A 243,793-nucleotide genomic window follows, 5' to 3' on the forward strand; every position below is an offset into this window, starting at 1 on the left:
AGCTCAAAAAATGAATTGAATCTTATTTATTCATTTATTGTACATACATTAGGGCTGACTGCCCAGCTATCTTTTCACATTTAACTGACTGACTTGACTGTTATTTACATGCAATATACAGCCCACATAAAAATTTCCATTTTCCATTTAATATTTGACCCATGTTCTACCGTCGGCTTGACTGACCGCAATATGTGTGCTATAATCAATCCTTTAATGATCAGCTTTAGTAAATTCGGAGAATTTTTTTAGCCAGGCTCTCCCATTATAACATACATTATACTTTAATTGGATAAATAATGAGATTTGTTATAGAACCCCGTTTGCACAGGCTTGAATCCCTATTGATCGATTTTTTTCTTTTACAAATCCATCCATATATGTACATATATAATATTTTCTTTTTCATTTAACTCGTTTCTCGTATCATTTTGACAAATGTTCGTGTTGATATGGCTGTCAATAAAATTATTTTTTTTTTAAACATATATGTATATTACGTTATAAATTGCTATATGTACAAATATAATAAATTCGTATGCTTTTTTTTGGTATTTGTTTGTGTATGCTGTGTCAAATGGTACATCGTACATGGAGAATTTATTATACAAGATAAATTGTATAGTTCGTTCAAAACGAAATGAGACCGTATATGCAAGAGAAAAGATGTTTTTGTATGCAAAAACATATGTACACAAATCTATTCTCTCTCTTGAACTGTCTTATTTCGTGTTGAAAGCCCTTTAAAACCTCAAAATGATGTAGGGTACCTAGAGCCTATAATAATGTAAGTAGGCTGAAGAATGGTTATAAATCTGGTTTTTTTTCGAATCAACTAAAAATAAAGTTTTTGTGGAAAAAGTAAAAATTTTGATTTAGTTTTACAATCTGTTTACAAGCTGACCATTATCATTGATAATTGGTAAAAAAATTGTTGTAACTCATTGTTTCAGTAAGTTTTTAATCTACCGCCCTAGTGCGGGACTGAATTCATTATCACACTAGCGCGGTATTGAACTATTTTTCCCACGCATGCTTCTTTTCTCACGGGCATAGATAAATAACTATTTTGCTCTTGGAACTAAGAAATTAATCACCGTGTAATTTTTACAATCTATTCATCCATTCACACAAGTAAGTATAAAAATAACAAATATTTTTTTAAAACATTTGTTTTATGTCATCTTATGTAACGCGGCAAACAGAAAAGAAAATGGGTATACGAAATGAATGATTATAAAAACGTTCTACTTCTAGATTCTATTCTATTCTAGATTCATTCTAGACAGGAGCAAGTAACCGAATTTTTATTCTATAACTTATTATAAATGGAATGTTGAATATTTTTGTGTATATATGTGAATATGTGAAATGTGTGACGTAACCGTGGTTTATAATAGATTTTCAATTTAAAACGGTTTTATTTTTCATGTCATAGAAAAAGAAAAGTGAAAATAGATAAATGGAAATCTTTTACTGGAAATATTTTTCTTACAAATGTTTGTTCTATAAAGATCTATGAGAAATGTTTGCTCTAAACTTATTACTAAAGTATTTACGGACGTTCTCAAAGAAATACGTTTCCTTAGGATCATCTTCTAATCGTGTGTATGCAATATTTTATATGGTTTAATTGACAACAAAATATTGAGATTTGTATAAACATGAAATTTGTTTTTTTACACATTTCACTGTAACTATTTTATTAAAAATATAGTTTTATGTTATCTGAGATTCCTCCTTAACAAAACTACTTCGACTAGCTATGATGAAAAACCCTGTACAATATATAAAAAATGATTCAAGATCTTCTATTGAATACGAAACTAAATACTTTTAGCTTTCATTTTTTTTAAGTTCGAGTGATAAAAATTGTATATTGGAACCCCCGCTTTTTACTGCCAACTTATCAGCCCACATTTTATTATAATTCACACCAATTAATTTATTATGTAAATTATTAAAAATTAATCACAAAGAAAATAACAATACATAATCATAATAAAATGAATTGAAGTTTAAAACGCAATCTTCAACCAAATAAATTTAGTTGAAATAATTTCCTTGTAAATTTCTACATAAATAAATTATTAATATTATTATTAATTGATGAATACACACAACAACATAATTAAAATACTTATAAACAAATAAACAAGCAAACAATATTTATGTTTAAACAAATAGGCAGATATAAATTACATATTTATTGTAAAATTAATATGATAATATAAACAACAAGATGGAATCGTTTTTAAAATAAACAATACCTCATATTTTAAATAATTTGATTGAGCGTTTTAGTACAGTAAAAGATGTTACAAAAACCGACTAAATAAAGGAAAATGAAAGAAATCACTTTCATTTTACTAAAACCTCATGAAATGTGTTGCTTAGGTATCAAATATCATAAACAAGACATGAGTTAGTGGTGCAAATGTTTCTATTTGTTAATAAATAAATTTTTAATTCAATAAAACGATCAATGTTAAAGTTCACTGAAAAAATTAGTAAATAGGCAACTTGTAAAGGTTAAAAATTTGTCAAATAATCGAAAACTATTATACATGTATAACGTATACGTAATTCAAGTTGCCTATTTATTATGTTATAAGTCACTTTAAAAACAGTTTTCATTTTGCCAAAAAACAAAGTTTAAAATTTTATTAATCAAGCTATTCTTTAGTTATTTGCTCACATTTTCTCATGATGACACGGAAAATATAACTCGGTAGAACTAAAAGTAAATTTTACTGAAGATATTCATAAAAAAGCCTTGTTTTTCTTCTTGAATTTAGTTGATACTTCATTCCCATGCGGTTTTTTATTTTCAAAATATGAGTCTTTTTGGTAAACGATGATCCTACTAACATTTGCTCATTACTAGTTAAATAATTAGAAATGTTATGTTTTTTGGGCAACTCTTTGTTTAATGATACGGAATTTTAATTTTTGTACAGTTTTGTACTTCAAAGAAAATTGCCTGGAAGAAAAAAACGGCCTAATAATTAATGCGTACATATTACAACAAAAAACTTTGATGCTTTATTGAGGTTTGTAAAAAGTTTATTCAGAAAGTTTTCACATAAATGTGAGAGACAGAGAATAACAAGAAAATTGTTTATAGAAAAAGAAGGAACTATACAATAACTGAACATAAAAAAGTTGTGGAATATTTAGAATAAGAGAGCTGGCAACATAACGAAAAAGTTGATTTGAGTGATGACGTGACGAAAAATTGTCTTAAAAAATTAAAATTTTTGTAATGAAGATCGGTATATGAGCATAAAAAAATATTCTAAACAACTTTTTCTAATATTTTTTTTCGATATCTCTAACCATCTCTGGCATTAGACAAAATTTGAAGAATTTTTTCAATTTGTAGTAGGCTGAGTTTAAGGTTCATATTTCTGTGTGACCGTGCAAATTTTCAAATCGATATTCCTTTAAATGACGTAAGTGTGAGGGTGTCCTCATCTTAAATGCGATACGCTGTATAATAATTACATAGATTACTATTGTATTTATCAATATTACGTCACCAAAATGGCTGACAGCGATTTGATAGAATAAAAAAGGTTTAAAATTTAATGTAATTTTTTGAAAAAAAAAAAAACGTGTTTATTTGTTGCTAAAACAAGGCGATCTTATTATAATCAAAATGGAATACACTTATTTTGGAAAATATATAAATAATAAATTATCGATAAATAAATTATCGCTTACCTAAAAAACCAGGTATGGCTCCTAATGGCATTACAAACAAACTGACCAATAAATCCGCAATAGCCAATGATAATAAAAAATAATTGGTAACATTCTGTAATCGACGATCCAAACAAACAGCCAAACAAACTAAAATATTCCCCAAACCACCAGCAATTATAAACACAACCACAAATAAAAAACTCCAATCATATTTTGGTACAAAATCACCACTAAAATTCTTTGTTAAAACATCACTAACATTATTACTATTTAAATCAAAATCACTGTGATTTATATAAGTTCTTTGGTCGTCATTTTGAAAGAATTCATAGGAACACATAAGACTGGTTGTTGATATACTTGGTAATGTACTTGTTTGATTAATTTGTGACGTAGTATTATCCGTTGATGACGTATTACATTCAATAATAACACTAGTATTATGATTTTGGCCATTATCACATAAATATTTTGGTAATTTGATCCAAAATTCATCTAAGATTAAATTAAATACCGTATTTATTAAATTTATCATACACTGTGATTCACAACTATAGCAGTTATATAAACCGTTGTTCTCGTTCGGTTGTTGTAAACAATTAAAGATATTTATATTTGTGATGTTTTCTATTGTTGTACAATCGTAACCTATTGTTGAATTGCTGCATGTTGATATATCTAGTAATGGATTGCATATAGATGTAACAGGGGATGTATTTAAAGTTCGATTGAATAAACTATTTTCGAAGAGTATTTGTTGAGTTGTTAATATTGTTTCATATAACTCCATTACACTTTACACGTCTCCCACTTGCACATACACACACACTCGCACACACACAATTAGGTGGTGAGTGTCTAATTACATGGCCAGTGGGTGGCTAATTACATTGTTTTGTGAGGTTATTTTTTTTTTTTTGTGTGTGCGCTGTTTATCGTATTTTTCTTTGTTGTTAATTTCACATAATTAGCTCTAATTGTTGTGTTGAATTGCAGTCGTTATAGTAAAAGTCATTGTAGAAGAAGTTAATTTCCACTTTATGTGTATGAGGTTCTTTTGTAAGTGGAAATCTCTGGAACAGAAAAGAAAATATGTTAGAGGAAAATTATATTTTGTAACATTTTAAGAATTCCTTATCTAAGTTTTTAAAAAAAACGTCAAAAGCATCTAACCTTCTTGGTATCTACGAACCGAGACCAAATTACAATCGCCGAAAACGAATAATGCAAGCGATACCATCGCCAAAACCAATACCAAGATCAAGATAACTATGGTCTTGATCTTCGTCTCGAGCATCACTTGTTAAAAGAGAAACTGGTCTGCCGTCGTGCGTAAAATATGAGAGAAATATAGATTAATAAAATTTCATGGAAGACATACACTAACGAGATAGCAGAAAGTATGAACCCTTAGGTTAGGTAAGGTTAGAATCGCTGTCCTACAGTGGGGCACACTTTAACTATAGGGTCTGTTGTGATTTCGAAAAAGGGTTGGATCATCCCCGGCCACTAATCCATGAACCATTGGAGCTATTTAAGAATTGCAGGAATGCTTTGACGTCAACGGACTTCAGGTTGGAGAGATCGTCAAAAAAGGCTAACTTAAGTGAGCCCACCTCCTCGTTGCAGGAGCTAAGCAATGGCAGATTAGATGAGACATCGTTTCTTCCTGATCCTCACTGTAACAGCTTGTCAGTCCCAAACGTCCAGCTTGCCTGACGTCTTGAATAGTAGAAGCCCTTAGAAGTGATATAAGATCTTCGAAACGCCTACAATTGTACTCGGACCTTGTAGTACCACAAGTACGTTCCTCCTTCCCTCTAAGATTGGCCCTTTTAAAGATATCTTCTTTGAGGAGCAACTTGTTGTTCGCAAAAAGGACTCTCGGATATCTATTGATGCTTGTGTCCGGAAGCATGGTGGCATTTCTAGCAAACCCGCTGGCTTCACTATTTCCAGGAATGTCCCTGTGTCCCGGTACCAGCTCGTTTAAAGACGTTCGGCAGTCTAATGATACCTTTGGGGATGAACCCATAAACAGCGAATCTTTCTGAGAAATATTATTACTGTAATCGTTTTGACATTTGAAAAAAATACCTATTCAGTACAACGAATAGACAAAGACCTGCATAAAGCATTCAAAGTAACACTAGGCTCGGGAGAAACGAAAATTTTAATAGAAAAAACTTAACACTTAAAATAATACAAAATCAAAAAAAACTGAATTTTTTCCTCAAAAACGGTGCGTTCGACTTGGTAAAAATATTTACGAAAGAATAAATTATTTTAATGATTCAATAAGACAAGAAGTAAACATTTCTAAGAAAACTATTTCTAGAAGTAAAGTGCATGAGAGAAAATGAACAACAATTTCTTCTCAAAATTCTCAGAATTATTTACTATATATCATACTTTGACATAAAAAAATTATCTAAGTAACTTTTTCTAATAATTTTTTCGACATCTCTAACCATCTTTGATGCTAAGCAAAATATTAAGAATGGGTTATATGTGTCAATTTGTAGTAGGTTCAGCTGAAAGATCTGATAAAGTTCATTTAAGTATCTTAAAAAGTGTCACCTATCACCCTGTACAAACTTTCCTATAATTAACGAAAATATGAGGGTGTCTTTATCTTGAATGCAAAACTACATAAATCGCCTGACTTCATCTAAAATACTGAGGAAAAATACCATCGCATGATCAAAATTTTTCAGGCCTGTCTCTTGGTTAACTACGAAAAATTCTAAACGTTTTTTTCTTCTTCTTCATAATAGATCTTTGCATGCTTTCTTGCGTGTGTAATTAATTTAAGAAAACCTTACTGTTTGTACTTAACTTAATAAATTTAAATTAATAATTAAAAATGTAAACTGTTAGATTTGAATTTTAATTAAAATTTATCTCATCATTTATATTAAAGAAAAAAAAATTAAAAATTATATGTAATATATATTATTTTGTGCATAGGACTGACTGACTACTATACAGGCTGTCCCGAAATCATCGTTATTAAAATCCACAGAATATTCCTTGCAAAATTCTAAGACATGTCGGTTAAAGAATGTTTATGCAAAATTTATAAGTTGATTGGGCCAAGGAATCACGTTGTCCCATACCATTTTTGCTCTCGTTTATCACCCTTTTAGGCGTAGAATTTCGAAGAAACTTAAAAACACACACTCAAAAGTCATAGAAAGAACACATTCTCCAGGTTTCAGGACTCTAAGATCAGCGTTTTAGACTGTGCGTTGATCAGTCATTCATACGCCATTCATTCAGGACAAAGCATTTTATATGAATAGATAATGAAAAATATAACGTCACTCGATTATTAAGGAAAATTGGTTCTTCGGTTTCTTTCTCTTTTGAAAATTTTTAAAAACTGTATGTAACTTTCAAATTTTTTATGACAAAATAAAAACAGTTTTCTTATAAAACAAATATTTGACCTTCCCATTCACAAGATAACAAATCAATTCAAGATATCTAAAAGATGGATCTTTTTTCTATGTTTTTAATTATCCGTAAAGATTTTTTCCATTATCGATTAAATTGGTCCTCTCGGTATGTCAAATATTTTTATACTTCACTATGATGTTACTTATGCTTTTATTATAGCTACTGGTTGGACGCTGACTATATGTATGGATTCATAAATTAAGACCATTTTAATTAATTTAAAAAAATATTATTAATTTTCTTATATCGTATGCTTTTTTAGGGTTCCTTACCCAAACGGTAGCCAACGGAACTCTATAACTAAGCAGGCTGGACCTCATAAATGGCAATAGTTACACAACTAACTATTCCCGCTATAACAAAATATAAAATGGTAAATTCCAAAATGGCAAAAAAATTCGATCTTTGTATATTTCAATAATTACATATAGCTTACTTGTTACACATGCTTGTAGTGTATGTTGCATAGATTAATATATGTATTATGGTCAGGTTAATAATTACGTACGTTGGTACGGAACCCTGCAAGTGCGTGTCAGACTTTATTTACATGCTTGACCGATTTAATTTACATATAACATCTTGTACCAGTTACAACGACCAAAATGATATACTTTTGGGGTGTGCATCTCTTGAAATTTCATATAAAATTAATTTACGCTTAATAATTTATAAAATATTTATTTTTCTTCATTGTTTAGCCGAAAATACGAACTTTCTTTCAAACCTGGTCTCGTAATATACTATGAAAACATTTTCGAAAACAAGCCTTTATTTATTAAATTTAATTCTAATATTTTTAACCAGAAACGAACATTTTTTAAAGTCTAGTTTATTATATCTTTTAATACATTTCCTTGCAGCGCTTCCACCATATTTTTATTTTTATGTTTTTCAATATTTGTTACCAATTTGAAATAGTTCATGTTTTTTCAATTCTTATTAATTAAGATTAACTAGACAAGCTATTTGTCTTTATAGATTACACCATTTTATCATAAAAAAACATCAATAATAATCGAAAGACTTTAACGTTTAAATTTGTATACAAAATTTAGTAAACAAACATGAAAAATAAATTAGCAAACAGTTTTAAGTAGCAATGGGAAATTTGAACGTTTTTTGCTGCATCAATTAACATGCCCATAAAGCGAGGATTAAAAAAATTACTTTTTGTATAACAATTTGTACGTTCTTTAACAAAAGCTTGGTGTTTAAAAAAAACTTTTTTGACGCAATATTTTATCATTAAGGTTTCATTGTTTTAAGAAAATTATTAACTTGTTGTGTTTTTGTAAAAATCAAGTTTAAATGCAACAAAAGTTTTTGAAAATCATTGAACTGAAATGAAATCATTAATCTCTTTTATTTCAAAAGCTTTCTCTCCATCGCATAATATGTTTTAACCCATCCAACCAAAAAATGTTTAAACTGGGATAAATGTACATTGTTTTATAAAAGAAAAAAAACACATTGGATTCAAGTGTGTATTAAACTACGCACTTTAGTAGCATTCCGTATAGTTTGATGGTTTGCGTTCAATTGATTCGGTGGAAACACAGCTCGATGGTAGGATAGTGGTATGTAATAACAGAATTTACGAAAGATCAAGACACCTTATTGTTCACCCCGCCAACTTGCTTTATTGATCCATTGGGCGATATGACTCTTAAACAATAGCCTTAAAAAGGAGTTCCTAAACCTTAAGGCTTGTAATTATAGTGGATCCAAAACTTTTGATTTAACTTTTTTCATTTCAAAACTGCTAAAATATTATAAAATGGGCTCAGGGCTTGAGTTAGCGATATAGCAGTCTCTTCGAAGTTTTTTGAGCAGTATCGCGGAAAGATAAAACATGACTTATTACTGCAGGCAAACCGGACTGCACCAAAGCGATATTGTTACTTTTGAAACGTATATTTAGAAACAAAGGCTGATTCGCATGGTTATTTGTGTATCGATAACTGCAAGATTATGCTAGGAATCGATGTTTTTATCCTCTTTCGCGACCTTAAGCCGAAGGTCGCGAAATCACCAAATAAAAGGTTAATACTCCATTTAGTCTTTGCTTTCTCAAAACTATTGCATCAGACGGTGTAAACATTTCCTAACCACTTAAAATAAGCTGTTTTCCAATAAAATCGTAATAAGAAAATCATTTCTATACTTTTGAGCTATTTTGTTGTACTTATGGACTAATATAACACAAACATTAACGATTTAAAGAAACCTCGGACACAAAATCAGGTCTGATTAATTAGTGTGTGGCATCGTCTCTTAACCGGAGGAACATCACCTACTTTCTAGTTATTATCGCATATGGAACCCCGGAACTCAAACTTGAAACATAACCAAGAACACTCTCAAATTATTTTTGAAACAAAAATCAAATCGGTTCATTTGTTTAGAAGCGACCATGTCACAAACAGACACGCAGACACAAATGCACAGACACTTTAAACTAAAACACCCCTCTTTGCTAGTCGGGTCGATTTAAAATACATATCTGAATCATCATTGCAAATAAATGAAATGAAAACGAAAAATTGCAGTTCTTAGAAAGTTTAAAACTTCAACAGATCGTTAGCATAAGAAATAATAAAAGTTTCTACGGAATCGTAAAAATAAATACAGAATATCCGTGGGTTTTTTTTTCTTTATCTCATGAATACTGTTGCATGATGATATGAGATTTAATTTATAGATACAAATTGTTGAACGAAAAAAGAAATAAATTTTCAAGCACGAAATTAGACCATTTTCAAATACAACAAAAAAAGTTTTTTTCCTCTGTTTATTCATTAAAATCAATAATCACAAAAAATATTATAAATGAAGAAAAATTTAATTTAAGTTATGATTCGGTTGAAAATCGATCGACATGTTTTTTTATGATAATAGTGAATGAGTTATTTATTTCATTTTTTTTTTTATCATTTGAACGTTATTCGAATGTAGATATTTAATAAAGTTATTTTTACCTTCTTACAGAATGTACAAGGTTTTTCTTTCCAACATTCATATTTTAGATAAATATTTACAAAATTCAACCCGTCAGCACCCTCGTCAAGCATTCGGTAACCTTTCAGCGAGTGATGAGATATTTTCTCACGCGCTCTGCACATTTATATAAAATTACTTTTTAACCGACTTCAAACCAAAAAAAAGGAGGTTCTCAATTCGACTGTTTTTTTTTTTTTTTTTTATGTTTGTTACCTCAGAACTTTTGACTGGGTGAACCGATTTTGATGATTCTTTATCTAATTGAAAGCTGGTGCTTCTCGTGTGGTCCCATTTCATTTTGGTCAAGATCTTACAACGGCATCCATGAGAAAACCAAAAAAGACTTAAATTTGCATTCATTATGCACGACAAGAGGACGAATAACGCAATATCACGTCAACCGATTTCGATGATTCTTTATCTATTTGAAAGCTGGTGCTTCCCGTGTGGTCCCATTTCATTTTGGTCTAGTTCTGACAACGCCATCCAAGAGAAAACCATAAAAGTCTTAAATTTGCATTCAATATGTACGACAAGAGGACGAATAACTCAATCTCACGTCAACCGATTTCGATGATTCCTTATCTATTTGAAAGCTGGTGCTTCCCGTGTGGTCTCATTTCATTTTGGTGTAGTTCTGACAACGCCATCCAAGAGAAAACCATAAAAGTCTTTAATTTGCATTCATTATGTACGACAAGAGGACGAATAACTCAATATCACGTCAACCGACTTCGATGATTCTTTTTTAGTGAAAAATAAGTTAGTGTACTTCAGATTCACTAAAAATCACGAAAAAAAAAACTTTTAACAAAAAGAAAACCGACTTCAAAAGAAAATCTTTTCCAAACAAATTAATATGCACTAAAAATTAAAAAAATAACGATAATATAATGCAGTTAAAATTATTGTTTTTTTTTTTTTTGGAGTCGGTGTCAGTCAAGCTAATGTAGCAAATTGTTCTGTCAGAGCTGTTTCCTTGGCTGACACCGACTCCAAAAAAAAACAATAATTTTAACTGCATTATATTATCGTTATTTTTTTTACTATTTAGTGCATATTAATTTGTTTGGAAAAGATTTTCTTTTGAAGTCGGTTTTCTTTTTGTTAAAAGTTTTTTTTTAATGTATTATTAATGTATTAGCTAATTAAAAACAATTGAAGTACGTGATTATTGAATTATGTTTGAGAGTGAAAATATTAGAGCAGAAAAATAGTCTAAATAATTAAATTCATTTTAACTAATTTCATCATATTTCTATCACATGTTTTTTAATTTACTGAGTACGACTTATATTTAACTATCGAAAGTACAGTTTTACCCTCGTGATGAAATAAATTCTCAAACTATATGAAAATAGAGAAAGTTTCAACCACGTATGAGTCAAATACTCATAACGCGAGTGCTGACGAGTTAAACTAAAATTTGTTTTTCATGACGGATACTTTATTTATAAAAATTTTTACTATAGAGGATGTTAAAGAAAGTACGTTTAGGGATATTTTTGATTCTTGAAATAAAAATAAGTAAAAAACGACTAAATATATTTATATATTATAGACTTTATATATCTAGTTTCAATTCGAAGAAATTCTTATTACAGAACTTTGTTGAAATAACGATTCGTAGAAATTTTTTATGATGCTGCTTTTGATTTATGCTTTGCATAAGAGTAGTTTTTTTGAACTTTAGCTAGGCATCCATACAACACTGATCATGGGCAGTATTTCCGAGTGTCCATAGTCCGACAATCCTCAATCAAAGTTTATGCTTTTTTGAAATTGAACCTTATCGCCTTTTATAAAAATTTGTAAAGAATTTAATCGAGAGTGTTTTTAGCTATGTTTAGAAAAAATCTACTAAGCCATTGGAAGACCAGCTTTTTTTCCAGTTGCTATGGGGTACGGAATTCTAAACTCGCTCTTGAAACTTACAACTTGATCAAATTACATTTTGAACCAAAAAAAACAAAATTCGCTACTTTTTCCTTTACCAAAATTTTGTTTTTCGTATTAATAATTCTTAAGAAAGTTAAATATTTTAGAGTTAAAAACTTGTGACTGATACTCGGGATGTGAAAAAATAATTTACATACGCAGCTTTTAATACAAATACTGATTTACTAAATAAAATAATTAGTTTGTGAAAATTAAATGAAATAAATTTTACTGTCAACATTAACTATGTAAAGTTTGAATGAGTATAAAATTATTCGATGAAAAACCTCGCTGAATACTCAAAAATACCCCATTTCAATGCATTTTTCGTTTTCTAAAGTTAGCTGTTAGATCTCTTTATACATTTTATGAGTAGCCTGTTCCAGCCCTTTTTATTATTTCTGGACATGTCTGAAGAAAAACATGATCCTTATGGAAAAAGATTGTCTTTCTTTCAATCATTTTATCATTCACATGCATTTGTTGTATTGCAAAATGAGCTTAGTTCAATCGGCTTATGATAACTGCTTTAAAATTCAATTGCAATAATTTAACCAGAACAAACATTCGAGCATACAAACATTGCCAGTTAAATAAAAGCTTGTAAAATTGTATCAATCAAACACACAAATAAACATAATTCAAATAAAATATATTTAGAGTATTTATTAAATCTATTTACATAATATAATAACAAACCAAATTATTTTCAGCATTCGCATTAAATTTAAAATAATTATATTTTAAACAAATATATTACTTAAATTTTATTCAAATAACAGTTTGATACCACCATTTCATGTATTCAACGAATGAAGGAACAACGCAACTAAGTCAAACTGCCTGTCTATATGCGTTCATTTTTATACCATGTATATATGAAATATATCAAGGTATAGGAAGTTGGATCCTAAGTTTGTTACGCTTAAAAATATTGATGCTACGAGCAAAATTTTATTGTATGTATTAATTAAATCACCCAATTAGTCCAATTCCGATTGTCTGTCTGGCGGCACGATAAATTAAAAACAAAAAGAGATCAGAATGTAAAAAGTGAAGTTGATTTCGTCAATGAGCAACATAGATCAATTGGATCTTATAGGACCCGCCTTGTAAACTTGTTAGAACAAATATAGTATATATACATGTTTTGTATATATGTATGTGTTTGTTTGTTAGTATGTCTGCTGAGGAAGTGAGAAGAAAGATGCTCTGATTACTTTGGGTGTAAGAGTGGCTACCTTTCTTTTCTTATATGACGTAAAAATAAACGATTGCGTATTCAACACTTCCTTTAAATGGTATTTCAACAATTAACTCAGCCAATTGTTTGTTTTCATTATCATTTAAATTATAGGGAAAAGTTTGGTGAAATAATTTTTAAACAGCTCCAGATACAGGGCTAAAATTATCATGAGTTCAATGTGACTTTAGTATCAATCGTTTAAGGACCCTCTCAGAAAATCACCCTCTCAGACACCCCATGGAAGAATGGTGCCGATGTAAGGCTTAGTTTTTTCCTTAAAAATAACGATTGTCCTTGCAATTCCCCTTTTGGAAGGGTTTGTCAAGACGATTATTATCAAACTCCACTATGACTTTTAAAAATAATAGATTAAATCACTTTGTTATCACAATAAACGTAATGGAACACAGTGATAGTTATCATTGATAATAATCTCGATAATTATCATTATATTTAAACTTTCATAAATACCAAGTAATAGTTATTTATTAATAATTCTACAATTTTAATCAGGAACTATGAAATTTTTATCAATAATAATAAAAAAAATGCCTATTATGTTAATCGTGTCATTACACAATTTTTATAGTTCTATCATTTTAAATGAATTTCTCTGTAAATATTACATAAATCTACGTCTATAACGTATATAATATGTCACTAAACGTAATAAGTATGTAAACATACAGTAATTTATTTTTAATTAAAAAGTGATTCAATATACAGGGATTTCAAAAAGTAGGCATATCAGAACAGCCGAATAATTCGAGAAATATTAATTGTATTAAATTATCAAATGAAACAAGTGAAAACAAACAATTGACTAAGTTAATTGTTGAAATACCATGTATAAAAAGTGTTGATTACGGAATCGTTTGTTTTTTCACGTCATGTAAGTGAAGAGAGATAGCCAGTCATACATACATGTCACACACACATGACTGATATTCCCATATGTAATACATACTATGCAATATTTGAATCTAATTTGCGCCCTTACGAGTAAACAGTGATGTTTTCGAAAAAGTGTTTCTGAAAAAAGTTGTTTATTTTTTTATAAGGAACATTTCTTATATTTAATCTTTTGTTCTATCTCTAACGGTTTACAAGATGGGTCCTATGGACTCGAGTCTTATTTGACCTATGTTGCTCGTTTACGAACTCGACCTTACTTTTTATGTCCTGAGCACGATGTAAAAATTTCAACTTGATATCATTTTTCGCTTTTGAGTTTTTGTGATGACAGACGGACAAACAGACAGAGACGCGGGCAACCGGAAATGGACTAATTAGGTGATTTTCTGAACACCTATACCAAAATTTTATTCATAGCATCAATATTTTTAAGCGTTACAAACTTGGGACTAAATTTATTATACCTTGATATATTTCATATACATGGTATAGTAAAAGTACTCATGAATTCGACTTATGTCGTAGCGTATTCGTCTTCCAAAAAAATGTCTTCAGTTTTTCGTTATTTCAAAGGAATAATCTCCAATATAACCAATGGTTCGTTTGTAGCTTAATTGATTAAAGCGCTCAACTAGTTTAAATATGTTAATGATTTGATAAGCCGCTAAGATATTTATTTGTGGTAGGTAGTTAATACAACTAAAAGTGAAGAAACGAATTTAATATGATTGATCATTCCGGTCGGACGATGGTGATTTTCCTAGCTTAAGATTAATTTTAAAACTAGTTGAAAGATACTGATTAGAGTCCAGTCCAATAACTCCGATCTCCGATAGAAATACCTTAATAGCTACGAGAATTAATCTAAATAAACCATTTCGGGCTTAAAACTTGTCCAATCGACAAGTTTCGCCATTTAGGGTTTTGAAGAGGGTGTACGGGTGATCCAACACACCCTGCTGTATGTATATACTATATCACATAGCATATTACATGTAAATATTTAATTTAACATTTATGTTTAGTCACAACAAGTTATTTATACAATCATTGGATATAAGTATTTATTATATTGCTATCATAAATAACATTATTATATAACACATACAGTATGAGTCTATAACACAAAAAGGCAACCCATCGAACACCTCAAAATGATAAATTGAAAATGACTTAAAAACATGTAATAAACCTAGTAAAAAATTTGTTAAATTCTTTTAATTTTTGAATTAACTAAAACAAGTGAAAACAAACAATTGACTGAGTTAATTGTTGAAAAACTCTGTATAGAAAGTATTGAATATCAGTGCATTTTTTTTTTAAATTAGAAGAGTTTAATAAAACACAGTTATGGCGGCCTTTCAGTTAGTTTTATTTCGAGTATCGTGATATTTATTTCAATAATTGACAGATATATTAAGAAAAATTTTCAGCAAGATACGAAACTTTACTAGACTATTGACCGGTTAAGAATTTTAAATGTAAATTTATGAGTGAATATTATGAATGTATTATAAAATATTTTTAGAATACGCTATAGTTGCCTGTTGTCAAATTTGCGATATTACTCATAAAAATGTAAAACTAGACTTGATAGCATGACAAAATTTGAAAATGAAATTAAAATTGATTAAAAAACAAAGAAGTTATAAGCATTCAAAGATTGTTGCCCATCTCCTTTTAGCAAAACAAAGTTTTATTGTATTTTATACGTATCTCTATGGTGATATCGGACAATGAAGTCACTAACTTATACCTGCCTCTTTGTTTATGTAGGAATTTTCAACGTTCATATTTTGCGGACTTCTAAAGGTTTTTCAAAAACCAACTTCATTTTTTGGCCCGTGCTGTGAGAATTCTTCACCTGAAGCGTAGAGAAATCATTTTGTTATATGTATATGTATCTTTATATTTTTGTATGTCTGTGAACGTATTTTCTAAATTATTATATCATATTTTATTCAAAATATATATATTTTATTGCTGAGTTCTCAACATAATTAAAATTATACTCTACACTAGCTTACCCTCTTTTAAAATAATTTATTTTGATATCATTATTATTATACCTTACTTTACCAATATTATATGTATTGTAATTGTACAATGTGTTTCATACCATATGAAAGGAGCTTTCAATCTTGGATTTTAATTGTATCTTAAAAAGACAAAAAAATATTCAGCGCATTTAGGTGTGAGATATAGATATTGTTGCTATAATATCACCGAAAATAATTTGACATATCGAATTTTCGGTCATATATTGTAAACTACTCATCCGATAGCCAAATTTTTGTCTTTTTTTGGGTCAAAATTACCTTTTTCTTTAATTTCAGTTTCGCATGATATCGTTTTCTAACAGGTATGCTTTAAGAAAATTCTATGAAATTGAGAAAATTTTTTTGTTTCCAATTTCGATAAACCTGAGCACATAAGGTAATTTTGACCCAAAAAACATAAAAATCGTGCTCTTTTCGAGATTGGTTGTGAAGTTTCCAAGAAATCGTCAAATGAACCCAATTATGAATATCATCGATGATAGTAAAGATTCGTTTCTGTGTCTTTCTAGCAAAACAAAATTTAGCATGGAGCTACGACAAACATGGTATGTGAGGTCAAATACTATGTCCGAACTGCCTGTCAAATATCTGTCTAATTAGTAGTTTAAAATGCTTATATCATGCATATTTTTTGGCCGATTGAAGTTTTATTTTCACTTTTTTAATTTTTCATGCTAAAAAAAAAAAAAAAAATCAATATTTCCTTTTGGCTGTTTATAACTGGACAGTTAAATGGTGTCCACATTAGAAATCTTTTGCCATAGTTTCAAATCATAAAATAGATATATACAAGAACAAAGGCGAGCACTATAAAAGATAAATCTATGTACCTATAATGATGCTCACTGTAAAATATTCCCATATAAATGATGAGAAACCACTCATTTATTCAAATATTACTCACAAATATCTACTACAGAATGTTTCAAATTACATTTCAGGTACAATCATTCAGCACGGCGAATCCATACTTCTTTGGCATCAGGGCGATTCCTGTAAGAAATTAGGAATGCTTTCAGTTTAACAAGAATGGAATTGACCGTTTGTTTAGATTACGAAAAAATAGATTCCCTTCTGACGAATATTTAGACTCATACAGAAGTGAATTGTACAAGTGGCAAAGTTATACAATTTATTTCTGTGCTGTGACCATATGCTGCTATGTATCTATTGAAGTTTCTTCTTTACTTTACTTCTTAAGTCGCAACAAAATTAATTGAATTAAAAGTTGTGATGGGCTGGTTTAGTGCGTGGTAAATGCATGAAGGAGGTGTACTCAGCCTCTGAAATTGAGTAGCTAACAAATAAAATCGTCAGCGGAAAGTTAGTAAAACACTTATATGGTATCACAATGAGCTCTATAGCCTAAGTGTGCCCTTCGTGGACAGCCAATATAACCTTACTTAACCTAACCTACTTCTTAAAATAAATTTTACCTCCCAACATTTTTTCTTCGTTTGAGCCACAGAATACGAAATTAAAATAGTGCCGAGCAACTTTTAATGTACCCGGTACACCTATCAGCGTATATATATATATATATATATATATATATATATAGGTATAGGAGAAAAGAGAATAACTTTCATTTATCAGTGAAAACTGTGGGTAGTTTGAAATATTATTTATTCAATGTAAGTTGTTATCATTTATAAATCTATTTTATTTTACATCTTCATGCTAAATAACTTTACATGAGACACGTTCTTTCTATACCCTAGTGTATACACTATTTACACTGGGTGTAGGTAGATTAAAATCAGTCAAGCGCGTGTTGGACTCCCACACGAAGGTTTCCGTTCCATCGTACAAGTTAAAACACTATGTATATACTTTTATTAAAAACAAAACCCAAGATAGGTAATTAGGTGCCATTCCTTAATTATGTAAGAGTCCCGAGCAGGAGGGGGTTAAAAATCTCTACATTTCCTTGGAAAATCGAAAAAATCATCCTTACATAATGAACCTCTATTAAGGTCGTTCCCAAATAAGTGATGAAATTATTTGAGATCTCCGTTTCAAATTTTGAGGATGGAATCTATTAAAATTTGGGAAAATTCAAATTAAGATTTCAATTTTTCGATTTATACCATAGGTCTCAAAATATCGATGTCAAAAGATTTATAGAAAATTACTTTTAAAGTAAATAACATACAAATGCTTTTTTGTAATTTTCTTTGAAAGAAAATATTTGTCATGTTTTTAACTAATATTAGTTTTCCAAATTAATTCTAAGAAAGTTTCCCTTGTGACCAAAGAAAACACCCTTGGTTATAAGGAATTTTAATTTTCAGCTGTCTAACTATTGCGATTCATGAGAGCCTCCTGATGGACAGGAGGACAAACAGCGGAGTCTTAAAAATATGGTGCCGTTGGTTACCCTTCGGATACAAAAAATAGGCTTATAACACTAATATAGCACTATTATTTTGTAATTAAATATAGTGTACTACACAGATGCATAAAGAACAAAGTTCTGCTGAAATAGGTACAATGTTATAAAAAATATAGTTTATTTTTTATATTCATATCATTTTCTTCAATTATCATTCAGACTGAAAAGATGTCGCACAAAAGCATGCTTTTAAAATCTATTGATTGCTGCCCATCATCACCTCACTTTGAGAATAAGCTCTCAGTAAGCATACCTACCAGGAAGCACTGGAATGCGTATTATTTTTATAAACGGATCCAAAATTGAACGCAAAATGGGCTATTAGGTTCCTTTCTGCGAGCCCAACCTAACGATTATTATTCCGATCACTATTACCGTATTACTCTACTATCGAGTGGTCGGTATAAACGAAATACCTGAAAGGATTAGATTTGGCATTAAACGTAGAACAATATTGCTATCATGACAATTGGCGATAAAATATCTTTGCTTGGTCTATCTATTTTTATTGGCAAAACACTGCCGATCCTCTATGAACCAGTTCTAGACACGATAGTATGTAGACTTCATACAGATTCCAGGCCATAGGAAATTCTTCTAGGGAATTTTGAAGCCGATGAGGGTGCTAAAAATGTTTCAAAGTGTCTGTAAAACTTTTTGAAAACATTGGCGAACTGCAATCTAATCCTAAATGAAATTGTCTTAAGTCCAGATTAGATGAGAAGAAAATCGTTCTTTTGTCGGCGGGATAGATGGCTGCTGAACATGGTCGAGGCAGTGGCCTTACTATAAGCAACTGTTTAAGGCACTGCTCATTTCATGCTTTGAAAAAACTGACAATATGTAACCGTTTCTCTGAGCTAAAAAACTTCCTAGACCTAAAATATGTCAAAGTTTAATATCTTCTGCTGTTACACAACAACTTCAAATGATTTAAGTACCAAATATTTGTTTTAGGCCGTTCTTTTATTCATGTATCACAATGGAACTTATAGCCTTTAGTATTTCCACCCTGCCTGCCGCTGCAATTCACTCGAACGTCACGTTCTGATTTTGGAACATTATCCAAGTAGAATTTTATAAATATAAAAACTCCACTCCATAACAAATTTTATCTCTCTATGTTATGTATACGTTTTATAGTAAAAGGCCTAAACTAATACTCCTCTAGTCCCAATGCGATATATGAATGAGTTGTTGCTATTAAGTTGAACAACAACAGAATGTTTCAACGTCAGTTGATAACATTTCAAGCATAAATAATTAAAATATTGTTCAATATCCATATTTTGTTATTTAAATTTATTCATTTCAAAAATGTTTTATCATCCACGTGTTCTAAAACAGATTTTTTTTCCATGGTGCACATTTCTCTATTCCAGGAACAGCTACTCCTGGAAATAAAAAATGCACTTGCTTGTGTTTACTTGTAATGAAAAATTGAAGTGTACAACGATAACAATCTCTTGTACGGGCAAACTTTGACTTGTATGAAAAGTACACAACTTTGAAACAAAAGTAAGTTTGGTTTCAAAATAAAAATATGGACATTTAGTTCATTAGTCTTGCTCCAAGCTTGAAAAGAAACATGAAAACTGTGGCTTGGTTCATTTCAATTGTTATGAACCTTTGGCGAGGATTAGAGCTTAGAATTGAGTGAAGCTTCGACGACGACAGGAGCATACTGGTCCATATCTTCTGTAATTGGGCTAAAAAACATATTCTAGCACGGGTATTTTTTAAAACATGGCACAAATTTTGTTATTCTAAGAGTTTGTGAAATCTTCAACAAAATGGGTTTACATTGACATTAGAAAATGTATAAATCAACAAATACAAAGACTTTAAACGAAATTTAAAAAAATTTTGCTCAACTCTCAGTGAAAGTGTTTAAAAAAATTACGAAAATTTACTATATTATATTTATAGTCGAGTAAACAAGCGGGAAATGATTCATTTGAAAATTGGAGGAATTTTACAGCTCCCCTCTCGCTAATGAACCCTAACAAGAAATAGTCTAGAAAATGAATGCCCCCGGGATTAGCTCTTGGTGTTTTTTTTAACCATTATTGCGAATCTGGGATCTAAATTTTACAATATAACTCCAGTACAAACTAGAGCCTGAAAAAATGATATTTTGGCCACGAATTCCGATTTGAAATATGGTAATCCTGAATTTATACCACGAATTCGTGGTCAGCAACCATAAAACCCCCTTGAATCTTATCCAGAAACAAAATATTAATTTTATAGTCTCACTTTTGTAAGGGTGTTTTGGGGAGTTGAAACTGAATTTGCAAATGAATGCACATCTTGGTAGTAAAGAATTTTCATAAAGCTTTAAGGAAACGTTAGAAAAAAAAAGTTTAAAAATGGTGCAGTCTGGCAATTTTAAAACATTTTTCGGATTATTAACTCGACTAGTAGTATATTTAAAGTAATTTTTATCTTTAATGAAACATCTGGCAGGAAAATCTTCCACACACAAAAAATTCTTATATTTCTATATATTTTTATTTCTACGTTTGAAATAACATCGAAACTTTACGATAATGTAGGCTTATTTAATACGTAGATTTATTCTCACATATACTACAAGTGATTCAAAAGTATTTAACCGGAAATAGTTTTAAAAAATAGTTAATCGGAAGTAATTAGTACGATTAATGAATAAATGAAAACATCAATAAATAAATAACATTAATTTCAAAATTTCAAAAAAAAAACTCCCAATTCAAACGAAAACCGTTTAAAAAAAGACTGTTCTTAGTTACTGAACTTTCTCTCTAGCTCAATTAAGAGAGACTGTAAATATGAGCAAAGCTTTTCAAACATCGAAAAAGCTTCTTTTAATCTGGAAATTAGGTTTTCTGCAAGAAGTCTACTAACATTGAGACCATCCTGTATATAACAAATTTTTTCAATATTTAATAAGAAAACTTTTTTTAAATACAAGTTTTTTTTGTCGATTGGTTTGTTTTCTTTATTAAAAAAAAAATATTCCACAAAGAAATACGATCAAGTTAAATTTGTCCCTACATTTAATATCAAATTTATTAAAATAATTTTTCTTAGAAATATTCAATTTAATATATCTTTGTTGCATGCTGTTTTCGAACATCAACAAAAACACGTGTGGTACAGAAAATGGTAATTTTTTTCGAAGATATTTTTAATAAATCAAAAACCAATTAAAATGATGACATAAAAATTCACCAACAAATATTCTGCGTTGTAAAATTATATTTCTCATTGACAAATTGTATGGATATGTTGCAGATAGATTGCCGAATCAGTGGTTTTACATAACAATTCCGTTATGCATAACAACGTTCAGTTAAATTGCCATTGCATAATGTTTAACAAAACTTACTCCCCAAGTTTAGATGTAATGCAGAATGACTTACCTGCAATCACAAAAGCGACCGAAAAAAAATTAATTAATTATTTTTGCAAATGCATTAAACTATAATAAAGAACAATTACATAGAAAACATTTTTAGGTTATAAGACCTACAATGTAAAACAACTAATTCGGCAATCTATCTGTGAAAGATATATAATTTGCGCAAATATAATACTATATGGAAAGGTAGTTTGAACAGATTCGAATAAGTTTCCTTTTAAACTCCTCTTGAAAATGGATTTTTAAATAATCGATTTTTTTGACGACCTAACACATTCTAACCAAACAAATAACATGCCGAAAACCTCTGTTTAGGTTCAATAAAGATAATATTATTTAAAAAAAAATTATCTCTGGCGGCGATTTGAAGAAAACAGTAGCTTCGTTAATAGTTCTGACGTCAATAGCTAAAATTTTTATTAATTGTTTTGATGATTTAATAATGAAACCCTTCTGATGGTTAATAAAGCCCTGATATTGATATCAAATTGATTTACTATTTGAATAATTGTTATTAACTAGATAATTATCCATACACATAGTTTGAAATAATATATCATCAAAATATTACAGTGACGGATTTCTTTAACTGGAGAAGTTACCGTATTCCTTCAGGAAATTTTCTAGTATGTATACTTTGATAATCGATTACACCGATATTGACATAGAGATATCCACAAAAAATTCTTACTAATAATCACGATAATTTGTCACTTTTGGCAAATTTTTATTCCATGTATATATGAAATATACATAGTATATTAAGTTTAGTCCCAAGTTTGTAACGCTTAAAAATAATGATGCTAGGAAATAAATTTTGTCATAGGTGTTCATAAAATCACCTAATTAGTCCTTTTCCGGTTGTCCGTCCGTCCGTCCGTCCGTCTGTGGACACGATAACTCAAAAACGAAAAAAGATATCGAGCTGAAATTTTTACAGCGTACCAGGACGTAAAAAGTGAGGTCAAGTTCGTAATTGAGCATCATAGGTCAATTGGGTCTTGGGTCCGTAGGACCCATCTTGTAAACCGTTAGCGATAGAACAAAAGTTTAAATGTAAAAAATGTTCCTTATCAAAAATTAAACAACTTTTGTTTGAAACATTTTTTCGTAAACATCACTGTTTACCCGTGAGGGCGCCAATTAGGCGGAAATTTTATAATATGTACTATACTTGATTATCAGTTATGTATGTGTCACATGTATGTATGTGTTATGTGATAAAGAAATCAACACTGACTATACATTGTATTTCAACAATTAACTCAGTCAATTGTTTGTTTTCACTTGTTATCTGATCATTTCACGCTGTTTTAAAGGTGCTCGCACATGTCAGAGACGGTTGCTGACGACGTGCGCATTTTAGAAGTGAATCAAGTTTTCGCGCTTACCTCCACCACTTAATATTTTGTAAGTGAACGTATGTCGGAAACTATCCTTATACGTGAATCTTTTTTTCTTCTTCGTGTATTTTTGCCTATGATTGAACTTTGAACCTCTATTTACTCAAAAAATTGAATTATAAAGCTTTGTGAATACTTCTGATTTAATCATCGACAAAACCAATATTTTCAATAACCTCCAGGAGCTCAATAACCTTCATCAGAGCTTTTATGAATTGATTGTATTTTATGCAGTTAAAAATTTGTATCTTTGAGCAGAGATATTTTAAAGTAGCGAGATGATATCAGCAATTAAATTGTATTAATTTTTTTTTTCAGCTTTGCTTCCACCACAAGCTCTTACTTAATTACAGATAATATTCTAAACTGTTAGATGATGAAACTGCCAAAAGTTAACTCTCTGATTTGCGTGCTCAAAAAGTATTCTCTTTGACTGAATATTTTCTAACAAATACGCCACTGTCATCAAAATAATTTGAAATTAATACCCGTAAAAATATTATAATTTATTCATACCAACAAAAAGTAATCATTCATAACTTTTTTTTAAAATCATAAATTTTGTATTTTTAACCGACGAAAACGAGGAAGGTTCTCGATTCAACCCGAATTTCTCAGAGTAATTCGATTTCGATAATTCTATTTTATATGGATAAGGTATACTTCGAAGCTGGTAGTATATAAATTTGAACAAAAAATTCCGTCCTTATGAATTTGCTAAATTTGCATCTGTGAACCAACCTTAGTGTATGCTTAACGAATTCTCCGTCAATAGGGACCGATTTAAAAAAAAATAATTTGTTAAGTGGTCCCAAAATTGTTTCATCAAAATCTGTTCTGTAGTTTTTGAGATACGGATAAAAAATAATATTAATATTTGGAAATTATGGATTGCGGTCTACTTTAAAATTATATTTTACTTTTTCGTCGGTTCTAATTTTTGCTAAAACTTTTTTTTATAAATTTTTAGATAGATATTATAATATTATTCAACAAATAATTATTTCATGAGTAAATAATCGTAATGTAATTAAAATGTAATTTTTTAAAAAATTAAACAACTTTTTTAATAGTAGTAGGTAGTCCATAGCTACAGGCCTGTGTAAATCTAGAGATAGCTTCCTTTTTTTTAATATAGTTGACTGGCTATTTTGAAAACAAGTCATAATTAAAAATTAATTGCAACAGGGCTTGTCTATGTATATCGTGGGGGTATCATCATGATATAGGGTTAAAACGTTTGGTATTTCACCTATTTTATTTGTTTATGACGTCAATTGAATGAGCAAGAGTAGTAGGTAGTAGTAATACGAAAAAAAATTGGTTATAAGACGCCTTGGATATAACCGTTTTCCCATATTCAACGCCAAAGTTGTTATTCGTCACCGAATTTTTGTATGTTGTATTACATTATCAACTTCCCAGTATTGAAAGCATATCTTTACGTTTCATGGTTAGGACAAGGCATAACACTAATTTGGAGAGCAAGAATGTGGGTGTGTGGGGTGTTGATGGATGCGTATTAACGACAATATGATTCGAAAAGAATTTCATAATATTCGATCAAGCCGTTTCGAGTTGGGTGAGTTTTTTCTATAATTTCATCCTGATCGATATCGAGGGGGTGAAAAATTGATATCGACTTCGATGAGGTGTCGAGCGAAGCGTATTAACGGCTAATTGATCCGAAAAGAAGTTAATAATATTCGATTCGATAGTCGTTTCTAGTCTTTTCGCGTTTCTAGTCTTTTCTGAAAAGTTATTCGTGTGGACCTCAAGGGTCGCACTAGACTCTATTCACGACTTATTATTATTATTGATATTAATTTCATAATTGTCGATGAAAAGTATTTGATTGATTAGTTTTAATTTTTAAATAATCATTTGATAATGTTCACATTATATTTATGGAGGTATAAATATCATAATAATTATCGAGATTATTTACCAATGTTAATTATAAACGAATCGTGGTTTGATGTAATAGAATAGTTTAAAAATTCATATCTGATATTCAATTACATATAACTCTCTATTGTGTAATATACATAATTTATCAAACTAAAAGCCTATTTTATCGCTCACTTTACGGATCCACTTCGAAGGGTAAAGCCTGGAATAGGTATAAATTTTCGTATATTTTGTGAGGCTTATATATCAAGAAATTCGTTTCTAAGCATTTGCAATTTTTTCATCAAGTTTACCTAAAAGAATTCTGTGAACAAAACTTTCTAGCGTCTACTATACTCTAGGACTAGAACATTCGATGATAGATAAAATTATGTGCTAATCGATAGGCATCAAGGTTACAAGCAGGAAAAAGCCCATTTTCTGCCTTTATAAGTATTAGAATTATGAGCATTAGATCGCGAGGTCCACGAAAAGTTATTGGGATAAAGATGGTGAATGGTCAAATAAAATTAACGAAAACTAAATGACGATCCATTTAAGCTTAATCTCAATATCCTTTTCAGTACCTGCGATGAGCTACAACCAAGGAAGGAGTGATATTCTTGATATATTTTTTTTAGCTCAATGACAATAATTTTCGGTTTAAATTGTGGTATATGGATATTCTCACAATGCCTTCATGCCAGTGATTCAGAAAATAAATTCCTTGTATTGATAGTAAAAAAAGTTCCACCCGAAGGGGTTGAGGGTCATAGTAAAGGTTACGGAAGGCTACATGGAAGGAGAGAGGCTGGGATTGAGCGACGTAGTTTTAAGCAAGTTTATAACGAAAAATAGCAGAAACAATTCAGCAAGTATTGGGGAAAAACATATACGATCTTTTAAGTGGAAATACATTAAATGACAGACCTTATATCTACATATCGTGATCGCATATCTTTTTTTTTTATGTACCGCATGATTTAGAAATAAAAAGGTGTATAATCCTGGGGCAAAATTAACACTCATTTTAACTTCTTCATAGCTTTCACTCTCACATCATGTTGAATAAAAAATATTATTTAAAATACCAGTTTTTTACCTTCGTATGACATATATCATGAAGATGATTTTTCTTCCTTGAATTCATGAAATCAAATTCTTTGCCACTCCCCAGTTTACGCTGGGGTAATTAATGGCTCCTAAATGAATGTCTGACGCAGTTTAGTTAACAAGAAATATATGAACCTAATGGTAAAACTGCAAACCCAGTAAAATTTAAAGCGTGGGGTGCTTTATACATGTATTCTTTAAATAAGCTAATTTCAAAAATATTGACCACCCCACGCTTTGAATTTTGCAATAATATTAAAATTATTATCCACTTTTTAGTGCAAAAAAGCGTGCTTTTTAGTTTTCTTAAATTTATTTAGGGACATAGTAAACGATTGCAAAACCAGCTAACGATCAAAATTTGACAGACCTGGCTCTGTTAGTTAATCTGAAAATTAAACCACTTAATTTTAACTATAAAATACACCATTACCAAGCAATTATATCAGATTGTCAGTATCAAATCGTTACATGGATATTATGTATTTTCTGCTCGAATGACTGGTGTAAATCGATTTTCTTCATCAACAATTTTAAAGAACATGACATTTACATAATATAATGTCTCCATTCGCCTACATCTTCAATAGTTTGTTCTTTTACTAAGTCTTATACACTATTTACACTAACAAATAATGTAGAAAAGAATGGTCTTATAAAATCTGAAATAACACTATTATTTTCTACTTAAACTTAGTGTGTTGTACTAAGACAAAAAGAACAAAACGAGCTCATGAAATCACAAGTAGCAAATTATTATGCAAGACAGTCATTTGAGTGTTTCACTTTTTAAGAACCTTTTTTTTTCATCATCATTCTTTATAACATAGCAAAAAATTTAAATTAAAATATTAAATGATCATCAACGCTTCACTGCTATTCACATTATGTTATGTAATAATTAGAAAAATCGAGATATTTATAGAAAGGAAAAACGACACAATTTTTGGATGAAAAAAAATACATAAAATTTATGCGAATTTTGGAGAACAATTTTCGTTCGAATTTGTAAATAGTGATTTTTTTTAGAATCCCTAAAAAAAAAAATAGAGGCCACTCCGATAGTTCTCATTGAAGTTTACCTCGAAAAATAACGATTTAAGGAATTGACTCTTTTAGGTGTCAGGATTGTCAAGGTGTCAAAAGTCTTATGAATATATCCAATGCTCGGTCCCTTTTCGAATTAAAGTTAAATAACCTAATGCCTATTTATCAACCGCTTTCAGTTTTGTACTGGCATAAATGGCGCTAAAATCTATAAATAAAATAAACTAAGTTTAAGTTAATATCCGGAAAAACGTTTGTAAAGTTACCGTATCCGTTCTAATCAATACACAAAGAAAATACATTCCTTCAGTTTTCTAATGAATACCAAACATTGAATGAAGTAACTAATTGTTATTCTCAGAATTAGAGAGTGTATAGGTCGTTATTGTAACTCGAATAATGTTTGGTTTATAGAAATAGTGTATTTTTTATATCACATTTTTTTCCAACGGAATAAAATTAGAATTCAATATTTATTATGTAAAAACTAAAAAGTATAATTATTGATTTCTGATTGGAACAGAAATGAAAAACATTAAGTTTCTTTTTTGATTCTTAATTTTGCTACCGAAACTCGTTTCTTGATACCTTGTTTTACCCCTATTTAGACTTTGCTGCTTTACATAAAAAATTTACATAAAATTAAAACCTTTTTTAACCCCCAATATAAAAGAGTTGTGTTATTAATCCTCGACTAAAAAGAGGGTGTTATAAGATTAACATATCTGTGTGTCTGTCTGTGGCATATTGACGTTTAAAGCCAATAAAAACGTCGAAAAAAATGGTTACCCCTCCTGGGAATCCCTATCAAATTTTTTAATCTGCTCTCGCTTTTGTATCATCGATCTGGATACTAAGCAATCCTACTTACCAAATTTTGTTCTGGGGTCATGAAACTGATTAAGAACACCTTTCCCAAACAAAAAAAAAAAAAAAAAAAAAAAAAAACGAAAATTGAAAATTGAAAATTGAAAATTGAAAATTGAAAAATGCCAGGTATAACATTTCAGACTACGCTTCTCACGATGGCGCCTTTAGATCCAAAATGATGATAAATTTCAACCCAAATGAAAATCTTTATAAAAAGGAAAAATGGTGTTTAGATTTCTTTATGCGCACCATTAAAAAAAATACAGAGAGTGGATCGGTAAAAAAAAGTGACATCACTGTGTTTCACTTCAAAAACACCTGGGAAATGAATATAAAAAATCAACTATATATTTAGTAAATGGAGAATGTTGATAGAAATTCTATTCTAGGTTGGTAGTAGTAGTATATTGTAGCAGTAGAGGTAATCATTATTTACACAGTTGTAATACAAAAACATATAATTACATATTAATGTAATTTAATTCTATTAACATAACATAACTTTCTAACAATAAGTGTGTAACTACATTTAGGTAAAACGTAAAACTAATAACATTATTACGATTACATATTATTATTTATTCTCAAATAAATATTAGTCTGGTCAAATAATCATAGAAAAACAACCCGTTAATTATTATGAAAGGACTGAAATATTTTTTAAAAGCCAAAATTTGAAAATTTTTGATATTTTCTATTTAAGGATGTATGGATTTAAGGAATTCTGAAAATTTTAGGGGGTGGAGGAGTTTGCCCGATTAATTAAATAAATAAATGGCTTCAAAAGTAGGCATATTCAACATTGGTCTTATGGTAAAACGGTAGATAGATGTTTATGTTTTGACACAAATTAAAAAATATATTTTTTTTCAATTTTGATGGTGACCTATGTCATAACTTGATAATAAAAGGCGAAAAGTAAGAATAAAAGTTTTCTATATCTGGAGTATTTTTCAAGCAATCGAAAATTGAAAATATTATTGAAGGTATTTCGAACGATAGACTGGTCAATCTACATTTTTTAAGTCAAAGCCAAGATACAGCAAATCAATACATGTAAAAAGTGTTAAATTTTCCGTAGAATTCAATGCAATATTTTTTTACACTTTTAAAGTACCGGATCACATTCAAAATGGCCGCCAAAGTTGATCGAAAACAGTTTTTTTAGGATTTTTTAAAAAATTCGCTTTGTATCAAAAAAAGTTTCGAACAAAAAATGCGTAACTTTTTATTTCGAATCGATCTAGCTCAGTTAGATGTCAAAAAATTATCAAATAAAAAAATTATTGAAAAAAAACTGTTAAAAATTGCATTTTTTTAAAACGCCCATATCTCTTTGAAAGAAATATATTTTTAAGCGGCCCTTTGTGAAAAGTTAGTCCTTAATATGCCCAAGAAGAGCATTTTTGCAAATTTGAAAAATATTGAAAAGTTTGGGCAATGAAAAGTTTGGGCAAAAATCGCTTTTATCGACAAAAATTTGTTTTTAAAAACATTCAATAGCTCATATACGCGTGCTTTTTTATGAACGTTTCTGTGCTTAAAATCTTCTTCAATAGTTCCTGGCTATGTGCGAGTATTGCGCGCTCAATTAGTTGATCGGTAATATGCGAAATATCGGTCGAAAAATCTGTTGTGAAACATTGTGAAAAACTATATTAATTATTTCTTCTGGTTTTTTATCTGGAATATTTTCTTCTAGCTGGTATTAAAACTATAAGTGAAGTTTTAGTATGCTAGTGGTTATATTTAAAGTGAAATCGTAGTATGCGCAACTATTATAGAAACCATAGGAAACTGGTTCTATTATTGTTATTTATTATGAATTTACATATTCTTTTACTTAATAATAAAATGTCAGATCAGCCGGAGCAATCAAGTCATATCTGCCTCATATGTGACAAAACTAATGAAGAGGGAGCGGGGTTGACTGTAAAAGTTAAAGCGTTGAATAAACTGATTGATTCCAGTAAAAAGCGGCAGGACAAGAAGTACTATAAGTTTCGGATGTACAAATCACTAGTGATACACAAGAACTGCCAGCTAATGTATAATCATGAACGATATATTAAAGCGGCTCAAGCGGCTTCAGCGAATGAAAAAGAGAAAGAAGAAAACGATAACGATAAAGCTGCATCTTTTAATTTTTCGTGTCATTGCTTCTTTTGCGAAAATTTGTTTTCTCATGACAGAAAAAGTACTTATCGTATTATTTCCAGCAAGGTCGTTCTTAATAATATTTTAAATGAAGTGGAATCTCGGCCAAAAAATAATTTAAATAATAATTTAAAAAAACGATTATTGGTTGCTGTAAGCAAAAATGATCTGGACATTTGCTTTTTTTTCAATGCTTTTTATCGTTATAAATCATCTAATCTTTCAGATAATATGTCTGATTGCGTAGTATTTATCATCAATTATATACTGAACAACGCGTGTGATTCGCAACTTTCTTTAAACGACATATTGGATCAATACGACGGAGAAGTACCACGCACTTTAAGTATGCAAACCAAGATTCAAACACAATTAGAGGAGCATTTCGGAGATGATATAATTTTTTATCGTATACCAAATGATATTGTAATTTGTTTTCGAAATTATCGAGATGAAGTATTACATGAAAGTTATGAGAAAAATAAAAAAAATAAAAATAAAGATGAAGAACGTCTGAAAATCGTTCTGCAGGCTGCAAATATTATTCTGCAGGATGTACGGTCGAAGAAATACGAAACTTCTACATATAAATCTCCAAGTATTTTTTTAGAAAATATAGAAGCTGACATTCCGGAGACGTTGAAAATATTATTAGATATTTTAATTTTATCGTACAAAAGTAATAATGATATACAGCCGGAAAAGTGGAGCAACCGTGTCTTGACAGTGGCTCAAATTTTAATATCTAGCATGCGTCCTCGATCTTTTTTATCACCGTTACTACTGGGTTTATCTTCTATGATCCATAAAAAGCACGCATCTAAAAACTTGATTAACGCGTTAGCGCATTTAGGCCTTATCGCATCTTATAGTGAAACGCTGCTGTTCGAAGCTTCGATTGTTAATAATCCAGAAAAATTTTCAATCACTGGTGACTCGTTTATTCAATTCAGTTTTGACAATGCCGATCACAGTGTAAACACACTGGACGGTCACAATACATTCCACTCGATGGGGGGTATAATGATGATTACGCCAGCAGATGCTTTCTGCTCGGAGTTTCATGTAAAAAGATTGAAGAAAATACCCTCGGCGTCAGAGATAGGAAAATTTGGGTTTATAGATATTCAACATTTTGGAAAAAAAAAAGTCATAGTGGACTGAACAATGTTATTGTTGAAAATTTAAGCATCAGCGACAATTTAGAGATCGTACGTCTTCGGATATTTTATGGATATACGGTAAAAATAAACGCCCAGAAGCCATGCCGGGTTGGAACGGCTTCATGCAAACACTTAATAATTCCGAAGACAATTATTCAACATCTAAAATCATTCCCCTTCCTTTTGTAAATGCACCTCCAAGTGATTACGACACGATTTTCACTGCTTTAATTGAAGCAAGTTCAATATCGAAGGCTCGCGGTCAAGAAATATGTGTCGTCACTTTTGACCAGCTTTTATATTATAAGGCAAAAGACATTGTAACGTCAATCGATCCTGCAAATGATCCGTTTAACTTAAATTCTATTTTCGTGAGGCTTGGTGGGTTCCACATGTTGATGAGTTTCTTAGGATCGATTGGATCAATAATGGAATGCAGCGGACGGAAAGAAGCATTTGTTACTATTTATGCCGAAAAGTCAGCTGAAAAGGCGCTTACTGGTCACGCTTTTTCAAGAGCAGTTCGTGGGCATATTCTTGTTCAATCAGCCCTCGCTAATGTTATTTTATCGTACATCCATGTTGATGCTAATGACGCAGTAATTTTAGAAAATTTGTGGAAACAGTTAGATACTGAAACCTTTGATAACGATGTACCAAGAAACGAAGTGTGTACACGTTTAACCCAAAAATTTAACGAGCAATTGGAAACAATAAACAAATTTGGACCTACTGCTCATTCAGTACTTCAAACTAGTTAACATTTTTAAGCGCTTTATAGAAGCAGAGCGATGTGGTAATTAGTGTGGGAGTTACACTTACGATGTCTTCGCGAAATGATTCCTTATTTTCACGCTTTAGGCCATTATCTGTATGCAAAATCAAGCCATCTTTATTTACAAGATTGTCTGGAATTGAAGGAACGATTAAATACTGTAGAATACAATAAATTTTGTAAAAATGGATGTTTCACAATTCGTCGCAGTGATAGATTTTGGTCGGGTATTTGGTCTGACATGACCATAGAGCAGGTTTTCATGAGATCTATGCCATGTAGTGGTAGGCTAACTCATGGAAGAGGCGTTACTGAGAGCGTTTTGGCGAAGTGGATTTTTTCTAGTATTATTAAGTATCTAATGAAGTCGAAAAGTTCTGCAATATAACGTATTCAACTTCAGAGCAGCTTAAAAATACTAGTAATGCTAGAATTAAGCGAGATGCAGTAGACTTGGGTAAACTGGAATCATTTTTTTCAGCATATGATCCGTTTCCTAACACTGTTTTTATTTCGTCCATCTACTCTGGCATAGTTGGCGACCATTCCATCAACTGTCACGAAGCACTCGAAGTGGGAACAAAGTTGATAAAAAATACTATTGGCAAATCTACTAAAAGCAGTAAAAAAAAACCAAGTACAAACGCTTCTTTCTATTCATTCATACGTAAAGGTTCACGATACAAGAGTACCAATTAATCCTTTACTGGTAGTTCAAAGGATCACGTTAAATATTCAATCAAAGGATGATATGAAAAAATATTTAAAATATAAACTTTCCCCATTTTCTCTTTCGCTGTTTGACGAATCAGGTTTGAGGAAAACCCAGAAATCAACATTTTATGACAGCTTTAGAAGCGTAGAAATTCCTATAAATAATCCAAATACAGTAAACGTTATTGATGGAGGTTTTTTTCTTCATAAAGTTGTTTGGGCATCCAACAAAACTGTGCTAGAAATTTTGAAATTATATATTACCTACGCGCAAAATCATTTTTGTGAAAAATCAGTTTTCGTTTTTGATGGTTATCCGGATGATGCTCGTACAAAGTCAGTAGAACGTATGCGTAGACAACTTAAAAAAACCCGCTATTAAAATAGAATTTGACTTAAACACCATAATTATGTATCCGAAAGAAAAATTCCTTTGTAATGAAAAAAAAAAAATTATATTTATGTTATGTACAGAGTTAAATAAACTTTTTTACGAAAATTGCTGTTGAAGATGCCGATAGACTGATACTAACAACTGCCATGCAATTACAAAAGGAAGAGGGAATTGTAAAAATATATGGCCAAGACACAGATTTATTAGTATTATTAACACAGCTAGCGCCATCGAATACCAAAATATTGTTTTGTAAAGCGGGAAAAGAAAAAGGAAACGAACAAATGTATGACTGTAACAGTTTCAAATTTCCACGTTTAAAACAATACGTTGGATTACTTTATATCATATCCGGCTGCGACACAACATCCTCTTTATTTAAACAAGGAAAAAACAAAATTTGTAAAGTATTTGACAAACGACGGCTTCCAAATTTTCAAGCTTTTTATACGAAAAATACCACACAGAAAGTTATTGCTGAAGTCGGATGCAAAATACTTAAAATTTTGTACTCCAAAAAATTCACCGGTACTCTGAGTGATTTAAGATTTGAACAGTTTAAAAGTTCAACATTTAGGTCAGCATTTAACTTGGCGAATCTTCCACCTACTGAGGGTGCTGCAGCTCAACACTCGTACCGTAATTATTTGCAATTGCAAGCATGCCTTGGAAACCCACTTGACCCAGAGCAATGGGGTTGGAAAATTGATGGCACCAATCTTCTCCCAAATTGTGGCTCTGATCAAATGATACCAACAGAAATTATCAAAATAATAGCGTGCAGATGTGGATGTAAAACCAAAACTTGCAGTTGCAGAAAGCACGGATTAAAATGTTCAAGTATGTGCTTGGTATGTGAAAAAGAAAGCTGTTCAAATCTTGAAGAAATGCCGGTTGTCACAGATATTCTCGACGATGAAGTAGACTTTTTGCCCAAACTTTTCAATATTTTTCAAATTTGCAAAAATGCTCTTCTTGGGCATATTAAGGACTTTTCACAAAGGGCCGCTTAAAAATATATTTCTTTCAAAGAGATATGGGCGTTTTAAAAAAATGCAATTTTTAACAGTTTTTTTTCAATAATTTTTTTATTTGATAATTTTTTGACATCTAACTGAGCTAGATCGATTCGAAATAAAAAGTTACGCATTTTTTGTTCGAAACTTTTTTTGATACAAAGCGTTTTTTTTAAAAAAACCTAAAAAAACTGTTTTCGATCAACTTTGGCGGCCATTTTGAATGTGATCCGGTACTTTAAAAGTGTAAAAAATATTGCATTGAATTCTACGTAAAATTTCACACTTTTTACATGTATTGATTTGCTGTATCTCGGTTACAAAAATTTAACATTGTGCTCAAAATAGATAGACTAGACTATCTTTCACGATATATTCCAAAGAGGTAGTTTGTAGTAACGACACAAATTGGAAGTATTGACCGGGTTTGTTAGCTATCATAAAGTTGCCGATTTTAGCACATAAAGGATGAAAAACCATACTATTGAGAAGACATTTTTAACATTTTTAGTTCGCATTTTTCCTATAGAAAGTAACTTTGTAAACAAAACTAAATTTATGTAAATAAACAAACGACGGATGCACTGAACAAAGTTAGTTCCCTGCCAGCTATCAATTCATTAATTATGGGTGTATTCAAAAATTTTCAATAAAAACAATTTTTTTGTCAAAAGATTGAATCAACACCCATCTCTTAAAATCGTGTTTTATCCAAAATTTTCGTTTTTTGTTTTTACAGGAATTGATTCAGTATTTATATTTAAAAAGCTTCTGAACCAATTTAATAACATTGCTACTATTTTCGCCTGCATAAATATTACCTGATTATTTATTTAGCTAATTAATTATACATATTATTGAAATTATTATTGATAAAACGTGACGCCACGCGTATTTGTATAGAATAATTTTCAATAGTTCATTAATTAATGACTAACCTTATTTACATCTGTAATACGCATTATCCTTTTGCAAAAATAGTAGATCTAAATTGAATTTTCAAACTTTAGTTTCAAAAAAAAAAAAATGATAGTCAGTCATGGGGACTTTCGACGGAAGTGAAAACTTAAAACTTTAAAACTTTTTTAATTTTTAAATTAATTATAGTATAAATAATTAAAATTTCATAATAGGGTATTCTACTATCTTTGAAAAAGTACTTCAAAATGTTGATTTTGCTTATAAAAAGCCACCAAAAATTTACTTCGGAAAAATACACAAGCTTTATTGCCCAAAACTTAAATTAAACTTTAAACCTTTTTTAAACTGTCAAAAACGCTGGTATTCAATTTGGTGACGCAATATCGGTATCATTATACGAAATAATACAGATAAGTTTGACAGATATATTCATAGGCAACTAATTATAATAAATATAAATATTGATTATCTATGGATATATTATACCCAGCTATCTACACTGATGGTCTATGGTTCATACCGATATGACATCACAGCAAGGCTTGCCTGCGTTTTAGGTCACGTGATATACAGTTTAAAAATTACGATTTTTAATTTTAATATTATAAAAGAAAAAAGTGCTTTTATGACTCGAAATCAGAATATTATCTATTATTTATAGTATATTTTTACATAAATTTTAACTTTTTTCAAATTTCATAATTTATTTTTCACTAGCGAAAGTACCCTATTTATAAATTGAAATTATTAACGTGTGTATAACAAACTATTAAAAATAATAACCAGAGAGAAAATTCGTAGAAATATTTTCTATTTATAAATTTCATTAAATTGTATTTTCGAAAAATAAAACTTTGTTTTCTCGTGTTCATAATATTCCTAGAATTTTTAAGGAACACATATGAAACTGCACGGAGAACAAAATTATAGATAACACAAAGTTTTCTATAAATTATCGAACTTATGTTTTCGAGAATATTTGGCTTCTTGTTGAAAATAATAATATTTCTAGAATTTGCAAAGTACAGGATAGAATAGAGCAGGTTGTGATTTTGAAAAAGATGTGAATTAAAATCCCATCTTTTTTTCCAAATCATATCTAACCAACTTAAAGCAGTTCTGTAAAAGTTGCGAAAATTGTTGATTTTAAAATCATTTTAAGGTAATTTTTCTTAAGTACGATCCCCCGAACGGTCTAAGGCGTTTGTCTTTGTCTGTTTGTCCATTTAGACTTAGGTTGCGGGTTCGAATCCAGGCAGCAGCAGTGTGAACAATTTATAATTAATGGGAGTGCAGAATTGATCATATTGTCGTCGCTTGGATAAGAACGAAGTAACCGACTCCACCCACATCAAAATGTAATTGTTAATATGTTTGTAATTAAATAAATAAAGATTAACAAATAATGACGTGGGTGGCCTCTGTTATAGGCGTATATGTCAGAGAAACGGGGGTTAAACCCCATTGTTATTATTATTATGTACGATCCCAAAAAAATCACATTTTCTTAGGATCATCTTTAAAGTGTGTATATGCACTATCATTAATACCAAGCAGGTAAATTTTTTAATACACCTGGCGGTGTTAAATTTATACATTTGAGCTATTAAATTTTACGTTTTTATTTATCAATCCCATATTGAAGTGTTTTTAAACTTTTGGAAAACTAATATTCATTAATTAAAAACATGACAAATATTTTCCTAAAAATTATAACAAGCGGTCCTTTTGAAGCGGAATGAATGGAAATTGTGTGTTATTTCTTCTAAAAGTGATTTTCCTTTAAGTCCGTAGACATTAATATTTCAAAAACTATGGTATATATCGAAAAATTTTACAATTAATTCTAGTTTACAATTAATAAGTTCTAACAGAACACACCCTCCAAAACGAAAACATAAGTTAAATATTTTCATATATAGTGCAATAAATAAGCCGGAAAATGTGGAAAAGTGGTGGAACAGCTCCGATTTCAAAAATTTTTTGTGTACGTATTCCTTAGACCTCTAGGAACATTCAGCCGCACTAACCTTGGCATTTGAAAAAAAACTGAGAAAGTTAGGGTTTTCCCATCCCCGAAACTCTCCAAATAGTAACAGTGAAAACAAATCAATATTTCAACTCAAAAGCGTCTTCCGAGGGTTTTTGAGGTCGTTGATCATGAATTCAAGGTTAAAAAGCAACTGAATATGGTTGCAACCCCAATAAAACTACCCTTAAAGTGATAGAGACAAAAACTTTATTAAATTCAAAATTTTGCCTCAGAAATCGTGTCTCGTGAAGCTTTTAGGTTCCGTGTTCACAAATTTAAGGTCAAAAAGCAATTGAGGATTGTTTCAACCCCATTAAAACTACCCCTAGAAGTGTCAATGAAAAAATAAATTTGAAAAGTCTGAATTTCACCTCAGAAATTGTCTCTCTCTGGTTTTAGAATTCATTGATAATGAATTTGAGGGCAAGAAGCAACTGAATGTAGTCCCAAGCCACCCCTAAAGGCCACCCCTAGAGGTGACAGAGAAAAAATTTAAAATTGTTCCTCGAAACAATTCAAAAAGTAACTTGGATGGTTGCAACCCCATTAAAACTACCCCTAGAAATGTCAATGATAAATTAATTTTGAAAATACTGAATTTCACCACAGAAATTGTCTCTCTGCGGTTTTAGGAGTCGCTGATCATGAATTTGAGGCCAAAAAATAACTAAATGTCACAGCATCCTTATTAAAACCTCCCCTAGAAGTGACAGAGATAAAATTTTAAATTTGAATTCTCTCCTCGAATATCGTCTTTGGGTAATTTTGGGGGCGCTGATTACGAATCCAAGGTCAAAAAGTAGCTGAAGAGGGTTGCAACCCCAAAAACTTCCCCCAGATGTAAAAATGATAAACATTAAAAAAATTCAAAATTTTCAAAATTTTTTAATCATTCACACTTCTAGGGGTAGTTTTAATAGGGTTGCAACCATCCAAGTTACTTTTTGACCTTGAATTCGTGATCAGCGATGCCAAAAACCCCCCGAAAGACCATATTTGATTAAAAATTTAAAATTTTATCTCTGTATCTTCTAGGGGTGGCTTTTAGGGGTGGCTTGGAACTACATTCAGTTGCTTCTTACTCTCAAATTCATTATCAACGACTTCAAAAACCGCAGAAAGATAATTTCTGAGGTCAAATTCAAAATTTTCAAAATTTTTTAATTATTGGCACTTCTAGGGGTAGTTTTAATGGGGTTGCAACCATTTTCAGTTGTTTTTAAACCTTGAATTTATGATCAGCGACCTCGAAAACCCTCGGAAGACGATTTTTGAGGTGAAATATTGATTTGTTTTCACTGTTACAATTTGGGGATGGGAAAACTACCCTAACTTTCTCAGTTTTTTTTCTTATGCCAAGGTTAGCGGCTGAATGTTCCTAGAGGTCTAAGGAATACGTACACAAAAAATTTTTGAAATCGGAGCTGTTCCAGCACTTTTCCACATTTGATGGTAATTTCCGGCTTATTTACTGTAGTAATAGTCATTTTTTGGGAACCTTTTACCAGTATATATTGGCAGACATTTTTCATGCTAGATATTATTCTAATAATAAAAATTTGCTTTACTATCCCGCATAGAACTTTATTTAACGCAATCGCTCTTAAGTGCGAGACGTACTTAATTCATACCTAACTTTAGTAAGAACGGCAATTTTCAAAATTCAGCCGTCTTAAAATAAACTGTGCCAACTTTCGTACCATAAAAAATGGTTACAAAATTTTGTGTCATTGCCACCCAGTCTATAAACAAGATAGGTAAACAAAGTATTTGTCATAAGTGCCTTTTCGTAGAAATAGAATAGAACTAGAAAATGATATATATCGCTTACCCGTATAAAAACTACTACAAAGTGATAATGATAGAAATGCATCCTAGAATATCTTTAAAGTATTGTAAGGTATCCAACATTATTGCATAAGCACAAAAAAAATACAATTCGTAAACAGCAGAGCAACAATTCTAAGGTTATATTTCCCCCATTAGCAAAGGAATATTTTAAACCTTTAAAATTGGCAAAGTTCTAACCACCTGGGAAAAACATCGTATTTCGACACACATAAATGGGTAAGTGACTAGGAAATAGTGGCGTAGCTATCAAAGTGCTAGACGGTGTAATTCATCAGGGTCCCCAAGGTCAGGGGAGCCTCGGACCTTGACCATCAAACCTCGTATTGAACTAGCTAATATTCTCCAATATTCTCCAACCTTCGGAATGTAATAAAATAGATAGCAAAATGACTTTAATCATGGTAACTCATATCAAAAATACTGAGGAATTCCCAAAATGTGTCTGTTGTAAGTAGTGGGCGATTCCCAGACCACTACTCCATGAACCATTTGGAGCTGTTTAAGAACAGCAGGAGAGTTTTGACATCAACGGACTTTAGGTCGAAGAGATCGTCAGTAAGAGAGGCTTGGTCAAGTAAGTCCTTCTCCTCATGACAAGAGGTGGGTCTCCTGTGACAGCTCCTGTAGTAGTCTTGATACACTGCCAGGTCCAAGCGTGCCTGCCACCCAACCAGTGCCTTATAATAGCCACAACAACTTTGCGAACAGAGGCCCTAGGAAGTGATATAAGATCTTCGGAACGCCTGCGATTGTACTCAGATCATATCTGTTTTGTAGTACCTCAAGGACGTTCCTCCCTCCATCTAAGATTGACCCTTTTTAAGATATATTCTTTGAGGAGCAAATTGCAGTTCGCAAATGGAACTCCCGGATATTTATAGCTTCATGATACACTTCCACTTCTCCCTGGTAATCTTCTGCAGGTCAACAGGTGCATAAGTCTATATTTTCGTATGAAAATATAACTAAAAAACTGTTTGTTTATTCGTTTGTTTGTTATTTTCCCTCAGTAAACCACACCAACAAGAAACTGCTTTAGATTCTTAATGTTCAGTCAACCAATAGCAAGCCAAGTTAGGTATCAACACATTATTATATGATAATAATGTTGTGTGGAATTTCTATTTAGATGTATGCGGTTTTTTATTTTACTTAAAACAAGAAAAAACAACAAATTTGATGTAAGATGCTCACATGCCATCTATATAAACACAGATAGTATCAGTTAAATCGCATCGGGTGGTTTTCTAATACCTCGTGGTTTTAATACGAAATCTGACGATTATACCATTATCATGTTTTTAGACTATTTTTATCTACAATTTATGAAAATTCACTCAAAAATCCGATTGGAGAAATGATTTTAAAAATATTTCGATTTTGAAGTTCTGCGAATTCGAAATTACGGATTCGAGAATGATATACAAGTTTAATTTTAAGAACTTGTAATTTTGCAATAATTTGGACCAGTATTTCGTTTTTCTTGGACGTAAATTAGCTTGGAAAACGATTTTCAATAAATTCCACGATAAAAAGTTGTTGTTGATTTTTTAATGGTATCGATTGAAAAAATCGACAAAATTCGAGAAAATATTTTTCCCTCCAATTATAAAGAAAATAATATTTTTAGATTGTTTTTATACTCATGCATGCTATGAAAATCCACTTAAAAATTCAATTGGAGCAATGGTTTTAAAATATTTAAATTTTTCAATTCAAGTTCTCGGATTAAAAACTAAGGATTCAAGAATGATTTACAAGTTTAATCTTAAGAACTTCTAATTTGGCATTAATTTGGACCACTTTTTCGTTCTTGGGTGTAAATGAGCCTGGAAAATGATTTTGAAAAAATTACTGATGAATGATGAAAAAAAATTTTTCTCTGCTTACAATATTTCGATGCTTATTCGTTCTTCGATGGGTACGGGTATGGGTATGGAGGTTAGCGGGCCATGCTCGAGCATCGGGCCTCGAAGCAACCAATGGTTCAGAGCACCTAGTCAAATAGACCCTTGTACTCTATCCCCGCTACGCTTTTCAGTGGCTATTATAACCAACTGATGTACTGAAACCCAGGATTTGCATAGCGCTGAGTTTCCTAATTTCTTCTGGTTCGACTATGGCCGGACCAAACCATTTCCTTCGCTGCTGTATGAGCGCCGGGCAGTAACAGAGAAAGTGGATCGATGTTTCTTCTGAATTTTCTCCGCATCTGTCACACGCGGGAGATTGTCTTTTTCCAATCTGATGTTGGAACTTGTTCGGGTTCTCATGCCCTGTGAGTAACTCTACGATGACTCTAATATCAGCTCTGTTTAGTTTCAAGATCTCCTCGGCTCTGTTACCGAGCGAGTTTCCTTCACCCATCAGGCTTTTGGCGATTCGCCCTCCCTCGTAGCTGGTTCATGCCTTTAATTGTTGGTTTTTCAGATTATATCCTAATCTGTTAAGACCTTCTTGGTATGGCATCCTCGCAAGCTTTTCTTGAGTGAGACCCATGGTGGTTCCCATTTTGGCCAGCTTGTCTGCTCTCTCATTACCGTTCCAACCAGAGTGTCCGGTGATGCAGGTAATATTGACTTCATTGTGCCTTGCCAGGTTGTTTAGACTGTTTCTAGTCTCCTTGATGACACTGTACAGTTTGATAGCGCTTTGAGTGCTGCTTGACTGTCTGTGCAGATACTAATCACATCATCCTTCAAATTGGCCAATTGGAGGTGGTCAGCACATCTCATGATGGTTACCAGCTCTGCCTGGAATACAGTATTGTAACTGTCCAACTTGATGGATGTGTCATTAGCCCTTCTTGGGCCGCAAAAACCCGCGCCAACACCCTCTGCGGTTTTGGAGCCGTCTGTGAACCAAATTTGGCCATGTCTTGGTCCTCCGCTGACCTTCCAGTCCTCTCTCGTTGGAAGGCATATCTTCGTTCTTCGATACAAAGTGAATATTATTTCAAAATTCACCCAAATCAGTATTCGCAGCATCCCTTTGCCTGTTAATGGAGGTCCAAAATCTAATTTAAAATATCCCATATATTATGCAAACATACATATATATAACATTGTTTAACATATCATATTTCGCTTGACACCCACAAAAGCATAACGACTTATATAGCCTTAAGAAATAAGTTGAATGTTAAGTTTTTTATGTATAATAAAAATTGACACCGTAAAAAGTAAAGTCAGTCTCACCGTACGAGTCACGTTGTATTGTCATTATTAAAAAATATTATTATTATTATTATTATGCAAATAGCCTTGACATAAATATAAATTTGTTTTTTTTATGTTAAATCATTTTCAATAAGTTATTGTTTTACTAAACATTTTATTTTTTTCTCTTGTCCTTTTTTGTCTATTTTCTTTTATATATGTAAGATAAACAACATTTCAAGTATAAGTCGTTGGGTTATATAAGAAAAAAATAATTTTTAAGTATCGACGACAATCAATAATTACACTTTGAAGTCAACGCTAAACATTTTAACTAAACTATAATTCATTTGCTTCGACTTCAAATCTGCTCACTAAGAAATTTGCTTTTTAACAACAACAAAATTTTGTTTTATAGTTTTTAGTGTGCTTAGAATCCATCTTCGTGAGTATCCTTTTAAACAAATACAAATTTCAAAACCGAACTACAATTGGCTAAGAAATCAGCGGGGATACAATCATCATTCTATATTTTTAACCCCCAAAAAAGGGGTGTTATAAGTTTGACCGCTGTGTGTGTCTCTGTCTGTGTGTCGTCTGTGGCATCGTAACGCCTAAACGGATGAACCAATTTGGAATTTTTTTGATATATTTGAAAGGAAATTTAATGGAGAGTGTTCTTAGCTGTGTTCCAAGTGCGAGTTCAAAGTAGGGGATGATCCTCAAAATCGGTTCAGTTTCTAAAAAACTCAAAGGAAAAAGGTAATTTAATGGCGAGAGTTCTTAGATACGTTTCAAGTGCAAGCTTAGAGTCCCATACCCGAAAAATTTCTCGGAAATTTTTTAAATTTTATAAGTTTCACTTGTTTAAATCGTAGGCGCGAAATTTTCTATGGTACCAATTTAGAAGACTATCCGATCCAATGAAATATCGAAATCGTAAATAAAAAATATAATGCGTATAAATTACTATTTCGAGTATTCGTTATTTTATCTAGAAATAGAAATTACCATTTCGATCTTATATAGAACGGCATTACTATTTTGATCTTATATAGGAGGCACACTTTGATTCGTTTTTGGGCCTACGGATATTTTGTCAATCGTTACTTTGAGATCGCCTTGCATTTTTAGATTATTTTTAACATATTTGTGTAAAAAAATTGCTTATAATTAAAAAGCTTTTTTGGAAGAAGCCTTAATGAAGAAAATTTTCCAGGTTCTGTTATAATACGGGTGCTGCAAATAGATTAATAATATTAAAACTACAATTTTATGTTGAAAAACTACTCTTTTCAGAATTCCAATACCAAATGTTTATTTTATTTAGGCTACACTTGATACCATAACATATATCATTTACAGGTATTATTTATTCCTCGAAATATTCCCTCAAATTATCAAAAACAAATGAAAAAATAATAAAACAGAAGCCTTATAGAAAGGAAATCTATAGTCAAGTTATTTTATTGACAAGACTCATATCTGCCATTACCATTTTTTGTTTATTTTCAATACTAGATAAACATACATCTACAGAAAATACTAGGTTTTTAATAATTACAAAAAAAATAATGAGATTTCTAGGGGGTATATTTTGAATGAAGTACAAGTTACACTAATGAGATGCAGTTTGTATTTTTCGTGCATTATAATTAAATTTTTCTCATTCATTTGTTTCTACTACCCCTTTTTCAATATTAAGAAATCACTAATGACGTCAAGCAGTCAATACGGCACTCATAAGGTTTAAATCTTTATTAAATTATTGATGCATTTTTATTTCTGCTTTGTTTCGTTCATTTCTTAGATCTTCCATAAGACAGATAAGCAAAAACGCACATGGCTATTAACTTGGCAAAATATTCAATGTTATTCATTGTTAGTTAATAGTCATGTGATTTTTTGATAAGATGCCTGACAAAGACTGAAAAAATGATCAAACCGTTGCATCACAGAGAAAGAAGAAAAAGCAAAAGCCATTCTTAATCACGCGTTTAAGTGTGCGTAGATGGCAAGAAACAGATCCAAACAGATTAAAATATAAAATATATAAAATTATATTAAATATATTAATAACAAATGAAAACAAACAATTGATTGAGGTAATTGTTGAAATACCATGCATAGTCAGTGTTGATTTCTTTATCACATTACACATACAAACATGTGACACATACATAACTGATAATCAAGTATAGTACATATTATAAAATTTCCGCCCAATTGGCGCCCTCACGGGTAAACAGTGATGTTTACGAAAAAATGTTTCAAACAACGGTTTACAAGATGGGTCCTACGGACCCAAGACCCAATTGACCTATGATGCTCATTTACGAACTTGACCTCACTTTTTACGTCGTGAGTACGCTGTATCTTTCTTAGCTCGATATCTTTTTTCGTTTTTGAGTTATCGTGTCCACAGACGGACGGACGGACAGCCGGAAATGGACTAATTAGGTGATTTTATGAACACCTATGACAAAATTTTTTTCCTAGCATCATTATTTTTAAGCGTTACAAACTTTGGACTAAACTTAATATACTATGTATATTTCATATATACATGGTATAAAAAGAACAAGAACTGTCGTGGGGCATGCTGTAGGAACTATGTTCCTTTCGTATCTTTGTACATTATAAATGTAGCGCTTACTTTTTTTAATTATAAGATATATTTCTGAAAATTGAAGGTATTAATTTCAGAAGTCAAATACTTGTTTTATTCTTTTAAGAATTTAATTTTTTTTTACTTCTACTTTTTATTGTATGCTTTTGATTTAGTAGTTCCTCAATTGTACGTACATTACATTTGATTTGATCAGGATATTTAAAGTGGCATAACATAAAATTTCCTTGTTCTTACTTTCAATTATCTCTATTATCTTTAATTTCTGTTAACTCACTTTCACAACTCATTTTTTTTTTTAATGAAAAAATATAAAATTATTATAAGAAATACAAATAGACGAATTATAAAAATAATTTTATAAATTTTCAAAATTAATGGCAAGTTGAATCAATTGAAAAATTTTCCTGTGTGACCTAGGTGAAAATAGTCGTTTTTTTCTAAAATTTTTGTTTTTTGTTTTTTTTTTTTTGTTTTACCTCCCAACCCACAAACAAATCATCTACAGCCAAAGGCTACCTCCTAACCCACAGACAAAGGCTGTTCACGAAAAATACACTTAGACTGTAGAGCCCATTCTGATACCATGTATGTATTTTACCACCTTTTCCTCTGATAATTTCATTTATCAGGTCCTCAATTTTTTTCAGAGGATGAGTGCATTTCTTTCATGCATATACCATGCACTACACCAGCCCATCACAACTATTAATTAAAATAATTTTTATTGTGAAGACGGAAATCGAACCCGCTACCCCAGGCATTCCGCGAATGTAATGGGTCAAAATTTCGTATTCCGGTGATAAAATATCTACACGGAAAGTGTCAATAATTATGCATATAAAGCATTAATTTAATTTAACATCTTCTTGTGTTCACATCCCAGATATATTAATTTTCATAAAATAAACTTACTTACTACTCGTCAGTGGTATAAAATTAAAATTTTCAGAAATAATCCAACCACCATTAAATTTGAATTGACGTATAATAAAACCTATATATTACACCATTGATAAGAGGTTTTCAAGAACGGTCTTCGAGTTTATTACGTACGTATGTAAAGTTTTCCCTAGTCTGTCCCAAATAAACTTGACCTATTGTTTTATAATACTATAATTTAGTTAATGTGGTTTTATCCATGTCACAAACAACAGAGTAAGTGGTTTTAATTCTATTGTGAATTTTACATACAACAATATGTATATTCGATTGTGGAAGTAGTGTTAAAAACCGTTTTGTACATGAGGTCTAGCATTTTTTGAACTTTGAACAAAAAGTAAAATATTTATGTGGATATTGTCCTTAGATAATCTAACAACACTGAGCAAAGTCAGTATTGGGAGAAAGCTACTTTCTCTAAGCTCTGAGGCCGGCAAGTTTGAGAAGAAGTCGTCAAAGAAAGGCTGAAATGAGTCAATCTCGTCATATCAAGAGATTAACAGTGCCAGAGAAGATTCTTCTTCCCCCTTATGACAGCTCCTGCAATAATTGCAGCGTGACTGTCGCCAAGTCAGTGTTGACTGCCATGCCTGCATTAATTTTGCTTTTAGAAGCCCTTTGAAGTGAAGTCAAATCTTCGGAACCCCAACTGTGCTCCTGCCATATCTTTCTTGCATTACCACAAATTTGTTTCTCTAGTTAATTTGACTGATATGACCTTAGTCTTAGACTGCATCCAAATCAACCCCCTCCATCCACTTCCCGTGGAGTATCCTCACCCAACATACTCTCGCCGAAGTGAAGCACCCACCATGACACTCTCGGCTTCTTACTTCGCGAGTATGTCATGTTATATTGCTGACATCGAAGTGGCAACATGCAAAAACTACTGTAAGAGCTGTCTGTGCATTATAACAAAAATTTGAAACGAGTAACACAAGTAATAACAAGAATATGGAGATGATACTCGTCTGTACTCGTCTGCCTGGTGTTGTCTTTGACTGGAATACATAAAGCCGCTTTGTGAGCGAAGTCAGGCAACATTTGGCGAGGACAAGCCACACACCACAAATATCACCTTCATAATCTCATTCCTCGCCCGACTAGTGCTACTTCATGAGAGTGTGGAAGAGGCTTAATGTTTAAAATTTCTCTAGAATAATTATAAGTACCCAGCTTTGAAGTATACAACAACCATTTATTGTAACTAACGCATTGTATGTGTGTCATGAAATTGGTAGCATGTCGAATCATTTCCCAAAACAAAATGTCCCAATGTGTTTAAGGGATAAATAATATAATAATAATGTGTAGTAATAAATAAAAATTTTTTTTTAAAAATATGGGAATTAGGAAGCTGGAGGCATCATGAACGCTTGTCACGTAAAAAACATAGTATATTACATTGAGGAATGTCGTATACAAATTCTGGTTATATACATAAATTTAACATGTCACCCAGAAAAACTGTGTATGTGGCAGGATGTACGGTGGAAAGTGTTATAAACATGAGGGCCTATTATTAAAGTCTATATACAAAAGTCTATTGTACAAAATAATCTAATACTTTACATATAAACGAACACATAAAAAAAAAATAACGCCAAACAAATTTTTGTAAATAATATAATATGTCCTTCTCATTCAGGGAGTTTGAGAAAAATTAGGTAATTTTTCATCGCATATTTTTTTAAAGAATTTTAACTTTATTTTTTTAAATATTCATGAAAACAGTTAACACTTTAATAATAAAGGCTGATTCAAACGTTAAAAAATAAAAGTATATTCTGATCAAATTTAACCCAGTTCTTCGGGTTTCTTTAATAGTCAATTTAAATCCTAAACAGTAAGAGATAGAATAACACTTTCAATTAGAATGTTGATCCCCATAAAAGACAAACATTTTTGATTAACTTTCGGAGAAAATGTTACTTAAAAATTTGTCATTATGCATTTAATCGAAAGAAAATATTATTTAATTTTTCCGATAAATGTGGATCAAAGTCACGGGCTCAAGCGAATGTCCTCTATTGCCCCTTGGCAACTCTTGACTAAAATGTTTTCTCTCGACTAAATGCAACAATGACATATTTTTTAAATCGCATTTCCTCCGAAAGCTGACGATTTTCGGAAAAATGGTTTAAGGATGTATGAGCATGGTAGTGGGGGCACAAATTTAAAAATAGATATTTTCAATTTTGATGATAAATTTATATTATTACTTGACGATATAAGACGAAAAGTAAGAATAAAATTTTTCGATATCCTGCTTAATTTTCAAAATATCGAAAATTGAAAATTTTGTTTAATTATTTAGCTTTCGATATTTCGAAAACCAAGACACATATCGAAAAATTTTATTCTTATTTTTCGTCTACATTCATGAAGTTATAACAAAATTCATCATCAAAGTTGAAAATAAGATAAAGATAATTTCAACCCTTAATCTACCCTGCTCTTACATCCCTTATATGGACGGTGACACTTAGTTTTTTTCTTTTCTAATTCATTGCTAATATGTTTACTTTCTATTAAAAAGTTTTTTTTTAAATTTATTTTCGTTCATTCCAAATGAAAATTATCAAAAACTTCCAAAATATGTCGTTTTTTGAGATTCCTCCATAAGATCCAATGTATTTTATATCGATTTTTAATGACTTTTTTCTTAAAAGTTTGCACGGATACTTAAGCTGAAATTTTAACCACATATTCCTTGAGTAAAATACTACCTACAAACAAATTTTGAGCCTTTAAATCAAACTTTCTAATTTAAAGTGTTATTACTAATTTAAATTGACTATGAAAGAAACCGGAAGAACTGGGTCAAATCTGGAAATGCAATAAATGAGAAAATATTATTCTGGGAATATGAGAAAAAAAATTGAAAATAAAAATTCGATAAATATGCACTAGGTACTGTATAAAAACTCAATCACATAAAACAAATAAATATTCTTATTTTGAAACTATGTAAAGCTCATTTCAAAATATACACAAATATTCTATATTTTTATACAATTTAAAGAAAACAATACACAAGACAGTTATTTATTCATTTTTATACCGAGTGCTCAATTTAAAAAATATGAATATAGCCTAAATTACCTAAATATACAACGTGTTCTGTTATTGACTGCAGAAACCTAGCTTCCGAAAATAAGCTCATCAAGAGCAACAAAAAAATATTTTCCAAATTTGGATCTGAGGCCTAATTTGGGAGATACGGGTATGACAAAAAAATGGATACATTTGTATATTCACTGACTATCATTCGATAACCAATAGTCAATGATAATCAGTATATATTAGTAAATTTGATTTTTCTGCAGTCAATAACAGAACACGTTGTATAATTATTGGAAATGAAAAAATCACTGTCCTGGTCTCACCGTTAAAGAAAGAAATGTGAAATTTTTGAAAATAAATTACTTTAATTATAGGTAAGCATATTTAAAAATTGATTTTTAGAAATTAAACCTCCAAAGGTTTAATAATTTGACATTTACTATAGTATTTACATGTAAACAATTGAAAATGAGTCATTAACCGTTTTTAATGCCAAAACTATCCACTCGAAGCACTGGCATCGGTTTGATTGCCCCTACCATGAAAACGCACCCAACGAATAACAAAAATGGCAGAAACCTTTGATCAATTTTAAAGAAAAAAATTAAATCTTGTTTCTATTTTATAAATGGTTGCAAACTTGGAATCATTCTGGGAAGGGGGCGGGAAAAACGTATTAGTTTATATAGACAATATTCTAGTAAAAACATAATTGTCTAATTTACATAAAATAAACCAATTAAAATAAACAGTCTGTATATGTTTATAGCAATTTCCTGCCAGAAAAATATTATATATATACCATGTGTGTTTGTACCATCTAGGCATATACATCATCCGTTTAGTAATGCATCTAAGCGAGAGGTATTATATACATGTGTTGTAAACCTACAGATACGATACAACAGATCTTCTGTTGCATGCATGCAGAGAGTGGGAGTTTTGATGAACTTACTAGTTATCTGTAACTAAAAAAACTCCCACGCGTCTTCCAACTAATGTTCAATACATGTATATAATACTTCTCGCTTAGATGCATTACTAAACGGATGTATTCTGTCATACTACAGATATGTATATGCCTAGATGGTACAAACACACATGGTATATACAAATTATTTTAGAAAATAATTTGCTTGCAGGTAAAATATATGCATATATCTATCTATCTCATGCCATCATCCATGCATGGAAATAAATGCTACTGTACTAAATTTTAGTAATAAAAATTGTTAATAGTTTATATACCCGGTGTATATGGAATTATGTTTTAACATTTAAAATTCTTAATAATTAGTTTTTCGAACTCGCACAATACTTCTCTGGTTTTAAGTAACATTTTCAAACAATTAATATTTAAGTTAAAGTGTCCAAAAACCCACTTGTTTACAGAACTAAATCAAAATTTTAATCTTGCTAAATAGATAAACAAAAAATAATTTATAAATATGCTGCTGTGTGTGATACACATCGTCTAAGTCTTATATACAATTACAAGTTTGATGTGACAAAAAGTGTACGTATATCGATTGTTAAAAATGTTCCGGAACAGCAGCCAAACTCAATAATTTTAGCAACAAAAGTTGTACGGTTAAAGAATTTGTATAAACTTTGACATTGAGGGGGACCTTGACTTTAAAGATCACTAAAAAGTGAAATTTAACTCTTATATGATGATAGAAAGAGAAAAATATTAAATTAGGGAGTTATTTCTCGTAATATACCGATAACTTTTGTTCGAATCAATTTTTCGAGAAGAATGATTTTGTAGAACTCTAAAGTATAGTTTCGATTGTTTTGCATTTGATTTTCAACATTTCAGAAGTGCAGTCTAGTCTTTGTGTAATGTTTTATTGGCTTTTTATACTCTTCCATTCGACACTCTCTTTTGTTTGACAAAATGTGGGGACCTTTAGGTTCAGTGTAAATCAAGCCGACTCCAAAGCTTCGCATCTAACAGTGATATAATTTTTAGTAGTAGACAGCCAAAAATAAACAATGGGTACCTATTTGAATAAGTGATATAAAAGAACCAGTTTCCGTTCGTATTTGTTTTATTTTTAAAACCAAAAAATAATTTGTACTTTGTACAAAATAACTACGTTGTAATTTGTTTTTTATATGCATATCATTCCAAAAATTCGATTGGCATTTTTCCCAATCTCTATTTTTGCAATGATTATATGTAACAAACAGTTATCGATCCGTGTCTTTACTATAACACACAACAACGTTAATAAGCAATAAAAAAAACTTTTAACAAAAAGAAAACCGATTTCAAAAGAAAATCTTTTCCAAAACAAATGAATATGCACTAAAAAGTAAAAAAATAATGATAATATAATGTAGTAAAAATTATTGTTTTTTTTTGGAGTCGGTGTCAGCCAAGGAAACAACTCTGACAGAACAGTTTGCTACATTAGCTTGGCTGAAACCGACTCCAAAAAAAACAATAATTTTTACTACATTATATTATCATTATTTTTTTACTTTTTAGTGCATATTCATTTGTTTTGGAAAAGATTTTCTTTTGAAGTCGGTTTTCTTTTTGTTCAAAGTTTTTTTTATTTCGTGATTTTTAGTGAATCTGAAGTACACTAACTAATTTTTCACTAAAAAAGAATCATCGAAATCGGTTGACGTGATATTGAGTTATTCCTCCTCTTGTCGTGCATAATGAATGCAAATTTAAGACTTTTATGGTTTTCTCATGGATGGCGTTGTCAGAACTAGACCAAAATAAAATGGGACCACACAGGAAGCACCAGCTTTCAAATAGATAACGAATCATTGAAATCGGTTGACGTGATATTGAGTTATTCGTCCTCTTGTCGTGCATAATGAATGCAAATTTAAGTCTTTTATGGTTTTCTCATGGATGTCGTTGTCAAAACTAGATTAAAATGAAATGGGACCACACGAGAAGTACGAGCTTTCAAATGGATAAAGAATCATCAAAATCGGTTCACCCAGTCAAAAGTTCTGAGGTAACAAACATAAAAAAAAAAAAAAAAATACAGTCGAATTGAGAACCTCCTTTTTTTTGGTTTGAAGTCGGTTAAAAAAAAAAAGATTGTCTAGAAATCTAGACAGTGGTGTCAAAAGCAACGAAAACTTACTTGTCTAAAACTTTTCGAGAACGTAGATATGTGCTTTGTGACCGACTTTAGAAGCATATATAAAAATGTTTGCCATAGACCAAAAAATCTTGACAAGTTTGTTTCATATATAAAGATTATGCTCGCAGTCAATCAGGGGGATTGTCGACGTAAGTGAAAACTTAAAACTTTAGACTAGCTGTGTTTTTATTAATTGTCGAATTAATCGTATAGTATGTGTGTGTAAGAAAAAACTATTATAAATAATAAAAAAAACACGACATCTATGAACAATTATCAGACATTTCTAAAGATCAGATCCACTTAGTTAATAGTTAAGTCTACAGCTTTATTTATTATTACATAGGTGTCGTTTTTTCGATTGAAAAAAGTTGTAGTTTCCTTGGTGTTATATCTGTAGCTATATTCATAGCATATTGATGACTCGAAACCATAAAATTTTACCTTACAAAATATTATTTATTAAACATATATTTCATATCGTCCAACGCGCCTGTAGAAATTTTAACTTCAATAAAATTCGTTCTAAAATATAAAATTTCCCCTTAATTTTATAAAACACACCTTCGATGTTAAATATTTTTCGATTGTCGGTGTAAACAAAAAGATTTATAAAAAATAAACTACAAACATAAAGTTTACCTTCTAAAACTATAATAGAATAATTCGATTTATGAGATGCAGTATCTCTAGAGATTTCAAGATATATGTCTATTCTTGTTTCAGATTATATTCTAATAGAGCTATTATCCTTATAATAGAGATCATATTTTATTTTTATTTTTGCAATCTTGAATGCTTTGTCAGTTCCTTAATACTTCCTTTATGCATCTTTGATTTCAAATATGTCCATTTTTTTGTAGCAATTTTAAAACAGTATTTCAAAAAAAACTGACAACTTTTTTTTTGTTTCTTCGGGGAAAAATGTGACACAAAGAAGACAAATAAACAAAAAAGGTATAGCCCGTCGCATAGCATGAAAAAATATACCGATTTGACGGTAGCCCGATGCAGGCAAAGGAGATCATTTATTTGGTCGTTTAGGGAGAATTTTGTAAATTTATTTTGACATATATAACGTATATTCAAATTGTTCCTTTTACTGTTTGGCAGAAATTTGGACCGTTTTTTTTTTTCTTAATAATACTATAAAATGTATCTTAGAATGATATTTTTCTGGTAGAAAAAAATACTCCGAGAATGCTTCCAAATCGAAAACACTCCCAAAAAAGCCATAGATTGTACGAACATCATTGTTCGCTTCCCTGGCCTGCATTATTTTAACATGGTAACATAATCGTATCAAGTCAATACAATTATTTTCCCATGTGACGAACTAATATATATAAATACATATTTTATTTGCTTAATTCTAGGTCACGAAACCCTTTAATATCTTATAGATAAAAGTCGATGACATGATAAGGCTCAAACATCACATACAGAGGGTAACGTGCCAAATTTTCAAAGCAATTTATCATTTTCATCATAAATAAATATCTATTGATAATAATACATATTCAAGAAAGATTCTGGTTAGGGGAAAACACAAATATAATCATATTTTCTTTTGATATTTCGAGAATATTTGCGTTGAATGGCAGATTTTTTAAATGATTTTAGTATTCACTAGCAATTTACAAAACTAAATTCGTGAAATATAGACAGTCAGCAAAAACCCTCTTGAAATAAAACAAAGAAGTCCTTCCGGACTAAATATAATATTGACGGCCCCTCCGAATGCATTCGATAAGATAGCCTCCGAGAAGTCTTTCTAAATGTAAATTAGTCATAATACATTGATTATATAAGAAAACCCTGGTTGAACAAATGGCCATAAATTTTATGGCCACCCTTTTTACAGAAATATTTAATTGATGCTTTACAATGATGTTCATAGACGAAATGCGCATTGAAATGTTAAAAAAAATATTTTAATTTAATTTATTTTCTTATTTATTTATCTTTATAAATTATAGCTCATGTGTTATACTGAGGTATGAGCTATATTATTGTACAGTTTTATCAAATCCAAACACCCCTGATTTTTATCGAGACTCTACTGTATCCCTTTATTCTTGAATCCATCACACGCTTACATTCTTTTCTTTTCCAGGAAATATAATAATAATTTACAATACAAAACATACCGCATCTACATCAGATTTATTGTTTGATACCAGTTTATACATTTATCCAATATTATTATTCCACGAAAAACATTTTCCACCTTTTTGTGTGCCACCTTACATCATTTCACCTTTTCTACCTTTTAGCAATGTGAAAGAAAGGATAATTATTGTAAGGTATTACATATATACATACAAGAAACAACAAAATAAAGTATGCTTGTCTAACGTTTGACACGACACACATAAATCAAACAATGTAACCGCATTCTCTGAAGAAGACGAAAAAAATAAATCTGAAACGAAAATCTGAAAATCAGCCGATATTCATTCATCTCGTTTTTATTTTATATGGTAGGGTAAGATGTAAGTACCTAAATTCAAATGTATCGTGGATCATTCTATAGTTTATCTTATATACTATTCTTCTAACCTGCTTTTTCCTGTCCATGCGATATCATCATTATTCCTTTATTAAATTTCATGATTTATCCCGCAATTTCGAGCGGACTCCTGACGTAAAATAGGCTCACGACCTTAAAATGTACCGCTTAGGAAAAGAAACATACTATAGATATAATTTTAACATTTAATTTTGTTCATTACATAATTTTTATATCATATCTGTAATACAATTGCCTATAAATTAAAATCAAGTAAATTATTATTCATATTATATTATTTCCCTAGCCCGTTTTTAGTCATGGGTACTATACTGCGGAATTCTGGTCAGCATATATTTTTATTAACTGGGCAGCATTTGTATTGAAATGAGGATATTATATTAGCATGCAAGTAGGCTGAAGATTGTCTATATGGTTTTATTATCGAATAAATCAAAAATTTGATCATTATTTATTATTTTATAAATCATACCCAACCTAAATCATTAGGAAATGGTGAGTAAGTTGTTATAACATTTTCCAGTTTAACGTTATATTTTGAGGAGGTAAAGTTTCAAAAATTCAAAGTCATATACCTTGTATCTAACATTATAATTTATTCATTTTTATAATTATATTCTTGTTATTCTGGATTACAATGGATATGTAAGCGGAAAATTAGTGGGAAGAAGGTATTATTCACCCTGAGTCATAAAAAATACCAGTTGAAGCTGTGGTGGGACACTCAGAGTAACGAACGCCTGTAAGGGAAACGTCAAAGGTTTTCAATGTTTCAGTTTCAAAATATTCCATGTTGATATTCCCTAGAGTGAATTGCAACATTGGTGGGAGCGATCCATAGTATATTCGAATGTGATTCATGGTAAATTATGATAGTTCCATGGTTCACATTTATCGATAGTTGTTTAATATTTGAATTCTCAAAAGAATACTGTTTTGAGGCATAACAGTGATATAAAGGAAGATTATTTCTTGTGATATTTTATTTCATGATTTTAATAAACATATATAAATATAAATTTTGATTTTAGGTACTATACCTTCCCCTACACATCTTTTCAAAAGGTATATACGTATGATCTTTAAATATACAGTTTGATGAAAGAAAAAAGGTTTCAAACCATAAAATATTATACCGCGTAGGTGTTTTATCATTTTCGGGGATTTTTGTGGTTTCTGATATGTTTTTAGTTACAATAAAAACTATGAAAATGGTAGTTTCTACTATAGTCTAGTCGCCCAATAACATACATGGTCATTGATAAATGCACCTCCAATTGCCTTTGCCAATTTGCAAATTCATTCCCAACATTGCATACTACACCCCATTGTAATTTTTATGTCTAGTTTTTTGTCAGCAACTATACATATGGAAAGTTTGACCCTCGAAACAGTTAAAAAAACACTTGGCTGATTTTTTTCAGGAAGCTTTTGGTTGGGGTGTTTCATGTTTTTGTTGATTTTCGTTCGATGTCAAATAAAATAATAATAATAAATGCATTCCACATGCCATGTTTTATAGTGGTTGACAAAAAATAAAGAAAAAACCATTTTCAGTATCAAAATAATTATGGGATTTAACCTCCATTATTCTGGCATATGCCCTATAACAGAGGCTACCCACATCATTATTTGTTAATCTTTATTTATTTAACTATATCCGTAAATACAATTACATTTTATGATGTGGGTGAAATCGGTTACTTCGTTCTTATCCAAGCGACGACAATTTTTAATTGTTTACACTGTCGTTGCCTGGATTCGAACGTGCAATCTCTCCATCAGTATCCAGACGGTCAAAGACTAACGCCTTAGACCGCTCGACCACTGAGCCGGTTTTCCGTATCAACTGCTGTACTAAGGCAAAATGATGCAAACTTTCTTCAAAATCCCTTATTTCATCCCGTTAAAGAATGAATTTTCATTAAAAAACAAGTGAAAACAAATAATTGACTGAGTTAATTGTTGAAATACCATGCATAGACAGTGGTGATTTCTTTATCACATTACACATACAAACATGTGACACATACATAAATGATCTTCAAGTATAGTACATATTATAAAATTTTCTCCTAATTGGCGCCCTCACGGTAAACAGTGATGTTTACGAAAAAATGTTTCAAACAAAAGTTGTTTAATTTTTGATAAGAAACATTTTTTACATTTAAACTTTTGTTCTATCTCTAACGGTTTACAAAATGGGTCCTACGGACCCAAGACCCAATTGACCTATGATGCTCATTTACGAACTTGACGATATCTTTTTTCGTTTTTGAGTTATCGTGGACGGACGGACGGACGGACGGACAACCAGGAATGGACTAATTAATTGATTTTATGAACACCAATGACAAAATTTTTTTCCTAGCATCATTATTTTTAAGCGTTACAAATTTGGGACTTAACTTAATATACTATGTATATTTCATATATACATGGTATAATACTATGTATATTTCATATATACATGGTATAATGATACAGCAAACCTTAATCTCAAACAATGAGCAAACATATCAATTTTTACATTTCAAAAATGACAAAGTTTTACATAAACTTTCACCTACTATTTTACCCTGTTAAGAATGAAATTTTGGAAATTATTAATACAGTGATAAACATTTTTTTTTTTTTAATTATGGGCTCATACATCATTTTTTACATTTCAACTTCAAAATTGACAAAATTCATATAAACTTTCGACAATCATTTTAACCCCTAAGGGGATTAATTTCTGAAAATACCTTCTTAGTGCTCACTTACGTCATTAAAGGAACGTTTGTGCAAAATTTCATGATCCTAGACCCAGCGGTTACAGATGCGGGTTGATCGATCAGTCAGTAAATAAGCCAGTCTGCCACTCAGTTTCTTCTGTATATGTATAGAATACTTTTATATACACAGCCTATAGGTACACCACCAAATCCTTTATTTATCCATCCAACCATGTTATACAGCCTACAGATAGGCTCTCACTTACATAATGAATAATGGATTAAAATGTAAATTTCGATGGAATAAAAGAGGAAAAAAAAGGAAAAATTAAAATTCACTTTTATTTACATTTGTGAAAACGAAAAACATGGTACAAAAAGGTGTGTGGTTTTGGTACAAGTCGGTAAAACCTTTAAGAGAGTTTATATGAGAGAGTATATGTATTATATAATCTTTACCGCATCAAGATCAAGTGACTGACATTATACACCTAATATTTATCCACACTTCCTCTACTTATTTTAAGGTTGTTCGATCATAATACCTGGGAATATAGAAATTCGTTTGTCATCGTTATTAAATATGTTTTAAATCACATTTTTGTGAATCATTAAGCTAAAGTTTGATGCAAACTTAAAAATTAAATTAATAATCCACAATTTTAACCATTAGTCTAATTAAAAAGCTTATAAAAACACACAGTTATTCCAAAGTTTAAAGTTTTCACTTACGTCGACATGACTTCTTCTTGTTATATCATGCATATATGTAATATGCAAGGTATACTAAGTTTAGTCCCAAGTTTAGAACGCTTAAAATATTGATGCCACGAACAAAATTTTGATATAGGTGTTCATAAAACCACCCAATTAGTCGATTTTCGGCTGTCCGTCCGTCCATCCGTCTGTCTGTCAACTCGATAACTCAAAAACGAAAAAATATATCAAGCTGAAATTTTTACAGCGTACTCAGGACGTAAAAAGTGAATTCGAGTTCGTAAATGAGCAACATAGGTCAATTGGATCTTGGATCCGTAGGATCTTGTAAACCGTTAGAGATAGAACAAAAGCTTAAATATTAAGAATTATCCTTATCAAAAAAATAACTTTTGTTTGAAACATTTTTTCGTAAACATCACTGTTTACCTATGAAGGCGCAAATAAGGCGTAAATTGTATAGTATGTATTATATGGGAATATCAATTATGTGATAGAGTAATCAACACTGTCTTCATGGTATTTCAACAATTAACTCAGTCAATTATTTGTTTTCACTTGTTTTTTTTTGTGTTTATCTTTTTAACACGACAGGCAAGAACCGTTTTATTTTTGCCAAATATTCGTCTTAAAGAATTAAGGTATTGTTGAATTTACACAGCTTTCAGTGGAGAACGTGATCGAACTTCCTTATACGTTCAAGAAAAAAAATTTCTATTTAAAAAGGCAGACAAGAGGAAAAAAACCCTTAAAGTATTCAAAAATTATACAATAAATCAATCGATCAATTTCCTTTGGTTTGTCTTCTCTGCTTTCGTAGCTTTTTCGTAGTCGCATTCATTCACACTCAAACATTCATTTCGATGGTGTGAGGGTCGTAGATATTTGTGACAAATCAAAAAGTTAAAAAAAAATACACTGTCAAGTTGGGTTAAGTGAAGCCATTATTGTTTTTTATTAACGTTTTTTAACCTCTGGCTGTTCATTCAACGTGCAAAGAGGAAAGAAAAAAAAGGTTTTTTGAATTCAATACGTCTTATTCAATATTTTTTTATTAATATCCAGAAAAAGCATTTTCTTGTAGATATCAGTTCCGCAACTCCATCAAAGTCTTTACCAATCGTCGAATAATACAAACGATGGTGGGAGCGCTGTGCACAATTATCTTATCAAACTTTTTTTAAGATATTTCTAACGATATGATATTTAAAGTAGTGGAAATAACATTAAAGCTCTAAAAAAATGTGTCAAGCAAAAGTTGTTTATTTTTTTATAACGAACATTTTTTACATTTAAACTTCTCTCTACATTTACACTTTAACAGTTTACAAGATGGGTCTTACGAACCCAAAATCCAATTGACCTATGTTGCTCAATTACGAACTCGATCTCACTTTTTACGTCCTTAGCCCGCTACAAAAATTTCAGCTTGATATCTCTTTTTGTTTTTGAGTTATCTTGTTGACAGACGGGCAGACAGACAAACAGACAGACAGACAGACAAACAGACAAACAGATAGACAAACAGACAGACAACCAGAAACGGGCAAATTTGTTCGTAGCATTCAAACTTGAGACTAAACTAATATCTTGATATATTTCATATATACGAAAACTGACCGTTTCTTACGTACGAAAAAATATAAAATTACACAGAAAACGGTAGCTTCAACAAAGTCTCGTTCATTAATAACGAGATGGCGGTGCCATCGAATGCGGACCAATACCGTAACGCTTACATTGACTATGCGCATCTATGCGTAAATAGTGACATTGATAATGACATTGTTTCACCGCGAAATTCAAATTTGAATCTTATTTATTTCAGGTACCTTAGTTGAAATGGATTCCAATAACGCTTAAATGTCTGATATTCCTCAAATTTCAGACTTAATACTCTCTCTAAATTCCCTATATTTCATCCCGTACCTATTTCAATATAAATAAACAAATCAATCAAAAAAATTAATTTTTCTTGTTTTTCTGGATTTATTAATATCGTTTATTTAATTTTCACTCATGCATCATCTACTCCTGATCTGATCGTGATCATGCCTAAATGAATACAAATATATTTCAATGAATTACATTTAAACAAAATAATATTACAGTACAGATATAAAGACAATCAATAACATATAAAATTTTCATGATACACACAAACTTGCGTAAACTGAGAGAAATTCTATTTTAGAATTATATTTGTATAATAAGTTTGCAGTTAAATTTTTGGTCTAAGATTTGGCTTATTGTAAAATATTTAGCTTAGTAGTATTAATGACATGAAAGCTTAGGAACGTAATGTCAAGAAAAAGTAGATTTAAAGGTGACTGGTTTTGGATAATTTATTTTACAATAACAGGTAAAGAAAAAGTACGCCTGACACTAGAAAAGGCATTTTAAAACTATTTTAAACAATTTTCATGTTCTTTTTACCCGACTGCTAGACACAAAAGAGTGGTAATTTGTTTATCAGTCTATGTATGTATATGGCAAGCTAGAGACCAAACACGTGGGCCGTTTCAATGATTTTTACTTCAATTGATTTGCCTTGATCTTGCAAGGGTCACTGTAGGTATGGCAATAATGAAAATTCAATATATCGACCACCAGACGTCATAATGTCCAAAAGGAAAAAATGAAAGTTAACGAACTTTGTTAAGGGGGGTCGCTTTTGGAAGTAAAAAGTGTAAAGTAAAATAAATTACTTAAAATAATCAAAAAACCCGACTTCGTTAACTAAAAACTGAAAAAAACAAAACAAGTCCAGCAGTTTACATTACTACTTAAGCAAAAGACCTATTAAAATCTAGACTGGCTCAAATTCTCCCAATGATGGGTCTCGATTGTTACAGTCGCTATGAAAGCTATTGTAATAAAAAATGTAACTTTAAGTTGCCAGACCGAAATAAGGTTGCTTTATGAACGTACATCCAACCTTAATTAACGCATTTGTTCTCAGATTCAAAACCTAATACATCCCGTCCTTCAATTCAGTAAGGAAAGAAATATCCAAAATATTTTGTCTTAAAATTCACTCTCCAAAACTGTCATACCAATATAGAAGCACCTAAAAAAAAAAAAATTATAATTATCGCAGACAAGTCTAGGTAATAAATTCCTTACTAGCTAGAATCGCTGGATATTTGAAGAAAGAAATTTTCAATTTTTAACCAATAGCTTATTTGCGTGAAGCGAATTGGACATTCTCTAATAATTGTCATTTGGTGGTAATTTTAACCCTATATAATATGGATGTATTGTATCATTTTAATTAAACATACAATTTTGTTAAGTGTTTTACAAATAAAATACCAATCGTTCACCGAAGTAGACATAGTCATAGAGGAGTCATCCCACAGTATCATCAAACCGCTTTGAATCGATGTTATATATTATAGATAGAAAATACTTCATTTGGACAAGAAAATTGTTAGAAATGTAGATTTTGTGATTTCGACTAAAATACTGATATTTATAAAATTTTAAACCTTTTTTGCTATCGCAAAAACTGTGTCAGCAATTTTGGTGACGTAATATTGGTAAAAACAACAGTCGTGTATGTAATTATTGTATGTATAAATAGAGTTGATGGTAACATAATCTACAATTACTATGAAAGCCATCAACAAATTAGTAATTAATGCATATTAATTTTGGATATATGCTCGTGTTTTAGGTTACGTTATAGCAGGATAAAAATTACGACTTTTCATTTTAATATAATAAAACAATAATTTGCTTTTATGACTCTAAATCAAAATATTTAAGTTCTTTTTTATATAAATTTTAATTTTTATCAAATTTCATAATTCTCTTTTCACTATCGAAAGTATCCTATTGCACACACAAAATAGGGATCATTTTAATCAATATAAAAGGGATCATTTTACCTGTAACTAAATATTTGAATATCGTCATTAAAACTTCTCTTAAAATTCATTATACGCCTATCAAAATGTGTTATAATATTATTAAGAGTTAACAGAAGCCAAAAGTAAAATAACTAGCCGGCAAAAACTAACACACACACGCAAATTTTACGTTGAAATTTGCCTTATCATAGATCAACTTTTATTTTTTGCTCCGAAACACCAAATACCTTTTACATCACCATAAGCCTTTCTTCAATGATTTATTTGATCACAAGGAAGCCACCATATAAACTCATACTACCGTTTTGAACAGACAAAAATCGGTCTAGACAAGGCCTACTAATTAGAAATTTTACAATTTTCTTGTACACTTTCATTCGTATATTTATATATTATATGTAATTTGATTTATATGTCTTTCTATAACCATGATGTTTTTAATACGTTAATTTCTATTATGAAGAGAATGAGTTGGTCCATAGATATTATTTTATACAGAACGTCCCACAAAAACCTACATTCTAAGAACGTATTCCTTGAGTATCTATTTTATATAAATAATAGGATATTTTACTATGTTTCAAAAAGTATTTCAAAATGTTGCTTTTCCTAATAAAAAGCCACAAAAAAATATATTACAGCAAAATAAACACGCTTTCTTGCCATAAAATTAAATTAAATTTTAAACCTTTTTTATTCTGTCTAAAACTCTGTTAGTAATTTTGCTAAAAACAATGTAATTGACGTAATATTGGTAAAAACAATAAAAACATAATTACATATGTTAAAAATTGTATATGTATAAATAAAGTTGATGGTAACATAGATCACATGATATACTGATTGAAAATAACGATTTTTAATTTTAATATAATAAAACAATAATGTGCTTTTATGACTCAAAATCAGAATATCTAAGTATAAGTCTACATAAATTTTAATTTTTATCAAATTTCATAATTTATTTTTCACTACCGAGAGTATCCTATTTAATTTCTAACTGTATTTAATTGATTTTTAATAAATTTACAAGTTTTTCGAAGAATTTCACGAACATGTATAATTCTCCTACCTCACACCACATTTTTGATCGTCTATTGGGAAAATCATTTTACCATGTCTCAAACTGAGTTTCGGCAGGCATTAAATAATTAGACAGATATTAATAAATCACAGTAATTTACAAAATATTGTTAAAATGTGTGAATCCAATAAAAAATTTTCTGTTTTTTACGATTTTTGCCTACTGGAGGGTACCATATTGACTACTTGACATCATAAGTGGTTTTCCCAATAGTTGAAAACGTCTCGATATTTAACAGTACTTTGAGGGTATTTGAATATCGAAAAAGACGTACTAGATATATTTACTTTGAAGTTTAATATTACTCGTAGTTCTGTAATAGGCATGTTACTAAATTTTTGTTATCACTTCAGGTGAAGAAGTTGGTTTTTGAAAATCTTTATAAGTACGTAAAATATGAACGCTTAAAATTTCGAATGAAACAAAGAGGAAGATATAGCTTAGTAACGTCATTATCCGATATCACCATATAGATACATATAAAACTTTGTTTTGCTTTAAAGGAGATGGCCAACAATCTTTGAATGCTTATAACTTCTTCGTTTTCTAATCAATTTCAATTTTACTTTCAAATTTTGTCATGGTATCAAGTTTAGTTTAATATTTTTATGCATAATATGACAAATTCGACATCAGGCAACTACCGTATCGTCGAGCTTCGGGAAAAAAAGTGTAAGAGGCATTTTTGGCTTGAAATTACCCCAGAAATACGCCCTAAAGTAAAGACCTTTATTCGCAGGATACCCTGTATATACAAAAATATATCATAAATAATATTTACAAGGACATTTCTAACGTCACAACAATATATATAATATTGTCCTTCGTTCAGGACAGGACACAATATTCAATTCAGAATATTAGTGTTGTTAAGGGATTTATTTTTTAAAGGATACATAATAAATACACACACATTTCATATCCATTGCAGTGTTACCAATTATAATGGATTTTCGCGCTTTACCTACACTTTCTCCCGTCTACATGGTTCGTACTTACATTAATCCTGATTTTATTACGATGTCATGTTAATACTATTTTTCCTTCGTGTATTTAAGGATGAGATATGGACCATAAAAAAAATATTGACCTGTGTAATGTTAGTTTACTTCATGCGGCTTATATGTCACACAAAGGAATTCAATTTTGAATGCGTGAATAACTTTTTATAAAATGTAGAAATATCCTTTTTGAGTATTCCTGATTTTATCCACACTAGTATAAACGTACTAGCAGTTTCGCTCCCGCTTCGCTGGGCAAAACTTCACAAGTCCCTTGTTCTTATTCATTCCTAATATTTTTCATTATTACAAAGGTTTAAGTTATTGATCCGAAACCCTGATTTTTTGAAAATAAAACACGGCCCTGTGTTACTCGCCGATAATGTAGTTCTCTATGGGTGAAAGTATTTTTAAAACGGTCCAGTAGTTTTTGCATTTATCCATTACAAACAAAAAAATCGTTTCTCTTTATATAATTAGTGTAGACAAGAAATTTTTGATTGAAACTTTTGAAAATTGACGAAAATTAAAAGTTTTTTTGGGAAAATTTTTTCGATTTATACTATAGTTTTTGAAACATTGATGTCTAAAGATTTTAAAGATTTCTTAACACAAATGCCATTAATTTCATCACTTTAAATGAATTTATGGAAAAACGAGTGCCGCTTGTTATAGTTGTCATTATAGGAAAATTATTGCCATGGTACTGATGAATATTAGTTTTCCAAGTGTATCTTTTGAACATTAGCCTTGTTACATAATAAAGTATTCCTAACACTTCAAAATAGGATTTATACAATTTAAACATCTAAAATCTAAATTAACAGCTAAATTTAACATCGTGAGAGGTATTAAAAAATTTACCTTATTTAAAATCATGACTTTTTGGGAACGTCCCTAAGCTTAGTAAAGTCTGGCTTTGGTTGAGTGTCACGTTTGGTTTAAGTTTTGTTTAGATGTTTTGTATCAACTGAAGTTTGATATAAATAAGTAAATTTTCAAAGTTTACCATTCAATATTCATGAATTTCTAATTTTTAAGAGCAAATTTTTCATTCTGTTGATATTGTAGGACAACTGTGGTAACAGCAACAACCTTCGACTATGAATACACTTTGTATTCATATCTTTCTTAATTACTTTGTCGCTATGGTTAGTCAACCATACTCTAGGACTTTCTTAAAAACAAATGTAATTTTGAAATACTATAGAATTGTCTAGAATCCGAGACAATTCTAAAAAGAAAAAAACATATCGTTTGATATTACTCAAACAGAGATAGAAAACATATACAAGTTAAATATATGCAATAGATTACACGTGAATGTTCTAGAATTTGCTAGACTCTACGGTAATAATTGACTGTAACTATATAAACGACGCACAGCGTGCGATACAGTCAGATAACAATACAGACTCTTCAAGTTAATTACAGTACAATATATAAGTTCATTTTAATCAAGTTAACAATCAAAATTAGTGCAAGCTCTTGTGAATCAATTATTGTAGTGAAATATGTTAAACGTCAATAAAACAAATAGTTGTTTTTTTTTTTGTGATATAAATTGTTCACTACAATATAATTCAAAATAATACATAAATAGCACAATTTCACAAACAAATGTACATCAAATTCTATAAAATATTTCTTTAAAATTTCATAATTAAATATCACTACACGTATAAGGTGTACCAAATTCAAGGCACTTCTTTATTGAGCTTAAAGCCTAAAATATAAACATTTTATAATTTAAATATCATAATTCATAATTAATGCAAAAAAATAAGCTCAAAAATATATTTATTTTATGTATAGCCGAAATTGAGACTAAAATACACATTTTTTATTCAAACGCTTATATAGCGAAAACAGCGAGATTAGGCAAAAAATGTCAAAAGCCAAAAAGTACTAGAATGGTCCAAAATCTTATATCATATGGTTTTGAAAAAAAAAATTTTATCAAAACCACAAATATTCTTTATTTTTGTCAATAATTAATTTTCGGCAAAAGTTCCAAAAGGGTGAAATAAGGTAAAGAAGGGTAGAAAGAGGCCTAGAATTGTCAAAAACATCCAATAGCTATTTTAAATGTTAAATAAATAAAAGTTTGTGTCCGGAAATAAGGTACTGTCCAACTTTATGGAACATGCATGGTTGCATTATTCTTACTTTTTTCAGATTAATCCAATTTTATTTGCCTATAATTTTAGGCCACTTTATACAAAAGTACATCAGGTATATCACAACAATGTATATGTTAATAAAATGTGTATTAACAATGTATTTATTTATATGAGTCGATGATTATAGCAACACAAAAAAAGTATTACGTATATACTTATATGTATAGGGTTTTCCATTTAAAATGACAGAACTTTTAACTTAAATAATTTATGATATCCAATTTTTTTTTTTTTTTTTTTTTTGAGATAGTTATTTATAGCATTTTGTTTGATATATGATACCTTAGCAACGCGGTATAATTAATATTGAAAATAATGAGAGTCAATTTGAGCTGCTTAAGTGCTTACCGTATACCACCTAATTTTCAATGGCTTATATTATCCCGCCAGCACTTTCGTTAGGAACATTTTCTCCCGCTCGATAAGTTTTCAAGCCTGTTCATATACTTCCTTTAGTTCACGGATATTCGGTTTTGGATGGTGTAAATCGTTGAAATTTATCTGTCAAAATTATTGCACTGTCATAATATTTAATAATTTTAATGGTAATAATGGTGATAATAATTAATAATTATTATTATTTAATTTTATAATAAGTTTAGTAAATGCAAATGACGTTGTTGCAAAGTACCTTTTTATACCATGTATATATGAAATATACATAGTATATTAAGTTTAGTCCAAAGTTTGTAACGCCTAAAAATATTCATGCTACGAAAAAAAATTTTGGTATAGGTGTTCATAGAATCACCTAATTAGTCCATTTCCGGTTGTCCGTCCGTCTGTGGACACGATAACTCAAAAACGAAAAGAGATATCAAGATGAAATTTTTATAGCGTACTCAGGACCTAAAAACTGAGGTTAAGTTCGTAAATGAGCAATATGGGTCAATTGGGTCTTGGGTCCGTAGGACCCATCTTGTAAACCGTTAGAGATAGAACAAAAGTTTATATGTAAAAAATGTTCTTTATAAAAAAATAAACAACTTTTGTTTGAAACATTTTTTTGTAAACATCACTGTTTACCCACGAGAGCACTTATTAGGTGCAAATTTTATAGTATGCATTAAAATATCAGTGTGTGTGTAACTATTTAAAAGTGGATATATTTTTTTATTAACGTGACGTCAAAAAACAAACGATTGCTTCATCAACACTGTCTATACATGGTATTTCAACAATTAACTCAGTCAATTGTTTGTTTTCACTTGTTTTATTATTTATTTATATTATAATTTTTGTTGAAAGCATTCTTACTGGTACATAATACAAAGCTATATAAATAAAATTCGAGCAAGGGATGAAAATAAAATCTTAGAATCTAATTATAACTTAAATTATAAATATTTTCATCCACCCAATACCTCTTCATACCTTGAGCTAGATATACCAATTGATAAAAAAAGAGTCATTTTCCAGATGCGCGTTATAAATAAGAACCATATCAGAATATGCACAAGAGGTATAGTTTATAGATGGGATTCAGAATTGAAATGTGGGATGTGCAATTTGGATGAATTTGATACCTTAGATCATTTTCTGCATAGATGTCCAATTCTAAAATCTTTAAGGGATCAATACATTTCAAAATACAGAAAACATACAAATGTAATAAATATAACAGCATCTTTGCTTGATAACCTCAGCATCTCCAAAATAAATGATATTTATTTCTATACTATCAACGCGCTTAAATTGAGAAGTTTTGTTTTGTCTGAGTAGAAAACACTTTCGATCCGCCTATAAACTGTATCTTCAGAATATTTTAATGCATTTATATACATTATATGATTATTAATTGTTACTGTTGTTTACTGTTATTATTTAAATTGGTATTATTATTGTTATCCACTCATTTTTGCTCTCAGTCTTAGAATCGTAATCCCACATTATTAGCGATTTTTTTTATTGTTATTATTATTGTTATTATTACTGAAGCTATTTTTCTTATTGTTATTGTTATTATAATTGTTATTATTATCGTTATTATTATTGTTATTATTCTTGTTCTTGTTTTCTTTTACATCTGTTATTGTTATTGTTATTGCTATTGTTATTGTTATTATCATTATTATTACTATTGTTCTTATCAGTATTATTATTATTACTATTGTTAATTGCTCTTTTCTCTCTTCTTTCTCTGTTTTGTGTACCAATCACCTGTAATAACCATGGGTTTAAATACAGTATTATTATTATTATTATATTATTATTTATTACTGGTACATAACCTATAATTCTATTTATTTTCTATATATAATCGTCTATTTCAATATGCAATAAATTCAATAAAAATTTGAAGTATAATTAATGAATATGGATCATGATTATTTTGATTTTTTATCTGAAATTATTCACTTATTCAAAGTCGTACTCAGTAAATTCAGAACGCGTGAGTAATTCTCTCATCACGGGACTGAATATTACCGAAAGGTTGACGGGATTTCAATAAATAACCAAACAAGATTCAAACCGCGTCACAAAGCATGAGGTTTGATTGAGTATTTTTGAAAGTAAGCAACAGTTGTATCAATGACCAACCGAAACATGTATTTTTTGCATACGTCTCTTCCAACGAAATAAAATTTTCATATCATATCGAAAATTATATCATTTCAAATGAAAAACCCATCATATATAGTAGTTCATATATTCATCAGTATTCTTTATAGACCAGTGCCGAAGCATTCAAAGATAGTAGAAAATGAAAAAAAAATTACAGTAGGATGAAACCCATTAGAAAAGCAGGGGAATATGATAAAAATGAGAGGAAACATAAATTACGGTCGATCCGAGTTCGGGAAGTGGGAGGGGGTGAGCTTTTAAGGGTAAAAAATGGTTTATCTTGATTTCCGGCAAAACTACAAGTCCTATGGAAAAAAGTTAAATGGCAAAGTTGTAGGCAATAAAAAGATCTACAACTTTTGTATTTGCAATTTTTTCACATAACCTCAAAATTTAGGTGAAAAATTCAAAAAACTAAGTTTTTGGTTTTTTATTTATATCTTTTTCAAAAAAAATTTTTTTTCTACGAAATTTTGTGAAAACTTACCTTATTATGTCCCAAATACACTGTAATTTATTTGATTAAAAATATTTATTTTTTCGCTTCATTTTAACTTAATATCAAAAAAGCACCCTAATTTTCAATCGAAAATTCTGACGTCAAAATATCAGCTTTTTTCAAAAAGTTTGGGGGCTTTTTGTTCCTTGAAATATCTACTTTTTGATGGTGTAAAAAAAAATATACATTACTATAGGAAATATTCTTAGAAAATGCAAAAAATTGAAAAAACAAATTCGAAAATTTTTTTTTAATTACTATGTACAATTTCATCAAAAAATGTGATTGCTGCAATTTTTTTTAGTTAAAAAGTTTATTTATTTTACTCGAATAACATTCATGTCATAGAAAATCTCATACAAAATAAATATACATGTAAATCGTACTATTGAATTTAGAAACTTAATTCTGATTACGTTATTCATTAAATTTTTTTTTAAAAACGTTAAATTTGTTATTTATAAATACCTTATCTGAAATTCTAATCAGTTATTCATTAGTTTTTGTCTCGTTGGAGGCATTTCTTCATCGTCAGATTCGACAAATCTTTCCAACTCTAGTTGATCGTCGAAATCTTCAAGACCATCATCTTCGTCTCCAATGTTATTTCCAGTCTGCATTGGTTCTTCATCCATAATTTCCTCTGAATCATTTACTTCCTCGTAGATTCTTTCTTCCATATTGGAGCAATTTTCAGAACCATGACAATTAGTGCATAAATTTGTGCATTTTAAACCAAGTTTTCGGCAGCCACATTTTAAACTGTTACATCCAGTTTCACAGCTGCAGCAAATAGTTTTGAGCAATACTTCCGGAATTAAATCCTTTTCTGTAAATTTGGGCATAATGCCACACTGATGTTGCTTCCAGCCCCAATCTGTTGCTGTCAATTCGTTACCCAACCAAGTTTGAAGCTGATAATATGCTCTGTAATAATGTTGTTCTGCTGCTCCTTCTGTGGGTGGGAGGTTTGCCAAAATGAAGAATGATTTAATTTTTGCCAATTGATATTTTTGAAACCTTAATTGATTCAGTGTTATTTTTTCTTTTTTACATTTATAAATAGATTTGATTAATTGTAATCCATTTTTTTTATATTTTCTTTATTTTCATCTTTTTTGTAAAAAACATTGGCCAAATTTGACAAATTTTTCGCGTCTAATATAGAATTAACGATACTTTTCTTTCCTTTTCCGGCAATTATCTTGAAACAGCAATAAATAGGCATCTACAAATATTATTTAAAGAAGATTCTACAACTTTTTCAAAATATTGTAGATGTCTTATTAAATATTAACTTTATTAACTTTTTTGTTTGTTAATTATAGAAGTATATTTTAATTTGCAATTTTTTCGTTTATCAATAAAACATGAAATCTTACGTTTTTTGAGTAATTAAAGTGTAAATTTTAATAAATACCTCAAAATTGTACATAATGATTTTTAAAAAATTTTCGAATTTGTTTTTTCAATTTTTTGCATTTTCTAAGAATATTTCCTATAGTAATGTATATTTTTTTTTACACCATCAAAAAGTAGATATTTCAAGGAACAAAAAGCCCCCAAACTTTTTGAAAAAAGCTGATATTTTGACGTCAGAATTTTCGATTGAAAATTAGGGTGCTTTTTTGATATTAAGTTAAAATGAAGCGAAAAAATAAATATTTTTAATCAAATAAATTACAGTGTATTTGGGACATAATAAGGTAAGTTTTCACAAAATTTCGTAGAAAAAAAATTTTTTTTGAAAAAGATATAAATAAAAAACCAAAAACTTAGTTTTTTGAATTTTTCACCTAAATTTTGAGGTTATGTGAAAAAATTGCAAATACAAAAGTTGTAGATCTTTTTATTGCCTACAACTTTGCCATTTAACTTTTTTCCATAGGACTTGTAGTTTTGCCGGAAATCAAGATAAACCATTTTTTACCCTTAAAAGCTCACCCCCTCCCACTTCCCGAACTCGGATCGACCGTAATTTATGTTTCCTCTCATTTTTATCATATTCCCCTGCTTTTCTAATGGGTTTCATCCTACTGTAATTTTGTTTGGTTTCAAAAATTATCTACCCTGGTCTATTAGTGAAAAACTTATTTAATTTAAAGTTTTCCGTAATTTTAAAAGCTAAGATTTTTAATACTATAAAATTTTGTATAAGATATTTATCTCATATCTTAGTTAGTTAGTTAGATACAGTATCTCATGTACTTATTCTTATACAGTGTGTCAATTAAATTGGCACCATATGAAAAACTTTTTAAATATTTTTTGAATGAAAAAAAGTTTATTCTTCATAAAAAGAGTCTTATATGGTCTTGAACTCAATATGAAATATTCAGATATTATTGTTTTGCATTCGTATACGAAGTTTGTCGAAGTTTGTTCGTATCGATGTTTATTTTGCTCAAGGATAAAGTAACTTAAAAGTACAAAATTTTAAATTTTTTCAAAATAAAGAATATTTTTGTATTTGTTTGATCAGTTTTAGATAAAAAGGTACTCTTCTGATTTTTGCTATAGACTCTCAATTTTCGAATTAAAAAAATTTTTTTGTTTTCCATCTCTGAGGGAATTTTCTTAGCTAACGTAGCTCCTGCTAAGTATTTACAGAGATTTAACTTTTAACTGAATGAAAAAATCCATACTTGCTTGAAGCTCGCTGCCCGGCACATTTTTTATTCCACTCTCACATTTAAAACTTTAAAAAAAATTAATTTTTAATCACGATATATTCTTAACTGTTATTTTATACAATGTATAAATTAATTAAATTGTTTAAGGTCTAATAAAAATGATTTTGATTTTCCGAAATATTTTAAAGTCCGAAATGAAAATGATTTTCTTCGTAACATCAAAAAGAATAAAAATTCAAAAAACTAACTTTAAAAATAATTATAATTTTTTCAGTCTTTTATTAAAAAAAAAGATTATCTAGTTTTTTTTAATAAATTCTATTCAAAGTTTGTTCGTATTGAAAAAAAATTTTTACAAAATTGGAATTTTATTCGTAAAATAAATTTCGTGTAAGTGAAAAATAGGTGCCTACTTTTTTGCTTTTGAAATAAAAATTTTTAATTTAATAAAAAATGATTTTTTCATCAATAAGAGTATGTTTATAGACACAAGCGAATGTCCTCGATTCTATTATTCTGAGAAAATAATAATAATTATAAGTAAACAACTGATCATTGGACCTTAGCAAACAAACCACACCCATTGTCACATAGTTTGTTTGTTTACGTACAATAATTTAATGTTTTTGCAAAATAATATAATCCAACCAAATCATGTTATAATTTTTAAAAATCCCTACCTTAGTTGAATATTATTTAAAAAAAATTTACTAATATCTTCTGATTATCATTGGCTACTGGTTATCGAATGATAGTCAGTGAATAATCAAATTTATCAATTTTTGTCATACCTGTAGCTCCCAAATTAAGGCTCCGATCCAAATTTGAAAAAGAGTTTTTTTGTTTCTCTTGATGAGCTTATTTTGAAAAGTTAGGTTTCTGCAGTTAATAACAGAACACGTTGTATATGTGTAATGTGATAGAGTAATCAATACTGTCTATAATGGTATTTCAACAATTAACTCAGTCAATTATTTGTTTTCATTTGAATGTTTTGGTTTTTAACAAGGAACAGTCAAGAACTATTTTACTGTTTCCAAAAATTGTTTAAAAAGTAAGGTTAGTTTGTTTTTAAACAAAATCTCTATGTGTAGGTACTTTTGTATGACATGAAATTGATTGAAATGTTTTAAGGGTTATAAAATTCCTATGAATAACTAATAGATTTATTTTACACTTGTTGAAATAATTTCATTTGATTATATTACATTTCATTACAATACATGATCGAACTAACACAACTCACTTCACTCCTATCAAATAGATTTTCACTGTTAAATTTATAATAGTGTAACAAATATTATTATTTATTATAGCTTAGAATAAATCGGTGCATGACTTTTGGAAAATATTATTTCAAAAATTTTTATTTCTGTAAAAGAGGGTTAATCATTTTAATTTATTATGGCTAGTAGGCAAAAACTCTAGAGTTTGATGGGGGACATCAAATTGGACAGTTCGCCAGATTGATTTAGTAGTCAATTTAGATAGTAAAAGGTAAAAAAACAAAACTTAGTTTCTTTTATTTAAAATATTTTTTCCAAAATCGATAGCTTTCGGAAGACAGATGACTTGAAAATATATCCTTATTGTATTTAATTGAAGGGAAACACGATAGCTACAGAAAAAAGCTTTACCCTCAAGTTGTCAAAGGCAATAGAAGACATTCGCCTATGTCCATGACTTTGACATGAAATTTTTTCAAGGTCATTTGACCTATGAATTACATTAATTATATTAATAGAAACATAAAAATTAAATACTAATAAATAAAGCAGAATTCTATACTTAGTTATGGCACGCCATTTTACTATTTAATAGGCTAATTTTTATCGAGAAAAAAATTAATAAATTTTTTTTTTTTTTAATCAGAAATTTTATATTTTATATTTTATATTTTGTAAAATAAATCTTAGTAAAAGAGAGATTGATATAAGATAAGATGAGAAAAGAGAATTAAAATTATGATGATAACATAATAAAAATGTATTATCATTATGTATCATCATAATAATAATGTATTATTATTATGATGATACATAATAATAATACATTTTTATTATGTTATCATCATAATAAAAATGTATTATTATTATGATGATACATAAAAAATGTATGCGTCAGTCCAAAACTAACAGCGTCATTGACAATAACTGAGAATAAAAACAATATTAAAAAATTTTTAATATTAATTTAATAGACATATACATATATATATATATATATATATTACATATACATAAACATTCTACATTAAGAAAAGAACTATAGATGAACGACTGAAATTGAAGTTTTTTGTCCATTCATTTTCATTTATCAAAAAATAATTTTAAATTACAATTACAAAAAAAAATATTTCCATAAATAAAGCAACACTAGTTACAACGACTTTCTCTGATGAACTGAGACTTACTTGCTCTTCTACGTACGTAAGATTGTACAAGTCTAAACTAGTCCTAAATTTTATATAAATAAATAACATCAATACTGCTTGACTCATATACAGAACATATATTGATATATATGTATATATAATTTTTTCCGCCTCTCTCACTCTGCTAGAGTAAATGGTAATAAGAAAGAGACAAGGAGTTTAACAGTTTTGTTAGCTCGACGAGTTAACTCTCATGACAAAACGCTAGTGTCCCATAAAAAGTTTCACTTTAATAATAAATCAGTTAATTTTATTTGAATTAGATTAAACAAATACTACAATCTTACTTCTATCTTTTTACATTCAAATATTACTACGGTTGTAATAAAAATACTACATATGGTTACACTGACAGAATACCTAATAGAACATCATTTGTATATACGTATCTGTGGCACGCTGTTTTACTATTTAATGACTTGGCAAGCCGTTTTACTATTTAATGATTGAATTAAAATTATGTACATAATAAAAATGATTGAATTAAAATTATGTACATAATAAAAATGTTATAATTAAAATTATGTACATAATAGAAATGTTATAATTAAAATTATGTACATAATAAAAATGATTGAATTAAAAATATGTACATAATAAAAATGATTGAATTAAAATTATGGACATAATAAAAATGATTGAATTAAAATTATGTACATAATGAAAATGATGATTATTATGATGATAACATAATAATAATGTATTATTATTACTATAATTTTTTTTTGGACATTAAATAGTAAAATGGCGTGCCATACTTAATTGCACTAGCAAAGACAGTAAACATAAATTGACTGAAACGGTGAATTGAAAGCTTCAACAACAATAACATGCATCCGTAAGAGCAGGTATATGGCGGATTACAAAACAGTGGGGGGGGGGGGGGTGAACTTGAGTTAACTCAAGTGGGCTATTGGCCTTTGAGAGTGGTTATGTAACTACACAAAAAAACAATTCTCAATGCAAAACAAAGGAGATGAGTTTTCTGACTTTTGACCAGAAATTCCGAATGTTCCAATAGCGATCGTGAGCGTCAACACATACTGGACTATTCATCGCTAATATAATATCATTTCTATGAAAATTGTATTAAACTTTTGGACTATTTGGTTTGAAATGTGCTGCAATATGTTTTCTAATTTAAATATATTATGGTTCAATGAATTTTGGGTTAATTACCTTACTTATTATCATTACACCCATACTGAAAGTATCTATTTCTATCGTAGATTCTTATACATTAAAATTCTAGGAATATCTAATACAATTTAAACAAACTATCAATTCAATTCTACTAAAGTCAGTATTTTTGGGAAAATTTTTAAATTCTAATATAAATGTAAATTGAACGATATTTATAATGAAATGAAGATTTTATTATAAAATGGACATTTTTTCTATACATTTCAATTTGTATAAAAACCACATTTTATTTTATACAGTATATTCGAAACGAGAAGTTTTTGTACAAAATTTTTGGCAATACCTCAAAAAGTACTATTCTAATCGTTAAATGAATATGATTTTTGTATTTTTTGGGTCAAAATTGCCCTAAATGTATTAAGTTTCATCGATTCCGAAACAAAAAAATTTTCTTGATTTTTTCGATTTTATCAAAGGGTAACCCCTTAAAAAAATTTGAAAAAATTGGAAAAAAATTTTTGTCTCCGATTTGGATAAAAATTATTTAGTGTATTTGATTATTGGAAGCATAGTTTTTGAAATATCGTCAAAAATCCCAGAATTTTTGGACTTATCGCAAACAATATCCATCCAATCGTCAAATGAATTTTGTATTTTTTGGGTCAAAATTACTCTATATACTAAGTTTCATCGAATTCCGAAACAAAAAAATTTTATTGATTTTTTCGATTTTATCAAAGGGTACCCCATTAAAAAAATTGAAAAAATTGGGAAAAATTTTTTGTCTGCGATTTGGGAAAAAAATATTTTTTAGGGTCGAAAATAGGGTTTATTTGATTATTGGAAGCATAGTTTTTGAAATATCGTCCAAAATCCCAGAATTTTTGGTCTTACCAAAAATTACCCTATGTAAAAATCCCAATAAAAACTCCAATAGTCCTTATATCGTTTTAATGTTGATCGAACATAACAATGCAATTTTTGAAAGAAATATCATTAGTAAGGCATGGGTTAGTGGTGAAAATATTTCCGTTTGTTATTAAACAATAAATTGTTAAGGTATTTCCAGCATGGTATTTGCAGTTTCTATGTTAAAGCAATGGTACAATTTTTTTTTCGACAGAATTTAACGAAAAATTAAATTTAAGAATTTAATAATGCTTACTATTAATTCCCAAAGTTTCAGAAATTTTGACCGTTAAAAATGGGAAATAATTATGCCAACGTCCCAATTTCGATCAATTTACGTCAAAATTAATATCTCGAAAGTGAAAATTAATTTCTAAATTTTTTTTTTAGAATTGTATTGTATAAACATTTTTTTCTACTTTTTCTTCAATATATAATAATATCATAAAAAATAGTTGGAGAGACCGGACATTTTACATGCTTTAAATGGGACATGACCCTCAAAATCGCGAACTTTGTCTTTAAATATCTCGCGATCTAAACGGTCAAAAATTATGAAATTTTAGGAATTCATAAATAAAGCTATTATAAACCCGAGAAAAAAAATTCGGCCAAATCTGTCGAAAAGTGATTTCATGCTGGTACTACCTTAATTGAATGAAACGATCAATGTTAAAGTTGACTACAAAATTAATAAATATTCAACTTGAATTACGTATACATTGTACATGTATATTAGTTTTCGATTATTTGACAAACACTTAATATTTACGTCATACTAGTTGCCTATTTACTAATTTTTTATGTGAACTTTAACTTTGATCGTTTCTCATAACCAGTAACTCATGCCTTACTAATTATATTTGACACTTAAGAAACACATTCCATGAGATTTTAGCAAAATGTGAGCGGTTTCTTTAATTTTCCTTTATTAGACGATTTTTATAACATCTTTTACTGTACTATTTACAGTACACTCTAAATTTTTAAGAAATGCATAGGGATTAATTGTGATAATGCACAAGAAGCTGAAATTGCAGAAGACAAAATACAAGATGATGATATCGACATCACATTTGATAACATTATCGAGAAAATGTAAGTGTACCACCATTATTCCAAATATTTATTGTATTGTCTTATATCCTCACATAATAAACGTAAAATATCCTTTTTCATTAAGTAAAACAATAATGTGTTCAATAAAATGCGAACGAAAACAATATTTGTACACTAATAATGAAATGCGAAAAAGTCAGGTTGAAATGGTTATATCTCAGTCAATTTTGACCCAAAAAAATTTTCAGGAAATTTAATCAACATTTTTTGACTGTAGCAAAGCCTATACCTATGCCGGCCTGTATCAAAATAAAGGTTTTTACAAGTATTCAGCTTATTCCGTTAGATTCCGTGGTGAAATCCGAAGATAATTGTAGAAGTTTCTTACTTTTTATACCATGTATATGAAATGAAATATATCAAGGTATATTCAGTTTAGTCCCAAGTTTGTAACGCTTGAAAATATAAATGCTACCAACAAAATTTTGGTACAGGTGTTCATTAAATCACCTAATTAGTTCGTTTTCGGTTGTCTGTCCGTCTGTCTATCAACACGATAATTCAAAAACGAAAGGAGATATAAAATTGAAAATTTTATTGCGTGCTTAGTACGTAAAAAGTAAGGTTGATTTCGTTAATGAGCAACATAGGTCAATTGGGTCTTGTAAACCGTTAGGGATAGAACAAAAGTTTAAATGTAAAAAATGTTCCTTATAAAAAAATAAACAACTTTTGTTTGGAACTTTTTTTTTTGTATACATCACTGTTAACCCGCGAGGGCGCACAATAGGTGCAAATTTTTTAGTATTATATGGGTATATCAGTTACATGTGTGTGGCTATCTAAGAGTTGATATCTTTCTTTATTTTCATGAAGGAAATAAACAAACGCTTGGGTCATCAACACTGTCTATACATGGAATTTCAACAATTAACTCAGTCAATTGTTTGTTTTCACTTATTAATCTATAGAAGATGGGGGACAACATTATCGAAAATGTTTGAAAGCATAAAATTAATTAGAAGTCAAATCATTTCATAACTGTACCTGTTATTTAGAAAACCATAGGAACCGGATATAAGAAAAACAGTAATTTCGACATGAATATTAAATTTTATTAATTTTTTTAGATATTTAATAACAAAAAATGTAATATTCTAGAGATTTCTAACAGGATGACAAAGTAACAAATAAACGCAGAACAGAACAAAGAAATCTTTCATTAATTAAAATATTAATCATAATTAATTTTTGATGAATATAAAAATACCTTGACTTTTGGGTATTACATTGTGTACATATGATGATTTTTTTTTTTCATACATAAGAATCTTTTTGTACATCAATGCACGAAATAATTGCGTAATAATAAGGCAAAATGTCCGTAAACACACTTTTGAATGAAATAAAACTTTGAGTAAATGTAAAGAACAACTGTCCCCTTAAAAATTGCTAAATTCAACATTTGTTTACCTGTCAATTAAAAAGAATATTCACTATCAAAGTGGAAACTTTTTGCTTCGATTAAACTTTTCTACAAATTTTTTTCAAAAACAAACTTAAAAACAGCTAAATTAATTTTCCCAAATAAAACACGTTTAAGGCTCGAAATAAACGAAATTTCACTTTACTTATTTTTACTTATTACAAAAATTTCATTCAATGTTAATCGAGACATTCTCAAAATTGCCAACAATAAACCTTCTCTTGTATTTTAAATATCGAGATATTATCGATTGATAATATCTATCGATGATAAATATCGAGATATTATTTCGTTATCGAATCCAAAAACTACTCAGCAATTTTCTTCTGAGAACTATATTCGCTATAACAGCCATAGCCACAAGTCTTCTTCCAGTTACGGCAGGACACACTTAGTTTATGCTCTTTAGTTTATTTAATGCTCTTGGGAATTGGAGTGCTTTGACAACAAAAGACTTCCATTTACTAATAGTAAGGATTGGACAGTGACAAAGAAGATGAGACATGTACTGCTAGGACCGCCTAGCCAGTGTCCTGTAATAGCCACAACGACTTGGCTTATAGAAGCCCTTTGAAGCAACATATCGATCCCAGGAACGCTACTATTGTTCTCAGATCAAATCTGTCTTGCAGTATCACAAGTTCCTTCCTCCATCTAAAACTGGCCTTTCAGCAGCTTGCAAATCACAAACGAAACTCCCGAATGCCTATTGTCTTCGGCTTCCCAATTCCCTGGAATTCATTCAGAGCTCATTTAAGGACGTCCGACACCCCTTCGCTACCTTTGAGAGTAAATGCAATGTTGCGCGATATGGATATTGGTGATTTCACTTGATTGGTGGTTTTTAGTATAATTTTTTGCACTAAGAAATTCGATTATTTTTGAACGACCTCTCATACTATATATTACATTAATTGCCACGTTTATTTGTAACCGCATTTACAACACGGCGTCGCCTAAATACCACTATCTTTACATGGAGGTCTTGCAAGAGCGCCATACAATTTTTTTTTTTTTTTTGTAATATTAATTAACATGATATGAAAACTTAGTAGCAAAAATTATTATGATGAATAAAAAAAATTAAAAAAAACAAGAAAAAAATTTATTAAAAGTTGTCATAAATCATTTATTTTTATTATTACACAGTCGAGAAGAAACTAACAAAAATATAATATGATAATTAATCATTTTGTGTTATTTAGTAGTACCATGTTTGATTTAGTTGGTCATAATCTATGTGTCAGTCAGTCACTAGTCAAGTGTAGTCAACAGTCATCACTAGGCACTAGTCACGAGTCACTATTCAGTAGTCACTCATTCAGAACATAGACATACCATACAGAATTATTTTTTAGGTAGTTAATAAATTTTATAATACATAATACTTTTAAAATATCACACACTTCCAAACATTTATTTATAGACCAAGCGTAGATGGTCAAAACAAAATTATAACTTATAGACTGAGGAAATTGATCAACATTTCATTATATTAAATTTTTTGTGACAAATATCGGTGCCAGACCTCCCCATTCTTGAAATCTATTGCAGGTAGGTTAAATTTGGTGACAAATTTGAAAATTATGTCCCAAATTTAGTGGGTTTACATACTTGGATTAGCAAAATTGGATATAATTTCGATGTGATAGAGCAAAATGCAATTTTTTGTATTTTTATGACGTCATTAAGTACAAAAATCTGTTTTTCTTATAGCACAGGCAGATTTTATCCAATTTGAATGGAATTTTTTTTGAAACCCACTAATTTTTGATCGAACTTTTCATCTACGTTCTTAGTTTTTCGATACCATTCACCTTTATGCTTATTATCAAGACCTGGTCCCCTCAATCTTGAAACTGAATAAAGCTAGGTTAAATTTGATCACAAATTTGAAAATTGTGTCCCAAATTTAGTAGGATTACATACTTGGTTTATCAAAATTGGACATAATTTGGATATGATAGAGAAAAATTCAATTTTTGTATTTCTATGACGTCATGAAGTACAAAAATATATTTTTCTTATAGCACAGGCAAATTTTATCGTATTTGAATGGAATTTTTTTTAAAACCCACTAATTTGGAGTCAAACCTTTCATCTTTGTTTTTAGTTTTTCGATATCATTCATTTTTTTTTTAATTTTTAATGCTTTCGTGAATTTTTTACTACAATTTCATTCACATCGATTCGTGCATTTTGTAAGACAGAGCTCAATCTCATAACCTCTTTGCATAAAACTTTAATAATATCCTTTATGAATAAGATAGATGAGAGAAAGTTTTAGGTATTCCTTGTAAGTTAGTTATTATTATTAATATTATATTCGAAAATTAATTGCTAAGCTATCATAACTTCATAGTTCAATCTTTTGTCTATTGATGCTATTATAATAATCTGTAATTATATATAAAATTAACTTTGATATTACGTATACGTTGCAGAAACCTTGTCAAAAGTCTGTTGATAAAGAAAGTTTAACTACATTTTTATTTTATTACTGGAGTGATACCCACCTGCTTCGCTGGGTTTAAAAGTAAAGATTGATAAAGATTGCTCTCACTTATCTCCTTTCTAACACTCGAAAAAAAGATTGTTTTACACAGGTAAAATATATGTATGGTTTTCTATTTTTTTAAATGTATAATAGTCGTAATTATTCATTGAGTTATATCAGAAAAGATGGCCGTGAAATATTTTATATTGACTATTTTTTAAAAAATCTGTAATTTATGGTAATGTCAAATTAATAATTATTGGTTGGGTTGGGTTGGGTTGGGTTGCTATGCATGGTATTTCAACAATTAACTCAGTCAATTGTTTGTTTTCACTTTTTTTTTATTAATATATCTTTATAAATTAAATCTCAAGTGTTATTCTGAAGTATAAGCTATATTGCTGTACAGTTTCATTAAAAACCATTCGCTAGTTTTAGCGTGAAAGCGTAACAAACAAACAAACATGCTTACTTTCGCATTTATAATATAATAGAGATATTCTTCGCCGCGTATCTTGTATGTATGCATGTATGTATATTTGGTTCAAATTGGCTTAAATATATATATATAAACCATCCTCAAAGCAGGTTTTATGTCTTGTAAAAATTTAAGCTTAATCAATGCAGAACTTTTTGAGTCCATGAGCAATACACAAACGAACTTAGTATTTTTTTATGTTTAGATAGATTTTTGCAGTATTCATTCAGCTTCTACGCCTTGCCTAGTTTTATTACACCTCATCTGTTATGTTTGTTACAATATGAATCATAACAAATAGTTTCATGTTGAATTATCTCAATCCATTTACAATCTATAAAAATGTCTATTTTTAATTTATGTGTCTTCTACTAGATACAAAAAAAAAATTCATCATAAAGAAAAAATATTTGGCGTGATGTCTCAATAAATATTAGAGATAAAGAATTCGAATAAATCGAAAAGGTTAGACATTGTAATTTTTTGAAAATTACACATTATCAATTATCAAACCAAAAGTCGCTTCAATCCGCCTGTCTGTCCCTAATCCCTATGTATGCTTAGATCTTTAAAACTACGCAACGGATTTTTGATGCGGTTTTTTTAAGTAGATAGAATGGTACAAAAAAGGTTTAAGTAGAATGCATGCATAATATAATAAAGTAAGGGGTAAAAAATAAAAAAGGGGTTGAAAGGGATGTGTTTCAAAATTTTGTGCATTGATTTAGCTCAAATATTAACAAGATATACAACCAGCTTCACGGATTGTTATTATCTATTTTTAACCTACGGGAATGGAAAGGTGTGGAGCGAGAAAGTGGGGATGACTAATCGAATATTTTCAAATTCAAATATACAAGTGGGATATCAAATAAAAGAGAATGGAGTGTACACTACAAAGCTGAAACCCTTACGCAAGGGGACATGGGAGGAGAAATGAAAGTGGAGATGTTGCCCAGAAAAACGGGTAGTTCATAGATAGAAACATCAAAATCCAAAAAAAATCTGAGAAAATCTGAAAATAGTATTGTTTAAAATAAAATTTATTTTTTCGTTAAGTTGCCTTTAGTTACTGCGTTCATAATAGTAATAGGAGGATTTTGTTATATCACCTGAATGCGTATTTTAACATGAAACATCTGGCGATATTTTTATTTTAGATATATTTAATTTGCTCTAATCAGAGTTATTTTAATTTTGGATTAATCTCTTGATTAGCGATTCCATTTAATTGCAATATGCATGAAAATTATCTGTAACAGATTAATATTGATTAATTTATTTTAGGCTAAGTAAATGTTTTAATTAATCCATCAAATTTCGAATGATGCAATTATTTTTTAAAATACATCTTGTCAAACAGCACCGATTTCAAGAATTCTTTTTTCTATGTGTTTCTTAGACTTTTAGAAACATTTATTACTATACTAACCTCTGCGTTTGTTTGAAAATTTTGGTATTTTCTGATCACGAGCCCGGGGCCCAATTTCAGTAGTACTACTTTTGCACCTTGCAAGATTCGTCCTATTTTTTTTTACAGTTGAAATATATCCAATACGAAATATTAAGAAATATTTATATTTCAAATTACGCCCCAAAAAATGTTAACAGCCAAAAAAGTACAAATAACGAACACATCGCACAATAGTACGATAAACGGACCTAGAATTTATTGATTCTTACGAAAAGTTTGTTTGCTGGGTGTATTGACTTGCAGTTTTTTGCATTGGCTTCAGAAAATTATCCTAAAAAAAGTCTATATGATTTAAACGGAACTTTTTAACCCCCGGGCCATTGGGGTGAAGGCGGTAAAGTAAATCAGATAGACTAAAATAGCTTTTAGAAAATTTTGAAAAGGTCCAAATGCTAAAGAAACCCAAAATTTAAGACATTTTTATACCATGTATATATGAAATATACATAGTATATTAAGTTTAGTCCAAAGTTTGTAACGCTTAAAAATAATGATGCTAGGAAAAAAATTTTGTCATAGGTGTTCATAAAATCACCTAATTAGTCCATTTCCGGTTGTCCGTCCGTCCGTCCGTCTGTGGACACGATAACTCAAAAACGAAAAAAGATATCGAGCTGAAATTTTTACAGCGTACTCAGGACGTAAAAAGTGAGGTCAAGTTCGTAAATGAGCATCATAGGTCAATTAGGTCTTGTAAATCTTGTAAACCGTTAGAGATGGAACAAAAGTTTATATGTAAAAAATATTCCTTATCAAAAATTAAACAACTTTTGTTTGAAACATTTTTTCGTTAACATCACTAATTACCCATGAGGGCGCCAATTAGGAGGAAATTTTATAATATGTACTATACTTGATTATCAGTTATGTATGTGTCACATGTTTGTATGTGTAATGTGATAAAGAAATCAACACTGACTATGCATGGTATTTCAACAATTAACTCAGTCAATTGTTTGTTTTCACTTGTTATTAATAAACTTCTTTCTGCATCACGTTATAATTTTTATTACCTAATACATAGATTCTATGACAGCGGGGTGCTAATTTTTGAAAGTACCTTTTTAACGAATTAAAATTAAACAACTTAAAAAATAAAAACACAAAATTAACAAAATTATAAGTAGACAAATAAAAAACACAAAATGTCGCCAGATGTTTCGTGTTATAATTTCATTAGGTGTATAGTTATATTAAATAAAGTAAATTATGATTATTATTCATAAATAGTTTTGTATTGCTTACAAAATACAAATAATTATTATTTTTGTACCTACAAATGAATTAAGTCAGGAGCCAGGTATAGAATTTGGTAGTTATTTTAGAACGGCTTTGAGGAACTGTCAAGATGGTCTTTTTTTCTCTACGAAAATTATCATGTACGATAAATTTTCTTTCAGTGGACCGGGAAAATTGTACGGCAATCATAAAAAAATAATATTATATAAAAAATTAGCTTCTGCGTGTTTTTTTCATACTCGAAATCCCGAAGCTTGTGTTTGGGCAGGAAATACTTGAAATTAACTTAAAGAAGATATGCAAATCATATAAATATCAAATAGTTTCGTTTAGTATTCATAAATGGTCCCATATGTATTGAATCATAATTATAATTAAAATTACGCTTAGTTTCGTTAACTATTCATAGATAATATGTATTGGATCATAGCTCCGGAAATAGTTTGATTAAATATGCATAGATGTCGTTAAACCTATCTTATATATAAAAATTTAGCTTCTATTCTATGTGTTTTAGCCACAAAACTCAAAAAGGAGTAGTTGAATTGACTAGAACTGCTAGACTATTTATACCATGTATATATGAAATATACATAGTATATTAAGTTTAGTCCCAAGTTTGTAACGCTTAAAAATAATGATGCTAGGAAAAAAATTTTGTCATAGGTGTTCATAAAATCACCTAATTAGTCCATTTCCGGTTGCCCGTCCGTCCGTCTGTGGACACGTAACTCAAAAACGAAAAAAGATATCGAGCTGAAATTTTTACAGCGTACTCAGGACGTAAAAAGTGAGGTCAAGTTCGTAAATGAGCATCATAGGTCAATTGGGTCTTGGGTCCGTAGGACCCATCTTGTAAAGCGTTAGGGATAGAACAAAAGTTTAAATGTAAAAAATATTCCTTCAAAATCAAAATCAAAAATAAAACAACTTTTGTTTGAAACATTTTTTGCGGAAATTTTATAATATGTACTATACTTGATTATCAGTTATGTATGTGTCACATGTTTGTATGTGTAATGTGATAAAGAAATCAACACTGACTGTGCATGGTATTTCAACAATTAACTCAGTCAATTGTTTGTTTTCACTTGTTTTATTATGACTTCCCTAATAATTATTATCAGACAAAGCCATAGCGAAACGCGGCCAGGTTCAGCTAGTAAATGAATATTCATTGAGGTCAAATAAGACTATGATTTCGTCCGACAGTCGAAGAATGAATCTATCGGAACCATTGTTTTTGAATTTTGTCCTTATTTGAATATCGACCTTAATGCTGCCGCCATAAATTAATAAATCCTTCGGGAGTTCTGAAATGATTGTCAAATACTCCGCCGGATCCTTGACTTAAAAAAAGAAACACTCAAACAAATAATGTATGTACGAGACTAGAGATATCCAATTATTGTCATTGAAAAATTTATTAAATTACATTTTAACTAGAAAAAGCCTTCAAATTTCAAACACTTGAGAAAATATTACAAAAAAAAAATAGATACAACACTTAAAATTTCAAAAGATATTTTATGAGATTATCTAAAGTGATATACAGAGTGATTCAAGAGTTGTCATCCTGATATTTTGAAAACACGGAATAGAAAATCATGTAACGCGAAAATACGAATCGATTTATTTTTAGAAGATAATTGAAGAGTAGGAAAAACAAATACGTTGCATTTTGGCCCCCTGTTTGACCATGAAAACGTTCCCGTATAAAAAAATTTACACTGTATGTTCATTCCTCCCAAAATTGAACCAATACGTGTCTTCACGTTTTTTTATTTTCCATCCCGAAATAAGAAGGCGTATCTATGTTGTGCATACTTTAGAAATTTTTTCCTTTGACAATCTGAAGTCGAAAAAGTCTCGTCCATTTTGATCTAATCAAAATGGTTATATTTTTCTACCGGCTTCGACTCAAGAAGAGCTTTGAATCCTTTTAAAAAATTGGTAGTAGTTTCTTGAATTAAGTTGTAAGATCACATGAAACGACCGCTAAGTAAATGCATTTACTTCATTGAAGTAATTTTTTTAATGTTTATCGCGGTATTAAAACCGAAAAACGACCAAAAGCTCGAAATTTAAAAGGACACCTCCGATTTTTGCGAGACCGGGAGCAAACTGTTCGTGTGAGAGTCTAGAAAAAAGTCAAACTGTTTGTTGGAGAGTTCGGTAGAATGCTGAAAAATCATGAAAATAAACTATTGAATCTAATATTTTGAACTATTCTTAGTCAAAAATATATAATCATTTGGCCATCTAATCAAATATTTGATCATAACCACTCGATAATAGAACTTGTTCATGACAAAGCTTTAACCTAAAAAAGTTTAAAACTTCGACATCTCAAAAACGGATATTGGGTTTTAATCATAATGAGATAATAATCGTTATTTTTATCAGTATCAAATTTTCATAAAAGTAATGAATTTTTAGGAAACAGCGCGGTTTAGGAAAAAATTTCAAGGCACAAAAAATACTGAGAATAGTTTTAAATTTGTCATCCAACATTAGCAACTTGTAAGCGCGTACATTTAAAGACCATCACTTTCTGACCAAACTGACTTCTTTCTACACCCTCATACATACAGTTTCATAAAAATCGAAGGTATACTTTTAAATTCCGACCTCAAAAGTCTTATTTCCTCAACTATGCGTACAACCTACAAAATATAATAATATTAAAAACACCGGTTTCCGAACAAACTTCTTAATATTAGGCTGACCCCCTAATAAATCACAATTAAACCACATATTCATATGGTAAGAATTAATCAAAAACAATTAACATATATTTACCAAAACTTTTTTTTGGAAAAAGAAAAGACCAAAAATTATTACCTTAAAATTCAATCCAAAACTTTTATTTAAAACAAATAGTGTATTAAATCCAAAAATTCACTTAATCCAAAAAAAAAAATATCACTATATTTTTCCACAAGAAAAAATAAATAAATTTTAACACACTTAAAAAATTCACTTAATTAAATCGCTTTTCCCCAAAATATTTCCACACACATTAAAAGTATCAAATTTTCCAATACACACGCACTTTTTATCATATACGAAAAAGAACAATTTGAAAATTCGTCTCCAAAAAGAAAATCAGGAACACACAAGTAGCGATAATTTTCGCACACGGATAAAATCGTTTTAAGCCCGAATATTGTTATCACATAATTATAAAAAAAAAGACAAAACAACACACAGTGTGAGTGACACTTCACTAGTTTTTATTCTCCGTGTGTGATAGCGTGAGTTGAAGAATTTAGAGTGTACGGACGTTTGAGAGTATGTGATAGTAGAAGCGCGTAACAATTCACCAGTAAATATATTATAATCTCTGACATCAAGTTTTGTGCTTGTGTGCTCCAAACACTCACTCACAGATACGAGCGAGTACCGATAGTATATTTTAGTAAATAAATGTATTTTCATGAGTGTACAGAATTTTCATCTCGCGCTATCAACTGTTTATTTCGGTTTTTTGTACACATGCGCTTCAATTTTCAAAAAAGTTTTCACAACAATGTAGTAAAATCGACATATACAATAATGAACTTGATACTTGACACAATATGTTGATTTTATTATAGTGTTTCAATAATAAATTTTCTTCGATTTGAATGCACTTAAAGACGTTTTCTAAAAATCACGTTTTCTTAGGATCATCTTTAAATCCTGCATTCTCATTAAAGTTTGCGTTTGTGTACCCTGTATGTATGTAATATATATCAAGGTATACTAAGTTTAGTCCCAAGTTTGTAACGCATAAAAATATTGATGCTACGAACAAAATTTTGGTATAGGTGTTCATAAAATCACAAAATTAGTCCATTTTTGGTTGTCCGTCTGTCCGTCTGTGGACACGATAACTCAAAAAAGAAAAGAGACATCAAACTGAAATTTTTATTGCGTGCTCACGACGTTAAAGGTGAGGCTAAGTTCATAAATGAGCAGCATAGGTCAATTGTGTCTTGAGTCCGTTGGACCCATCTTGTAAACCGTTAGAGATAGAACAAAAGTTAAAGTAAAAAATGTTCCTTATAAAAAAATAAACAACTTTTGTTTGAAACATTTTTTCGTAAACGTCACTGTTTATCCGTGAGGGCGCAAATTAGTACAAAACTTGGATGTCCATTTTCTCCAAAACTATAAAATATAGAGAGTTGAAAACTTGCAGGTAGCTTCAACGAGTGTTCTTGTGAAACATTCTGGAAAAACGGAAACAAATTCTTGAAAATTTTTGAAAGTCAGAAAATTAGTTTTTTAAACTCTATTAATTTATATTCTTAATGCAAGCTTTATTATTCAACGCTTTCTATACAGAGTAACTCAACAAATAACTCAGTCAATTGTTTGTTTTCACTTGTAAAAATGCATATTTAAAGTGATGAAATGAATGGCAATTGTGTGTTATTTCTTCTTTAAGCGATTTTCTCTTAATGGCATCTCTTAAAGCAACTCATTCAAAAACTATGGTATATATCGAAAAATTTCTTCTCTTCGTAATTTTCCTTTAATTTTCCCAAGTTTTAACAGAATCCACTCTCAAAATTTGATACGTAAGTCTCAAATATTTTCATACACTCGTAAATATATTTTTTGAAAAAAAATCTGACGGATTGTTTTCAGATAACAAAAAATTGGAATTTTAACATGTTGTGAAAATGTTGAATGAACGCATATATTTTCGATAGTGTTGCTCCACCTTCTATAGATTAAAAATCTTTATTAGATTAAAAATTAATATCTATACATCTTTTGTAAAACATTGATATCGATTCCCTGTACCGTACGGTTTGAAGAGAAATTATTTGTCAATGTAAGCGTTTTTACCAAAAGAAAAGAACAGTTATAGCTACCAAAAAATGCTGACTTATTTCTTTTCATAAAATTGTTAACTTTTAGTAACAATTATCCATTTCTCTTTTCTTAAAATTATCATAACTTTAAGTGAAAATTAGAAATTCTTAAATTTTTCATATGAAAAACAATTTTTTTTTCATAAAAGTTTTACTAAAAGATTTTCGACTATTTAATTTTTTTCTAAATATTTTAAACAATTTATTCATACTTGATTTTAAGCTTTTTCTATAACAACATTTTAACAATAATAGAACCGTCTGCTTCTTTCTAGATAACGTTATATTGTTTCTTGATTAAACTTTCTCGTGTTTTTGTTTTTTTCGTAAAAACTTTTATTTTTATACTTTGTAAATTATCATCAACCTTGACTTTCATTTTATCGAAAAATAAAATCGTTTATAGTCCGAGAGATTTATCAAAATACCTTGAATTTCGACTTATCTACGTTAGAAATTTAGAATTTAAAAACTGGTATGTTGCTTCGATTTGTTGGTCTTGAGGTCCTACTTTCATACCAACTCAAACAGATCATATTAAATTTGATAACAGGGTGAAATTCAATTAAAAAACAAAAAAAGCAATAGTAATCTCGGGGCACCAAATTGCCTAATTTAGTTTTGCGTAGGTTTTCTGGGAAACTATGAATTATTGAAGGTTGCCAATAGTGTATGCTGCTTTGAATTTTATTGTTATACTAGCTGTGAACTACCCGCTTTGCTGGGCAACATCCCCACTTGCACCCCTCCCTCCACATTTCCTTGCGTGGGATAACAGTTTTGTAATGTACACGTCATGCTCTTTTATTTGATACCCCACTTAGGTATATTTGTAAATATTCGATAATTCCTTCCCACTTTCTCGCTACACCTTTCTACCCTCCGAAGGTTAAAAGTAGATAAAAACAATAGATCTTTGAAGCTGGTTGTATATCGTGTCAATATTTGAGCTTAATCGATGCACAACTTTTTTAGTTTTTAAAGCATATCCCTTTCAACCCCTATTTCAACCCCTTACTCTACTATAATATGGATGTATTATACATAAAAACCTTCCTCTTGAATCACTCTATCTATTAAAAAAACTATTACCGCACTCTATTATTACCGCATCAAAATCCGTTGCGTAGTTTCAAAGATTTAAGCGTACAAAGGGACATAGGGACATAGGGACAGAAAAAGCGACTTTGTTTTATAATATGTAGTGATTTCATATCAATCACGTATGACAATCATAAGTTAGTCAAAGAAGGTGATTTTCCCATATTGAATAACCGGAGTTTTTCCGAAATTATTAAATATGTAAGATTGAAAATTAGTGAAGAGTTACGAATAGAAGTTTTCTTAATTGTATTCTTCTATTAGTATTAGGGGGTGAAAGAGCTCTTTCGTTCAAAATTGGTTTAAGAACGCGTAGATTAAAGGGATTCCCTCGCGTGATGAGTTCAAAAAATCGATTCTTTGTCGTTTTTGCATAAATTGATTCCTTAAAATGTGTAGAATATGTTCAGATAAGTACTTGAAACTTTAAACGCAAGTTTTCTCAAAACAGTGTTTTTTAAATTTGTCTATAACTCGAGAAATATTAAACCCATTCACTTGAAAAAGGACTCACCCTATGTAAACGCAAGATGAACTAGTATCATTCAAAAGATCCGAGTATTTCTATTTTTTTTCATAACAAAATAAAAAGAAATCATGAATTTAAAATTTTTAACTTCCTGCTAAGAAAATAGGGAAGTTATTGTTTTCACCCCGTTTTGCCAAAATCGAGTTTTCATCAGATCTCGACGTTTTAAGGTGTCAGGAAGCTTCCCTGACTACTTCCGCGAGGGTGTCTGTATGGCTGTATGTATGTATGAGTTGTATGAGTGTGTGTGTGTGTGTGTGTGTGTGTGTGTGTGTGTGTGTGTGTGTGTGTGTGTGTGTGTGTGTGTGTGTGTGTGTGTGTGTGTGTGTGTGTGGATATGTGTAAACCTCTCATAACTTTTGAACGGCTTGATCGCGGTTGGTGCCATTCGAAAGGGCTTGACCAAATTTTTGAGGCCTATTTGGACCGATTCGAACCGATAGATTTCGAGAAATCTCAAAAAAACTGCAAAAAAAAAAATTTTTTTTAAGTGGTTTTTTTTGAATAACTTGTAAACGGCTGTATCCATCAATTCCAAAAACTAATCAGCTCTCAACATCAAAAAACCACGTCGATCACCACCAGCCCGGTCAAAATCGGTTGATTCGTTCGTGAGTAATCGTTGACGAATGAAAACCCAAAAAAGCGTTTTTTCGGTATAACCTCAAAATTGTTTGTTCTATCAATTGAAACTTAAAGATTCTTCATGAAGCTTCAAAAACTGCGTCGAATGTCACCAACCGCGATTTCCCTCTATTTCCATTTATTCCCTCTATTTCCAATACTCCGTTCAAAAATTTTAGTATGATTGTAAAAATTTAATCAGATTTTAGTCTAAGATCACATCTAATTACAATAAAATGCGAGTGGATATAACATCAGAATAGATAAAATTTTTTACACGTTATGAGTCAATACTTAGCGGGAAGTTACAGGGATGACCTGCAGGGTCAACCGTTTTCCAAATTTTTTTTTTCAGCAATCTGCCAAATGTCCAGATCAAAATACCTTTTTTTTTTTCTTTCAAATAAATCGAACAGTAAAAGTCGTGGAGGATGTTACCGTCCTTTTTTTCGACACACATGTCTTCAGAGTTCTACAACATTCCGTTTTAATGAAGATTTATATTTGAAATTTGTTTTACATAATTTTAAATTAATAATAAATAAATGATACCTCAAAGTTTTATCTTTTTATTGTTCATAAAAAAAAATTCCCAAAAAATGCTTAAAAAACATTTCTTATAGTGAACAAAAAATTCGCGTTTAAACGGAAGAAAACGATAACTAGATTAATTTGTGGATATCTTTTTTGGAATTTTGGCATATAATTATTTTGGGTGAAAAGCAAAATCATGCGGAAAAATGTGTAAATTATTAGATATTTGTGTGATTAATTACTGTGAAAGAAGGAAAAAATATTCTTTAATGAATTTTACATATATGAATGTATAAATCTTCGATCAGAAGTCCCAAATTTGATTCCCAAACATCCAAGGCCAAAAAAAATTCTTTAGGAAAGAGAAGATTTTAGATTCTAAGAAAATGGGGATAGAAATTGTTGAAAAAACAGAACCTTAATTCAAATTTTAAACTTATAGTCTTTCAAGAGTTAGCGTGTGATTGTAATTTGTCAATCGAAAACCTTTTTAATATTAACTTACTGTTTGAAAAAATTTTCATATTTCTTGGACTAATTTTTCTTAATATCAGTTTTCTTTTTATAAACGAACGTATAATCAATGACAGTGGCAACAACATTTAAAATATACCTATAGTAATTTTTTTTTATCGCATACATACATAGAATGTGGGAGAGAAGATGACATATTTTCGCCCACCAATTCATAAGATTAATGAGAAAATGATGAAATTATAAATCGTATGTGAAATTATGAAACGATGGCATTAGTAGAATAGGTATACTAGCGTTCAATACATACACTCATTCATAGAGGATATAAGTCAGTCTACCAAATCGAAACCAACTCGAAAATATATAGTTTTTACTTAAAAGTATGTACGTTAACAAAATATAATGGATATCGAGAATGAGATTCGGAATATTGATCATACATGAGGTCATAGTTCAGAGTCATTAGTAATGACTAGTGTGTTTGTACCTACCTACAAGGTGTTTGGGAAACTGTTAAGGTAGTACGAGCACCAAGGCAAGTTTAAACTTGTGGTTAAAAATTTATAATTTCATGAATGTAGTCGAAAAATAAGAGTAAATTGTTTTTTATCTGCCTTGGTTTTCGAAATATGGAAAGCTAAGTAATTAAAAAAAAATTTAAAATTTCGATGTTTTGAAAATTACTCCAGATATCCAAAATTTTTCATCTTATATTATCAAGTTGTAACACAGTGCTGGATTACCCATTAGGCCGGACTAGGCCATGGCCTAGGGCCCCCGACGGGCAGGGGCCCCCACGAAAATCTGATATGATTATTTTTGAACAAAAATTTTCAATTTCAAGTTTTTTTTTTTCAAATTTCGAAAAAAAAAAATTGTTTTCCTTCATTGGGTGTGTTTTTGTTCGGCTTGCGAATTTTTTGTCCGGAGAATCTGAATTCTCTAATTATATTGTTCGTTTGATTTCGTTTATAACCTTGGAATGATATGAATAGGCTGTACGAATGCTATGAATACACAAATAACGATTAATTTTACAATTATTCAAAAAAGGGGGGCCCCAAAATTTTATTGGCCTAGGGCCCTCGATGGGCTTAATCCGGTACTGTTGTAACATAATTCACCATCAAAATTGAAAAAATATTTATTTTTTAAATTTGTGTTGCCACTAATTTCAAAGACACCTTATTTAACAAAACTATCAAGTACTCTCACAAGAACTATGTTCTCACCTACAAATTAAAAAAGCAAATATTTTTATGTAAATGTTAGTTTTATCATCCAGCACTAAAAATAATATAATATGAAATATTTTAGTTTTGTAAATTTGTAAGCATAATTATCAGAATACTTAATTGTGCTTGCAAACATACAAATCCCATTATTTTATTGATATAGTGATGATTAGGGTCTAAGTTTGTATTCGCGGCAAACATAACTCAGGTAACTAAATATTTTGGGAAACAAACTATTTGGTTACCTGATCATTGACAATACCGAAATTTTTAACTAAATTCGAAAATTGGCGGTTCTTTAACCAATAATTTCTACCAAAATTTTATCATCCTGTTTTAAACAGAAAAATAAAAAATAAATAAAAAAAATTTCAGCTTGATGTCTGTCGTTTTTGAATTATCGTGTTGACCGATGGGCGGACAGATGTACCGGAAAACCAAAATTTGTTTGTGTCATTATTTCATACATACTTATAGGCCAAAAGGTAGGTATAAAAATTAATGGCATAAAATTACCTCTCAAATAAAACTAATTTCATTGATATAAAATTATTTTTCTTTTTAACCGCCGAACCAAAAAAGGGGTGTTATAAGTGTGACCGCTATGTGTGTCTGTCTGTGGCATCGTAGCGCCTAAACGGATTAACCGATATGGATTTTTTTGTTGCTTTTGAAAGGTAATTTAATGGGGAGTGTTCTCCGTTATGTTTCAAGTTCGAGTTTATGGTTGCATACCCGGAACAACTAAAAAATCTGGTCAAAATCGGTTCAGTTTGTAGAAGGCTCTAAGGAAAAACGTAATTTAATGGAGATTGTTCTTAGATACGTTTCAAGTGCAATTTTAGGGTTCCGTACCCGAAAAATTTATTGTCATTTTTTTCAATTTTGTAAATTTCACTTGTCTTACTATAATTTATAGTTGTGAAGTGGTAATATCTGACTGAACAACCCTGTATTTACTATAAGATCACCTTAATAAGATTTTAATAATTTATATACCTTATGTTATCTCTATATATTATAAAAGCGACAGTAAGCATGTTTGTTTGTTTGTTTGTTACACTTTCACGCTTAAACTAGCGAATGGTTTTTAATGAAACTGTACAGCAATATAGCTGATATATCAGAATAACACATGAACTATAATTTATAAAGATATATTAAAAGAAAAATTAGAAAAATAAAAAAATTTAACTTAATTTGGCATGTGAAATTACCATAAATTACAGATTTTTGAAAAATAGTCAATATAAAATATTTCAAGGCCATCTTCTCTGATATACTCAATGAATAATTACTATCATACATTTAAAAAAATAATATATTTTACCTGTGTAAAACAATCCCCACTATTATTTCGAGTGTTATAGAAAAGGGTAAGTGGGAGCAATCTATATCAATCTTTACTTTTAAACCCAGCGAAGCGGGTGGGTATCACTCTAGTCTTTAAATAATACAAATAAATACTATTTACTATAATAAGTAAACACAATCTCAATATTCAATGTGTTTGTCTGACACTTTTTTTTTACCCATACAGCAGTCAACGAGAGAGGTAAACCCTTGTCTAGTTAGAAGAAATAAATTCGAATAATAATAGACGTTTTTTTTTTTTCGTTGAATTTTATTTACACAGACAAAATCAGATTAACTTTATTTAACTAATAGAAAATCGAAATTAATAAAGTTTTCACTTTGTAAATGTGTAGAAAAGTTTATACTGTTTATATATAGGGTTTCGTTCCAAAGTAGAAAATATAAAATGAGTACCGTACGGAGGGAGGCACGTGGGGACACCCTTACTAAATTATTTTATAATCTGCGAGTCTCTTGTTTTTCCTGACAGCTATTATTTTCCAACAGAAAATACCCTAAAATTCTTATCAATTTTGTAAAGCCTGTCTATCAGCAAGATTTTTTAGTCCCCGACTAAAATAAGAGACGTTATAAGTTTAACGTGTTTATGTTTCTGTGTGTGTGTCTGTGGTATCGTAGCTCCTAAATGGACGAAACTATTTTTATTTTTTGTTTGTTTCAAAGTTAATTTGATCGAGGCAAATCTAAGCTATATTTCAAGTGCGATGATCTTCAAACGATTTCAAGATGATCTTCAGACGACTGATTAAAAATTCAAAATCGGTTCATCCGTTTAGAAGCTACAATGCCACAAACGAATCGACCAAACCTGTTTTTATGTCGGGGGTTTCTTTAAATTTTTAACTTAATATTATTTAATTTGAAAAAAATTAGCGGCCCCTTGTGTCTTTTTTAACTTAACATATGCTCAAAACAAAAGTTGTTTAATTTTTGATAAAGAACATTTTTTACATTTAAACTTTTGTTCTATCTCTAACGGTTTACAAGATGGGTCCTACGGACCCAAGACCCAATTGACCTATGATGCTCATTTACGAACTTGACCTCACTTTTTACGTCCTGAGTACGCTGTAAAAATTTCAGCTCGATATCTTTTTTCGCTTTTGAGTTATCGTGTCCACAGACGGACGGACGGACAACCGTAAATGGACTAATTAGGTGATTTTATGAACACCTATAACAAAATTTTTTCATAGCATCATTATTTTTAAGCGTTACAAACTTGGGACTAAACTTAATATACTATGTATATTTCATATATGCATGGTATAAAAATCTATCTGTTACCAGGTATGAGCTGGACTGAGCTTTTCAGTGAGTCTGAAAGCCTAGATGAAGTTTAATTTCTGCGTAAGATGTGCACATATAGACCGACCATTTTTTTGCTTGAAGCCATTTTTATCAATAAAGCTTATTTTTCTAGTTTCTTAGATTTTTATTTTTTTACAAATTTTCAAATAGTTCTATCGACAGCTACTTATCCATAATAGACTATTGTTTTAATTTAATCACTTGCGATTTAATTTTTTATATTTCATTTACTTTAATAATTTTTAAATATTTTTTATTTTAATTAGAAATACGTGTTATACGATAGATAATATAGCATGAAAATTTTATTTGCAAAGGTTAAATGCATGAAAACATGAATAACATTAATTTGGTCATGTTTATACCAATTAAAAAATAACAAGATTATAAGAAAATAACTTAAAACTACGTAAAACTCATATTACCCTTTAAAAATTGCTAGCTTATGGGGTATCGCATACGTATTCATTGGGTTTTGTCATACATAATTAAACGTATGTTTAAATATTTCTATTTAAAAAAATTTGTCTTAATTTTAAGATCAGCAATTTGTGGCTGCTTCTTTCACTCTGTACCTAAATCTTTTATTTATACGTATGATATAAAAAATTTCAATATTACACTCTTTGTAATATAAGAAAAACAAGTGAAAACAAACAATTGACTGAGTTAAATGTTGAAATACCATGTATAGACAGTGTTGATTACTCTGTAATATTACACATCCATGCATGTCACACATACATAACTAATATAACTGATATTCCTATATTAATACATACTATACAATTTACGCCTAATTTGCTCCCTCACGGTTAAACAGTGATGTTTACGAAAAAATTTATTAAAAAAATTAAAAAAAAGTTGTTTTGTTTTTTATAAGGAAAATTTTTTACATTTAAACTTTTGTTCTATCTCTAACGGTTTACAAGATAAATCCTACGGACTGACAAGACCCAACTGACCTATGTTGCTCATTTACGAACTTGACTTCACTTTTTACGTCATGAGTACACTGTAAAAATGTCAGCTTGATATCTTTTTTCGTTTTTGTGTTATCGTGTCCACAGACGTACGGACGGACGGACGGACAATCGAAAATAGACTAATTAGGTGATTTTATGAACACCTATACCAAAATTTTGTTCGTAGCATCAATATTTTTAAGCGTTACAATCTTGGGACTAAACTTAATATACCTTGCATATTACATATATGCATGGTATATAAAAAGTTATATAATCGTCATTAAAATTCGTAATATGTAAATGTGTTTTAATTAACATGGTATTGTCAAACATTCATTCGTTATATATTTCTTTAATTGATTTTATTTTAATCTATTTGAATTTTTATTTTACGTAAGTCATAATCATTCAACCTCAACTTTACAAATTCAAAACTAAAAGTGAATAATATGTAATCAAAGTTAAATTGTTCTTTAAAAGTTTTTACAATTGTTTATACAGGTTTTTGTATACATTATGTAAATATATGGCGTATTTTTACATAATTGAAATTATGTAATCACTATAGATACTAAAATTTTAATCGTATAAAGATTTATGTTAACGGTTTGCTTTGATATTTTGTTTTACAACCTACAGCAACGGAAAATTCTCTGTAGACGTGAGTTTTTCTCAAAATTTGCTATGCATTTTTTTCTAAATTTAATTTTTAACGATATGCGAACACCAGGGCAATTTTAGATAAAAGGCTAGATTTTTTCATATGAAGTTAGACTAAGTCTAAATCAATTGTGAAAATTTGAGTGTGGCTGCCCGGTTATCTAAATAAATAAATGACTTCAAAAGTTGGCATATTTAACATTGGTTTTATGGTAAAACGATAGATTGATTATATGTTTTCATAGATTTCTCCAAAACAATCCAATTTAAAAAAAATATTTTTTCCATATCTAGAGTAATAGAGAATAAGAATAAAATTTTTCGATATCTAGAGTAATTTTCAAAATATCGAAAATTGAAAATTTTGTCTAATTAATTAGCTTTCGATATTTCAAAAACTAAATATAAAATTGCTTTGGTGCTCGTACTTAAACCTTAAACGACTAAACAATATCAAAACAAACAGGTCTGAACGAGCGAATAGATAAGCGTACTGAGTGGAATATTCTCCTGTGAATGTGAGTGTATATTCGCTTCGTGCATGTGTTTTATTTCAGGAAGTTATCATAGTAACGACACACTACTTTATTTATGTTATTTTATGGATGGAAATATAAGTCTATGGATTGTATATATGGTTTACATTGAAAATGTAATACTATATTCTAACCAATTTAAATAAGTAATTATTTATGTTAATTTAAAAAATATTATTTATGTTATTTCGTCTAAATTTTTTTTTTTTTTTCTTGAATACTTTGAATTTGATGAATTTTTAGCACGTAGCGATCGTTCTCCTTCTTTATAACCTCCATGAGGTATAGTGATAAATTAATGATAAGGTATCTGCTATTGACTCCGTGTATAGTCTTGGTAGGGAGAATCAGACCGACACCAACGCTTTCAGTGGATAATATTGGTGAAAAGGAAGCTGTTATGACTGTCAAGACATTTAGTAAAAAAAATTAGTCATAACAGCTTCCTTTGTCACCAATATTATCCACTGAAAGCGTTGGCATCGGTCTGATTCTCCCTACCAAGACTATACACGGAGTCAATAGCAGATACCTTATCATTAATTTATCACTATACCTCATGGAGGTTATAAAGAAGGAGAACGATCGCTACGTGCTAAAGCATTAGCGCATCTGTCCTTGAAAATTTGTAGAATTTATTGTTCATTTTTCAGTCACCAGCCGCGCTGTCGTCGGTAAGTAGTATCTGCGAAGTTAGCTGTTTATGAGTACAAGTAGATGAAGTTAGTACCATTCAAATTTATAAAGTAGTGTAGATAAATTTATAAAGTAGAATAGATAATTTATTATTTATTTATTTGTAAATAATAATAATAATAATTAATAATAATTTCATTATTTGCTTTTTTTCCTTTAAATGATATTATATACACGTATATTAAACGTTGATAGATCATTTGAAATTAGCGCACAACAGCCTGCTTTTAATGAGACAACTTAGCGATCCCAGCGCCTCACTTATTTTGTCCATATTTTGGGGACAATATTTTCTATAGCGATCGTTCTCCTTCTTTATAACATCCATGCTATACCTTATCATTTATTATAACTGGTTACGATTTGATATCAAAATTTCACCATTTTGCAAATGTACGTAAAAACATTAATTTCATAACGTCAATCAATTTTGAAAACAAAGTTTTTTTTTGTAAATCCACAATGGTCAATTATTAGAATCGAACTCTATAATAGAATATAGTTTATCCATAAATGAATATATAATTCCTTCATCCTTGTATTATATTAGAATAATGGGTTTTTTCCTCTTCGGTTTAATATTTTACTACAATAAACCACTTCTCTCTCACTATATCTGTATATGGGGTCCATTCACAATAGTTAGTTTTGTGTATATGAGTATGTGAAGAGAAACATAAAGGTTCCTAGACTGGTATGATTTCAGGAACAAGCAGGAAATGACCACGTGGAAATTTTGGACCTATCCCTTTCATATACTTAAATATATTATATAGGGTGGGTCATTTTAATCTATAATAGCTAATAGCTCGAAAAAATAACTTGTAGAGTTTGATTGGGGCCTGAACTAAAATTGTAGAGTTTGGTGGGGGCTATCATGTTCTGACATCAGATTGGACCTAGTTCTCCGGGTTTCTTTAATACTCTATTTAGATTCTAAACGGTTAAAGATAGAATAACACTTTAAATTAGAAAGTTGATCTTCATAAGAAAAAACAATCAGTTTTTTATAAAACATTTTTTTTAAAAAGTTAGCTTTCGTAGGGAATACTACTTAAAAATATGTCATTATTGCTTTTAATCTAAAGAAAATACCCTTAAAGTTTGTCGATAATTGTTGGTCAAAGTCATGGACACAGGCGAATATTTTCTATTGCCTTTAACAACTTTTGGATAAAGCATTTGTCCGTAGTTAGCGTGTTTTATTTCGATTAAATGCAATAATGAAATATTTTTAAGTTGCATTTCCTCATAAAGCTGACGATTTTCGAAAAAATGGTTTTGATGAATATTGGCAAAGCGGATGCTCAATAAAAATTTGGCAGGCAATACTCCAAGCGTGGGTCATTGCATAACATTATTATGCTTGAAATAAAATCAGCGGCGATAGAGTCATAAGCCATAAGCACTAAATCTGAAGATCGGTGTAGTTAACTATATTGACTTACCTGTTCATACCATTGGTAACTACACCGATCTGTTAACCAATCGAAATTGGTGTCAGAAGAAAGATAATATAATTACGAAAACAATAATAGAAGCTTACCTGTAAAATACCGTTATACAAAAAATTATTCAAATTAATTTAATTAAAAATAACCATGAACCCTTTTCGATAGAAAAACTATAATAGGAGTGTTTATCGATCAATAAAATTGCATAAAAAATGTGTCTCATCTAGTTTTCGAATAGATGAAGATCAACCTAATACCATCCCTTCGACTAAATCATTTTGGCAATATGTATCGTTTTTGAGAAATTCGCTACTTTCGAGATAGAACAAAATTTTTCACATCTTTGCTCTTTTATAATTTATTTTAAATATTTTTTTTTAATTTTTGTAACTTTATGGAAAAAATATTGTGAAAAAAAACGTGTTTCTGGGTTTAAATTTTTACTTATGTTTCCTGATTACAATCCAATTAGAAACTTTTACAATTTTTGCATTCTCCTTTTAGAAACCACCAAAGAAATTGGCAACTATTACTGATTCGATATTTGAGAGATCAACTTTAAAGTGTGAATTGAGCTTTATAGTCGCATAACATTTTCATTATATTATGTATATTAATAAAATATAATTTAATGTTTCTTGTTTGAGCTTTTAAACCTAGAGACGATGTATTTACTTTGCAGTTTCAAATCCTCTGCACCAAGTTATGTGGCATTCTGCCAATCATAACAGCTTTAAGATGGAGTCAATTAACTTTTTAACGAATGTTCCTTATACTGTCTATTCATAATATCGCATTTAAATAAGTTGTTTGACCATTTTCTACGCTAAATCTTACCAACAACGACGAAATACTATGGATTTTAAATATTTCTGGTTTAAACGCTTCCTTTCGAAATCTTTAACTAGAAGAGAATGTTCTTTTTGTACAATCGTGTACACTATTTACACTAAATAAGTAGAAAAAAATTTTTCTTATATAATTAATTTTATCGATATGGGAAGCAATAAAAATTTTTCGATTTTTTGCAATTTTCTTAAGGGGTACCCCCAGAGACAATAAATTATAATATAGATGGGAAAGTTGAACAGTTTTTACCATGTAAGCTCCAAAAACTTATCACTCGATTCAAGAGATGTCACTAAAGTAGATTCAAGCTCTTAACTTAAATATTATAGGCAATGAATATTACAAAAACGTTTTATGTATCACATAAACTTTCTTAATTTCTACAAACATAAAAATATATCCATAGAAACCATTTGATCGTAGTTACCTGGTCATACTTGACAGACTTGAATACAAAAACTATTCTGAAATAGTGTCAGTTATTATTATAAAATATTTATTATAAATATTAAAATTAAAAGATGGTTTTTCATTGTTGTGTGAAAGCTGGTGGAAAAATGCAAAACGATATTAGTTTACATATGATTCCTAAGAATTCTGAGGTAAGTAAAAAAATTATTAACTTGGGAAGAAATCTTCTTGAAAGACTTAATTTTACAGCGATTTAAAAAATGGACGATAGCGATTGGTCGAACGGGCATCGAATATTCTAAACGAGAAAACTATCGTGTCTGCGATTTACATTTCGCCAACGAAGTTTCAAGAGGGAAATTTCGAACTAAGTTAAAGGCTAATGCTTTTCCTAGCCTGCACTTAAGTAGTAAGTTAAAATCTTTATGTAATAAATGTGCTTAATTTACTATTGTAAGTAGGTCTTACAGATAACCCACGAATGTTTATTTATTTTAGGTTCACAATTTATACATGCAGAGACGGTAAACATAAATTGAAACAAAGCTGCATCAAAACGACCTGGTGAGTGAATTTAAGGTATACCGAATTTAATTGTTATGCACTTATAATTAACAATTATAATTTAGGCTAAAAGTAAATATAACAATATAGTTATAAGAATAAAAATAAAAACTAATTAAATATTCATTAATGAATTTTTTAATTTGTTATGTTTACTGTATTAATTGCCATTAAACACAAGTTTATTTTCTTAAAAGTTTGAAAAATGTAGCTTTTATTAGCGTTTATTTTAAAGGCGAGCTTTTGATAGCGAAACATCCAAATATTTATGATTTTCTATGAGAAGGCATGTTTTGTGTCCATTTACAATATGTTTGGATTCAATTATATTTTATTAAATCACAAAAAATGGAATTATTATTGAAATTTAAGAGCTTTTGTACTTTTTCACTATTTGATACCTAAAATCATATTATTATGTATATAGACCATGAGTTTTTTAATTGTTGTTCCAAAAAATTTTTTAATAAATTTTTATTGTAAACGATATGGCAAATTTAAATGAAATCAATTTTTTGGATCACCTATTGCGTCTACCAGTCGAAAGATTGTGGCTTTAAATATTGAAGAGGAACAAATCAGCGAATCAACCGCAGTTGCATTACCACCATGAACAGAAGATGCTGCTTCAGATAATGAACATACCTTAATTGAAATTAGGACATATTAAAAAAAAAATTTTTGTTGCGGCCAAACACACATTTTCGAAAATTATATTCAAAATGCTTCGAGATAATGCATTCGTATTTATCTCAGTTTGCGTATTTGCAAAATCTAAAACTGTTAATTACAACACGGATGCAAACATTTTTATACCATGCATATATGAAATATACATAGTATATTAAGTTTAGTCCCAAGTTTGTAACGCTTAAAAATATTGATGCTAGGAAAAAAATTTTGTCATAGGTGTTCATAAAATCACCTAATTAGTCCATTTCCGGTTGTCTGTCCGTCCGTCCGTCCGTCTGTGGTCACGATAACTCAAAAACGAAAAAAGATATCGAGCTGAAATTTTACAGCGTACTCAGGACGTAAAAAGTGAGGTCAAGTTCGTAAATGAGCATCATAGGTCAATTGGGTCTTGGGTCCGTAGGACCCATCTTATAAACCGTTAGAGATAGAACAAAAGTTTAAATATGTTCCTTATCAAAAAAATGTTCCTTATCAAAAATTAAACAACTTTTGTTTGAAACATTTTTTCGTAAACATCACTGTTTACCCGTGAGGGCGCCAATTAGGCGGAAATTTTATAATATGTGTACAAACTATACACTAAATGTCGGTCGGTAATGCAGAAACCTATAAAGTCATTTACATATGTACTATACTTTATTAGTTATGTATGTGTCACATGTTTGTATGTGTTATGTGATAAAGAAATCAACACTGACTATGCATGGTATTTCAACAATTAACTCAGTCAATTGTTTGTTTTCACTTGTTTAGTTTTAATTTTAGTTGTAAGAATCACAATTTAAAATTTTTATTACATATTTAAAAAAATTAGATATAAAAGTATAAATAATAATAAAAGATTAGTTGTTTAATAAATTTATTTTACAATTTAAAAGCGTTTTTTTCCTTTAAAATGTTTAATTATTTTTTTGTTTAACTGTTTTCAAGTACATGATTTGGAAAAAAGGATATTTGATAGCATTTCAAATAAAAATGTGATACCAAAACATGTTCTAAAACAGTAAACCAAAAAAAAATGTAAAAATTTAAATTGTATTTAGAATTTGGCATTGAGTATTTTAAAAAAGGCGGTCAATTGATTGAAGCGCATCTCGTGAATCGAGTGAGAACTAAATCTCAAGTTTCCTTGGTGATGATAGAGATGCCTATCTATAGTATAATATCAATATTTATTATCTATGGGTACCCCTTAGAAAAAATCGAAAAAACCAGGAAAAATTTTTTGTTTCCGATTTCGATAAAACTCTGTACATAAGGCAATTTTGACCCAAAAAATACAAAAATCGGTTTTTGTTTTTATTGGATGCATAGTTTTTGAGAAAATCGCACTATGTGTCCAATTTTGGATTATATCTCAAAAGCCACGCATCCAATCGTTCTTTAATTCTTTAAAATTTTAATTCTTTTGTAATTAAACATTACAATAAAGAACTTCAAATAATTCTCAATTAGAACTACTTGTGGCATCTGTATATTAAAAAACAAATAATTAAAACATAACTGCATTCGCTACCGAATGAGATTGTTATATAATTTGACTATAGAGACCATTACTTGTATCCGTAAAGAGCGCCTATAGAACCTATAAAAAGGTTCCTGTATAATTTAACGATTAGTAGTGCCATCTCTTATTTAAGATTACAGAAATGGTAAAAAACTAACTAATTATGTGTATTATTTTATTATTATTTTCTTAAAAAAATGTTTAATTTTTTAATCTTTTGTATTATACTTATTTATAATTAAACATTTTTATCAAGAAGAATATTTTATTTTTTTAAATTAATTACATATTTTGAAATTAGCACTGTAATATAGTTTTATTTTTTATTTGCAGTTGGTAAAATAATACCAACATAATTACTGTAAACTGTCTACTCATCGCAGTCTGAAAATGACTGCCCGGGTAGGTAATGGTGAATTGGTGAATCTAAAATAAAATTGAATTTATTCGTTTTATATTAGACAAACCACAAAAAAAAACTTGAGACGATATTTAATTTTAAGATTTAGTTTATAAGCATTAACTGTTTAAAATAACAAAAATACTAATTAAATTTGCTTTATTTACAAATTAGAACACCAGAACAATGTCCCAGTGTTGTTTCACTTTTAGCAGAAAGTTACAATCCCCATGTACGTTATGGAGCAGCAATGGCTTTGGGTATTGCCTGTGCAGGTACTGGGCAACGAGAAGCTATTGCACTTTTGGAGCCTATGGTTAAATTTGATCCAGTGAATTTTGTACGACAAGGTGCCCTCATAGCGTCAGCTATGATTTTGATTCAACAAACTGATCAAACATGTCCGAAGGTATCATTCTTTAGAACGTTATATGCTCAAGTCATTAGTAACAAACATGAAGATGTGATTGCGAAATATGGAGCAATTCTTGCACAAGGAATTATTGATGCAGGTAAAAGTTAATTTTTTTTTATTTAATTCACAAGAAACAATTAATGTTACGTCATTAGCTGAATAAACTCATTTTACGAAGCAAAAAATTCGATCTAAAATCTGCTGTCTAGGTCGTGACGTTGTTTCCATTAAAGTAGCATGGTATATTATTAATTACAATATTTGGATTTTTTTCAGGTGGTCGAAATGTTACGTTATCCTTACAATCCCGAACTGGACACACAAATATGTTGGCTGTTGTAGGAACATTAGTATTTACTCAATATTGGTATTGGTTCCCGTTAGCACATTGTCTTGCGTTAGCATTTACTCCAACATGTTTAATTGCTCTTAATAAGCAATTAAAGGTATGCATTTTTTTTTTTTGTAAATTAATTAATCTAGTTATCCTTTCTCAGAAATTTCGAAAAAGACGAATTTAAAATTTTTTAATTCCAAGTATCGTCGAAAATTTCTCTAGAATATAGGGCTTCCCTCAGATTTACGAACGTATATCATAAAAATAATCTACGAATCATTAAATTAACCTGAGTTTTGTACTTTTTAGGTCGAAATTACCCTCTAGATACCAAGTTTTGTCAAATTTGGGAACAAAAATGGAAATGGATGAGATTTTTTCTATATTTGTTAAGGGGAGTGGGGTACGCATCCCTTAAAAAAATTTGGTATCCAATTTGGTTAAAACTTTGTATCTTAAGTAACTTTGATCCAAAAAATAAGAAAATCTGCTTTATTTTCCGACAGGATTACAAGTTTCTTTTGATATCATCCAAACCCTAAACCATTTCTAGGGTTGATTTCAGGGAATTTTTTAGAAAATATTTGTTCAATGATCAAACGAATTCGGTTTTTTGAGTTTTAATTACTCTCAAAAACTTTTTTAGTCTAGGATATAACTCAATTCTTAGGTCCTTAGGGTATAGTACTCAAAAGTATGATCGTTTGTCAATTACAGTTTTCGTGGTATCGCCTGAAATTCTATGAGAACAAATACAAAAATGAAGTTTTTCCGATAAATTCTACTAATTCTACTAAAATAATATTATTTCTAATTTAGATGCCAAAAGTTGAACTCCGATCAAATTCCAAACCAAGTTTATACGCTTATCCAGCCCCATTAGAAGAAAAGAAACGTGAAGAACGTGAAAAAGTAACTACAGCTGTACTAAGTATTGCGGCACGTGCACGAAAACGCGATTCGGCTCAAACTAGTCGAAATTTAGCAGCCACTTCAGCTATTGCCTCAACCGCATCAACTCCAAACGTTTCATCTACAGCAACCACACCCGCTGCAACAACCGCTAATATTTTAGAAAAAATGGAAATCGTAAGTAATACTATTTTGTATCCAAAAAGTATGTCTACAAATATCGAATTTCAGGATGAAGAACCGGCGAAAGAAGATAAAGAAAAGGATAAAAAGAGTACCGAAGAGAAGAAACCTATCGAAAAGAAATTATCAACAGAAGATGTTTCAACGACTAAAAAAGAACAAGAACCTACGTTTGAAATTTTAAATAATCCAGCCCGTTGTTTACGTCAGCAATTGAAAAATGTTAGTCTAGTTGATGGATCCAGTTATTCACCAATGAAAGATGTATCGATTGGTGGAATTATTATGATGCATCATTTACGGTCTGATGAAGAACAATTAGTCGAACCCGTTGCTGGTAAGTTACAAACAATTTCTTAATCCAAATTGTCTACGTAAGGATACGAAAATGTTGGGGAAATTATTCCCTATTTTAATTATTCCTCAGCTAAATTTTCCTTTAAAAAAGCTTTTTTGGAAAAAATAATCCGAGTACAAGTTGTTTACTTGAAGGTATTTTGAAAAGACCTCGAATTTTACTGAGATTGGAAGAATAGACCTTTTTCACATTTTTTTTTTCTTTTTTTTAAATGAAAGTAAATGTCTTGATAAATGGGCTAATTTTTCCCCCCGATTTTTTTGAAGCCATATGACCGAGTAAACAGACAATGAAAATCATTAAAATTGGCGAAAACGATCCGGAAACACACTATGTTACACGAATGTCGGTTGGACGTCATTTAAAATTGATAATAATGATATATTAATACAACTGTTGACACTGTTTTATTGTCATTGCTTGTCGGATTGACATCACAGATCACGTGTGCGGTGGAGCCAAAAAAAATCGTTTTAAATTATTTCAAATATTGTGACTTTTTTACAATTTTTTTCATAGTGTTTTTATTGTCAAAAATGCGTAATTTTCGAGTTACAGGCTCTACTCGACCTCTCGACCTATATTTTCATAAAAATTAACAAAAAGCATTTCTTTTTTTTCATGAAAAATGATAGCGATGACATCTTATCCTTAAAATCTCAAAGGCAGTCTTAGTTTACGCAGTTTTCACGTGACGAATATTTTTAATACTTGAAGTGATCTTAAGATGTACTTTTATTTACAGCATTTGGACCAAAAACTGATGATGAAAAAGAACCTGAAGCTCCCGAGCCATTCGAATGGTCTGAAGAATAAAATTTTTATTATAATTATTTATAAATAAAATTGACTAACATAATAATTTACTGATAGATTTAATTAATCATATTTTATCAATAAAATTTTTCCATTTTTTTTCTGTTCATCAATTTATATTAAAATAAATGTCGACAATTTATAAGTTTTTGTTTGTTTAAAATAAAACAAATTTGTATAGTTTGTTTTTTTTATCCCAATTTCATTCCATGGTGGCTTTCATTTTTTTTAAATGGTTTGTCATGGAAAAAAGCGAAAAAACCTGGAAATTTGTAATATTTTGATAATAAACATACATTAGTCCAATCGATGCTTTATAATTTGCTTACTGGCTTGGATCTGAAAACATCCATTTTGTTATTTATTCCAGTTTCAAACCCAGGACTGTCTTTGCCTGAATGCATTCTTGGGAGAACGAATACATATGCAAATATAGGAAGAGCGCAGTAAAGGGGGATTTGCGAAGACTAAAAAAATCAAGTACTAGCCTAATATATGAAGGCGGTCAATATAGTTAAAAAGGCAGCCTTGTTTAGTTGCACAAAATGTCGACGAATACGAAGAAAAAACATTTATTTCGTATACACGGTTTGTCGTGGGAAAAAGCGTCAAAATCCACAAGGTCTTTGCTACAAAATTTAGCTAGAATTGGAAGAGAAAATTGTATTTTTATGAAAATAAGATGAGCTTCTCCATTTTGTTTTGCATATTGCATTACAGTTCATTTTTGTGATTTTTCTTTCTTTTTTGAAAAACCGGCCAAAACGTTCTAATAACTTCATTAAATATGAACTTGGCTCAATAGTTCTTTGTACCTAGATACAAATTATCTAGCTATTGGAAATAAAATTTGTAAATCTCATTTTTTTAATCAATTTTTACATTATAAAAGCACGTATTTCGACTAGGATGTAGCCATCATCAGTATGAATTGAGTTAAGCTTAATTAAGATCTCGATTTCTATACTCTTATATTGTCTCCAAAGAAATATGGTCATATGGTACTCGCCGTTAATTTTATAAGTTTAAACAGGATATTTAAAGAACTAACTCGGTTAGAATTTTTAACCGACTTCAAACAAAAAACGGAGGAGGTTATCAATTCGATTGTATTTTTTATTTTAATGTTGGTTACCTCAGAGCTTTTGACTGGGTGAACCGATTTTGATGATTCTTTACCTATTTGAAAGCTGGTGCTTCCCGTGTGGTCCCATTCCATTTTGGTCCAGTTCTGAGAACGGCATCCATGAGAAAACCATAAAAGTCTTAAATTTGCATTAAGTATGCACGACAAGAGGACGAATAACTTAATATCAAGCCAACCGATTTCGATGTTTTTTTTTTTAGTGACAAATTAGTTAGTGTACTTCAGATTTACTAAAAATCACAAAATAAAAAAAACTTTTACCAAAAAGAAAACCGACTTCAAAAGAAAAACTTTTCCAAAATAAATTAATATGCACTAAAAAATAAAAAAATAACCATAATATAATGCAGTCAAATTATTGTTATTTTTGGAGTCGGTGTCAGCCAAGCTAATGTAGCAAACTGTTCTGTCAGTTTTTTCCAAAGTCTCCAAAAATAACAATAATTTTAACTACATTATATTATCGTTATTTTTTTATTTTTTAGTGCATATTAATTTATTTTGGAAAAGTTTTTCTTTTGAAGTCGGTTTTCTTTTTGGTAAAAGTTTTTTTTATCATAAATGAAATGTAAGATTGAGTAAATTTAACCGTTAACGTCTATGGTTTTACGTCACTTTGACAGTTTGAGGTTATTAAGTTAATTTACAATTCATCAACGTATACAAAATTGACTACCTTGACAAAATTATCTGATTATTATCAAAGAAATCATGTACTAGGGACATGTTTCGAAACTCACCCAAAACGTCAAACCATAACGACAACCTTCTTAAAGAGTTAACAAAATTAAAACAGGAAGAGATTGAATTAGATAAACAAATTAAACGTCTACAGGATGGTAATAACATGTAAGTTATATTCGCATAAAATGATTTTCTTAATAGTAGGAATTTACTAATAAGAAGTCATTTTGAATTATAGAGGTACAAAGGAACATCGTATGAATGCCTTACATGAATATAACGATATAAAAGACGCAACACAAGTTGTATTAGGAGCTCTAGCTACTCTTGAAGGAGTTACGGTTACAGAAATTCATAACCGATTCGATCTACCATTATACGATAAAGATGGATGAGGAAAAAAAGTATGTTATTTTAAATTATTTGTTTGTAGTTATTTATAAAACCATAACGAAGTTTATTTGCAAAATTAAAGAAGGCACGAATAGTATTCAAAATTTTATGAAACTGCATTTTCCGGTTTTCTGGTTTTAAATTGTCCTAAATATCTTAATCAAAATACTTGACGATTTTATCAATATCCTATAGTGCCAACAAGTTCAATATCTCCTTTTTTTTTTGTAAACCACCGAAAAGTTCTTAACATACGACTAAAAATCCAGGATTTTAAATATGTTTTCAGGCGATTCCATAAAATTTATGCGACAAATCGTCAAATTAATCTTCTTTTTGGGGTCATTTCAAACTCCTTTAATCTAATTGCGGAATTTTATCAAATTCTGAAACAAAAAGTTTCGTATGATTTTTTAAATTTTTTTAGAGGCAATTTCGCTAAAATTCATTACTCAAGGTAATTTTGCCTCAAACAATACAAAAATTGAGTTTATTTGCTGAAAAGACGCTTAGTTTCTGATATATCGTCCAAAATTCCACAGAAAGAGCGGTTTTTCTAATCGATTTTCAGAAAATTTCTGAAATAATATTTAACTTGTAGAAATGTACTAGATTTTCGTGACTATTCTCATTTTTTTGGATTAAATACCAAAATACCGTGTATAGGTAAAATCGTAAAACATTTAATTTTCAATTTGTAATCCTAAAAACACAATCATTTTACCAATTAACATAATTCATTTAATTTTTTGTGGATTGTTGAGATATTATCGAAATAAAGAGGGAACTTTGAAGAAACGTCTCGTTTGTGGAATCATTTTCTTAATATCGACTAGAAAGAAAGCTTTATAATAATGAACAATTTTATTTTATTTGGCTTTTGTATGGCTTATATTATTGCATAAATAAGAATGATTTAATTAACGTATTTTTAGAAAATAAAATCGATAAATAGATACATAACATTGATATCACTTGATTGTTATCAATCGAATAGTAACTTGTTGTTTTAATAAAATTAAATATTGTTTATCAGGTCAGGTAAATATAAACAAATATAATTATTTCAAGTGTATGTTGCTATGAATCACAAGTGTACTTTCATTCAAAACAAATAAAAATGATAAGTACACAAAATTATGAAATAAATTATACATTAAGACTAAAAAAAACATGCTTTATTGCACCAAAAAGTGGATAATAATTTTAATTATAATGTAAAATTCAAAGCGTGGGGTGCTCTCTACATTCATTCTTTAAATTAGCTGATAGGTATCGATTTCTCCACGCTTTGAATTTTACATTGTAATTAAAATTATTATCTACTTTTTATTGCAACCATGTTTTTTAGTATATTTTCTTAATTTTTAGTCTCGCTAAGTTAAAAATTGTAAACTCTCGTAAAATAGTATTGCCTTGGATGGTTTTTAGACTGACCACCTTGCGCATGAGTAGCGAGTACCCTAAAAACAAGACCATGCCCTCCGTGACAATAATATTAATAATATTACAAAATAATATTTACTAAAGTAATAAAGATAAGATTATTCCTCGTGATTCAAATTTTTAAGTTAAACGGAAAATTAGAAGTAGGTTAAAATTGACCTCGAAGATTTTATTACATTGTTAGTTACAACTGAAGTTAATATAAGCATGTTAAGGTATTTCCAAATTATTATTAAGTTGTCAAGAGCTTCACGAAATTCGCAATTACCATTGAATTACCATTTAATAAAAATTTAGTCTTATCGTAAAATTTTCCCAAACAAATAAAGAACTTCTTGTGTACATAACAAAAGAGATTGTAGTATTTAATTATCAGAATTTTCCAAAATTTCATAAACACTTGAAAATCAAAATTGATTTGCTATCAATATCATTAATGAATAATAAATACCCTGTGATATTACACGAACAATCAATGTATTAAGAATATAAGGCACATTTTAGGAAATTTATTCTCTTTTGTGAAATCAGAAAATTTAAAATTATCCTTAATAGTACACTTAATAAGTCGGAAAAGTGGTGGAATTCCACCCCCAAAGCACTAGAAATAGTAACAGTAGAGTTTCCCAATTCCCAAGGGTTTTCGAGATCGCTGGCCTTGAATTTGAGGTTAAAAAGCAACTGAATATGATTGCAACCCCATTAAAACTACCCGTAGAAGTATCGATGATAAAAAAAATTAAGAAAAGCCTGAATTTCACCTCAGAAATTGTTTTTCGGAACCCCGCATCAAATTAAGCCACGTTGCTATTTTAGGTCGTGCTGCTATTTGGAAAAAAAACTTAGCAGTTTAGCAACTAAGCTTTCATGTATATCTCGAGATATCGACTTTCGATATTAATAACATTTTTTGCCGCCAATTTTTACAATTTGATGCTGGAACCCTAATTTGACGCTAAAAGCCAGCATCAATCGTCATTATACGATTGCATCCTAAGTGCCTATGTATAACATGAATTATAACGTTTTCACACGCTATATAATTTTTATCAGTCATTTAAAAGTTAATCAGTCGGAATTTATCATGTACAATCAATATAATAATAAATAAATAATCAATTCAATTGTCTATGATATTGTTATTATTTATTTTCTTAATATGTATGCAATTAATTAAAAATATAACTACATTCATAATTATTGCTATGTTAAAACGAGTTTTGATTTATCTATATTAACTAATTAGTTTAAAAAACAAACAAATATTTAGTATTAAAAAAAATTTAATAAATAAAGGCTGGTTTCTATTATTGCTTTTTTAACAATAACTTAACTCAGACTCCAATCCAGACAAATTTGAGTTGATCCATAGATATTATAGTACTTGCTACTTCCCCTATTCGCCCCAGCAAACGCTCTCGTCGAAAATAGGAGATTGTACTGACGTCAACTTATACAATATTATACATAGAGAACGCGAGGGTTCTGCTAGGCAGTAAAGGGATGCGATATGACGCATAAGACAAATACACAGGGAACTATAACAAAATAATAAATTTGTGTTATTGTCAGTTATGCTAAAAACAATTTCAAAGTCAAATCATCGTAATTATTTACCTGTTCGATAAAAAAATTATTAAAAACAATTGGGTGCTTAATATTACTCATAAATAAATATTATTATAATATAGAACATATGTAGAATAAATAAATATGTAGATTTAAAAAATATTTCAACTATATCTTCCAACAGTTCTAGGATCTTAATTAGTCTTTATCCTACCCTAAACTAGTTAGCGCCAAATATTAATATTTGAAAAAAATTATATATCAAACAATTGTTCCTGAAATGCTCCTTCAGAATATACAATTGCTCCACTTAAATAATGAATAATTAATTAGTTTTACATACATATTAGTTATAAAAAAGCACTCTGTATACTATATTACTATCATAATTTTAATCGTTTTTATAATTGAAATACTTTTCTATACCTTAACTGTACATATTCTAATTTTATGTTTATTTATGTGTAATATTAAGATAACTAATCAGATGCGGATCCAGCCCTTTAAAAAGGTTGTGGGGACAGGCTTCCGAAAATCGATCATGTAATATTTCCTGTACCAGAGTCGGTATTCATTTATAACAACAGTTGATTCACTATCGTTAATGAATATGTGGTACATCTGGATCACTTTTTTCACTGCCTCGATATCGATATCCTAGTCCCTGACACTAATATTTGGTTTACGAAGAAAAATTCCCAACCAAAATAGTTCGAGTACGTCCGAGTCCAAAGCGTTAATAACGGAATATAATAGGCGTAAATTGATTTCTGAAAGTACTTTTCTGCCGATTTCACCTGATAATTGGAAATGTTCGTTTGTCTTGAAACTGTACGTGGGGATTTTAATGTAACATCCAAATGTTTTGTTTGCTTTGTCGCCTCTGAAAATAATTGCTTAAATACTTTTTTATTAAGGCATTGGATATAGTATCATCATCCTATCGACCCCCATACACCGTGAAAGTGTGTTGTCACAAATTTATTAGGGTTGTGGGCATGCCCATCGTGCCCATATGAGTGGTTCCGCGCTTGTACCTAATTGTTTTTAATAATTTTTTATCGAACAAGTAAATAGTTACGAAAATCTGACATTGAAATTGTTTTTAAAATAATTGACAATAACAGAAATGTATTATTCTTTTTGGACAAAAAATAAGTATATAAGGAGCAAATTTTGTAGCATTATCATAGTTTGAAAATGGATACATAATCTGAAACATGTCATATATATAATTAAGTGGAAAAAGAAATAAAGAAAAATTGAAATTAAAGATTTATTTATTATATTCAGTGCAAGAAACAAAATTTGAAGATTCGAACTTCATGTTGAAAATTTTTCGAGATATCGAAATAATAATTAAAAATAGAGTTCTATTATTATATCATGTAAGCTAACAAGGTTTTTTTTTAAACTCAACACCGGCTTGAGTCCACTCCGTTAATTTTTTTAATTTGTAACAAAATGCATTCGATTATGTAGTTACTATCAGTAAATTAATTAAAAAAGTTAATTTTTATAATTATTCAAGGTTGGCATATTAATATCTTACCTGTCCATTAATTTTAATAGAATTTGAAATGTTTTAAACTTGAACGATGACCGGCGTTGCAAAATTGTATTCAATATTTTGAAAAATAAAGCGAATAAGTTAGCTTAACTTATTGGATTATCTACAGATACAGATTAAAGAGAATTTTAGGTGTTAAATTTCTAAAGAATTAAAATTTAGCCTAAGCAAGTTAATAGTTTTTATTCGAGAAATTTGTTTATGTCTTTCAGGCCTCTCATCTTACTTGGCCATTTATTGACAGAACTCTTATAAAGTACTTCTAAAATGTAGAAATTTATTCTTTAGAAAGTTTCCTTAGCAAAAGTTGCTTCCTAAACAAAATTTTGCTGTTTGGAAAAATCTAAAACGAATTTTTCGATATATAAGCTACGTAAAAAACTTGGCAGTTTTTCCTCATGTGCTAGTCAAAACTAATATAATGCCCACCCCAGGGCCGGATTTAAATTTCTGCCGCCCTGGGGCACTGAAGAAAATGCCGCCCTATGACTGAAATTTTATTTTAATAGTTTTGATATCTTATTTTTTAAGAATTAGAATAACTAATTAATTGCAGAAAAAAGAACCGCTTCATAACGAGCTGACTATCTGGTTGCAGAAAAAGATTTTAACGCAATTCTTTTTTCAGTATGAAACTGTAAGACTTCCCAGCGATGCGTCGATGCAGTAAAAAAGTTGTATAAAGTTTGTACTGTATGAAAGAATGAAGCAGCTTCTGGGGCGCATTCTACTGCGTGAACTCCAACTAAATTCATAGAATGAGCAGCACAAGGAGCATGTTTTGCAAGATATAATTTCATGAATTCTTGCCTGTAAGCCCGAATAAATCCCTGATACATTATTCGCGTTATCATATGACTGACTTTGACAATCTGAGAGATCAAGATCAAAAAACTCAATAAACATGAGAAAAAAAATTTTTTTTAATTCTTCAAAAAAAACTATATTTATCAATTCCAGAAAAAAAAACCAAATTTTATTTTTCAAACCTTTATGGAAATAAATTAATTTTATTTTAATAGTTTTCACTTAAATTTAATATATTATAATATACAAAATTTTAATTTGATACATAATGCAATTATATTTCTTGAAAGATCAAATGTTTATTTAAAAGAATTAATTATTTATATATTGTATAGAAAATGTTTTCTCACTTTACAAATTTTGCCGCCCTAGAAAATTTGCCGCCCTGGGCGCTAGCCCCGACTGCCCCTAGTGTAAATCCAGCACTGGCCCACCCCCAACCAACACAGAAGTGGGAAAGTAGTATTGAGTTATAAGATTCTTGCATAATTTAAACTTAATATTTATTAATTTATTTCCTAAACATAAGTTGTTATATGTCCCATAAAAAAGCTTTGGTGATTAGTCTAATCTGATAATTTGTCTCGATTTATCGTAGTCAGGGAATATTAAAACCATTTCGATCGTTACCTAGTCATTGCTCAAAATTAATTGCCATTACACAATACCCAGGAATTACTCATAAGTTTCTTCCTGTTTCGCAAATTACTGCTGTCTTTTAGCTTTTTAGTTTTTTAGAAAAATTTGTTATTACGGGCATTAAATAACACGCTTAAAATTGTATTTTTTTGAATTTGTAAACTTATAGGTTGTAACTTCAAAAATAATTCGAACTTTGCTTTACAAATTTTGGAGTGTATTTAAGGATATACGAACACCAAGGGAATTTTAAATAAAGATCTTGATTTTTTTTTTAATATGAAGTTGGACTAAGTCTAAATCCATTCTGAAAATTTTAGGGGAGGTTTTAGAGGAAATAAATAAATGACTTCAGAAGTAGAACAGTGGTTTTATGATAAAACAAGTGAAAACAAACAATTGACTGAGTTAATTGTTGAAATACCATGCATAGTCAGTGTTGATTTCTTTATTACCTTACACATACAAACATGTGACACATACATAACTTAATAATCAAGTATAGTACATATTATAAAATTTCCGCCTAATTGGCGCCCTCACGGGTAAACAGTGATGTTTACGAAAAAATGTTTCAAACAAAAGTTGTTTAATTTTTGATAAGGAACATTTTTTACATTTAAACTTTTGTTCTATCTCTAACGGTTTATAAGATGGGTCCCACGGACCCAAGACCCAATTGACCTATGATGCTCATTTACGAACTTGACCTCACTTTTTACGTACTGAGTACGCTGTAAAATCATTCAGCTCGATATCTTTTTTCGTTTTTGAGTTATCGTGTCCACAGACGGACGGACGGACGGACGGACAACCGGAAATGGACTAATTAGGTGATTTTATGAACACCTATGACAAAATTTTTTTCCTAGCATCATTATTTTTAAGCGTTACAAACTTGGGACTAAACTTAATATACTATGTATATTTCATATAGGCATGGTATAACTAGATGGACGATATGTTTTCATACATTTCTCAAAAACCAGTCAGTGGAATTTAAAAAAAAAAAAACTATTTAAATTAAAGTTAAAACCTTAAAAAATTATAGAAACCAAAAAAAACATCTTGTTCGATTAATTAAGGATGTATGAGCATGGTAGTGGGGTTACAAATTTAAAAAATATATATTTTCAATTTTGATATGGTGAATTATGTTATAACTTGACAATATAAGACGAAAAGTAAGAATAAATTTTTTCGACATCTGGAGTAATTTTCAAAATATCGAAAATTGAAAATTTTGTTTAATTATTTAGCTTTCAATATTTCGAAAATCAAGGCAGATATCGAAAAATTGTATTCTTATTTTTCGTTAATTCTTAATTAATGAAGTTATAACAAAATTCATCATCATAGTTGAAAAGGTAAAAGTAATTTCAACTCTAAATTTAAAATTGCCTTGGTGCTCGTACTACCTTAAAAAAATCGATTATAATTTTTTTAACTGAAAAGACTCGTTAAAAGAATGCAACCCATTTGTATCATATGAATTAATCTTTATACAGGCAGACTATTTAATATGATTTTACTGTAGTCGGTACATGCAACTTAAAATTATATATAAGTACAAACTTACAGATAAAACTTTGTTCATTTTATCCAAAAAAGTACAGTTAGAATGTTTTAGTTTAGTATAGTGAGTCTTGTTTCTTTGTACATTAGCACTCACTCTCTTTATTCAAAAGGACGTTAATTCTAAGAAATGTAAACCATTTTAAAATTAATATACTATTTAAAAAATAATTTAAATTTTTATTTTAAAAAATTATACTTGATAATTAACTATGATAATATTATAACAGAGGTCAAAATAGTTATTATTTTATAATTTATAATTTAAAAAAAATATTTTAAAATTCCTTTTTTGAAATTTTTAAGTGGGGGAGTTTTATAAATTGTTTTAAATTTATTACCAGTTTGAAATTCTAATAAATAAGGTAAATGCATTTTTGTTACTTTCCATTTTAAAGGCTGTTTTACATGATACAATTTATTTTTGTTCAACTGTATTTTAAATGAATAAACAACTTTTGTTTACAATCATTTTTCAATTTAGATAGATTTTTGGTAATTGATTCCAATTTTTGGTACGGTGGCTATTTTTTTTTAGGATTTTTATAGTTTTTGTTTTTTTACTAAATTAACTGTCTTATTTATGGACAAAAATTTTTGAGACTTACATTTTGATATATATTTACCATCAATTTTTATAAGAATTTTTATTAATTTTAAGTTGAGACATGCTTAGTTATTGAAATAAATACCACGATACTTGATTAAAATTTTAAATTAATAAATTTTTATTTAAAAAATACAAACAGATTTACATGTCGGTAAATATTGATATTTCAAAATCAACGTAATCGTCGTCATTAGCTAAATTTATTCGTATAACACATTAAAGAATTTTTTTAATGTGCTGTATGTAGAATTTAGCTACTGACGATGGTTACGTTACAATCAAAATATCGATGTTTAGCGACATGTAAGTCTATTGTAAGTTTTTTTAAATAAAATTTCTTAATGTATTTACCTCAATTTTTACTTTAAAGTGATGAAAAACGAAAAAAAAAAGGTTTTAGCCTAGTAGCCGAGTTTGTTAAGGCGTCTTAACTTGCTTTGACTACTGGCTGAGAAGTTGCGGGTTCGAATCCAGGCAACGGCAGTGTGAGCAAGAAAAAAAATTTATGGGACGACAAATTGACCACATTGTTGTCGCTTGGATAAGAACGAAGTAACCGACTCCACCCACATGATAAAATTAATTGTATACTCGAATGTAGTTTAAGAAATAAAAAAAGATTAAAAATAATGACGTGGGTGGCCTCCGTTTCCTAGAAGTGGTCTGAGAAACGGAGGTTAAACCCCATTATTATTATAATTATTACATAATATTTTACGTATTACGTACTCAAAAAATTATGAGTTATTACGTTGGTAGACACAGCGTTTAAAAAATTTATAACAAAATTGATTCAATATTTTATTTATTATGTATATTTATATGAATTTTTTGATGATCACGCATAATGGATAAACAGAGTATAATATTGTGTATCAGACCTGTTAGATCTATAAACAATTCATTTTGACCCCACAAGGGTCACTGAACATAGTATGATTGAAAACAAAAAATATATATGACGGGCTTCATATATTGTGTTCCACTATGTTTCATAATTTTATTTTCAAAATATATTATTTGCACTTAAAACTGGTTTATTAAAACCGTTATTATAGAGGACAACCTTCTGACACCGCTGAGATAAATATATTTATTGGATTTTCACAGCTAATATCGTAATAGCAGAAAAATAACCGCGGTTTTTAAAAATTGGTTTTTGAATTGTTAAGGATGTATGAGCATGGTAGTGGGGGCACAAATTTAAAAATAGATATTTTCAATTTTGATGATAAATTTATATTATTACTTGATGATATAAGACGAAAAGTAAGAATAAAATTTTTCGATATCTGGCTTAATTTTCAAAATATCGAAAATTGAAAATTTTGTTTAAGGTAGTACCAGCATGAAATCACTTTTCGACAGATTTGGCCGAATTTTTTTTCTCGGGTTTATAATAGCTTTATTTATGAATTCCTAAAATTTCATAATTTTTGACCGTTTAGATCGCGAGATATTTAAAGACAAAGTTCGCGATTTTGAGGGTCATGTCCCATTTAAAGCATGTAAAATGTCCGGTCTCTCCAACTATTTTTTATGATATTATTATATATTGAAGAAAAAGTAGAAAAAAATGTTTATGCAATACAATTCTAAAAAAAAAATTTAGAAATTAATTTTCACTTTCGAGATATTAATTTTGACGTAAATTGATCGAAATGGGGACGTTGGCATAATTATTTCCCATTTTAAACGGTCAAAATTTCTGAAACTTTGGGAATTAATAGTAAGCATTATTAAATTCTTAAATTTAATTTTTCGTTAAATTCTGTCGAAAAAAAAATTGTACCATTGCTTTAACATAGAAACTGCAAATACCATGCTGGAACATCCTTAATTATTTAGCTTTCGATATTTCGAAAACCAAGACACATATCGAAAAATTTTATTCTTATTTTTCGTCTACATTCATGAAGTTATAACAAAATTCAACATCAAAGTTGAAAATAAGATAAAAATAATTTCAACCCTTAATCTACCCTGCTCTTACATCCCTTATATGGACGGTGACACTTAGTTTTTTTTCTTTTCTAATTCATTGCTAATATGTTTACTTTCTATTAAAAAGTTTTTTTTAAATTTGTTTTCATTCATTCCAAATGAAAATTATCAAAAACTTCCAAAATATGTCGTTTTTTGAGATTCCTCCAAAGAGCCAATGTATTTTATATCGATTTTTAATGATTTTTTTCTTAAAAATTTGCACGGATACCTAAGCTGAAATTTTAACCACATATTCTTTGAGTAAAAGACTACCTACAAACAAATTTTGAGCCTTTATATCAAACATTGTTGTCATGCTCATACATCCTTAAGGATATTTTCAAACCAAAAATTTGTTACGTTTGTCGACTAGATTCTCGTATAAAATTTAGGAAATATTTATTGGCTTATCTAGGGATTTTTTCTGGAGCGGGTAGCCGATTTGTGACATCCAAAATATTCTCAGTGCGTATGGAAAAATAATCTTTGGTATACCTAATCTTTTTTCAATTATATAACCTTTGGCATTTACTTTTCTTGATATTTTATAATATTTAATTTTAAAAACATTTCTTTTCTATATACTTGTATTTCATAGTTTCTGCTGAAAAAAAATGAACTATATTTTTATTTTTAAATTTCGATTTTTCTATGGTTTGATCCAAATCCCGCTGTGTTCGTTATTCGTGATTAAATAAAATTAATTCGTGACTTTTATACAAATATTCAGTTTACAACAGCAATAATATTTACAAATTTGTATTTGACATTATCTTCCTTAACGTAAGTTCGTGTTTTCATCCAGAAAAATGAAAGCGAAAATTTTGTGATATCTAGTGGAGTATATGCAAAAAAAAAAACCCATTTTGAAATTTTCACAGAATCCATGTGGAATCGATTCCACTATATTGGGAAAAAATATAGAAAAGAAAGCTTTAAAAGGCACAAATTTGGAACTTCCAAGCTAATAGTATGGTATTTGAATTTTAGGGGGAACTAAGTTAAACCATTTTTAACAATTGAAAATTAAGGCTTAGAATCCAGCAATCTGTAATTACTCTTCAGAACTTTATAAAAGATTTTCAAAGATGATTTTAATATTTTGAAAAGCTCAAAAATTTAATTTATTTGCATTAATTTTCAGCTTTGAAAGTAACCTTTCAGGAGTTTTTCCAAACATTAAACTGTTAATAACTCAAAAACGGTGAACTTTAGGAAAAAATCACATGGAGCCTTTCTTGACGTAGGGTAGCTTTATTTGGTTCAAAAATTGACATTTGACTGTTTCTGTGAAGGAAAGGGGGATTTTTGGTAACGTCCGGAGTATTAATCTATAAGCTTCTGAACCAGAATCAATTGACAAAAAACAGTCCTCGATTTTTGCACACTCAACTCTATCTAGCGCCTGCTCTAATAAGTATACTACTCTATTTAATATAAAAAATAATGTCAGTCAAATAGTAGCGTCTGGAGCTTCTGTGTTTCCGTTTATTCGTTCGACGTAATTTTCTATGACTTCGAAAGTTCCGGATTATTATTTTGGCCATAACTTGGCGGATGTTACCTTTTATGTACTCCAACGTTGAACGTTTATTGATATAGACGCGACTTTTAAGAAAACTTCACAAAAACAAATTTAATGGCGTATTCTTGCCTTTCTTTATAAAAAATCTCCAAAATTATTGGCCTGGCCGCTTAATGTCATATTCACACGATTTGTTTATTTACCCATTTCATTTGTTAATTTTTTTAATTTAATTTTTATTTATTAATAATATATTACACGTATATCCATATTCAAATATTTAACGATAAAAATAATGAAAATGTCGGTCAAAAAAATTATTTGCACAATCAAAATACTTTTTAGGTTTTGTATTAAACATATCTATTTTATGTTGATATGTTTATTAATATTTTTAACAGTTTGCTTGGCCAGGTGTGAATAATTTTCTTAGTTTTTGTGAAATTTGTTTCGAAATGAGTTTATTATATTTTATGGTGTATTATAGTCTAATCCTAGAAAAATGGAGGTAAATTAATTTTTCCAAAAGTTAGAAATGAAGTAGGGAAAGATAATCGTGCGCGAGATCAGTGTCGGATTAAGCTAACGGCGAGCCTGTGGCAAATTCTATTAACGTGTGTATGTTTTTTCCTTTTTTTCTTTTCTTTTCGATCTTCGTAAATCTACGTGGGCCCCGCAACGGAGAGGCCATTTGATCAGAAATTTGTTTTTTTCCCATTTTTTTTAAATTTTAGTCTTCATAAATCTATCTGAAGCCCTCAATTACGCATGGTCTGTAGTATTTACTACTCTGCCTACATGGCTAATTCGTCACTGGTGTATTTGAATCGTCTGCGATAATTAATCCAACAAGGAAAAAAAATTAGACTTTTTTAAGTAATTAGCAAAAAATACTTTACATTCCTTAGACATAACACATTCCTCGTAACTAAAATGGAATATCTTTAGAATTTTTGAAATTAGGTTGTTTTTTTCAAAAGATTATACCTAGGTAATATATCAATAATTATTCACATAATCGCTAAATAAAGGCGATTTGCAAGTAACTTCATCTATAGCTCTTGTGAAACATTTTTAGAAATAGAAAATATTTTCAAAAATTTTCGGAAACAAAATAAATGGCTGCCGGAAGGCCTTCATAATTGTGTTGGTTTTTTAAACTCTTCTAATTTATAAAAAATAATGCAAGGACTGATATTCAACACTTTCTATACAGGGTATTTCAACAATTAACTCAGTCAATTGTTTGTTTTCACTTGTTTAAATTAAACTTGTGGTGCCTATAGTCGCTCCACTATCCTGGTGCAAAAGGAACACTACTGACATCTTATTTTTGGCTGATATTTGGAGTTGAATCTCGTTATGTAGTCTCCATGATTAATTGTACGAGTTTTTCATCACATTTTAATAGATTGATTGTCAGCTCGTAAAAAATTGATTACGTTTTTCTGTTACGAGCTGACAGTTTATAAAAAACTATATATTTTTATTTAATGAACACATCTCAAAGGAAAAAATTTTCTTACTTTTGGGTTCCTTGGAAATGAATATGGAAATTATGTGAAAGTTGGTTGGTTGATAATGTTTCTATTCATACATAAATATTAAACATTTCTTTTCACCTACATTATCGACAAAGATTTCTGTTTAATTAAATTAAGTTAAACTTGTTTAACTCACTCGCAGATGGCGAGATTATAGTTTGTAATATACTTTAAATGTCCTGAAAATGGTAGACTCCCGCAACCATGTAGGTATAAGGAGCAATATGTAATTATACCATGTATATATGAAATATACATAGTATATTAAGTTTCGTCCCAAGTTTGTAACGCTTAAAAATATTGATGCTACGAAAAAAATTTTGGTATAGGTGTTCATAGAATCACCTAATTAATCCATTTCCGGTTGTCCGTCCGTCCGTCCGTCTGTGGACACGATAACTCAAAAACGAAAAAAGATATCGAGCTGAAATTTTTACAGCGTACTCAGGACGTAAAAATTGAGGTCAAGTTCGTAAATGAGCATCATAGGTCAATTGGGTCTTGGGCCCGTGGGACCCATCTTGTAAAACGTTAGAGATAGAACAAAAGTTTAAATGTAAAAAATGTTCCTTATAAAAAAATACAAAACTTTTGTTTGAAACATTTTTTTGTAAACATCACTGTTTACCCACGAGGACGTTAAATAGGTGCAAATTTTATAGTATGTATTAATATAGGAATATCAGTTGTGTGTGTGTATTTAAAAGTGAATATCTTTTGTTATTTACGTGACGTCAAAAAACCAACGATTGCGCATCAACACTATGTATTATAGTACCTATGTATTAATATGGGATTATCAGTTATATATGTGTGACATGTATGTTTGTGTAATGTGACAGAGTAATCAACACTGTCTATACATGGTATTTCAACAATTAACTCAGTCAATTGTTTGTTTTCACTTGTTTGTATATAAAATTGGTTGAAGTATGAATATGATTGCATTATTGAAATATGATATGGGAGCCTTCACACACGTGTGTAGTTTTTTTATGGAATTTACACTAATTAATAATACGTTCCATGATTATTAAAATAATTAATTTTTGCAAATAAGTATATGTTACAGACACCGGTCAAAACTTAACTGGCAAAATCAGTCAAAAATACTATTGTCGAAGCCTGTGATCAAAGGTACTTTTGGCTGAAAAACAGTCAAAAATACTTTTTCCCAATGAAGCTAGTCAAAAGTGATTTTGACTAACTGATTTTTGCTTACTTTTACTTCAATTATTTTAACTTCAATTAAAGTTATTAATCATTGAAAAAATTATAAATTATATTAAAAATTGTCTGTTTTCGTTATTTCACAGTCATTTTTTTCATTGTACCAAACTTTTGTAATAAATAATTCCGCCATATTAAATAAATAAATAGTTTTATTTTCATTCTAAACAATTAAAAGTTAATTTGACTGAGTTTCTAGCATTACAACTCCGGTTAAAACAACTGGGTACAAAAAAACAACTCAATATAAAAACATGAACGCAATCACAGAGTTAACCAAAAAGTAAAAAAAGCCCGCAACCCCATGCTAACTCGATCCCAATAAAGGCATGGTCAACTCGTGAATCAGTGAGTGAACTAAATCACAGGATGAACGCAAGGGTAAAAAAATCCGCAGACTCGTGTTAACTCAACCCCATTAAAGGCACCTTATTGTTTTTATATCGAGTTGTTTTGGCCGGATTTGTTTTGCCACTGGGTTTTTTTTTACCAGAGTTATAATGACCGAGTTGTTTTGACCAGAGTTTTGAAATATCGAGTTATTCATGACGGTTCCCCTGTAGTAATTAAATTTAGTTTTGACCAGAAGCGTCAGTCAAAAAAACTTATGGCCGCAAATTTACTATTGACCAACCTGTGCAGTCAAAAGAACTTTTGCCTGTTTTTTTCTACAGTTAAAAATACTTTTGACTGTGACATATATAGTAAAACAATCCAGCTCACTTTGTACGAAAGAGAATAGTGAATTTGAATTGAAGTTCTTTATTTTTATGTTTTGGAGTCACCACATTCAAATTCGATGTCAAATTTAAAGTAAATTTTCATTGTTTTTCTCAACAAATTTTAGAAATTATTTTTAGTTTGAACATTTTTCCTTAAGTACTGTTAGTCTCATGTTGTTAGAATTACTGGGCACTCTCAATGGAAAACTCTTTATATTAAGTTCACAAAGCTAACAATATATATTTCTGTTTGCCTTAGAAAAATGGCGCTTGTCAACAGCGCTTTACCCACTTTATACCAACATTACACAACTGGAGGAATTGTCACAGGCTTAAATGCAGATACTCCACAATTCACCTTAAATAATCGAAATATTACAATCTTCAGTGGTGCAATGCATTATTTTCGTGTACCACGAAAATATTGGCGTGATCGTCTACGTAAAATGCGTGCTGCTGGCTTAAATGCTGTTGAAACGTAAGAAATTATTCAATAAAATTTCAAAAATTGTTTGTGTTACAAAATTTAAAAAAAAAAACTTTATTAAAGGTATGTGCCATGGAATTTACATGAACCTGAACCGGGGAAATATGATTTTGGAGAGGGTGGAACAGATTTTGAAGATTTTCTGCATGTGCAAGAGTATTTGAAAATTGCACAAGAGGAAGATTTATTAGCTATTGTTCGACCTGGTCCATTTATTTGCGCTGAATGGGAATTCGGTGGACTTCCTAGGTAAAATTTTACTTCAATATTATTTATCCAAGAATTTTTAAAAACTCCCCTCATTCGTTTTGTGTTTTTTGCAGTTGGCTCTTACGTGAAAAGGATATTAAAGTGCGGACTTCTGATTCAAAATTTATGGCCCATGTGACTCGCTTTTTCAATGTTTTAATACCTTTGTTAGCTGCATTACAATTTTCAAAAGGTGGTCCAATTATTGCTGTTCAAGTAAGTTTATACGTACCATTTTAGATCAGAAGATCAGAAAAAGTACCAAAAATTATAATACTAGATTTTATTTTCATTTTCGATTTAAAATATTCCAATAGTTATACTAAATAAAACCCAAAAATATATCTTGGACATATCGTAGTTCTTAGAGTTCCATACCCAAAGGGTAACAAACAGTACCCTATTACTAAGATTCCACTGTTTGTACGTCTGTCATCGTACTTTATCTCATAAACCGCAATTGAAGACAGATGAAATTTTGACGAGAGTATGTATTATTAATGTCGCTAGCAAAAAATAATAGAAAGATTAGAAAAATTATAAATTAATAATGAAAACTAGGAAAAATTAAATTATATGAGCAGTTTTTAGTTTTTTATAATAATAGAGTATAATAGGCGGGGAGCCGGTAACACTGAAAGTCCCGTCATAGCGGAATCAAAAAATATTTATTTAAATAAATAGAACGTAAGTATAGGAATAAATTAAGCTCGGTATGCGTGGATTCCTATTGCCGAAACGATGTGAAAAAAAAAATTATTTAAAAAATGGAAAAATGTTTTACCGTCATCGCGGATATTAATTTTTTTTTATGCATTCGACAGTAAATTTTATTAGCTTTTAGAAAAAAATCACGCAAACCACTTTTTCTTGCCGGAAAAATCCCGCATACCATCTTGAAGTGCATAAACTATATTAGCATCTACTCCAAAATGTACGATGTTCAATACATTTATTTTGGAGTAAATGATGGGACAGAATAGCTTGTACCTTCTAAAATGCCCAAAGACAACCCTACCTAAACTAGAGAAAAGTAATAAATATATAGATAGAAACCATGGAGACTATATAGTCTATTCTCTATAAACTATATTATGTATGTAAAAAAACATTCATCAACAAGAATAATTTTACAAGAAACATAATTATTATTGATGTAATATACGAGATCATAATAATTATGTAACAACGGTAATTCGACAAAAAGCATTTACTCCAAAATAAATGTATTGAACATCGTACATTTTGGAGTAGATGCTAATATAGTTTATGCACTTCAAGATGGTATGCGGGATTTTTCCGGCAGTTTTTGAGCGCGCATACCAAGCTATTTTTAAAAATTACATAAAAATGAATAAAATAAAAAAAATAAAAAAAGTTTCCGGCATGATGGAGAAATTTTAGCCCTCATCACACACTTCAAATAGGTATGCCAGACTCTTCCGGCAAGAAAAAGTGGTTTGCGTGATTTTTTTCTAAAAGCTAATAAAATTTACTGTAGAATGCATAAAAAAAAATTAATATCCGCGATGACGGTAAAACATTTTTCCATTTTTTAAATAATTTTTTTTTTTTTTCACATCGTTTCGGCAATAGGAATCCACGCATACCGAGCTTACTTTATTCCTATACTTACGTTCTATTTATTTAAATAAACATTTTTTGATTCCGTATGACGGGACTTTCAGTGTTACCGGCTCCTGTACTATAATATTAGAGTATATGCATTACAATAATAGTATTTGTGGATAATCATAGAGGGCAATAATAGTTGTTGTATTTTTTAATTAATAATGATAGTTTGGTGTATAATCATAGATGGCGGCTTTATGCGCGAGTAAGACTCGCACTTGACTAAATTATTTTATTAGTACCTTTCCTCATTATTTCATTACATATTTTGCGAGGATTTTTCTGCTTCTGATTTTTTCACACGTAAATTGTCTTTAAAGGTTGAAAACGAATATGGAAGTACGGGAAGTAATGATAAACCTTATTTACGTCAATTGAAAAATTTATTACAAGATAACGGTATCGTAGAATTACTGGTAACATCTGATGGTCCGTTTAGTGCTGAAATCGGAACGTTACCAGGAGGTAAAAGTTATTAAATAATTAAATTATTTAATTTTTATTTTTAATCATATATATTTTATTTAGAGGTGCTACAAACAATTAATTTTAATGGGAATGCTGTTAAAAGTTTGGATAATTTACGTAAAATACAACCGAATAGACCTCTTATGACAATGGAATATTGGACTGGTTGGTTTGATCATTGGAGCGAGAGTCATCATACAGTATCCACAAAAAGTAATTATTGCAATCTATTTAAGGTTGACCGGACAGAACACTGAAATTTTGCAATGTACTATAAATTTTTTTGTAACAGAAATTAAAACCGTTGCTTTTTTAAGTTGACATATGCTTGAAACTCGAAAAAGAACTTTTATCTATAAAAATGCTTCAAGCAAAAAAGGGTGTGTAACCGCGAGACCTAGGTTTTCAAGCTCACTCTACTCCATAACTGGTAATCGACAGATGAACACTTTAAATTAGAAAGTTGTTATTGGTTAAAAAAATAACATTTTTTGTTCGAAACATTTTTCCGCAAACCTTACAGTTTAATATCCGACCAACCTTAATTTTAATTAAAAATATTAAACCAGGAATTTCTGATTCTAGATTTTAGACAAGTTTATCTTGATATTATTTCGTATCCAGCATCTGTAAGTATGTATATGTTCCATGGTGGCACTAGTTTTGGATTTCTGAACGGTGCGAATATGGAAGGTGGTCAAACTGATAACGGTGGACTTCAACCAGATACGACCAGTTATGGTAATTATTTTCTTTATAATAGATGTATTTTATGCGTTGTTTTACGTTGAATGCTGGGTTCCAGTTTTTTGGTGAACAAGAAATCACTCTCAGCATTTATAACTCGGTTTTTACTGCATTTACATAAATAAAACTAAAATTTATCTCTTTCACTTAACTACTAAAGGCACCCCTTTTCAGTAGTTAGTTCCAGTTTAGGCTAGCAGATGGCTTAACCTGGTACTTATCATTTAGACGGCCAATAAAAATATTCAAATTCAAATCAAGTAAACCCCGCCAACTGACGATAATAATTCGTACTAATTAAAACCCATGGATCCATTTTCAGTAGTTTCAGCTTAGACTCCCACGTCACTTAACATTAATCAATCTTAACTTTTTTGAGCTTTTGAGCCATCAACTATTGTCAAAAGTCCATACCAATTGATTTTACCAGAAATATTTTTTTCGGCATTTACTGCACTTTTAAATTAACTTTTTTTTTTAGATTATGATGCTCCATTAACAGAATCTGGCGATTATACCGAAAAGTATGAGGTAGTTGTTGAACTTGTGGGTCAATATAATCCTGAAAAAACACTTTTACCAGATCGTCCATCCGAAACACCAAAAATTGTGTATAATAGTTTAGAAATCATCGATGTTTTGGAATTCTCAACAGTTTTAAGTAAGGTGAGTATCTCATATGGACCCAAGAGCACACTGTTCCTGATAAAAACCCAGTAAACACTTTTATCAACCGCCAAACGAATGGCGTCTGCATTTTGTGAAAATTCGCATTTGGGGGTGCTGATATCAAATTTTAAATTCCTCAAAATTTAAAGTGGGAGGGTATGTGAAGTACGCTGTACTATTTTTAGCGTTACGAAGTTGAGACTAAAATTATAACAGTTTTATGTTATGTACAAAAGTGATCGGTCTGAATTTTCTGTTTTTTGTCTCAAATTTAATTCTTGCAATCGTGAAAAATCACTTTTATACTTTTATTTTGTTTGTAGATTGATGGCATTCCCAGCAAAAATGTAGTTTCTATGGAAGAGTTACCGATAAATAATAATTCGGGACAAAGTTATGGATATATTGTTTATCAGAAAAAGAATTTAAATATAAGAGCAAATTCAGTTTTGAAAATTCAAGGTCGTGTTTGCGATACGTTAATTGTTTTAATCAATGGACAACGAATCACCGAACCACTGCTTAAAGCTGATCAATTAAAAGGATTTGGTTATTGGAAAAAAAAGTATTGAAATTTATTTATTCCTCAGTTAGGTTAGGCTAAAGTGATTATCCTGGGGTGGAACACACTTAGACCAAAGGGTCCGTTGTGATATCGAATAAGGGTTGATCCATCTCCGGATACTACTCCACAGTGGCATTTGGAGCTGTTTAAGAACTGCAGGATTGCTTTGACGTTAAGGTCGAATAGATCGTCAAAGAAAGACTCATTCAAGTCAACCCATCTGCTCATGGCAAGAGCTGGCCAGTGACAGAGAAGACGATACAGTGTTTCTTCCTGGTCCTTCCTCACTGTGACTGCCCTTGCAATAGTCGTGGTACATTATCAAGCAAAGGCGATCTGCGTGTGTCCCACTTAGTCATTGTCCTATAAATCGCCACAACAATTTTGCTTATAGGGACCCTTTGAAGTGATATAATATCTTCGGAAGACCTACGATTGTACTCCGACTATATCTGTCTTCTGATATAGAAGTGCGTTCCTCCCTCCATCTAAGGTTGGCTTTTTTAAAATATCCTCATTCAGACGGTTCTTCGAATATTTCGTGGAAAACTGTTTTTGTCTCATGTCGTTAGAAATACTTACCTTAACCAAATTTTTTCACATTTTTATGGGTATTAAAAATAATGTTTTTTCAGAGATGGTGAATTAAATTTAGGTTCACAAGACTACGAAAATGCCACATTAGAATTAATTGTAGAAAATTGGGGACGAAATAATTTTGGTGGATTAAATCAATTCAACCAGAAAAAAGGATTGTGGCAAGGGGATGTATTATTAAATAATTCAACATTGGAAAATTGGACCATTTATCCTTTGGAATTCCGATCAAGTTGGACAAACTCGTAAATATGTTGTTTTTTTTTTAAATTATTAAAATTTTAATTCCATATTTCAATATTTTTTTTGTCTGTTTATTTAGTTTATCTTCTTCGAGTTCATGGAAACGTTTCTCTGATTACAAGCAATCTAAAAATGAGAAATCAGGTCCAATTTTATTAAAAACAATTCTCAAAATTGATAATCCTGTTGCTGATACGTTTATTGATTTACGTGATTGGGTGAAAGGAATTGTTGTTGTAAATGGTTTTGTGTTGGGTCGTTACAGTATTATAGGGCCACAATATTTCTTATATTTACCTGCTCCATTGTTAAAATCTGGCGATAATGAGGTTCGTTTTTTTAAATTGTTTGTTAAATTTTCTCACCCAAACACGAAAGGGAAAAAGCATGTTCACAATCTAGTTCACAGAGGGTTTTAACCAAAGAAGATTCAAAACCTTTGTCAACTTGAACCAAAATAGATCTCACTATTAACAGATTTGTTCACGGATCTCAGTTAACTCAAAGAACGTCTTCGAAAACTGGATCTAGTAACCGACTGCTGCAAATCAAATTCAAACGTTCGACTTGTTGCTCTATTACAAAGAGTGTTCGAAACATAAGCAAGTCAAAATTGCTGTCACTGTAGAAATAAATTGCCGACATATAAAAGAAACAAAATTCGGGACGACTTCTAGAGGTGTCAATTCGAAAGCTTTATGAGTGTTTTACTATCGTGTTTGGGTTCCGGTGTGTTACTTTCTACGAGAAATCGAGACGTTTTTTTATTGAATTCATTTGTTAATTATAATTTTTCTTCTTTTTCAGATTATTATTTTCGAACATTTTACGCCAAGTTCGAAATTATCGTTTAGTAAGTCCCAGATATTTAACAAGAAAAAGTGATACTCCACAAAAAGATAAATACTTTTGCCATTCCTAGTTTTTTTTAAGTATTTTAAAATTCCTATTCGACGTTGAATTGTTATGCAAAGTTTGCCTTTTAGTATCAGCCATAATTTACTTTGCCAGGTTAAGCATTGTAATTTCGATATCCAGGGTTGAATTGTTATGCAAAGTTTGTCTTAATTTGCCAAGTTAAGCATTGTAATTTCGATATCCAGGAATTTATTATAAATAGTACTTTGATGTAAGGATGACTTATACTAAAAGGACGGACTCTTAGCAAATCAATGTCCATCATTGAAGGTGTGTCCTTTCGAAAGACACGCCTTGCGGGGAGTTCATTATTAGTTTTAATAAAGAATTTGAGTTTTTTTTTAAATATTGTAAATATTTATTAAAATTTAATAAAATATATTTCCTTACATTATTTGTATAAATTACTGAGAAAGAAGCCTGTTTTTTCCCCTTGATAACTAATTTACATTTCGAAGTAGAAGTATATTTTCTGTTGGTATATTTAAAATAGTTGAGAGATTTGATAAAAATACACAATTTCGTTGTTTCATCAGCTTGGCGGATTCGGTTGTAAAAATGATAATTGCGTTTTTATTTTGAGTGCTTTAAAAAAAAGTATTAAAAAATGCAGCTGCTCACACTCGTTCTGAAGTTGAAGACACGGCCACAAAATTTCCAGCCATTGTTACAGTATAACTGACCGTTAATAGGTCGAATTACGTAATTATTAAAAAGATGATCGTGGTTATAGCGACTGTCATTGAGGCATTACCGCAAATGGGTCCTTAGACCAGACGCTATTTTAAGCAGATGAAGCTATAGGATTCTGTCGAGGGAATACGCCACGTAAAAAGCTCACAGCTTCTCCTCCGGGATATTTCACAGGATTGATGGATTCAATTTTTCGGAACCAAACATTTTAAACCTGACACTCTGGATTCTAAACCTGGACGTTTCATCATCCTCCATATAGGTCCTACAAAGGAGATCATCAGAGATCCTCATTTTATGAAAATGGTAGTTTAATCGACATTGTTCGTCAAGAGTCTCACTACCCTTCGCAACTTTGCTGTAGTGAGTTGCAGGCAAGCACATTCGAATGGCCTAGCTGTGGTTATACACAGTTTGGGCTGTCCCATGCTCAAAGTAACCGTACTCAAGATGGACTTGTCGTAGCCATTCCTTGATTCGGTAATTTACGGAATCTAATATGTTACACTATGATGGTATTCGTGAATGGCAGAAGGAAAATATGACCAGGGGCCATACTGTATCAAATAACTCGGAAATTTTGTGTCAATATCTCCGAGTCTATTATGGTTCATGGTAAAACCAATTAAAATTACCTTCTATTAACGGAAAAAATTTCTTGAAAATTTGCATAAAAATTATTTGCTTTCTTATAATTTTCTAAATATTCATGTACAGATTGAATCCAAAAAATTGTGGATTGTCTACTTGGCCATAGAAACGAATTTAACAGTGCTTTCAATAATTTATTTACCAAATCGTAATTTAAGGATTTACTCTCCTCACAATACAAGGTGATTGTTAACCTTTGATTAATTAATCTTTCTGGGAGTACGATTGATTCCAGAAAACAATACTGTATCAAAGAAATGTATGGAGATTATTTAATTAATTAATTAGAAAACAATGAGATGAAGTTTTGAAAGCATTCTAATTCCGATCATTTTTTATCAATGGAACTTTTGTAAAATGTTTTTAAACCATCTTAAGGTCACTAAACAGAATATTTTTACAAAACCTCGATTCGTAATTTAAAATAAAAAGAAGGTTATCAGAAATGAACTGTTCGAAAACTCCAACCACAATAATTTTAAGTGCAGTGTGCATACTTCAGGGCTTAAACTTAATTTTTCCAAAATATTTTCAAATAAATATTCGTATTGTAATTCTTCAACATTTTTGCAATTATTTACTTGATCTTTATATTTATTTATTGTTTGATGTTTTATTCTTCGTTTTTTAGTTTCAATTGGTTCTTCTTCTTTTACCGTTAATAATTTGTTGCTTTTAATTGACTCATTTGAATTGTTTTTATTTATGCCCAACTTTTGAATTATACCATTCAAATTATTTAAAGTATTTTGAAAAAACATTTATAGGAAATCTTGACAGTATATAAATATTCGGGTATGAAAGTATGAAACTAGATCAAATAAAAATAGTAGGCTTTAGTTTTTGGGCTAATGTCTGACCGAAAGACGCTCGTTTGATAACCTATCACTGTCGGATCTACTTTTTTTGTCCTCATTTCTATGATTTCAGAGCAGTGCCAGGTTAAGCAAGCGCGCGACCCGTAGCAAATTTATCGATGAGCCCTTGAAATTCTGTTAATAAAATATTTTTTTTTAGTAGTCTTGAATCTACCGTCACTCTTTACCTCTTAGTAAGCGAGTATTTCACCAATATTTATTACCCTTCGTTAATCTCTCTTATATCGGCGAGTCCTCTAATTGAGTACACAGAACCTGCAGCATTTGCTACTCTTGCTATATGGCTAATCCGCTTCTGTTTCAGAGGATAGCTGTTATTATAAAATTTTAGTTAGCTGCTCCAGTCCATTGTAGATGTCCTGAAGACCAAGATCAAATTTTAGGTCAGAATTAGATGTCCTCGACAATTCCTCGTACTCAACAATTTTTGCTTGAGCCAATTTATTATAGCTGGTGTTTTTTAAAAGATTTTGGGATGTATCCATTAAAATGATTCAAAGGGTGGATAGAATGGATAAAAACTAAACATGTATCACACAAGATATTGTTATAGCGTATTTGGTTTTTGCCAAAATCGAGCGTTCCCGAATACCCACGATGTTATTTCGAACGTATCATATTATTTACATTGTTGACAATTATTGTATGTTCGTAATGATATCGTGAGTATTCGGGAACACTCGATGTTGCCAACAATGAGCATCTGACAAAAATCGAATGCGTATGTGCTGCAAGTGAAAAATTTACGGTGGAATGTTTAATGATAACAATATCAATAGATTCTCGTATAAAATATTTTATTTATAAATTAAAATTAATTACGACTAATTAGTAACAATATATAAAAATAGATCATTTAAAGATTTATATCTATTAACGCATCATCCTCTCGAATACCCTCCGATAATGATCGACGATCATGTTCGATAACTTCCAGTAAAGTATTTTCGAAAACTTCTTCAAACCTGCAAATAGAAAATTAAAAATTTTTTATTATTGTAATGTTCAGATATCGAATTCAAACTAACATTGAGGGTGCCTTATTTTAATCTCCTCAGCTAAATTTTCCTTCAACAAAGAGTTTTAGTAGAAAATAAATCGAGTAATAAATGTTCTGCTTAAAATTCAGCTGCTCGTTTAAAATTCAACTCATATCCTTAAATAATTTTTACATTCCTTTTCTACCGAATTGATTAGATTTTCGAAAAAAGTGTTTTTAAAGAAGGTGTTTGTATAAGGATGAATTCTTGTTGACTTCGAGTTGAGACATAGTTATTGAAATAAATACTTTTTTTTTTTTTTTTGTCTGATGTGATGTATCTGTCAGTGTGAGTCGGTTTTCTATAAATATCAAAATCGAATTTGTTTTTATGACGAGAAATTAATAGGTCTAAAAATGGTAAAGTACCATTCGACTCAAATTCGGTTGTGTAATTTATATTTTCGTGTTCACCGTTGATGTGTTCCATAAATTCCGATATATTTAATTTGGAACTGTCATAAACGGCGAAAACATCGTCTACGTATCGATACCAAATTTTTGGAAAATTATTATTATATTTGTCCTTCAATTTAATTTCTAAATGGCTCATGAATAAATTAGCTAGAAAAATATTTAATAATTTAATTTAAAAAATAGTATTTATTTCAATAACTAAGATGTTTGTAATTTTTTAACGAATAACGTTTTAATTTAAAATTAAATCAAGATCGAGGTCTTTATATTCTGCAGATCTGTAAATATAAAATCCAAAAAATTTTTAATGATTGTTATATTCAGATATCGAATTAAAATTAAAATTAAGGGTTCCATTTTAATCATCCCATCACTAATTTCCCTTCAACAAAGTATTTTGGGAAAAAATAAATCGAATAATAAATGTTTGAAGTCGGATATTTTACGAAGAACTCGGATTCGACCTTGACTTTCGGAATCGTTTAAAATTTAACTCAAGTTCTTACATGATTTTTACATTCCTTTTCTACCGAATTCATTAGGTTTACGAAAAAAGTGTTCCAGAAGAAGATGTTTATAATTTTATAAAGAACAACTTTTATTTTGGTAATTTTTTCCGAAAATGGTTTGTTGGAGAAAATTTTAGGTGGGGAAATTAAGATGGAACATCGAGTATCATTCAGAAGTGGATGAAGGTTCAAATGGGATATGAACGAATTTATCGCTTGGAAAAAGAAAATGCAATTTCAATTTAGGATTGGTTATCCTTCAAAAGTAACCCTTAACTAATAAGTAATCGTTTGGTGTTTTGTTCCTTTATCCGCGTGTGATGTTATTAATACATACCGTTCATGAATATCAAAATCACTATAATAAATCGCTTGTCGAAGTAATTCCGGTTTCGTAGTACGATGTTTATTACCAGATAACACAAAATGTAAAATTCCTAATATTAATAATTGAATTCCAACCAAATAAGATAACCATAATTTGTATGGATAGATTAATGGTAACAGAGCTAATGGCACATATATTATGGTTTTTTTCCACGATGATACCCAAAGGACTTTATACCAACATCGTATGCCCAAACCATTCTCATCAACATCTCTGAAAAATAAAGTTTTAGATATTAAGTCTGAAAGCATGCGTTGGCAAAAACAAACAATTTGCTTATTCGAGATTCGAAGTTAATTGAATTCTTAGTTGGGTTAGTCTTCGTGGGACGAAACCAGCTGGAACGATGCCAATTGCGATATCTGACGAAAGCATAACCTACCCCCACCCTCGAAGGACTCTTACTCTTTGAACTATTTAGAAATGACGTCCACCGATTTTAACTTCAAAGGTCGCCAAAGCATTGTTAATCTAAGTATGTTAATTTTCTCATAGCAAGAGCCGGGCAGTTACAGAGATAGGATGAGTTATCCTGCAGTAGTCATGATGCACTGCTGAGCCTAAAGGGTCAGAATCTCTGCCTTCCAGCCAGTGTCCTTTAATAGCAGCTATTAAGTCGCGTATAAAGACCTATGGAAGCGAGCCCTGGTGGAAAAAATATTTGAAGAAAGAATAAGACATTCTGAAAAAGTCTTAGAAACTTTGAATTTCTCTACGTTCTCGGACTAGTCTAATTCAGAGTTATTCAGAGTTCTTAATACTTTTTTAAAGTTTCTAAGACTTTTTCAGAGTTTCCTAAGACTTATTAAGACTTATTATTTTTTCAAATATTTTTTCCACCAGGGAGTTAATAATTTCAGAACGCTACCGATCGTCCTCTGGCCGCATCTGTCTTGTAACGCCGCAACAGGATTTCTTGTTAAGCTCAATTTGAGTATCAAAATTACAGAAAGAAAAATTTCGAGCAAATAAAAATTAAAATCTTAAAAATAAAATTGCTATCGCGAAATTTACTATCGATGTACTTTTTGGCTCTCAGATATATCCTTGGAAGAGGTAAAAAAATCCTTAGGTAGTGCAAAGCATTAATTAATAGATTGAATAAATTTAGAAAAAAAAAATGTTTTTCAAGTTGAAGAAAAAATTAATTAAGGAAAAATCTAGAGGTGTTCTTTTTTTTATGTGCGCCTATCCGATAAATAAATCTTGTTTATTATTATTTTTTTGTATAAATTCAAGATGATGGTAATTAAATAAAATTAATTGTAAATATTTCAAAAACAATGTAATTAAATTAAAAAATCAAGTTCATTTTAAGAGGTCAAATAATCACGTAAATATTTCTGTTTGATTGTAGTAAAATTGTAAATATAGTATTTACATAATATATTAATATTTCAAATCAAATAATAATATTTTCATATGGGGCTGCAGAAAATGGAACAGGTTGTGAAGAATTTGGAAAGATATGTCTAAGATGACGAAATTTGTGGCGGCTTTTTTTGAAGGAGCCCAAAGGAGTGTTTCGGATCGTAGTTTAGTGTTAATTCATATTGCCTTGTGAGCCCACGATATCTTTTGCTGTCTCTTGGCGGGACTATTGACTCCTATTAACTCAAAAGTTATAGAGCGAGGAAAAAGACACGATTGCCAGATATTATGTTGCCGATTTTGGGATTTGCTCAAAATTCACAAGAATTCAAAAAATTTTGGAGAAAAATTTTTTGCTTTATTTTGAGAAATTTGTGGTTCTTACAATTTTTCGCCAAAATTTTAAATAGTCTAAAATAGGCTCGACAACCATACTTAATTAATTGGCAAGATTTCGAGAATTTTCAGAATAGGTATATATTTTCACGCGACTTTGAGGCGATAGCTTTCGGTCATTCACCGAATATTATAAATAGTCGAACATAATATTTATTATTTGTTACATTATTATAAAATGATGTCTAATAAACCGAATCAACCTAAGCTCATACTCACTCTGTTAGTACCTACTACGATTAATTGCATAATCTTAAAGTTACCTATTAATTATGAATTTGTTTTAATATTGTGAATCATTTTAATTTGTATGCGTGTGAATTAGCAATAAAATAATTATGAATTGATAATTAATAAGAAACAAATATTATATAACTTTGTTTATTATTTTTGATGTTATTTTTTTGTATTTGTTTAATCCATTAAAAAAATTGTATTCTTAATTTTATTCTTAAAACCTTGATTATAAACACGATATATTATCCAAACACACTGATTCTGTGAACTCCAATCAAATGAAGAATATACACAATTGTTACAAGGAATTCGTAGGAAATGTATTAGCTTATAGCATGGCATGTAGTAGCGCTAAAATTCGAAATACTATTGTTCAAGCAGAAGTCTCAAACTCTATCAAGAAGCTTCATTTTCGTGAATGTATCTTTTGCCCTGGCTTCGTAATCCAGTTTTAGTCTTCGTAGTAATCCATTTTCTGTTCTTTTATCGGGAATGGGCGTCCTCGTCAAAAACACTCAGGCAGGCGTAAGTGCGCGGAGTCCGTAGCAATTGCTAATTTTGCTAAGTGGATAATACGGTAAAATTTGTCCTTTTGATTTGTCAAGCTTTAGATGAGCCTTAAGCGACCATACTTTTCTAAGTCCTCTCGGTATATTCGTGACCAAATTTTATACATGGTACTAGCATCATACAAGCTCGCTTCGCTGGGCTTAAACTAAGACCACCGAGTTATAGCCTTCACCTACCTTGCTGTCATTTATCTCCCTTCCATAACACTCGAAATAAGAATAGGGATTGCTTTAAAAGTAATTTTTTTTTAATGTATAATTTTAAAAGTAATTTAAAAAAAATGTAAAATAGTCATAATGTATTGAGTAAATCAGAAAACCCTGGTTGGTATCTCGTTCACTCTTTTTACATTAATCTTTAATTTATGGTTTACAATGATATTCATAGATTTATTAAAATATATCTGTATAAATTGTAGCTCATGTGTTATTTTGATGCATGAGCTATATTATTGTAAAGTCTCATTCAAATCCAATCAGTAGTTTTTGTGCAAAAGTGTAATAAACAAACAAGTATGAGGAAGTATTCTTTATTCAAAGCCCCCAAAAAATAATAATTTTGCAATCGCTTGGTAGAAAAGTTTTCGGAACTCATATGTCAGAACATCTTAGATTAAATGTAATTAAAGCCCCTTCCTGTTTTTGTGGTGAATATTTCTAATAGTTTTCGGAATTAAAGCGCCATTACATACTAGATTATAATTGTGTTTATTATTAGTTTCAAATGCTATTTGTGTATATTTCGGAAAATCGCATGCATAGAAACTTACTTGTTGAATAAAAATAAACGTAAAAACAAAGTAATTGCCCATACAATTTCTAAAAAAAATATTCCCAATGCGGCAAATCTAAATCAAATTTATTTATATAGAAAATTTCCCAAAAAAAATAAAAATAAAAAATAACTCGCAAAAAATTGCACTCACATGAAAAAAATACCTAATAAATGTTTATGCACTGCATGTTCGACGCCAACACCTAATAGCACTTTAAAAACAAAATTCACTGTAAGTTTCAAAATTTCCAAAAAAAAAAACACACTCAAAACCTACCGACGGACGTTGCTACACCCCAAAATCGTGTTATCGGTATTAAAATATTCCATAATCGTTCATATCGAATTGTGGGCGATTGATTATATCCAAATGCTGTTAAACGATACATTTTTGTGTTTAATAAAAATTTCTTTTACTTAAAATTTAGTGTCCCAATTTTTTTCAATCATAATTCTTTTTTTTTTAGTTTATTTTTACCAATTTTTTTTTGTGAATATTATTTTAATGTAAACATATATTAACGTGATATGAAAAAGAATTTCGTTGGCAATTTGCCGTTTAATAACGTTTGTTTATTACCAAATGCTAAATAAGAATTAATCAAAGTCCAAAGCTCCAAAGTCGAAAACACTTTTCATTCATTTTATTTTCAAATAGTCTTTAAATGTGTCAAAGATGTTTTTTTATTTTAATATTATTGTAACGATTCAGTGACAATTAAATATCTTTTTATTTTTACTATTTTGAATTAATTTACGATTGTTGAGTTAAAATATATCAGTCGACATTGAAACGAGTTATTTTTGTATTTTATTTTTTGTATAGCTGTTGGTCTGACATATATGAAATGAAGGTTGCATATGTGACACATTTTAACGAGAAACATTGTTAACTAGTTCGATCTAAAATCTTTCAAAACTCAATCTGCCAAAAATATATTTCTTCTCGCTCCAAGAACATTTTGAACATTTTCTTTATTCTTTAGAAATCTTATTTCAAGAAAATAAGATAGATATTCTGTGTATTTTTTTAAATAAAATAAAATGGATCGAATAAAGAGTACAAAATTCATTTTAAAATAAATATGCCGTTTATTTAACTAATAAAATAAAATACATTTAATTACTTTTTCTTTACAATATGATTAAAAAACTTTACATTAATGTCAAAAAATAAAATTATAGATTCTTTTCAAGTTCTTTTTCGAATTTATTTTTATATTCATCTTTTGGATCATATTTTGCTGTTAATGGTTTGAAACAATCAGCATTTTTATGTTCTCTCAAATGTTTCAATACTCTTGGTGTTTCTTTCCTTTGTTTTTCTGAACATTTGGAACAGCCAGTTTGTAACGCGTCAATTAGATTTTCTATAAAAAAAAAAAAACAATCGAGATTATAAAATTTATTTAGATATATTTCTAAAGTAATTTATTCTCAAAAGTCAGACTTGTCGAAAAAGTCCCACCGGAGTTGTATAAAATTTCGCCCTATTAGCTCAGTTGGTTAAGGCGTAACCAATTCCGTCCGCAGTATGCTTAGGGTAGCGGGTTCGATTCTCGCCGTCGCAACAAAGTTAATTTAATTAATAGTTGTGATGGGCTGGTGTAGTGCATGGTATATGCATGATGAAGGTGTACTCAGCCTCTGAAATTTAGGAGCTGATGAATGAAATTATCAGCGGAAAGGTGGTAAAACACATTTATGGTATCACAATGGGCTCTATAGCCTAAGTGTGTCCTTCGTGGACAGCCAATAAAACCTTACCTAACCTAACCTATATAAAATTTGGGCGTTTATATCCCCCCCCCCCCTGATTGATTGATTAATTTTAAATATCGAGGTTAAACAGTTCTTAATTTTTAAGAAATTAAGAGATTCAGACTGTTCTTCGTCCATATAAAATTCAAAAAATATCAAGACACCGAATCTCTGGAACACTGGATACAATGCACCAATTTCCCTATGGAATAGTCTCACAATTGGGAAACTGGGAATAATAAAAAACAAAAATATATATCATACTTACTTTTTAATTCTTTACCCTCTGGTGTACATCTTCCCAAATCCAAAAGACATTTGCAATAATTATCCAATAACCGTGAACTATTTAAAATTTCATCCAAATTGATATTATCATATTTGGTTGTATATTTAGAATTTGCTGGTTCTGGGGCACCATAAACACTATGGGCAATAGCCACAAATAAAAATACAGCCACTAATAATGTGAACTTCATTGTTGTAAGTAGTTAAGCACTTTGTAACACTTTTGATAACGATAAACAATTTTTCTATGGATTAAAATATTTTGCAGAAATGCTTTTATACATAATTTCTAGATGTGTATGCATAAATTAAAAGTTAAGTTATTTGCTAATAACGCATAATTCATAGATGCATAATCTATGCTAATTAATAAGCATTAATACTTAAATAAATGGAATTACGTAAATTTAGAAGCTAGCCATTCGAATCGATCTTTGTTTTCTTATCGAAGGGCATCTATTTTATATTGATCTACAATAAAATTTATGCTTCTGTAATTAACATTTTTCTAATTCTATCTATGGAAGTTATTGAAACGACCGAATTCAAACTTCTAAAACTTGCAATAGGGCATATGATGGTTTTCCCGTTTTTTGGCTTCGCTTACAAGTAGACCGTGGGATAGAAAAGGTGCTTTGTTAAATTATTAATACATACTTGAAGCTTCGTGAGTAGTATCCTTTTAGCGAGTCTACAAAACGCGAGTCTACGACTTTTTTCGAAAGTGTTGCGTTTTCAAATGAGTATGATAACAGCAAAAGGAAGTTACTCACGAAGCTTCAAGTATGTATTAATTATTTTACAAAACGCGTTTTCTGTTCCACGGTCTAAATAAAATTGCTTATAGATTACATTTTAATTTTTCGTTTCTTTGACGATCTTTCCGATCTGAAGATCACACTTGCTGTTCTTAAACAGCTCCAAATTCATGGAGTGTCCGGGGATGGGTCAACCCACATTTCGATATCATAATGGACCCTATGGTTTCGTCTCTATTTAACCTATAGCTTAACCTAACTCTCCATGATATCTACACAGAAAAAAAGGAATTTTTGGCTCAAGAAATATTTGAATGAAATTTTTTTATGATCTTAAATTCTTGTTCTCCTTTTAAGATTCTTGGAGCCAAGAATACTATCTTTTCTGTGTAGAGTCCCACATATTCTAAAGATGATTATTTATGTTTTTATTAATATTTTTACTCGCCCAAATCGAAATAAATATATCGAAGCCTTTTTCACAAGTAAGTCTAAGCAAAACGTTGATTTAATATTTCGCTAATTATTCACACTTTTTTGTGAACATAATGAGTAAGACCAGGTTTGCTCCTTTAAAGCCTATTTGGACTTTTGCTAAATTATCGAAGTAATCATATTCATTATGAATAGACTCATACCAAAGCAAAGCTTACAAATTGTAAAAATTTTGAAATTGAATTAAATTTGAGTTGAATTTTTTGAAATCATTGTTAAAATTTCATGTAATGGACCTATTAATTGGCCTAAAGATGAATTTCTTTCTCGATATGTAAAGTACCTTGTCTACGCCGACAAACCATCGACGGTTTATTTTGATTTGGAATACAACATTCGGCGAGTTACTTGCGAAATACGACTCTTTTCATTCGACTGTCTGAGAAAAAAAAAACAATGATTTTAGAATGTTGACCGATACAAGTAGGCCCGTTTTTTGTGGTTTAAACTTCTTGATACTTGATGATAATTGATAATGTAAATAATTGGATTCTTCGATTTTCTAATAAATTCATTTTATTTTCGCTGAAGTACCTACTCTTTCAAGAGTAATTAGTTATTCATAAAAAAATATAATCTTGATTAATCATAAAATTACAAAAACTACTATGGAAGTTTATGTGATGTATTCGATTAGTTTTCGTGTGTGTATAGGTGAAAAATATATTACATTATAAATGTAAATTTTTTTCTTTTATTTTACAATTATGGAAATTAGTAAATAAACAATTTGCAAAGTATGAATTCAATCTCCCTTGAAATACAAAGATTCCATTATATTTTCCATTATACGATTGTTTTTTATTGGTAAAATATTTGATAATGAAATTGTTTTTCAATAAAATTTTTCCATCTGTTAATAACATTATTTAGTTTCATTCCACAGCGGCTATGCATAACCTTAGCGAATTTGTTTAAGTGTTGCAAAAGTGTAACAACATTTATAAAGTTACTTTTGAAAATATTACGCTTGAAAAAAAAGTGAGTAGATTTTATTATTATCCCATATACATATGAAATATTATATCAAGGTATACTAAGTTTAGTCCCAATTTTGTAACGCTTAAAAATATTTATGCTACGAACGAAATTTTGGTATAGGTTTACATAAAACCCATTTTCGATAGTTCGCTTGAATGTTTGTCCGTCCGCCCGTCTGTCAACATGTTAACTCAAAAACGAAAAGAGATATCAAGCTGAAATTCTTATAGCGTGCTAAGGACATTCCTTATAAGCTTCTTTCTGTTCCTTAATAAAGAGCCATTCATAAATCACGGCACACCAATTTTACGATTTTTACAATCGAAATTTTTTATACAAATAAATGATATTGATCAAATCGCTACAAACCCTTTAGTTTTCGAGTAAAAAATTCGTAAAATTTGAAAAAACGCAGATTTTACGATCTGTATCCCCTAAAGAGTGTATGCGAAAAATATCACATTTTTATTTGTATTGTAAAAATTTTTGGCGTAATTTTTCGAACCTTTCTGTTAATTTGACTTTATTTCGAGTCGAATGGTGAAAAGCCAACCTTTTTACATCTATAGAACAGAAAATCATTACGTGGTTTTTACACCACAAAATTTTATACATATTAAAAATCTGATTTTTTCATATTCTTTTTGAGGGATAAAAATCCTTTTTGAGGGATTTTTGAGGGAAAACTGGAGGGTTTAGTTATTTAATGTCTAGTCATTAGTTTAGTCATTTTTTGTTCTTAGACAATAAATTTTGAAAAGATCTCTTAATAAAGTAAATTTTAGATTAAGTAGAAAGCTAGAATCTTTATTTCTAAAACAAACTTGGTATTTTACATCGATATATTATTCTAGTATATAACATGGCAGCTATTTTTTCCTATTTTTTAGCATTTTGTACGCATTTTGTTTCATATTCATTGTTTGGAGCATATTGCGCATAAATTTCTTGTAATTTTGCAGGTTTGTTTTCTTTTAAATGTTTATGAAGTTTAGCCAAACCAGTCTTTTGATATTCGGAACATTTGGCGCAGCATGTTGCAAGTGATTCTTTAAAATGCTCTTAAAAATAAAAAGAAAAAATTAGTACAGAGATATATTCTGAAATTAATTATTTAAGGTAGAATGTCCGTAAATTCACTTTTTTACATAATTCAATAAAATTTTGAGTAGATATTAAGGTAGTACGAGCGCCAAGGCAAGTTTAGTTTTGTGGTTGAAATTATTTGTACCTTATTTTCATCTTTGATGATAAATTTTGTTATAACTTCATGAACGTTGATGAAAAATAAGAATAAAATTTTTCGATTTTTGCCATGGTTTTCGAAATATCGAGAGTTAAATAATTAAACAAAATTTTAAATAGGTATATTGAGAACTACTTCGGATATCGAAAAATTTTATTATTTTACCTTGTATCCCCACTACTCGTGAGAATCATGTAGAAAAAGGTGCTCCTATATGTAAAAGTAAGTGTAAGCACCATGGCGTCATTTTTGCATGGTGCAGGTGAGAATATGAATGCCACACACCTTGGTGTCTCACCCCTGCATTAGCAAGTATGTACAGCGTTGCTTAATACTAACTCTGCATAAGTATTCAAAGAAAATTACATAAATACCGTACAGAAATAAATCCGCATTTTCGGTACCGGAAATTTTTGCTTTCTTGTCAATTTCCGACGCCCTACGTGATTTATTTCTGTACGGCATAACTCACTTCGAATATCTATGCCGAGTTAGTATCCAGCAAAACCGTACTTATAGGTACGGCAGCTACAGGGGTGAGACACCAAGGTATGTGACATTCTGGTTCTTGTTCTCACCGGTACTCACCTGTACCGTGCTTACGACATGTACTGGCGCCATGGTGCTAAAATTTATTTTTAATTATAAGAGCATCTTTTTCAACATGTTTCCTGATAGGTCATTTCCTCCGAAAAATTTAAGCACGGACTTGTAGTTTAATAGTGAAAGCCAGTTGAGAAACAAATCATTTATTATTACTCTTGTTATTTTTATTTTATTATTTCTGGTGGCGTTACGAAAGCGATGTGTTGACGTCACTGCCGTTTGAATTTATAGTTTAGAAAAACCTTTTTCAATTGTAAAATATACATGAAAAATCAATTTAAAAACTTTTCTATTCCAATTAATTTAATGGTAATTAAATAACATGAAATAGATTGTATTTCAATTGATTGGATTAAATTAATTAAATAAATTAATTGATTAATAACACAAGTTTTAATACATACTTTTGATTTCTTCAGCATCTCTGGTACATTTTCCTTGTCCAAGAAGACAAGCAAGGTAATTATTGAACAATCGATCATTTTTAATAAGTTCATCGATATCAACGGTATCGTATTTGGTTGTATAATGGTCGTCTGGTTTTGGTACAGCGTAGACAATGGTAGCTAAAGCTACTACTACAAAAATTGTTGCGTATTTCATTTTGATTGTTGATAATGATTAATTTGTAAATTGATGACTGATTTGACTGAAGATGTTTAATTTTTGGCCCTTTATATACTTAATAATTAATTACCAAAATTTAATTTTTATGGTAATGTTATGCATACAATACACTTCCCTAAATCGGTAAAAAACTTATTGAGAAAACATTTATGCAGTAAAGATGTATTATTATTTGAAATTAACCTTCGAAAATAATATTACAAGATTTTTTTTGTGGACAAACCTACTACAAAATATTAAATTATTTTATTTTATTCAAAATTATTTTTCTATAAAAAAAACTCTGTAAAAGAAATCAATTTAACAAATTAAAAAAACCGACTGCGTTAAATAAAAACTGAAGAGAAACAATCGAATCCAATAGTTTTTATGCTTGTAATAGGACGGGGTCCATTAAAATCTAGGTCGAATCAAATCTTTCCAATATTGTACTCCGACTATGAAAGTGTATGTTTTTTTCTTTTCAGTTTTGATTTAAGGATGTACGAGCGCCAGGATAATTTTGGATAAAAGACTTGATATTTTTTTTATTGAAGTCTAAATCAATTCAAAAAATTTTAGGGGATGGGGGTGATTAATAAATAGGCAACTTGAATTACGTATACTTTATACATGTATAATAGTTTTCGATTATTTGACAAACACTTAACATTTACGTCATAAAAGTTGCCTATTTACTAATTTTTTAAGTGAACTTTAAAATTGATCGTTTTATTGAAGTAAAAATTTATTGTTGATTAACAAATAGAAACATTTGCACAACTAACTAATGCCTTACTAATGATATTTGACACCTAAGAAACACATTCCATGAGGTTTTAGCAAATTTGGAGCGGTTTCTTGCATTTTCTTGCAAAATATGTTAGAATAAAATTTTACACCACCCAACATACTATACATTATTCAAAAAGAAATACCACATTCCGTGTACACGCGTATTAATCAAAAGACTAACAAAATTTAAAAAACTTCCATTGTAGACGAATGGCCGGTTCTTATAAACTTCTCATGATAACGACCGAAGCAAAATTTTAGGGATGTAACACGTAAGTTATGACATCAGAAATTTTTATAGATAATAGGTATTTTTATAATGATAGGTATCTTTCCTGAAAAATGGATTTTTTGGCTGCGATGTGAAGGCCAAGAATGTGCTATATTTGCGCCTTCCTGCCATGGAACTTCAAAAGAAGTTCTTATTCTTTATTTCAAGGGAGAGCATGAAAAAAAAAGCTTTTATTTAGTACGAATTTAAATCAAAGTATCGTATATTTAAATTAACACAAAAAATTTATTTAGAAACATAAAAGAGTTACATTTAAAAAAACATATATTTAAGCTTCAGCGATGTTAAATTTTCCTTTACATTTTTCTTCGTATTCACCTTTTGGGTCGAATTTTTCTCTAAGATCTTTAAGTAAATCAGCTTTGTTTTCTACAAGATATTTGTACACTTTTTTGATAGTTTCTTTTTGTTTATCGGTACATTTTTCACAGCAGTTGTCCATAGCTTCTTTGGCGTGTTCTGAAAAAAATATAGAATTAAATTTTGCATTTAGAATCGAAGAATATATTTAAAACTAAAATATTTATTTTTCATAAAAAGTAAGCTTCTACAGTCTCGTGAAATTTAGAAGGCGGGGTAAAATATCTTTATTTGAAGAGAATAAAACTTTTCAAATCTAAATCACTATTCGCTTAGCAAAATCGACAATGCAGCCCTTGTAAAAGCGTTTAAGAACTTGGCTACATCCTAAGGACCTTCCCAAAAAAATAAGTGTATGATAGATAATATTTGAGACCTTCGTTTCAAATTTTGAGGGTGGTTGGAAAGGAGCATTAAAAAATTTACCTGCTTATAAAGGGCATTAATAAGAATGGTGACACACGATTTAAAGATGATCCTAAGAAAACGTGATTTTTTGGGAATATCCTTAAAAAAAATTTAAGTAGATCGTTTTCACGAAACTATAATGTATACAGTCCAGGCCCATACCCCGGATTTATTCAGGGGGGGGGGAGTGTTCAATTTTTTGTCCATTATGTGCCACATTCAGCATCATACAGGCCTTTGTATTAGTCATCTGCCTCATTCAGCCTTTCAACCGACCAAAAATTATTTTACTTCTTTACATTTTTTTAAATAACGTTCTTTTTTTGCATGTGCAAAAAACTTATCTTTCCAAGTCAATTAGAGCGGAAACGGGTAAAACCGCAAAATATTGAAAATTCAGCTTTTTGCATTATTCAACGATGTTTAACTTCCACAAAGACAATAATTTGAATAAATTAAATTTTCGACCATACGAGTAAGTTATGGGCTCGTTTACAAATGGGTAAAATTATCCAAGATTATTATTTTTACGTATAAAAATGTCCCCGGATGTAGATTTTTGCATTTGAGGATTCGATGAGTTCGATTAATATTTGTCGAAATTTGCTCAAGTAACAACTGAAATTATTTTGGAGAAAATTTGATATCGCTTAACTTTGACGACGCCGTTTGATTTTAAGATATGATATCGAACCAAATGTTTCTTTTGTTGAGTAAAAAGCTTTCCAAATATAATCAATTTTTCACAACACAAAACCCCGAAATATAGAAACTGTACTCACTTTTTAATTCTTCACCATCAGGAGTACATTTTCCACTGCCATCAACACAAGCAATATAATTTTTTAATAATCGATCATTTTCCAGAATTTTATCAATATCGATATTATCATATTTACTGGTATATTTATCATCATCAGCTAAACTCACAGTCGTACAAGCCACAATCACAAACACAGCAAGAATAAAAGATTTCATTTTCGTTTTCGATTTAATAACTTATGTTGATTCACTAATATAATTCACACTTAATGAAATCAATATTTGACTTCCCTATTTATATTCAAAAAATCTTAATTAATTGATTATTTGATTCTTAATAATGACGTTTGCAAATTGATTAATTTTGCAAGAAACAGTAGATTTCCATTTTTTTCTTGCTTATTTATTTCTTGTCAATCAGCTTAATAACAAAAATAGTTTTATGGGTTTTCTACATGCAAATAAAGTATTAATGATTTTGCGGTAATTAAACGAATCAATTGTGGTAAAAAAAAAACAATACCAATTTGAGAGAGACTTATTTATTATATGTTTATTATTTCATTTCCTAGAATATTACAAAGGTATTCAAAATTGTCCTAAAGCAGTGTGTGTGGATTGATTTTATTAACTTTCTGAAACGAAGGTCTTGTTTTCAGTCCGAAAAGCCAAATCAGAAATTTTATAATATAGTTTACGTTTTAAGGTAGTTGTCTTGCTATATGGGCATCGTGTCGTCTCTAATTCGAGATAAACTTAATTAAAAGTTGGATCATTAACACGGAGAGGTGTTTTTATAAAGAACCAATAGACTAAGAATAGGTTCCCAAAAAATAAGTGTATGAAAATATTTGATACTTATTATTTTAGTCGTTTCAAATTTTGAGGGTGTAATTCTGTTAGAACTGGGTAAAATTAAACGAAGAGTAAATTTTTTCGATATATACCATAGTTTTGGAAATATTGATGTCTAGAGATTTAGAGAAAATCACTTATAGAAGAAATAACACACAAATGCCATTCATTTCATCACTTAAATCACTTTAAATGTATTTTATGGAAAAACAAGTGCTGATTGTTACAATTTTCTTTATAGGAAAATATTTGTCATGCTTTTAAGGACATTAATGAATGTATATAGACGATTTAAAGATGATCCTAAGAAAACGTGATTTTTTGAATTAAGAATGTAGGTACAACTGCCATCTCTTAGATTGGGTCCTGCACCTTGTATAAATAAGTCGAAATTTACTCAAACTTTCCCTCATTTTAGACAAAAGTCCAGCTTTCTTCGAGGTAGAACCAATAAAATGGATTACTTACCTTTACTTGTCATTAAACTACAATCCAAATTGCTATCGGTATTAATTTAATATATATAAATGTTTTCAGAAGCTCTGAACTTGGTTATCCTCTAATAATTAAGTGTCATTCGAAGAAAAGAAGAATCTGATAACCAAGAAAAATTCTAATATGAATCCAACTGGTGAAAATGGAAATGAATGCGGAAAAATAACTAGTTGTGTAAATTATTTTTAAACTGCCCACATTTAATATATAAAACATAATAATTTAAAAAATATATTTATTTTATTAAATAAACTTTTATTTTTTAATTTGAATTTGTAAGGACATTCTTAACCCACTTTTTCTTTCTCCCTTTCAAGTTCCATCTGAATAGATTCGCACTCGAAATTGCCGATCAAATGAGAAATTCTAAGCCGTGAGAGACCATAATGAAGCGAAATTCGTATGATTCATTTTGTCTGGTTTTCATTGAGGATTGATAAAGGTAAGTTTGATTATAGAGAAAACTGAAATTTTAGCCGTGGTTCAAATTTCGAATTTTTTAGAAATCGAGTTTTATTGATTTTCATGATTTTTAAAGCATAGGTAAATGGTAAGTGCAAAAATAGTCCGAAATATAGATCGAAAATTTTAAAGGACCAGTTAGGGTCTGAAGTGTTTAGCCCTTCAGATTAAAAACCTCATGTTTCTATAGAAATTTCGCTATCTCATAGACGAAAATAATCGTAGAAATTTCACTTCATCCCGTTACCTCTGAGCAGCTCATTTGTTTATATAGTTTATGCAAAATTTGTTTATAGTTTATACACAACAACAAGCCTCCGGTTAACTTTTGGGCAAAAAATTTATCTAACAAAGTAGCTTGAGATACGTTTTAAATAAGCTTGCATGTGAGTAAAAAAAACCCACAAATGGAATTAGAAGAAAATTGTAATTTTTTTATAATCGACTCGCAGCAAAAGTTTTGAAGGCCACATAAAAGATCTATTTAAACATTAGAATAGCAAAAAATTAGTTTGTTTAATTTATTTACTGTCAAAAATCGTATAAATGTACTTTGAACTTACTTTTAAGTTAATTATTCTAATTAAAATAGTAAAAACTAATAGACTCGGAGATACTGACAGAATATTTCAAGTCATATATTACAGTAAGGGTTCCCCTAGTAGGTCAATATATTTTCGAAGGACAATGATGATTCCAACGTTGATCGCCGGGAAATAAGGAATAAAAAGTAGCAAGTTAAAAGAATACCATAATTTTATATGTTACTGACAATTTTTTTTGTAAACCATCATGGCAATTTTCTACGCCGGTAACAAATATGCTGCTTTTACGGCGTTATGGTATATATTTAACAGAAGTGAAAATTTAAAACTTTGAACTAACTACATTTTTTGAATTTTTTAATTAATTGTAGTATGAATAATTAAAATTTCTTCATTTATATGCTTCAATACAATTATAGAAAGATACTTAATTTTTTTTCTTTTACGCCATATAGATCATCTATCCAGAGATCAGTGGATTTGATTCATCCAGAGATCAGTGAAGTATTTTCTCAATCAATAATAGAAATACATTTTATATTTAAAATAAAATATTTATTTTTAACAAAGCATTCTTTACAATTAAAATTTTATTTAAACAAAAACAGTTTTTTGTCCTCAAATCTTTTCGATGTTTTATTCACATATTTTGTAATGATTCATTTTTTAACATTTAAGGGAATTGTTTTCTACATTCTGGTTCATATGCACCAGTTGGATCGTATATTTTTCGAAGACGATCTAATGCATCTGGTGATGTTTTTGCCAATTGTTTGTATACATTACGAAAAATATCTTTTTGTTTTGGATTACATTTTGCACAGCATGTTGCTACAACTTCACCCAATATATCTGTAAAATGAAAAAAAAAGAACAGTTTTTAGACTTTGTAACACATACCCCTTAGAAATATTTTACCGTGTTTTCTTTCGTCATTCGCAAAATAGAAAGAAGTTATTGAGTTTCTTAGAGGTCCTAAGTGTACCCCGAAACATGATTTTTTACCATTTGTGTAAAGATATACTTACTTTTTATTTGTTCTCCTTCTGGCGTACATGGCCCAGTATTATCGAGACATGAAATATAACTATTAAATAGATCAGCATTTTTAAGACCTTCATCGATATTCAAACCAGTTGATGGATATCCATCTTGTGCGTAAACAATGGCAGCTAATGCAACAATCACAATTAACAATTTCATTGTAATAAAATTTAGAATATTGTTGTAGAAAAAACGAATTAACTGTTAATTAACACTTTTTGAGTTATACATAATTATTTTTGAAAAATTTCTTTATATACTCACTAATTTGAATTTATAATTTTTATTTGAATTTATTTATGGAATTTACTTACATTTGCATTATTCCTGGGTAAATAGGAAGAATACAAATTTTTTTTATAAATTCGTCTTAGGTGGTTAACTCAAGGAACTGAATTTATGAAAACTACAGAACTCGATTAAATTGACTGAGATTAGAAACAAAGAAGGCTGCCAAGAATCAGCCGGCATCCTCTGAGCCGGTCAAGAAACTATTTGTTAGCGGAAAGTCGTTGGTAGAAAAGTGTCAATGTACACATACCCTTAAGGAGAGTACTAAGAAAATAACTCAATAATTGAAGGATAGTCTGTTAATTGGTATATCGAAATAAATTTCAACAAAATATTGATAAGTTTTTGTATACAAAATGATATTTTGCTACAAATATTACGAGCAAACTACCTTAATGATTTGATTTAATATGTAAGTATCATGTTACACGAATTTATTGTTTGATCCTGTTCAATTGCGTTTCTTGCCTGATGTTGAATTTGCGTTATTACGCATAAAAATGTAAAACTAGACTTGATACCATGACAAAATTTGAAAGTGTAATTGAATTTGATTGAAAACGAAGAAGTTATAAGCATTCAAAGATTATTGCCCAACTCCTTTTAGCAAAACGAAGTTTTATATGTTATCTCTATGGTAATATCGAGCAATGACGTCACTTACCTATATCTTCTTTTTTTGTTTAATTAGGAATATTTAATGATCATATTTTGCCTACTTCTAAAGATTTTCAAAAATTAACTTCACTTTTCTGTCCGTGCAATGAGAATGCTTCACCTGAAGTTATAAAAAAAATTTAGGCAACATCCCCATTAGGTCACCTTTTAATTCGTTTAAATTTCCATACCAAAAAAAAAATAATTGTTTTTTTTTTTAAATGTCTAAAATATAATCAGATATAATCTTTATACAGGGAAGCTTACAAAATTTGATAGAAAGTGTTAAATAGACCTCCCTATATTTATTACTATTTGGGGGGGTTTCTGTCATGGGCAATCAGCTTTCTAGTTGTAGCTGTACCTTTCTTCGACCGTATTTATTTACAAAGTTTCCAAGATTAAAGTGATTATTTCAATTTTAATATTTTGATATACTCAGAGAGTGTATCATATGATTATGATACACTCTAAGACTATTGCATTTGAACATTACAAGTTGCCTACACATCAAATACAGATAAGAGGAATTCAGTATGGATGGCATTCTGTGGACAAATTGGTTTTATTTTTGAATAAGATTGTATTTAATCGGTAAAACGGTTAAAAAATTATTCAGTTTTTAAGAAACAGTTTATTAAAGAAAATAAAGTTGGTACAATTTAATAGATTTTTGTAATTTTTACATTTCTGTTCAAGTTCGTTCACTTGTTGAATCGTTCAATTCAGCAAGTAATTCTGGTTTGATGGCTTCTAAATGTTTGTAAATTTTCCTTTTCTAGCGATTTCATAAAAAATCCTTGTTTTTTGTAAGTGGGGACATGAAAAATTATTTTCCTAGCTCTTGTTTCCATTATTTTCTTGCTTCGTCTAAGAATAATTTTCCATATCAAATTTCGCATATAAATACATATTTCGTCCGTAAAAGAGAGTCATCTTTCGAAGTGATTAGAAAAGTGGAGTACAATTTTGTAATTACTCGAAACGATATCGATCGAGCAACAGTTAGAAACCTCGTGTTTCTTTATATAATCGTAGGAATTTCACTTCATTATGGGCTATTTAATTTCCACCCCCTTGAATCCGCTCATATTCAAACTTTTACATGTTCGTATTAAAATGGATTGATTGTCTAACCCCCTTGACCTATGGACAGCTTATCAAAATTTGTTTATACATATAACCAAGCCTTATGTAATCTTTTTAACATAAAATTTATCTAACAACGTAATTTTGGAGCGCGTGATTCATTTTAAATAAACTAGCATGTGAAAAAAAAATGGAATTAGATAACTATTGAAATTACTTTAATTAATTAAATTCAACTCGCAGCAAAAATTTTGAAGGTCAGGTATACGATTTATTTAAACATTAGATTTATGCAAAAAAAAAAAGTTTGTTTGATTTATTTACTGTCAAAAATCGTACTAATTTATTTTGGACTACTTTTGAACTAATTATTTTTATGAAAATAAACAATCTTATAGACTAGGAGATACTGATTTAAAATTTCAAATCATATGTTAGGGTAAAGGTTACCGTAATACGTCAAATTATGCAATAATTAGAAGGAAAATAATGATCACAAAAAAATAAAAAATAACTATGTGTCTCAGGCTATTATACCATGTATATGAAATATACATAGTATATTAAGATTAGTCCCAAGTTTGTAACGCTTAAAAATATTGATGCTACGGAAAAAATTTTGGTATAGATGTTCATAGAATCACCTAATTAATCCATTTCCATCTGTCTGTCTGTCTGCCGTCTGTCGTCTGTCCGTCTGTCATCACGATTACTCAAAAGCGAAAAGAGATATCAAACTGAAATTTTTATAGTGTGTTTAGGACGTAAAAAGTGAAGTCGAGCTCGTAAATGAGCAACATAGGTCAATTGAATCTTTTTGTCCGTAGGACCCATATTGTAAAACGCAAGAGATAGAATAAATGTTTAAATATAAAAAATGTTCCTTATAAAAAAATAAGCAACTTTTGTTTGAAACATCTTCTTGTACATATTACTGTTTACCCACGAGGGCGCTAATTAGGTGCAAATTTTATAGTATTTATTAATATGGGAATATCAGTTATGTGTGTGTGGCTATTTATGAGTGGGTATCTTTCTTTATTTACGTGACGTCAAAAAACAAACGATTGCGTCATCAACACTGTCTATACATGGTATTTCAACAATTTACTACAGTCAATTGTTTGTTTTCACTTGTTTTTTTTTGTTATCCAGTCATTTTTCATTTAAAATTCAAAAAAAACATCAAAGGAAACTTAAAACTTTGGAGTAAAATTTCATAATTTGAAAATTAAAATTATTAACATACTAGCTAAGCCCGGTCACGTTTCGCTGTGGATTTGTCTGATATCAATTATTAGGGTAGTAAATAAAACAGTCTTGGAGCACATTTGACATTTTTATAACTTTCAGCCCTTTTTTCAGTTATTTTGAAATATTCGTTCCCGTGATAACTTTGCAATGCCAAATAAATAAAACCCTCTTGGGTATAAATGTAACGACCTGTCAAAGTTTTAAGTCAATCCATCGACTACTTTCAAATTTTTGCGGCCATAAAGATACTGGAGCTAAATGGTTATAAAAGATTAGTATAAATAATTAAAAGGCGACAACACACAATGTTCTTAATCGGCCTCCCATTCAAGTAGCGACTGTGTCTGTACCAGTGAATCAGTGATTTCAACATGACTGTGTCTCCAAGTCTATCAATATAATTATAGATACAAATACATTATAAAAAGTGAAATTAATGTTGTTTGTAAAGCTTCTCAAGTGTTTCAAACAAACACCACACGCTTCGAAGGATCGCATCCATAAATTTCCTGGTCCATGATTTTACATCTCTCTTTTAACAGAAATCAGGTCTCATCGATTCGTTTGTGGTGTCGTAACTTCTAAACAGATAAAGCAATCAGCTTTTTGTTTGTTTGAGAGGTAATTTGATCGATAATGTTCTTATCAATGTTTCATGAAAATCTGCTCAGCCGTTTGAAAATCATCACCTCTTTTCTAGTTGTTATTGGGGTACGGAGTCCTAAATTTACACTTGAAACATAGCTAAGAACATTTTCGATCAAATTACCTTTCTAACAACAAAAATTAAAATCGGTTAATTCATTTAGGAGCTACGTTGCATCAGACAGACACACAGATACACACACACGTTAAACTTATAATACCCCTCTTTGTTAGTCGGGGGTTATAAATAATCCAATAACGTGTGAGTCAAGGAAATCAACTTTCTCTCCGTATGCTTTTGGGTTAGAACTGTATTTCTTATTAAATTAAAATTTAAATGAGCGTTTGTATTTTGTTAAAATATACATCCCTTTCAAGACCCTCAATGACAATATATTTAGCTAAATTTATTAAAAAATTATCATTTTTTAATCTCCCGACAATCAATCATTATCTTTAATCTTGTCATGGAATCATTCACCAAGCTTAACGATTCCTGAATGTCGAACGCCACTAAATAGATATCCACTCCAGCTCTTATAGAAGTTACAGAAGTGTCTGCATATATTGACGTCTCTTATTCTTCAATTATTGAGTTACTATCCCAGCACTCTTCTTAAGAGTATGTGAACACTGACACTTCAGACGATTTTTCCCTAATATATAGACCGTTAGCCAACTCAGAGGAGGCCGGCGGACTCTTGACAGCCTCCTATCTTTCCTATTAGTCCATTGAAATGTTACAATTTTAGGGCGGAACTGAACATTTTTGGGGAGGACGCGATTTTATTTGTGGGACATGTAGGGGAGGTCAATACAACCTTAACCCCAAGTTTGTGGGGTTGACGCCCTTGTCCCCCGCCCGCCATCTTGAAAAAAGGGGTGGAAACATATTTTGCTGTATCTCGTAAAATATTGATTTCTCAAAAAATTTGCAAAGACATAATTTGTAGCAAATTGTCGTGGCTACAATTTTGTCTATGTGACTTTTTGCGATAAACTTAAAATTTAAAAAGTTATGAGCAAAAAAGTAACAAAATCAAAAATTTCTTTTTTGGCTTAATAACTTTTTTTCTTGTCATTTTATCATAAATTTAGGTGAGAGCAATATTATAGAGAATACGTTTATGAACAGTTTTCCGCAAATTTTATTAATTTTTGTTAATTTTTAACGTAGTTACAGCGCTCCAATATCTCCGACTTAATCATATTATCAATCAGTAATTAAAATAGAATAGCTAGCTATCCCATTCTACTCTTCTTCGATGGTCCAGGTTGTCGTTCAGATTCTCCAAGTTGTGGCTTAGATTCTCCAGGCTGTGGCTCAGATTGTAATTCAACATCGAATGTGAAGGTTTGAGGAATGACAGGAGTTAAAGTTGGAGTCATCGTTGGTAATTCTTCTTCAAATTCATTTTCTTCCATTAATTTTGTTACTTCCATAATGTTGGTACAGGTTTCTCCAGAGCAATAGAGGCACACTGTGGAGCACTTCGAACTTTGGATTGGCATCCAAATGTTTCCATGCTTTTTCCAGCCCCGATATTCAGGATTATTGTATTTTCCAAGCCATGATTGGACCTGGTGATTCACTCGGAGACTGTGGAAACGGGCTACATCCTGTGTTGGCGGAAGCGATGATAAACTGAATGAAATTTTTGCTACTGTTTTGGAGAATCGTTTGTATCACAACTATATGTAGCACAACTAAAAGAATAGCATGAGGAAGAAGAAACAGCTTATTAAATATGTTATTAAAAAACGAGAGTAAGGTAAACATGTTGTTTTGGCCGAGTTATCATGCGCATTGATAAACTCGGTCAACTTTGGAGCGCTGTAACTACGTTAAAAATTAACAAAAATTAATAAAATTTGCGGAAAAATATTCATAAACGTATTCTCTATAATATTGCTCTCATCTAAATTTATGATAAAATGACAAGAAAAAAAGTTATTAAGCAAAAAAAGAAATTTTTGATTTTGTTACTTTTTTGCTCATAACTTTTTAAATTTTAAGTTTATCGCAAAAAGTCACATAGACAAAATTGTAGCCACGACAATTTGCTACAAATTATGTCTTTGCAAATTTTTTGAGAAATCAATATTTTACGAGATACAGCAAAATATGTTTCCACCACTTTTTTCAAGATGGCGGGCGGGGGACAAGGGCGCCAACCCCACAAACTTGGGGTTAAGGTTGTATTGACCTCCCCTACATGTCCCACAAATAAAATCGCGTCCTCCCAAAAATGTTCAGTCAATGTAACATTTCAATGGACTATATGTCAATCAATTTAATCGATTGTCCGTAGTTTTCATAAATTCGGCTCCCTGAGTGAACCACCTTAAATGAATTTATAAAAAAATATTGTATTCTTCCTTTTTACCCGGGAGTAATGTAAATGTAAGTAAATTCCATAAATAAATTCAAATAAAAAATTAGAAATTCTAATTTGTCAGTATATAAAGACATTTTTCAAAAATAATTGTGTATAACTCAAAAAGTCTTAATTAACAGTTAATTCCTTTTTTTTTTTACAACAATATTCTAAATTTTATTACAATGAAGTTGTTAATTGTGATTGTTGCATTAGCTACCATTGTTTACGCTCAAGATGGATATCCATCAACTGGTTTGAATATTGATGAAGCTATTAAAAATGCTGATATATTTAAAAATTATATTTCATGTCTCGATAATACTGGACCATGTACGCCAGAAGGTGAACAAATCAAAAGTAAGTATATCTAGATATACAAAAGGTAAAAAATCATGTTTCGGGGTACAATTACGACTACTAAGAATCTCAATAACTTTTCTACTTTGCGAATGAGGATAGAAAATTTGGTAAAATAGTTTGTTTTATTTTTAATTTTACGGATTTTTTATTTTTGCATATTTATTACGGGCGTTACATAGAAAAGTTGAACATGCAAAACCAATGCAAATTCCCTCTAATATCTTTAAGGCCTAACCTTGTGAAAAGAAAATTTAAACTCAAGAAATGTCCGTAACTATTTGATCGAAAAAATAGTTAAAAACTAACGAATTTAGTTTGGGGCATTTTTTTGTAACTGCGATTTGTCACTTTCAGTTCGAAAAGCAAGAATCGATATTCATCTCAAGGTAAATAGCCTATACTGGAAGTTCACTGCTTATTTATCACATGATTCTAAATTTTTGAAAATACAGTTTCTACTTTTTATGTATCTCTAACACACTCAATTAAAAATATTTCAAAAATTTTAAATCGATCTGAGACTTATTATAACGGCCAAAATTTTTGTTTGTTTTTGTTTTGCAGATCTAATGGGTGAAGTTGTAGCGACATGCTGTGAAAAATGTAGTCAAAAACAAAAAAATGATTTTCGTAAAGTATATCAACAGTTGGCAAAAACATCACCAGATGCATTAGATCGTCTTCGAAAATTATACGATCCAAATGGTGCATATGAACCAGAATGTAAAAAACAATTATCTTAAATGTAAAAAATATGAATGAAAAGATAGATTTGAGAACAAGAAAACTATTTTTGTTTAAATAAAATTTTAATTGTAAAGAATGCTTTGTAAAAAATAAATATTTTATTTTTAATATAAAATGTATTTGTTTTATTGATCGGAAAAATACTTCATCAAATCCCAAGCAAATTATTCCATAATTCTTGATCCCGGTAGGTATCAACGAGAGAAGTTAATAAGTTGCTATTTTTCGAGTTACTCTAAGCAAGAGTTTAATTTGCTGATTGAGTTTTTTTTGGAAATTTTACTATTTTATCGTAGAGTGTCACCTCTTTCCGAATAAACCACTGCGAAAATGAATTAAAATCGTCCGTTTGACACTACTCTTTGACTTTGACATTTCTGTATCCATTTTTAAAAATCCCGTGCCAGGCTTCGAGAAATTTCTTGATCTTTTAAAGAGTGGTATCATACCATCTAGTGGGTCATATTTTACCCTCCTTATTATAACCTACATTAAGAAGGTATTTTTATACTCGTTATTCTGACATGGCCAATATTTCGTTAGGGTAAAAACCGAAACAGTTCTCTTAAAAGTCTAGCCGTAGACGCACGTATATGCCCCTTCCCCCTCTTTTTTATTGATACATTCTTATACTAAATGTATATTTAAAACAAGTGAAAACAAACAATTGACTGAGTTAATTGTTGAAATACCATGCATAGGCAGTATTGATTACTCTATCATAAAACATACATAAATTTCGATTTTTGCCCCAATTTCCTAGATCAGTTTTTTATATTTTATAAATACGTATTTAGACTACCAAGTAGCCATCATAAGTAAAAACAAGTGAAAACAAACAATTGACTGAGTTAATTGTTGAAATACCATGCATAGTCAGTGTTGATTTCTTTATCACATTACACATACAAACATGTGACCAATATAGTATAGAACATGACCATAACCAATAAAGTATAGAACATATGTAAATGACTTTATAGGTTTCTGCATTACCGACCGACATTTAGTGTATAGTTTGTACACATATTATAAAATTTCCGCCTAATTGGCGCCCTCGCGGGTAAACAGTGATGTTTACGAAAAAATGTTTCAAACAAAGTTGTTTAATTTTTGATAAGGAACATTTTTTACATTTAAACTTTTGTTCTATCTCTAACGGTTTATAAGATGGGGCCTAAGGGCCCAAGACCCAATTGACCTATGATGCTCATTTACGAACTTGACCTCACTTTTTACGTCCTGAGTACGCTGTAAAAATTTCAGCTCGATATCTTTTTTCGTTTTTGAGTTATCGTGTCCACAGACGGACGGACGGACGGACGGACAACCGGAAATGGACTAATTAGGTGATTCTATGAACACATATACCAACATTTTTTTCGTAGCATCAATATTTTTAAGCGTTACAAACTTGGGACTAAACTTAATATACTATGTATATTTCATATATGCATGGTATAATTAGCTAGTCGTGATTACTCTTATTATGAATGTTGCTCTTTGCTAATTTTGTGGCGGACTGCACTTGGTAGTCGAAATACGTAATTATAAAATATAAAAAACTGATCTAGGAAATTGGGGCGAAAATCGAAATTTATTTCGAAATATCCTAGAGTTCTCATTTATTATCTTCGATAATATTTATACATACATACATGTCACACATACATATCTGATATTCCCACATAATACATACTATAAAATTTACGCCTAATTTATGCCCTCATGAGTAAACAGTGATGTTTACGAAAAAATGTGTCAAACAAAAGTTTTTACCTTTGAACTTTTGTTCTATATCTAACGGTTTACAAGATGGGTCCTAAGGACCCAGGGCCCTGGGCCCAATTGACCTATGTTGCTCATTTACGAACTCGACCTCACTTTTTACGTAGTGAGTACGCTATAAAAATTTCAGCTTGATATCTCTTTTCGTTTTTGAGTTATCGTGTTGACAGACAGACGGACAAACGGACAGACAACCGGAAATGGACTAATTAGGTGATTATAGGAACACTATACCAATATTTTTTTTGAAGCATCAATATTTTTAAGCGTTACAAACTTGGGACTAAACTTAGTATACCATAGTATATTTCATATACATGGTATAATGGGACTAAACTTGGTATACCTTGCATATTACATATATACATAGTATAATAATAAAGATTATTATTTATTTGTTTATTTAATACGTCTTATTAGCAAAAGCGAAATTTTTGAAAAGGTTGGTGTTTGAGTTAAGAAGCCATTTAGTCTTACCACTTTTTAAGAGACCATGAAATTTTTCCATGAGATCTCCCACGAAATTTTTATCTAAGGGTAGTGTCAGAAAACTCAATCAGTAAATAAAAAGTCTTGCGCAGAGGAATTTGAAAAAGTACAACTTATTTACTACTCTCGTCGATACCCACCGGGATCAAGGATTGTGTCCTATTAAAAATGTCACCCGCGTAAACGAGCAATGATTTGCTTGGGATTTTATGAAGTATTTTTCCAATCAATAAAACAAATACAGTTTATGTTTAAAATAAAATATTTATTTTTAACAAAACATAATTTACAATTAAAAATTTTTTCTGTACACTCGAATGAAATAAAAATGCACAAGTGAAAATTGATTTTTAATATTCGTATTTTGATATTTCATATTAATTTATGAAATATCAGTGTTTTGTGTTCTCAAATGCATCTTTTCAAAGTTTTATTAATATAGATTTTGGGAAGGCTATGAAGTAAAGATTCATTTTTTTTTTAAATTTAAGTGTACATAAAAATTTCATTTACAATCAAAGTAAAATTTATTTTTGACTAGCAGCATATTGTTTTCTACATTCTGGTTCATATACACCAGTTGGATCGTATAATTTTCGAAGACGATCTAATCCATCTGGTAAAGCTGTTGCCAAATGTCGGTATACTTTACTAAATTCCTCTTTTTGTTTTGGATTACATTTTGCACAGCATGTTGCTACAGCTTCACCTATGTTTTCTGAAAAAAAATAATACAAAAATTTTTCTTATGAGTACTCTGATTTGAAAACCCTTCGCGTTTTAACAAATTCCAAATCTTAGAACGATTTGGAATTTTTTTTAATTAAAAAAAAACTTATTTTAGACCAGGAGAGTCCAATAGATGTTTTTCTATGAATATTAAGGTTGATCGGTTTTGAGGGATAAGTCGTTATAAAATAATCCTCATTTTTATAGAAATTAAAAATATTAATCTGTGAATTAATTTTTTTAAATTTAATCGGATTTATGTAATTGTTGAATAACTAAAAATAATAAATAAGCGTGTTTTGTATTTTTCAAGTGTGACGGTCGAAAGTTTTCGTGAATTTTTTTATCTTTTGTCGTGGAATTCAACATTTGATATTCAGAACATGTTAAAATTTCCACTTTACTAACATGAAAACCATTTGTCAATTATTTTAAACGTAGCAATTAATAACATATCAAAAATTCAGATTTTTATCGATAGATTGCCTTAATGTTCGATCAACCTTAACTTTTCTAGAAAACGTCTGTAATAAATATTCAAAAATAGAAAACTTTTACTGAAATCAAAAATGCAATCGGAAATAAAATCAAATTTTTGACCGCGTATAAAATAAAATTTTTTAAAGTGGTAATTCCGAGTTACAAAGAAAATGTCCCAAACAAAAGTCGTTAGTTTATAACTATTTTTGCGTTCAAAAACGAATATGTATTGTGTTTAAAATTTCTTTCCACGAGTTAGGGCTTAAAGATATTTGAGGGAATATCAATGGGTTTTGCATGTTCAACTTTTCTATGCTACGTCCGTAAAAATAGAAAATCCGTAAAACTGGAAATAAAATAAATTATTTTACCGAATTTTCTTTCCTCATTTAAAAAATAGAAAAGTTATTGAGTATTTTTCATTTTAGAGGTACTAAATTGTAAGTACCCCGAAACATGTATTTTTACCACTTGTATATTAGATATACTTACTTTTGATTTGTTCACCTTCTGGCGAACATGGTCTAGTATTATCAAGACATGAAATATAATTTTTAAATAGATCAAGATTTTTAATAGCTTCATCGATATTCAAACCAGTTGATGGATATCCATCTTGAGCGTAAACAATGGTAGCTAATGCAACAATCACAATTAACAATTTCATTGTGATAAAATTAATAATTTATATTTTTTTGCAAAAAAAAAAGAAGCTAATTAACTATTAATTAACACATCGGAGTGTATAAACAATTATTTTGTTAAAACATCTTTTATATACTGAAAAATTAGAATTTATAATTTTTTAATTAAATTATCTAATTAAATAACTTACATTTCCATTATTCTTAGGTAAAATGGAAGAATACAAAATTTTTTTTATAAATTCATTTAAGGTAGTTTCACTTAGCGAGCTGAATTTATGAAAACTACGCACACTTAAGATTCAGGTCTAGATACTGAACCGGCTAACGGAATATATGCTAGCGAAAAATCGTTTTAAGAAAAGTTTCAATGTACCTAAATATATCCGAAAAGGGTCTTTTGAGTTAAAAAAAAATTGATTTTTATATAAATTTTTGATAAAAAGAAAACGGTGTTTGGAAGTGAAAACTTCTAAAGGCGTGTTAGAAGATTTTTGGTAAGGTAAAATCCTATAGATTCGCGTCATAAATGCTATATCATCATCACCATCATCAAGATATTTTTGTTAAGTATTTGAATATCTATACTCATAATATTTCGAGGTACAGTGGCCTAGTGGCAAAGTGGAATCCGATACTGGAAGCAAGCGTTAAGAATCTTAAAACTTTTTTTCTCTAAAATCATAAATTATTTCATTTATCACGTATTTACAACAAATCTATTTATAGTTAAAAGTTTTCAATTTTGTCGGCAATCCTCATTATGAGAGAATTTTGAGTAATTTTGACATTTGGGATGCAAAAAGATTTTAAACCCGTAAATATTCTGGCGGAATCCTCTTTCCTAATTTGTTCAGATTCGTATATTGGTTTATTCTTTAACAAAAACAAAACCCAGCGATTGATAGTAAACTATTTTATTCTTATACAAAAAGATATTTCGTTCCGTTGATTACTCGCAAACTACCTTAATGGTTTTTAAATGCAAGTACCATTGTACACGAATTTACTGTTTGACCCTGTTTAATTCCGTTTCTTGCATGCAAGATAATTATTCGGAAGGTTAATTTACTTAAAATGACAAATTGCATCCATATCCTGTATATCTTGTAATATGACCTATTTTGCAAAAAAACTTTAAGTGAAATAAGCACCGAGTAGAAAGTATAAAAATAAGAATAAACTTAAAAATTGAAACAAAGTTTTTTCCTGAATCATCTGTGGATAAAAGTCTCAATTTCTCGATTATTCCAATATTGAACGACACAATTTTTCAATAATATACCGAAAATTAGGTAAATTTTTTGTACGTTTAAATTTCCGTATCAAAAATTTTGAGTTGAATGCCACTGTGCACCAAGACTTAATTCCAACTCGTTGCCCCAATTAGGAGGGAGATTTAATACCTCAAAATTGAAATAAATTCGAAAATTGAAATATATTCTGCTTCTTTAATACGAAAATGGCCATATCTTTGAACTAATTTTCGGCCTCCCTAAAATTTTTCGCCTTCCCTTCAATTCGGGGGAAATACTCATCTCTAAAATTTTTCCAAAATTCAAGATTTTTATGAAGGGGAGCTTACGAACTTTGGTAGAAAATAGCATTGCCAAATATCTGGTCATTTTACCCGATGAATCCATGTCAAACTAGCCTCCCCATATTTATTCCTATTTGGAGGCTTTATATCCCTCTAATTGGGGTTGCAATATCCAACATTGGTGAAAAAGGCAAATAAAACGATTTAGTTATGACTTTTGTTGATAAATATAACTGGTCTTAATACCTCAATGTAATCTTCTTGCACGATATTTATTCATACTCTATGACTAAGTTACACTCTAAGACTATTACATTTCAATATAACAAGTTGCCTACACAATAATATAATACTAAATAATTACAGATAATTGGAATTCAATATGGATTGCATTTTGTTGACAAATTGGCCTTATTTTCGAATAAAATTGTATTTAATTGGGAAAAAAATTACTAAGAAAATTATTTAGTTTTAAAGAAACAGTTTATTAAAGAAAATAAAGTTGGTACATTTCAATAGATATTTGTTTAGATATCATAAATCATTTAATTTCCTTCAAATTGTGATTTACATTTCTGTTCATGTTCGCCAGTTGGATCGTATTGTTGTTTAAGTTCAGCAAGTAATTCTGGTTTGTTGGTTTCTAAATGTTTGTAAATTTTTCGGAAAATCTCCTTTTGTTTATCGGTACATTTTGCACAACAATTATCAAGAGCTTCTTTGCTGTGTTCTGGAAAATAAAAATTAAATTTTTAATTTAGAAATTTCATTTTAGAAAATCTGCTTTTTTTTATCTACAGCAAAAATTTGTAAACCGTACAGTTTTGGCAAACACGGACTGAAAAGTCTTTATCCAAAATTGTTTTTTCGTATAATAGTTTCTGTGAAATCTAGACACTCTTTGAAAAAAATTTTTCCAATAAATCCAATAAAAGTGGTTTGTTTTTCTATAAGATTAATTGAATGAACAAACGCAGAAAATCTTTTTATACCATGTGTATGAAATATACTAAGGTTAGTCCCAAGATTGTAACGCTTAAAAATATTGATGCTGCGAACAAAATTCTAGTACAGGTGTTCATAAAATCACCTACTTAGTCCATTTCCGATTGTCTGTCTGTCTGTCTGTCCGTCTGTCATCACGATTACTCAATAACGAAAAGAGATATCAAGCTGAAATTTTTATGGCGTGCTTAGGACGTAAAAAGTGAGGTTGAGTTCGTAAATGAGCAACATAGGTCAATTGGGTCTTGGGCCCGTAGGATCCATCTTGTAAACCGTTAGGGATAGAACAAAAGTTTAAATATAAAAAATGTTCCTTATAAATTAATAAACAACTTTTGTATTAAACTTTTTTTCGTAAACATCACTGTTTCGCAAAAAAAAGAGCGCAAATTGTATAGTATGTATTATATGGGAATATCAGTTATATATGTGGGACATGTATGTATTTGTAATGTGACAGAGTAATCAACACTGTCTATATATGGTATTTCAACAATTAACTCAGTTAATTGTTTGTTTTCACTTGCTTCGATTAAATTTATTGTATAATCTTATGTTCCAAGCTTATGTTAACTTAAAGAAGACACCTTGTATAGTTACCTCTTGAAAGTTATCAGTGAAATTATCGCAAAAAAGAAATCTTTGTACTCACTTTTTAATTCTTCACCGTCTGGAGTACATTTTCCTTTTCCAGCAACACAATCCATATAATTCTTCAATAAACGGTCGTTTTTAAGAATAGAATCAACGTCGATATTATCGAATTTACTAGAATATTTTTCTTCATCAGCATAAACCACAATTGCAGCCAAAGCCACAATTACAAACACAGCAAGTGTTATAGATTTCATTTTTGGATTATTATTTTTGATTCACTTACGAAACAATTGAAATGTTTTTGATACCATCCAATATTTGGTAACCATATTTATACCCCTAAAAATCTTAAAATATAATTAGATATAATTTGATGACGCTCGTGTTATTATTATTTTTAGCGGAATATTTTTTTATATGGGCAATTTTTAGTTAGATATTTGTTATTATATTTTTTTTATATAATAATTTAACAATAATAAACTTTTGTAATTGATCTTTATAATAATCAAAATTAGGGTGAAATAGTTTAAAGAGCCTGAAATTAGAAAACGGAAACAAAAGACCTCGCACAAATTAGATGTAATATGCATTTCTGTCAAATTTTTTCAAATTTTGGGATATGATAGTTTAGGTCATTCTTAAGAAAAGTCACAAGTAATGAAAATGATAGGATTTCATGATATATAAATTAAAGTTTGAAAATGTACTTATTTGTATAATTTATGCCTATGTGTGTATAGGCAAATACATATACGTATAACTACATGCATACGTGTGTTTTTTAATTTAAGGGTGTGGTTTTTTAATTCTGTGTTTTTTTGAAGAATATGTTACGAAATTCAAAGAAGAAGCAGTTTTATATGTTCAGTGGATCAATAATATATAGTGTTAAGATCAATATTTTCAGCTACATATATACGTACATGATTTTTGACAATTAAATTACAATAATTTTTTATACAAATAAGTACATTTTCCAACTTTAATTTAGCGATAACTTGAAATCCTGCCATTTTCATGACTTGTGACCACGTGAACTTTCATTCAGAATGACTTAAAGTATCATTTTCCAAAATTTGAAAAAGTTTGACCGAAATACAGATTACATCTAATTTGTGCGAGGTAGTTTAACGGGAAACAAAAATTACAAACTGAAAAAACGTCAGTATATCGTATTTTGAAGGTTGTTAGTCCCTAATTTAAAGTCGACTATAAATTCGAATTCTACTTTACCTAAGGAGTCTTTTTAGTTCAAAAGCTCAGGTGAGGAATTCTTACTGAACGTGCTGAAAAGTGAAGTTAGTTTTTAAAAACCTTTACAAGTATGCAAGACATGAACGTTTGAAATTCCTAATTAAATAAAAGGAAGATATCCACTAGTGACGTCATACGTGAGTATCGTCATAAAGATTATATATAAAACTTTGTTTTGCTAAAAGCAGATGGACAACCTTTAAATGCAATCTTTGATTGCTTATAACGTCTTCGTTTTTAATCAATTTTAATTTCAATGTCAAATTTTGTCATGATATCAAGTCTAGTTTTACATTTTTATGGGTAAATAGGTCAATTCGCTATAAGAATTATCCCTTATTTTTGTATTATTTAATTTGTTTAGAATAAATACACTCGAAAAATGATAAATTAAAATATATTTCAGCGCGTTGCTTAACGCGCGTAATAACACTCATTACATTCTAAAAACAGCAAATTGAGTAACATGAAAAAGCTAACACGGAATTTTTTGTTTTATTATATGGTCCAAGAATCGCTATCCAATTTTAGATAGGTACCTGAGTATATTAAATACAATTTTAGGCGTGTTTTCTTCGAAATATGGTTTTACAAAACATTTGTCACGATTCTGAAAAAAAATTTGACATATAGACTTAAATCTTTGTGCAACTTGTGGAAAATAACTAGAATCAGTCCCCAAATATTCAAAATCTGTCAAAAAAATAAATTATTTTATTGCCAAAATATCGATTTTTGGTTTAAAAAACTGAAAAAAGGATTAAAATGCCATATGAAGCGAAAACATCAGCTTTGGTTGAATAATAAACTTTCGTGTAAGTTCATTGCAACGTTTTATATTAGAAGAATATTTTTTTGTGATCAATATATTTTTTTTTTTTTTGGACAGTGATTGGTTTCTTAGTAATCATTAATATTCGTATGTACTAATAATTATTGGTTTACTCAAACAATTGTTTTCAAGAATAGAGCATAAATTAATGGAATAATTTGGACTTAAGTCAAGTGCAAATATATTGACGATTTCTTAATTTCAATGTAAAAATAATTAAAAAAAATTCCTAATTACCCATAAAATTTTATTACTTAAAATATTACAAAATATGTTTTTGCAAAAATTACTCTAAAAATATATACTCAATGAATGAAAAAAGTAATTTTATTGCCACAATGCATTGCTAATAGTTATAAATTTGGTGATACATCCCACTTGGGCGAAGGTAGATTTTCTCATATTACCACTGTTAATATAGAAATAGTTACAAAACAAATTTGAAAAAGAAAAACAATTCTCATTCTTGAACCTGAGTTTTTACGCCGTGAGCATGCTATAAAAATTTCAGCTTGATATATCTTTTCGTTTTAAAGTTATCGTGTTTACGAACAGTCGGACAGCATACCGGAAATGAACTAAATAGGTGATTTTATAAACATCTATACCAAAATTTTGTTCGTAGCATTAATATTTGGAAGCGTTACAAACATGGGACTTAACTTGGTATACCATGATATTTTTCATATATACATGGTATTAAAATGAAAATGCCGTACTGCATAAACCATAAATTCAGAAGATGGAAACAAATGTAGTTATGAATCTGAAATCCTTGAAATATAACGAGCAGTCGAACACTTTCAGGCATTTTTTTAGTTTCTAGAACTTATAAACTTCCACTTACTAATAACATATAAAACGTATGTAGAAAAGTATAAAAACATAAAATTTTTAAAATTTAATAAATTATCTTGGGCTTTAACTCCCTAAAATTGAGAAAAATGGTTAATTAAGTTTTATTGAATTTTCATTGAATTCCGAGCATCTCTGAAAAAATTTAAAAAGAAAATTTACGTTTCAAAAAGAATGTCGAATAAAACACTTATAAACACCAAAAATCCTAAAAATCACATCGAATAATGTTTCTATAAGAATAAAATCTTCTAATAAAAGCTTTTTCGAGAAAAATTACAAAAACTTAAAAACTAATTTTTAATTGATTTATATTTCTTAAATGTGTTTCTTGCGGGTTAACATAAATCAAAATTAAGGTCTTAAAATGACGACGTTTTAGGCATAAACTATTTTTCTACCTCGAAACTATATTTGAAGTGTTTATTGGTTAAGAAGTAATTTAAAACTAAAATATTTCTAAAATTCATTATGGTCTAGCAAAGCACGCATTTTCATAATTTGATACATCCGTATACTAAGGTATATTAAAGTTAAATTTAATTAAAATGACTCAAATTTTAATTAAATTTTAATAAATTAACATTAATCGCTTGAACTTTGAATTTTAACTTTATATTTTATAGTCCAAGAACCGAGGAATTCTTCATCATAATATGTGTATTTTTAACGAATAAATCTTTATGTTTTTAAGTATTCTAAAGTTGAAAAATTGATTTTTTCTTATGAAGATGTATTAATGAGTTTCTCTGGAAAATCTTAATCCAAAAACTAATTTCAATTTGTAACGGAAAAACGGCAAAAAAACTTGGACTTGGAATAACAAAAAATTTCGCCGTTTTAGAAGCTGTAACTATAGTAGCGATCACAAGTTTTGTATTATTTTTTTTTTAATTTCTAAGTTGTAATTCTGTAAGAATGTTTCTAATCCCCAATAAAAAAATTCCGAATTATTAATGCGAAATCAATTGGAAAGAATCTAAATTCAATGAGATCTTTTTGATTGAAACGCGAAATTTCTTATTCATTAATAGAGCTTTTTTATTAGGGATATAAACTACAATACTCTTCCTGAAAAAGAAAGAAAATTGTGCCACCCTTGAGGGTTTTCTCGGCTTTTTTGAAAAAGGACAGATATTAAACTTCTATAACACGAACAATTTCCATTTTCCTTACAAAATCAGGTGCTTATTTCAATTATTTTGCATTTTAAAATTCTAACGCTTTTCATTTTTCGATAGTAGTTTCGATTTTATGGGAATAGGTACCTAGTTTTTGGACCAAGCCTAGAAAGTAAAAAATTAAAAATTTGATCTAAAAATGTCATAAATTCAACAGTATTTTGTATTTAGCCAATAAAATCTATGATAATTCCACGTCCAAAAGGAGCAGCTACTTTTTTATGCCTGGGTATATGCCCATGATAGATTTTATCGTAGAATTCATTTAGTTTTTTAGACTGAGGAAGTTTTGTTTTATAATTGCTTCTCGTACTATTTTACTAATTTTATTCTATTTCAATAATTAAAAAAGAATTTTGGAGAATTATGTTAAAAAATGGAAGTATTTAATTAAATCATTCGCACATAGTTAACAATTAAGTATATAAAGATCCTTAAAAATTAGATTTCGTTAGTTCCAACTTGAAATCTTTTATTTACAGTTCGTGAATTTACAATAATTGTTAGAAATCAAAATGAAATACTCAGTAGTGTTTGTTTTTGTAGCATTAGCTACCATTGTTTACGCATTGCCAAAACCTGATACGTATTCAACAAAATACGATAATATCGATCTTGATTCAATTTTAAACAATGATCGTTTATTGGAGAATTATATTGCATGTATTGAAGGATCTGGAAAATGTACAGCGGAAGGTGAAGAATTAAAAAGTATGTATTTTAATTTGAGAATTTATTATATCAATTAATTTCTAACTATTAGAACTATTACCAGAACGACGCAACGCTAGTTAATTAAGCCAATATAGTAAACCAATATTCCATGGTACACAACTTTGGTTACCTATATTTCTTCTAGCTTAGAGGGATAAAGTGGGGCAAAAAAGAAGAAGGATGAATTGCAAAACAGTCATGCAATTATAATTTATATTGCTTAAAGGGCATAAATAATTACTTTAAAAATTTTGCTTAAAATGGTTTGAAAACCAGCAATTTTTGTAGCGCGCGTTTTGGGAACGCGCACTAGTAAAAGCAGTGAATGCAATCGCTCTCAGATGTTAGGCGTACATCATCTCCACCTAATTTCAATAAGAAAAGAAATATTCAAAATCCAGCCATATCAAAACCAGCTTTTTTTTTGCATATTATTTTTTTGCATACTATTTGCATATAGATTTGTTCATAATTTTTTTTTATTTCAGAAAATTTTAAAGATGGACTAGAAACTTGCTGTTCTAAATGTTCAGAAAAACAAAAGGAAGGAGCCGAAAAAGTTATTAAACATTTTGAAACGAAGAGAGCAGATAAATTGAAGGAATTGAAAGCAAAATATGATCCAAGTGGAGAATATGAAAAGAAATGTAAACAATAAATTGATTAAAAAATATATATAGACAATTATTTTCCTATTTTCCAGTTTTGTTAAAATTGGGTGTTTTGTACAAAACATTTATTTTGAAAAATAAAATTTTATTATTGTTAAGCTAAAATTATAATTTTATTTTTGATATCCAATACTATTATCCAATAATTGAGCAGTTTAGAGACAAAATGGGTTATATTCATAAAATTTTGCATTTTATAACAAAATATAAAAATACCGTAAAAGAGATGACGAAAAGAGAATTTAAAATTAAAATCAACCAAGAAATAAGGATGATACATTTTAAACTACTAATCAGACAGAGAGATCGGACATAGTACTTGTCGTCATATCCTATATGTTTGCCATAACAACTCCATGATAAATTCTGTTTTGCTAAAAAGAGTTACAAACAAATCTTTGAGGGCCAATAAAATCCGATTCTTCCGATACTCGAAATTTAATTGTATATTAAGAAATTTTATTAAAAAATATACAACAGACTTACATTTCGCAAAATCTTGCTATTTCGATTGCAACGCAACTATCGTCAGTAGCTAAATTTATTCATATAACACATTACAAACATTTTTTACAAGGTTATAAGTAAATATGTAAAACATTATCATGAAATTACAGTAAAACTTATATAAATAAAATACTAAAATTATCACAAAATTGAAAAAAGTTTTCGATTATTTATTATTTAACACTTAACATTTACGTTATACAAGTTGCCTATTTACTAATTTTTTAAGTGAACTTCAAGGTTGATTATTTGATTGAATTAAAAATTTATTGTTGATTAACAAATAGAAACATTTGCACTACTAACAACAAATGCCTTACTAATGATATTTGAACCTAAGAAACACATTCCATGAGGTTTTAGCAAAATGCGAGCGGTTTTCATTTTAGTTTATTAGCCGATTTTTGTAACATCTTTTACTGTACAATTGATGTACATGTATCACGACTACTGCAGAAGCTGTCACAGTGGTGACGAGGAGGAGACAATGTCTCATCTTCTCTGTCACTGCCCAGCTCTTGTCATGAGGAGATGGACTTACTTGAGCCAGAATCTCTTTGACGACCTCTCCGACCTAAAGTCAGTCGACGTAAAAGCTGTTCTTAAACAGCTCCAAATGCTTCATGGAGTAGTGGCCGGAGATGGGCCAACCCATTTACAGTATCACAACGGCCCCTATGGTCTAAGTGTGTGCCACCCCAGGGCAGCCACTCTAACCTAACCTAACCTAAACTACTGTACAATTTCAACAGATGCCTGTTTTATCAATTCACAGACACGTATAGGATCTTTATCCCAGTTGAGAATCTTATAGCCCGCCTTGTGGATTAAAATGCTTTGGTAAGCATCTAAGCTATTTGTGATGCTTAACAGATCTAACTAACTTCGCAGGTAGAATTTTGTGTTTCGTACTTAAAACATGGTCAGTAATGCAAGATTTTTCGATTCGATGATTCTTGGCATCGCTTTTATGTTCCTCTTTGATAATTCATTCTTATATCTTCAAGCTGTTAAATATTACAAAAATTGTTTGTTTGAAATTGATTACTTCAATAAAAGAATGCCAAGAGAAATTTTAATGCCTTGAAAAAATTAGATGATAAATCCCAGTTAGGTGAATATCAGGCCTGGATTTACATATTGGGCCACATGCGGGTACATGTGAACTTGATCTTTGGGTAAATGTGAATTTGATATTATCTAACATAATAAATGAGATAGATCTCTAGGATATTTCGAAAAAAATGCAGTGTTTAATGGTTATGAAATAACTCTACACAAAAACAATTCTTGCATTCATTATGCGCTAGTAAAACACGGATTTTCATAATTTGATACATCCGTATATACCAAAATATAATTAGATTTAATTAAAATCATACAAATTTTAATAAAATTCTAATTAATTAACATTTATTTGATTTTATCGCTTGAACTTTGAATTTTAACTTTATGTTCTTATAGTCCAAGAACCTAGGAATTTTTTATCATTAAACCTTAATGTCACTAAGTAGTTCCAAAGCTTGGAACGAGTTCTAAAGTTATGAAAAATTGATATTTTCAGAGAAGATGTTTTAATGAGTTAACTCGAAAATCTTAATCCAAAAATTAATTTCAGTTTATGAAGGATAGGTAGGTACTGATAAGTCTTCCTAAATAGCAAACAAAATTCACCGTTTTAGAAACTGAAAATATGGTAGCGGCTACAAGTTTTCATGCGTTTTTTTCAACTTCTGCGTTATATTATATTTCATAGGTGGAAATTTTGTAAGAATTTTTCTAATCTCTACGAAAAAAGTTGAATTTATTAATAGGAAATCAATCGTAATGAATAGGGATTAAATACGATTCCGATTGATTAAATCGGAAATATCTTATCCATGAATCGAACTTTTTTATTAGTGATATAAACAATAATACTATTCCTGAAAGAGGGAGGAAATTGTTGTGCTACCCTTAAAATTTTTTTCTACCTTTTTGAAAATCTTTAAAACTACTTTAGATACAGACATGGCAGGCGATGCTTTCTATTATCGTTTTTGCGTTTTTTGAGGACTAAGAATTATGTGATCGTTTAACTCTTTTGCACTTTAAATCCATATTTCTACCATTGTTCGATGGTAGATTCTATGAGAATATCGTATACCTACAGTTTTTGGATCAAGGGAGGTCATATTGGAATCATTGGCCTAGAGAGTGGCAAATCTGAAATTTTTGATATGAAAATTTAATGGTAAGGTATTCAACAGTATTTTGGCTTAAAGTCTATGACAATTCGACGCCCAGAAAGGGCAGCTATCTTACCCTGCCTGGATATGCTCATGACAGCTAATAAAGAATTCATTTAGTACTGATTCTTGTTTTAATTTTAGTGTTATCAACCAGAAGTTTTGTTTTATAATTGCTTCTCGTACTATAATTGTATTCTATTGCAATAATTTTTTTTAAAAATTTGGGGAAATTGTTAAAAAAGGAAGTATTTAATTAATTAATTAATACGCACATAATTAACAATTAAGTATATAAAGATCCTTAAAAATTAGATTTCGTTAGTTCCAACTTGAAATCTTTTATTTACAATTCGTGAATTTACAATAATTGTTAGAAATCAAAATGAAATACTCTGTAGTGTTTGTTTTTGTAGCATTAGCTACCATTGTTTACGCATTGCCAAAACCTGATACGTATTCAACAAAATACGATAATATCGATCTTGATTCAATTTTAAACAATGATCGTTTATTGGAGAATTATATTGCATGTATTGAAGGATCTGGAAAATGTACAGCGGAAGGTGAAGAATTAAAAAGTATGTATTTTAGAATTTATTAAAGCAATTAATTTCTAATAACTATTAGAACTATGCCCGAAACGACGCGACGCTAGTTTATTAAGCCATCCTGCAGGATGGTAATCCAATTTTCCATGCATTCCTTGATTTACTACCTCAGAAGGATTAAGTGGTTTAAAAATAAATTTGCCACGTTTCGTTAATTGTTTCTCAACTTCTTCTGGCAATCTACTAAGGAACAATTATATTAAATCTTTTCTTAAAATGAATCTACCACAAAAAAAAAATTCTAATTCTAGTTCAACAGGACCATCAATAAATTTAATATTAGTAAATTTATTATTAATTGTACAAATTGCATTATTAACATTAGAATCAGCGGTAGCTATTATTCAATCCTATGTATTTGCTGTATTCATCTTAAGATCAACTTTTTCGTGGAATTGCCAGCTTTTATTGGTAGCATATTATTTTTGATAGATTTAATCAGAATTTTGTTTTCTTTCAGAAAATTTCAAAGATGGGCTAGAAACTTGCTGTTCTAAATGCTCAGAAAAACAAAAGGAAGGAGCCGAAAAAGTACTTAAACATTTGGAAACTAAGAAAGCAGATAAATTGAAGGAATTGAAAGCAAAATATGATCCAAGTGGAGAATATGAAAAGAAATGTAAACAATAACTTAATTGAAAAATATATATGTTATAGACAAATTGCTTTCCTATTTTCTAGTTTTAATAAAACTGGGTGTTGTACAAAACATTTATTTTGAAAAATAAAATTTTATGATTGTTATGCTAAAAATTTGTTTAATATTGTTTGTGGTCCAATCCTGTTCCCAAAAATTAAGTACCTATGGTCTTTTATACGATTGCTTAACAATAACTTTTCCTTTTGAGAATGTAAAGAGAAACTTATGACATAAAATAAGAGCAATTTCGAGGCAAAAAATCTTTGAATTTTTGTTAATTTGAAGAATACCCTATTCGATGTATCCAACATCCTTTGAATTAAAAAAACAATTATCTCTATATGGTTATATACAGCGAGTCCAAGTATGTCGACACCGTATGGAAATCTTTTTTATTATTTGTTTTATGAAAAAAAGTTATTCTTGACAAAAAATTCTTCATGGTCTAGAATACAATACGGTCATTCCATACAAAAGTGTACCATGCAAGGAAAAACATTTTTACTGTTTTCAGTGGTAAAAATACTTTAGTATATGGTGCCAACACTGTGGTACTTTAAGCTTTCAGTATCTTAATGTTAAGTTTTCATTAAAATTCCATTTCTTCTGTTTACAACAACGTTAAAATTTTAAATAATTTAAACTTTATAAGTGACTTTTTGAATCCTATTAATTTTACTTAAAAAGAGGCATTTTTACACATTTTTATATCTTTAAAATGGTTTTGAAGTTCCTATCTTGTACCCTGTAATATTTATTTTTTAACCGACTTCAAACAAAACAGGAGGAGGTTATCAATTCGACTGTATTTTTTTTTTTATGTTTGTTACCTCAGAACTTTTGACTGGGTAAACCGATTTTGATAATTCTTTATCTATTTGAAAGCTAGTGATTCCCGTGTGGTCCCATTTCATTTTGGTCGAATTCTGATAACGTTATTCATGAGAAAATCATAAAAGTCTTAAATTTTCATTATGTATGCACGACAAGAGGATGAATAATTCAATATCACGTCAAACGATTTCGATGATTCTTTGTTTAGTAATAAATTAGTTAGTGCACTTCAGATTCACTAAAAATCACAAAATAAAAAAAAACTTTTAACAAAAAGAAAACCGACTTCAAAAGAAAAATTTTTCCAAAACAAATTAAAATGCACTAAAAAGTAAAAAAATAACGATAATATAATTTAGTTAAAATTATTGTTATTTTTGGAGTCGGTGTCAGCCAAGCTTATGTTGCAAACTGTTCTGTCAGAGTTGTTTCCTTGGCTGACATCGACTCCAAAAGTAACAATAATTTTAACTACATTATATTATCGTTATTTTTTTACTTTTTAGTGCATTTTAATTTGTTTTGGAAAAATTTTTCTTTTGAAGTCGGTTTTCTTTTTGTTAAAAGTATTTTTTTAAGGTTTCTTTTACAATTCAACTCAAAATATAAGTATTTTGTATTCCAAAGTGACGGTAGTGTCAGCCATGCTTTGTTTTGTACAGTCAGTATTACTATTTGTTTTTCTAATAAATTTGATTCTTAAATACTAATGGTACTTTATTTTACCATTTTCCAATTACTCTAATTTAATGTTATTTACAAAGACAGACACAATGCCACAGACAGACACAGAAACAAACAAATACACACGTTAAACACATAATTTCTTTCTTTGGTTGAGCCGAGGTTTAAGAATAGAAATATTTAAGCCTAAATTAGGATAAAAAATTGAATAATCATAACGCAAAATTACTTTAGGGAAAAAAATAAACTTTTATTTCTGTAAAATTTAGTAATTGACAATTACAGGTACATTTTAGTGTAATGAAGTTGAAAATAAAAACAAAAATTAAAATATAGAAAAATTTGAGCTGCTATTCAAAAAATTGTTATTAAGTATTACATTTTACAATCCATGTTTTTCTCTGCATTCTTTTTCTTTGGTACCTTCTGGATCATGTTTAGCTTTAAGTTCCTTTAATTTTTCTGGTTTTTCCTTTTCCAAATGAGCCCATACTTTTTTAACTCCTTCCTTTTGTTTGTCAGAACATTTTTCACAGCAGTTATTAAGAGCATCTCCAAAATGTTCTATAAAATTTACAAATTCACAATAACAAAAAAATACTCAAAAAAATTAAGAGAAAATTTCAATACATACTTTTTAATTCTTCGCCTTCTGGTGTACATTTTCCGGATCCTTCAACACATGCAATATAATTGTCCACTAAACGAGGATTGCTGAGGATTTCATCAATATTGATATTATCGTATTTCGTTGGATATGTTTCACCATCTGGTCGTGGCACTGCGTAAACAATGGTAGCTAATGCTACAAACACAAACACTACTGCGTATTTCATTTTGATTGTTGTTGTTAATTGATTGTTGTAAATACTTTGTAAGATTCACTATGGAAATACAATTGCAAACCCATCCTTATATATTCAAAATTGAAGAATAAGATGACGTAAATCAATAACTAATTTGTATCTATGGTTTTGTTATGTTTTTTTTTTGTTTATTTTTTTTTTGTAATCTTAGATTTTATTTGGAAGAAATATTAGATAATTGGTTGCTCGTAATAAGTATGTAGAAGTGTTTCAAATTATATCTTTGCGTATTCACTATAATTTGACCTTAAATAATATTTTTAAGGAAGTTTTTTTTGAATGAAATTCGATTATTAAAATCATAAACTGAGCGTGACCATATTAGTTAAATTATCTTTTTGAGATCTTTATGGTTAATATCTACGTCGATCATGTATTTTCATGATTCGTTAATTTTCAAACTTGGAAGGAAAAAAACATAAGTTTTGTAAATTTTAGGAGCATATTTTCATGTTTTCACATTCATTTCGATACATGGAAAAGTCTGAGATGAGCCCTAGGTATTTCTATTAAGAATTGAAAGTAAAAATTTATATTTATACCGCTGCGTACAGGAATGTGCAAAAGGGAATGTAACAAGAGGTCTTATTGACAAATGTCATCATTCTTTGTCTAATTGTTTTCATTTATTCCAGATACGTTTATAAAGGGCGTCTTAATACTCTTAACGCAAGATTTGAATGTTTACGCATTTGCGTGGTAAAGTGTTTACAATGAAAAAAAGCAAAGAAAGCGTGACAGCTGACAGTATAGGGTTTCTTAAAATTGAGGATTTGGCGAAAAAACGCGCCTTCACTGTTGGGCAAGGCTACAACTCGTGATTTTCGTATAAATTATACTTGAAATTGTGGTTTTTCTTCATAAAAAGTAAAAAGATAAATTTAAACAAAAAACCCAGATACATTAAACCCAGACTGGTAACAGACTGTCCACATCGTGGGGTAAATATTATTGGTTTTTCTTCCTAGAGTTTTTTGAGGTGTGAGGTTCCTGATAACAAGTCTGCGATCAATCACGCCTTGAGGGAAAAAATTCAGGTCTCCATCACCACTATTCCGTTATATTTATGCATAATGGTAAAAGAAAAATTCGAAAAAAAAAACTTTTATGTGCCATCAAGATTTTTGCATTTTACCTGATATACAATAAATTTTACTGGACATGCTAGTCGACTATACATAACCATGTACTGCAAAATTTATGAATTAATCAAAACATTGCAGCTTTAATTTATGAAATATACTTTGTTCTATATCTACATATCAACGTTAATTTTCTAAAATCGCTCCCGATAAATAATTTGAAGTGTTAACTGGTGAGGTTTTAAAGAGGTACTCAAACAATCACGATTTATTAATGGCCTTTATAAGAAGATAAATTTTTTAATATCCCTTACGGTTTCCAAACATTCTCATTTAAAGAAAATTATAATGCGCGGCACTCGTTTTTCATGATAATATGATGATTTTACCAATAGTAATTTCATCGTGCTGCCCAATAAAGCTGAAATTTCCATATTTGGCTGGTATTATAAATCACACATTTTATCATAAAATACTTATCAGTAACAAAAATTATGATACATCATATATAGAACTTGTCTAATTTAAGCTAAAAATTCGGTTACTCTTAATGGAAAACCGTTCAATTTATATCTTGAGAGAGGATCTTTTTTGTGCGAAAAAAATATTCACTGCTGAAACATTACTTCGCATTTAGGTGGAAATCAATTTTTTTGTCCATATTAAGGGGCAAATTTTTCGAAAACGTGACGTACTGAAGCAATTTTTCGCTCACATTCGTTTTCAGCCCGACAAAATCTTTCAAAACTCATGCTTCTGGGACAAAATTTGGGTTGACTTGTTAATTCATTGGAATTATAAGCAAATATATATCGGCTTTAAGAACCTACACAAGTAAAAACACTTTTTTTTAAACGTTTATATTTTTACACATACATACTTTTTTAGTTAGACAAAAAAAGAACGTAATACTCTAATAAATTTTATTTCGAGTCTCAGGCGCGGATCTAGAAATTTTTTTCGGGGGGGGGGGGGTCGTAGGATTTTTTTCATTTTAGTTTTTCAATAAAATAACAAAAAAACCAAATAAACAAAGAAAACTGAATTTCTCCAATGAATCAAAAACAAAATCAGAATACTCGCATGCAAAAATTCGTCTAATTTGTTTTTCTTTTCTTCTGTTTTTGGTTTTTTTTTTTGTTTTTCGGTTTGTAAAATATTGATTCAGCTCTTTTTTTTGAAATGCGGGTTGTTTTGGGGGGGGGGTTATGACCCCTGTGACCCTACCCCTCTTAGATCCGCCCCTGAATGAGTCTTATTAACTTTATTTTGGACCTTATTAACTGATATATCGGTTATATTAACCAATCGTCATTGGAATTTGACGAATAGTTGCAATAACGACTCAAATATGTACATTATTTTATTATAAAAGTGTACATATCGCTTATAACGATAATCGCTTTTAACGACAAACAGGGCCGGATTTAAATTTCTGCCGCCCTGGGGCACTGAAGAAAATGCCCGCCCTGACTGAACTGTCTATGACTGAAATTTTATTTTAATAGTTTTGATATCTTATTTTTTAAGAATTAGAATAACTAATTAATTGCAGAAAAAAGAACCGCTTCATAACGAGCTGACTATCTGGTTGCAGATAAAGATTTTAACGCAATTCTTTTTTCAGTATGAAACTGTAAGACTTCCCAGCGATGCTCGATGCAGTAAAAAAGTTGTATAAAGTTTGTACTGTATGAAAGAATGAAGCAGCTTCTGGGGCGTATTCTACTGCGTGAACTCCAACTAAATGCATAGAATGAGCAGCACAAGGAGCATGTTCTGCAAGATATAATTTCATGAGTTCTTTCCTGTAAGCCCGAATAAATCCCTGATACATTATTCGCGTTATCATATGACTGACTTTGACAATCTGAGAGATCAAGATCAAAAAACTCAAGAACAGATAATACAGAAACTAGCAAATCTTCAACTTTATATCCAGAGTTCTCAATAAACATGAGAAAAAAAATTTTTTTAATTCTTCAAAAAAAAAAACTATATTTATCAATTCCAGAAAAAAAAATTTCGAATTTTATTTTTTCAAACCTTTATGGAAATAAATTAATTTTATTTTAATAGTTTTCACTTAAATTTAATATATTATAATATACAAAATTTTAATTTGATACATAATGCAATTATATTTCTTGAAAGATCAAATGTTTATTTAAAAGAATTAGTTATTTATATATTGATATTGATAGAAAATGTTTTCTCACTTTCCAAATTTTGCCGCCCTAGAAAATTTGCCGCCCTGGGCGCTAGCCCCGACTGCCCCTAGTGTAAATCCAGCACTGACGACAAAGCTTGTTTAAAAGCATGATAAATATTTTCCTATAAAAAAATTATAACTTGCGGTTCTCGTTTTTCCATAAAATACATTTAAAGTGATGAAATAAATGGCATTTGTGTGTTACTTCTTCTATACTGGTTTTTGCCAAATCATTGGGCATCAATATTTCAATAACATTGGTATACATCGAAAAATTTGACTTAAATTTTCATCTAATTTTTCCAAATTCGAATAGAATTTACCTTCAAAGTTTGGAATATAAGTCTAAAATATTTTCGTACACTCATTTTTTTGCGAACGGCCTTAAGCTTTTATCAATTTCTTTCTTCATTTTCGTCTTTGGTGAAGTTCTAAAATCTTCGAAAAAGTATTATATCAGAAACTCATCAAGGTTTCACATCATTTTGGAGCAAAACCATGTAACTAAAATGGTAGATTTTGATGCGAATTTTAGCTAATAGTTCGGCCATTATTCAGAGTATGAAAATGTAAATCTTTGCCCATGAAATTTTGATTATTTTCTTGTTATATGAATGGCGATTTCTTGTTATTTTATATCAAGAAATTTTCTGGAAATTTTAATTAAATAAGTTCAAGAAAAAATTGTTTTTCACAAAAAATAAATCTTTATTGTTAGTTTAAAAATTGACAATTTTAGGAACAGATTTTATTTATTAACAGTTAAAACCAAAAAATTTTGAAACAAATTTGAGCTGATTAAATATTTCTGCCATAGAGGAACATTCATTTACAATCCATGTTTTTCTCTGCATTCTTTTTCTTTGGTACCTTCTGGATCATGTTTAGCTTTAAGTTCTTTTAATTTTTCTGGTTTTTCCTTTTCCAAATGGGCCCATACTTTCTTTACTCCTTCCTTTTGTTTGTCAGAACATTTTTCACAGCAATTATTAAGTGCATCTCCAAAATGTTCTATAAAATTTACAAATTCACAATAACAAAAAAATACTCCAAAAAATTAAGAGAAAATTTCAATACATACTTTTTAATTCTTCGCCTTCTGGTGTACATTTTCCGGATCCTTCAACACATGCAATATAATTGTCCACTAAACGAGGATTGCTGAGGATTTCATCAATATTGATGTTATCGTATTTCGTTGGATACGTTTCACCGTCTGGTCGTGGCACTGCGTAAACAATGGTAGCTAATGCTACAAACACAAACACTACTGCGTATTTCATTTTGATTGTTGTTGTTATTGATTGTTGTAAATACTTTGTAAGATTCACTATGGAAATACAATTGCAAACCCATCCTTATATATTCAAAATTAGAGAATTAGATGACGTAAGTCAATGTCTAATTTGTATCTATGAAACGTTTTGTTATGATTTTTTTTGTTTAACTTTTTTTATAATATAGATATGATTATATTTGGAAAAAGAATTAGATAATTGGTTGCTCGTAATAAGTATGTAGAAGTGTTTCAAATTATATCTTTGCGTATTCACTATAATTTGACCTTATTTTAAATAATATTTTTAAGGAAGTTTTTTTTTGAATGAATCTTCGATTATTAAAATTTTAAACCAAGCGTTACCATTATATGAGCGATAAGATGCAATCGTATGCTAAGGATTGCATCTCTTCATCATACAAGAAGTATTTTTTCTTTATTTCTATAACATGATGACTATAACAAGATTATAAGTATCGCTATCATGGTGGTATGCAGTTTTAAACTTACAAGATAAATGTTATGTTATTATTTCATAATTTTGCATCGATTTTGACACAAACAAAAATCTGATATCTACATCATACTGGCTTTCTTGTACGCTTATAAATATGTTAAAATGAGTTCAGATAAAATGAATTTGAATATCGTAATCGAAATATTGAAATACATAGGAATCGAAAATTTTCTATATCGCTACATGAATAAAATTTAACTCTTTAGTACACCCGCCATCCGTTCGGTAATCATTAGTCCTGTGATGAATACGAGTTTGAATAAGTGAATAGTTTAAAAACAAAATAATCATAATCATTCATATTAATTAAAAATTCTGTAAATATCTATTGAATAATTTTGATGATTATGGCTCTAAAAAGAGGTTACGAATGGATTCCTACTCTAGAATCACCTTCACTGATCAGAAACAAAACAGTGAAGCAAAATTTTAATGTAATTTCGTCAAAAAAAGTACACATGTTTTGCTAAGAAAAAATATAACCAAAACAAAAAAAATTACTAAAACAACCCGGTATAAAAACAACTCTCGTTAAGTTTACTACTGCGTTCATTCATGGACTGGACATGCATTAAATGGGGTCGAGTTGGCACGGGTCTGCAGGTTTTTAGCTTTATAGTTAGCCTTGTGATTGCGTTCATTCATTGATCCACGAGGAAGTCGTTTTTGTAATGACTTTTTGAATGGTTGTTTCTGTGTCGAGTTGTTTTTACCGGATTAGTAATGTCCGAGTAATTTTGGTATGTAATAAAACGCATATACCATTATATACACAGAAAATTTGGATCATTGTGCTCATTGAGACTTCATCAAAAATTTATCAAGAAGTTGTTCGATCCGATCTTTATTCATATATACTTACCAGCAATAATAGAATTACCAATCAAATATGGCCTGATTTATTTTACCCCAAATCATGGAATCCTCGATGAATGGAATATGACTCGTGGCTAACAAATTTTTAGCAAATTTTCGAAGGAAACTAAGCGCAAAGTACAAAATTTTGAATTTTTTTTGTTAAATAAAAAATACTTTTGTATTTTTTGAACAGCTTTAAGCAAAAAAGCACTCCTTTGTTTTTTTCTCTAGTCGCTTAGTTTTCTTTAATAAAAATTCTTGAAAAATTAAAAATTCGATTTTAAGAAAAGTGTGTAATTTTTTCAATCTCTGAGGGAATTCGCTTCGCTAACGCCGCTCCTGCGCTACGATTTTTTTTTTTTTATTTCAAGAAATTTTGATTAAGGAAGTTTAATAAAAAGTAGTTTTGTTCAGAAAAAAATCTTTATTTTTATTAGTATTTAAAAATTGACAATTTTAGGAACATATTTTATAACAGTTAAAACAAAATAATATTGAACTAAATTTGAGCTGGTTATGCAATTCTTCCATAGAAAAACCTTCCTTTACCAACCTTTACCAGTTTTTTCTCTGCATTCTTTTTCTTTTTTACCTTCTGGATCGTATTTGGCTTTAAGTTCTTTTAATTTTTCTGGTTTTTCCTTTGCCAAATAATCGAACACTTTCTTGACTCCTTCCTTTTGTTTGTCAGTACATTTTTCACAGCAAGTTTCCATTGCTTCATTCCAACGTTCTTTAAAATAAACAAATTGCTTGTTCATTAAAACTTCCAAATATAATTATTATTATTATATCCTGTATATCAAAAAATGTGAAATATATATCAAAGTAAGAGCCTAAATGGGCGAGCGGTCTAAAGTTTGCCTTTGGCTGTTTGTCCATTTAGACAAAGGGTGCGGGTTCGAATCCGGGCAGCGACATTGTGAACAATTTATAAATAATGGGAGTGCAGAATTGATCACATTGTCGTCGCTTGGATAAGAACGAAGTAACCGACTCCACCCACATCAAAATGAAATTGTAAATATGTATGTAATTAAATAAATAAAGATTAACAAATAATGATGTGGGTGGCCCCTGTTATAGGCGTATATGTCAGAGAAACGGAGGTTAAACCCCATTATTATTATTATATATCAAAGTATACTAATTTAAGTCCCAAGTTTGTAACGCTTTGAAATATTGCAATACAAACAAAATTTTGGTATTGGTGTTCATAAAATCATCTAAGTAGTTCATTTCCGTTTGTTCGTCTGTACGTCTGCCTGTCACACGATAACTCAAAAACGAAACGAAACATCAACTTGAAATCAGGACGTAAAAAGTGAGGCTGAATGAGCATTATAAAGGTCAATTGGGTATTGGGATTGAACAAAAGTTTAAATATAAAAAATAAAATAAAAAATAAACAACTTTTGTTTAAAACATTTTTTCGTAAACATAATTGTTTACCTGAGAGGGCGCAAATTAAGACAAAACTTTGGTGTCCATATTTCAGCAAAACTATAAAAGACAGGGAGTTCAAAATTTGCTGGTAGCCTAAAGTAGTGTTCTTGCGAAAGATTATCGAAACCCAACAAAAAAATTCTAGAAAATACATTCGAAAATTTTCGAACTTTTCGAAAACATGCATGCGCTGACATTCAACATTTTCCATACATTTCAACACTTATCCGAGTAAAAAATTATAATTTCAATACATACTTTTTAATTCTTCACCTTCTGGTGTACATTTTCCAGTTCCATCAGCACATGAAAAATAACTACCCAATAAACGATCGTTTTCTAAAATTTCATCGATATCGATATTGTCCCATTTGGATGGATATTTCTCTTCGTCTGGTCGTGGCGCAGCGTAAACAATGGTAGCTAAAGCTACAAACACAAGCACTACAGCGAATTTCATTTTATATTTTTGTTATTGATTATTGTTAATATTTCGTGAGATTCACTTTGGAAATACAACATTTCCAATGCATCTTTATATATTAAAATTTGGTAATTATATGACGTATGTACCTAAATCAATATTTAATTAGTTTCTGTTAATTTTTTTGTATTTTTAATTAAGATTTACTTGGAAACAATTAGGTAGGTGATTGATTGACACATTTAAGGACGTTCATTCACCACCCGGTCTTGATATGTGTGTTCATAGAGATACAGTGTGTAAATTTTAAATAATTTTAAAAGAAAATTGAACTTCTGTTAAAAAGGGATCCCGAAATCTTAGAAGGGAAAATGGATTTCTGTGAAACTTTTGAGTAGTAACCCAAAATGTTCTTTGGATCATTTTGATCAAAAGCTCTCCCGGCCACACAAATTTTTAACGAGTAGTTTTCGAGCTGCGGCCGATAAAGCTACTAATATATTATAAATTTAGTATATGACTAGTAAAATGGCTTTCTGTGAAACTTTTTAAAACGGTCCTCAAAATGTTCTTCTGAGCGTTCTGATCAAAAACTTTCGCGGCCACAAAATTTTTTAACTGGAAGTTTTCGATCTACTAGTGATCAAAGCTACACATCCCTACATATTATAAATGTGAAAGTAGTAATGTTTGTTTGTTTGTTTGCTTGCTTGTTACGCTTTCAAGCAAAAACTAGCCATGGATTTGAATGAAACTGTACAACAATATAGCTTATACATCAGAATAACACATGAGCTATAATTTATAGATATATTTAAAAAAAAAATAAAATTTATGCTGACATTTTACTACTTCATCTATGATAATCATTTTAAACCATAAAAAAAAATTTCTGTACAGATTTATAATAGTAAATTTCAAACAAATCATGGCCTTCTTTTCTGATATCACTCAATGAATTACGATTATTTTACACTTTAAAAAATTGAAAATTGTACAAATATTTTAGCTGTGCAAAACAATTCCTTCGAGTGCTATGGAAGGAAAATAAGTGAGATCAAGAGAGGTGGAAGCTATAAAGCTTTAAAGTGGGTTAGAAAAAGTTTAACAGAAAGCCATTTTTCTATCCATTATTGCGGGGCCCTTTAAATAATTATTAACTGGTAAAAGTTTCAAGTATAATTATCGACATAATTTTTGAGAAACATGGATTTATATTATATTTATAAAGTTAAAATTCAACGAAATTAAGTCGATAACAGTATTTTTTTTCTTAAATCATTCAAAATTATTTAAACTTTTATTTATATTTGTTTTTATTTGCCAATAAACAAGTTTTATGAATAAACGTCCTTAAAGAAAACAAAAAATTTTAATACTCTTTTTACAGAATTTTTTTTTAAAACCTCTTAAATGTATCTAGAATTCTTAATTAACAGTTATTACGACACACGATGTGTTATTAAAATTTTTACTTCGAGTGTTTTCGAAAAATTTTTTGAAACTGTAAATAACTTTCAAATTTTTATAAAAAAATAAAAACAGCTTTGTTTTAATACTTTTTTATACGATATCTTTCTGGCTGAATTTCCTAGATCAACATTTGAATTATATAAAAATCGAAATTTATTTTTTCTCCGGGATGATCTCTTTTTTTTTTAAAAAAAAACAAGTTAAAAGAAACAATTGACTGAGTTAATTGTTGAAATATATACAGTTTTGATTACGGAATCGTTTGTTTTTTACATCATGTAAATAAAGAAAGATAGCCACTTTTAGATAGCCACACAGAACTGATATTCCTATATAATACATATACTATATAATTTGGGCCTGATTTCCGCCTTCAAGGTTACACAGTGATGTTTACGAAAAAATGTTTTTTTTTAAGAATCATTTTTTATATCTAAACTTTTGTCATATCTCTAACGTTTACGAGGTCCAGTTGACCTATGTTGCTCATTTGCGAACTCGGCCTAACTTTTTACGTCCTGAGCACGCTATAAAAATTTCAGTTTAATGTATTTTTCGCTTTTGAGTTATCGTTAATATTTTTAAGCGTTACAAACTTGGAACTAAACTTAGTAATATACCTTGATATACTTCATAATGTAAGCCTGTAAGCACTGATATTCAACACTTTCTATATATATAGAGTAATTAAACAATTTTCTCAGTTAATTGCTTGTTTTCAGAAAATTTTGATTCGGGATAGGAAAAAAAGTAGTTTTTTGAAGAAAAATAAATCTTTATTATAAGTAATATTTAAAAATAGACAATTTTAAGTACATGTTAGAAAAATTAAAATAAAAAAATATTGAAATAAACTTGAACAGTTTATGTAATTCTGCCATAGAAGAACTCTCCTTTACCAATCACCAACCAAGTTTTTTTTTGCATTCTTCTTCTTTGGTTCCTTCTGGATCATATTTTTCTTTGAGTTCTTTAAATTTTTCTGGTTTTTCGTTTTTGAAATGATTCCATACTTTCTTGACTCCTTCCTTTTGTTTGTCAGAACATTTTTCACAGCAAGTATTCAATGCCTCTTTCATATTTTCTATAAAATTAACAAACCGATTTTAATTAAAGCTTACCAAATGTATAAATATTATCGAAGATAATAAATGAGAACTCTAGGATATTTCGAAATAAATTTCGATTTTTGAGAATTAGCTAGTCGTGATTACTCTTATTATGAATGTTACTCTTTGCTATTTTGGTGGCGGACTACACCCGTTCTGATTGAGGAGCTGATAAATGAAATTATCAGCGGAAAGGTGGTAAAACATATATATGGTATGGACTCTATTGCCTAAGTGTGTCCTTTGTGGACAGCCAATATAACTTAACCTAACCTAGCTTTCGATATTTCGAAAACCAAAGGTAGATATCGAAAAAATTTATTCTTATTTTTCGTCTACATGCATAGGTTATATCAAAATTTATTATTCAAGTTGAAAATAAGGTACAAATAATTTCAACTACAAGTCCAAACTTAACGCTCGTACTTACTAACTTCAAAAATATAATATAATTTCAATACATACTTTTTAATTCTTCCCCTTCTGGTGTACATTTTCCATTGTCAAAAACACATGCCATATAATTGTCCATTAAACGAGGATTGTTCAGGATTTTATCAAGATTGATATTATCCCATTTCGTTGTATATGTTTCACCATCTGGTCGTGGCACTGCGTAAACAATGGTAGCTAATGCTACAAACACAAACACTACTGCGAATTTCATTTCGATTGTTATTATTGAATGTTACAAAGTTTGAAAAGTTCACAATGAAAATGCAATTGCACATCCATCTTTATATATCAAAAATTTAACAAATTAAATGACGTAAATCAATATTTAATTTGTGTCTATTAAAAATTTTGCTACGATTTTTTACCAAAAATTTTTTTTTTTTTTAATTAAGGTGATCTAACAGACGGTATAAGGTCAATCTTCACCCACCAGATAAACAGATGAGACATAAATTTCAATTTTTGTTCCAATTTCCTAGATCAATTTTTTGTAATATATAAGTACGTATTTCGACTAATAAGTAGTCATCATCCGTATGAATTAGTTCATCGTAATTATTGTGCAAGTTTCTCGTTGCTAATTTGGTGGCGGACTGCACATCGATAGTTTTATGTACCTGTAGATGTCGATCAATGTAGATGAAAGCATGTACATTTGAAATCTGGATAATGAAACAATGAACTTGGATAAGGTAACCTATTCCAAATTCGGTTTTAATAATAATTGCAAAATTAAGGTTGAATTTCTGGAATTAGTAATGGATTTTCGAAGTAAAAGATTATTTACTTTCACTAATTTATTTATAGTTTTTAATTTAAATTTGATTTTGTGGGTGATACAAATATTCGAATATCATTGGCCCATAAAGATCATGCTCATTGGTCAAGCACTACGTCACCTGAACGAAACTGATTGGTCGACGTCACTGACATCACAATTTGACAGATATTTAGAACCATAGAATACATAGATAACGTGAGAGATATGCTAGCCTGTAAGTGGATGCGATATGATGAATGAGAGAGAAGACTGCCAATTAGTTCCTACGTGTCCTGGTCATAGTCCTATGTCATAATCATATGATGCATAGAGAGAAAATTTAAAAAAAAATTGGTTATAATTAATTTTATTAAAAATATCCATGAACACTTTTCGAAAGAAAAACTACGATAGGAGTGTTCAAAATTTCCTAAAAAATATGTCTCATCTGGTTATCAAATGGGTGAAGATCGACCTTCTACCGTCTATTGTACTAAAACTTACCTGACAATAATTAGGTAGTGCAATAATTTTTTTGTAATAATCTTATGCAAAAGTATTTAAATTACATCTTACACCCATGATTCAAAACTTGTTTCTATTTAAATGTAACAAAAAAGTTTAATATTGTTTTTATTTGGAAAATTTTTTAATAGAATTGGACTATTACCGTCTGAAACTGAGCGTGACCATTTTAGTAAAATTATCTTTTAAAGATATTAAACGTATCGACGTCATAACTTAAATTTTACGCTTCGATTCAATGACGATCTATTTTTTTTAAATAAATAAATTTTATTCTACAAAGTTAATTTATGGGAAAAAAAAGCTTCGGTTTGACATCTTAACTCCTCGTTCGGCTTATAATATGGCTTTTGACTTCCAAAATTGGTTGTTTATGGCGTTTTGGTACCAAAACGAATGTATTACCAAAAAAAATTAAAATATTGTGAGTCAATTAATGTGTATTGTATACTGTGTAAATTTAAAGTCGATTCTCTGAACGGCTTACGATAAATTAATTATTAAAAACAGCCTTTTTTTGCGAGGTGATATATGAAGAATTCAAAATAATTGTTGGTTTTTTAGTCAAGAAGTGTTTTTAAAAATATTACCAATTACATGAAGAACTTTTATCAATAATATTTCAAAAGTTTTAAGCTTTGTTATCATTCCTAAATAATGAACTGTGCATAAAAATGAAAAACTTTTTTAGGGGAAACTTTGATAGTTCATTTCTCATAAACCGTTCAGAGAATCGATATGAAATTTTCACAAAAGACGTATAAAAAGATGATTTATTGATATCATTTTCATTTTTACAGCATCTAAATACCTTAAAGAGTTGAAATGCAAATGATAACAAAAAATTTTAAATTTTATTATTATCAATGACTCAACCTTGTATAGGTCTTTGTGGGAAAAATGTCCACTGTGGTCTTTTTTTTTTTTTTGTCAATTTAACGTCCAGAAAATGTGAAAGGTTATTTTTAATATGTTTTTTAACGTTTCATTTATAATTCTGTGAATAATTTTCCACGCATTTCCCATAACCATAGTCATCTCTAAAGACCTTGTATGTATTATGTGAATTATGCTATGACTTTAACTGTTAAAAAATTTAGGGAAGTCTAATTAAAATGCACGCATGCAAAATATTAGCATTTAAATTGCTTAATTAGTAGCCATATAAAAAGGAATTTAAATTTTGTATTTTTATAGTCAAATTTTAATATTCCTAAATAACATTTACTATTGTTTAGAACAATAATCCAACACAAAATGAAACTTTCTGTAGTATTTGTGATTGTTGCATTCGCCACCATTGTTTACGCTGCACCACAAAGTGGATATTCAACGAAATTCGATAGTATTGATCTGGAAGCGATTATTGCCAATGATCGTTTAGTCGATAGTTACGTGGCATGTTTGCTAGAAAGAGGAAAATGTACAGCCGAAGGTGAAGAATTAAAAAGTAAGTATTCGAATTAAAATTTTTCATTGGATCTGTTGAAGCTCTTCATAAAAAAATCATCATACAACGTTATATCGAAGCGGAACACTAAGCAAGATAATTCGATAATTCTGGTTTTTGAAAAATAGCCTTATTTATGAATACGGGCCAATATTTACGCTTTGACCATATCGCAAACCATTTAAATTTAAAGAAATCTTTAAATTTAGATCTCTTCGAGAACTTGTTTAATCGGTCCATTGTCTGTATTTAATATTTTAAATTTTTGGAAATAGAATCATTTGAAATGAGCATAAAATTAAAATTTCAGAAAAATTTCAATTCAAGCTAATATTTGATGTTAATTTTCTTTTTTTTTTTTCAAAATTTTATTTCAGAAAACATGAAAGATGCTGTCGAGACATGCTGTTCTAAATGTTCGGACAAACAGAAGAAAGGAACTCGAATAGCTTTCAGCCATTTAGAAAAGAATAAACCTGAAAAATTATCAGAACTTAGAGCTAAATTCGATCCAACTGGTGAATACGAAAAAGAATGCAGAAAGAAATTGACAGCTTAAACTGAAGAATTAGATGAAAAATTTTTAGGAATATGTGAAATATTAAATTTTTTTGAAATAAAAATTATTCTTTTATAAAAAATTATTCTCTCATTTTATTCAAGCTTTCCGATTTTATTCAACCTTTCAAACCTTTATTTCCCTTTTCGAGTTCAGATACTTAAACAACTACAGATAAATTAAAATAGAAATTCATACATTGAAAATAATCATACTCTATTTTCTCATTTTCGGTGGATCCTTGTTGATTATAGCTTTTTTTCTGTTGATTATAGTTAGATAGTCCAGAAAATGAATGGTGTTAAAGTGGAAAAAATATAAAAGCAAGAGTAATTAGAACAATGATTCTTCCGTGAGAAATTAATACTAGAATCTATATCTCGCGCTTGTAAATAAAATGTTACGAATGAAGCGGTAAACTACCCCCGAGCCAAAACATGCTAATCATTATTATTTATGTACATGATATTGTGCTAAAAATCCCTCCACCCGTAAAAGAAGACGATTTTAGAAATTAAGAAATTATCTTCTTTATCGTCAAGCCCAATTTTTCCCCACAATGGGCTAAACTGATGTTGCATCGAGATGTTACATATGAGAATTGAGATTTACAAGTCGAGAAAAATCAATCAGTTAGCCAAAATATATTATTACATATCGGGAAGTAATTCAAAATTTTAAAAGATTTCTTTAAGCACTTTTAAATCTTCAGCACAATAAAACCTTTTAGAATAAACTTCAAATATTAAGCCTTCGTTCTAAAAAGGCTTAGCTCAACTTTTAAAACATAATTTCTATACTAGCCCTCTCCAGTCCGATTCGCTAGGCATAAGACTATAGGGTATCGAGTGTTAGTTCTTGTTCAAAATTTATATTTATTACAGACATATATGTATACAGGATGCCTTGGGACTCGATGGACAAAGCTTAAGACCGTATTCTTTGGACAATTTTAAGTCGAAAGTGCCTATATACTTTTGCTCAAGATTCAATAGTTAAGGAGTTTTGGGCACTATTTAATTAAATCAATAAATTAAAGACATTATTGAGTAAAGCAGTGTAATTAATAAAAATTTTTCATCGTATAATACTAGAGGGACTGTTTTCGACTATGCGTAGGTTTTTCGTCGGAAAGTTCTTGCATTACGTTATTGGGACGTTCTGCATTAGATTTAGACAAAATACCTTTCTCTGCCAAATGACAAAGCAGAATGAGAACCCTTGTTTATTATGAATTCTTTGATCAGAAAACCGCCACTGATATTCTATGTATTTCCTTGCACTGACGCGCTTTCATTTCCGTCACAATATCCGTAAATAAAGTGAATATCGGTATATTCTTTTATTTGCAAACGTGGTCAATAAATTAATCTTAAAATAACAAACTAAAAATTTAAAAACAAATTTACATATAACGACATCTATGAAAACTAAACGAGCCTATTGATACAGTTATGATCCCAACACATGCAGTGCCATCTATGAATACTAAATGAAACTATTTTATGATCTGGATAAACTTTAATGAACTATTTCACACCTTCTCGACGTTTTATTTTCGAGATAAAAATAAGCTTACATCCTTTCTCAAGGTCTTATGTATTTCTATACTTACCGAAGTCCATAAAAATTGGTTCAGCGGTTAAGGCATTAAAGCGATGTATAATATAAGTTAGGATTAGGATTAGGATAACCATAAATTAATTATTTTATAATTTTTAATTAAATTTAAGTTTTTATTTTTCAAAAAATATAATTTTACAATTCAAAAATATAGTAATATATAATAAACATAAGCATCTCATTGTTTTTTACATGCTTTTTCGTATTCACCAGTTGGATCAAATTTCGCTTTAAGTTCTGCCAATTTTTCTGGCTTGTTTTTTTCTAAATGATTGATTACTTTTTTGGATCCTTCCTTTTGTTTTTCAGAACATTTAGCACAGCATGTTTCAATACCATCTTTAAAATATTCTGAAATAATAAAAATTTTAAGATAAAACCACTTGAGATGAAAATTAAGATAATCAAATTCAGATTTCAACTCAAATACATACTTTTTAATTCTTCACCTTCAGCTGTACATTTTCCACTTCCTTCGACACATGTTATGTAAGAATCCAATAATCGATCATTGGTAAGAATCGAATCTAAATCAATATTATCGTATTTTGTTGAATATCCTTCTTGTGGTGCAGCGTAAACCATGCAAGCTAATGCTACAAACACAAATACTACAGAAAATTTCATTTTGACTAGAAATAATTGTTGATGGATCAATGGTAAATGTTATTAAAAGATATTTGAGCTTGACTATAGAAATCAAAAATTTAATCAGTCTTTATATACCTAAAAATTAAACAATTGGAATTTTTATAGCATGCCTGAATTTTAATTAAACTTTACTACTTTATTTAAAATTAATTGAAATTGCGTGTGTTTGAATTTAAAAGGTCAATTTATTAAGCTTATATAATCCTACTTTCACCCTTCGCAAAAAATCATCATTCGTCAGTTTAAATAAATTTCACGAAATCTCTTTAAAATTCGGCCATGCTAGTAAAATTTACTTAATTTATTTTAAAGGTATATAAAGACCGTTTAAATTTTATATTTCTATAGTCAAGCTCAAATATCTTTTAATAACATTTACCATTGTAGCATTCGCTTGCATGGTTTACGCTGCACCTCAAGAAGGATATTCAACTAAATATGATAATATCGATTTAGAATCGATTCTTACAAATGATCGATTATTGGATTCTTACATAACATGTGTCGAAGGAACTGGAAAATGTACAGCTGAAGGTGAAGAATTAAAAAGTAAGTAATATCGAAATCTGAATTTATTTGTCTTAATATTCAGCTAAACTAGTTTCATGTTAATATTTTTATTTTTTCAGAATATTTTAAAGATGGTATTGAAACATGCTGCGCCAAATGTTCTGAAAAACAAAAGGAAGGATCCCAAAAAGTAATCAATCATTTAGAAAAGAACAAGCCAGAAAAATTGGCAGTACTTAAAGCGAAATTTGATCCAACTGGTGAATACGAAAAAGTATGCAAAAAACAATGAGATGCTTCAACTTTCGTATAATTTATATTCCTGAATTGTACATAAATTGGTATTATATTTTGAGGAATAAACTTCATATGCTGGTTTTTAAAAAAATGAGTCCTTAATTTCAGTAAATTGTTCCCTTATTAGTATTTTTGATCTGTCAACTGCTTTTATCAATGAATATTGCAGTTACGCTGGAACTTATTATACCATGTATATATGAAATATACATAGTATATTAAGTTTAGTCCCAAGTTTGTAACGCTTACAAATAATGATGCTAAGAAAAAAATTTTGTCATAGGTATAAAATCACCTAATTAATCCATTTCCGGTTGTCCGTCCGTCCGTCCGTCCGTCCGTCTGTGGACACGATAACTCAAAAACGAAAAAAGATATCGAGCTGAAATTTTTACAGCGTACTCAGGACGTAAAAAGTGAGGTCAAGTTCGTAAATGAGCATCATAGGTCAATTGGATCTTGGGTCCGTAGAGAAACCGTTAGAGATAGAACAAAAGTTTAAATGTAAAAAATGTTCCTTATCAAAAATTAAACAACTTTTGTTTGAAACATTTTTTCGTAAACATCACTGTTTACCCGTGAGGGCGCCAATTAGGCGGAAATTTTATAATATGTACTATACTTGATTAACAGTTATGTATGTGTCACATGTTTGTATGTGTAATGTGATAAAGAAATCAACACTGACTATGCATGGTATTTCAACAATTAACTCAGTCAATTGTTTGTTTTCACTTGTTTTAGGTTAATTAAAGGTCATTCATAAACAGCACAAAACTAATGCACTGTGCACAAACAAACGTCTTCATATTTTTATAAATTTTTGTACTAAAAGCTTTGCAAAATAGGCACCATATTGGGGTCCGTGGCTAGTCGATGTCACTGTTTTTAATGGATTTTCTTGAGATACTTGCCAGTAACTTATGTATTGAAAAACGTTTCCACAAAAATTAAATGATGATAGATTTTAAAAATCAGCGTTATTTGAACTTTTCCGAGAAAAGTGGGATTATTATACCTGTTATAAAAAACTGAAAATTTATTATAGAACAAGTGAAAACAAACAATTGACTGAGTTAATTGTTGAAATACCATGCATAGTCAGTGTTGATTTCTTTATCACATTACACATACAAACATGTGACACATGCATAACTGATAATCAAGTATAGTGCATATTATAAAATTTCCGCCTAATTGGCGCCCTCACGGGTAAACATTGATGTTTACGAGAAAATGTTTCAAACAAAAGTTGTTTAATTTTTGATAAGGAACATTTTTTACATTTAAACTTTTGTTCTCTAACGGTTTACAAGATGGGTCCTACGGACCCAAGACCCAATAGACCTATGATACTCATTTACGACCTTGACCTCACTTTTTACGTCCTGAGTACGCTGTAAAAATTTCAGCTCGATATCTTTTTTCGTTTTTGAGTTATCGTGTCCACAGACGGACGGACGGACAACCGGAAGTGGACTAATTAGGTGATTCTATGAACACCTATGACAAAATTTTTTTCGTAGCATCATTATTTTTAAGCGTTACAAACTTGGGACTAAACTTAATATACTATGTATATTTCATATATACATGGTATAATTACGATAATTCGTTGAAAGTGGGTTTCAGCAGGTGTTGAATAAAAACACGAATACAAAGAAACCTTTGTAATGATTGAACTGTTTAATAAACAAGTGAAAATAAATAATTGACTGAGTTAATTATTGAGATACCCTATATAAACAAGGGAAATTTTCGGGTACGGAACCCAAAACTTGCACTTCAAACATATCTAAGAACGCTTTCAATTAAATTTACCTTTTTTCTTAGAACCTTTTTCAAACTGAACTGATTTTGAGAATCATTGCCTATTTTATAATTGTTCCGGGTACGGAACCCTAAGCTCGCAATTGAAACATAACTAAAAACACTCTCCATTAAATTACCTTTTAACCGAAACAAAAAAAAAACATTTATGTCAAAAAGAATGGTGGCCGTCATTTCGAAATATCGAAAAATTTTCTTTATTTTGCCCCCTTCAATATGCCGCCTCGCGCTACCGCGTTTTCAGAACTATCATCGTTAACGTGTGGTAGACATGTGTTTTTAGCCCAAAAAATTTTGTTTAACTCTCGATATGTTGTATGTTTTTACCATAAATAATAAAGTTTTTAATAAATCAAAATCGATTTTTTGTTTAAAAACTAAAAAAAAAAAAAAAATTAATAAAAAAAACGAATTTTTACAGGAAAATAAATTTTTATTTAAGATTAACTCGAATTTTTTTTAACAATAGAAAAGGTACATTTTAGAATTGAACACTAAATCAATTTATTATCGACAGTTAAATTTTTGTAGTTAAATTTTTTAAGCTTTAATTTTGTCTTTGCATTCTTTTTCCTTGGTACCTTCTGGATCATATTTGGCTTTGAGTTCTTTTAATTTGTCTGGTTTTTCTTTTTCCAAATGGGCGAATACTTTCTTGACTCCTTCCTTTTGTTTGTCTGAACATTTTGAACAGCACGTTTCAAGAGCGTCTCCAAAATGTTCTGCAAAATTAAAAAAAAATTATTTTATTTACAAATTTAAAACATCAAATTAATTAAGGTTGATCGGACATTAAAGCAATTTATAGATAAAATCTGAATTCATATGTTATTAATCTAACTCATATCAAATTATTTTTTAAAAAAATTTTACGAAGTGTTTTCATGAAATTAATCATAAAATTGGATTAAAAAGTAAAAACTTCAACTTTTATAAATGAAATGTCTTACATAACGTTAAAATTTATAAAATATAGTTTGACCAAGGGTTTTGTAAATATCTTAATTTTAAAAGATAAAAAATTCACGATAATTTCCGGCGGTCAAAAGACAATTATTTATTATTTGCAGTAATTAAATAAATACATAAATTCGATCACAAGTGATGTTAGATGCTATTCACTACATTCAAACAAATTAAATAAATTATTGTATCTTAAAAAAAACGTCAATTATAATCGAAAGACTTCGATATTTAAAATTAGTAAACAAACATTAATAATTCACAAACAAAGCAAATAAAACATGCGTTGAATTGAATAAATTACACATTGAGCCTACAGCAGCACGTAGGACTCAGTGGGTTAAGGAATTTGGCTGGAATCCAAGAGACCCGGATTCCAGTCCTGGTAGATGTGTATTTTTTTCAAATTCCTTTGAGAATTGAAATTGTATCATAAAAAAAAAACGTCGTACTCAGTAAATTAAAAATAACTTGTGATAGAAATATGGTGAAATTAGTTAAAATGAATTTAATTATTTAGATTATTTCTCTGCTCTAATATTTTCACTCGTGCATTAAAAAATAAATTATTAAAAAATAAATTTATATAAAATTATGTAGAGGTTATGATTTACAAAGTTAAAGTATATTTAACGCGCGAAATATTTGATGCATATGCAGAGCGCGTGAGCAAATCACGCAACTGAACGGTTCACGCGAGTACTGAAAGGTTAATAAAGCGTCGGACATAAATAAACGGATATTTTAGGCTAAAAATTTGGGAGGAACAATTTGTCAAATACATACTTTTTAATTCTTCACCTTCCGCGGTACATTTTCCAGCACCTTCAATACAATCAATATAATTTTGTAATAATCGTTCATTCGATAGAATTGAATCAATATCGATACTATCGTATTTCGTTGGATATTTATCTTCGTCTGGCTTAGGTAAAGCGTAAACAATGGTAGCTAATGCTACAAACACAAACACTACTGCGTATTTCATTTTTTTTTTTAGATTGTTGCAACAAAATTTGTATAAATAATCAGTAACAAAGGTTCTTTTACTTTATGGCAATATCGATTTGTTTCCGTGTTTATATAGTCCAAATTGTATAAATCTGAATGATGACGTTTTTTCTTAAAGAGTATATAATTGACGTTTTATTATGGTTTTTTTTTTCTCTAAGGTTTTTTCTTTTTTTGTGATTAATAGATATTTTTAATTAGAATTGATCATGAAAAAAAGAATTAGGTTGTTTTATGATTATTTATGATTAATTAATGTTTGTGTATCTGGTATGTAATCAGCGCACACATGCATTGCTTACCTATATATTTAAATTTGAAACTGTATAGGTGGTAATATAATTCCGTGTTTAATCAAAGAGCTGTTAGAACAAATAAGATAAAAACTAACTCGACCCGTGAGGCATACCGCTCCCGTAGTAACCGTAACCCGTGGCTAAAAACAACAAACAACAAATTTCGGAGAAAAGAGGTGACCAAAATAAAAGGACCTTAAATTAATATATTAGGAGAACATGTTTAGGAGAGCATCTGTAAAAGGTAATATGTTTGCCTAATAAACTTATGATTTAGATTTCGTTAAATCATATTATTTTGTTCAAATTTGTCAGTCAAGCTTGTTTTTTCCTAAGGGTGAAACTTCTGGACCATGAGTACATTTTTTGTCAAACCTAGACATAATAAGCTTAAGAATGAGACGTGAATCAGGGATAAAGAATAAGGAACATAACAGTAGGACAGGATAAAAATCTACTAGAGTAATGAAATATAAGCAATATCATTTATGCTCTGGAGGCATTTATTTACCTAGAATTTAATTCTAGTTTTTTATTTTTTATGTACAAAAAACTTCTGATAAATTTGATAAAAAATAACGCAATAAAGGCTCAAAACAAGGCTCGAATAGCCTAATTGGTAGGGCGCTTGGCATGAATCAAAGAAGTCCTGGTTCGAGTGTATTTTTTTCAATTCTCTTTAATCAAAATTTTTTTATTGGACTTTTACTCAAAGAATATGTGATTAAAAATTCAGTGAAAATCGATATAAAATACATTGCTCTAATGGAGAAATCTTAAAAAACGTCATAATTTAAAAGTTATTGATAATTTTCATTTGGAATGAATGAGAACATAGAAAAAACTTTTATAGAAAGGAAACATATTATCTCTTTGATGATGAATTTTATTATAACTTTATGAATATAGAGGAAAAATAAGAATAAAATTTTTCGATATCTGCCTTGGTTTTCGAAATATCGAAAGCTGAATAATTAAAGAAAATTTTCAATTTGCAATATTTCGAAAATTACGCCAGATATCGAAAAATTTTATTCTTATTTTTCGTCTTATATCATCCAGGTATAATATGATCTGCATAGTGTCGAAACTAGATACTTTTTCGATTAATTCTCATGTTTTCGAGTCAAACTTTGGGTGAAAAACCTAACATATTTGGTTTATATAATGGATTTTTTTTCACATCTATAAATTCCTAAGCCTATAAGAGAGTATTATTATTAGGTTTAAGTCATGTGAGCTCTTGGTCTATTTTTTAATGTGCATAAGCTTAAAAAATTTCCTAAACTGATATTGAAAGGGAAATTTTATTCAAAGAAACTACGTCATCATGATAATCTAATAAAATTTAAGATTAATGTATATATTCACCTAGTGGAACTAAATATCGAGTGGAACTCTCAATGATAGAACTTTATTACCCCAAACTAAACTAATATTTCCTCTTTAAAAAAAAAGATAATTTCAAAAGATTAAAATTTTATTTCTCAAAATAATTATTATTTTACAATTGAAGAAAATTTAAACTGATAATTGTTTTCTGCATGCTTTTTCGTATTCACCAGTTGGATCAAATTTAGCTTTGATTTCTGCCAATTTTTCAGGTTTATTCATTTTTAAGTCGCTGATTATCTTTTTCGATCCTTTCTTTTGTTTATCAGAACATTTACTGCAGCAAGTTTCAATACCATCTTTAAAATATTCTGAAATAATAAAAACGTTAATATCAAAATAGTTTTTCTTAATAGGGCCAATTCATATGTTACTGACACTACATTTGACCCACTTAATTTTGCCTCACATTATGAATAGGTTTTTTCATCATGTCATAAGCGCAAGTGTAGAGTTTATTTTTTCGTACTGACAGCAATAAGTAGGACTAAGATAGAAGATATTTGTTATTCATTTTATCACATTGGCTATAAATCATTTAGTACGAAACAAATGTGAATCGTGATTTTAAAATGAAAAGCCCTATACTATTACGTCAACGGTTTTATTTGTAGTACCCATAGTTTTACGATTCTACATTATTTAACTCTCTACAGTTAAAGAATGCGATCATAAAACTTTATGATACATGATTTCTTAAACAAAATGCAAATGTGACTGACACTACATGAATGAGGAAGTTACGTTCGAGAATGTTTTTAAACTTCTAATATCTTCATCTATGCAGGATTTGTGATTTTAAATTGTATCTGGGGCTAATTACATAAAACAAGCTATTGGAAATTGTAAAATAAAGAACCTTGGTATTTTTAAAACTTGGCTGACGCTATCGTCACTTTTAATCGAAAAACAATTGTATTTTGATTTGCATTTGAAAAGAAACCTTAGAAAATAATATTACAGGTCAAGAGAATTTCAATATTAATAATAGATTTCAAAATTTACTAAAATGCTATTTTTGAGTACAATTAATAAGAATCAAAAATAAAATTTTAAATAATTGTAATTTTAATGTTCTTATAAACATAAAAAAAGAAAATTCAATGAAAAATTAACTATCACGAAGAAAAACTATTAATTAGGTTATAACAGTGTTGGCACCATACTAAAGTATTTTTACCATCAAAAACGGTTAAAAATTTTCCATTCATGGTACACTTTTACATGGACTCACTCAACTTACTTACTTTTTAATTCTACACCTTCTGGAGTACATTTTCCATTTCCTAGCAAACATGTAATGTAAGCATCCAATAATCGATTATTATTAAGAATCGAATCCAAATCAATATTATCGTATTTTGTTGAATATCCTTCTTGTGGTGAAGCATAAATACTGGTAGCTAATGCTACAATCGCAACTACTAGCGCAAATTTCATTTTGACGCAAAATAAATTGTTACAAACAATGGTAAATCTGAAGAATATTTAATTTTTTACTAAAGAAATACAAATTTCAATGGTTCTTTATATACCTGAAAAAATTTTAATTTTGGTAGCATGTCTGTATTTTAATGAGACTTCTCGAAGGATTCAGAAACTTGCTCTATTTTATTTAATCAAAAATATTATATGATATATCTAACAATAAGTAATTTTCTAGGACACTGTGATGTTGACCTCTTACATAAATGAATTTAAAATGTTAATTGTTATTAAAATTTCGAATACATTCTGGGGGAAGTCAATTTAAAATGCAAACATGCCATTAAAATTTGTATTAAATGTTAAGATCTCCATACACGATTAAGCGTTAAGATCTCCATACACGATCTCCATACAGCTTGTATAAAGTCATACATTGGTTCATCATGGTCCATATACGATAACTATTTAAAACATACATAAGTTTAAAAGGGAATATCGATGATTTTTGAAGTGAAAAGTAATAATTAGCACGAAAAACGAAAAATATGACTCAAAATTAGTGGGATACGATTAAAATTTGGCCAAATTATTAAACAAATTGATTCTTTGAACTTTATGACGTCATAAAAATAAAAAAACTTGATTTTGTTCTACCACACGCAAATTTTATCCAATTTTGATCAAGCAAGTATGTAATCCCACTAATTTGGAGTCATACTTTTCAAAAATTTGGCCAAATTTAACGTATCTTCAATAAATTTTGAAAATGCAGTTCCATGGTTTCCACTTTTGATATAAGGACTAATATAAACGAATAATTAACACAAAAAATAAAAAATATGACTCAAATTATCCAAATAATTATTTTTTGAACTTTATGACGTCATAAAAATACAAAAATTTGAATTTGCATACCACACACAAATTTTATCCAATTTTGACCAATCAAGCACGTAATCCCACTTATTTTGGATCATACTTTTCAAATATTTGTTCAAATTCTCAAATCTTCAATAAATTTCGAAAATGCAATATCGTGGTGTCCACATTTGATATAATGGTTAATATAAACTAATCACTTTTGGTTATACCTGTAAAAATTGTGACTCAAGACCATCATATATTACTTATTTTTACTTTATGGTAAAAAGTATACGACATTTTGATGCTCTATCCTATGTATTCTTTTCGAAAAAAAATGCCTGATAAATTTTTTGAACCTAAATCAGACAGCTATCCAACTGTTGAATATGAAAAATCCTTTTGAAAACAATTTGTAGCTTAAGTTTTGATATTAAGCTAGATTAGGTTAGGTTATATTTTCTGTCCATGAAGGACACACATAGGCTATTGAGCCCATTGTGATACCATATATGTGTTTTACCACTATTTCGCTGATAATTTCATTTCTGCAGCTCCTCAATTTCAGAGGCTGAGTGCACCTCTATGCATATACCATGCACCATGTACTACACCAGCCCATCACAACTATTAATTAAATTAATTTTGTTGCGACAACGGCAATTGAACTCGCTACCCTAAGCATACCGCGGACGGAATTGGTTACGCCTTAACCAACTGAGCCAGTGGAGCGACAAGTTTTGATATTGCTTGTATAAAATGATTTATTTATAGAAATAAAAGTTTATTTTTATGAAAATAATAATTATTTATTTCATTAATCATAGTTGTTAATTTATTCATATAAATTATTAATTATTAATTCAAGAAAAAATTTTATCATCTTATCATATAAATTGTTATGAACGTTCGATTTCTGATGCGCCGTCCGATTTTAAAGTAAATATCTTATACATAAATGTAACCATTCCTGTTTCTTCCATTAATTCTCTATATGACAGAATATTCTTGATCTAAATTATAGATCAGAAACGATGGCGAAATTATGGAAACCAAAGAATTTTTTATAGATTGAAAACGGTTCTTTAAAAAATGAATCGAGATCAAAAGTAAACAAATACTTTCCACATTTTCTTAACTGAAAAGACAAAGTTTTGGATGCGAACAAACTTCTATTGAATCAGATGCAGGAATGATGTATTAGCGCCGAAAGCGAATATGAATAATAGTTCTATCATGCATATCTGACTTCCATTTACCACAGATGATGGAATTATCACAGTAGGTATAATGAAATAGTCGAAAATTTGGTACAGTGCGAATTGAGGCAGTTTTCGTTCCCTAGGAATGGCTCTGAAACAAAACAGCGGCAGAAAATCTAAGCAGGACTGGATCTGAGCAGGGCATGTGAATTTGACCTTAAATATGATGAAAATTTTGAAGATGTTGAAAAACCAAAGTATTAAACTACAAGTGTAAATGTAGATAAAATCGATAATGTACAGAAACACTAAAAGCTAAATTGTTGAAGAAGAAAGAAGCAAAAAAAAAAATTTCATCAAAAGCAAACAGTTTAATATTGATTCTTCAACGGGTTTCATATAATCGATTTAAAATGATTTTTTTTTTAATTTTCTTCTAAGAAATCATAGTGGAATGTTTATTGACAATCAATAACAACAATTTGAAAAGGTTATAATATTTTAAGATAAAAATAATTTTCTAATAATTTTTCCATAATTGAATAAAAAATTCATCAATTTCTACGAAATCTCTTTGTTTTTTGACAAAATATTAGTTTAAAAGTTTTAAAAAAAGCCATGATATACAAAATTACGTCTACAACTTTTGTTTGAAACTTTATTTAAAATTAACGAATAAATTGATAATTACGGTATAATGTCCGTTATATTTAAGTTCATAAAACCATTCATATATACTTACAATATTTGTGACAACATTTGTGTAACTGTACATAATACTTATACATAATATATGTATACATATACAAATTATACTCACACAGCTGCATATTTATACATTGTTTTTTGTGTTTTTTGTTTTTAACAAGACGGGCAAGGAAGGCTAGAACCGATTTCTTGGTACGTAAAAATTCGTCCTAAATTACAGTACACGGTATGAAATGTATGGCGTTTATTACAATGCTGGTATGGTATAAGGATAGATATTACTATCTATGTTAGAATAAGTAAGATTAAAGTATTGAATAGGGCCATCCACCAGAAGTATTGTGGGACAAACTTTTTAAGTTTTTTTCTCAAAACTTTTACAGGAGTAAGTTTACAGAGATTACTAGGTAGAGTAATGAAGGCATGTTTCGTCATTGTCGTTCCTGACAAATGTCTGAGGCCAATGATCCAGGATTAACATCCATTTAAAAAAATAAATACACTTTATAACAAAAAAACAAATTTTTATTTTTAGTAGTTCGTATTCAGAATTTATTTTCTTCTAATTTATAAATTATATTTTGCTCTACATTCTTTATCTTTCTCACCACTTGGATCGAATTTTTCTCGTAATTCTTTAAGTTTATCTGGTTTGTTCTTTTCCAAAAATACAAATACTTTTTTTACTGCTTCTTTTTGTTTTTTTGAGCATTTGGAACAACAGGTTTGAACAGCATCCATAAAATGTTCTGAAAAAAAGTTAATCAATTTTTTTATCATGTCGTTAAGTTCTTGCAAGGTAAACTAAATTTTCAGCATGTCTGAAAAATTCCCAAAATGATAATTCTGCAATTACTGCCAAGCAAGTTAATAAAAAAATTAGATTTTTTTGATAATTTGTTGATATTTAGTCATTCTTTGACCTGAGGGGGTTCATTTTGGTCGCTAACCCCCTCAATTGTCAGCGGCGGTCCATCAATTTTCAAAAACAAACAGATATAGGCCCGTTTCTATTTTTAATACAAATTCGAAAAAATATCATAAATAGAACAAAAAAAAAACCTCTAATCCCGCCGTTTTCGAGAAAAAAATTTGTCAATTTCAAAACTTGCTCATAATTAGACAACGGATAAAGAATACCAAAATATGTATTTTTGAATGATCTTCAACTTTTCGATTTAATCAGCGAAAATCAATAGTTTTCGAAAAAAGCATTTCTTTTCAAATTTTTTCAAAAAACTCATTTTGGGGCAAATTTTTGTACAAGTTTTTTGAATTTTTCATTTTGATAACATTACGAATCCATTCCCATTGGCCACGAAGTGTGTACCTCAAAAAAGTTGCCCTAAAAACTGCGCGTCTGAACTATTTAAGTAATTTTATGTTGTTGCCATAAATAATCTAAGAAGCCAAAAAGTTTTCAGCGATGATCCCAGCATCGAATCGAATAAAGTTACGTGACCGACTTATGATTACATTAAAGACCCACTTTGATACAATTTTTTTTACTTAATAAAAATTTGAAATTGCAATACATACTTTTTAATTCATCACCTTCCGTTGTACACTTTCCAGAACCTTCAACACACGCAATATAATTATTCAATAATCGATCATTATTCAATATTGAATCGATATCGATATTATCATATTTCGTTGTATACATATCTTGAGCGTTAACAATGGTAACAAATACCACAGCTATAAACACTAATGCGAATTTCATTTTGAATTGCAATTATTAAATTACTGTCACAAACTGTAAAAGCCTTTTTAAAAATCACTACAGAAAATAAAATTTTTGTCTTTATATAATAAACCTTTGTGGTAACTCGCCACAAAGCCTCCATATACAGAATACACTTTCATTTTCTTCCCCACAATAGTAGCTAGTTTGGGAGCCAGTGATGTAAAAGCAAATAACAGAAATATGATAACCTTGCATTTATAGCCTATATACATTTATAACCTACTCAAAAAACAAGCCGTGGATAGAGTCTGCTGCGACCCTTGAGTTAACTTCCTGGTTAAGTTAACTTGAATAACTTCCCAGTATAATAAAAAGTTATAAAAAATTTAAAAAAAACACAAACTCGACTCGATCGAATGCTATAAAATAATTTTTAGATCATATTGTCTTTAATACATACTTCTTCTCCAAATTAGTGTTAATGCCTTGTCCTTACCACGAAACGTAAAGATATGGTGAAATTTTCGACTTCGAAAAGCGGGCCCATTACAATAACCTAATAGGTAGTGAAAGTTTTAACTTTCAAAGAGTTTGTGTTTTTTTTAAATTTTTTATAACTTTTTATTATACTGGGAAGTTATTCAAGTTAACTTAACCAGGAAGTTAACTCAAGGGTTTATAGCCATTCACGTTTGATTCGAAAAACAACGATTTTACGATAGTTTAAAGCTGTTTGTAAACGGTAACCCAAGCGAGCTACTTTTAAGTAAGCCTTCTCGAAATTATTGTCGACTAAAAACCTTCCAGTTCATGGTTCTCTGTTAGATCGAAAACAGTATCACAGAAAAAAACATTTTTTTAAAGGGGGGCGTCCATAAACTACCTGAATCAATTACGTACTCTTTGGAAACACTTCATTACTCCATGTAACCTATCGTAGCCTGTAGTATGACCTCCCCTCTCTTCTCGGTTCTTCTTCCAATTGGTATTTTTCCAGTTGTCAAATTTAGTTTGAGGTTGTCTCTATATAGAGGTAAACAACTCAGAAAACATGATAATGTCAAAGAATTTTTCTGATTTAATTAGTGATTTTCTTGAATATTGAATCACCTGATTACCTGAATATAATATGATAATGGATAATTTTAAATTAGAGCCGTAAGTAATTTTCCACCACTTAGACAGGGAGATCCACGTAACGCAAAATGACAAGGAAACGCAACATCCTTTCAAAAATACTATGATTCAACAAGAGTCATATACATGAATACTTGTACTTTTTTTATTTACCCGCCTTATCGGAAATCGGCATTTTTGTTTTTCAAATGCTTATTTCCTGAATGAAACTTTTTGTCACGTGTTTATAGGACCCTAGGATAGGATACTTAGTTTTCTGCTTTTGTGTCAAAAGTGAAATTTCGATTGAAAAATGATTTTTGGAATACGTGGTAGAATTTATGCAATCTGATATCGGATTCATATTCAGCGATCAAAAATACCTACTAGGTGACAATTTTAATCCAAAATATGCCTTTCAAAAAAATTTGGGTATCATACGCCCCCTGCTGGAGTCCTATGCTCCCTTCTGACTAGGTTAAGTTGGCTGAATGTTCGTTGGGGTCCTACAAACACGTTACAAAAAGTGTCAAATCGGTGCTTTTTTCCCACTTTTCCTGTGCATTCCGGCTTATAAGTTGTACTATTTTAGAAGTGGGATTAAAAAGATGAACACATTTTCATGGAACATTCTGTACCTTCCCTCAGGTTTTATTGATAATTAAAAAAAATTCCTTTATTACATAAATCTGTCTTAATAAATCTTGCATATTATATTTAAAAACAAGTTAAAAATTCCCAGAAATTCTGAATTATAACGTTCATACATTGTTTACATGTAACCGCATAGTTCATTGGAAAATTAAATTTTTTCTTGGAAACTTTTATAGGTTATTTGTTTGTGTTTATATGGACAATACAAAGATCAACACACCATTTCGTGGGTTTTTTTTTCTGTAGAAGGTAATTAAACTTTTTTTTTTCATCAATATTTATTTTAATACTTTCAAAATTTCAAGGCTTAATATTCTGTAGATGTAATTAAATCGTCAAAATTACAATTTTTTAACACTTAACGTATTTGCAAAGTTTGTCTCACTTTACGCCATCGTGAAACATCTCTTGTTTATGTGTTTAGCTTTGGTAATAAATTTTAAATGTTTTCTTTTGATTAAATACCTAATACACGCAACCGACATAGCTTACTTGTTAACATTTCTTATTCAATAAAATCTGTATACTATGATGGGAAAAAGTTACCCCCAAATTACTTTTAAAACAGTTAAAGATTAGAAAAAAACAGGTCAAGTGCGAGACGGGCTCCTAGACGAATAGTTCCGTACCATCATACAATCGTAATTTACATGGCATTCATTTTGACACTCTATTGACAGGTATGGTGGTTTATGAAATACAGCCCGCTGACAGATCCTTCGGGTACGTAGCCCTAAACAATTATTAAAACTGACTAATTTTAGATTATCGTATGCCCGCGGAAAAAAATCATAGAGAATTTTTTCATAGTCCTTGGTAATCATCGCAATAAATATTTTCAAATAGGCCATGACATGAACTCATATACATTTCAGTTTCTTTTCTAGAACCGTTCAAAACTAATTTCAGGGTTTTTGAACTTTTTCCCAGCACTGTACTGTTACTCGAACGAAAATTTGTACTGTTACTCGAACATACTTCATTTTTTGATTGAAAAATCCAATCTGACTTCAAATTTTTCAGTCACAAACCTTTGTCCAAGTAGAAATCTTCTATTTTAATAATATCAGTTTCATTGGGGGTAAATAAGAAATTTTCTTTAAAATGGTTTTATTCTACGAATATTAGTTTTTTGGATTAATATGTTCTTCTGATCGTTGCGGCCTTTCAATTGTATCACACTGAGTTTACAACAACCTATTCCATGAAATATCTCGGAACACATCGAACACCTGAAATGAGTGATTACACATGATATTTATAAACGGTTTTCCATTAAGAATGATAGAAATCTATACTTTAACATTAAGTTGTGTATGAGCAGCTTGTATGCTGTAAGCCCAAATAACAATCGCAACTTCTCTTGGCAGGGCTCAATACTTGCAATATTGAACAAGGCAAGAAAATTGTTAATCTTTTGTTTCCAAGTGCGTGTTCAGATTGAGCTACTTACCGTGTATGTCCTGTTTTTTATATACTCATACTATGGAGGGTAAAGGTAAGGAGAGCCATCTTGGTGTATCGAGTCTACTGCTGAGGAAAAGTGTAAAATTTAAAAGAAGTACTCAAAATAATAAGATTAGGATAGAGAACTAAACAAGACACACTCTTCTACATAAGCGCCTTTCTGGTCAATTATAGAACTGTAATTTTATGTTTTCAGCTAGATTCTTTTTTACACTGCCCTCTATTTAAGATGGCCCTTCTTGTAGAGCTTATATATTATCGTCAATAGAATTCGACTATTAATCGTTTAGTAAGAAATTTTAAATCAACTGGTTCAATGAATAATCAAACCACACGCGAACGTCATTGAAGCGAATTTAATTTAATTTTAAAGTTCTATCCTTCTCAATGGAAAACAAATTAATATATCGAGGAGAATTCGGAGCGCCTCAAGCTTTTATAAATATTCATGTATGAGTGACCATTATTTGCCACTTTTTACTAAAATATAATAAAACTTAAAAAAACGTAAGCATATCAAATATGGTGGAAGCGATGTGAAAATATCATACCATTGCATTATCGCGAGAACCAAGTAAGTGAAATATTGATTCCACAATAGGGGATAACCCGTATGTCGAATTGACCATATTACCTATAAATATGTACAACTAAACTTGATTCCATGACAAAATTTGAAAGTGAAATTAAAATTGATTAACAAACGAAGCAATCTAAGATTGCATTCAAAAGTTGCCCATCTTCTTTTACCAAAGTTTTATGTGTAATCTTTATGACGATACCCACGTATGACGTCACTAGTCGATATCTCCCTCTTTGAATAATTAGGAATTTTAAACGTTCGTAAAGATTTTTAAAAACAACTTCACTTTTCTGCACGTCCAGTGAGAATTCTTCACCTGTAGTGATAAAAAAAATTTTGTCCGATCCCTTATTCGAGGACATACAAATGAAGTTTCCATTTATTTTAGTTTCTATTCGAGGACATACAAATAAAATCTTCTAAAACGAAGGAAGAAGGTCATGGCCAACGATAGATTATGTACTCCAATCTCTAAATTCGTGCCTTTTTCGATGAAAGATATTTTATAGTTACAAAGAATAAAAATGTTTATATAATTTAAATTAAAATTTATTAAACTTAAATCTTTTTACACTTTTTATAACTTAAACTAAATTATTATAAATTAATTGTTTTTTAAGCTTTAAGTTTTTCTTTACATTCTTTTTCATGTACACCTTCTGGGTCATGTTCAGACTTCAATTGTTTTAATACATCGGGTTTCTTTTCTTCTAAATGTTTGAATACCTTCTTAACACCATCCTTTTGTTTGTCGGAGCATTTTTCGCAACAGTTTTGGATGGCATCTTTCAAATGACCTGTATTAAATCAAATAAATGAAACAAAATTAATACAAATTTCAAAATAAGACAATTCTACTATTAGCGAATTTTCTGAATCCTAGCTCGTAAATATTTTAGTGGAAATTAGTATCACGACTCCTTAAGAACCGATTTTAATGTAGGACAGTGAAAAAAATACGAGAAGTGAAATCTAGCGATCGAAAGATCCCGTTAAGTTTTTGGTTCGTAACCTATCGTGGGCACCTTTCACTTTTTAGTGTTTTTAGAAATGTCTGTGCATAACTTGTATACTTGTGTGCTGTCGATAAAGCATCTATTGTTTGAAACTGGCAATAACCTGGCGGACACAGCACACACTGTAGTTGTTATCCATCAATACAGAATGACCACATAGCTGCACATTAACCGACATCGTACGTCTTCGGGTTACCATATATATGAACTATGCTACGTAGTACATATAACAGACAAAGCATCTATTGTTTGAAACTAACAATAATCTGATGGACACAGCACACTATACAACACTTAAGGAATAAATTTCAGTCGTGCGTCGGATCTGTCATACTCAACTTTTTCCCCAGGAAATTAAAAATTATTCTGATGATATTACAAAAGGCAATCTAGAATGGGCTATATGCATATAAAATCGGTCCGCTCATTTTAATCTATCCCCGCCAATATTTCTCCAATTCATGCCCATCACTGATCCACAATTTTAAATATACTGGTTATAAAATAGTAAAAATTTTTCCGGAGTTATTTTTCGAATCGAAGACATTCAACAAAAAATGGATTGTAACAATTCGGACGTATTTATCTCACAATATGTCTGTTTAAATTTCTGATCATGCTTAGTACAAAAAAGCAAAAAAAAATTTTTCGAAAATCGGTCATATGCTCCAAATAAATCTTATGAACAATTACCATATTTTGCATTTATTTTCTGAGTAAATGGCCTTTGAAGGAGAAAATTTCTTAGTGAGGTATTCAGTTATCACCATAAATTATCTTAATAGTAGCGTCCGACCGAAGTTTCGACTTCGATTACGAATTTGGATAGTTTCCGCTACAATTGTTTTCTACCCAAAAATATTCAGATACTATACTAAATTATTTTTCCTAATTAAAATGAAGTTATGTCCGTAGAACCATATAAAATTTCGGGAAATAATATAAACTTTAAGAAAGGTCGAATATTCGATTCCGGATTCGGCTCAAAATGTCGTTTTTGACGAACACAAAATAAAAGTCACATTATTTTGGCGATTTCACCGTTGAATATTTATAGTATAGAATAAGAATTTTTTAAAATTAGTATATCATTTTCGGCATAAAACACCGAAAGTTAAAGTTTTCCCCAAAAAATTCGCCAAGAAATAAGTTTTAAAAGACACTTACGTTTTAATTCATCTCCTTCTGCTGTACATTTTCCTTTGCCCTCAATACAATCGATATAGTTATTCAATAATCGATCATTTGAGAGAATTGAATCGACATCAACATTATCGTATTTGGTTGGATATTTTTCTCCGTCTGGTCGTGGAACGGCATAAACAATTGTAGCTAATGCTACAACAGCGAAAATAACTCCGTATTTCATGATTGTTAAATTTGTTTATTATAGAAGATATTTATCACAAATCAAAAGTTTTACTATAAATATTTAATTTCTGTAGCGGCTTTTTATATTAAAATAAACCATATATTGTATGACGCTTATTTTTTACACTTACGACAATTTTTTCATAGCTTTATAAGCATAAATCATTTTTACTTAACAAAAAAAAAGAGGTGGTCTTTTCTGTGTAATTTCATTCAACTGGAGATAAATAAACGCACGGTTAATTAACATTAAGGCAATATGATCACGGTAAGAACTATAAGAATATTGATCTTAAATATCAAAAAAACTGAATAAAAATATATTAGAAAAAATTTATTGTTGACTTCGAGTTGAAACATAGTTATTGAAACAAATACCACGAGACTCGAAATAAAATTTGTATATTCAGAAATTATATTTAAAAAGTATAACTAAAAAAACATACATGCATTTCGATTGCAACGACGCAATCATCGTCAGTAGCTAAATTTATTCTTATAACACATTAAAAACAGTGCAATTGCGGGCCATGTTTTAAATACGGAACACAAAATTCTTCCGATCATGTTAGTTAAACCTGTTAAATTTCACAATAGTTTAGATGCTTACCAAGGCATTTTAATCAACAAGGCGGACAAGACTCTCGACCGTGGTAAAGGTCCTATATAATTCGAATAAGATAAAATTTCTTAGGTAGGTTAATAAAATGCAAATTCAAAAAAGAAATTTTCAAAGTTGTATTCCTCGAATTATCTTTTATTATCGATCTCGAAAAGTTTGGTAATCTTCGAAAATTTCTTTCGATGAATGTTATTGTGTAGATGCTTTTGAAAGAAATGCGACTTTTGAAAAGAGACTAGAGAAATCTTACAGTTTAGTCTTGTAATTAATAATAGAATTTTTATTCAAAATTCTATTAGTTTATTACAACCCTGTTCCAAAAACTTTGATTTCCTAATCCAGTAACTGAATTCAATTATCTGGCAGTGAAAAGTAGTCCCAACATAGTGCAAGTGAGAAATTCTGATTATAAATTTAAAAAAGTAGATCGTGTAAATTTTGAAAGTGTTGCTTTGCAATCGAGCTACAAAAGTCGTTCTTTCCGGATTTAAATACGACCGGGAAGTCCGTTCTTTCGGATAGGGGACACAGAAAAATCGTTTTTCATTTTTTTGATAGATGCACAGAATGTAGCTAAACGAATTCGAATTCATTATCTGCACCATTTATCTCTATTTTGAAGGGATATTTCAGTTTTCTAACAATTAATATTCGGTTTGAGCCAATAATTTTTACGAAGATTAAAAGTTTGCAAAATCAATTGGTGATTAGTACCTATACAAATAAATCACCTATGTACGTATACACTTATGTATCTCTATTCGGTGCCGTGAGAGTGCTGCCATACAAACTTCTCGCCTTTAACACTTCTATATGATTGTAAATGAATCATATATATTTTTTTAAGTAATATTTTAATGATTATTATCAGTTTATAATGGACATTTCCAGTTTTCAATTGTCTTAAAGCCAGCTTTATTTTTTATGAAAGCCAGTTCGGGAATTTATCTGAATAATTCCATTGTGTATATCTTTTATCCAACGAATTACACCATGAAATTATTTTAATTTGAATACGCGTGAGTATTGATCCTCCTTTATCATTCCATAGAAACATTATTCTTGCTAAAAACAAATTGTGCTTAAATCTTCTAGAAAAATAACGCATAAAACATCTAAAATCTAAAAAAAAATTGGAGAGCCGATTATCTTCCCTTTTTAATAAAGTGCAAATATTCAAATTTAAGGATTTATGAACGTATATGATCAAGAAATTTCAGAAAGAAATATATTTTTTCAATTCTGACAGTGAATTATGTTGACGATAAAAAAAGAAAAGTCAGAATGAAATTTTTCGATATCTGGCATAATTTTCAAAATATTGAAAATTAATAATTTTCTTTAACTATTCAGCTTTCGATATTTCGAAAACAAAGGCAGATATTGAATAATTTCATTCTTTTTTTTTCTACATTCACGAAGTTATAATAAAGTTCATCATCAATGTTGAAAATAATTTCATTCAAAACTTCTTATTTTTCGTCTACATTCATATAGTTAATAACAAAATTCATCAACAAAGTTGAAAATAAGATAAAAATAATTTCAACCCTAAATCTATCCTGCTCTTACATCCCTTATATAAATGGAGTACATCCCTTATATATGTTTACGTTCTATAAACAAGTTTTTTTACATTTACATTTGTTTTCATTCGTTCCAAGTGAAAATTATCAAAAACTTTATATGTCATTTTTACAGATTTCTCCATAATAGCAAAATGTATTTTATATCGATTTTCAATGATTTTTTTCTTCAAAATTTGCATGGATACCTAAGTTAAAATTTTAATCACATATTCTTTAAGTAAAAGTTTACCTTATCAAAAAATTTGAGCCATCAAATCAAACATTGTTGTCATGCTCATATATCCATAAGCTGCTGGATCAATTAAAGGCTTGCCGGGACCGTAACTTAAGAAATTTAACTCTCTTAAAAACGCCCTTGCTCAGTGTTATCGAACTAGCCAATAACTTCACCTGAGCAAATTTTTAGCAATGAAGCTGGTTATACCAAAAAGACCTTTGAAGTTTAAAATTTCAGAAAATATGATGCCAGCTATATTTTTATATCTGATTCTATCGTGGAAACCACTTTAATATATTCAGGTTTTTGAACTATAAAACACCTATTATTAAATTATTATAACATATTGAACTAGTAATACTAACTCTGAATATATTAATATTTGGGTATTCGCACCATGCGTGAGTTTTATTGGAGGCATTTCCATGGTAACGATACACTACTTTAATTATAGAATTGTATGGACTGTATTTATGACTAATATTGAAAATTTAAAATTTTGTCACACAAATTTAAATAGATAATTATGATAATTTACATTTGAAAAATAATATTTGTGCAATTTGATTTCTTATTTTCACAATTTTTAATGCATTAAGTTTAATTAATTAGTGTTTTTCAATAATTTTAATTTGACATTTTCTATAACATTAAGATGTCATAACATTAGTCATAACAGCGTCCTTTAACGCCAAAATTTTTCACTAGAAGCGCTAGCATCGATTTTATTGCCCCTACCATGACTACGCACACAACGAATGGGGAAAAAAGTGTTATTTATTTACCAAGGAAGAAAAAAAGTGTTCTCATAATGATTAATGTTTTTCGTTCTTATGTTGAACTTGAAAATTTTGTAATGTAATTTTATTTTGCTATCTTTCAACCTCATAAATTGAGAGAGATATATTATTTTATTTTAAAATTATAATTTTGCAAATGACATATGTTCAAAATAAATGTAGTATGTCTACAACTAAAACTTACAAAATTTAAAAAACCCACGAAAAATTGCTGTTTTTTCCTTGAATTCTTGAGTTGTGAGGAACACTCTCGATCGGGTCATCTTACAAACAAAAATAACCCGATCAAAATCGTTTCATCCGTTTAGGAGCTACGATACCACAGATAGACACACAGATACAAAGATACACACGTCAAACTCATACCCCTCTTTTTGTGTCGAGGGTTAAAAAACAACCAGAAAAAATACTACACGAATGGTTTTTTTGAAATTCCAAATTCTAGAGAGAATAAATAAAACTGGAAATTAATCGTCCAATTTAATTAAAAATAATTTTTCGATACAAAATTTGGTGTAGTATACATTTTTGTCAAATTTAACTTCTTTAAGCGCTTCTTTTGACCCAGTCCTTGTTTAAACTAGTACTGCAAAACGCAAGCTAGATTCATAATTGAAGCGCTTTAAATGCTCCTTCAGTTCTTATCTAAAACTTCTGCCCTTTTCACAAAAACATCCGTTTTAGTTAACAAATTTTTCCAATTTTTCCATTTGAATTATTTTACATAACTTAAATTTCACGAGACACGAAATATTGGAAAACAATTTTTAAATTTTTTTTTTTCGTTTCATTTCTTGAATCTACCTTTTTCGATTTGAAATTTAGGTTCAAACCTAGGAAACATGGATTACTTAGGATTTTTCGAATAATACTAAAAAATTTATTTAAATTAACATAATATTTATTAGAAATTATCACTTTTATACAAATTATTTTTGGAACTTTTTTTTTGTTGGTATAACTTAAATCTAAATAATTTTTATTTAATTATTTAAAAAATTTTTACATCAGGATACTTTTCACGGCAAAGTTTTTCATATTCGCCAGTTGGATCATGTTCTTCTTGTAATTGTTTCATAACTTCAGGTTTCTTTTCACTGAAAACTTTGAATACTTTCATAACGCCTTCCTTTTGCTTATCGGAACATTTTTCACAACAATTTTGGATAGCATCTTTCAAATGTACTGTTTCAAAACAAACAGAAATTAAAAAAATTAATATACTTCAATAAAAAAAATTAACTTGCTTTTCAATATAAAATATAAGCCCCTTTTATCATATTATAATATTTTTTAACCCGTCAGCACTCACGTCAACCGTGAGCAAAAAATTAATTTAAATAATTCATTTTTAACTAATTTCATCATATTTCGATCACACTTTTTTTTAATTTACTGAGTGCGACTTATATTAAACTAACAAAAATATAAGAACAGACCCAAAAATTTCTGGAATTAATATTATTTGCTTCCACCTTTAATCTTGTGACTAGAGAAATTCTCACAATTTTTGAAGGACTCGAAAAAACATATATTTAAAAAAACTGTAGATAGATTGGAAAACCATTTGAAAAATTAAATTTATTTAATTTTTAAACCAAGCATGAGCAAAATGCTCATAACGCGGGTGCTGGCAAAGCAAATATGGAGGTATTATGATTATTAAAAAAAACTTTTTAAAACAAAGCTTTAAAAAAACTTTTTAACAAAGTTAACAAACTGATGAAGTTCTATAATAACACATAGCCTTTTTTCAATTTTATGTCCGTTTTCTTGGAGATTTCAAAACTTTTAGGTGCAATTGTTCCTCTAAAAGTTGACTTTTACACTTTTTTATGTTGCAATTTTTCGAGGAAGGCAAAAATTTACAGGTAGTCGGGGAACTACAGCAATATCAACATTGGAAAACGATAATTTTACAAGCATAAGGTCTTATATAAATCAAAAACCTGAAACGGGATATCATGAATCTCGAAATAATCCATTAGCACTTGTGTCAATCGTACGGTAATCTTTAGTCGCTTGATGAAAGATTTGCTGAGCAAGAAATCTCAAATATTTCGCGCATTAAATAGTCTTTAGCTTTGTAAATCATAACCTCTACATAATTTTATATAAATTCGTTTTAACTAATTTCACCATATTTCTATCAGAAGTTTTTTTTTAATTTTTTGAGTACAACTAATATTAAACTAACGAAAGTACACGAACAGGTGTGAAGTTTTCAATTTCTGAAAATTTAATATTTTTTTGCTTACACCTTTACTCTCGTGTTGAGAGAAATTCTCACAACTTCTGAAGTACTAGAAATGAAAAAAAATTTTAAAAACTGAATAGAAAATTCATAAACGAAAATAGATAAAATTACATGAAGATAGGAAAAATTTCAACCACATATACCATTTGTAACAACGCGTGGGTGCTGACGCGTTAAAACACGGTCAAAAGTTCTAATAATTTCTTTAATTTTATTGATCAAATTTTCGAAACCCATGCACGAACCGCGATATTCAAAGCTGCCAGGAGCCAGAAAGAATATTGTAAAAATGCAAAAATTTCTAAAGATCTATGCAATCTTCGATAATTTTAAATATATTGAAAATGTTAAAAATTGATTAGCTCAGGAAAACTTACATTTTAATTCATCACCTTCCGTTGTACATTTTCCTTTGTTTTGAATACAATCAATATAGTTCTTCAATAATCGTTCATTCGATAGAATTGAATCGATATCAATATTATCGTATTTCGTTGTATATTTATCATCGTCTGGCTTAGGTAAAGCGTAAACAATGGTAGCTAATGCTACAATAGCGAAGACAACCGCGTATTTCATGATGATTGTTGAATTGTTATAAAAATCACTTAGAACGAAAGACGAATTACTTATTATAATTAAACGGATTTCTAATCAACTTTATATACCCCTTGGAAGAAGTGCGTTTGTACAAAGTTTTTATGACGTTTAATTTTAACGTAATAATTTTCTTTCAGTGTTTTTCTTTCATAGTGAAGTCAACGAAGCGTAAAATCATTCACAATTGTAAAATCTCAATAACAGCATAAATTTTAATGATTTAACAAAAAAAAATGCAATAACATTATACATGAATGACTATTGCTAAAATTTGAATGCACTCAATTTAAAATCTCAAAAATTATTCGGAGCGCTTCAAGCTTTTACGAATTAACAATAAAGGTCTTAAAAACTGCTAAAATTCATGGTATTTAGACGTTAAAAAAGAGATTTTCAACCCTGTAGCCCAATTTGGAGAGTCTGTGGAAGAGACATATGCTTTGAAAACCTTTTGCTCAAATTCCAGTTCATTTTAACTCTTTTGAACTACGAAAGGCCTATTCCCAAAAGCTAGGTAGTTGATACCTTAAAAAAAACATTGATACTTGATACTAATTCAATCTATATACAGATATTCTACCCAGCCCTCCTCCACAGCTCAATTTGGAGAGGCTGTAAAATTGAACTATGTCTTAAAAACCACGAAAATTCATGATATTGCGACATGAAAAGTAAAAGGGGGTTGGGAAGCTAACAACCCTAAAAGTCCATTTCTTGGTACTAACAAACCTACCTACAGATTTTCAATCCTCTCAAAGTGGTGTATATCGACACCCCTTAGGGTCGGTTCCAAGACGAAAAGTGTCTACGATAGCGAACATAAGAATTAAGGGTTCATAAGAATAGAAAGAGGTCAACGGTGCTATATGGATACAGTACCGCCTAATTGAGAGCCCCTCATACCCAGCAACAAAATATTAGGTTTAAAATATTTTAAGGGCGCACTATTAATTCAAGATTACTAAAAAAACATAAAAAGATCGCCGAATAATACATTTTACTACGAATCCCTCGCTGTCATAATTCGGGATTTCTCGGTAAGGAGTCTATCTTAAGCATAAAAATTGGCCAATGGTTCTCAAGACAAGAAAAATTGAAACCCACTGCTCTAACTCAATGTGGAGAACTGCGGAAGCAAATCATTAAAAATCACGAAAAACCATGATATTTTGGCATAAAAAGAGGAAATATGGGCTGAGAAACACCCTCAAAAGGTTCTTTCCTAACACTGTCAACTAATATAAGGATTTTGAATTCCGTAGCTCAATTTGGAGCAGAAAAAAGCGGAAATCCTCTCACTGGAGTTGCTCATCTCCAATCAAACTCCGTTTTAAATAAATCGATAACAACTTCTTGATAAACGACCCTTCATTTGAACTAAAAGGAAACTTTTCCGGCTCGGTTGAAACTTTTCTTTTTACTTTTTATACCATGTATATATGAAATATACATAGTATATTAAGTTTAGTCCAAAGTTTGTAACGTTTAAAAATAATGATGCTAGGAAAAAAATTTTGTCATAGGTGTTCATAAAATCACCTAATTAGTCCATTTCCGGTTGTCCGTCCGTCCGTCTGTGGACACGATAACTCAAAAACGAAAAAAGATATCGAGCTGAAATTTTTACAGCGTACTCAGGACGTAAAAAGTGAGGTCAAGTTCGTAAATGAGCATCATACGTCAATTGGGTCTTGAGTCCGTAGGACCCATCTTGTAAACCGTTAGAGATAGAACAAAAGTTTAAATGTAAAAAATGTTCCTTATTAAAAATTTAAACAACATTTGTTTGAAACATTTTTTCGTAAACATCACTGTTTACCCGTGAGGGCGCCAATTAGGCGGAAATTTTATAATATGTAGTATACTTGATTATCAGTTATGTATGTGTCACATGTTTGTATGTGTAATGTGATAAAGAAATCAACACTGACTATGCATGGTATTTCAACAATTAACTCAGTCAATTGTTTGTTTTCACTTGTTTAAATCATATTTAAATCGATTGAATCTTTTTGTTTCGCAGTGAAAACTTTTTTATTGACTCTACTATCACGTTAAGTAACTCAGTTTTCTTGCAAAAAAAAAAAAAAATGTCAGAAATAGGGATAAATTAAGAAAATAATGTAATTACTAATACACGGTACATCGATTCGCTGTACATATACATACACGCAGACAAATTACACAAAAATAACATGTTTTTTTTAAAGCTAAATGGAAAAGTTAATTTCAATTTGACCTTCGCATTGATTGAAAGAGAATATATTTACAAGGAAATCATAACATAAATTATTTATTATTATAAAATACTAAAATATTACTACAACTCTATAAAAGTGATATTAAAATTTGAATAACTATAAAATAAAATAAACATACCTCGTAATGTAAATAATAAACTAATAATATTTATACTTATTTAAAGAAGTTATCTCATCAAATTATGGTTTAAGTTTCATGACCTATTGTCTAAATCATTTATTTTTATACCCTGTATATATGAAATATACCAGGTGTCCTATTTTAAACAATCCAACTGAAAATTTCTTCATCGGCCGGCTATTGGAAAAAATGTTTCAAGTAAAAGGTCTTCTACTTGAAGAGGGATACCTCGCAAAAGCTGTAAATTTAACCTTGACTTACAATACTCTTTAAAATTATTTCATGCTCTGAACTGATAAGAGATAGAGGAAAACTTTAAATAAAAAAGTTGTTCTTAATAAAATAACACACATAATAACAACTTTTGTTGGAAATATTTTTTCGTGAACGTCATAAATACGATAGAAAAAGAAAGTAAAAACCGGTCGTTTTCTTTTTTTTTTGGAAATAGTAAGAGAAACTTCAAATAACAGAGTCCATCATTTTTGCAATAGGTTTCCGCCGAAATTATAAGGTTCACAAAAAACTGACTTAAAAATTTTCAGCTGAATTGTTTAAATGGGGTCACCTGGTTCATCAAGGTATACTAATTTTAGCCCAAGTTTGTTATGCTTAGAAAAATTGATGATACGAATAAAATTTTGGTATAGATGTTCATGAAATCAATTAATTTGTCTATTTCCGTTTGTCCGTCCGCCTGTTCGTATTTACTTAGACTCGATAAGTCAAAAACGAAAAGAGATATCCAGCTGATATTTTTATAGCGTGCTTAGGACGTAAAAAGTGAATTTGATTTCGTAAATGAGCAACATAGGTCATTGGGTCTGTAGGACTCATCTTGTAAGCCGTTAAAGATAGAACCAAAAATTTTAATGAAAAAAACGTTCCTTATAAAAATGAAAACAACTTTTATTTGAAACATTTTTTCGTAACTATCATTGTTTTCTTATGAGGGAACAAATTAGAGAAAAACTTTGATGATCATCTGCTCCAAAAGTAAAATGGATAGAGAGTTGCAAATTTGAAGGAAGCTTAGATTAGTGAATCTTATAAAAAACTTTTGAAATAATTTATTCTTACTTTCTTCTTATTTCGTCCAAGAAAATTTATTATCAAAGTTGATACGTTTTGGGCCTTAAAATAAGTCTTAGCGCCAGTGGCGTAGCGTGCCTTGTCGGGGCCCCGTATAAAAATTTTTTTGGAGGCCCTTATATGGAGGTAAAGATTTTTCACAAAAGAAAAAAAATATTGTGAGAAGTAATATTTATTTATCACATAATTTACCCATTTTACAAATAAAAATCGAATTTTAAATCTTGTCCCATCGAAGTTCTTAAGTAATTTTTTATTAGTTTTAATTTTGAAAAACTTCTTTCTGCCGTTGCGGTTGTAACTGGAAGGGTCAAGAATAAAAAGCATGCTGTGATTACCTCGGGAAAACTGGATGCAAGACTATTGAATTTTACTAGCAATAATTCAATGAGTTCTTTAATGGAATAAATTTTTTTAATTTCAGAATTTAAGCATGTTTTTAGAGCCTTTAATTGGTCACAAAGATTAAGTGAGATGTCTTTACTGTATTTAGCAGGCAGTTTTCCGGAAGCGTTTAATATCTCTTCGCTTGAAGAAGATAGGAGTTTCTCCGGTTGTAATATTTCGAATATACTACTCAGGTTGCAAAGGCTCTGAAATCTTTCTTTAGTAGTGTTGCCAACTTTTGAACGCACGCTTAAGGCGGGAAAAAAAGGAATTGCTTTAGAGAATTTTGTCATTTGTAAAATAAAATAAATTAGAAAGTTTTTATTCTTTTTCCTTACACACTTTGGGGGCCCCCGTGGCCCGGGGGCCCCGTATAATTGATACGGCAAATACGGCGGTAGCTACGCCCCTGCTTAGCGCCAATTATTCATCCATAAAGGATACGATATTTATAATTCATATTCTGATAAAATCATTATTTAATAAATATTTATTATTTCAGCTGACAAGGTAAAATGTTTCTCTTGTCCAATTTTCTATATTAATCAATTATTATGTGGTTTTACCTTTTATTAAATTTTTAAAATAATGTTATTTATTGAACAGATAGTGATTAAACAGCATAAACTTTCCATTAATTTTGTAAATATTTTCATGAAATTATTAATTGTATATGGTTGATCAAAATATAATTAATAAAAATATTAATTATGTTGATTTGATTTATTATTAATCATTAACAATTTACGTATTCTAAGCGAATTTTATTAAGATGAAGCAGAAAGTACAATAAATATTAATTATATTACGTATACTTAGAAAACAAATCTATATGTATAAAAAAGTATCTATAGAAATTGAAATGTTACAGAAAATGTAACATTTTAAGCAAAAATTACAGTTTAGCGTCCTACAAGTAATATTAATTAAAGTTTTTTTTTTCTTAAAATATACTTTTAATTAAGGCACACAGTTTTCTTTCAAAATATAATAATAATAATAATGGGGTTTAACCTCCGTTTCTCTGACATATACGCCTATAACATAGGCCACCGACATCATTATTAGGTGGTAATCTTTAGTTATTTAACCTCATACATATTTACAATTACATTTTGATGTGGGTGGATTCGGTTACTTCGTTCTTATTCAAGCGACGACAATGTGATCAATTCTGCACCTCCATTAATTATAATTGTCCACACTGCCGCTGCCTGGATTCGAACCCGCAACCTAAGCCTAAATAGACTAACAGCCTTAGACCGCTCGGCCATTTACGTTTTCAAAACATCAAAAAGTATGACTTTGTTTTTTTCGTTATTCTGGCGCGGAAATTTATCGATACCCCGGCTATGAAAACAAATTCTTACCTTAAGAGTTGAAAATCTTCTACCTTAAGAGTAGGAAATAATAGATTGTCCATTCACTGGATTTTCATCCGTCAATTGTGGACCGATTTTGAAAGATTTTTTGTTTGAAAGGGTATACTCTTCATAGAAATCGGTTGAGTAGTTTTTAAGAAATGTTCTAGTTTTTATGGAAGACTTTAACTCATTGCAAAGTATAGAATTTTTTTGCAAAAAAGAATCGATGAAAAATGTACAAAAAAATTAATTATAATTTTAGTACAAACAGTAAGTACCAACTCCGATCATTAATTTCCTTATGAGTAATTCCGCTTTGAAGTCAACGCTTACCATATCATTAGCTAGAAATCATAGTCGACTTTTTTCGAGCAAATTTTTTTCAATTTAAAGACAATGTATGTCAAAATTTTATATCTTTTTAAGAATAGAATACTCGCCCTTCCATCCAAATAACTCAACAATCAAATTAGGTAAAAGCAATGGTAAATGACACATCTAGAGAGGATAGGTACAATGAACGTGACATCTGAGACATTCTTTACTTATTCCTGTGGTGTGAATACTATTTTTCTGCTCGACGGAGGCAGAAGTGGCACCTTTCGTTTAGCACAGCAGGACAAAAGTGTACATTTTCCGCTTGGAGTTGAGAGAATAATCTTTAGTAAGATACTTATATTATTTCCACATCCAAACCCCAATCGTCTATGAATAATAAAATTGAAAATTATATAGATAGCATTTTTATATTTAAAAAAAATTAAAATAGCTATATGAGCATGGAAAAATTCTTGAGAATTTCATTTTTAGGATTTTTAATTCAAAACATTTATATATTTTTTGGAATAATTATTATTATTTAATTAAATATAATATATTAAGTACATTTTAATCTTTGTATTTTTTGGAACTGTTTAATAGGATAATTTTTGGTCTGTTGTATTTAAACTTCTTAACCTTCTAAGATTGATTTACATTTGGTTTCGAATTCTCCAGTTGGATCATGCTTAGACTTAAGTTGGTTGTAGAATTCTGGGTTGTTTGCTTTGTAGTATTTGAATACTTGACGGGCACCATCTTTTTGTTTTTGTGAGCATTTTTCACAACATGTTGTAATGGCATCGGTTAAATATTCTGTAAATAACGAAAATCAATAATATTAATATTTTTTTCCAGTTAAATCAATGATTTGAGATTTATATTTTCAGTGCGAAGGCTAAATAAGTTTAAAATTATTCTGCTAACAAATGGCGTTCCATGTCCTTAGGTAAAAATGCTTCAATTTCTAGAAATTGTATACAAAACTATCACTTTTTCATTTTCTTTACGGAAATCTCAGGAAATCAAAAATAGAAAATAAGATAATTCGTTTAGTTAAAAAATTGCACTAGGTCTCATATATACTTTATGTCTAGCATATATCCTGTTCGTGTTCTTTCGTTAGTAAGTCGTACTCAGTAAATTAAAAACAACTTGTAATAGAAATATGGTGAAATAAATTAAAATGAATTTAATTATTTAGATTTTTTCACTGCTCTAATATTTTCACTCTCAAACATGATTAAATAATCACGTAATCAAACTATCTTTAATTAACTAGTGTATTAAAACATTTTATATGAAATTATGTAGAGGTTATGATTTACAAAGAAAAAATATTAAATGTGTGAAAATATTTGATGCATTTGCAGAAAGCGCGAGGAAATATTTTGTCACGCGACTAAAGATTACCAAACTGTAGACGCGAGTGCTGACGAGATAAAGAGATATTATATTGTTTCAAATAAAATGAATGGCATTTGTGTGCTATATTCCTTCTATAAGTACTTTTATCTTAATCTTTACTCATCAATATTTCCAAAACTATGGATTATTTCCAAAGTTATACTCTTAATTTTCGTCAAATTTTCTAACAGACACTCATTTTTTCTGGAAACGTATTAAAAAACGTAGCTAATGCCGAACAAAAATCATTCTAACGAAAGAGGAAAAATTATTAAAGAAAAATACATACCTTTTAAAACATCAACTTCTTTTGGGCATTTTGCGGTTTGTTCACCAGAGATACATTTTTCATAAACACCACGTAATTTTGGATTTTCCAAGATTCCAGCTACATCAATTGAATCGTATTTCGTTGGGTATGCGGCACCATCTGGTCGTGCATACACACAAGCGATTGTTACAGCAACAAGTACAATTACGAATTTCATTTTTGGTTGATTTTTGTGTGCGTTTTACACTTATGATTGTCACAGTTGAATAGTTAAATTAACTTTGATAATTATTGAATTAAAGTTAACCTGTTTATATACTCAAACATCGATTGTAATTGGGTAACGACTTTTGTGTGTTTGCAATGACATTGATGACGTATAGGTTTTTGAAGGTATGAGTATTCAAATTTGAATCATTAATGATGTTTGGTTTTTTTTTTTCTTTTTTGGTATACATGTGTGTAAGATTATTGGTGTTATCATTAATTTATCCACCTATAAAATCATTAAACTTGAACCTATATATAATTAATATACATATATAATGGGTTTTATTGAAAATGTATTCTAAAAAAAAACTTGCTTTAAATCATTTTACAAGGGTTTACTATGATATCCACGTATCCAGAGAAATGGATTAGTTAAAATTCCTGTTGTAAAACTCCCTTGTCATTGAGTTGTTGAACAAACTCTTTTTTTTGGCAAAAATGGAAAAACCGCAAAGTTTTATGACAAAATATTTTAAAAGAGAAACGAAAACGTCCGAAAAAAAAGTTTTCGTAAAACATCGTGTGACGATTTTAATTATGTATGTATTTATTTTTACATAGATTTTTGTATTTTAACATTTCTACGTTACGAACATAGCACACTATGCTTAAATAACGTTTGTAATCTGTGAATTCTTTTGTATATTATTTATTCATTTTAATTAACTTATATTTAATTTTACATAGTTTTCTTGGCGAAGTTCAGTATTATTTATGACAAAGAATTGAAATTAAATACAAAAATTGTTTATTATTTTTATTCAACAATCCAATTCAATTTCATCTTTTTTTATTCTATTTTTTTTAAGTTAAATGATAATTTACTTTAAATATTCTGTAGTTTCTCAAAAGATATTGTTACTGCATTGAATTTGTATTGAAATGATAATATTTTATGAAAATTCAGGTAAAAGACTGTGGTTTTGCTTGTAAAGGTAATAAAATAAGGTAGTCAGTCTTGAGGACTGTCGACGAAAGCGAAAAAATTGGAATAACTGGCATTCGTTCTGGCTAAGCGTTCTGCAGTGTACTCTAATAAATACCTATTCACAATACCTGAATAATAATAAATAATACCTCAATATTCTTCAAATAGTTATTCACAATTCTAGATAAATATGGTAGGAGCGCTATTAAATACATTTGAATAGTAAGATGTAATGTAATATATTATTTATATGCGTTTCCACCATTTATTTCATAGGTCTTACACACAAAAACACATGATTTCATGATGACCATGAAATATCTGGGAACACACTATAAAATTCCATCAAAATCGGTCCATCCGTTTAAGGGGAGTTCAATTACAAACACCGATGACGCCAGTTCCATGATTTTTTGCACCCAAAAAGTACTGAACGTGCCAAAAGAAGTTTTCATTTCAATACCATATTTTGCACATGTTCCATTATTCCGATTTAATGAGATAAATTGCAAATATAAAAATTATTTTGACGCGTGTGAAAAAAAGGGTTTTTATAGATTCCAATTCAATGGTTTCAGATTTCAATTCAATGGTTTATTAATAAAATATAAAATAAATCAAACTTGCAATACATTGTAATATACAACTATATAGAGAAAAAAATTATTAAAAATTTGTCGACCTTCACACTGATCGGACTGACCGAGACATTTACTTATTTATTTATAAAATTGTGTTCAAAGTATACTTTAAAATCTTCAATAATACAGGTTCATATTATAAATAACATTAACCATGAAATAAATAATGTCAGAAAAAAATTACCATGAAAGTTTCTCATTTCACTTCTAATTTCTCATTTCACTGCTATAAAATCCAACGAATTTAACTGCTGAAATATCATCGACGCGTCGACGCGATACAACATTATAATTTATATGACATTGATCCCAAAAAATATGGATTAATTTATCTTATTGTTTAATTGAAATTCTCGCTGAGTCTCAATTATTTATACGCTATAGTCTCGATAAATATTTGATTTCGGCGAAAGAAACAAATTTAGCCAAACTTTTCTAATTTTAGCTCTGTTATTCGTAGAGTTTGTACCTCTCAAATAGATCTGCAATTTCAACATTGGATTTTTCCTATTATTTAATTTAGCCTGTTTAATCAGGATTATTCATAAAGACCTTGTTCTTCTGTTCATGATTAATTCTTATAGAATGTATTTTAGACATACTTATTGAAAAAAGTGAATTTATCCAGCGCTTCCACCAAAATTTCAATAAGAGATAATATAATAATAATAATAATGGGGGTTTAACCTCCGTTTTTGTGACGCATGCCTTATCACAGAGGCCACCCACATCATTATTTGTTAATCTTTATTTATTCCATTACAAACATATTTACAATTACTTTTTTGATGTGGGTGGAGTCGGTTACTACGTTCTTATCCAAGCGACGACAATGTGATCAATTCTGCACTCCCATTAATTATAAATTGTTCACACAGCCGCTGCCTGGATTCGAACCCGCAACCTAAGTCTAGATAGTCCAAAGTTCTAGCGTCTTAGACCGCTCGGCCATTTAAGCATCGGGTCATATGACAGAGTGTATAGCTAATCCGACTATAACTACAAAAGTCTTGGGTTCGAAACCCGGCCAAGTAAAGATAAGAGATAATATCACCTTATGTATACAAATTGGCATCTTTCTAGTAAATCGTCCCTTCTTTAAAAAATTATAAAATTCAGATAATGGTTTACAGTTTTACTTATATTTTATTAATTTAATTAATATTTTATTAATATTAACTACCCTAAATCAAGTAATTGCCATCATTTTTTGCAAAAATAATTTATTAAAAGAATCAATAATTTTTATTTTTTTGTCATAATTTAGTTTACAATATTTGTTTAAATAATTAAATATAAAATTGCCTTGAAGAAGCAAAGAAAAAAAATTTTTTGTTTTTGACTCTTAGCAACAGTGTCTTTCTTTTTAATATTATTTCAATACCTCCAGCAAATAAAACTGGATTTTATTTCTTTAGCAAAAAAAAAATAAATAAATAAGTATGAAAAAAATTATAAACAATACAAACATAAATAATTCTACATTTGCTTCGGGTTTAAATTTCTAAGAAAGAAAAAATTTTCACAAAATTGTCAAGTAATTTTCTTAATAAATCCTGGTAATTGTTTGGCATTAATTAATTCTTTGGAAAATAAAATAAAATAATGTTTGTTTTTTGAAAGTCATATAAAAATTATACATTTTGTATTTTTTTTGAGCTCTAGGAAAATATTTCTTAAGAAATAGGTTCTATGGAAAATTGAGTAATTTCATGATTTGAATATAATTTTAATTATACCTCTGAGTAAAAAAAGCTTTATTACGTCAAATATTGTTTACAAATGCTTACAGTCTTCCGTATATATCTAGTAAATAGTTCTAGGAAATTTTTTCTCCGAAAACTATTCAAAAACAGTTTTTGTTTGTTAATAAGTAGGTAGTATTTAATGACAATAAGCATTATTCTCTTTTTTTCTTCAATCATCTATGGATACAAAATTAGTCAGTTTAAACTTTAAATCTAAGTCGCCCAAAACTTCGAACTGTGTTTGTTGTCTTCTGACACAATGAAAATTGCAATTTTGCGACATATTTTTTAAAAGCAAACTTCTTATTAGAATAACAGACAAAATAGTTATTTCTAAATTTTCAGATTGCGAAGATTCTATAGTTTCATAATAAGAGAAAATTATCACTTTTACGTAAGTTACTGTGACGTAAAACATTTATGTAATAGGCTCTTTATTCAAAAAAAAAACGTAGCGCAGGAATTGCGTTAGCTAAGTGAATTCATTCAGAGACTGAAAAAATAACACATTTTTCGTCAAATTGAATATTTTTACATTTTTAGTTTTCAAGAATTCAAATACCAAAACCCTTCTTGATACCAAATTTTATTCAATTCGGGCTTAAATTGTAACCTCTAGACAGTTTACAGACACATAGATATATATATTAACGATGGTCATTTTTGACATCTACTCGATAGTATCGACGAACATTGAAGAAATTTTTTCAAAATTCAGTACAAAAGCAATAGCTCCATTTCCTTCGGCAATTCGCTAAAAATCCCCTGAAACGAAATTTTTTTATCTCTGATTTGTCACAAATGAATTAATGATACCTTTTGATAATATTCCACAAAAAAGAAGCTTCATTACGTCAATATGTTGTTTAGAAAATAATAACTTGATCGACGTTATTATAATAAAAAGATTCTTAGAAATTTTTAGTCTAAAAACTATTAAAAAATTATTAATTATATAAAATTAAAAGTTATTTGCATAATTTTTCAACTTTGCTATTAACATTTTAAGTGGACAAAAAATTGTTTAGCTAATGGAAAAATATTTCAAACAATAAAACATTAAACACTTCTTATTTAATTTGATAGGATTGACATTTTTTTTTTTTTTTTGCGTTTAAAGTAATGATAATTAATCGGTCTCTAATAATACAGAGAATTGTTTCGCTTAGTACGTATCATGTTTAAAATTAATTAAGATTTTTGAGGAATTAAGAAGTTAATATAATTAGAATAAAATTTGTTGTACAAAGGATAGATTTCCGACTTCTAAAAAAATGAACAAAAAAGTAAAAAATAATTTTGAAATGAATATGTACTTCCTTCAATGTTTTACTTGCGAGCTATTACGTTTTGTGTCTTCTTCAAAACGTAATTTCTCACACAGGTCGGTTCTATTTTTTGTCAATAAGTTTTTATTTTGTACTTTTTAGTGATTTTAGCAAAATAACCAAAAAAATTTCAAACTTTCCATCCCTTAATCTTTCTTTCCGCTCCCCTATCCATCTTAAGATTTAAATTTTATCCTTAAACTTAACCGGAATCTAAAATTCCATTCCTAAATTTTCTTTTCGACTCCTCAACGAAAAATCCATTGACAAAGTATATAAAACCCAAAAGCAGAAAGTATTTCGAAATATTTCAGCGATTTTATCAAGAATCTTAGCAATTTATGTTCATTATATCTAAAAATTAAATTTATTTTATTGCTCTGTCTTTAATATCACTTTTTAGAACAATTTACAAAACAATTATTAGAAAATGCCACAAGAAAATACAGAAAATCTACTTTTAAAAACATCTTCGACCTTGACAAATTAAATAGCTGTTATTTATACAAAAAAAAAAATTTTAACTTCATTATCATAAATTGCAACAACTTGCAGAAGCAAGGTAATTACATTTAAGAAAATAATGTTTTCAAAAATAAAAAAAATTAACAAGAAACAATTTGCTTTTTGCAAAAAAATTGGACAACAAATTTTTTTTGATGACTAATAGAAAATTTCAAAAGAAATTATCTCCATAAATTTTATGTTAAATTGCATAATATTTAACTATTTGATTATGCTGTTTACACGATAAATAAAACTGTCAATATTGAATTCCGATATCAATACTTTAACACCAAACTGGCAGTCAGCCATTCATTTTCCATCACTAGTTTATTTTTCACTGTCAATAGTATTGTCCGTTTTTGCAAATATTAGCCGTATTGCAATATTTATATATTGTCCGTTTTTGCAAATATTAGGAATATTGCAATATTTATGAGAATTTTTGTCTCTTCCAAACAAGTCAGTTTAAAAAAAACTCCTATATTGGCTGTATCTTTGGCCGTCCGAGGATACGTCTATATATAAGAGGAAACTCATACCTACCGACTTCGTAAACTTATACACCAAAAGATAACGTTATCTATATAGTAGTTGTCATACTTACCGACTTATGCACCAATAGAGGGCGTTTCTAAATCTGTATCTACATCAAAAATATGGTGGAAGCGCAAATAAATGAGTTACAATACCTTATCAGAACGATACCCTGGTCTGGTAAATCAATAATATTTATAGATATTTCGTTCTGCAGCATTCATTTTCTAAAGTAATTTTAAAAGATATATCAATTATATCAATTTTTGGGATACAACAATTTTAGCCTAATCTGAGAACTATTTTTGTAATCTCAAGCAGAATCTACTATTTATACATATTATTTATACAGAATCTACTATTTATATATAGGGTGTTCTGTTATTGACTGCAGATCGTTGGCCTACAGAATAAGCTCATAAAGACAAAGGAAAAAGTTATTTACTAATTTTGGATCTGAGCCCTAATTTGCGAGATATGGCTATGGTACAAATCAAAAAATTTAACCATTCACAGTGTTTGAAAACCTGGTAGGCATACACTATCTTATTTGGAAGGGACAGTTAAAAACTATCAAATTTAATTGGACAATAAAAATTTAATACATTAGCAATTGTTATCTTTATTTTTCGCATTTAATTATTTACTTGTCTCGCTTGTTTTTCGATTAGTATTTATTTGCCACTACAGTTCACTTAGTTATAGGCTGGAATTGTCTTATTACATAAAAAAAATGGGCTGTCTTTGCATACTTTACATACGCAATAAACTAAATAATAAATAACATGTTGATTCTTTTCAAATAATTTTATAATAAAAACAACTGAATAGAGCAGGAGACGGTCGTTTCATCAATACGTATGTTTTGTGTAAATTTATTATTATTCAAAATAGCTTATAGATTATTTACATTTCTCTATAACAAAAGGTCATTCCATTGGTTTCAATAACGAACGTAGACCTTCAATACCAACAAAAAAAATTATGTAGGAATTCACCAAATTTTGCATTTTCTCAAATTAGTTTTCCCACAAATTCAAGAAGAGCGTTTTATGGAAATTTTCAAAAGTAAATGAAGTATGTTAAGCGTGGTATCCAAATTTCAAGATATTTTCAAGCCACAAACGGCCAATGACAAATGAATGAATTATGAAATATTTGTACATTAATCACAGCACAGATTACATTTATCGCAGGAAATTACAACTAATACTAAATAATAATAAAAATAAACCCATCTTATCACAGTTTTCAAAATCAGTAATCTTATTTCACTTTTTCAGTTTTAAAAATCATTAGTTCTCCTTCAAATTCAAGGAAAGCGTTTTTCGGAATTTTTCAAAAATATATGACGTATGGTAAGCGTGGTATCTAAATTTCAAGCTATTATCAGGCTACAAGCGGCCAATGAAATGAATTATTATCTAGGAATATCAGTAATAGTAATTATTAACCAGGAATATCAGAAGACTGTGAATAATGTAAGCTGTGCTGTGATTAATGTATAAACAATTCATTGTAGTTTGTAGCTTGAAAATAGAATCCAAATTTCATTTGGGTACCACGCATAGCATACTTATTATACTTTTAATTTTCAACATTTCCGAAAAACACTTTTCTTGAGTTTGTAGGAGAACTTACGATTTTTAGAAAATGAAAAATGAAAAAGTGGATTAAGATTACTGATTTTGATTATTGTGATCGATGGGTTTATTTTTATTATTATTTAGTATTAGTTGTAATTTGCTGTGAATATTGTAATCTATGCTGTGATTAAAGTACAAATAATTCATAATTCACTCATTTCATTGACCGTTTGTAGCTTGATAATAGCTTAAAATTTGGATACCACGGTTAACATACTTCATTTATTTTTGAAAGTTTCCAAAAAAAGCTTTTCTTGAGTTTGTAGGAGAACTAATAATTTTTAGAAAATGAAAAATTGGTAAATTCCAGCTTGACAATCCTACGCAGTTTTCTTCTAGATATTAAAGGTCAACGTTGGTTTTTGAAACCAATGGAGGTCACATTGAGCATTTATTACAGAGGAAATGTAAATAATTTATAAGCTATTTTGAATAATAATAAATTTATACAAAACATACGTATTGATGAAACGACCGTCTCCTGCTCTATTCAGTTGTTTTTGTAATTGAATCAACAAACAAATTTCAACTTGTTTTGTTATTATTTCTTGGAATATACAAAATAGTTTTTTTTTATGTATGTTAAATGGATTGTAAGACGTCCTATTTAGCTTAAGTATTAACACAATACCATCATAGTTAAAATATAAAAAGTGGGCGGGTTTGATCAAGTCAAATGAAATCATTTATACTTTAAAAAAAATCCCTTCCTCAGTTCAAAGTAATAAAATAAAATAAACTTATATCTACTTATTATCATTGGCTACTGATTATCGAATGATAGTCTGTCAATGAACAAATATATCAATTTTTGCCATACCTGTAGCGCCCAAACTAGGGCTCAAATCCAAAATTGGTAAATGACTTTTTCATTCGTCTTTATGAGCTTATTCTGTAGGCCGACGATCTGCAGTCAATAACAGAACACCCTGTATAAACGATAAAGAATATAAATGAAAAGGTTTTGTGTAGATCAAACTAGTTTATTTTCAATTTATCAGAAGAAAGCGTATAAAGTGGTAGTTAACCACTACCCCAAAAATTTCGTTTCTAATCTTACACCGAATTATGAAAGTTTAAAAGCACACAAGCAGCAGTGTAGGTACATTGATTGACCTAAGACCTGAAACGTCTTCTTTCCAGATACCTTGTTTAGAATAGTGTTGCATCCTTAAGCCCTTTGATATCTTAAGGATCCTATACACTGTAGCAAAAGTTACTGGATTGAAGTAAACATGTTTCTTTAGGTATCGATGCTCTAATAGATTAGGTTAAGTTAGGTTATATTGGTTGTTAACGAAGGGCGCACTTAGGCCATAGAGCTGAATATGTTTTTATAACAAGTAAATATTTCATAAGTCAACGATCACAATACTTCATTCAAGAAAATATGTGTTTGACGTAATAATGTTCTTGATTCAAGAAAATTTTTACTTGTTAACATTTTAAGAACATATTTTCTCTAGAACTACTTTTTTATTACATCATCGCTTTTTGACGTTTAAACCAATTTATACAACTATTTTGGTGTAAATTCTCCAATTTTTCACCAATAATAAGCTAGTTTTTACTCATATTTTTATCGCATAGGCAAGATAATCGTTGAGTGAATAGAAATCTGACAGTATCTTCCAACATATTGGAGGTGGTCATTTTCAATCGCTGAACACAATTGCTGATATTTTTACGATTATGATTCATATAAAAACATAAAAATAAAAATAATAACAGTTTTAACCTTGATTTATATCAAGATTCATATCGTCTTTTGCCACCCATATTACTTAGCTAGTAAGTTACTTATTTACTTTAAATTCAACAATTATTTTCACATAAATGAACTAAAATTATTTCCTCACAGACAATAAATAAAATTCATAATGGTGTTATGAATATATTAATATCTACTAAAATCTAAATAATAGACTTGATTATCATCTATGAAGGTCTAGAGCCATGTGTAGTATTTGACAGCGATTTAAAAGCATGGAAATTTGAGAAATTGTTGCGAAGATTGTGTCTAGCTATCAGTATATTTTGTAACTGATAAATTCACCTTTAAAAATTGATGTATGACTTATTTATACTTTGCCTTACAACTTTTTTAACTACGGAAGTTCTTATTGGAAAAATCACAAATGACGTCTGAAACAACCAATATGGGAGTCATAAGCAGGTTTAAACTTTAAAATAACAGCAGTGGTCTGTGGAATGACTAGACTAATCGGCTTGGGAAGTTTTCGATCGTACCTACCCGTTGCAATTTGCCGAATATTTCTCTTTTTTTTTCAAATGAGTCCATTTTTTCATATCATGGGCTGGACAGTGACAGAAAAGATGAGGGATTCCTCCTCCTTTCTATTTTGGCAGCTCCTGTAATAATCGTGATGCACAGGTGGGCCCAGGCGTTCAGCGAACCTGCCACCTAATCAGTGTCCTATAATAGCCGCAACGATTTTGCTTATAGAGATCTTTTGAAGCGAGATAAAATCTTCGGAACGCCCACGATTTACTCCGACCATATCTGTCTTGCAGAACCACAATTTTGTTCGCTCCATCTAACATTGGCCTTTCTTAGGATTTCCTCATTTAGCAGCAGCTTGTATACCGGATAAAACTATTTAGGCATTTTTATATTCAATTATCTTAACAAAAATCGGCACCCGTCAAAACGAAACCGGTATCGGGAAAAAGGACGCTCCACTTATAGGAATTGTAGATATAAAAATTGTAAAGCAAAGCATAATCTAAAATTCGAATAGACGATGATTATATCGAGGGGTATCCCCTTGTTCTACAACTTGAAAATTGAATCTCTTCTTCAATGAATATTCATCAATTTTTAGCTGGGCTCGAAATTGAAAATTTTCCAAAGCTTTTTGAAAGAGTAATCTTCAAATGTTAAATATACCGCCTGGTCCTAGATCTACAAAATCTAAATAATAGGCTTGATTGTCATAAAAATTTATTGTTCACGGAAAGATTTTTTAACATACTGATGACAATTTTTATGATGAATGCTTATTATTTATTTACTTAAAATATGATCAAACATAAAATAAACATAAAAAGTTCGCGAAAAAAAATTTTTTGAAGGTTAGCAATAAAAATTTCAAGAACAAACAAACAAGCTTTAAATTTTTAGATGTTTAGAGAACATATAGAAAAATAGAATTTATAGAATAACCAAAAAAATGATTATAAAAAAAGAAGAAATAAACGTGTCTGTTTGTTTAAGCATATTCGGTTACTGCTCGAAAAATAGCGAGTGTAAACTAATAATCCTCGAATATGTGTGAAAGTTAAAGTAGGACAACTAATGGTCCTGGTTTAAGGCACTAACAATAAATACATGACCTTTAAATAGCCAAGAAGGTTATTAATAAGTAATGTAAAAATAAAGGGCCTAGTATAGAATCTTGAGGAATTCCTTTTGAGCCCGATTTGATTGGCAATTTGGAAGTATTTCAAAGTAAGATAGTAACAATTAATTGTCTTATTTTTGGTGCATACAACACATAACCCTGATTCCTTTAAATAGCCTAAAGGTTTACTAATAACTAAAATAAAAAGTACCTACTATTATACCTTGAGGAACTCCTTCTAAGACCGATTTCTATCACGGAAGTATTTCAAAGTAAGTTTTTTACCTCCTTTAAATGGCCAGGAAAGTTACTAATAAATAGATAATATGAAAAATAAAGGGCCTAGTATTGAACCTTGCGGAATTCCTTTTGTGTAAGATATTAAAAGACTATAAATAAAAAAAAACTGAACTTTCGTGTTATTAGGGAGGATTTGCGAAACCACGAACAAAAGCTAGTATTACTATATAAATCTTTATTGACGTCCATACCATTTTATTACCGAATTGAGACAAGAACTTGTTTCTAATATAATTTTTAAGTTTTAGATTTATTTAAATACATAAGCAAAAAAAAATTAAATGTAGCTTTGTTACCGATGATTAAATATATGAATCATGATAAACAAATTGACTCAAGGAAATAAAAAAATATTATTAAGTTATTGGAGAAGTATGTAAAAAAAAGTTCACCTTTAAAGAAGGTTCTGCATGTATGACTGAGTTTTAATTCAATTGTAATTTTTATTTATTTTGTTTGTAAAGTGAGTCAGTGTCAAATCAAAAATTTCGAGATGAATAATTTCGAAACTCATGGTTAATAGTTAAAAGGGCGACTTATTCACTCCACGTTCATAAAATTAAAACTGGTGAAGCAAAGTAATTTATAATAAATATGTCCTGAAAACATACAAATATTAATTTCGTGTGGTAAATCCTTACATCCTTCAAAAGGTTTTCATTTACAGTTCACCGTTCTAATAAAAGTAAAAGATCTTCGCAAATTATGGAAAAACCAATTTAAAAATCAGAAAAGTTTTTTCCATGCAGTTGATTTTCATGATTTTCAACTATCGCCAAAATTCAGCTAAATTTCATAATGAAATGAAATACAGTTACGGAATTGTTTCAACTATTTTTGCTCGCAGAAAAAGAGCGGAAAAAAACGTTTTCTGAAAAAGAAAACAACCATTACGATTTAGTCATCACGAAACTAATTATGTACAATATTTTTCATCACACATGCAGGATAAGTACTCTCTTTTTACACTGTTTTCTGTAGGGCAAATAATTGATAATAATTTCATAGTCCTCAAGTCCCGATAAAAAATATTTGATCGATTGGTTTTATTTTTTAATCATAACATAATTATTAATTGATAATTATACCAATTAGCATTTATCGAGCTATAAATATCATGTATTATTAGCTACAAATACCACACTAAGCTCAAATATATAATTAGTTTTAAGCTTTTTAATCATACCATAATTAAGAATTGTGCATCTAATAGGAAAACTTTGCTTGGTAAAAACACTGACTTGGGTAGTTATTTTCTCATAAACCTTACAGAGAATCGATATGAATTTTTCACAAAAGACGTATGTATATAAAAAGATTATTAATTGATAAATAAAATTTTAAATTTTTGGTTTTATTTTCTATTTTATTTGAATACGTAGAAAAATTTGAATACGTAGGAGCCCGATCAGATTTATACACTGGTGTTAACGTTATTTTGCCGGATTGGTTGCCTGGTTGGGTCAATAATAATCGAGGTATCTCGTTCAGATGCTGCGGGTGCCTGTTCGGGCTCACTAACCATGGTTTACTTCAATTTGTCCGGTCTGCTGCCTGGTCGGGTAAAAACATATTGAATTACGTATATTTAATAACTAAAAGTGCCTGGGTTGGTTGATGTAATATGGATCTCTATTATAGTGATCGAGGTTACTATATTTAGCCACGGTGGGTGCCCGATCAAATTTATACACTGGGGTTAACGATATTTTGCCGGGTTGGTTGCCTGGTTGGGTCAATAGTAATCAGGGTAGCGCGTTCAGCTGTTGCGATTTCCTGTTCGGGCTCACGTACTCGGGTTCATTTTATATACCCAGTCAATTTCCCCGGTTGGGCTAATATATTCGGGCTAGCAATACTAGTTACCTTGCAGGGTTTGCATAAGTTGGGGCAGTATAATCAGCTCCGGTCTATCACCTTTCATGGCTCACATCATCGGGCCTCCTTTGCATTCCCTGATCGGGCAATGGTTGCAAGTCGGGCCGTAATCGGGCACTTTCTACCAGGGACGTTGTTTTTTTAATTATTAGAATAATATCTGATGCGATGTAAGCAACATGGAAGCCACGACAAAACTTTTATTGCAATTATAATTTATTTCCTAAAAGGACATGAGCAACTTTTAAAATCAGCAACTTTAGCAGTTTTTTCGTGAATGTGCAGGAGTAAACACAGTTAGCCAAATTACTCAAAGATACAATACATACTTCATTCCTATATCATTTCAATAAAAAAAAGAAATATATCTAAAATCCAGCCGTCTTAAAATCAACTTTTTCATGACGTATCTAGCTGCTATTTTAATAATCCTTGTTGTTATTATGTAATTAGAATCATTTTTTTTTTCATCGGACCTCAATTAACACTTGGTAGGTATTATTACTCATAATAAAATTTATAATAATTATAAATATATTTATGAAAAAAAAAATGTTTTTTATTTTTACATTGCACGCACGCTACACGCTACCTTAAATGTGCATAAATTTAATGTTTTTATATCATGTTTAATATTTTAACATGTTAACAATTTTATTAATAGTGTTTAATAACATTATCATATAACTAGCTCGGCCCGTGAGGAATCCCGTTCCCGTAGTTACCGTAACCCGTGGATACCCTGTACCCGTGGTTAAAAACAACAAACAACAAAATTCGTAGAAAAGGGGCGAAAAAAGTCAAAAGTTCTTAAATTAATATTTGGAAAACATGTATTAAAAATAGTAAGCATAATAGTATAGCATCTGTAAAACTAACATGTTCACCTAATAATGTTTTGAGTATTATATGTCTAGAGTATTAGGAGAGCATCAGTAAAAAGTTTTATGTTTGCCTAATAAACTTATTATTTAAATTTATGATATTTTTTCGTTCAACTATTTGTTAAGCGTGTTTTTTCTTAAGCGGTGGTTATTTTTAGACCGTGAGTATATTTTTCGTCAAACCTAGACATAATAAGCTTGAAAATGATGGGTGAATCATGGAATTTGATAAAGGAATAAGGAAGATAATGATAAGACAGAAAAAAACTTGCTATAGTGATAATATATAAGATTATTATTGGGTATGTTTTCACTTTTACATAAGTACGAAATCCGGATACAAAATGTCTAACTTCATTACATAAACACATTAAAGTCCATGTCGCAATAAATAACAATTAAACGAGGGGAGTCGAGCCCGAGTCTTTTGGATTCATGGTAAACCCCCCCAAATACAGATGAAGTTACAAAACCGCAAATATAGCAGTCTCCATAATTCTATACCTACCTTCTTCGATTTCTTCCTTTTAAGACCTCTCTGATTGTATTCATACATGTGGAATTCACACATGGTCAACCAAGATGTAAATTAATTCAAAGCTTAAAAAATGACTTTTTTCATAAAATCTGCTTTATGGAAATTGTAAGAGAGATCGTTAAAAATAGAATAAGCAATTCAATGGCTTTTTTGGCCTGGTCAAGTATACTATGTTGTTTCAAAATTTTTATCTTTGACTCCTGGATGTTCAAGAAGGCAATTTTGGGATTCCATTGAAATGTAACAACTATTACTGCAATCCCAGGATTTCTAGAGGGATGATATGATGGTTCTTATAATACTGTACAATCCCGAAACGATTACATAACATCCATCCAAAGAATATAATAGGGAGTATATCACAGCCTGGACATACTGACTGCGCAAAAGCCTCTTCCAATGAGTGCTAATGAATCTTTTGCAATCCTCGACCAGAAACTTGTTCACTATTAGTGGACACAAATATGAAGGCAAATTCGGTTGACACTATGGTTAATTGAACCTGATCCAATGAGAAGAAGGTAAGTGGCTATCACCTATCTACTTTGTTACTAACTTTTGCCGTTGCAACATTTAGTCTTTTGTAACTAATCCTTTTTCAATTTTTAAACATTTCTAAGTGATAGTAAAAAAATGGTAGTAGATAGTAGATTCTAACTAGCTGCTAGAAATAAGTCAATTATTTCTAGGAAGATGATGGACCTCATGATCTAAAGATGTCGCAGCAACATTTATTTTTTCCCAAGATATTTATTTTGTGTCAACATAATCTCTGCCAATGTCACACCACAATATAAACCTTTGTATACATTTCTTATGCGGGTAAATACAAAAAATAATATTCATCACACTTCTTTCAAAATTATAATAGATTCTTACAGCCTTGTAAATTTAATTAACAAACTTCTTTTTTTTTAAGTTACAGCATACATGATTCAAAGAAATATTTACAAAACGTAAACTATTGTTATACTTGAAATTAATAATAAATATACCCTGTGTGAAAAGTTTACATTTTTATAAACAGGTAATCAGAATATAAAGGCTGATAGTTGACTTGATCAGGAATAAAGAAGGAAATTAC

General features: G+C 29.5%; 20 protein-coding genes and 1 pseudogene across 24 annotated transcripts in view; 7 read left to right on the forward strand and 14 right to left on the reverse strand.

The window, feature by feature from the left end:
• The window catches only part of LOC123300910 (5-hydroxytryptamine receptor 2C-like), a 136,567-nt gene extending 132,750 nt beyond the window's left edge, over positions 1-3,817 (reverse strand). Inside the window, exon 1 of the mRNA XM_044883588.1 lies at positions 3,727-3,817. Within this exon, the coding sequence (XP_044739523.1) occupies positions 3,727-3,757 (31 nt within the window). The 5' untranslated portion in view covers positions 3,758-3,817. The remainder of the gene's footprint in view (positions 1-3,726) is intronic.
• Positions 1-108,790, forward strand: part of LOC123300882 (26S proteasome non-ATPase regulatory subunit 1) — an 868,403-nt gene extending 759,613 nt beyond the window's left edge. Inside the window, exons 10-14 of the mRNA XM_044883547.1 lie at positions 105,891-106,228; positions 106,408-106,577; positions 107,288-107,557; positions 107,612-107,900; positions 108,667-108,790. Coding sequence (XP_044739482.1) covers positions 105,891-106,228; positions 106,408-106,577; positions 107,288-107,557; positions 107,612-107,900; positions 108,667-108,737 — 1,138 coding nt within the window. The 3' untranslated portion in view covers positions 108,738-108,790. The remainder of the gene's footprint in view (positions 1-105,890; positions 106,229-106,407; positions 106,578-107,287; positions 107,558-107,611; positions 107,901-108,666) is intronic.
• A 2,076-nt stretch (positions 108,791-110,866) lies between these two features.
• On the forward strand, positions 110,867-133,100 carry LOC123300891 (beta-galactosidase-1-like protein 3). Of its 3 annotated transcripts, none has more exons than XM_044883558.1 (12): positions 110,867-110,972; positions 126,444-126,662; positions 126,735-126,920; positions 126,995-127,136; positions 128,873-129,017; positions 129,081-129,233; positions 129,606-129,761; positions 130,249-130,433; positions 130,760-131,001; positions 131,637-131,843; positions 131,921-132,170; positions 132,649-133,100. In XM_044883558.1, the coding sequence occupies exons 1-12, from the start codon at positions 110,956-110,958 to the stop codon at positions 132,724-132,726; spliced, it is 1,980 nt and encodes a 659-aa protein (XP_044739493.1). In that variant the 5' UTR covers positions 110,867-110,955; the 3' UTR covers positions 132,727-133,100. The 3 variants fall into 3 exon arrangements, with proteins under 3 accessions (XP_044739493.1, XP_044739501.1, XP_044739509.1); XM_044883566.1 differs by lacking the exon at positions 110,867-110,972 and adding an exon at positions 118,875-118,932; XM_044883574.1 differs by lacking the exon at positions 110,867-110,972 and adding an exon at positions 126,272-126,275.
• A 2,708-nt stretch (positions 133,101-135,808) lies between these two features.
• Positions 135,809-141,208, reverse strand: LOC123290701. The gene is made up of 5 exons (XM_044870978.1): positions 140,960-141,208; positions 140,834-140,894; positions 140,678-140,755; positions 137,284-137,547; positions 135,809-135,946 (listed from the first exon to the last, which is right to left on the reverse strand). Exons 1-5 carry the CDS (start codon positions 141,069-141,071, stop codon positions 135,838-135,840), a joined length of 624 nt encoding a protein of 207 aa, XP_044726913.1. The 5' UTR covers positions 141,072-141,208; the 3' UTR covers positions 135,809-135,837.
• A 638-nt stretch (positions 141,209-141,846) lies between these two features.
• LOC123290702 (ejaculatory bulb-specific protein 3-like) lies at positions 141,847-142,982 on the reverse strand. The gene is made up of 2 exons (XM_044870979.1): positions 142,712-142,982; positions 141,847-142,052 (listed from the first exon to the last, which is right to left on the reverse strand). Exons 1-2 carry the CDS (start codon positions 142,920-142,922, stop codon positions 141,862-141,864), a joined length of 402 nt encoding a protein of 133 aa, XP_044726914.1. The 5' UTR covers positions 142,923-142,982; the 3' UTR covers positions 141,847-141,861.
• Positions 142,983-145,751: 2,769 nt separating this feature from the next.
• Positions 145,752-147,455, reverse strand: LOC123290707 (ejaculatory bulb-specific protein 3-like). Its single transcript, XM_044870985.1, has 2 exons — positions 147,222-147,455; positions 145,752-146,026 (listed from the first exon to the last, which is right to left on the reverse strand). Exons 1-2 carry the CDS (start codon positions 147,418-147,420, stop codon positions 145,845-145,847), a joined length of 381 nt encoding a protein of 126 aa, XP_044726920.1. The 5' UTR covers positions 147,421-147,455; the 3' UTR covers positions 145,752-145,844.
• A 1,293-nt stretch (positions 147,456-148,748) lies between these two features.
• Positions 148,749-150,314, reverse strand: LOC123290705 (ejaculatory bulb-specific protein 3-like). Its single transcript, XM_044870983.1, has 2 exons — positions 150,061-150,314; positions 148,749-148,969 (listed from the first exon to the last, which is right to left on the reverse strand). Exons 1-2 carry the CDS (start codon positions 150,254-150,256, stop codon positions 148,779-148,781), a joined length of 387 nt encoding a protein of 128 aa, XP_044726918.1. The 5' UTR covers positions 150,257-150,314; the 3' UTR covers positions 148,749-148,778.
• A 2,668-nt stretch (positions 150,315-152,982) lies between these two features.
• LOC123295219 lies at positions 152,983-168,452 on the reverse strand. The gene is made up of 7 exons (XM_044876482.1): positions 168,193-168,452; positions 167,086-167,265; positions 164,844-164,987; positions 163,685-163,860; positions 158,634-158,997; positions 153,426-153,647; positions 152,983-153,249 (listed from the first exon to the last, which is right to left on the reverse strand). Exons 1-7 carry the CDS (start codon positions 168,389-168,391, stop codon positions 153,071-153,073), a joined length of 1,464 nt encoding a protein of 487 aa, XP_044732417.1. The 5' UTR covers positions 168,392-168,452; the 3' UTR covers positions 152,983-153,070.
• LOC123290712 (ejaculatory bulb-specific protein 3-like) lies at positions 159,941-160,892 on the forward strand. The gene is made up of 2 exons (XM_044870991.1): positions 159,941-160,115; positions 160,683-160,892. Exons 1-2 carry the CDS (start codon positions 159,941-159,943, stop codon positions 160,859-160,861), a joined length of 354 nt encoding a protein of 117 aa, XP_044726926.1. The 3' UTR covers positions 160,862-160,892.
• On the reverse strand, positions 163,517-165,070 carry LOC123290711 (ejaculatory bulb-specific protein 3-like). The gene is made up of 2 exons (XM_044870990.1): positions 164,844-165,070; positions 163,517-163,860 (listed from the first exon to the last, which is right to left on the reverse strand). The coding sequence occupies exons 1-2, from the start codon at positions 165,016-165,018 to the stop codon at positions 163,670-163,672; spliced, it is 366 nt and encodes a 121-aa protein (XP_044726925.1). The 5' UTR covers positions 165,019-165,070; the 3' UTR covers positions 163,517-163,669.
• Positions 168,453-172,729: 4,277 nt separating the features above from the next.
• Positions 172,730-173,663, forward strand: LOC123290709 (ejaculatory bulb-specific protein 3-like). Its single transcript, XM_044870988.1, has 2 exons — positions 172,730-172,973; positions 173,465-173,663. The coding sequence occupies exons 1-2, from the start codon at positions 172,778-172,780 to the stop codon at positions 173,632-173,634; spliced, it is 366 nt and encodes a 121-aa protein (XP_044726923.1). The 5' UTR covers positions 172,730-172,777; the 3' UTR covers positions 173,635-173,663.
• A 3,104-nt stretch (positions 173,664-176,767) lies between these two features.
• LOC123290710 (ejaculatory bulb-specific protein 3-like) lies at positions 176,768-177,679 on the forward strand. Its single transcript, XM_044870989.1, has 2 exons — positions 176,768-176,963; positions 177,454-177,679. The coding sequence occupies exons 1-2, from the start codon at positions 176,768-176,770 to the stop codon at positions 177,621-177,623; spliced, it is 366 nt and encodes a 121-aa protein (XP_044726924.1). The 3' UTR covers positions 177,624-177,679.
• Positions 177,680-179,376: 1,697 nt separating this feature from the next.
• LOC123290706 (ejaculatory bulb-specific protein 3-like) lies at positions 179,377-180,046 on the reverse strand. The gene is made up of 2 exons (XM_044870984.1): positions 179,786-180,046; positions 179,377-179,715 (listed from the first exon to the last, which is right to left on the reverse strand). The coding sequence occupies exons 1-2, from the start codon at positions 179,985-179,987 to the stop codon at positions 179,534-179,536; spliced, it is 384 nt and encodes a 127-aa protein (XP_044726919.1). The 5' UTR covers positions 179,988-180,046; the 3' UTR covers positions 179,377-179,533.
• Positions 180,047-184,070: 4,024 nt separating this feature from the next.
• Positions 184,071-187,930, reverse strand: LOC123295230 (annotated as a pseudogene).
• Positions 187,931-190,114: 2,184 nt separating this feature from the next.
• On the reverse strand, positions 190,115-196,432 carry LOC123295237. Its single transcript, XM_044876506.1, has 4 exons — positions 196,225-196,432; positions 195,981-196,141; positions 190,883-191,096; positions 190,115-190,392 (listed from the first exon to the last, which is right to left on the reverse strand). The coding sequence occupies exons 1-4, from the start codon at positions 196,415-196,417 to the stop codon at positions 190,211-190,213; spliced, it is 750 nt and encodes a 249-aa protein (XP_044732441.1). The 5' UTR covers positions 196,418-196,432; the 3' UTR covers positions 190,115-190,210.
• Positions 193,401-194,212, forward strand: LOC123290708 (ejaculatory bulb-specific protein 3-like). The gene is made up of 2 exons (XM_044870987.1): positions 193,401-193,608; positions 193,986-194,212. The coding sequence occupies exons 1-2, from the start codon at positions 193,416-193,418 to the stop codon at positions 194,165-194,167; spliced, it is 375 nt and encodes a 124-aa protein (XP_044726922.1). The 5' UTR covers positions 193,401-193,415; the 3' UTR covers positions 194,168-194,212.
• A 288-nt stretch (positions 196,433-196,720) lies between the features above and the next one.
• LOC123295245 (ejaculatory bulb-specific protein 3-like) lies at positions 196,721-197,321 on the forward strand. Its single transcript, XM_044876518.1, has 3 exons — positions 196,721-196,726; positions 196,795-196,990; positions 197,071-197,321. The coding sequence occupies exons 1-3, from the start codon at positions 196,721-196,723 to the stop codon at positions 197,241-197,243; spliced, it is 375 nt and encodes a 124-aa protein (XP_044732453.1). The 3' UTR covers positions 197,244-197,321.
• Positions 197,322-199,496: 2,175 nt separating this feature from the next.
• LOC123295255 lies at positions 199,497-204,195 on the reverse strand. The gene is made up of 5 exons (XM_044876530.1): positions 203,988-204,195; positions 202,876-203,051; positions 202,770-202,780; positions 200,828-201,090; positions 199,497-199,800 (listed from the first exon to the last, which is right to left on the reverse strand). Exons 1-5 carry the CDS (start codon positions 204,178-204,180, stop codon positions 199,619-199,621), a joined length of 825 nt encoding a protein of 274 aa, XP_044732465.1. The 5' UTR covers positions 204,181-204,195; the 3' UTR covers positions 199,497-199,618.
• Positions 204,196-207,461: 3,266 nt separating this feature from the next.
• On the reverse strand, positions 207,462-214,895 carry LOC123295264. The gene is made up of 4 exons (XM_044876541.1): positions 214,633-214,895; positions 213,071-213,246; positions 208,479-208,671; positions 207,462-207,688 (listed from the first exon to the last, which is right to left on the reverse strand). The coding sequence occupies exons 1-4, from the start codon at positions 214,832-214,834 to the stop codon at positions 207,507-207,509; spliced, it is 753 nt and encodes a 250-aa protein (XP_044732476.1). The 5' UTR covers positions 214,835-214,895; the 3' UTR covers positions 207,462-207,506.
• Positions 214,896-218,966: 4,071 nt separating this feature from the next.
• LOC123290703 (ejaculatory bulb-specific protein 3-like) lies at positions 218,967-220,942 on the reverse strand. Of its 3 annotated transcripts, XM_044870982.1 has the most exons (3): positions 220,760-220,942; positions 220,699-220,720; positions 218,970-219,249 (listed from the first exon to the last, which is right to left on the reverse strand). In XM_044870982.1, exons 1-3 carry the CDS (start codon positions 220,898-220,900, stop codon positions 219,056-219,058), a joined length of 357 nt encoding a protein of 118 aa, XP_044726917.1. In that variant the 5' UTR covers positions 220,901-220,942; the 3' UTR covers positions 218,970-219,055. The 3 variants fall into 3 exon arrangements, with proteins under 3 accessions (XP_044726916.1, XP_044726917.1, XP_044726915.1); XM_044870981.1 differs by lacking the exon at positions 220,699-220,720 and having other exon boundaries at positions 218,967-219,249; positions 220,726-220,942; XM_044870980.1 differs by having other exon boundaries at positions 218,996-219,249; positions 220,699-220,942.
• Positions 220,943-227,040: 6,098 nt separating this feature from the next.
• On the reverse strand, positions 227,041-228,434 carry LOC123301682 (ejaculatory bulb-specific protein 3-like). The gene is made up of 2 exons (XM_044884540.1): positions 228,161-228,434; positions 227,041-227,280 (listed from the first exon to the last, which is right to left on the reverse strand). Exons 1-2 carry the CDS (start codon positions 228,357-228,359, stop codon positions 227,099-227,101), a joined length of 381 nt encoding a protein of 126 aa, XP_044740475.1. The 5' UTR covers positions 228,360-228,434; the 3' UTR covers positions 227,041-227,098.
• Positions 228,435-243,793: the final 15,359 nt, after the last annotated feature.

The sequence above is a fragment of the Chrysoperla carnea genome, chromosome 1 (genome assembly GCF_905475395.1).
Source record: "Chrysoperla carnea chromosome 1, inChrCarn1.1, whole genome shotgun sequence".
Lineage (NCBI taxonomy): Eukaryota > Metazoa > Arthropoda > Insecta > Neuroptera > Chrysopidae > Chrysoperla > Chrysoperla carnea.

Bases quoted from the DNA above. Each gene is read 5' to 3' on its own strand.
- LOC123300891 (XM_044883558.1), top strand. The intron at 126,663-126,734 runs GTAAGAAATTAT...ACTTTATTAAAG, and splicing joins GGCTTAAATGCTGTTGAAAC to GTATGTGCCATGGAATTTAC. The intron at 131,844-131,920 runs GTAAATATGTTG...CTGTTTATTTAG, and splicing joins CGATCAAGTTGGACAAACTC to TTTATCTTCTTCGAGTTCAT.
- LOC123290701 (XM_044870978.1), bottom strand. From the start codon at position 141,071: ATGTATCGTTTAACAGCATTTGGATATAATCAATCGCCCACAATTCGA. The intron at 140,756-140,833 runs GTGAGTGCAATT...AATTTGATTTAG, and splicing joins TTATTAGGTATTTTTTTCAT to ATTTGCCGCATTGGGAATAT. The intron at 137,548-140,677 runs GTAAGTTTCTAT...TTTATTTTTCAG, and splicing joins CGTTTATTTTTATTCAACAA to AGATGTTGATGAGAATGGTT.
- LOC123290702 (XM_044870979.1), bottom strand. From the start codon at position 142,922: ATGAAGTTCACATTATTAGTGGCTGTATTTTTATTTGTGGCTATTGCC. The intron at 142,053-142,711 runs GTAAGTATGATA...TTTTTTTTATAG, and splicing joins AGAGGGTAAAGAATTAAAAA to AAAATCTAATTGACGCGTTA.
- LOC123290707 (XM_044870985.1), bottom strand. From the start codon at position 147,420: ATGAAATACGCAACAATTTTTGTAGTAGTAGCTTTAGCTACCATTGTC. The intron at 146,027-147,221 runs GTATGTATTAAA...TTTATTTTTAAG, and splicing joins AGATGCTGAAGAAATCAAAA to AGCATTTTAAAGAATCACTT.
- LOC123290705 (XM_044870983.1), bottom strand. From the start codon at position 150,256: ATGAAATCTTTTATTCTTGCTGTGTTTGTGATTGTGGCTTGTACGACT. The intron at 148,970-150,060 runs GTGAGTACAGTT...TATTTTTTTCAG, and splicing joins TGATGGTGAAGAATTAAAAA to AACACGCCAAAGAAGCTATG.
- LOC123290712 (XM_044870991.1), top strand. From the start codon at position 159,941: ATGAAGTTGTTAATTGTGATTGTTGCATTAGCTACCATTGTTTACGCT. The intron at 160,116-160,682 runs GTAAGTATATCT...TTTGTTTTGCAG, and splicing joins AGAAGGTGAACAAATCAAAA to ATCTAATGGGTGAAGTTGTA.
- LOC123290711 (XM_044870990.1), bottom strand. From the start codon at position 165,018: ATGAAATTGTTAATTGTGATTGTTGCATTAGCTACCATTGTTTACGCT. The intron at 163,861-164,843 runs GTAAGTATATCT...ATTTTTTTTCAG, and splicing joins AGAAGGTGAACAAATCAAAA to AAAACATAGGTGAAGCTGTA.
- LOC123295219 (XM_044876482.1), bottom strand. From the start codon at position 168,391: ATGAAATCTATAACACTTGCTGTGTTTGTAATTGTGGCTTTGGCTGCA. The intron at 167,266-168,192 runs GTGAGTACAAAG...TTTATTTTCCAG, and splicing joins AGACGGTGAAGAATTAAAAA to AACACAGCAAAGAAGCTCTT. The intron at 158,998-163,684 runs GCTAGTCAAAAA...CCGCCAACACAG, and splicing joins AATGTAGAAAACAATATGCT to GATGTAGCCCGTTTCCACAG.
- LOC123290709 (XM_044870988.1), top strand. From the start codon at position 172,778: ATGAAATACTCAGTAGTGTTTGTTTTTGTAGCATTAGCTACCATTGTT. The intron at 172,974-173,464 runs GTATGTATTTTA...TTTTTATTTCAG, and splicing joins GGAAGGTGAAGAATTAAAAA to AAAATTTTAAAGATGGACTA.
- LOC123290710 (XM_044870989.1), top strand. From the start codon at position 176,768: ATGAAATACTCTGTAGTGTTTGTTTTTGTAGCATTAGCTACCATTGTT. The intron at 176,964-177,453 runs GTATGTATTTTA...GTTTTCTTTCAG, and splicing joins GGAAGGTGAAGAATTAAAAA to AAAATTTCAAAGATGGGCTA.
- LOC123290706 (XM_044870984.1), bottom strand. From the start codon at position 179,987: ATGAAATACGCAGTAGTGTTTGTGTTTGTAGCATTAGCTACCATTGTT. The intron at 179,716-179,785 runs GTATGTATTGAA...TAAATTTTATAG, and splicing joins AGAAGGCGAAGAATTAAAAA to AACATTTTGGAGATGCTCTT.
- LOC123290708 (XM_044870987.1), top strand. From the start codon at position 193,416: ATGAAACTTTCTGTAGTATTTGTGATTGTTGCATTCGCCACCATTGTT. The intron at 193,609-193,985 runs GTAAGTATTCGA...ATTTTATTTCAG, and splicing joins CGAAGGTGAAGAATTAAAAA to AAAACATGAAAGATGCTGTC.
- LOC123295237 (XM_044876506.1), bottom strand. From the start codon at position 196,417: ATGAAATTTTCTGTAGTATTTGTGTTTGTAGCATTAGCTTGCATGGTT. The intron at 191,097-195,980 runs AAAAAACAATGA...TAACATTCAATA, and splicing joins GTGAATACGAAAAAGCATGT to ATAACAATCGAAATGAAATT. The intron at 190,393-190,882 runs GTATGTATTGAA...TTAATTTTATAG, and splicing joins AGAAGGGGAAGAATTAAAAA to AAAATATGAAAGAGGCATTG.
- LOC123295245 (XM_044876518.1), top strand. The intron at 196,991-197,070 runs GTAAGTAATATC...TTATTTTTTCAG, and splicing joins TGAAGGTGAAGAATTAAAAA to AATATTTTAAAGATGGTATT.
- LOC123295255 (XM_044876530.1), bottom strand. From the start codon at position 204,180: ATGAAATTTGCGCTAGTAGTTGCGATTGTAGCATTAGCTACCAGTATT. The intron at 203,052-203,987 runs GTAAGTAAGTTG...TTATTATTTCAG, and splicing joins AGAAGGTGTAGAATTAAAAA to AATATTTTAAAGATGGTATT. The intron at 199,801-200,827 runs GTATGTATTTGA...TTAATTTTGCAG, and splicing joins GGAAGGTGAAGAATTAAAAA to AACATTTTGGAGACGCTCTT.
- LOC123295264 (XM_044876541.1), bottom strand. From the start codon at position 214,834: ATGAAATACGGAGTTATTTTCGCTGTTGTAGCATTAGCTACAATTGTT. The intron at 208,672-213,070 runs GCTTAAAAAACA...TAATAATTGCAA, and splicing joins AATGTAAAGAAAAACTTAAA to TTCAAAATGAAATTCGCATT. The intron at 207,689-208,478 runs GTATGTATTGCA...ACTTTTTTTCAG, and splicing joins GGAAGGTGATGAATTAAAAA to AACATTTTATGGATGCTGTT.
- LOC123290703 (XM_044870980.1), bottom strand. From the start codon at position 220,900: ATGAAATACGCGGTTGTCTTCGCTATTGTAGCATTAGCTACCATTGTT. The intron at 219,250-220,698 runs GTAAGTTTTCCT...GTTTTGAAACAG, and splicing joins GGAAGGTGATGAATTAAAAT to TACATTTGAAAGATGCTATC.
- LOC123301682 (XM_044884540.1), bottom strand. From the start codon at position 228,359: ATGAAATTCGTAATTGTACTTGTTGCTGTAACAATCGCTTGTGTGTAT. The intron at 227,281-228,160 runs GTATGTATTTTT...CGTTATTTACAG, and splicing joins AGAAGTTGATGTTTTAAAAG to AATATTTAACCGATGCCATT.